Here is a 243,793-nt window from a genome sequence, read left to right on the forward strand (position 1 = left end):
AGTGTCTGAAGAACCTCTAATGAGTTGCATATACAGGCCTAGCATTCAGAAGCAACATTTGGCACAAGTTGTAGGTTAAGAAGTCATGGGTTCATCCATGAGTTGAAGCCAGGAAAGTAAATAATTCTCCAAGAAAAAAACACATAAACTAAGAAGTGGGATGGAGAGGGAAGCCTGGAGATGTGGCTGATGGCAGGGACTCATCTCCTCTCTGTTCAGATGAAAGCCTCACGCTCTCCTCCCAGTCTCTGGGTTACCTACCACCCCCCCAAACTCCTAGAATCTCTGCTCCTAGCAGAGACATGATGAATCAGTAGTTTCCCGCCAATGAGATAAATCTGTGTTCAGAAGATAAATCTGTGTTGGGCTGCCTTGCGTTCTCCTACCACCTTCTCCCTGCAAACACACACACACACACACACACACACACAGAGCAGCCACGTGTGAATCGGGAAGTATATTATCTAGTAGAAAAGGCACAGTCTTTAGAGTCAAACAAATCTAGACTCAAATCCCAAGTTTCACGTGGAAATTTGAGCAAGTTATTTCAAATTTCCAAGTGTCAGTTCTCATAGCTATGAGGTGGGTAATCCTCCCTGGAGACCTAGGAGCCTGGTTGCGAAGGTCCGGTGAGATGCAACGTAGTGAGGGCAACACCTTGCACACAGCTGCCTGCCTTCCTCCTCTTGCTCTCCCCAGTCTAAATGGAGCCAAAGCCATGCAGAGTCTGGCTTCATCCAGTCCTCCCCAGGTCTTTTGAACTTAGAGAGGGCTCTGGTAGGTCTGTGTTTACCTGTCTGCCTCTCTAGCTGAAAGCTGGGAAATCAAGCTCCATGGTTCCCAAGAAAGCTCACCCCTGGATCACATAAATAATTCTAAGGGAAAAAGCACAACTTTTCCTGTTTATATAAAGGAATAAGAAAAGTTTTCCTTGCAGCCCCAAGCGATCTTGTGTACAGCAAATATCACTGAAGTCTGCAGGTGCAGATTCCAAGGGAAGACTCTGTCTCTTGGACCCTATTGGAGTAGTTTTCTCCTTCTAGAAAAACATAAAAAGAGAGAACAGCAGAGGATACAAGGTAGGGATCAAACCCACGCACAGCCAGTGTCCAGCTTCAAATGCGTTTTTACACAGGTTCTGCGCCCGAGGATGAAAGTCCTGGCTGTTCCCTCAGATCAGCACTGCAGTCCCTAACCTCTGTGCTTTTTGATACGCATTAGTCCCTTCAGTTAAGAAGGCGGGATGCTCTGAAGACAAGCCTGGGGCTTCGGTAGCCTCAGGTTAATGATCAGCTTAGGGGTGTATACAAGTCTTAGAGAAACACAAATCCTAGAGGTCATCTAGTCCAACTACGTCATCTTCAAGATGAAAGACCTACTCCCTGAGGGAGGAAGTGACTTTCCTAAAGGCAGGGGGTAAGTCAGTGGCAGATCTGGGCCACGGACCCAGAGTTCATGACTCCCACGTACCACCTGCCTTTGCTGAATATAAATATCGTTTTTTCACCCTCGCAGATCGGGCATGCGGAAAGACATCAAAGGCCTTAAGGGATGTCATAGGGATCAAAACATCCAGGCTTCCATGGGCAGGCATCAAACAGCAGCATTACCATGACATTGAGTCTGAATATCAGAGGGATATAATATTCTTTCATAGCATATGATTCTATGCCTCAATTTTAAAACCACTTTTGACTGATAAAGGCAGCGTCTTACTTGGCTCCATGGGGTGGAGAAAGAGGGATTGGATGCTGGGTGCAAATATCCGCCAGAGTTAGGGATACTTCACTAAGTTTCTATTGGATGCCTAAATAAATAGGCACAAATATGTCGAGCATGTGCTCCGTTTTGAGATTACTGTCAAGAACGAAATGGTCTCTAAGGTCTCACGGTCTGATGGGAAAATAGATATAAGAGCACATTTTGGTATTCATTGTGAAATGATTTTGTGTCACGAAAGAAGTCGATATAGGGGGTATTGGAAAAGGGGGTGCTCCAGTTTGCGTGGTCATGGTGCCATCTTTTGGGAGGAGGACGGCAGTGGGGGGCAGAGGATGTGCTGAGGGGAGCAGAGGAGGGAGGCTGGTAGTGGTGATGATGCAAGTGGTAGAGGAAGAGGTGGAGGGAGATGATGAATGCAGTTTGGGACACACTCAGTTTGAGCAGCCTGGGAGGCATGGAAGTTCCAGGGATTCTGCCGGGGGAACCAGCTCGGACTCACTGCTATGGGCTCCCCTCTCTGCCGGCACTTCAGTTCATCGCTGCTCTGTTCTGCCATGTGCATCACGCCTTTCAGAGATGGATCGAAATATCCAATCCACTGATGTCTCCACTTTGTCTTTGAAAGTAGTCTCCCTTTTTCTTAGCTGATTATTATTTAAACAGAGTGGATGGAGGTAAAAGATGTATGTCTGCAGACAATTCACCAGGAGTTTCAAAAGTCAGTATCTGAGCAGTCAGCAGAGGAGGGGGAGGAGGAAGAGAAGGAGGGAGAGGAGGGAAGAAGAAAAGAGGGAGGCAGGGCAGAGCAGGGAACTGAGAAAAAATGTGAGATGTAGCAGGAGAATCAGGAGACGGTGCAATGGAAGGGACCGATTCAATTAAGTGGTCAGTAGCCACTTCCGTATCCTCATTTGCAATATGGTAAGAATGTATCCACCCGAAATCAGTGGGATCTTTTCAACATATAGAGTTGGTGGCTACCTAAATAGCAAAATCATCTATGGTCCAGTCAGCTCAGACCCTGTCGATTTGCCAAAGGATGGATGGTTATCACTGAATGGGTTTACCAGTTCACTGAAGCTACCTAGACAATCTTTTTTTTTTTCCAGTAAAAAGATACTCTTGCCCAGCCACTGGGGTTCAGTGATTGAGCATCGACCTGTGAACCAGGAGATTATGGTTTGATTACTGGTCAGAGCACATGCCCATGTTGTGGGCTCAATCCCCAGTAAGGGGCATGCAGGAGGCAGCCAATCAATGATTCTTTCTCATTATTGATGTTTCTGTCTCTTTCTCCCTCTCCCTTCCTCTCTGAAATCAATATAAATATTTTTAAAGACTCTTACCTAAATTATGTAGATGATTCATAATGGGTTTTTATATGTGGGTGGTACTGACTTTTACCAGAAATAAACCAGCTGAACCAAGCTTTTGTTGGCATCCTATAGGTTAAATCTGTCAGTGGAATAAAATTGCTCCTTTGGTTCTTCTATCCTCCTCTCTTCCTTCCTGTTTTCATTCATGAATCATTTATTCATTCATTCATATCTACAGTATGCCAGCTACTGGGCAGGGCTCTATAACTAGGGTTTGGCTTATGACCATAGGCCTGGCTGGGCTGGCGATAGCAATCCCAGAAGAGGTGTTTAAGTAAGGTAACCCTATGGGGTCTTAAAAATCATAAAGGGAGGAAATATCAAAGTCAAATCCAAATGACTTGGTTGATGTGAGAAAAGATGTGGAAGAGCCAGGATCATAGCATAGGAAATCCTGTGAGTAGCATGGAACACACCCACTGTCTGGAACCTGGGCCTTGAACTTGGGAAAGACTTGCCTCCCTTGAGGGATGAGGAGAGGAGAGGAGGCAGCGGAACCATGCATCGCTGTTATAATTTGAGTACATGTCTTTCATCTCATTGAAAGAAAACAAATTTAGAGATCTCTTCAATAATTAAACTGAAAGCCACTGAGTCATTCCTTCCCTAATGAGCCTGGTTCTCTGTCCCAGGCAAGAAATCCCTCTTATTCAAGCTCAAGTTTGTTTGCATAAATGAGATTCCCTGGTTTTGTTGGCCTCTAAGATTTTAAGGGAGGTTCCCATCAGTCTTGTTACCTGTCTGACTTCTACTTCATCACCTTGACACCTGATTAATTGTTACCACTTCTTCCTTAAGAAGTTCTCACATTGACTCTTCCTTCCCTGTGTCTCCCATGTGTATCCCTTCATGCTTTCTTTCCATGGAAACATTTCTTCCCATTTCACTATCACCATCATACTCAGGCTCATCAGTGTAAGCAGAGAAGGTTGCAATTGTCTCCCTGACTTCTCTTCTTCCAACCTCTAATACATCCTAATACCTGTTGAGAAAGTACTTTTCTAAAAGGTTTTTATTACTTACTAGAGCCCCGGTGCATGAAATTTGTGCTTGGGGGGGGCGGGCAGGAGAGTTCCCTCAGTCCATCCTGCACCCTCTCCAATCTGGGATCCCTGTTGGATCAGGCCTAAACCAGCAGTCAGACATCCCTCTCATAATCTGGGACTGCTGGCTCCTAACTGCTCACCTGCCTGCCTGCCTGCTCACCCCTAACCCCTCTGCCTGCCTGATCTCCCCTAACCCCTCTGCCTAATGGCCTGATCACCCCTAACCACCCTCCCCTGCTGGCCTTATCACCCCTAACTGCTCCCCTGCTGGCCTGATTGCCCCTAACCGCCTCTGTCTTCCCACTGTGGCTTTGTCCAGAAGGAGGACTGGATGATTGGAAGATGTCTGGTTGACCTGGTCAAATTAGCATATTACCCTTTTATTAGTATAGATATTTCCCCACTCTGATTTCCTGCAAATGAAATAAAAAAAATAAAATCATCTTCATTATCTAAATAATAAAATACACACACAGAGGGACATTCATACACACACCAAGCCACCTTTGTACCTTACCTATTATGTTCACCACATGCACATATAGAGAATTTTCACTTCCCTGACTGTGTTCACAGACCCGAGCTACCAAATATATATGAATGGAACCTTTAAGTAGATTTCATTTTCCCAGTATTTTTCGGGTATTGCCTTCTCCTCCTCTCTCTGTCATAGAAACCTTGTGGTAAGATGGAAGGAAGGAATGCTTAACCTGGCTGTGTGACCTGGGACAAGGCACTGACTCTCTCTGGGCCCCAGTTTCTTTATCTATAAATTGGACTGAGGAGAGTGGACCAGCTGATTGCTAACGCACTGCCGGCTCTCCAGTGAAGTGTGATCCACCCTAGAGCCTCCCTCACCTGCCCTTCCCAAGGTCCTGGATAAGAGCATTCGCACCCTGGTCTGGAGAAGGAGAGTAACTGGACTCAGTGAACAAAACATCTGGAACCGCATCTATGTGAGAGGCTTAAGAACTGAAGCTGACAGAGCCATAAGTGGCTCTTCTGTCCAGGCATCTATTTTGGAAGGTAATGATGCCAATTAGAATCCCGCCTTGCTTACCTCTATACAGCAAAGGTGCTGGCGTTTTATGTGAGCACCAGACGTCCCTAAAGCTCGCATGCCACACCAGGGAACTTGAGTGGGAGCAGGTTTGTGTGCTGACAGCTCAACCTGAGCATCCACCTTGAGACAAAAAGTCTCGATGAAAGGACGATTCCTGGATTTATAAGGTGTGTGTGAGATGTTTATACCTTCAATGTCTCTCACATGCATCATCACATTTGACCTTCACAAGAGCCAAACGAGGAAACCGAGCAACCAACACTGAGGTTGGCTGAGGGCTGCTGTGCGCCAGGCTGTGCTGAGGGGGTGCACAGTACACCAGTGGGCAAACCCCAGATCCATTTCTTTATTTTTTTAAATATATTTTTATTGATTTCAGAGATGAAGGGAGAGGAGGGAGAGAGAGAAACATCAATGATGAGGGAGAATCATTGATCAGCTGCCTCCTGCATGCCCCTTACTGGGCATGTGCCGTGACTGGGAATTGAACCATGACCTCCTGGTTCATAGGTCGATACTCCTGGTTCATAGCCCCCAGATCCATGTCTTCAGAGCTGACCTCCTAGCAGCGGAGAATCTGTTCACTGTGATGAACAAGAAAGTCTTAAAAAGAGTTAACAACCGCTGCGCAATAGTGGGATCCACACACTGGCAGAAGCTTGGTGGTTAATGATAGCAACTACCATTTATTATTCAACACATATTTACCGAGTGCTTTCTATACGCCACGCTCTGTGCTAAATGCTTTACATATGTTATTTTATTTAATCTTCACGCTCACCCTGCAAGGCAGATATTATTATCTCCATTTTTCAAATGAGAGAATTAAGACTCAGAGTATGAGGAACTTGCCCAGTTTCCCCTTGCTGGCTTGCACTGGAGCAGAATGGAGACAGTGCTTAATCCTGTTTGCAGAACAGGGGAGAGCTCCAGAGAGGCCAGTGTTGGACGGGGTCTCAAAAGTGAGCGTGCAAGTTCATCAGGCACAGGAAAAGGGAGGATGCCTTTTGGGCCACCATTCCCAAGGCATAACGTTGCAAAAAATGTGATGTAGAAATGGAAAAGCAAGGGCTTAGCTAGCCGGGGCAAAGGGTTTTGAGGGTAGGAGGTAGTATGAGAGGCTGGTGGGGCAGAGGGAGCCAGGGTGAAGAAGGGCTTTATAAGCTAGGCTTTTCCAAAACTTCCTGGAATTTTTCTCAAGAATAAAGTAGATATCTATACAGCACCCTGGGGCAAATGGACATGGCTGTGGCCCTGAGCAGCTCCTGGGGCTCCTGCTGCCCCAAGCCTGCCCTGTTGCCCCCAGAGCTGCGAGCATCGGTATTGAACTCCCTGTAACGCATTGTGGGACCCAGAACACAGCCTGTGAGCTCTGCAGTCAGCGCTGGGAGCCATTGCAGGATTTCAAGCTGAGGAAGGACACAGTCAGAAAGGCAGAGTAGGGAAAGGTTTGGAGAGGGAGGCAGTTAAAGGCCGGGCCCAGTTCAGAGCTTTCCATACCAGGGTAAGCTGTCAGCTGTGGACCAGGAGGCCCCAGCCAAGGTGACAGTGACCGGGGGTCACAGACAAGGGGCTTGGGAACGATTTAGGAGGCAGATTCCACAGCCTTTGGTGATGGATGGAATGTCGTGGGGTGAGGGCTTAGTTGAGAATTCTTCCAAGATTTCTAGAGACAGAATTTATAACTGAAATGTCTCTTCTCCTGGGTAAAATTCCAGCCCCAATTTAAAAGGATATGCTGTCAATACTTCACAGAGCAGCACAGACATTACACATTTCTCTGTATCAGCCAATGAGTGAGTGTGCCAAAGGGAAACACATGCACACACACGTGCACATATGTGCACACACATGCACACACACAGAAAAAAAGCTTCAGGTGAAGTTTGCCTTCAGGACCCTAATGCTGAGCTCCTGGGATGCCCCTCTATCGGTCAGAAGTTGGCTGTCTCCTACCGCACAAGACCTCCCAGTCTACAGAACAAAACCCTAAAATGCTTCTGATGGAGACACTTAGAACTGTTTTCTCAAATAAAATGCCATTTTCCTTTATTGTTTCTTCCTGCAGGACAAAAACTGTGATAAAAATTGGTCTGTCGTCGTTTTTATTTGAAGAAACAGAAAAGTGATGAAAACATTTAAATGCCACAAAACTTACTTTTATGGAACAACTAACTACCCACAAGACAAACCCCACTGGCAGCAAGGTAGCCAATGGGGAATGTGAAGTCCTGTCCCAAGTCACTGTTTGGCCATCATACAAAAGGACAACTTTGGTTCAAGGTGGTGGCTAGAACAATGGCTCGAAGAGAGAGTCAAACCTTCCTTATTTAGACTTTCTCTCCCAAAGAAGTAAGTCATTTTCCTGAATAGCCAGTGTTTCCAGGATTTATGGGTTCCTTTAAGCACCAACTTTTTTAAAAAAATGGAACCATTTGGCTAAAACACCTTCTGAAATATATCCCATCCTTTCCTGTATTCTTATGCAAATGATACAGAACAAAATGTAACCGTGGTGACTCAAGGCCATCATTGGAAGTTCCAACTATAACTTTGAGCTAAAAGACTTCAGACTTCTTTTTTTTTTTAATGTGTGGAGTTTTCCCAACATGAAAGCGCATCATTTTTTTTTTAGTCCCTTTATCTGTTTTTACAGTGGATTTTGTCTTCTCCTTTGCTGTTGGGCTCTGGCTATCCTTTCTGCCTATCGCTACTCTTGCATCTTAAGCCTGCTTGTTTCTTTTCATAACATGCATCATTTCTATTCTGCTTGGAGCCTGAAAAACAAATAGCCCAGCGCGTTATCAGGATTGTACACAGAGTAGGAGTAGGCAGGCTCTGTGAAAGGCAAGGGCTCGCTCATGCTTAAAGTATGCAATGGGAACTTCAGTGTCTGGGATCAAATAAGGGGGAGGGGCCGGGACAAAGAGGACTCGACATCAGCAAAACCTGAATTTGACCTTAAATAATCCACTTGCTATCTCTCAGCCTCAGATTCCTCCTTGGCACAAATAGAAAGAATAACATCTATTCCATTAGCTTTACTGTGGGGATTAAATGGGTTAATGCATGCAAAGTTCCCAGCATGCCTGCCACATGACTACCCTCAATTAATTATTGCTATTATTATTATTGTTGTTATGGATTTTGTGACATGCATTGTGACTGCTCAAATGGTATTCTTCCTTATCTGCTTGCACCACCTCTAAGCTGGAAAGAAAGTATTACGGGTGCCAAGACCAAGGGCAATTCCAGCTGTAGTTTGAGATGGAAGCACAGCTGTAGCTGGGGAGAGTGCTCAGGTCCCTCATGCTGTTGAGGTCCGACCAGGGTCAAGTGCACCAAACCAAGTCTCCCAGTCAAAAATTGAATTACAAGTCAGAGTAAGGTTTCCAGGCAGAGACTGGGGACAGATAATAGAGAGGCAACAAGCAGAAAGGACACAAGGAAAATATCACCTCAGAGGCAAATAACAATTTCCCCTTATTGGGAACAGTTTAGCCTCTGAGTCAGTTTTCATTATGGTTCACTATTTGGTCACAGAGCATCTATCTCATGAGTCATTGCTGAGGGATTGAGACGAAGGTGGGAGGCCTGATAATGCAGGGCCGGGGGTGGGGGAGGAGGGGGGGAGTCCAGGAGTCAGAAGCCAAGAGGAACATGGTTCAGAGTGGGCACGGTTCGGGGTGATTGCAGACAGCCACATCAGGGCAACATCTGTGAATCATGGTCATCAGTTGGTGGGCAGCGTCTGGGGTCAGGGGAGGATGGTGAGGTTGGCCAAGAGGTTCAGGGCTGCAGTGGCCCATAAGCCAGTGATGCCACTTCATAGAGACAGAATACCTTCTGCTTCCAATGTGCCCGCTTTCCAAGCATGGCTTAACTACTTGTCAGTAAACCCTCTCTCTCCTAATTCCCCTCTGGCCATCTTCACTCATATACAAAGAGAGAGGTCAGGCTCGTGTGCCTTGGTACTCAGATTACTCACTGTTATTTTATATATGAGTCAACACACTGGCATCCTTGTCCTGTTCATCTTTTAAAATGATCTAATTTTCCAGTGACACAGTATCACCATCATTTGCTTGGCCATTCCCCTAGTGTTGGGCATGTGAACTGTATCTAATGTGTTTTGTTTGTTTCTCTTTCTTTTTCCACCTCTATCATGGAAAGCTTCATCTTTGTACTTTTTCTTTGTTTTGGGGTTATTTCCTTGGGGAACCTACAATGGCGTGGGATTACAAGGTCAAAGGCTATGAAATGTTTCATGCTCTTAGCCTATATAATAAAAGGCTAATATGCAAATCGACCTATTGGCAGAACGGCCAGTTGCTATGATGCACACTGACCACCAAGGGGCAGACGCTCAATGCAGGAGCTGCCCCCTGGTGGTCAGTGTGCTCCCACAGGAGGAGCGCAGCGAAGCCAGAAGCCAGAAGCCGGGCTAACACCTGGCGAGCGCAGCGGTGGTGTCGGGAGCCTCTCCCACCTCCAGCAGCAGTGCTGAGGATGCCCAAGGGCTCCCAGACTGCGAGAGGGCACAGGCCAAGCTGAGGAGTGCCCCCTCCCCCCACCCAAGGGCATGAATTTCGTGCACCAGGCCTCTAGTTACTACATATTAAGCTTATGAACTCGCCTTTATAACTTGAAGCACTTTCAGAAAACTGTTTCAAATCTAATGTATGTTAGTGCTGCAGGCTGCTGGGGAATATTAGATGAATCAACATAAGCACTGTTGGGCTAAAGAAGCATCAATTAGAGAGGAAGGAAGGAAGGAAGGAAGGAAGGAAGGAAGGAAGGAAGGAAGGAAGGAAGGAAGGAAGGAAATGGAAAGGAAGGAAGGAAATGGGAAGGAGGGAAGAAGGGAAGAAAGAAGACAGGGAAGGATAGGCTGAAAACCTGTGGTTTGTAATGGTAGTTTCCCACTCTGTGGCCATGTGATGGCACTCAGTGTATAGGTGACTTAGATGTTGAGAGAGGAAATATTTTGTGTGGTCCTCTCTAGCTTACTTAGCCCAGCCTGGCACTGTACCCATGGGTACTTCCCCGAACCTCTTCCCCACCCCTGCGCGTGTATATTTTTAGCTCTGCCATCATGGCATCACACCAGAGCTGGAAGAGCAGAACTCCAGATGCACAGCGGATACTGAGAGTCTTGCTTCTGTTTTCACTTCCTTCATCTCCCCAAGGATTTTTGCAAAACTCCAAATAATGCTGCCACCCACTTTGTCTTTTCTCTTGCTGAACTCCCAATTTCTTGTCTATCTAATAATTTCCAATACCTGGGTCAGAATCCTGGGTCTTGACACTGTGTCATACCCTGTGTGACCCTAGGCAAGTTACTTCACCTCTCTGAGCCTCATTTCCTTCATTTGGACAATGAGGCTTAGCTCAGTGCCTGACATCTAGCTCAGTGAATGATTGCATTATGTGATCATGGCTGTTATTGTGGTTTAAGCTGCCCTTAAACCCACAGAAGAGATAATAAAATTAGATAAAGTTTCTTGGTCCCCATCTGTAAGACGGGGACAATATTACTCACCTGGAGGGTTGTCATGAAGAGTCATTACTGGTGCATGTAACAGAACGTGGTAGGTACCTAGTTGGGACTCTGTTATTGTGCTTCTCTCTCCTCCTCTGCCTTCCCTTCCCATCCTTTCCCTTCCTTTCTACCTTCCCCGCCCTGCCCTTCTCTTCCTGTCTTCTGTTGGGATCATCACCACTGGAAAAGAATGTACTAAATCCCTCCCTTTCTGCTCCCTACGTGGGTGGACAGGCAAGATAAACTGGGAGCAGGGAGATCCGTGGCAGTGGTATGGTCAGGTCGTTTATAAGGAAAAGAGAGTAAACAAACCTCCAGTGGCTGAGACAGGAAAGCTGTGGCTCAGAGGAAAGCAGCCCGGATGGAGGCATCAGACCAATCAACTTGGCCTTAAATCTCCGTGTCACTGCAGAGGGCCTGTCTGCCGGACAGATTTAGGTCTGGTTAGTTAATGCTCCCCAACATGGAGGTGAGAGCCAGGGCAAGATGAAGTCATGGCTGAAAACAGTTGAGGGGACAGTCAAGGAATTGTGAATAAATTCTTAATTGTGCCTAGAGTTGTATATTTCATTAAATCGTATTTTAACCGGATGCCTTTTCGTCATCTGAGTGGATGGTCAGTGTTGGAGAAGGTGATGTGCTTAACTATTTTAATGAGAGTTTTGTTATGGGTATGGGAGAGGAAATTGGGTAGAAAAGCATGCAAAGCTCCATTTCTCTGCTAACTTCATAGTTACAACCAAGACCCCGTTATTCAAGCGTAGACCCAGAATAAGTCAGTGATAAGCAAGACTGTGCTAGGGGAGGAGGACAGATTGTGGAGATGGCCTGAACATAGAAAGTATATGTCACAGGTCAACAAGACAGCCCTGGGGACACAAAACCCCACATCAGGAAGAGGACATGGATGGAGATGTCCAGGACCACGAGGATCAAGGCCTCCTGACGTGGGGCTGTGCTGACATTGCTCTGTCTCAGGTCATGGCTCAAAGGTTGGTCCTCGTGGGAGAGGCCACACAGTTCTCCATGAGCTGGGGTGAAAATGAAAGTGAATGGAGACCTTCTGAGGAAAGCAGAGAGCATGGATGGCCACAGCTGTCAGGCTGTTCAAGGGTAGTGTGCTCCTTTGGCCCCTCAACACGCTGTGCTCACTTTGGGATAACATTTCTCAGGCATTATGAAATTTAGCTCTCTTTTTACCCAGGTCTCCCACTGGACTGTAAACTAAGGCAGGGACCATATCTGAGTAGACGTTGCATTTCCTGTGCCAAGGACAGTGCCTGACATAACCTAGACGCTCCATAAATATCTGCTACAGTCACTACTTTCAGCTAATGACAACCAACTTAAGACCCTATTCTCTAGAGCCAGCATACTTGGGTTTGAATCCAGCTATTGGACAAGATACTTGTATGCTGATGGAGGGAATGTGCTGGCGTTGCTCGGTAATGCATATGGACTATAATTACTCTTGTAAATCTCTGCCTCAGTTTCTTCCTGTGTAGAAGAGCTATAATGGTAGTGCATATCTCATAGGGTTGTTGTGAGGATTAAGTGAGTTAATGCATATTAATTGAGCACAGTGCCTGAGTTAATGCTCAATGTCAGTTATCAAATAGCATTATCATCATCACCATCATCATCATCACCATCATCACTATCACCATCATCATCACCATCATCATCATCACTATCACCATCACCATCACCACCATCATATCATCCCTACCAGCATTACCATCATCACCATCATCATCACCATCAGTACCATCATCAGATCAACTTCCCACTTACCAGATGCAAGTCACTAAACTGTGTGCATCAATTTTCTAAGTTCAATTATATGCTCACTCAGATCACTTTTGGCATTGGTACCTTCTGGTTCTCTCTGTGGTATGTGTTACACTCTATCTAAATTAATTACAGAAACTCCTGAATCCCAGCCTGGCTTTCTCTGCCAGTCAATGCATATTTGGACCACCTTCCCAAACCAACAAGAGCTGTGTGCTCAGAGCACTCAACTGCATGTGTGCGTTATAATTGGCCTAAGGAAAATATGACCAGAAAATTAAAACCTGTGCAAATCATCATGTAATAGTCTTCAGAGGCAGAGAGGAAATATCTTTGCATTACCTGCTCTTTGAGATTCTCCACATGAGAGCTTCCATCCATCAGTGTATCTACCAAACAGTTAACAAAAAATCTGATAATAAAATGCCAAGCTCTGTGTACCAGCTTGTCATAGTACCCACTGTCCTTTTTGGATGGGAGAGCAGGACAATGTGAAATGAGAAGTTGAGAAAAATAACAGAAGTTAGAATGAGGTGCCAGAGGAAGGCAAGCATAAAATAACTGAAAATACAAGGGAAAGGTGTGAAGAATATGGACTACAATTGCTCTAGTAAATGGTATTCACGGAACACAACCATTTGTATAAAAAAAAAAGGGACATATGGTGACTATACACACATATATATTCATAAAGCATCACTATTAGATTATACAACAAATTGATAGCATTTGTTGCCTGTAGGGAGGAAAGATGTAGTAAAATTTACTAAATTTTCCCCCCTTGTGTCCTCTTTGGACCATGTAAATACATTACTGATTGCAAAATGGATTTTTAAAAAGTTATTTCATTGGGTGATCAGAGAATGAACCAGAAGTTGGAACCTGGATTCTAGTTCTGTCACTCAGTATCAATCTGTGTGAATTTAGAGCAAATTCCCTGGACCTCAACTTCCTCCACTGAGAGTAAAATTAGCTCTTACGTCCAGCTCCCATCTCTCGGGGTTTGCCACTCAACAGGGAGCACAGTGCTTCAGCAGAGCTCCCTCCAGCACTGGGGAGCGCGAGCCCGCCAGCCCTCGGTCCCAGACCTGGTCCTTGCAGCCTTTAATCTTTTCTATGGTGCTCGGGGCTCCTGTTTGCCCTCTTACCCCTGGAATTTAGTGCTGGTGGAGGATGGGGATGACCAAAAGGACAAACAGATATCTGATGAGTCTAAGAAAGAGCCCAGAAGAGAAAACTAGGAGAGGCCAAGTGCAATAGACTTGAAGTGAGAGGAAAAGCAATAGAGACGCTGAAGCTTGTGAAAAGGTAGGATGGAACAGTGTCTCCAGTGCCAACCCCACCGTGGGACGGGTGAAAAAAATGAGTGTGTGATGAGCTAAACCCACAGTGGGGAGGTCCTCCTTGCTGTCATTCACCAATACAGGCACCCCCACCGTGACGATGAGACATGTGCTCAGGGCCTGTGACACTGCAGCCACTTCTGTGACCCCAGAGGCCACTGGTAGTACAGGTGAAGGGGGTGTCAGAGAGGACCACTAGGCTTCAGGCAGAGGGTGGGGAGTGAGACTGGGAAGGGAAAGAAGAGAGAGGGAGATAGAATAAGAGAGAGCCTGGGGCAGCACAGACACAGGACAAGAAAGAGAAAGGAGAAAAAGAGAGATAATGAGATTCACAGGCAGACCCATAGAAGACCACCTCTCCCATCATATCAATGAACTTGAATGTTAAAAGTAGCGTTGATTCATCACTATGAGCAGCAAAGTCCTACAACAAAGTGCACTCTGCCCTGGCTGGTGCTCAGTGGTTAGAGCGTCTTCCCGCAGACCAAAGGGTCTTGGGTTCAATTCCCAGTCAGTTACCTTGTTCCTTGGTTGATGGTTCATCCCCACCCTGGTTGGGGTGCATGTGGGAGGCAGCCAATCAACGTGTCTCTCTTATATCCTTGTTTCTCTCCCCCTGTACCTCCCCCCGCTCCTTCCACTCTCTCTAGAATCAATGGGAAAAAAATGTCCTCAGGTGAGGATTAAAAAAAAGTGCACCATGCATTCTAAGCAGGGACACCAAGAACCCATCATTAATGTCCCCTCTCCTCACCCACCCCCTCCATTAAACCCCAAGGGTAAGGGGACTAATAAGAACCCGTGACCATCAGCAGTAAGATCGGGGGCTGCAAGGACCGGGCCCAGCGTAACAGGCTTGGTGGGCTTCTCCTCCACAGGCTGGAGGGTCCCTTTTTAAGGATGTTGACATCAGAGATCTCATCCCAAGAGCAGCACATACAGGAGAAACAGTTGAACGTTTAGCCCAGAGAACAGAAAACCGCCTTATTAGGTAGACCACGAGAGCCCCTTTAGCAGTGACGTGCTCGGATCCCATAAAGCATTTCGAAGGGTTCCCATGCGAAAGAAAGATCAAGCTATTTGGTGCAGCTCCTGATGGGTCAATTAGAGAAAGTCACAAGGAGACCAATTCCAATTTGATGACAGGATGAAGCTTTAAGCACTGCCAGGTGTTCCAGAATAGGCTGGTGGGCCGTCCCTGAGAGGGTGTGTAGAGGGGTTTGCCTGCAGCAGGTCGGGAGCAGGGTCAGGTGGTACCTTGGACACTTTCCAGTGCCAGACCCCCGAGTAGTAGGGCTTGGGGGCAATAGGAACATGGGGGGCTCCAGTGAAGCCTGATCCAGCCAACAAAAGTGTCAGCTCCTAAAATGAGATTATAAAAACATTATTTTTTTTAAAAAGCGCATTGACTTCAATGGACCTCTTTCTCCCAAGAAACTCATTTCATGGGAGAAAGAGCTTATTATTAATGGTGGCGGTCACACGGCAGCATGTGGACTGGCTGGCCACTGGCCCTTCTGCCACTGCACACGAGCACCGCACAGAATGCCAGGATGCCAGGTGTGGAGCAACAGATGTTTTGGAGATAAACAAGAAAAGGGAAATGTTCTTAAAAGCTTATTGTTGGCAAATCACGACGCTAAATCCTAATTTCTTGGTGGACAGGTTATGTGGGTCAGCTCACGCACTGCCCTGTGAATTTGTCTTTCCGGCCAAGTGAGTCTGCCAGGCTGGGAAAGCTAATTCACACGAGCTGTCGTGTCAGCGTGGCTGCGAGAGCAGAGATAGTGTGGGGTAGGGGTTGAGAGCACAGGGATGGAGCCAGGCTGCCTGGGGTCCAAGGCTGCGTTCCTGCTTAGGAGCTGTGGGGCTTAGGGAGAGTGGCTCACCCCCTCTCTGGTAGGAATTCCTCCTCTTCAAAGTAGAGAAAATAATTATCTACCCATAGGATTGTTCTGAGGATTGAACATTTACCACGGTGATGACACATTTAGTGTAAGTCACTTAGAACAGGACCTAGTGCTTAGGAAGTACTACATTTCTTATTATATTATTGTTGTTATTACTATTGTTATTTATAATACTTTTTTAATCCTCACCCCAGAATATGTTTTTAATGTTTTCAAAGAGAGGAAGGGGGTAGGGGGAGAGAGAAACATCGATGTGCGAAAGAAATGTCGATCAGTTGACTCCTGTCCGTGCCCTGACCAGGAGCGAACTGAAACCCAAGTATGTGCCCTGACCAGGAATCAAACCTGCAAGCTTTTGGTGTATGGGGACGATGCTCCAACCAACTGAGCCACCGGACCAGGGCTATCAATACTTTAGAGAAAAACATGATGGAGAGGGAAAACCTTAGACTTTGGAATGAGTTGGAGCTGAGTTCAATTCCTGCTCTCCAAGCCCCCTGGTTTAACAACTGTAAAACAAACAAACAAAAATCTCCGCTGCAGGGTTGGAGTGAGAAATTAAATACAGTATGTTTATGTGTACAGTTCAGTGCCTGGCATATAGAAATATTCAAGCAATCTCAGTTCCTTCCCCCTCTTTGTCACTGTGCCAGGGTGCTGTGCTAAGAGGTAGGAACATAAATGTGAATGAGAGGTAGTACCTGTCCTCAAAGGACTCACATCCGGAAGAAAGGCCTGGACACAAGCAATGCTAAGGTGCTACAAGGGCTATAAGGGAAGTGTCCATCCAGTTACCTAGTAGGCAGTATTTAAAGAAAGAATTGAACTTCACTGAGTTGGTCAAAGTATTGGTCAGGGAGGAGGTGGGGGCATTTCGGGCAGGGCAGGAAACACACTGTATACCTTTGCCATAAAGAGAGCCACTGGTCATAGCTTGGGGTCACCATTCGTCTCTGAGTCTGCCTCTGGATTTCCGGGCCAAGACTCCTGGAGCCCGTGCAGGGCACCCCTTCGCCTCTGGGGAAGCGACCACCTGAGAATTAACAGGAACACCCATGGCAGAAAAGACACCCAGGAGACCAAGCAGCATGTGTACGTTTCCACGAGAAAATTTCCAAGAAAGAAAAAGCCTACGTTCGCTGAACAAATCAGAAACATAAAATGCCCTAGAGGTTTCTGGAAGACAGAGCATGGTGCCACCTGGAGCTCGGATGCTGGAAGATGGCCCATGCGTGCCCTGCTGTTGCATCAGGAACTGCATGGAGCTCACAAGCTTGTCCCACCTTGGCTGGGATACGTGTTGGTGTGGCACCGCCCAGGACTGTTGGGACCTGGCTGAGAGCACTGGTATGTGAGCCATTGTTAGGGGTCCCATAAAACTGGCAGATTCAGAGCCCTCTGTCCCCCAAAGCCCGCTACAGACATCTTCAAAGAACTGAATCCAAAGCAGAATTTCAGCAAAGCCCAACTTCCATAGTTTGTGCCCCAGGTGAATGAGAAAGGGCTCCAGGGGTTGTGTATATGTGTGTGTGTTATATGCATGTGTGTTGTGTTTACATATGTATATGTGTGGGTGAGTGGGGATGTGTAGAGCTCAGATGTCCTCTTCTCTGGAGACCAGAGGCAGGGAATTGAGATGCTGACAGGATGCCCTCCAGGTAGATAGGGAGGGAAAGCCCACCCAATGCCTGACACCAGCTGCTCATTTAACAGATCTGCCCGAGTGCCCTCCCACCCTACTCCCACCTGCCAACCACCCCCCACCCCCATCAAGATCTCTGCTGGAAATGTCTGGAAAACTTTATCCCATGGAGTCATGGGGCTGGAAGTGTTACCTGTCCCCGTGAGGCCTCAGTGAGTCAAATATTTGGAAAGTAGGGGTAGACCTACTGTGCACCTCACATCAACACATCCATTGGTACCTACCACCCACTAAGTGCACACATGCGCACACACATAGAACATACACACCATCATTCTATCCTACACACACCGCACCTACTCAAATGGCCACAGTACAGCATGTGCAAACAATCTCACATGTATGAGATAACACGGAAATGCCTATTCCCACAGACACATGCACATCCCACCCACACTCAGGGCACGACACCCACTCAAATACTTGTGCAAATGCCCATATAGCCAGTGGCACACTCTCACAGCCCACCTCACAGTCAGAAGGGCTCTCACACTTATCTGCACACACCCCCCCCCCCAACAGCCTGTATCCACTCCATGCCTCTCCCACCAGCCCGCACACCCCAGAACATCTGTACAGTGCGTCCCTCACCCGAAGACTCCGGCAAGCGGCTTCCCGCTCGGTGTGCAGCGGCCACAGTGGCCAGGAATTAAAATGCAGCGAGGAGGAGCCGGGCGCGTCAGCACCGCGTCTCCTGGAGCGCAAGGCGCTCGCCACCGCCGCCCCGCCCGCCTGGAGCCGCGGGGCCAGTGCGCGGAGGAGCAGGTGCTGGAAGCCCAGCGCCAGCGTCGCGCGGCCGCTGCCCAAGTTCGCCCGGGGCCCAAGGAGGGCCGGGCAGGCGGGAGAGGAAGGCAGCCGGCGCCGCCGCCACCGCGGGCTTGGAGTCTCGAGAGGAGAAGAGCTCGAGGAGCAGCGAGTTGGGGTCACCCCCGGGAGGTGTAAGCGGGGCTCCGCAGTCCCTGGCACCTGGTGCCCCCGGGGCAGGGAGAAGAAGAGGCAGCGGACAGTGAGACCCGCGTTCGGAGACTCGAGGCACCCCGGAGAGCAGGCTGCAGAAACGACACGTCCCTCTGGCCAGCCTCTTCGACGGGGGCCAGCAGCCAGCAGCCCTAGCAGGACGCCCTGAGAGCCCCCAGCCCCAGGCGGGAGGGGGCACACGCAACGCAGGGCTCGGGCGCGGGACTTGCAGGAGCCTCAGACACTCTGGAGCGCAGCCGGAGGAGCAGTGAGAAGGGTCCTGGAGGGAAGGGAAAGAGGGCAGCAGCCAACTGAGCGACCACTCACCTCAGTACACACCCACCCCAGCCGCCGAGCGAGCCTCTGGGGGCGCTCATTCCCTGGCGACTTCTCTCCCGTGTCCCAGCACCGCTGGGCTACGGACCGGGCTGGTGGGGTCCTTGGGAACGTCCAAATCGGCCATGGTGGCCGAGTGGCTGCTCTCCCGGGACCAGCGTCAAAGCTGGGGTTAGGCGAAGCAGGGGGGGCTCAGTTCAGGGTCCCCCGAGAGACAGGACGCAGGGAGGCGGGCGCAGCACCCAGGGATTGGAGAGGCGGCGCCCGGTGGGGGACCAGGCGGAGGTAGTGACCGGCGTCGGGCTTCCTTCAGGAACACGGGGGCCAGGAAGTCTACAGAGGCACTCGGGAGAGGGCAGGGGCGGCGGGCCGCGGCGGCGCTCAGCCCCGGGCGGGCGCCCGCGGAGGCGGCAGCGGCATCGGCAGCGCCGGGCGGGCATGCCGCGCCAGCGGAGCTCTTCTCGGGCGCACGCTTCCCTAGCGCGGGCTGCGCGCGGCGGCTGCTGCTGCTGCTGCTGCTGCTCCCACTGCTGCTGCGGACTCCCATGGCGGCTCCCCCCGGTCGGGACCGCCGCTGCCGCCAGCCGAGGACTGAATGAATGAGCCGGAGCGGTGGAGCCGGGCTGCCCCCGGCCGCGCTCACCGGCCCGGGACGCTTCCGCATGGCCCGCGAGGAGCCGGCGCCGGCGGCGGTGGCGGCGGCCGGGCAGCCCGGGAGCGGCAGGGGCGGCGCGCGCGAGCGGGCGCTGCAGGGGCCAGGGGTCGCCCGCAGGGGGCGGCCGTCGCTGAGCCGCACTAAACTGCACGGGCTGCGGCACATGTGCGCCGGGCGCGCGGCGGCGGGGGGCTCCTTCCAGCGGCGGGCGCTGTGGGTGCTGGCCTTCTGCACGTCCCTCGGCTTGCTGCTGTCCTGGTCCTCGAACCGCCTGCTCTACTGGCTCAGCTTCCCGTCGCACACGCGGGTGCACCGCGAGTGGAGCCGCCAGCTGCCCTTCCCCGCCGTCACCGTGTGCAACAACAACCCGCTGCGCTTCCCGCGCCTCTCCAAGGGGGACCTCTACTACGCCGGCCACTGGCTGGGGCTGCTGCTGCCCAACCGCACGGCGCGCCCGCTGGTGAGCGAGCTGCTGCGGGGCGACGAGCCGCGCCGCCAGTGGTTCCGCAAGCTGGCCGACTTCCGCCTCTTCCTGCCGCCGCGCCACTTCGAGGGCATCAGCGCCGCCTTCATGGACCGCCTCGGCCACCAGCTGGAGGACATGCTGCTCTCCTGCAAGTACCGGGGCGAGCTCTGCGGCCCGCACAACTTCTCCTCCGTGAGTTGCCAGCCCTCCGCGCGAACCGCTCCCTTTGCTTCCCCACAAAGTCAGAAGGTCCCCACTCCAGGGGGCCGGGGGTGGGGGCTGGATACTAGGCCCCTTGCGGTGACATCATTCCGTGACCCACTCTTGGGTCCCCTGTGCCTTCTCCTCCAGGGGGTGGGAAGTTGAACACAGCTGTAGGAGAAGTCGCCCACTCTTCTGCACCTGCTTCTCTCTTTCCACTATCCACCCCCAAATCCTCAGCTCTGCTCCTTATGGCCCTTTTTGGAAATAGCAGGCCTCCTTCTTCAGGGCCTCACCCGCTCTCTCACCCCGACCTCCCCAACTCCTGCTACCCCATCCACAGGACTCCAGGCAACTGTACTGGGTCGAAGGCATGGATGAGAGGAAAGAGAAGCATGTCTTAAGTGTGGGCTTGTTGTCTTTGGGAAAACCAACCGGAAGCTCTTCCAAAATGGGCAGGGGCCCGCCGAGGCCCTAGCTTACCCATCCAAGAGCTATGGCTTCAGAGTTCCAAGACCCTTCCAATCAGGGAGAAAACTCCCAGAATATTAACACGGAAGCGGTAGCCAGTTTGGTGGGGGAGACAGCAGTCCCTTCTGCTACTTTTAAAAATGGCTTGTGTCTTCAGCATTCAAAGGAGTTGAGCAGTGGCGGGCACTGGCGGGCTCTTGCCCCCAGCAGGTGTGACTAAGGGTCTTCTGCCCTAGAGGAGCCAAAGCCCTGCAGTGGAGAAAGCAGGGGGGCAGAGGTATGGCTGGAACGGCTAGGGCCAGGAGAAGCTCTGCTCAGGGTTTGCAAGCCTTTGCTGTGCTGGTTCCCCCACGCTGTGGGTCTGGATAATGCAGCTGTTTGCACAGAAGGTATCTGCCTTGTGCTGCCTGCCTGGGAGGTGTTTGGGTGCCAAGCCCCAGCATGGAGCGAGCCTGTGCAGCCATTTGTGTGTAAATGCCTCTCAGGTGGGTTTCTGCTTTCCCACAAATGCGGGGAATGTTGGCGTGTGTATTTATTTGTAGTGCTGCCAGCCCTAATGCATCACTTCTGACAGTAGCGTTTCTGACTAGGCCTTTTCTGGGATGGTAAAGAGAGACCACCATTCCAACAGGTGTTGGCAAGTCAGGCCAGGCCTCTGATTGGCTGATCAGACTGGTCCTTGTCTAGAATGGTAACCCTGGCTTCAGTCCTGCCCTCCTTGCCTCGCTTTCAGCCTGTTTGTAGAGCAGCCCTGAATTATTGTTTCCTGGGCTTTTTCAGTTTGCCTTTAGAGAATACCTACCTGGTGACTACCTTAGGAAGCAGGCGATGTCGTGAATATTTGCTTCTATGTGATTTCTTTAAGCTTCACACACAATTCTGAGTTCCACAGAGATGAAGGAATGAGTCTACAGAGTGATGTCCTTTGGTTTATTGTTGTTTGACCTCTAACTAGCAGCCCCTAGAGTTATATTGAAGTTCAGTGTTACATTCAAATAGCAGCTCCAGCTCCGAGTTACACAACGTGGCCCACCCAACACAATTCTGCGCCTCTGGTGGTGGTTTCACAGGTGTGCAAGATTGCGTGCTAACAGCCAGTTTCACCGCTGACATTCACCACCAGAGGTGGTGAATCTGACCTTTGGCCTCCTATCTGACCTTTGGCCTCCCTCTGACATTTCCCCTGCGTTTGAATTGAGTTTTATTCCCATTTAAAGATGAGGCTCTTAAACACTGTCCAAAGCTCAGAGCCAGCAAGTTCAAAGTCCAGCTTTGCATACCATCAAACCCATGCTATAGAAGCCACATGTAACCTTCCTCTCTGGCCCTGGGCTTGTCTCCTATTAGCGGGCCCCTAAGTGGGACTCCTTGCCCTCCCCCATCCCCACCAAATCCCATCCCTCCTAGGAGCGTGGCTGGGAGCATTGAAACTGGAGCTGCTCCAGGGCTCTAGGCCAGTGGTCGGCAAACTCATTAGTCAACAGAGCCAAATATCAACAGTACACGACTGAAATTTCTTTTGAGAGCCAAATTTTTTAAACTTAAACTATATAGGTAGGTACATTGTTATTAACTTAATTAGGGTACTCCTAAGGCTTAGGAAGAGCCACACTCAAGGGGCCAAAGAGACGCATGTGGCTCTCGAGCCGCAGTTTGCCAACCACGGGTCTAGGCGGTCATGTCCTTGGCCACCTGTTCCCCGGGCCTAACTCAGCCCTGCAAAAAGCACACAGCACCTGCAGGAGCTGCCTGGCCTCAGCCTCCCCCACAGGTGCAGGTATGGCCACGAGGTGAAGAAAGCAGGGCTCTTCCCACTGGGCAGGCCCTTCTCTTCCCTCCCTGTGTTCTGCTTTCCTGCATTTGAGGAGTCTGCAGGCACACACCCAACCAAGCAAAGTACTACCTCCATTCCCCAAAGGTATGTATTCCTGGGGGCTCAAGTGACCCCTACTGGCTTCCTATCACAAATGCTGAGACTGCCACGTGCTGTGTGTCCTTGGACAAGTGACTTGATCTCTCTGTTCTTTAGTGTCTGCTCCATCAGTGGAGGTAGCAATAGTAGATACACCATATTAGGGGTGTGTGTGTGTGTGTGTGTGTGTTTGTGTGTGTGTAGATATAGATAGATGTGTATACTGTGCTGGGCCCCCATAAAAATGTTGCCTTTAAATGGCACTGGCCTCCTATCTGACCTTTTGCCTCCAGCTTGGTACTCTGCAATCTGCATCCATCCTCCGCACTATTGACAGAGTGGTCTTTCTAAAGCTCCACTCTGAGCATGTCATCTGTTTTTTAAACCCGTCAGTGACTCACCTGTCCTCAGGATGAGGCCCAATTCCAGGGGCCCTGCACCTAGGCCCTGCCGTTTCTCTTGCTGTGCCCTGTCTCATACACATACTCAAGCTCTGCAGACGGCTTATAGCAGCTGGACCCGCTCCTCCAGACTCTCTGCCCCCCACTTCTGCTGCTTTGTTAACCTGGGGACACTTACGTCAACACCCAGCCCTGCGGATGTTTCCTGACCACCCCTCCCTTCTGCCCTCATCACCAAACAATGGATGCCTTCCTCCTTTCACCCTCCAGAGCCCTGTTTAGGTGTCAGTCCTCACATGTGTGTATGTCATCACACCTGCTGGTCTGTGTCTGTCTCCCCCTCCAGCCCAGCTAGCAATTGGTCTGATTCTAAGTGCTCGGTAAAGGTCTGGGGAATGAATATCTTCACCAGGTACCCCCAGGTCTTCTTGTTGTCCTGGGTCATCTGCTCCAAAGCTCGTGGCTTAATTTCTCCAGGAAATAGCAGTGGATGCATTTCTAATGAGTAAATACCCAAACAATTTGGGGGCATTTATTCCTTTTTGGGACAAAGGGGGAACAAGATGCCAAGCAACACCCCAAACACCTGTGCTTCCCAAGCCCTAAGAGGACCAGTGCCACAGGCGAGGAATGGGCTCCAGGGGGACACCTCTGGGGGAATGTGCCAGCTCTCCCCAAGATCTCACTCCGTTCAGTAGACGCGTGGTCTGGAAACAAACTCAGCAGGAAGAGAAGAGCATCTTGGAGAGGCATCTGCTGAGTTTCATTGACCAGGCCGGCTCAGGGTGGGTTTCCATGCAGCTCCTGTGTGTTGCAGCTGTGCAAGGGAGTGGAGAGTGGCTACAGCATTTGGACAGGTTCAAGCCTGGGACTAATGAGAGGGCACGATCCTCTCGTGACAAAGTCATGTGCAAGTCCCAGCACAATTATAGCCAAAGATTATGGTTGTAAGCTTGACCTTATGGTCTGAACCTGTGGTCCCACGTGGCTGAGTGATATGGGCTATGGAAGCTGCAGCAAGTAAACAAAGCTTGATCAGGTGTATGTAATTGAGAAGATTCGAAACCCATGAGAATGTTGTCAACATCTTGACCAGGGGTCCTCAAATTACGGCCCGCGGGCCACATGCAAATACAAATATTGTATTTGTTCCCGTTTTGTTTTTTTACTTCAAAATAAGATATGTGCAGTGTGCATAGGAATTTTTTCATAGTTTTTTTTTTAAACTATAGTCTGGCCCTCCAACGATCTGAGAGACAGTGAACTGGCCCCCTGTTTCAAAAGTTGGAGGACCCCTGATCTTGACCATACCCTTACTTTGCCTCGTGGAATCTGGCTATAAAATAAAGACTCGGCTTGAAGGCCGGGGCGCTGTCTCTCCATCAGAGAGGACAGCATCCCACCCAGCCCCAGCTTTCTTCTCTTGTCTCTTCTTAATCCTTCACCACCCCCTCTCAGGCTCACCGAACCTGGCTGTGCTGGCGTGGCACATATGGTGCCCAATGTGGGGCTGAGTATGGGGAACAGGGGCCTGAGTTCAGGGAACTGCAGGTTCACCCATGGCCGTTCCAGCTTGGCACACAAGGGTTAATCACTCAGCACTCAGACAAGCAGCTCCACCTCTGAATGTTGTTTCCCTGGTATCAGCCCTAGACCTCGGGCTCTGCACACTCTGGCCCTTCCGGGTTTTCTGGGGGGCAGAGGAGGGCAGTCTTCCCAATAATTGAGCAGGATGCAGAGCTGTGAGGCCATTCTATCTGGGCACTGGGGCCTTGGAAGAGGGACTGAGGTGGGGACGGGCCAACAGGGGCCAAGCAGTGTCCACTGTGAGAACAAGAGCAGTGCCCCTCTCTGGGACGAGGCATGTTCAGAGGAAAGTGTCAGGCAGACCTAGTTCAGGGCTACAGCTCTGCCCCTTACTAGCCCTGGATAGACACTTAACTCTCCAAGCCTCAGAGAGCTGGGAAGAAGATAACATGTATACAGTAACCGGCCCATGCCTGGACAGCAGTAGGTGCTTGATATTCAGGGGCTATTGTTATAATTTGAAGAAAGAGATCGACACAGAAAGAGTCTTTGCATCTGGTGGTAGCAATTATTAATCACTACTCTCAGTATAATTATTGTATCTTGTCATGACCTAAGTGGGGATATGCTCATTTCCTGGTACATTTATTCAATTAATCAGTGTCTATTGAGTGTCATCTATATGTTAAGCTCCCTACTAGCCGCTGGGAATGTAAAATCTAATAAGGCTTGGTGTGGTACATAGTATTATTGAGGAATGAGATGTGTGAACAGTTGCTAGGAGTTCACAGGTGCTCTGTGGGCTCAGAGGGGTCCCCATATCAGATGAACTCTGGTGGCTTCTAGAAGAGGTGACACTGGACCTGAGTCTTGAAGTATCAATACTAGCTGCAAGGTGGAGAAGGAGGGAAAGAGACTTCAGGGAGAGGGAACAGCGGTGCCAATAAGTGCAGGGGCCTGGAACAATGAGGGTGAACACAAGCTTTCTAGGCCCTGAGGGTTGTTCAGGGCAGCAGGAGGGAGGGCTGGGTGTGCTGAGGTGGGTGGAGTTGAGGGATAATAATGAATGCTAGGATGGACACCTGGAAGCCAAACGGAGCTTTTAAACTTTGTGGCCAAAGTTCTGACTTCCTTCCTACTGGCTGTTATGGGTTGTGGAAGGAGAGACCTCATCTCTATCCCAGGCCCCCAACTGCCACCCCCATGCCTCACTCCATCAGAGGCCACTCCTCCCTATACCTTTCTCCCTTTTTCTACCCCCATTTGCAGGGTTCGACCTGGAGTACAGATTTTGGACTAGTCATACGTTAAAGACAAGGGAATGGCACTTGGTTTCATCATACCTTGTCACAGCAAGTAGGCTGGCTGGTTCAAGCCAGTGACAGAAAACAAGACATCATTTCAGCAGCATACTATGCTTCCAGTCAGCAAATTCTGTTGAAACAGTGCTAGCCCAAGAATTGCAGCAGTTGTGAGGATGGATGTCTTTAAGGGGGCAAGAAAGATACTTTTGCCTTTAGAGAAAGACGAGTAAACGAGCTAATACATGTAAAATGCTTACAGCCTTTCCTGGCAACAAGCAAAGCCTCAATAAAAGTGAAGTATTTCTGTTATCATTACTTGCAGTGAGCATTTCCAGTGAAGGACCGGAGCAAATAGCACTGGGCGGCTGTTGGGCCAGACCCAGGCTGGGCATGTTTCATGCCATGTCAACTCTCCCAATAGCCTTAAATGCTTGTGTGATTATCCACATGGTACAGATGAGGGAATCACAGATCAGGGAGAGTCTGTAATCTGCCCGTAGTCACAGAGCCAGCCGGCGACGAAGCTGGGGTTTGAACCCAGGTCCTCATGATGGCGAAGGGGTGTGCAGCTGGATGCACAGCTGCACAGCTGGATGAGGAAGGAGGGGCATTGCTGGGAGGCGGGACATGTGCTGGGAGGACCAATCCAGTCTCAGTCCTGCCCTGACCCGCCATGTGACTTGGCTTCAGGATCTTCCTCTGTGAAATGAGGACATGAGCTGAATGATCAATGGGACTCAGCTAAGAAGTTCTCTGTCCAAGTAAGCAGTCAGGGGGAAAAGGGCTTCACTCCATTTCTTTCCTTTGCCCTCCTGAAACCGTGACTGAGGGGGGGAATGTACAAGTTATTGAAGTGCTAGAGACAGGATGGTGATTAAATAGACATTTGTACGAGGAACGTGAAAGGACCTGCACCCGTTCTGTGACTTCGGGGAAATTAGTCTAGGGAATCAAATGTAAACTCTGCTCAGGTCTGCAGATATCCAAATTGACCAGCGCCAGGCTGATGCAAATAGTGGCTATTTGGGGGCCACGGTGGCTGGCCAGGAAGGCATCCATCAGATGTCTGCCCAGTCGAGAAGGGCTGGAAGAATGAGGAGGCTATTTGCTTCGTGCTTCGGTTGCTTTGATTCTCCTGAGTGATTTGCTTGGATCAGCTACTTGGAGATTCAATCAACCAGTGCTCATTGAGCGGCTACTGTGTGCCAGGCACTGGGCCACGGAGACAACCATAAATTCTCTCTGTTTCTGGTAAATAGGCTTGTAAAGGTCATTGTGCTTCGGCCGGTGCCTGGATCTATCAGGAGCTGCCCATCCTACTGGGCGTAGGGCCCGCCTAGGATTTGTACAGGACACCTGTTAAGTAAACAGTCACATCAATTTCACCAGAATCGAATGGGTGTTATGGAACCCATTTTACAGGAAAGCAAGGCTCAGGAAGATATAAAGTCGTAGCTTAGGGGCGATGAGGATTCAACCAAAGACCAGTCCAGCTCCAAAGCCAGTGTTCTTTTCTGTGACACCATTCTGCCAACACTCAGTGATTCTGGTGAACAAACCCTTCCCTTGAGGGCGTCCCTCACATTATTTTGCATCCGAACTCATGGTTTCTTTCACTGCACTTTGCTATAGGAAGGCATTTGGATTCCAAGGCCTACAAGTCGGAGAAGGAAAGGCCGTTCCTAAGACGATAGGATCAATGATGGACAAGTCCCTCTTGCTCCATCCGCCAAACATCTGGGTAGAAGTAGACCTACGAAGGGGAGTCTACTCAAGAGCTGTGGAAGTTTTAATTCAGCCATCATCTGAACTAAATGACCATTTCCCTTCTTTCAAGGACATTGGTAACTTAAGTTCTGGCTAAGGAAATGTTGCCAAATTGAGATCCAGCTCAGGCCTGTGCTAAGAAATAGATGACTCACTCGTAATTGGAACATGAATTGTTGATAAAACAAATAGAGGCCGCTAACATACTGGGCAGGTTTGTTCTCCTGAGCATGTCAAATATCTCCCCTGACACCACTGTTTAGACTATTAAATTGCTCAGTAAATTGTTTTCTCTGATTTCACACACATTTATTGAGCTCCTGCTCTCCGTCAGGCACTTCACGTTCATTAGTTTATTTCAGCCCGACAGCAAGAGGACGGTTTTCTTTTGTTCCTGGTACCCGTGAGGAAGCTGATGGGCAGACTGGTGCAGTGACTCGCCCAAGGTCATGGACAGAAACCCTGATCTTAGGGTTGCAAAGTCAGAGCTCTTTGCATTGTATCACAGTTATTATGCAGAGAAATCCCAGTGCAGTAGAGTGTTAATTATTACAGTGTGCATCACCTCATTCTGTCCCCACAACAGTGGAAGGTGGTTATTGAACTCCATTGTCTGCCTAACTTCAGAGAGGCAGGATCCATGAGTCACAGCTGGAATTTGGAGTCAGGCCTCTTAAGGCTCCCATGTACCTTTTCTTCCCCTGCAGCTCCTCTGTTCCTGCTCAGTATGGGCTGGAGGGATTTTACCTGCCTTGGGAGGTTTTCTTAGGGCAAAAGCAACAGGCTTCTGAGTTCTGTGCAGAACAGAGTCAGTGCTAAAACTGCTGAGAAGAGGCATTGAGACAAATGTTGAGCTCCTTCTTGATCTTTTGCCCGGAGACCTGCCCTCCTTCCTAAGCAGGTCTGTTCGGGCACACTCCACTTGGCCTGGCAGGAATGCTTCTCAAATGTTAGCATTCCTAGTTTCCTGGGCCCACCAGGGAGTTCCTGACTCAGTAGTTCTGGAACTAGCCTGAGATTTGCATTTCTAAAAGCTCCCCCATGAGGCAGATGCTGCTGGTCCATGGGCCACCCCGGGAGGCAAGGCTATGGGCTCCTTAAAGTTCCATGAATGCTGAGAAAGGATCCATAGCCTCGCTCAGTCATGTCCGATTCACTGGTTCTATACAAGTACAGGTGAAATGAGCATCCTAGAATGAAGCAAGGAATGGCACCTGGGGGAGGAGTGCTGGGCTCCCCAGTGAAACCAGGAGAGTGAGCATAACAGGCATCGCTGTTCTGGGGGCAGCCTTCATACCACATCAAAGCAGGGTCTACAGAGGGGCCATGGGCCTAGCCAGAGTGTCAATCAAACCAAAATGCTAAAGCCATCTGGTAGACTGAATAGTGGCCCCTTGATGGTAGCCATGTCCTCATCCCAAAACCCTGTGAATACATTGCCTTACATAGTAAAAGGGACTTTGCAGTGTGATTAAGTTAAGGCTTTGAGCTGGGGAGATTGTCCTGGGTCATCTAGTGGGCCCCACGTCAGCACAAAGGTCCTTATAAGGAGGCAGGAGAATCATATCAGAGAAGGAGGTGTAACCACAGAAACAGAGGTCAGAGTGATTTGAAGACACTGCATTACTGGCTTTGAAGTGGAGGAAGGGGCCATAAGTCAAGGAAAGCAGGCAGCTTCTAGAAGCTGGGAAAAAGCAAGAAAACATTCTCCCAAGAGCCCCCAGAAAGAACACGGCCTTGCCGACCACCTGGTTTAGCCTTCTGACCTCCAGAACTTGAAGCTAATACAGTGGGGCCTTGACTTACGAGTGTCCCGACTAACGAGTTTTTTGAGATACCAGCTGTCTCTCAGCCGATTTTTTGCATTGCGTTGACAGAGTAATTTGAGTTAACGAGCTCCTTAACGAGCTCGTCTCAGAACGAATTAAACTCGTAAGGTAAGGCCCCACTGTACATTTGTGTTGCTTGAAGCTACTAAGTTTGTTTTAATTTGTTACAGCATCAACAGAAAACTACTATGAGCCTCATCTGACATATTAAACACTCTCTTCTACACACCTGATTTTACATAGCCAGGCTGGATAGGTTTGGATCAGGGTCTACCCAAAACCAAGAAAATAGAAGAATCCATAACAAACATGCTTAAGTTAGGTTTAAAAATAGTCAGTGTGGGAGTGTTTTAGTCATCCTTACATTCATGCAAGATTGGGAATTTAGACCCCACTAACTTAAAAGGAAGGTGGTTGAAGGAATAGGAAGAAGTGGCTTCAGGAGTCAGAGACTCAAGTTCAAATCCCAGGTCCGCCAGGTATGAACTGGGTGGCTATTGGGGAGTTGCTTACCTTCATTAAGACTTTCCTTATTTATAAATCAGAGAGTATACCTTTCTTACAAGGTTCTTGTGAAACTTAAAAATAATATATTAACCCATTAAAATTATTTATTGAGGCCCTGGCCAGGTATCTCAGCTGGTTATAGTGTCAACCCAGTATGCCAGAGTTTCAGGTTCGATTCCCAATCAGGGCACATACATACATGAAGCAACCAATAAATGCATAAATAAGTGGAAAAACAAATCTCTCTCTCTCTCTCTCTCTCTCTCTCTCTCTCTCTCTCTCCTCTTCCCGTCTCTCTCTAAAATAAATAAATAAATAAATAAATAGATAAATTTTTAAATTATTTATTGACGGCCACCCGTGTTATAGTCCTGGTTGACAAAAGATGGGTATACATAGAGAAAGCATCCCTGCTCTCTGGACTATAAAGGCACAGACGTCTAGGTGCTAGAAAGTGAGCTATCACTGTCATCCTCCTCACCATTAATAGGAGACACCTCTCACTTCTGTTCAGGAAGACTTCTGGGCCCTGGAAGAGTAGTGCATTCATGGTGGCCTTCTGTCTGTTGTCACAAGTCTAACCAGGAACCATCATGTAGTTTTCATGGCACACTCTATGGGTAGGGCAGAGCCTTTTAGGGTTTCTTCCTCCATCCAGTACCCTGACCAAAATAAAAATCAGAGATGGAGATTGAGTTACTCAAGGTCACTCAAAAGTCATGGGCATTGCCCTGATAACACCAAGGTTTCGGGTTCAATCCCTGGTCAGGGCACATACAACAATCAACCAATGGATACATAAATAAGTAGAACAACAAATCAATGTTTCGCTCTCTCAAATCAATAAACTAAAAAGACTTTTTAAAAGCCACTGGGAAGCTTGAGGTGCACTCTGAGCTCAAGCCCACAGAAGATGTTTGTACATGGCTGCGGGGTCTGCTGCTTCCTCTGTGACCTTACCCTTTTCTGAAACATGCGTGCTGGCCATCCCTTCTGGTTCCAGTGGCATATCTGATCTGACCGTCGTCGCTGCTCTGAAAGTGAAGGGTTTAATCTTCTCTTGGAACCCCTCCCAAGGAAAATTATTTTCCTGCTTTGAAATGGCATGGGCATCCACTGTGAATCACATCTATAAATCTAAGCCTGCTGCTCGGGAAAGCAGATGAGGTCCGATTCGGCGTCTCAGCACAGCCTCACAGAGCAAATGATGGCAAGAATTTGATTTATAGAAGCACCTCAAAGGCTCCGGAGTGAGACGCGTGTTTATTCACTTTATTACCGTTTATTTTACACTATCTCTTTACGCTCCCTGCACATGGATTCGACAGACTATTTGGATAGATGCGTATGCCCAGCCAGTCTGCACAGCCCTGTTGAGAAGCGTGGTTCTCTTTGGCCATCCTGCCAATAGCTGGGGTTTGGGGCCCTTATGCCGGTGTTGGGATGAAGCCCAGATGTGACAAACAGGCTCGAAGACTGTGGCCCAGAGTTCTTGCTTGCATTGCCCCAGCTCTGCGTTTGTGCGGTCCTCGGTGCGGGTCTCCAGCTGCAACCCTGGGATCGCACAGGCAGGCTTGATTTCGGATTCAGAAGCCTCAGAACAGCTGGGGATAGTTAACGTGGCTATAATTACATTACATTTCTGACAGTATGCAGAGTGAGAGTCTTTTCTGTTGTTGTTGAATATTCGATGAGCATCAGATATTTTAAGTAGCCAGGGAGACACGGCTGCATGTTTTACATCCAAGTGGTTTCATTTTTAAAATTCCGGCCTGGGTGAGTGGCTCAGGCTGCAACCCCCTCTTACCTTGCCTTTGGAAAGGCAAGAGCCACACCCCTTGGGCTGTGGCTGCGGAGCGGAGTCAGGAGAGCTGTGATGCTGAGGGAAGAAGGGAACAGGCAGGGACAGTGGGCGCCCCTGTGTGGCAGGAGCCACGGGCAGTCTGGAGCATCATCCCAGCTCCCCTCCCTATGGCACCACGGCAGCCTCGACGAGAAAGCAGAGGCCCAGAGGACAGACAGACAGAAACCTGCTGAATGTGACTTTTCTAATAAGTGTTGGGGCTGGGGTCAGCTCAGGGCTCCACCAAGGCATTTCTGGCCCCTCGGGTACAGTGGTTGGTTGGTGTCAGGAGGTGGGTGGGGACAGTGGAGGCAGGATGGAGGCCCACCTGCTCTGCTCTGTGCCTCACACTTGTCTTCTTCAGCCCTCGGGACGGTACTTGTGGGGACAGTGCTGTCGTGCCCATTTAACAGACGTGGAAACCAAGGCTTATAGGGTTAATGTGGGAAGTGGTGTGATGAGGAGCCTGCATCTGATGCTACTGCCTTTGAATATTTAATTTTCTGGCTATTGACCTCTGGCTCCCTCCCTCCCAGTCCCTCCCCTCCCCTGACCCCTGCTCCAAGGATCTCAACCAGCCAGTGAGATAGGAAACTAACTACCTATTACTCTCCCCACTTTCCTGGCGTCAGAGGCTCATGGTCCTGAGTCACCCAGCCAAGTCTCTTAGGAGCAGCTCTTTTTTCAAGGAATTTTTCAGCATCCATGCCCTTGCTCAGCTCATCCCCTTCCCCCGGATTAAGCCCCCTCTCCTCTACACAGCCCTGTGCTTGTGTATGCACACACTATGCCTGGAAGGGTGCGTGGGGTGTGATAACAGGCTGCCCCCCAGGAGGGGCCTGAGAGGATGCAGCAGGGTGGGTGGGAAGGAGCCTACCGCCTTATTCTGCACTTTTTTCTATGGTTTGCATTTTTCAACCGTGTGTGTGTGTGTGTGTGTGTGTGTGTGTGTGTGTGTGTGTGTGTAACTTACACTAAACAAACACACAAAACAAAACGAAAGTACGCTCTGAACAAATGCCGTCTCTTCTGAGGTTCTCTCCAGCCACTTCTCCATGGAAACCGTCTGGCAAGTAAAGGTCTCATCCCTTCAGCCACCCCAGGCTCACTCTGCATAGGCCCCTCTGATCTGGCCCTTTTATTACAACCCTCATCAGACCAACCCCTTCCTGAGGGCAGGGCCATGCCTGGCTCCACCTTCTGGCACCCCAGGACCTACTGCCATTCCTCATAAGTACCAAGGGCTCGATCTGAATACCGTACTGAATTGCCAAAACAGGAAAGGGGATTGTTGCCACCAAAGTATATGTGGGCTCGTTCAGTGGTGCATGAATTCATTCAGTGACGAGTTGCGTGTGCCGGCATTCTGCTAGGCGTGGCGCGTAGAGGGAAGTGGGTACATCCGGCCCTTCCCTCACGGAGCGCACATTCTGGAGCTCGATGAATGATCTGCGTGCCGATCGGAATCAGTGTTTAAACATCCCTGGCCCGGACCCAGAACTACTGAATCAGAGTTTATGGGAGAGAGGACCATCGATCTGTTTTTAACATGCAACCCCAGGTGACCGAGGGTTTTAGGAGAACATTCTGTGTTGCCGGTGACATAGATAATCTACAAATGAACAAACACATGAGCAAGAGTGACTCCAATATTAATCAGTGAAGGCAAAGATTAGGGCATGCGATGGAGAATGGCAGGAGGCTACTTGAAGGGAGGAGGGAAGGTGACATCTTTGCTGAGATCCCTGGAAAGTGAGAAAGGGAAGCCATGGGGGGGGGGGGGGGATCCAGGGAAAAGCATTCCCGCCAGGGAACAGCAAGCTAACGGCCCTGGGGTTGGGTGGTGGCGGCCCTGGGGTTGGGTGGTGGCGGCGGCAGCGAGGGAGGGAGGGAGGGAAATTCTTCTCCTTCCTTCTGACCCTGGAAATTCAGCTTCGGTAGCTCAGTTCTCCTGTTCTCTGTATTGCGAGTGCATTTGGCTCCTTCCAGAACGTGGCTGCCTCTCTCCCCCACACACTTGAGAGAATGTGATTCTGGCAGTTCTCGAAATACTGACCTTCGGAATGCTAATGTGATGGAGCCTTAGGTCCTGAGGCTGAACTCTGCTCTAGAAAATAACTGCAAGTGAGCAGAAAACCCCACCGTCCCAGGAAGCCGGTTGCAGATCCCTGTGCAAGGGCAGCTCAGTGAGACCGGTGTGGCGAGTGCTTCATCCCGGTTATTCTGCACCCCGTCTGCTGCTGACGCATCTTCACGAGGGTGGGGCCTTACCCCTTTAACGTGCAGGTGGGTTTTCCTTATTCATCTCCTGAAGCGTTGGGTCAGGCTGGCCAGTTGTTCACACTGAAAACAGGCCCCTTGGCCTGGCTTTTGTGTTTCAGGGAGAACTTGCAAACTTTTCAGCGTCTCTTTATCTTCATGAGAACCACGTGACAAAGAAGCAAACGGTATCCTTCCCATTTTACAGATGGGACAACTAAGGCTCGGAAAGGAGAATTGACTTGCCCTACGTCACCCAAGTAGTGCCAGAGGCAGCTCAGTTCTTCCCCCGCCCGTGGCAGTGTGTCGCCACCGGGAGACAAAATCCATGCCCTTCTGCAAGTCTCATTGTTCCTGTCACCTCTTCCGGGAAGTCTGCCCTGGTGCCCCGGGAGGGCTTTGTGAAACCTGGTCAAGGAGTTGAATCCTTGGTTCAGAGGTGTTTCCCTCCAGAGTTTCTTCAACTTCAGTAACTTTCCAAGCACAAGACTTACCGGTGGGCACTGCGAAAATGCAGGCTCTGGCTCAGTAGGCGGGGCCTGAGATTCTGCATTTCCGAGAGGCTCCCAAATAACAGCAATGCCGCTGCTGCACGAACCACATGTTAAGTATCAAGGATCCACAAGGCAGGAGGAGAAGGCAGCATGGAGTCTGAGAAAAGGAAGGGCCTCTGGTCCTGGATAGGACCTGGTAGCATAGCAACCCTGACGCTTGATTCTGTGTTAAAACAACCATCCCTCATGGATGAGTTCCAGGAGGGACCACCTCGTCCTGCCCCTACCCTGAGACACCAAGCCGCTTCTTCCAGGCTAGCTTTCGGGCGGCGGCTGCTTAAAATGCAGAGGGCACAGTCCTGGCGAAGTCTCTGTTAAGGATAACTCGTTCCTTTGTCTTTATATGATACTGAAATGACTAGGCATTTAGGGAGACCGTGTGAATGGGGAAAATGGCAACGGAGTTGCATACCCCCAAAATGAGGAGCCGACACTGGGTATTTCCGCACACTTACCTGATTTTGTGCATGTCAGTGTGCATGTCAGCGGACACATCCGCGAGCGGTGTCAGTCCAGGAAGGATGGCTTCTAGCTCGATCACAGTGATCAGTCTTCGTGCCGCGTGCCGCTCCTGAGCGGGCGAAGACTTCAATTTCAGGGAGCCGTGCCAATATCAGGACATTTCTAGGTAATACAGCCAGAAGCCTGTGCGTTTGTTCCTGCAAGGCCATTAGTTAGAATTGCTAAGGCTGCTCGCAAGCCATGCCTGGGGCTGTTCATTTGATTCTCTCATTCATGCCCTCCTTGCTATTTCAGTCATCCTTTACTTTGCTCACTTATGACTCTCAGATTCATCTACTAATTCATTCATGTATCGAGTGCCTTGTATATACCAAGTATTGTGATGGGCTCTAGGATATCAAAGTAAATCTAAGTCATCAATTCAGTCTCCTCACCCCGGGATATCCTATAGGCAGCAACAGTCCATATGCCTGAACGGCCTCTTCAGGTGGGTGCTGAAAACCTGAGCCGGCCATTTGTTATCTGTGCTCTGAGAATCTGTCCTGTTTAAAGTCAGCACGTGGTTCCCCAGGACAAGATAAGGCCAAGCAGCCAGGTAAGCTCCAGACTCTCACCCCACACACCATGCCTTCTGCATGTTGAGCTGCCTCGGTTCCTTGCATCTGCATGCTCTCCCGAGCCTTTGCACATGCTGTTCCCTTCGCTTGCAGTGTCCTGCGGCCCCCACCTGTCCTTGCGAAACTCTTCTCATCTGTCCATCCTCATCTTTGTCATCTTCGCCCCTTCCCTGTGCCTCCATGCTAACGCAATTAGGCCCTCCCTCTCCTAGGCTGCATATAGCCAACGAGGCCTTGAGACAGTCTAGCACACAGTGGTTAAGAGGAAGGGTTCAAGTCTTGGCTTTCCCATGTGCTAGTTGTATGACCATGGAGAGAGATCACTGGAGTCCACCCAGTTTCACATTCATTCTCCATTTGGATTTGCATGAAGGCTCTCAGGGCAGGTAGAAGGGCTGCCAACCCCAGGCAAGCAGAGTGACTTGCTCAAGGTCACAAAGAGAAAAAGAAGCCAAGTCTTAACTACAACTTAGCTCCTCTCGGGGCTGAGGCTGGTCTGCAGCATGCACAGAGAGGTTAGCCACGGGGAGCCGCTCATTAATACCTGTCGGGCGTTTTCATTGCTTTCTGCCGAAGAATCTGCTCTGGCCAGACAAGTAAGCCACCGAGGGAAGCTGGGGTTATTGTATGATGATTCAGGTTTTGAAAAGCAAGTTTTGCCCGAGATATTTAAATAACTTTCAAGTTACTGCCACTCCATGCAGGACAACCAGGCAGTGGTATATGACTTCTGGGTAGGAGGGGAATTGAGTGGGAGGCCGGAGCCAGGCTTCCAGAGAGAAATTACCATTTTGTATTTATTACTTTGGCTCACAAGAGTGCCGCAGGGACAGGCTTGCTAATACATTGGATAATTGCCTCGGTTCTCCACTTCATTTTGCCGTGTGTAGACCAGCCCAGGTGCAGACTTGTAGGATGTGATTCAGCTTAGGCTCCCAGGTGCCCAGGGCTCTCTCTGGGAACATGAGATGCTGGAGGGGGGTAGGGAATTGGGAGAGTGGGGGACTAGGGTGTTCATCTCTCAGGTATCAGGGTCCCTGTGACCAGAGTGAAGGGAGTGGAGAAAGTCCCAAACTAGGAGCCAGGAGACTAGAATCTGTTGTCTGCCACTGACTGCTGAGCAGCACTGAGCCCTTAGCTGTCCCTCTCTGAGCCTCTGGGCTCTATCTGGAAAAATAAAGGAAATCATAAGTCACTATTTCTCAACTCTGGCTGCACATTAGAATAACCTGAGGGAACTTTTGAAACAAAACAATTACTAACACCACAAGCAAAACCCCCGAAGATTACGATTTCACTGGCTTTGAGGTAGCGCCCAGACATGGGTAGTTTTTAGCCGGAGTTGATTGTCCCTGGACTAAACTCATCTATGCGGCCTTCCTTAGGATGGGCATTCTAGGAGCCTGTGTCAGCAAAAAAAGTCAAGTCAGTGACCTTGAGATTCAGGGTGACTTGATTCCATGTCTAGATTATTGCTGTCAGTAATTTGGACCTGCTCCTGTCTCATCTTCTCCCCAGTGAGGTTCGCTCTGCCAGTGAGTGTTGGGGAACTGCACCTGGAGGCAGGAAGCTCAGCTCTGTGGCCATGGGTCAGTCCCCTTGGGATCCCTGGGCCTCAGTCTCCTTCTCCCTAGATGATGAGACAGCAGCTCAGCTCCGCCTGCCTGTGAGCAGGGGTTGGGCCAGACTTAGTGTCACAGCGCCATCTGGTTTACAGGGGGTGTTCCCATCCAGTGCCTGAGCAGGCAGCCTGAGAGTGGAGAAGACTGTTCCTATTTCTTAGATAAGGAGACAGAGGCTCCACATGGTCAGGTAACTTACCCAAGGCCATCCAGCCAGGAAAAGGGTGGAAGCAGGCAGACATCAGTTCAAACCCCAGCAATGCAGCTTCCAAACCAACACTGACTACTTGATTAATTTTTCTGTGCCTCAGTTTCATCTGTAAAATGGACATGCATGCTACCCATTTCCAGAGCACGATTGTAAGAAGGAAGAAAGATAACCAGATAAAAATCCTGTGGAGCCTGGCACTAAAGCAGATGCTCAATTAATGTTTCCTTTCTCCCTCCCTTCCTACCGCCATGATTTCTCCCATTCTCCTCTTATTCCTTCCTTTCCCCTTGCTGGTTTTTAAACTCTTTAAGGACTGGGACCCTGAGAATCAATTGACTCTGCATGACCTTGGGCGAGTTGTTTAATCTCTCTGGACCTCAGTCTCCCCATCTGTAAAATGGGTATATTCATGGTATTTGCAGTTGTGAGGACCAAATGCCTTGGGAGAACAGGTTCTGGCATAGAGCATTGGCTGTTACTGTTCTACTACTTAGAGTCTTCCTTCTCCTCACTGGGCCCTGGCACAGAGGACTACTCTGCCCTCCTTGCCCCCAGTGGTTGTCGAGTGATCTGGGGAGTGGTCCCCCCCTACCCAAAGCAGAGGGACAGTAAACAAGCACAGCTCCCCAAGTCCTCACTTGCTGACTGTGTTCTCAGCCACGACAGCTCTGCTGAGCACACACGGCCCCCGGGGTTCCTGGCAGAGAGAGGCAGCCCTATATCAGGGGATTGCTTACTATCTTGAGGTGGAAAAAAGGAAAAAGCTATAAATATGAAGGATTCGCCTGTGATAAGTCATGGTTAGAAACCTCAGCTATATAACTTTTTAATTCCCCACTCCAGCTTGTAAGCTCATGCAGTAAAAATAGTCACTAGTAATTTATTTTTTTTCCACTCTTTTAATTTTGTAATTTTTTTCCTTAACCAGCCAAAAAGTCCTCCTAAACTGGCCCTATAAGCTTTTGTTTTTTTTCCCCCTTTAGTATTAATAAAATGTCACCAGGGATTATAATGTAAAAGCTATCCCCTTTCCTGCATTGCCAGGATGAAAATGTACAGACTCTTAATTAGATGTTGTTAAAATAGGAGTGAGTGCTGGGTGTGGCTTGCCTCACCTGCCTCCAGGTGGCCAACGTGGGTGGTACAGAGGGAGGCAGTTCAGTCAGAGCTGGGCATGCAGCTCAAGTGGTGGATTCGAGTCACATCTCTTTAACTTTGGAGCTGAGTGATCCCAGGCAAGCAACTTTGCTCACGGGGCTCAGTTTCCTTGTCTGTAAAATGTGGACAAAAATTAGGGGCTGATCTCCCTCACTGAAATGTTCTGAGAATTCAAGGAGATAATGTATAAAAAATTGTTTCACTCAATGTAAAGTACTGTAAACCTGTTGGAGATTATTGTTACTGGTGATGATGATGGTGGTGGTGTTAGCAGTGGTGATCATGGTGGTGGTGGTGATGGTGATGATAGTGATACTGCCATGTGCAGGGCAGAGCCTATAGGTTTATGTGATGAGACGAGGATTTTCCTCAGAGCCTTGTACCTTTCTATGTATACAAAATAGGTGTTCAGTCAAGAATCATCTACCTACATGCATATAAGCATGACCAATGGACATAAGACACTGGGGGGTAGGGGAGGCCAGGGGATTGTCAAGGGCGGGGGGGGGGGGGGGCGGAAAGGACACATATGTAATACCCTTTGTAATACTTTAAGCAATAAAAGAAAAGAAAAAGAAAGTTTAAAAAAAATCATCTACCTAAAATCAACTTCAGATTTCGGAACTCAGTTTACCTCTTAGATGTTTCAGTCATTTGCTCAGCAAATATTATTGAGTGCCTACTGTGTGCCAGAACCCGTTAGCACTGGACCACAGGGAACAAACAAAACAGGCACAGTCCCTGCTCTCGTGGGGCGTATTGTCTGGAAGATGGTAGAGTGGGATGGTGGAGATAGATGGTAATCATCTGGGCAGATAATAATTCCAGATGAAGACAATAAAATGTGACAGTAGGATATAGAGTGATGGATAGAGGTGTTGGCAAGACCCTTTTGGCTTGTGTACTCAGGAAGGCCTGTGTGAAGAGGTGACATTTCAACTGAGGCCAAAATGATGGAAGGATGTAACCAGGGGAAGATCCGGGAGCAGAGTGTCCCAGGTAGAAGGGACACAATGCAGAGGCTTTGAGTTGAGAATGAACTTGGCTGTATGAGAGATGAAAAGAATGTGTGTCAAGATGTGTGTCTTGAGCAGAGAGGAGGAGGCAGCGAGTGGATTGAGCTGATGTTGGAGAGGTAGGCACAGGCTAAGTTGTGGCAAACCTTATAAGCTGGGCTGAATTTGGAGATTACTCTCAGGGCAGTGAGAGATCTGCGGGAGGTTTCAAAGGTCTAGAACACTGTGAATTAATACGCTTCAAGATCATTCTGGCTTCAGAAATTGGATAAGAATGGAGGCAGGAAACAAGTCAGCATGCAATGCAATATTTGGGATGAGAGATGCTGGTGGATTGGACCAGGGTATTGATGATGGAGGTAGTGAAAGTGGCTCAGTGTGGGCTGTGGTAAAGGTGGATCCAGTGAGACTGGATGTTGGATTGGGTGTGGAGTGTCATAAAGGGAGGACTCAAGAGTAACTCGCAGGCTGTGGTCTGAGTCACTGGGCTGATGCTGGTATCATGCACCGACAAAGGGAGGGCTGGGGAGAGTAGATGTGGGGGATGGGAGATACATGAGTGTAGGGGGCAGGTAGAACTCAACATTCTGGACATGTTGAGATTGAAATAACTAATGGGCATCCTAGTAGACAATTGGACAGATGACCCTGGTGCTTGTGGAGAGGTCAGGACAGGGTATAGGGATTGGGGAGTCATCGGTGGAATGATGGGATTCGGTGGCATAGACTGGATGGAGAGTGTGTAGACAGAGATGAGCAGTGAGCCGAGCACTGGGCAGGCCAACATTCAGGGGTAAGAAGCAGAGTGGCTGGCAAAGGAGTGTGAGAGGAAGCAGTCAGGGAAGTGGGAGGGAAACCAGGAGACGGCTAACAGAAGCCTAGGGGTCATGGATTCAAGAGAGAAGGGTGGTCCTCACTGCACAGCAATGAGCAGCAGCAAAGGGCAGGCCTCTCCCATACTTGGAAATGAAAGGCTGTGCAGTGTAGAGGCTGTAAGCATAGGCTTTGGAACCAGAGGCCCCTGAACCCAGGTCTGACACTGCCACTTCTTAGTGCTCAGGCCTTGGGCAGGCCCTCGCCTCCTGGCCCTTGGCATCCTCCTGTGCGTGGCATTATTGTGCAGCTTGAAGGCGTTAATGTCTGTAAAGTGCTTCGTGCTGGGCCTGGCATATAGTAGGTGCTCAATAAACAGAGGGTAGTTGTATTTTCTTCAAACCTGTTCAGTACGGTAGGGTTTTTATTAGTCAGCGATACTGCCGAGGTGCCCAAGTTATGAAGGGAAGGTTCCACTTGGGCAATCCAGCCTTCATTCAGGGTTGGAGATGAAGTTGTCTTGAAGGCTCAGACGGGTCATATAAGAAATAGCCGGGTGGAAGCAGTTAGGAAAAGCAAGGCCACTGGCCAGCTGCATCCTGCCTACAGATGTTCTAATTAGAATGTTTCAAGTCCCATCGGGGCCAAACAGAACCTCTTCAGAGAGGCCCAGTTCTGACCTGGGTTTGCGACCCCTGTAATTACAGTGATGATGCACCAGAGAAGCATCTTGAACAGATTGATTGGCTCAGATTTGCCTTTCAGAAAGACTGTCCTGGAAGCAGTGCCCAGGGAGGATGGAAGGGGTGTGGGTCTCTGGGTCTGGTTACCCTCAGGGAGAGGAGCCAAGAAGCCCCGTTCTCATGTGAAAGGAGAATGGGGTGAGGAAATGGCTCATTATAACATAATTAGCTGCATAATCAGTATGCAGCCCTATCGTCTGAAAAACCACAAAGATGATTATACAATTAAAGGGTTTTCTTCCTTTTAATGGAAGTAACCTGCCAACCTGTGGGTTTGAGTGGGTGGTTGAGGATAAAAGTAAGGTTGTTGTTTTTTAACCGATTGATTTTGCGAGGAATTAGGTTGTCAATTTAAAAAACACTCTCTGTGGACAGTGAAAGTTGTAAATGAGGTCAGTGTCTGGTTAGAGTGGAAATTAAGGGCAGGGGCCCCAGGCTTCCCCTCGTTAGGCTGGAGAGGAGGGGCTCTGGCCTGGACCACGGAGCCTGTGGGACCAAGTGAGCGTGCTCAGATCGGAAACTGTCCTCCCCTCTCTGTAAAGAACTAAGGAGTAGTGGAACTTTGGGCAATGAGGCAGCCCAAGCTGACCAGGACTCCCCGCTGCTCCAGACATAGAAAATGTTTCTACCACCATTCCCAATGTGTTTAAATACATAGGAAAGAAGGGAGGGAGGAAGGGAGGGAGGGAGGGAGGGAGGGAGGGAGGGAGGGAGGAAGGAAGGAAGGGAGGAAGGAAGGAAGGAAGGAAGGAAGGAAGGAAGGAAGGAAGGAAGGAAGGAAGGAAGGAAGGAAGGAGGAAGGAAGGAAGGAAGGAAGGAGGGAGATTGGTAAGATGGAAACTAAGTCCCAGGGAGGTACGTCAGCCTAGCCCAGGTCACACAGTGTTAGCATTAGGCAGTGTGGGATAATGGAAGTAGTAAGGTATTGGAAGTAGTAAGACCTGAGCCCGGCCGGTGTTCCCAGTGGATTGTGTGTGTCCCATGCACCAAGAGGCCACGAGTTCGATTCCCAGTCAGGGCACATGCCTGGGCTGCAGACTTGATCTCCAGTAGGGGGTGTGCAGGAGGCAACCCCTCTTAATCCCCAGTAGGGGGCATGCAGGAGGCAGCTAATTCTCATTGATGTTTCTGTCTCTCTCTGTCTCTCCCTTCCTCTATCTCTAAAAACAAACAAAACATTTAACACAACAATAACAAACAACAATAACAAAAAGAAATAGTAAAAGCTGAGTTTGAATCTTGGTTCTGCCATTGAATAGGTGTGGCCTAGGTCAAGCTGCCCAAACGTTCTGAGCCTCAGTTTCCAGAAAATGGGGTTGCTGACACCTACTTTGTAGGGTGGTTGGGAAATAAAGGCTATCACTTCAGTAAAAATATTTAGAAAGACTCTGTATTCGGATGCTATCTGCTCTATAGGTGTTGGTTCCTTTAAACTTTGGTCTTAAAAAATCCCTCCTCTGAAGAGCCCTCCCTTAAGCCAGCTGGCCCTGGTGCTTCTTCATCTAGCAGACCATCTGTGTGCTATTACTTTGCACTGATTTGCTTGTTATTATAAGATTAATTTTTAAACTCCTTCTGGCTTTCTCAGTTCCCTGTATCTTTGTGCTCCTTGTCTATTCTGATTTTCTCTAGTCTTCAACACTCTAATAAAAGACTGGGGGGGGGGCGGGGTGGATGGATAGATGAGTGGATAGGTGGGTGGACAGATGGATGGTTGAGTGGATAGATGGATGAATGGATGAGTGAATAGGTGGGTGGGTGGATGGATGGGTGGATAAATTTATATCAGTTAGGGTTTGTTGGTCAGCAATAGAAGCTGATCCTGGCTAAATTAAGCAAAAGGGATTATATTAGAATCAATAGTCCTGAAAGGGTTTGTTTAATTAAACAACCACTGAATGAAGTTTTCCTATACCAAATATGGTACCAGGATAGAACCCAGTTAGAGAGGTGGGACACACATAAGCACCATGCATGCACACACATGCACACAGGTGCACATACAGAGAGAAGTACTGGGAAACCAGGCTGAGGAAAAGGCAGGGACTGAGGCGCTTCCGGGTTAAAAGGCAGCAATAATTACCTCACGGTCAGATCAGGACCCTGTGTGTGGTTAAAGGAACAGCAGACATTGTTCATGCCCAGACCTAATTGCATTCAAGTCACAGTCCTGGGGAGAGAATCCAGTCGATGTACCATGGGTCACATATTCCTTGGTGCATGAACCCCACCCTCAGCCTGTGTGCACAGGTAACTTGCCAACAGGAAATTAAGGCCAAAAGAAGAGAGAATGGCTGCGGGGGGCTCAGTATCCCAACACTTAGTGACATGTGTGTTCCGTGAGTGGTGGCAGCACCAGTGACTTGTGTCTTCGTTGGCCCCCAACACTCATCCCCTTTATGCCTCTACTCACCCTTCATTCTCCCCCCACCAGGCCTGCTGGCTCCCCTCCACCTCTGCACATCCTCCCTCCCCCTTGTAAAGCACAGTCACTTCCTACCTGCTTGAGGAGTCCTTGCAGCTTCCCAAGCCCACGCCGATTGCCGCTTTCCCTGAACTCCAGTGGCCCTTGCCATCAGCAAGCCCCAGAACTGTCCTTCACCCCAGCCGTGTGGGGTGTGGGCTCCCTGCAGGGTGTGGGCTCCCTCCGAGTTTCCCTGCAAGTAGAAATCTTGTCAAACTGGCCTGATACTCCCCGTGGTCCTAGCACAGTGTTGGGTTCGGAATCAGTGACCAATGAATGCATGCCGATCGTGATCAATGAGGGAGTGTGGCATGGAGTCGTCAGCTACATCATCCGATCTTTAGAACGAGTCCAGCCAAACCTCTTGGAGAATTGAATCAAAAGAGCGGTCTTATCCGAAGTTGAACAACTGGTCAGAGACAGTTCCAGGCCTGGAGACGAGCTCTTATTATTCCCAACTCTGCTGCCTAGGACTGTGCGTGTGCCTTTGTGTACGTGCATGTGTGCGTGCGTGCGTGCGTGCATGCATGTGTGTATGTGGGTGCGTGCGTGTGCCCCACCTCTCTGAGTTGGCCCAGCCTGGTACTGTATTTGGCACAGTAATCGTCCATCAGTGGTTGCAAAGTGCGCAGAGCCCTGTGAGGATGCCCTGAGGTGCTCTCTCTCATTCCCGCCCCATCCTTGCTCAAGCTCTGCTCACCTCAAGGCCCTTTGCCACTGAGCAGCCGAGACATGCTGATTGCGTACCCCACAAACTTTATTTATGTTGAGAGTCAACACATTTCAAAAAGTAGATATTTTGTTGTGTTTGGACAGAATCAACCGAATCCTTGTGTCACCAAAATCACTCTGAGCAGGAGCCCTTGTCAACCACCCGCCTCACTCGCCGTTCTGAGCTGCTTGAAGCTTTAGTTGGTGCACTGGAAATAAAGTCACAGGGAGCGAACATTTTGACAAGGTAATGGCCCCCTGCCTTCCTCGACGTTTGCGAGGGAGTCAGAGTCCATTAGAATGTCACAATGGCGTGCGCCACTGACATCTCATTGAATAATTAAAAGGCGGTTTAATCATGGCGATCATCCACTTAGTGTCTGGTTCCAGATGTCGGGAAGCATGTTTGAGGAGGCAGCCGTGGGCGAGCAGACGGGGACAGATCTGGGTCGGCACGGAGACCCCCGGGTGTCGGTTCTGCTGCAGCACTGCAGCCGGGGGTGGGAGGCAGTTCCTGACCCCCGCAGTGTCCCCAGCAAAAAAAAAAAAGCATTTCTACCTTCTTCTGCTTCTGTGAACTGAAAGCAAGAGCAGCCTTTCTTTTCAGTGCAAATGAAAAGGGAGAGTTGGTTGTTGCTCATTAATCACAGGTAGTTTTCTGTCTCTCGGAAGGCAGGTATTTAGTGAACACGCGCCCTGAATCGGGCGTTGCTCTCAGCGCCGTGGATACAGGGGAGAAAAGGACAGACCGGCTCCCACTCCCATGGGGCTCAGGTTCCACAGGGGGGAACGGATGAAAACACACGTGCTGGGTGTAGGACTAAAACTGGGTGACCGGGTGACTGCGCTGGTTGCATGGCCAAGGTGGGTTTCTCTGGGGAGTGGCTTCTAGCTGAGGTTTAAGTGACCAGGAGCCAATCTTATGACATTCCCTGGGCGAGCACTCCTGGCAGAGAAAAGTTAGTGTAAAGGCTCAGGCGGGAAGGAGCTGGGCGTGCTCAGGGACCAGACAGAGGACCGTGGTGGCCACAGGGCAGCAAGTGAGGGGGGTGTGGGCCTCCCAGGCGACTCTGGGTGGGGGGTGTAGCTTGTGATGAGATGAAGGAGATCAGTGACAGAGTTGGGCCATAGAAGTCTCACATTAGAGAGAATGAACCCCCCCCCCCCCCGCCTTTGTTCTCCTGCCCTGTGCTCCTCCTCCATGCCTGGCTCCGTGCTAGATGCTGGGAAAGATAGCAGTTAATGAATGCGCCTGCCTCAGGGGCTCACTGCTATGTGTGGAGACAAATGAAAGAACAGGTGATGACCACCTGGTGCATCCTGGGGCAGAGGTGAGCCCAAGATGATGGGAACCAGAGTCCAGGCACTTAATCCAGGAAGACTTTCTGGAAGAGGAGGCCCGTGCTGAATCTGGAGGGTTGATGAGAAGGGATTGCCCAGTCAGATAAGGCACTGCCAAAGAGAACATTCAGCCTGGCTCAAGGAGCCCCAACAGAAAATGGCACATCTGGGGAGTAACAGGGGGTCTGTGGGACTGGGGTCACATGACCCAGTGAAGGTCACACGGTATACAGATGTTTGTTTGGTTTTACCTCCTCCTTTATTCTTCAGGGTTAAGGTGACTACGGCCAGGTATTCATAGCATTAGGTGAGCTGGGTTGTCCCAGAACTGCTCTGAGCTGGGCTGGTGCTCAGACCTGACAGAGTTCACGTCCGTCCGGCCAGGCTGGGAGTGCTTTTACCCCCAAGGGCAGGTGACTCTGACTTGCCTCTCACTTTTCCCCAACTGTTGCTCTTCCCAGTAACTGTTCGAACCCTAGACTTGCACCCTAAAGCCAGCAGGGTCCAGATTTCATGCCACTAACACCCTCCCCCTGTCCATGGTGTTGTAATGGGTAAAGTGCAGCGTGGAGAAGGGAGCTGAGCTAAGGAAGCCACAGAGCTCCAGGTGGGCACACTGGGACCAGCGCTGACCTCGTGGCGCCTGATGGGGCATTGTTCCAGAAAATGGCGGCCTCGTCCGGGGTGGGGTCAGATCGGAGAAGACCCACTTCCAGCAGTCACCTCCAGTGTGTGCCTTGAGAGGTACAGGTGGTCCGCGGTGGGGGGCTCAGTGGTAACCTGGTTCCGAGCTCCAGTTCGGAGTCAGGCAGCTGGCACGTGTGTGCCAGGCACCATTCTGGGTGCTTTCCACATCTCATCCCAATGGTGATGTTATCGCTCGTGGAGTACTTAACAAACACTTGGCCTGTGCCTTGTGCCTCTTGCCGATTTATTGCACTCACATTATCTCATTCAATCATCACAAAAACATTATGGGATGGATTTTATAGATGCAGAGAGAGAGGCCCAGCATGGTTCGGTCACTTGCCCAAGGTCACAGGGCTGGCGAGAGGCAGGGCGGGATGCTAGCCCAGAGCACTTGCCCTTTCTCCTCTTGCCGCCTGTCTTCTGTCCAGGCTCCCTGCCTGGCAACTCGGGGGCCTGTTGCTACTCGACTGGTGTCATTGAGACTCACCAGCCCTCACCCTCTGCCTGCAGCAGCCCCCTTTTTTGTCCTATGAAGAGGCGAGCCTGGAGAGGAACGCTGCTATGTGCCATATGACTTCCTCTTGCAGGAAGAGAACCCCCTTCCACACACTAAGACCTGTGCAACCCGGGGCATCCAGGCTGGGTGATGAGCGTGTGGGCTCCTGCTGTCAAGTGACTCCTGACTCGCAGTGCTCCTTCGCTGAAGGGCAGACCCTGGTCAGAACAGGAGCAGGCGGCAGCCTGGTGTTCACGGGGCCGACAGGGGAGCCCCCACCTCAGAGAACAGCTAGACCAGGGGTGTCAAACTGGGCTCCCCAGAAGTGCCTGGTGGGAGGACCGATTAGGTTCCAGGCTTTGTGTGTGGTCTGGGCACCAGCACCCCTCAGCCCCCGACTCAGCCGGAGTGTCTCTGCTTTAGTCTGTTCCACAGGGTGGACTTACACCCAAGATTTTCTTTGGAGAAAAGCGTTTACTAACCCAAACACAGAAAGCCAACAACTGCAGCTGACAGGGAGGCCTCTGGACTCACAGCCCAGGTCTACGGCACAGTCCTTCCCACGTGGGTTATCTTCATGGCTCCGAGGGACATCGGGTGGGGTGTGTAGAGTGAACACGCTTCCCTCACCACCTGCGCTGTAGAGGCCACGGCTGACGCTCTGTATAACGAGGTGGTGTCTGATTGAATTAGTAAATACAAAGCACTCAGCTAGGCCGGAAAGCACCCCGATGAGTAACAAGCTGATTTCCTTCCCTCAGGGAGCTCACTGTCTACTTGGTGGGCTGAAGTAGCATCCATAACACTCCCCTTAATAGCTTGTTTACAGAAAACAGCCATGACTTGCTTTAAAGTCCTTTCGAGTCTCTGGCATTAGCCTTTGGCACCTCCTGCCTGGCTGAGGCCTGGGTGTCGTCACCAGTGCAGCCTTAACCCTCACCCCAGACTCCTCCCCCGGACACCAGAAAGGCTTCTCTACCCCCCACCCTGGCTTCCCCTCTCGTGGCTCCTTATTTTTCCCACAGTGTGGGATCGCACATTTCTTTGTGTATTTATTTCTTGAATGTGTATCAATAATCAGGGCCGGTCTGTTGTACTCATGGTGTTTAGCCAGGGGCTAGTGGAGCATGTGTCTCCCACTGGACACGTAGATTAATTTTAAATCAATGAGTGGTCTTTTGGGAGATTGGGATAGGTCAGTTTGGAAAGTGGTTGAGGTTCAGAATCCAGGGGAGGGGGTTTGAATGACAGGAGGATTCACATGATAAGCCCGCAGTGGTTCTCAACCTTCCTAATGCCGCGACCCTTTAATACAGTTCCTCATGTTGTGGTGACCCCCAACCATAACATTATTTTCGTTGCCACTTCATAACTGTAATTTTGCTACTGTTATGAATCGTAATGTAAATATCTGATATACAGGATATATTTTCAGAGGTCGCGACCCACAGGTTGAGAACCGCTGTAAGGCATTTGAGCAGCTAATAAACTTTTTATCATCCTCCCTCCCTTCCTTTCTTCTTCTTCCCACCCTCCCCCTCTCTCTTTCTCTTCCTTCTTCTAGTCACTGAAAGATAAGAGAAAAAAGAGGGAGACCCTTGGGGGATGCACAGGGGTCAGTGAATATGGAGGCTGGCCGGTCAGTTTTTGGAAACCTGGTCCCTGGGGCTGGGGAGTCACTCCTGGGGGTGTTTTCCCAGCAGGCATTGGGAGGCTCACACCTTTCCACCAGAGCCCACATGGACTTGCAGGCTAGTTCCTCGCACATGAACTGTTTAGTCCCCTGCCTGACAGCCTGGCCATGCACCAGCTCCCCTTCACGACTCCTGTCTGCAGACACTGCCTTGGCAGGGAGAGGCCACGGCACCCTGCTGGCTGCAGAGAGGGCCTCAGCCGTCGGCAGGCTTCCCCAGGGATGGGAAGCATCCCCCGAGTGAAGGCAGCCACCAGTCCCCACACGCACCGCCATCACATGCATGGCTGTGACTGCCGCGTTGAAAGCATGAACTCCGGGGGCCGACATCCCGAGTTCACATCCTCACTCCGCTGCGTACAGGTCACTTCTGGGTTAAAAATGTGGATAATATAACGACAGTGCTCACGTCCTAGGACAGTGATGAGCATTAAACGAGCCAACGTGCATAAAGTGCTTGGCTGTGGTCAGTGCTCAGAGCATCTGGACAGTTACCATTATTGCAATGATCTGGATGCCTGCCTCTCTCTCAGGGGCAGGGACCAGGCCTGGCTCACTCAGCCAAAGTTAATTGACTTTCTCCAGGTCACCAGGAGATTCATGACAAAGCCCAGTTCCCCATTTCCTTGCTATTTCTCCCATAACCCTGAAAGCTCCATGAGGACCAGGGCCCAGCACCCACCCCTAGGCACCCAGCAGCAGCTCAGAGAACAGTTGTTGAATAAATGATTGACGGGGGGATGAGAATCGACGATGCTGTGATGCCGAAGATGAGGGGAAGGCGGGAGACAATGGTCATTCCTCAGTATCTTGTCTTGCTCAGGAGGGTAGGTCATCATTGTAATAACCAAGTGAGGAAATAATAGGGGGGAAGCCGGCAACGCTGGGCACCAAGTTGCTGAAATCAGTGAGGGAGGACCAGGATACTGTTTGGGTCCCTAGTGAATTTTTTATTTGGCAAACATGGTCCTCTGAGTAGGGCACACTTGGGTATTTATTTCTAAGTCTACAGTCAAATCGGGAGCGTGGGGATCTGCCGTCAGGTCAGGGCAATAAGGAATGAAGTCAACATGTTTGTCGGAAAGGCTTTAAAAGTGTTTTGAAGAGGAGGTTCCCCAGGAAGAGCAATCAAGTGGCAATGAAGCATCTTTACAGTCATGGGAGGAGGCGGCCAGGCCACCATGGGAGGCCAGCATTTGGTCTGCCCAAGCTCATTTACATGCAGGCGCCCAGGGGCCGGGACCTGCACTGTGCAGGGAGGGGGCTGGTGAGGGGTGGTGGTGAAGGTCACCCGGCGGAAGCAGGCAGGGACCACAGGCACTGGCATGGGGAGAGGGAGGTATGTCAGCATCTCTGCCTGCAGGGCCCCACCTGGCATGGCTCCCCCACCTGCTCCCATGACCCCATAAGTCGCTTACGACCTCTCTTGAAAAAGCCTCCCGCCTTGCAGTGCAGCCCAGACCTGAATCCTGGGCCTCCTGGTGGCAGCGGCTGTTGGAGGTGATGAGGTTCAGCAGGAAAAAAACATCAGACCATCATTTTCCTTTCAAGAAGCCATTAGATGATTCCGCCTGACCTTCCGGGAGCCCCGGGAAACTCAGAGTGGCCTCTGCCAAGTGCTCCACCGGCCCCCGCAGAGCTAATGTGCGGCAGCTGCTGCTGTGAGCCACGTGCCTCTGGTTGGCATCCTTTGTGGCTTCCCCTAACAGCTGTGGCTCCCATGGTTGGAGGAGGCTGGGGGACAGAGTCAGGAGACAGGCAGGGGAAGGTATGTCAGCATCAGCCAGTGGAAGAGCACCAGCCTCGGGGCCAGGAAACCTGGCTTTACCTGCAGCTCTGCCCCATTCTGCTTGACAACGTGGATAGATTGTTTCTCTCTCAGTAGTTTTTGTACAGTGGCCTCCAGAGTCCCCTGGAAGGACCCAACGTGGGGATCCAGGACCAGCAGCAGCACCACCACCTGAGGGCATGTTCAAAATGCAAGTTCTCAGGCCCCACACCCAGATCAGAAACTATGAGGGGGGCGGGGGGAGCCCAGCACGTGTGGTCTGACAGGATCCAGGGATGTGTATGCACCTTGGGGTTTGATAAACACTGTCCGAGAAGGAGACTCGTGTCTTGCATCCATCCCTGTCCTCAGCTCCGAGCAGGACTTGGGGGAGGGGCCATAAGATCAGATGGCCTGGTAGGACCCTGAAATAAATGATCAAGCCCAGACTCCCATCTGGGTCTCCAGACTGTGAGAACTCCCTGTTCTTTCCACCCAGTCCTGCTGTTTTAGTGACTTTGTCTTCCTGTTGCTTAACTGACTCCTCCACCTGCGGATTCTGGCAGTAATGTACATGCCTCACCTTGTCTGTGAGCCCTGGGCCTACAGGGCTTGAGGGAAGGGGTTCAGGGAGTGGCTTTGGGCCTAACTTCTAAACCAAGTGGTTACTGCCTATAGAATGACAGGCGATGATATCCACACATATACAATACATAGGTTTGCAGGGTTCTGTTCTAAATTACAGGGTTTTATTACCCTGGTGTTGCAGACCGATGGCATGAATTACAACAATGCATTATATCGCCGTATAAGATAGTGCCACTGAGATGGAGGCCTCGTATATCTTTACCAAATAGGATGCTGCATTTAGAAAGGGGCTGTTTTTATTTCGATGCCTTTGGTGGTTTAACACTGTCAGCTCTGAGATGCCCAAGAACTGACACGTTTGGGGCAAACGCCACTTTTCATGAGGTTGAATGGGTTGGGGTGGGAGACGAGGGCCAGCTCTCAGAAAGGTTTGGGCTAGATTTAAGGAACTTGAATTTTGTCGTGATGGCCAAGGAGACCAATGGACGGATTTCATCCAGGAAGGGAAGGGAAGATGGTATGATCATGTTTGAGATTTGCATTTTAGGATCGTCACACTGGTGACGGTGTAGGGGCGGGACTAGGGAGAGGGTTAGAGGTTTCCTAGAAATTCCAGAACCCTTGTTCCCCGGCCTCTTATAGACTGACATCCAAAAAAATCACCCAGCCAGCCCTCCCTCTCCCCTGCAAATCCATGCTACTTCTGGGACAGTTTTCTTATTTTTTCCTGATAGCTGCGATGTTTTAAGCTGGTGGATGTCACCTCCAAGCCCCAGAGCACCTGTTAGGGGAACCATTAACAATTTGACACAAATGGTTTTGGAAAACTTGCTCCCCCAAAAAATCTGTTTATCTCTCCTAAAGTTGCCCTCCATGAACTATAGTTCATAAAATGAGATTCAGGGGAAACAGGTCGTGGGGTCCCACATAGTAATGGAAACCAACAGAAGGTTGAGTTGCATGAACCAGGGCTGAGTTTGAGCATGCTTTCTCACCTGCTGACCCCAGCCCCAGCCTCAGCATCATGGCCCTGAGACCTCCCCAGGGACCAGGCCACCTTCCACATGTTATCTTTGGGAGACCCATGGCTCTTGGATGTCTCACTTGTTTTAAAAATCCTCCTCTCAATCAGTTGTCACTTTACTCTTCTTTTTATGAAAACTAGAGTCTCCAGGGTTGGATGCTCACCTGTTTTCCCCAACCTGAGCCCCACCTCAGCCCTGAGGCCCCTGGCTGACTGGCCCTTCCAAAGAGGACCATACCGGCCAGCAAACGCCAATCCACGCTGACTAGGCAGACACCTTATTTTTCTTCTTGTAAACATCTGTAGTATTAAGTAGAAAAAAAGAGAAAAATGCAAGAATATCCATCAGCCTAATTGTCTACAAGTGGAATGTTTGCCATGAGGCATTAATAATACTGACTTGGTGGTAATTTTTCATTTTCAATGCTGGGTCTAATTCATATAACTCCCAGTGGTACAGATGAGGGGTGGTATATTCGTGTGTGTGCACGCGTATGTACGCACGCACGCTCGCATCTGAGCATACTCAGGTCTAAAATGAAGCTAGAAACCACAGTCAGAAGTACCTGTTTGGTTTTGAGTTCATGAGGATAAGCATACTGTCAGTTTGGGAGGCAGGACTGCATGTTGCTAAAACCATGTGGACCTGCATTTGAACGCCCCCGCTCTGTCCTCCGAGAGCTGTTAGATCTTGGGGAGTTGTATACCTTTTCTAAGGCTCATTTCTTGATTTGCGAAGTGGGAATCTATATATAAAAAGAGGTAATATGCTAATTAGGCCAGACACCGTCAGGGGTCACAACCGAACAGGAGGAGGTTGTGTGTGCAGGTGAGGCCCGGAGCGGAGACAGAGACAGGGGTGCCTGCCTGAGCGCACACAGGCAGGGGGGCAGGGGAGCCCTGGGGCAGAAGTCGGGCACCAGTCAGGCCTGACTCCCACGGTGCCGGTCTGGCCTGGGTCCGGCCTGACTCCTGCGGCGGCCCGCGGGGCGCCTTCTCGCACAGCGGGAGGCGGGGAGCCTCCTTACACGATTTCAATCGCACAGTGAGCCTCTAGTACTGTAATAACAGTCTCACAGGGGTGTGAGTACTGGCTAGCTAACGAAAAGACTAACTCAGCATCCAGCGTGCAATCCATGGTAACTGTTATTCTGATGCAGCTCATCATGTGTGAATGGAGGGACCCAGGTGTGGCTGAGTTCCCCACACCAGAACAAGTCAGACCCGGTAGAGGCAGAGTGTAGAGGACAGGAGGGTCCTCAGTAAGTTTAAGAGGCCAAGGCAGCCTGGAGGGTGTTCTTATAATGAACAGATGCAGCCCAGCGAAGAGCCAAGTTCTTGAAAGGAGGAAAGGGAACATATAATGAGCCAACGATCTGGGCAGAGACATACTGGGGGGAGGACAGCAGAAGTCCAGCCAGGAGAGCCGAGAAGCATTGTAGTATAAGGGGCACAGCAGGTCAGGAGCTGAGGCCAGGAACAAGGGGTCCACACCGGCGACACTGTGAGCAGCCCTGAACAGCTGTGCTGCCGTCGCTGGGCTCTGCAAACACGTTTTCCTGCTGCTCAGGGAAACCATGCCTGACTTTTCCCAGTGTATTCACCTTGGGAATGACAGAGCAAACAGAAACACACGTTCGCCATGGTTCTCTCCCAGCAGGCCCCGGGCAGGAAGCCTGGTCTCCAGGTTGGGTCTGTGTCAACACGCCGGAGAGGTGTGTCAGGTCCTGGTAGACCGATTTGTCCTAGAACAGAGCGGACTGTGACAAAGGCTGTTTGTAGCAGGGCTGGCTGTATTATGCATGACATTCATTTGCTCATTTGCATTTCCTTCCCCTGTTAAAAATATGAAAGCAGAAGCAAATAAATGATGAACGGAAGGGAAAGTGAATGCCTAATAAATGAAAAGCCTGCAGTGATGGGAAGTTTGGAGCACTTTGTAAGCAAAACAGGTTCTGCTAAAGAGGGGGCCATGAACTTCCCCCTTAGCAAGGTAGCCCTGTAGTTCATGGCACATACTCCTGATGGGGAGAAGGTTCAGAAGGGAATAACAAAGCCCCAGTTCTCCCCACACTTGGCATGACCCTAGGCAACTCACTCCCTCTCTCCAAACCTCAGTTTTCCTATCTGAAAAATGGGCACGATGGTACCTGTCCTGCTTACCTCGCAGGGTTTATGGAAGATCAGCATTAGTAAAGTAGATGGGGGAGCTGGAGCCGAACCAAGAATTTTCAGATTAATAAAGGGGGTTGCTTTTCATTCGATGACTGTCTGCTAAAATCAGACAGACCTTTTGCACTTAGGAACAACGTGGGATGGGGAAAGCATAGACTTTGCATGCAGATCTGAGTTCGAATCCTGAACCTATTAGCCATATAGCCTTTGAGTACGTCACTCTACCTCTCTGGGCCTCAGTTTCCTGCATGTGAAATGGGAGTAATGATATTTTCACCCTCGTTGCACCGGTCAAAGAATTAACTAACGTAAGGTATAAGATGGTACTTGGCACACAGTTGGTGCTCAGCTGAAACTGGTTTTACTCTCTCCTTCCTGCCCTGACTCTTGAACAAAAGCATTTTCCCTAAATTTCTTGGTAACCCAGAACCTGCTTCAAGAAACTATAGAGACTTACCACCAGAAAAAGTTATCCTTTTTGAGATTTTTTTTTTTTTTTGAGCTTGGAGAGACCTTAGAAATACTTAGCTCAGGCTCTGTCTCTCTATTTCTGTCTTACAGTTAGAGCCTTTTTAACTGACTACAAATACTAAGTCAGCCCCCTCATCAGAATATAACCGTGCAACAAATTTGACATCAAGAAACTAACAAGTGGGCATAAGACAGTAAGAATCTGGCTGGCTATCTGCAGGTTAAAAATGGAAGTAAAGCATACACACAAATACATTCTTATACATAACTATTTGCAATACATATTCATCAGCACCAATTCCTCTGACTCCGGTCACATACAGCTTTAAATTCAGAAGCGCTAGCAAATGTTGCCTTTAGTCAGAATTTTCCAGTCTGTTCCTTAGAGCTATGGGGTCCATGGAAGTGCCTGGGGCTACCTTGGTGGGATATGGAGGGTTCTGAGCCCCCTTTCCCCCCTTTAATCAGGGCTTCTTTAATCTGTTTTAAAGTCATTTACCATGAAAAACTTTAAAAAGAAATTAAAATGTGTTCCTGCTCGAAAGCGAAAATATGCAAACCAGCATAGTTCAAATGTAGCTCAAACCTCTCATCTTACAAGTTGAAAAACTGAAGCTTATGGAGGAATGGTGACTTGCTGAGGACACGGTGGGGCGGGGGTCGGTGGGGGGGGGGTGAGAGTAGTGGGACTGGGGGCAGCACCAGGCCTTTTCTTGTTCTACTTAGAGGCTGTTCTATGAGTCTAGAGCAGGGGTGGGCAAACTTTTTGACTCGAGGGCCACAATGGGTTCTTAAACTGGACTGGAGGGCCGGAACAAAAGCATGGATGGAGTGTTTGTGTGAACTAATATAAATTCAAAGTAAACATCATTACATAAAAGGGTGCGGTCTTTTTTTTTTTTTTAGTTTTATTCATTTCAAACAGGCCGGATCCGGCCCGTGGGCCGTAGTTTGCCCACGGCTGGTCTAGAGGCAATGCCTGCTGTGACCCTTCCGCCTGACCACCCCAGGACTCCCCTGGCCTCCCCGGACAAGGGTTTGTGAGGTGGCTGGGCTGTGCTGGGCTGGCCTGTGCAGTTGAGACAGGAGACCAGTTGCCCCGCATGAGGAATGGACTCCTGGTCCTGGCCTCCAAGCCCACAGGCCGGCTGCCTGCACCTCCTGATCCTCTAAAAAGAGACATCTCCCTTTGGGTGGGTGTTGGAGGACAAAAACTAAAATTGTTTGAGCATCTCTGATGTGCCTTGTAGCTTAAATACAGTACAGCAGTCTCCCATTATCCACAGTTTTAGGCATCTGCTGGGAGTCTTAGAGTATACCCCCATGGATAAAGGGGGATTACGATATCTCATTACTTCCCAGGGAAGTAGATACCTGGCCAGGGCTTGGCTGTGATTTCTTAACCCCCATCCTGTACACCTGGGAGTTCCCACAGGGGAGGAGAATCGAGCCTGCATGTTATTTCTCAACCTAATGAAACCTTTATGCGTGCTCCATGGAACAATTCGTGAAGTTGAGATGACATTACATTTTGGAGACATTTCATTAAACATTCATTTATTTCATTTCTGCCCTTTTCCTTTTGGGTTTTAGAGCCAATACGTGTTTTTTTCTTTCAGGCCCCAATTTTGTGTTTTGTAGGCTCTTGAAAACCTAGGTCCCACGGCCTGCGTCATGGTGGCCGATGGATAGACTGGCCTTGCTGGGGAACCCTCCGTGGGGATCGGAAAGGCCTGAGCTGCCCCTGGTGGACTGTGTGAGTTTGAACAAGTCAGTCCCGAACGCACTCTCAGCCTGAGCCTCACTGAGCCTGGACTTGGGATTATGGCTCTGCTTCCATGTAGGAATCAGATGGGATCAGTAAAGCGATATACATCCGCTCTCGATGAGATGGTTTACCAGCTGCACCGGCCGACTCCCCTGGGCCAGGTGTGGAGGTGTGCCTCATTTCCTCCTGAGCCAGAGTCGGCCGTGCTCCCTGGCACCACTCCCTGGCACAGCACCTACTGTTTGCCCAGTTGCATCCTGACCCCATCCTGCCCGCTGGTTTGGCTGCCGGCCCACCTAGGTTTTAGTCACGCTGCCCATTGCATTGAAGGGACAGACATTTCTTGGTTGCTAGGTGTTTTTGACACACCATTTCATTTCATCCTCGTGGAAGCCTGTGAGCCCAGAAGTGTTTCTCTTCCTGTCTTCACCCTCTCAGCACAGGGCCCCTCTGTCAGCCTCAGACCTCAAGCCAGGGGGCTGGGAGCCACTTTACTCTCTCCTTTCCTTCTTCCCGCCCCCACGTCTTAGTCCTCAACCAAGCCCACCTTCAACATGCACCCCAAGTCCACCCCCCTCTCTCCATCTTCTCTGTTACTGTCACCTCTCACCAGGAGGATGGTATGGCCGCCTCTGAACTGGCCTTCCTGCATTCACAGGGTTCTCATCTCATCCCCTAATAGGATCCAGCTTACTTTTTAAAAAAAAATATTTTTATTGATTTCAGAGAGGAAGGAAGAGGGAGAGAGAGAGACAGAAACATCATTGATGAGAAAGAATCATTGATCGGCATGCCCCCTTCTGGGAATTGAGCCCACAAACAGGGCATGTGCCCTATCCAGGAATCAAACCATGACCTCCAGGTTCATAGGTCAGGTTCAACCACTGAGCCACGCCAGCCGGGCCCAGCATGCATTTTAAAACGTAAAGCAGATCTGTCCAACCCCTGCCCTCCCCTTCAGTGCTTCTTCCTGAACTCCTTGCACAGTGCCCGCCTCACCCTTGGGCCTCATTCCTCCCCATGTGGCTCTCACTCAGTCTCCAGTGTCTTGAGCCTCCCCCTCCCCCCTGGCTCTTTGCACCTTTGCCCACGCTGCCTCCAATGCTCTTCCCCCGACTCCTCACTGGTACGATCCATCTTATCCCTCGGCTGCCAGCTCAGCAATCACCTCTTCAAGGAGGCCTCCCCAGATCTCTAAGGTACCTCTGTCCCTGTCATTCTCTCGTATCATTTCTGAGCCTCCTTCATCTCTCCACACACAGTGTGGAACCCACATTCTCCCTCCTGTCCTTGTGTAACGCCTGCCTCCGCAGCATCAGTGACTCTGAGAGGGCATGCTCAGAGCGGCCGCACAGCACCTGGGCTCTGTAGAAGTCCAGCAAACAGTTGAATGAATCAGGATTTCTGTATTGACTCAGTGTGGCAAAGCAGATGTTTAACCCAGAGATGAGCCGAAATTCCAGCCCCTTTAGGACTGTAGCTGCCGCCTCTGGGCTCCTCCAGCACCTGTTCTCATCGCCGCAATAGCACTTCGATTGATGTTTCCTTGTCTCTCCTGGTAGCTCCCCGCCCCCCCCCCCCAGGAGCTTTCAGGGATGCCCCTGTCCCAGCATCTAACCCTGTGAAAACGCAATTGAGGAGGAAATAGCGCTTATGGTGAGGCAGTCCCAGGATTAAGGGCCTGATTGGGAGTCTTTATAATGCATGTGATTATTCCTATCAATCGCTACAGTTATGATCTAGTAATATAATAATTATGTCATAATTATGATAGAATAGACCGTTCCATGTTAAAAATGCCCCCATAATCTCACGCAACCCTTTTGTCAAGTGCCTGAGACAGAACTCTGGGAGAGGGTCATGCCCAAGTTCACGCGGTTGGCAGAACCAAGACCAAACTCAGGGCCACTCACTCCCTGTCCCGTTCTTTCTTCTCCTTCTTGCTACCAACCTGTACCATCTCATCTCTCTCCCCTGCATTCTCACCTGAGCAGAGATGCTGAGCCCGTGAGAAAGGCAGGATTGGCGGGAGGGCTGCTCACTGTCATCAGTGCTGAAGGCACTTGTCTCTAAGGCCCGTCGGAGAGCTCACGGAGGGAGGGGGTGCTGGGGGGGCAGGCAAGGTGTGCAGGGACAGCAGGTGTGAGTCTTTGAGATGGTGAGCTGCTGACTTCCCTGCAGTGCTGTTTAGGGCATACGGAGAGATGATCCCTGCCAAGCAGATCATTATAACTTCGTTTGCCTTTTTGTTACCAAAGTTGATCGTGTTGTGTGAGCTGTATGCTATGTGTACACTTCAGGTAAATGTACACATGGAAAATAGAAATTACCAGAATTATGTCTAATACATCTCACGCCGGGCACTGTGCTAAGTGTTTTATATGTGTTCGCTCCTGTAAACAATGATCTGATCAATTTGACCAACAAAGGCCGCCCAACTGTGTAAATCAGAATTTCCCAGGCTTCCCGGGGGCCTTGTTTTCTCGTCTGGTGGCCCACACGGTTTTCTTACATCGATGGGTGGTCGCTAACCTGCCTTCCCAGTAGGAACTGTAAGCAAATACACAGTTGTCCCCAAACACTGGCAATACAGATCCACTATTATTCTACAGCTGTCCCCAAAAATGTATACACACTTTGAATAATTCTTAATTCCATTGGGTTAAATCTGAAAAGAAAGAAACATCAACTGAACTATCAAAAAATGTATGTGTATCCATTTTTGGGGATACCATATATATCATTTCAGATACGAGAATTTTGTTCAGCCTTTTCCTTTATTGCAGATGAGGACAGTATATTTAACCCAGTGTGAATGTCTGTCCTAACAGGACCACTTAGCACGTCCCCATACTGCCTTAGACCTGCCTGGTCCATGGGAAACGTGACGCCAGGAAGAAAAGGGTAGAAAGACCTGGCCAGTTTAACCTGCTCACACCACATTTAGCCTACGACTGTGCATTCTTTATTGCTGTTTATGAACCTATAGAAGTGAGTTGTGGTGACAGGAGGTTCCTGAGCGATTGCCTGGTCCATCCCCTGCATGTACCCTAAGAGGAAACAGCCTCAGAGAGGTTAAGTGACTTTTCCAAGGCCACACAGCTAATTATGGCAGAGCCATACCTAGAACTCATTTCTCCCAACTCCCAGTTAGGTGATCCTTTTTTTCAGAGGGTTAAAATGGGAAGAAGCTGGGGATGGGTATATGGAATTTTTTAGACTATTCTCTCTAATTTTGCTTATGTTTGAAATATTCCTTACAAAAGAGTTTCTTTTAAAAAGCCTTAGGAGAATGCCTGATTATAGCAGGAGGGGGTCCTGTTTTTATATTCGCCTCTTCAACTAATTCTTCCCGAAGGGATCTTTCCCGCACTTTGAATGTCCTCCACGTAACACAGTCTGTTCTACACATAATGACTAATGGTGAAGCAGGGGCTTGGTCTTTAGTTCCTGTTCTTGTTGTTTTCCTTCTGTCCACCAGCCAGAATGCAAGCCATCCTGTCTCGGAAGCTCCAGACCCCTGGAGGTGGCCTCAGGCTTCTTCCCAACCTGCGTCTCTCCCATCTGTCCTCACCAAGCCCTCGCGGCCAGGATATCCCCAATTTCACTCCCCTGCCGACCATCTTTAGGGTTTCCACCATCACCAGGGACCCAGTGCTACCATCTGCTCAATCCTTACCTTTGAACTGGCTCATTTTATTTACTTCAATATATTTTCAGAGAAAACTGCATGCCGTTGCTATCGATGGGAAATGGGCCGTGTTATGTATGAAACCTGTGTTTGAGGTACTAGTTACACTGATTCTAACGGTCATTATAACATGCCTAGTTACTTCAGAGTCAGAACGTCTATTGATGTACAACTTGAAATCTCAGTGCAGACTGTGCTGAAGGACACTGTTGCCTGCGGCCAGTCTCTGGGGATCAGCCCTGCTTAGTGTCTCTGCCCAGAATCTGCCCAGAATGGGAGGTGTGTGCACATGTGTGTGTTTTCGTCAGCAGCGCCCGGCCCTCTGACCCCTGCAACAGGCACGTTATGTGCCAGGGAGCGTGTAGCTTGCAGGGAAGCTAAACAGTCTGGCAGTTACCTCTCAGCACACTTGTTCTTGCCCAGCACCTTGGACAGCAACCCCCCCAACCCCCCAAAGTGAGCCTCAACCGCCCACTGGTGATGGACATAGGACCTAGAAGGGATGGCCCTTGGCTAGAAAATAGATGTTCTATGGAGCTGACTACCTGCTAACATAGAATTTGTCAATTGGGAGCTCCCGGAGGTCTTGGGATCACTCTCGTGAATGTCAAGGTTTAATGCTGTGTGTTTAGCGAGAGGCAGCGTGGTGTGCTCAGATGGACGTGGCTTTGGAACCATGCAGACTGGCTTTAAATCCACTTTAAGTCGCCTCGAGAAGTTGCTGAAATCTAGGGAGCCTCATTTTCTTCATCTGTGGAATGGGGATGATAAAACCTCCTGTACAGGGAGCGTGGAAGATGAACTAAGAACGAACTGGCCAGAGCCCCGGGCTGTACCACGCAGACCATTGTGAATTCCCTGAATCCGCGAAAGACCTTGGGATTCATTGAAGAAAGAATCAGTTCCTTTGGTATAGGTTCAGAGTTCAAGTGGAGAATATAGATTATTGCCTTCCAATATTTTGAAATTGCATTTTCCATTTACATACTGCAGCTGTCAGCGGGGACAGTGATTTAAACGGAGCACTCCACGGCTGTCTGACAGCATGCTGAAGGCGGTCCAGGGCATTGCCTTGGAGTCAGTGTCTTGTGGCTCCCCTGCGCCTCCCCTGCGTGGTTGAGACGCCCAGGAGAACTGGGAGCTGGCCTTCTCCTGCCTCTTCAGAGAGCTCCTTGGCGCCGGCACAACCTCTGTGCATGTTGGATTCACGGAGCAGGTGTCTGGGATTGAATCAAAAGGAATTAGATCACAGGACTGCCAGGGTCCAGAACGACCAGTAAAAACAGCCCTCTTGCTGCCCAGGTTCTGGGCCATTTGGAAAAAATAAGAGAAAAGAGTAAACAAGATAGAGGCCGCAGTGTTTCCCGGGTGACCAATGAGGTCTAGATGAGGGATGGTTTATATCTGTGGGAAAATAACCTCGGAGACAAATGCTGAAGGCTGGACGGGCACAGACTCACCCCCAGTCGGGCAGCGCAGGCCGGAAAAGGCTGCCCGGTGCTGGGCCCCCAGGGAGGCCAGGAGGGGCCCGAACTCAGGTCGAGGGGAAGAGCCGAGCCGGGCGTGAAGGAGGCCACTGCAACGTGAGGAAGCAGCAGAGAAAGAGGAAGGTGTGTTTAATTTTTTTCTGCCTCTACTTCTCTCCAAGCACCAGCACCCTTTGGGTCATTCATTGAGCACACAATGCCCCCTTCCCCTACACGTAAAACAAGAGAAACAGCCTGGTTTCAGGATGAAGAAGGTGGAAGGAGGAACTTCAGTACGACTCTGCCTCTCGCCAGGGGAGTGACCTTGAACCTGAGCTTCGTCTCCTAATCTATAAAAGAAGGCCTATGAACCCTCTGTCCCAGGGCTGATCAGGGAGATGAATAGATAATGCAGGTGCCCAGACTCCTCATTGGTAGGACAGAGTAGATGCTCCGTAAGTGGGAACGTTCACTGAGGAGCTAAAATCCCCGGATACCGGTGTGCCAAAGTCCTGATTTCAGTGCTTTTTCTTGAGACGAGACGGCTGGCCACGACTGCGACAAAGAACATGGCTCCTGAGCATCCCTGTCTGTGGAGGGAGGACACTGGCCGGGCAGGGACCCGGCAGGAATGGGAGGTGGGAGACCCCACAGTTCCTTCCTGCTCCAGGCTGCCTGGGGCTGACAGCCTCCATGCGCCTCCCATAGCCCCACAGGCAGATCAGGTGGGGCCTCTAGTGAAACGGAAACTCTCGCCCAGACGAAGAACTCCAGGCCTGAGCCGCCCTGAGCCTGGTAGGCCCCGGAGGCGAGGCCAGTATTTGCTTCCTGACAAGATGCCTTGCACCAAACATCTCCCATCTCCCTGGCAGGCTGCTTCCTGTGCGAAGCTTTTTTCTCACCTGAGTGGAGGGTCTGGAAGAGAAAGACCAACGAGAGCAGGTCTGAACAGAATCCTCTCGAATGAGCTGGGCCCAGAGTGAAGTCTGCTGGCCCCGGGCCTGGTGTGAGAAGCTGCTCTGCCCTGAGCATCTATTTCAGGAGAGACACGGGGGGCAGGGGAGCGGGGAGGGCAGTATTTTCTGGATAATCACCTGTTTTCACCCACACAATTTGGAGCATCCCTCCTTCTGCAGACCCAGTCAGGGCGGGGATGAAATCAGCACCCACTGGCCCAAAGCATCTGGTCAACCACCTAAGAGTGTACCCATTTCAAAAGTATTCTGCCTCCCGTGTTATAAACTCTTCCAATAAGCCATTATTGTGTACCTATTATGTGACAGGTCCAAAGCTGGTGCTTCTCCTACAGCCTAGTAGGATAGGCAGGCAAATTAACAGGCAGATGTGGTACAGTCTGGGAAATGCTTGCTGGGGGAGCACCAAGGAGAAAGGTCTGACCTAGTCTGGAAGTCAGGGTGGGTTTCCTGGAGGAAGGGACCTTTAGAGAACAGCACATGCAAAGGCCTGGACACTGGAGAGGAGAGAGCGTATGGAGGGGGCAAGCACAGTGCTGACTGTGGGTAGGCACTGAACACTACCCAGGACTCACATCGAGGGGAGTTTACGGATGTCTCCACAGCTGTGTCCCAGATCTCAGCGACCTTTCTTCTGAATTTGTAATCATGTTGGGAGGGCGAGAGGATAATACTATTTCCTGGGCACGTACCATGTGCCATGCCAGACGACATCTTAAAAATTCTCATGTGCCCCTTCATTCACTGGACACATAGTTATTGTGTGCTTACTGCAAACTTGAACGTGTCGTAGGCACCAGACTGTACATCAGTGAGCAGCCAAGTAAAACCCCTTGCTCTGCAGAGCTTTCGCTCAGCTGCGGTGGACATGAGGGATAAACAAATATGTAAGTGAAGTGTATGGCGTGTCAGAGGGGACCAGTGCCATGGAGGAAACTAGAGCAGAGCGGGGAACAGGCATTGCTGGGGCCGGGTGTGGGCATGGGGGTCCCAACTTTAACTAGGGTGCTCAGAAAAGGCCTCATATTTGAGCAAAGACTTGAAAGAGGTATCTGTATGCCTTGTGGATCTCTGGGGAAAGAATACTCTAGGAAGAGGGAACAGCCAGTGCAAAGGCCTCGAGGCAGGAGCGGACCTGGAATGTTCTGGCCAAGCAGGGAGGACAGCGCAGTCCAGGCTAAGTGGGCATGAGAGATGGAGGAGGGGGTGAGGTCGGAGCCCATCGATGGCAGACAGGCCACGGTGAGCATGCGCCTTTCCTGGGAGTGAAATGGGAAAAGCAGGCTGGTTTTGAGCAGAGCAGCAGTGGGTTACATCTGAAGGCCCTAGTGTCAAGCATAGCCTGCAGGGAGGGAACGGAGGAGGCAGGGAGGCCAGTGAGGAGGCGGCGCCCTGCAGCCAGAGCCTCAGCATTGCCTTGGGCCGTGCTGCCTGCCTCCTGGCAGAGTCCCATGGCCGCCTCCTCTCCCAGGGTGAGTGAGTCACAGCAGCCTCAGGAGCCAAAAGTCTGGCAGGGCTGAGTGCAGCTCCCTGAGGTGGGCAGGGGGACACTCTCCAGCTTTCTTCACCGCCTTCTGCATTTCACCTGAAGGGTTCTTCACAACCAAACCAGCCGGCAGGGGAGGGATGTCGGGCCTGGTGGCAATGGAATCAAAGGAAGGAGCTCTCCACAAACCCAAAACCTGTGAGCACGAGAGCACCAGAGGCCTTTATTATAGCGCCAAGCAGCCGCAGCTCTGGAATCACCGGGGCCTGCTGGGTTTGAATCCTAATTACATCTTCCCAGCCCCAGGTCCCAGCAGTGACCTTGCTTTTCAAGAACAGAAGACAAGTGCCATCGGGAGGAGAACATGTGGCCAGAGTCACGTGCCCTCGGGAGAAAGGGCCTGAAGGAGGCAGGCAAGGATGTGGTCACAGCTTTGTGTCTGGCCTCAGCCTGATCCCACGAGGGACTCAGAAGCATGCATTATCGATAGCATCGAAGACGGGTCCCTCGATATGGATGAATCGGGAGACTGTGAGCAGCAGCCCAGACCCACTCTGAACCCACTCCCCTCCTACCGAAGGACCCCGCTCAACAAACCACCACGCCCTCGCTTCACCCTCGCTTCACCAGCTCAGCGATTCCAGCTGTTCCCGAGGCCAAGAGAGACCTGGTAGGAGCTGGCAGCCTCTCGGCCCCGTTTGCAGTCGATTACAGGGAGGCACTGAGCCTGCCCCAAACCTCATAAAAGATGGATGGTGTAGCTGTATAGCATTCAGGGCTTTTTATGAACTTCAGCTTCCCCTTAAAAGGCTGCTAACTTCAAAGAAAATAGAAACTGCTCTAGGCATTTTGGTGGTGGTAATAAAATGCATTCCTTAGGAACTCAGGTTGTGTTTCAACCTGGGATAAGGAGGTCATGTGGTCCTGTGGATGCCCACATGCCTGCTTCCTTGTGGCAGGTTTTATCTCCCCACAACGGATTTATGCTGAGAACTGCCCGCCTGTGGCCATGACCTCCCTTCCTCTTTACAACTCAGTCTCCGGCTTGGTAAGCGTGTGCAAGGAGGGGTCTCTTGACAATGTGTTTTACCAAAAAATAAAATAAAAGTGTGTGTGTTTAATTTCCAATTCGATCCAAAAGTCTCATTTCAGTTTTGAAATCCTGGTAAGAGTTCCTGTGTGTATGAATCAAGTCAAGTAGTAAATTTCAACTCGAAATAACATACACGGCGTGTACTAACCACGTGAGTTTTCTGTGTCTGGAGGGAAAATCTCTGTAGGGGAGGAAGAAGCATGTTCCTTCCTCTTCTGAGTTCTTAGCTGAGACCCCTGTCATGAAAGGCATGTGAATAAGAACGGCGTATGAATGTGTGTGTGTGTGTGTGTGTGTGCGCACGCGCTGCGTGCCGTGAAGCCGGCTCCGACTCCAGGCAGCCGTATGAATGAATTACATCCGGTGTCCTGTCCTCGGCAGCCCTGCTCGGCTCCTGTAGTCTCACACCTGTGGTCCCCTTTATGGAGTCCATCCATCTCACAATTGGTCTTCTGGTTCCCTGCGGCCTTCTCTTACTCCCACATTATTATTGTCTTTTCCAAAAAAACAAACAAACCTCTGCCTTCTCATGAGCCTGGCCCAAACGAGGACAGCCTCGGTTTTGTCGTTTTCTCCTTCATTGATGTCTCAGGCTTGATTTGCGCTAGGACCACTTGTTGATCTTTGTGGCAGATCGGGTATCTGTAGAGCTCTCTGCCAACACCATGTTTCAAATGAATCTTCCTTTTTCCCGCCAGCCTTCTTCACTGCCTACCTTTTGCATCTGTGCACCGTAACTGGGAATGTGAGGGTGTGGATGATCTTACATGACACGTCTTTGTTCTTGGGGCTCTTTCCTAACTCTTCCTTCGCTGCCCTTTGGAGTCTCAGCCTTCCATTCATTTTTTGGCTGCGGTCTCCATTTGAATGGATGGCTGAACCAAGCTAAGCAGAACCTTCAACACTTTCGATGTCTTCGTTGTCCATGTTGCAGTTGCATATTTCTTCTGTAGTCATGATTTTTGGCTTGACGTTTCAATTCAGTCCCGCTTTGGCACTTGTGTCTTCCACTTTCATCAGAAGTCATGTCAAATCATTGCTACTCTCTGCCAGGAAGACGGTGTCGTCTGCACATCTTCAGTGATGGGTGTCTCTTCCGCCAGTTTGCACTCCTCCCTCGGAGTCTGGCCCAGTTCTTTGTACGCTGTGCTCTGCACCAGACGAAACACAAGGAGATGAATGCACCCTGTCTGACACCTGTGTAACGTGTACCTCATATATACATGGGAGACACCAGGAAAATATGACTAACCCAAAAGGCAGCTTTAGAACGTAGACCTAAATACCATCTTAATAGGGAATAGAGAGGGGGCGGGGATGCAGGCCTCTTAAGGGATGGTAGATGATTTGGGGGGAAGATGAATGGGCCCTTAGGAGAATAGATGGGAACTATGATAGTTTGTGACCATTTGTCTGGATGTAGACTTGCCTTCTGGTCTCTTTTCCTGTGAATCAGTCCTCCCTGAAAGATAAAACTCCTGGCGGGGGGGGCGGGGATGGGTGGGTAATGTAGTTGAGTTTCTTTTGAAGGATTTATCTTGAGACAGATAAGGTGAGTTAAGAACATTTGATGTTTTTCAAGTGCCTACAGCTCAAAATAATCAAGACATCAACATGGCACATTTTGGGGTGGCATGTCCTGAACTCGTATAGTCACATACATTTTGGAGTGGTATGTTCTGCTACCATCCAGCTCCTAGGGAAATGGTGTGAGGGCTGTCTGCTCAGGGCACTGTTAGAGCAGCCTGGGTGCGCAGGGGTGGGAAAGGGAGGACTTGGAACTTAGGTGGAGCCTCAATACAGGGTTTGGCCCAAGACATGGATACTGGAATGCTGCGATTGAGATCCATTTAGTGCAGCTGTCTTCAAGCCATAGCTCCTTGGAATGCTAGGATTGAGCTTCATCTAGTACAGCTGTGTTCAAACCAAGCTACCCAGACCACTGAGGAAATGAATACAGGAAGACTACAACAGGGGGTGCACAGGCAGAGAAAGTGGTAAAAGAATCAATTTCCAGATTCTCAACTTCCACATGGTCTGCCGGGGAATGTGCCTGGAATCTGCCAAGATGGCTCTTCTCAGCTCCTCTGTCCTAACCCACCTTCCCCCAATTTCCTGATGAAATGCAAGCCTGACACTTTCTAGATGCATTGCCCTGGGGGGTGCAAATCTCCTGGCTTAATCAAAGGGACCGTTCAAGAATGTGCAGCTGCGAAGGGAGAAGTCCCTGAAGACAAAGCAAAGGGGGTTTCCATAAGGAGTGGTGAAGTAGGCAGCCCGGAGTCAAAGGCGCTCCCGTGCCTTCGTCCGCCTTCTCCGTCATCCATCTTCATCTCTCGGAAGTGGCCATGGAAATGTGTGTTCACGGGCTTATTTGAATTGAAAAACGATGTCAGACTCTTGCCTGAAAGTAAATCTGATTTGGCTGATGGATTTGGCAATAAGGATGCTTAGCCATTGAGGTTTTATGGGGTTCAGGACATGCTACCCCCAAATAAGGTAACTGGCATACTGATTATTTTTTTTATTTTATGTCTTAATTACAATTTACATTCAATGTTATTTTGTATTAGTTTCAGTGGTTAGACAATTGTATACTTTACAAAGTGATCCCCCCAGTATTTCTAGTAACCACCTGGCACCAAAAATAATTATTACATCCCCGTGACTGCGAAGGGCATTATGGTAAGTGAAATTAGTCAGACACAGAAAGACAAATGCCATACGATTTCACTTACATGTGGAATCGAAATAACAGCATAAATGAACAAGCAAAATAGAAACAGACTCATAGATACGGAGGACAGACTGATGGCACATCTAGTAACTTAAGCTGAAGGAATTTGAGAAAATAGCAGAAGCAGGAAAGTCACACTGACCTCCCCGCCTCACCCTTCTTCCCCAAAACAGGTCATAAAACTCCCAAATGAAAGGTGCCCTCTCTCTACCAGGAGGAAAGATGATATTCTTATCACCAGAGACCCAGAGACTGGGAATTTAGGGCCCAAGAGACTGTATAAACAAACCTTGTCAAATTAACCCTTATCACTCTAGTTACTTCTTTACCACTTACTGCCCTCGCCCCAAAACCATTTTTCTTATCAGTTCTCTCACAAATTTATTATTTCTTAAAGGTATAAAGGGTCCCTGCTCTGGCTGCTGCTTGGGGTCCTTATTCTCCTGTGAAAGCTCCCAGGTACATATGAAAATTCGACTAAGTGTGTACACTTTTCTCCCATTAATCTTTATCACTTTAACTTTCAGACCCAGCCAGGGACCCAAAGAGGGTTGAGTAAAATGTTTTCCTCCCCTGCAGGTTGTAGGCTGGGCATTTTACATAAATTCAATGAGCAAAAGTCACAGCCCAAGGCTTCAGTGAAAATGTATGTAAAACACATATACAAAATAAATTATATTCAGTTGCTGCTTTTAAATGTTTTAGGTGGTTAACAGTTTTTCAAATTTATTTCAGGAATATGATAGCAAAACTGATCAAGTACCTTGCATGGTGTTAGAGATGTACTACATAATAAATATTTGTGGGATGAAAAAAAAAAAAAGAATGAATATGGATGAGGAGTCTGAGGAGGCAAAGGACATGTAATTTGTCTGTTTTTAAAAAGCAGCACTCAATTGTACACTTAAAAATACTTAAAATGGCAAATTTCATGTTATGACTATTTTACCATAGCAAAATAAATTAGTGTCAGAGTTGGGTAGCACACAGGTGTCCCGAATCCTACCCAGTGCCCGCCTGCTTGCCTCTCTCCCCATTTCTCATCTTATTAGTTTTCTGCAAATGTTGTTATCAGGTATTTGCTGAGTGATACCTGCAAAACAGGAGACTTCATTGTTGAGAAACACTGAAACGAGACAGAGTTCTAGCCACAGAAGCAGGCAGCGAGGAGCATTTCTAAGCCTGAGAAATATTGGGGTCCAGGGACAGTTCCAGGGCCCTGATCATGGTGCCCAAAGTAGCCATTGGGCCTGGATCCAACAGGCATCAAGGTCAGCATCTGAGGCAGAGATCTGGGGCTTGGGCCCACAGCAGCGGCCCATCACGTCCGGGATAGGACTCCAGCTAGTGCCCCAGGACTGGGCAACAGGGTCTGCCATGAGGAGATGGAGCTGACACAAGCTGGGCAGCAGGATACCCTCAGAGCCAGGCCCTATGCCTTAGAGGGCCCCATTCTGGCTCTTGGCCAGCCAGGTACCTCCTATAGAATGAGGAGTCCTTGGGCCAAGGGACCCTTCTTCAGGCCCCTGGCTCCTGGAACTCCGTTCCCAAAGAGCGCCACACCTCACACACATTAGGGATAGGCCTGGGCAGGTGTGGGGATGTGTGTTCTCCTGGAGGCAAGAGGACGAGTGTCTGGCATGATAATGCCATCTCCCAACCTTGAAGCCAGCAAGTGCCTGGAGGCTTGCCTTTGACCCTAAGTGGATTTAGGTGGCCTTTGGCCCTAAATGGGCTCCCCTGCCCAGTATTTCCTCCACCTGGATGCTAAGTACCCTAAGGGCCAGAGAGCCCTGCCTTAGGCTCCCAAAGCTGGGGGCCTCTTTGTTCAATAGAGGCATCTTCTGTTTCTCTCCCCCAAGGCACCTGGCGTGATACTGAGCTCAAAGCAGGCGTTTGATAAATAGTTCCTTGGTATTTACTATGAGAAGATGCATGTCCTTGGCCCACACAGGACATGGCTGGTTTAGGTTGATGCTGCGGGGCTGTTCTCTTAATATCTCATTCAGCAAAACCCAGGGCCCCTCCTGTGCGTCACGTGTCTCACTCTTTAATCAGGGCGATCACCACTTTCATGGAGTATCCACTCTGTGCCAGGCACTGTGTAGGTGCTGTGCCGCTTGTTGCTAATCCTTACAGCACCGTAAGCCTGGCAGCGTTATGTCCCGTTTAGTAGATGAGGGAACTGTGGCTTAGACAGGCTCTGACGCCAAAGCCCTTGCCCAGGTGTGTGTGGCTTCCTTGACTGGCTGCGGAAGGAGAACTGCTGGCCCCCCGGGAATTGGCCTGAGCCCCCCAGAATCTGGATGTTCCTAAGACCAACCTCTGTGGCCCAGCGATTCCCCGGAGCATGGGAGGATGCCCCCCACAAACTGAGCTGTGTAAGAAATGGGTGAATTAGCACAGATACTGCCTTAAATCTCTTCGGTGGTATAAGCAGGAAATAGATCTGTGAAAATTCATCCATCAATCGATCATTTTCAAATTAGGTAACACTCATAATATCATGTAACACGTACATGCTCATATATCAAAACCACCTGCATCTCCTTGGAGCATGTTTGCTTTCATTGCCACATCCCCTGGAGTGGGGACCTTCCCATTAACCTCGGCGCCCACCCTGTGTGACAGCTTGCACAGTACCCCTCTCACCTCACCCCAGGAGTGTATTTGGTGCCTGTGGACATTGTACAGCAGGGAAAACGGAGACTCATGGGGAGGACGTGGCTCCCCCAGACCAGCTAGCTCTGCCGAGCCCTGCCGAGTTCACAGCCCTGCTCCAGGCCCTCACACCACTGGCCAGGACAGGATGGAAGGAGCAGCCCTTGTCTCCCCGGGCATGGCCTGTGGACCAGGGGGCAGGGCTCCCTGTGACCTTCCCTTTCACATAGAGAGTTTCTAACCTCTCGCTGAGCATCAGCTTCCACCGAAGAGGGACAGTCTCTCTAGAGCAGCGGTTCTCAACCTGTGGGTCGCGACCCCTTTGGGAGTCGAACGACCCTTTCACAGGGGTCGCCTAAGACCATCGGAAAACACATATAAAATTACATATTGTTTTTGTGATTAATCACTTTGCTTTAATTATGTTCAGTTTGTAACAATGAAAATAAATCCTGCATATCAGATATTTATATTACGATTCATAACAGTAGCAAAATTACAGTTATGAAGTAGCAACGAAAATAATTTTATGGTTGGGGGTCACCACAACATGAGGAACTGTATTGAAGGGTCGCGGCATTCGGAAGGTTGAGAACCACTGCTCTAGAGTGACTTCTGAGCCTGTGAAAGAGGAGGCTCTGATGCTTGTTGAGATAAAGGGCAGGAGCTGGAGCCCACAGCTGTCTGCTGTCGTTTTCAAGTGGACACCTGCCAGCTTTGGGCCCCGAGGGGCCTTCTGACAGTTTATTAGGCGGAAGTGAAGGGTACTGCCTCACCCCAGAAGATGAGTCATTCAATGGCCTGTTTGTGTGTCACCAGCCAGCATGGGTCCCACCTGGACCCAGAGAAGGGACAGATGTCCTGCATGACCATCCTCGGCTGCCTGGCTCAGCTCCTCAGGCCCCATCTGGGTCCCAGAATCAGGGCAGCTCCGGGCTGGAAAGGGACCTTCAAGGTCATCCGGTCCCAGTGCCTACCAAAGACTCAAACCTCACCCAGTGACACCTACCCTCTGCTTGAATACCTTGGGTGATGGGGAGCTCACTGCCTCTAGGAGCAGCCAGAGCTGGAAAGCCCCCGGAGAGTCATCTAATCTGATACCCTCATTACACAGATGGAGACATTTCCAACCTCAGCGAAACAGCTTGTTGCAAGGTCATCCAGCTAGCCTGACAGCAGGGAGAGGTCTGTCTCCCGCCTCCGCAGGCCCCCTGCTCCAGCCCCATCTCACTTCCTGTTATGAGCCATGCTGTGTCACATCTCCTTGTCTTTGCCTCTCTCCCCCACCCCGCCCCACTTCCCATTGCCCTTTGAACTGTATCTCCCACCTGCATGGGCAACACACCTGCCTTTCAGGGCCCAGCATGAGCATTTTCTCCTCCTGCCTGAGGCACTCCCCCCACAGTTGGAAGTGCTCCCCATCTCTGTGCCCCCGGCACCGGTGCTGGCACAGTTCGGAGCACTGGGCACCCTGGACTCCATGTCTTTATGCTCCTCTGATCTCTGACTCTCCGGTCGCCCAGCTGGGAGCAGCCTTTCTTGCTCTTTTTATCTCCAAGTTCAAGGGAAATGTCATGGCGAGTTGTGCCCCTTCCTGAGTGGCTTCCCCTGTGGATGAACCTTCTAGCCCCCTGCACAATTGGTGAGCTCACCCTGGGGCCTTCTCTTCCCTAGCCTCTTGGGTTCTACATCGGTCCATCTGGGATCCAGCCCCTGGAGCATAAAGGGGAGTGTGGATGCAGGTGTGTCTCCTTCATGTGATGGAGGCACAGGAGGGCATGGACAGAAGTGGGGGTCAGACAGGCCTTGGCTCCAGAGGAGGAAGGATCGTGGATACAGACTGAAGTGTGGGAGGAGGGGGTATTTAAACTTTTACTGGCTCGAGTTCATGTGCACGTGTCGCAGCCTCCCTCGCTGTGCTTCTCCCATGTGATGCACTCACGCTCACCTGTTAGAGGCTCCCAGGCAGGCTTGGTCCCTCGTTGGGATGGTGGGGGTCCCCAGAGCTGCAGGCAGGATTGGGGAAGGCACTGGAGGAGGGGCCTGGGAATGCTGTCACCATACAGAGAGGACAAGGCTGGGCATGACAGGGTGCCGACACTGAGAGGGAGCAAATGTGGGTGAAGGGGAGGAACGCTCGCCCGGCACCTCTCAGCCCTGCTTTCTCCTGCCCTTGCTGATAGGAGGACATGCGCCATACTGTTTCCTGAGGCCTCGGAATTTATCACTGCAGCTATGACACAGACATGTTAGGTGCATGCTGTGTCCACCCGGCAAACTCCTGATCATCCTCCAAAACCCTGCTCACGTGTCCCTTCTCACTAAGACTTTCTTGGCTCCACCACTGAGTTGGCGTGTGCTGCTTCTGTACTTGCACAGATGATGTTGTGCATGCCTGTCCCATAAATGTTAGTGTGAGCTGACTACATACTGGGCACTTCCCCAGAAGCTGGGAGTCAGTGATAAAGTAAGGGAAGTCCTTGTCACATGAGCTCACAATTGTCCTGGAATTACTTGCCTGGTTGGCTCTCTCTCCCACGGGACCACCAGCTCCTCCAGAAACAGGAGTCTCCGTTGCCTTATGATGCCGCCTGCCACATAAATCCTTGACGTCTGCTTGAAAAGTGAAGGAGGAAGGAGAAAGCCTGGCGTGATGATGTTGGGGAGGGTGTTAGTAAACCCGTGAGTGACTGGGGCTATAGAAATTCCTTTCTAGCGCCAAGAAGCACACACCCTGAACCTCCTCACCTCTCCTGGCTGCACTGGCTGACCCTGTGCCCAGGGTTGCCTTAGCCTGGGAGCCGGAGCAGGCTGGCTGCATGGTCCAGCTCCCCCTGAAGCCACGGCCAGCTGCTCATTACTGGACTATACTGGTCACTCCTTTCACTCTCTGAGGTTTAGGATTGGACACAGTCCCAGCCCTTGCTCCAAGGGGTCAGCTGTGTCTTGGGACCAGACTGGCTAGGTGGTCACCTGGCCAGAGGGAAAGTCCTGAGTCTCAGAGAGCTGGGGAGGGGCAGAGGGCAGGGAGGAGAGGGAGTCTTATCAATAATTTCCATATTTATGGAGTACCGTTAATTATTGCAATGTATTAACTCCTGACTATATGCCAGGCACAGTTCTGAGCACTGTCTTCGTATTAATTTTTCTAATCCTTGCAAGGACCCTGTAAGTACTGCTATTATCCCCCATTGTACAGATGGGAAAACTGAGGCACAGAAAGGTTATAACTTGGCTCAAATCACAGACGGCGAGTAGCAGAGCTGGGATCAATATGCTGACATGTAACCATGCCTCTCTGTACAGAGAATTGTATGCAAATATCCCCGTGTTGGTGCACACACTCGGGTTGCTTTTGGTTTCTTGCTGTAACCAGCATCACCATGCTTCATTCTGTACACGTGCAAGTATTCCCCTCGGGGCTGCTGAGTGTGAGGTGCCCAGGCTTGTTGCATTTAGATAGAAAGTGCCAAGTTGCTCTCCAAAAAGGCTGCCCTGTTTCCACTCAGGAGGTGCCCTTCCTATGGGAGGTCCCCCACAGAGCAGCAGGGGTGGCTGTGGGTGGAGAGGACCCAAAAGGCCATCAATTCCCCGTCAGACTCACGCTCAGGGGCCCAGCGAGGCAGGTTCCTCGCAGAGCTGCTCCTCCCAGGAAGGGAAGGCTTTGACGGCCCTCTGCCCACAGCACCTGATGCTCATAGCTTTGCCCGCTGATCCCTCAAATCAGCATCTGGCCAGTGGGCACCAGACAGCATGGCCTGAAGTCCCTGCTGCTCACCCATGAGTGCCAGGCTCAGGTAGCCCCAGCTTCCAGCAGTGTAGAGCAGCGACACTGACACTCCTATTGCAGGGTCCTGGGGTTAAATGAAACAGGTGTGTGTCCACATGCCCCTCACCTCATGTAATGGCGGTGACAATTAAATACATGACTCAGAGGAGGCACCCGCACAGGCCAACGTTCTCCCTCCTCCATTCACGCGTGAACTTCTATCATTCATTCATTCATTCATTCATTCACCTGGCCTTTATCCAGCACTTTCTTTTAGTTGGGTCTGTTCTCTTGCTCCCTGATATAATAACCCATAGGTTGTCAGCTCGCTTCCACCTTCTCTGAGAACAACATTGCTTTACCTTTCTGTCCGTTCTCTGGCCTCCCTCTTCCTCTCCCTGCCACCTCCTGCTCCCCCAAAGCCCTAAGACAGTGATGGCGAACCTATGACACATGTGTCAGAGGTGACACGCGAACTCATTTTTTTGGTTGATTTTTTTTTGTTAAATGGCATTTAAGAATATAAAATAAATATTAAAAATATAAGTCTTTGTTTTACTATGGTTGCAAATATCAAACAATTTCTATATGTGACACGGCACCAGAGTTAAGTTAGGGTTTTTCAAAATGCTGACACGCCGAGCTCCAAAGGTTCGCCATCACTGCCCTAAGACATGTGAGTTCCTCAGCCCAGTCTGTGTTTCCTGGAAACAGATGCCACATCTGCACATTCGGGTACCACAGCTGGCGATTCCCCATCATCATCCTGTTTTATATCTGGCCTCGTGAATAATTCAGGGCCCAGAAAGCCAGGGCATAGTAATTAACATGAGGTGGAGCGGGGTGTCCGGTGCCAACACAGACCCCATTGGTTTTATGACCAACTGTTGCCAAGTTTAAATGCATAACACCTGACCCAGAGTTCTTGGCTTGCATTTGAAGTTACTTTCCATATTGAGACGATGTGTCCGAGCCTCATCTCATCCACAGTAAAGAAGCCCTTTCCCAAAGCCAGTCTATGAGTAAAATCCTTGAAAAGAAATGAGACAGCCGCCTGCAGAAATACCCAGACCGCTGCCCCTTAGAATGTCCTGTGCAAAAGCAGGTGTCTACGACCAGAATCTTCTTTGCCCTTGACTGATCTTCCCGCCTCAAACTCTGACCTTCCGGGACAGAGGGTCATGTGGGACCCCAGCCCCACCTCGATCTTAGCACAGCGTCCATTCGGCCCAGAGGAGGCCCCCAGGAAGATTCGGGGCTGCACCTCACGTTATCTTTTCAGAATCGCTGGCTCCCCGGTTCTGAGAGAGCGCTGATGGGCGGCCGCCTTGAACATATTTCCGTTCTGGGCAATTCTTTGTCCTAGAGCGTTCCTGTCTGATCCAAATATTCTGTAAAGAAAGATGTGAATATGCCACATAGCTCCCGCTTTGGCGCCATGCTGGAAGTCGTTTTATGAAGCACATGGATTGATTTAGTTGAATACCTCACGTGTTTGGATGTTTGTTTCTCCCTTAAAAAGAATCTGCTGTTAAAGGGCAAACATTTGAAGAAAGGGAAGGTTGGTTGTATTTTGGTTCAGTTCTGTGAGATGCAGGTTGGAATGCAAAATAGGGATAATTAGGGCTTTTAGCACATCTAAGCGTTTTGTTTTGTTTTTAACATGGCTGCTTGGTGTGAACCTGGCTCCCTGGTGAGAATCTCATTCCCTAATGAGAACCTAGTTCCCTGGTGTGAACCTGGCTCCCTGGTGAGAAGCTGGCTCCCTCCTGCTGGCATGGCTTCCTGGTGTGAACTTGACTCTCTGGGACAGAATTGGTGATCAGGAAAGGGTTTCTGTAGGATAGGAATGAATGAATGAATGAATGAATGCTGCTAGATGGTAGCTTCATTGGATAATATTTTGGAAAATACACTCTCTCTTAAGAGACCTATAGAAATAGTGTCTAAATTACAAATCCCCTCGTTACAGACATTCCCATATATTTATGTGAACAGCACAGAACCAGGGGAGTGGAGAAAGCTCTCTTTGGAGCACAGGAAAGAGAGAAATATTCCCTCAATTGCTTTGCTTAATCCTATTTCTTAAAAAAAAGAAACAGCTTTATTGACATATAATTCAAATGTCATACAATTTATCCCTTGAAAGTGAGCAATTCAGTGTGTTTTGGTGTATTCAGCAGGGGTCTGCCACCGTCACCCTTTAGAACATAATCGGCCTTTGGAACGTGTATGCCCCCACAAGATAAACCGGTACCTACCCATTGCTGTCACTCCCTACTCTCCCAGCCTTGAGCAACCACCAGTCTGGTCTCTGTTTCCATAGACTTGCTGCTCCTGGACATTTCATACAAATGGAATCATAAAGTATGTGGTCCTTGTGACTGGATTCTTAGCCTAAAGCCTAATGTTGTCAAGGTTCGTCCAGGCCATAGCATGTGTCAGTACTTCCTTCCTGTTTATTGGCAAATAATGTTCTGCTGAATGGATATATGACATTTTTTAATCCGTTCATTGGGTTTTCTAACTTCATGTTTGCCAGGATGGATGGTAAGCCATGAAGTTGTGACCAGAGGCAAAGGAATTCCCTTCGTCAACACGTTTCTTTTTAACTGCAGAGAGCATCGCCCATATCCTTTATGCCACTACTTCCTCTCTGTGGGGCGCTACAGAGAATCTACTTATCCTAGGGATAACCCAAGATATCCCCAAAACACATTCAATCCATAATAGAGACTCCAAATGTTGGGTAGCCCGTATAAGGCATTAAGATATAAATCATTCCACCCTGGTTGGTGTGGCTCTGTTGCTTGGGCATTGTCCCATGCACGGAAAGGTTGCCAGTTCGATTCCCAGTCAGGGCACATGCCCAGGTAGCTGGCTCTATCCCCAGTAGGGGGTGTGCAGCAGGAAGCTGATCGATGTTTCACTCTCACACCCATGTATCTCTCTCTCTCTTCTTTCCTCTCCCTTCCTCTCTCACTCTCAAAAAAAAAAAAAAAATCGATAAAAAAGATTTTTAAATCGTTAAAAAAAGATATAATTCACTTCAAAGGGGAAGTATAAATGTGAGTGGGTTAAATGAGCCTCTATGGGGCTCGCCTGAGAACCGGCCCACCATTTACAACTTTGCTTGTGTGGGGAAATGAATTCTAAATGATCATATTTAAGATGAACTTTCGAGGCGGGGGAGGGGGGGGTGAGGGGGGGCGGAGTCTTATGATCTTCCTGTATAGTGTCTGCATTTCAAAGCTCCAATTAATAAATATATTCTATGGTCAAAACAAACAAACAAAAAAACACAACTTAATGGAGGCCTCGTAATACGCATTATGGCTATTTTACAAAGTCAAATCTAAAAGAAGTAAATTTAGTTTACTTGCCGCTCTTTAAAATAAGCATCTTAAATAACTTTGGGGTTTTTCCGTGCCAAGTAGGAGCAGAACCTGGAAGCCAAAATCTTTACTCAGAGTCTAATCAGCTAGGTTTCTCATTATTTCAGGATCAGTAGAAGAACAACTCATTTCTTTTTTGTTGTTGTTGTTAATTTGTTTTAATCCTCACCCAAGAAGTGAGGATATTTTTTCCATTCATTTTTAGAGAAAGTGGGGGGAGGGAGAGAGAGAATGATGCATCAATATGACAGGGACACATGGATCGATAGCCTCGCACACCAGGGAGGGAGTCTGACCTGCAACCCAGGTACCTGCCCTGGACCGGGAATCGAATCCCATGACCTTCCTGTGCACAGGCCAACGCTCTAACCACTGAGCTCACTGGCCAGGGCTCAACACATTTCTTTAACACAGACCTCTCAGAGCCTTTAATAAGCAACGCGTGTGCTGACTCTAAAGGGCAGGGGTCAGGGGGGAGTGTAAGCAAAAATTCCCAAACCGCTTGGAGCACAGAATCTTTTCTTCCCTCTGATAATTATCTATTAGCATCTCAAGAGGCCCCAAGGTTCCTTGGGACACAGTTTGGGAAACACAGGACTTTACAACTATGGGCTTTAGGAACACAGACTCGGGTTCAGTTTTTACTCCCCATTCACTGCTCTGAGCTTCAGTTTTCTCATCTATGAAACAAAGACAACCATGTCTTTGGGTGGAGGCGATAGATATAATGGATATAAGGTGCGGAGAGGGGACCCCACACCTCCGTGGGCGAGAAATAGATCTACGGGGCTGGTAGTTATTACCTCGTAGGCGCTAAGCGTGTTACCTCACAAGGTCATTGTGAAGATGAAGTGAAGCGAGATATGAAATAATATGTGCCACGTGCTCGGCATCCGGGCTGCCTTCTTAAGGCTGACTTGCCTCTCTTCCTGCCTCTCCTCTCTGGGCGCTAGGAGCTAGCTAGCAGCAGACTGCCTGGAATAGGGAGCCTTTGCCATCTGCTTATGGCTGTTAGGAGAAGGTGACATTCTAAGCTTCGTCGGGCCCTTGAGTTTTTAAGTAATTGAAGTGCTGAGAGTCTGAAGTGACTCACCCCGTGCCATCTATTCTGGTCTGCTTTGCACAAAAGCAAGAAAAGTCACCAGCTCTAGCCACCCACTGCGTAACGTTAAAGATGAGAATAGCTGGAGAAAACACTGAAAATAATTCCCTGGGCCCGGTTTGGCGCTGCCTTACGTGGGCGGGGCGGGGAAATATTCGTAGCAGCTCCAGAGTCCTCAGGGCGGTAGCCCCCACTTATCACTACGTCTCTGGAAGGGGTGAGGGGGGAAGGGTCAGGAGGGAAGGAGGAGGGAGGAGAGGGGCTCTGAGCGACCCAGTCACATTTCCAGTCCACGCTGGAAGCAAACGGGAAAATAAGTTTTAAAAATCCATCGTCATTGACTGAACACACCTACTGTGTGTGAGGCACCCTGCCAGATACGGTGGTGGAAACAGTTTCGCAATTGTGAGGCAGCTCTCAACGGAGAATGCTAAGGACCGTGCCGTCAGCTCCCACATCCTAAGCACGGTGCTCGGCGGTTTCCATGTTGTATCTAATACCGTTCTTCAGAGGAGGGCTCCTTATCCACTTCCCACAAAAGGCGCAGGGAGACACTTGTTCCTTCCTTCATTCACCCAAAGGGCTCTGGGCCCCTCTGTGCCGGGGGCTGGACAGGCGCAGAGAACACAGGCTCTCAGCTGAGCGTGGCGGTCAGGAACTTTCCAAGGTCACGAGCAAGCAGTGTGAGCAAGGGTGTGAGTCCGGCTCTCTGCACCCCAGACCTGTGCCCGCCTGCAGCACCGGGAAGCTGCCTTTGCACTGGCTCCCGGACTCCCCGGGATGAGATGTACGCAAACTGCACTCAAAGCCGCCTGTGGTGCAGGGAGGCGCCCTGAGAGCTCAGCCGTGGTTCCACACCAGAGTCAACAGCACAGCTAATTTATCTTAAACAAAAGCATGTAAAAGCACGAGTTGCACTTTCTAACAGGAAGTTTTGCTGCAGAAATTGCCCTATTATACAGGAATCTGACAGCGCAAGATAATCCCACAGGGCCTCTGTGTAGGCACCTGTATCTACAGACCCATCTCGAGTCCCCTCTGCCAAGATCCAGAGGGCAAACTGCCACTCAGCGCACCCTCGGCCCGAGCATGTCCCTCCCAGCTCTGGAGCAGGCAGTGAGCCCTACTATGCGCCGAGTGCTTTACCTGCATGATCTCATCTACTCCTCGCAGCAAGCCTCCACGGCGATGCCGTCACCCTCTTTTACAGGAGAGAAACCTAGGGGTCCGAGAGAAAGCTTCCCTCCCCTCCAGACCCAGCCAAGCTTGGAGTCAGAGTCTGGGCTCTTTCCTGACGCCAAGCTGTAGGTCCCACAGTGCTCTGGGGGAGTGGCACCGATGCGAATGTTTAAACACGGTCAACGTGGCAGGTGGGAAAGGATGAGCACCCAGCAGCTGGACACTCAGGCTCCGGCCTGACTGGCCGTAGTAAGCATCATGCTGCAAAACACTATTCAGGTACACCAGTGCTCATCTATGAAGTGTGTGCACACGTGGTGTGTGTGTGTCTGCGCGCACGCATATCACAAACATGTGAGAACTCACAAACTCATGATTCCTTTCTGCTTTGTGAGGGAAGGTGACCCGCAGAAAGAAGCCCTGCCTTACCTACCTGGCAGCTTCCCAGAAACCACGGTACCTTTGCAACTTTCTCGCTTTCCATTCTCCATACCCCGCCTCGATCGGGGGAAGCCATCATTCAAAAGGAAACGCCTCTGCACAGCGGTGCCCTTTGCTGTGTAAGAGCAGGAGCTCTCAGTCCGTGGAGCCAGCGGCTGGGCTGTGCCAGAACCCCCTACCCCCACTCCCGCCCATGGAAGGCATCTGAGTGCTGGCTGAGGGCCTTCCACAGGCTCCGGAAAGGACTGGGGCTCTGCATCTTCACAGTGGCTGGCGGAGAAGATGTGGGACTTTGATCTGGGCATGTACCTACATTCTCAGGAGCTGTATGTATTCCTAAAAGGTTGTGACTAAATCATATTTTGTTCAGTCTGATTGCCTTTTCATTTACCCTGAAATGTGAGCCTGCAAAAAATACACAAGTGAGCAATTATGAATGTGCTGACAGTCGACCCAGTTGTCCAAGCCAGAAACCTGGGAGTTCCTCTTTTCCCCTAACCCTCCAAACCAATTAATTTGCAAGGCCTGCAGCTATTGATTTACCTCCTAAACCTCCTTCCCAGCTGTCCAGCTCTCTCCATCCCCCTGCCACCACCTCACTGTTTCTCACATAAATTATTGAAACATCCCCGGACAGCTTCTCACTCCGCAACCTATACTCTCGGCTTGACACGCATGTGATCTTCATTACTGTCCCATCTGGTCATGTTCCTCCCCTCTCTAAAACCCTCCTGGGGTTTCCATAACCTTCTCAATAAACTCTAAACTCCACAGCATGGTATCTATAGCCTTTGATGATCCCAGGCATTCCCAACTCATCTCTTCCCCCCCCCCCTCCCACGCATGCCAATCTTAGGCCAGGCCACACTTTGGGTGGCCCCTTAAACCCAACCATGTTCTTCATATCTCTCCTTTAAGTCTTTGCAAACACTACTTGGAGTGTCTTCTTTGCATAGCTCCTCTTCCTCATCTGCAGAAGGGCCCTTTTGACATCCTCTCCACCATGCCCCATGTGAATCTGCCCTGAACATCTGCTCTCACAGGACCATAATCATTTATCTGCTTCTGTCCCCTTCCAGACTCTATGCCCCTCACAAACTCTTTCACCTTGGCATCCGTGGAGCCCAGTCTGTTGAAGGAATCAATGACCACACATAGGTCTGACCCTCCTGATGACGTAGACATGGCGACATATTTACTCATAGGATCTTGGGACAGGCAGACAGACAGACCACAGCTGCACCTATCGATGATCAATCAGAAGTGAAGTTCTTGTCTCTGAAATCATGTGAGTCAATGAGGAAATAAGGAATCCTATATAATAAAAGCCTAATATGCAAATCAACCTAACAGCAGAACAACCTGTGGAACAACTGGTCACTATGATGCGCACTGACCACCAGGGGGCAGACGCTCAATGCAGGAGCTGCCCCCAGCCGGCAGGCCCCAGGCCAACCAAGGCAAGTGTCAGGCCCTGCCCCCTCCATCACCCGTATTATACAGGACTCTGACAGCACAAGGGCCTATGCCACTTAGGTATCCTCTCTCACCCCACAGATCGGCCCTGATCACTGGCCAGGCCTAGGGACCCTACCTGTGCATGATTTCATGCACCAGGCCTCTAGTAATTTATAAAACTTCAGGGTACATTTGACTGGGGTTAAGGGCCATAAATCTATATTCATTTGAAAGGACATTTTTGCAAAATCACTATAAAAGTCACATGCACATTTTAGAAAATACGTAATCACCCATAACCTCACAACCCAAACCTAACCACTAACATGTTGGCTTACTTCCTTTCAGTCTTTTTTGTCTATATAGGTTTAAGGGGATTTTTAAATATCAATGTTCGATTATTTTCTATGCATCATACTGCAAACCACTTTTCCCCCTTATGGCATTAGCATGTTCATGGAATTAGACACAGCATGCAATGACTACATGCAGCTCCATTGCTGGACATTCCACGGTCACGTCTCTTTCCTCTGCTGCTAGATTTTGCATTGTTCCTACTAGTTTCTTGTCCTGGGTCACCCATATTTCAAGACTTTGTTAGGGCAGATTCCCAGGGGCAGAATTACTGAGTCAAAGGCTGGGAACAGTTCTTTCTCTTTTTTTTTCTTGCTAAAACATTTCTAAGGCACTTGATAAATGTTATCTGTTGTCCAATCAGTTTCCCCGATACACACTCTCCCCAGAAGTACATAAGAATCCCCATTTTCCTACACTGTGCCCTACATGCAATTATTACTTTAAAACATCTATTATTCTTTGACTGGCGAGAAATCATTTCACACCATTTGGCTCTGTACCATTTGGATGAAGAATGAGACCCAGGATGTTCCCTATGTTTACTCACGAGATATATTTCCTCATTTGTGAATTGCAGTAGAGCTTCGTCTTCATTTATAGGGAAACACCTTTGTAGACAGAGCGAGCATGAGCCAGATGCCCAAACGCAGTGCCGGCTCCCGTGCCAGCCATGTGGCTCTGAGTGCATGCTTGTAGCTCCCTCAGCTTCTTGTCCTTGTCTGTGAAATTAGGATTCTAATCTTACCCTGCAAATTTGATGTGAGGATGAAAGAGGGAGCAACTTTCACTCGCCTGGCCCGCCGCTGCCACGCAGCAGACATGCAACTGTAGTTCCCCTTTTCCTTCTTTGGGAGCTTTTTGTCATTGCCTCAAGGTGACCTTGTAGGCCCCTGCTACCTGGAGAGCAACAGCACCAGCATCCCCTGGGAACTTGTTAGAAATACAGATTCTTGGGCTACAGCCAGACCTATTGCATCTGAATGTGCATTTTAACAAGGTCTAGTTTATACACACAGTCAAGTTTGAGGATTCCTGGTTGAGACTTCCAGCTTTGAGGGTGATGGGTATGTTCCCCAGGCACAACAACCAGCACCCACCCAGGGAAGAAGGGTAAGATTGTGAGACTGGTGCCTGGAAACGCTGACACCCCCCCCCCCCCCATCCTCACAGCCTCTGCCAGCCCCAGAGAAGAGCGGGCGAACAGATTGCCCCATCCCCTAAGCCAGTGGTTCTCAACTTTCCTAATGCTGCGACCCTTTAATACAGTTCCTCATGTTGTGGTGACCCCCAACCATAAAATTATTTTCGTCGCTACTTCATAACTGTAATTTTGCTACTGTTATGAATCATAATGTAAATATCTGATATGCAGGATGTATTTTCATTGTTACAAATTGAACATAATTAAAGCATAGTGATTAATCACAAAAACAATATGTAATTATATATGTGTTTTCCGATGGTCTTAGGCGACCCCTGTGAAAAGGTCGTTCGACCCCCAAAGGGGTTGCGACCCACAGGTTGAGAACCGCTGCCCTAAGCAGTCGGCCCGGCAGGGTGCTATCTCCAGAAGACAGCCCTCAGCTGGCAGCTCAGTGTTGTGTTCTGCCTGAGTGAGGGCTCCATCACCAGGAAGTTGACCAGGGTGCAGGTGAGAGGTTGCAGACTCAGCAGGATGTAGCAACCTGGCCCTGTACCCCGTTGCCATTGTCATTTGTGCAGAGGCTCAGACAGGCGTCGGGGATGCTTCAGAGCTCGGAGAGCAGGCCCCGGGTCCTTGAGGCCACACTCCTGTGCAGACCAGGCTTATGGGGAGGCTGGGTGAGGGTGGGGGGGAATGAGAGAAGCAGGGGAACTTTGCTCTGATTATGGCAGAAGGGAAGCTGGTCAGGCATGGGGAGGTGAGCACCTTTCCGGCCAATGTCGCCTGCCGCGTAGGTCCGGCCCCTCAAAAAGAATAGCAGGGCACCTCACATCTGTCATCCTGTCGTGTCTCATTACTCTCTCAGCCTGTGAGAAAGCCTGCAGGGGCAGTGTGCCAGGGCCTATGCCACTTAGGTATCCTCTCTCACCGAACCTCCCATCAACCTTCTGACGAGGAACCCCATTTTCCCGTTGAGTAAACGAAGGCTCAGAGAGATTGGCAGCTAGGACACCTGGCCTGCCAGGGGTGAGGGGGTGGGGTTGCTGCTCTCTAGATCCAGAAAGCTCTTATCACTCACCCAACTGACCGGTCAGGAGACTGAAGTTGAAAATTTAAGACACTCAAAGTCTCAAGTAAGGATGGTAACAGGACTTGAAATAGGGCCTGGGTCTTGAGAATCCTAGTTCATGGTTTTCAGTTAAGTCAGGCAATAGCAACTGAGCTTTACACCCAGGCCGAAGCTCAGCACTGTTGCCAGGCCCAGCCACCGCAGTAAGAGCCTTCACATCTGCAGGCTTCCAAAAATTGCTTCTAGTCTTTCCAATCAGGCTTATAGGACCACTCTGTGCCCACTCTCTGGCCGTGGCAACTGGAAAAATCTTTCCAAATTAATATGCATTGGAGTGTCTCCCTGAGGGATGGTTTCTCAGCCTCCAACTTGGAGAGGCCTCCCCAGGGAGCCCGGGGAAACTGTTTGCAGAAAAGATGAATAAGAATAATCTGCAGGGAGCCTGTTTTGGATGCTCCTTTGGTGAACTCCGTATTTTATCCAACTTGAGCTTACAGAATTAGTTTGCTGAGCACATAGAGATAAAAATTTTAGAGCTGCATCCGAGAAATCCTGACATCTTCAGAAGTTGAGAGAAATAAAGTGCTTCAGCCAGGATGACATAACAAGTGGCAGAGTTGAGACAGAACCGGATTGATAGAGCCCAGTGTGCTGTCCCCTGTCACTCAGCTGCCTCCTTCCCTTTCCGTAGGGGGTCATGGGATGCTTGTCTTTATTACAGATTGCAGCTCCCGACTGAGGTCAGTGTGGCTGAAGGGGGTGGGATGACAGGAAGGGGAGGGCCCCTGGACACCCAGCCTCATCTCTTTCCTTTCCTGCCTTGGCATCTTCGCTCCGTTCTCTTTCTCCTGCTTTGGGAAGTGTATGAGTTTCCTGTTGAAGCTGTAACAAATGACCACAAACTAGTGCTCAAAATAGCAGAATGTATTTTCTCATAGTTCTGGGGGCCAGAAGTTCCAAATGAGCCTTACAGAGCTACAATCGAGGTGTCGGCAGGGCTGGTGCCTTCCAGAAGCTCCAGGGGAGAATTTGTTCTCATTCTTTGCCTCTTCCAGCTTCCGGCGGCATTCCTTCGGCTTGTGGCCACATCACTCCAGCCTCTGCTTCCATCATCCCATTGCCCTCATTTCTTCTGTGCTCAGCTCTCCCTCTGCTTGCCTCTTCTAAGGACCCTGGCGATGACATTGGGCCCATGGTAATGTCCCCATCTCAAGAACCTTAACTTGATCACACCGGCCAAGTTCTCTTTGCCAGGCAAGGTAACAGTCACCGGTCCCAGGGATTAGGATGTGGATATGGATGGGGGCCAGGTCTGGTTAAAAGTGTAAAAGCCTTAGAGACAAATGTGGGGTCACCTAACTGTGAGACCTTGCACACGTTTTCCAGCCTTTCTGGGATTCCTGTTTCTTTTTTCTGCAAAATGAAAGTCACATTATCTCCCTTTCGGGGCTGTTGTGAGGATCAAGCACCATTTTCATCCAACAACCAGCATTGTAGCGGGTGCACTGTGGGTCTCTGATGTAGGAGCCAGGGTGCTGCGATTCTCCACTCACTGGATGGTCTGCTGGTTGGCCGCAGCCTCGTGATTCTGAGGAGTCAGCAAATGCTATAAGGAAGCAGGAGCCAGCCGATCGTACACACAGATTGGTCCTCCATTATCCTTGAAATTTAGTTTGCTCCGCGTCCATTTGGATTAGCGAGTAATGGAGGAGGCAGAGCGCTGATCTATGGCAAGAGACTTCTGAATAAATGAGTTTGCGATCATGTCACATCTGTAATAGATGGAGGGGGCGGGGTGGTGTGCTCTGTCTGCCTCCCTGGTCAGATCCTCACTTTGATTTTTTTTTTTTCATTAAAGGAGATGTTTACTTCTCTTTAATGGGGCATTCCTGCTTTGCAAGGAAAAGGAAAAGAGAAAGAGGAAGCAGTCACTTCTGGTTTTCTAAACTGCAGATCTGAATTTCCAGCCATTAGCGCCACCTTCCCGGAGCCCTCACTTTCATTAGCAGCCTCACCAGCCTGCTGCGTTATGAGACCTTGGAGGTAGTGCCCCTCTGGTCCTCCGTAGGTGCTAGTAAAGGTTTAACAAGTGGATTTCGGGAAAGGGGTCCTGATTGCCCAATTCCGTGGTGTAAATGTTCCCACCGTGGCTGATTCCAAGCTACCAACCGGACCTTGCTGAGCACTGAACTGAGCAGGATGAGCAGTGGGCTGATGAGCTGATGCAGGCTGGTTCCAGCGCCCGCTGCACCACCTGCGCCTGCATCCCTCTCCACACACCCCTCCCCCACCGAAGGGGCACGCACTCCTGTGAGTTTGCACACTCTACCCTTCAGTCCTCAATCCTTTCCATCTTCCATCAGAGTTATATTTGTTCCTCAAGCCTGGACGCATTAAGTCCTTCGAGTGAATTAATCCTCCCTTTCTCTGCATCCCCACAGAATACTCCTTCTACCTTTATTTGGCATTTTTTTCATGCTGCCTTGTAGTGCACAGCTAAGCCTCTTTCCCGGTCACCTGGCTTTGGGAAGACAGTGGCCTAAGTCGAATCCCCTTAGTAGCTCTGTGACTCAGAGCACATGAGATTCTTGACTATGACACGAGGCTACCACCCCGCACCCCATTTCAGTTGAGGACTCACTGCGAGGGCCTGTACGGAGTGCACACAGTAAGTGCTCCATAAGTGGGGAGGCCTTTTCTCGGAGGGCAGGACCGGGTCTCACTCCCCGTCATCTACCTGCACATTCCGGGGACTCAGAAGGCTCGCTCAGCCAGGACTTGTTGAAATGAGATGAAATCTCCAAACACTTGCAGTTACAAATAGAGACAAAGGGGGTGAGGTGGGGGAGTGGGGAATGTGCCCTAAAAGGTCTGCAGCGGGCCTCCCATCTCACCCATATGGGATGTGTTTTAACAGTCTGAGAGGTTCCAGCTCAGCCCGGGCTGGGGAGGGAGGGAGGGGGAATGGGAATGAGTGCGGATGGCGGGTTTTCATGGCGGCTCAATCTCGCAAGCATCACAGAGAACTCGTAAATGTCAGAAGTGATGCACACAATTTAGAAGGCAGAAAGGGATCTGCAGATATTAAGATATTTACCAGACCACGTGAGGGAGCAGGTTCGGCCTCCGCTGCCGCTCATATTTTCATTAGCAGAGGCTCAGTGAGCTCGAGCAGCTTATAGTCGGATAGAAGCCTCCCATCTTCTTATTTGCGATCTGAATGCAGTTGCCTCATTATACAGTGTAATGTTCCCTGATGGATGTTCGCTCTCCCGGTGTCTGTGAGAAAGAGAAATAGGAGGTTGGGAGGGTGGGGGGAGTAGCAGCTCCATAGCTTCCTCCCAAAGCATGTGAATGACACCCCGACGGATGGGGGCATCTGTTGCATGTACCCCCGGGCTCTTCTGCTGCTTTCCCTGCTTCACTTGAGGGTTGAGGTTAGATGTTTCTGGATTCTGTGCACAAGGCTGAGACAGGTCCATTTGGGAGCGGCTGCCTGTGTAGAGGTAGCTTATAAGGAGCCAGAGGGCTAACTCTGCCTCCCGGAGGCTGGTCAGTGAGGCTGCGGCCAAGGTGAGGGCAGGAAGGCGGGAGGAGTGAGGAGCTGCGGAACTCGGTTTGTTTAGCAAATTCGGCCCAAGCGCACTGGCTGGAGTCAGGCGTTCGTTCATTCACTTGGTCACACATGTACTTATCCTTTCTTCCAACAGATATTTACGGGGCACTTAACTTGGGCCCAGCACCGACAACACAGGCATCTGCAAAACAGACAAAGTCCCTGCCCTCTGAGAGCTCGGGGCAGTGGTTCTTCAATGGGGGCAGTTTTGTCTCCCAGGGAACAGTTGGCAGTGTCTGCACACATTTTTGGTTGTCAGGGATGCTGCAAACATCCTAAAATGCACAGGGCAGGCCCACCCACACCACAAAGAAGGAGCCAACTCAGAATGTCAGTAGCGCTGAGAGTGAAAAGCACGGTCTAGAGCAGTGGTTCTCAACCTGTGGGTCGCGACCCCTTTGGGGATCAAACGACCCTTTCACAGGGGTTGCCTAAGACCATCAGAAAACACATATATAATTACATATTGTTTTGGTAACTAATCACTATGCTTTAATTATGTTCAATTTGTAACAATGAAATTGGGGGCCACCACAACATGAAGAACTGTCTTAAAGGGTCACAGCATTAGGAAGGTTGAGAACCACTGGTCTAGAGCTTTAGTGGGGAGCATTCCTTTTTGTGTGACATGTTTGTAAGGGCAACTAATTTATATGGCTGACCTATATATTTGCTCATAAAAGATAAAACTGGGACAATTTCTAAATAAAGTTGGAATCTCACAGCAAGAATAACATGGTCTGTCTATGCCACGTGGTAGGAGACTGGGCTACACGGTCAGAAGGTCTTGTTTCGGGCCTGTCGGGGGACCGGAGAGGATGCCTGCAGGACAGTGGTGGTCAAAAGCACAGGCTTTGTGGTCAGGACCCCAGGTTCGGGGTCTGACTCTCCTACCCCTACGTGAGTGATGCTGAGCCATTCCCATCACCCTCCTGGTCGCCTGTGGTCCTTTACAGACCTCCAGGTGGACCAAATAAGTATCTACCAAGGTCATTGAAAGGCACCAAAGGCAGTGGCCCTTACACTCCAGAATTTATCCAGACCTCTGCCACTGCTGTCTTCTCATTAATCTACCATTCATTCTATTCACTCATTAATATTCATGGATCACCTACTATGCACCAGGCCCTGTTACAAAGGCTGAGGCTGCCCCGGTGAGCAGAACAAACAAGGTCTCTCACAGCACCTGCATTTCATACAGAGAACAAGTTATTCATAGTAACAATAAAGTATTCCAGATACAGATTTTATGATGAAAATAGAATGAGAGGATAGGATAAGGAGTGACCAAGTTGGTTGGCCTCTCTCTAAGGAGGTCACTTTTAAGTTGAAACCCAAAGGAAAAGGGAAAGGTGAGTCAGGCAGAGCTCTGGGTGAATGATCCTTCTAGGCCAGCGGTTCTCAACCTGTGGGTCGAGACCCCTTTGGCGTTCGAACGACCCTTTCACAGGGGTGGCCTAAGACCATCCTGCATATCAGATATTTACATTATGATTCATAGCAGTAGCAACATGACAGTTATGAAGTCGCAACGAAAATAATTTTATGGTTGGGTCACAACATGAGGAACTGTATTAAAAGGGCCAGAAGGTTGAGAACCACTGCTCTAGGCCAAGTGCCAGCATGAATTCAGCTGCTCCAAGGGGCAGGAGCTCCGTGGGTTCCAGGATCAATCAGGTGTGTAAGTTTTCTCTCTATCCCTCCCTCTCTCTCTAAAATCAATCTATATTAAGCATGTGCTACAGCCAGGTTTTTCTTAGCACTTAATTTTATTTGATTTTATTGTGGTAAAAACCCTTAACCTGAGATGCCCTTGACAGTACAGCACCATCGGCTACCGTCCAACGTTGTGCAGACCTCTACGATGCATGCATCTTGCTTATCCAAAGCTTTTTGCCCATTGATGAGTAACTACCCATGTCCCCTGCCCCGGGCCCTGGCATCCACCATTCCACAGTTTGATTCCAGGAATGTGACTGTTTGAGGGAGGTGTTTATCTTTCCGTGACTGGCTGATTTCACTTAGCATCATGTCCTCCAGGGTCACCCATGCTGCCGCGGATTACAGAATTTCCTTCTTTCCAAAGGTTGAAGAGTATTCCACTGTGTGTACAAACCACATTTCCTTTATCTACTCATCCACTGAGGGACCCTTAGGTTGTTACATCTTGGCTACTTTGAATAATGCTGCGGTGAACATGGGAGTGCTAATTTCTGTTTAAGATCCTGACTTCAATTCTTCCGGATAAATTCCCAGACGTGGGATTGCTGGGTTAAGTGGTAGTTCTATTTTTAAGTTTTGAGGAATATCCATACTGTTTCCCATAGTGGCTGCACCATTTCACCTCTCTCTCTCTCTCTCTCTCTCTCTCTCTCTCTCTCTCTCTCTCTCTCTCTCTCCCTCTCCCTCCCTCCCTCCCTCCCTCCCTCTCTCTCCCTCCCTCCCTCCATCCCTCCATCCCTCCATCCCTCTCAGCCATCTTGGCAGGTATGAGGTGATATTTCATTGTGGTTTTGATTTGCATTTCCCTGATGATTAGTGATGTTGGTCATTTGTCCATATGCGGTTGGCCATTTTCATGTATGTGGAGAATTGTCTATTCAAGCCCTTGGCCCCTACCGCACAGGGATGTTTTGAAGATTCGATGACATACCACATATGAAAACCCTGTGCAAATGACTTGTGGGTTAGATGTGATTGTCACCCCTCAGCAAGTCACTTTGCTGTCTTTAACCTTAGTTCCCTCCACCTGGCAAATGAGAGTATTCGCTCTGCCAACCTCAGACAGCCATCACATGAAGTGAACGAGAATTCACTAGAACGCTATTGAGATGTGAGCCACTGCTCACCACTGCCTCCATCCTCTTTGCTTGCACCAAATGATACAACAGGACGGGGATCTCACCTGACCCACCTTTGTGAGCCTCTCCTCAGACCCCGTGGAGCGCCCGGTACATAGTAGGTGCTCAATAAGTCCTGGTGGAGTTGAGTCAAATGCCACACCTGTCGTCACTGTGAGTGGGCAGGGAAGGAGTTATTAAATCCAGTTTACAGATGAGGAAACTGAGGCTCAGAGAGGGAGGTAGAGTCATGCTGCTAGAAGGGGGCAGAGGCAAGACTAGGATCCATGATGCCTTGCTTTCAATCCAGTGAACTCTTCATTACCACCCATTAGAATGACTGTTTGGGGATACACCCCCCCCCCAAAAAAAAATGTGGATTTTCCTATAGCAAATCACCCTTCTGGCTCTCCACAATAATGATCACTAGTAACCTATCCAAGGTCAGTCTGATGGTAGCGTGTCCAATCTGGAGGTATCTGGATCTCCTTGGATTTGCACCCTGGATCCTGTCTACTTGCATCCCCTCCCAGTCTCACCTCCCCCAGAGAGACAGAACCCATGGAAGGATCTTCTGCCTTGATCGGGACATGCAGAGGAGGGGTGGTCAAGGGGTAGAAAGTAGAGAACAACAACACCACCCCGCCAAGGAGAGTCGACAGACAGACAGACCAAGTCTGAGATTTCTCTACATAACACCCCAGTGAGAAATCCCTCCCTGGGGAGCTCTGGGTGGCTGTCAGACCTGGTTCAAATCCCAGTGCCTCCTTCAGGCAAGAGACTTTACTCTTCTGCACCGTAGTTTCCCCCACAGCACAACATCAGCACCATTCACCTCGCTGGGTTTCATGAAGATTAAGAAAGATCAGGAGTGCAGAGCACCTGCATGGAGCCTGGCACATAGTAGGTAGTCAACAAATGGTGGTCTCCCTTCTCCCTTCCTTCCCCACCAATCCCAGAACTAATTATGCCTGGGCTGCTGGCTCCCCCACCTCCTCACAGGCCGTGAGAATTTACGAGGCAATACCAAGCGAGCATTTCTGCTTCCTGGGAAGCACAGCACTGCTGTTTTGAAAGGGAAAAATATATACATTAAAATGTAGCTCTCTTCCTGTCATCCAGGTTCGAGTCTCCAGGAGGCCTCCGGTGGCCGTCCTGCATTTTTATGACCCTGGTGGGTTTCATGACAGGCCCTGATTCCTGGAATCTCATCTGCTACCCTGACCCTGAGAGCCTTTGATTCGAAACATCAATCACAGTTTAGTGCTGAGCTCCCTGTTTGCAAGTAACTGCAGACACTCTAGTTGCCAAATCGGAACCGTGGTCTCGGAATGAGGTATTAGGGAGTCCCACATGGCCCAGAAAGGCATGGATGCTGTCAGCCCAATCTGTCTCCTTCTGCCGTCGTCGTGGGGGTGCTGTGACAAGAAACATCACAGACTGTGTGGCCCAGCCCTGCGGCATGCTGGGAGATACGACAGCAGAGAATGATGTCAGTGTCACCAGGCCAGGATAGAGGTATCAGGACCCCCCAACCAGGACTGAAGGGCCAGCCCCGCCAGGAAGGGGCCAGTTGTGCACATTGCCAGGTCTCAGATCTGCAGATTCCAGTCATGGTTTTCTAACATGTGTGCTCAGTAGTCACACGGGTTTCCAAATGCTGGGTTATGATGTGCCCAGCACTGCTGCTGACTGCAGTACTTGTCAGAGTCTTTCACAAGCGCACGTGCTTGTGGCTGTCCAAGAGAGGAATATGAAATACAGGGCTTTGCCAACTTTTTAACATTACACACATTTGTTTTTGTTTCTTTAATCTCCAAAAAGAGAGCTGATGGGACCGGCATTCCCCGGAAGGTATTTTGGGAAACACTGCCTCGGACGGGCGGCATTCCCAAGGGGTGCGGGCAGCAGCTGCACTTGTGCTGTTCTCAGGGTCAGGTGGGGTTGAGACCCTGAGGACCAGGCGTTGAGGGAAGGCTGAGGAGGACCTGTTAAAGGACCGGGGCCCGGGTGAGCATCCGGTCTGCAGAGCCAGGCTCCAGGGGTCCCAGTGGACCACTGCTGACTGAGGGTGGAGAGAAGGCTGAGGACCCCACAGTGCAAGGATTGGGAGAGAGGCTACTGAACAGTGATCGGTGGGGAATGATGCTTTGAATCAGTGAGGACACTTTGGTTTGCCAGGGAGAGTACCCCAGTGAACTGTGGTTAAGGAAACTGGAGAGCTTATTGGTCCAGGAAGGCTCAGCCCAGGGGTCCAGTGCTGTCACCAAGACAAGGGGTGTTTCTCGCCATCCTCACTCTGCTTACTCAGTGTTGGCTCCATTCTTGGCCAGATGGGCTCCTCAAGGAGGCCCAGTTCTCCATCCTGCCAGCTTCACATCCAATGGAAATGAAAGGTAGCTTCTCCAGTGGGGCACACATGGAGACACACACACACACACACACACACACACACACACACACACACACACACATTGAGTTTTCTTGCCTAAAATCACCCTGGTTTGGATCACAGTCTCACCTCTGATCCAGCTGTACCGGGGGATGAAATTCACCAGGAGGCTTCTCCTCAGCCATGGCTGCCACCCTTGGAATCTGGGTAGAGTCTCCTTCATCTGAAGCACATGGTGCGAGTGGAGGAGGTGATTCCCCAAGAGGGAAAAGCCCCCCTGGACTAGTTCCCAGGAGGGTGGATGCGTGTCGGACAGTAGACCCCGGGAGTGACACGCAGGCTGTCTTTCTGGTGACCCCAGGGACGGCGCCGCTGCCTTCATCCTGCCCCAATGCAGGCTCCTCATACTGCGCCAGCGGGCCTCTCGCTGACTTAGGGGCTAGAGAAGGGCTGAGCCTGCAGGTAACAAGAACACAGTGACCAGAGCCACACAGGGAAGGGTTGGTGGGGAATGACCAGAGAGAGAAGCCGCCTCTCTCCAATTGGGTGGAGCTAAAAAGGGGCTCATCCTCAATGGTCCCCAAGAGGGCAGAAGTGTGTGGAAGTCCCCTCCTCTAGGACAGAGTGGGCATGTGGGAGAGAGGAAAGCAGTTTCCTCCCATCATTTAAACAGGTCGAGTTTCTTCTTAGGTGGCTCCAGTCAGCCCTCTGGCCTGTGGCCTAGACCCATGGTCGGCAAACCGCGGCTCACGAGCCACATGCGGCTCTTTGGCCCCTTCAGTGTGATTCTTCCACAAATACCATGTGCAGGCGCGCACGTACAGTGCGATTGAAACTTCGTGGCCCATGCTCAGAAGTCGGTATTTTGTGGAAGAGCCACACTGAAGGGGCCAAAGAGCTGCATGTGGCTCGCGAGCCATAGTTTGCCGACCACTAGGTCCTAGATTGGGCCTGGCGGGATTAGAGAGTTCGTTACCCAGAAAAACCAGAAAACTATGATTTGAACAGGCACTTGGATACACCCACAGACACATATATAGGGCACCCCCAAAAATGTATACACACGCTTTGAATAATTATAAAGGCAATGCTTATTAAAATACATTTCAGCCCTAGCTGGTTTGGCTCAGTGGATATGGCATCGGCCTACAGACTGAAGGGTCTTGGGTTTGATTACGGTCCAGGGCATATGCCCAGGTTGCAGGCTCAATCCCCAGTAGGGGGCATGCAGAAGGCAGCTGATCAATGATTCTCTCTCATCATTGATGTTTCTATCTCTCCCTCTCCCTTCCTCTTTGAAATCAATAAAAATGGTTTTTTAAAAAAACATTTCATTTTCGAAATTGAATTATCAGCTGTTAAAGTATGTATACATTTTTGAGGACAGCCTGTAGATACGTGTGTGTGTGTGTGTGTGTGTGTGTGTGTGTGTTTGCACACGCACGTGCGTGTGCAATACTGAGCTAAGCCTTGGGACCATAAAAATCCACTGGATGAGGTCCCTGCCCTACAGTGCTTGCAGTCTAGAGCAGAAGGCAGACAGGGAAACCATTGATTCGAACGCAGCATGACCCACGTGCTGGGGAGCTCTGGGTAAGGACGGGCAGTGGCTGCACAGAGCAAGAGGCCCTCTGCCTCGGTGGTTGAGCCAGAGAAGGACCGCAGAAAGGAGCCCAGACAAGGGCTCAGGCCTGGAGGCCGGGCGCCACACCTCTGGACCACACGGGTCCTGTCCAGGTGTTCCCTCCTGTCCCCTGAGCTCCCCCCTGTCCTGTCCAGGCCACCTCCCCCTCCTGGGGCGTCAGTGCACAGCTGCCCAGCTGTCGCTGCACTGCTGTCAGAAAGTGCTCCCCACACCCTCTGGCCTTGGCTTTCGCCCACGGCTGTCTTTCCCGGTTCTTTGGCCAGAAGAAGCCAGTGTGTTCTCTGGTTTAGCCGCTGAAGGTTCAAGCTCATCAGAGCAGGCACCGTGTGCCACCCTTGCTCATGGAATCCAGCGCTATTCTTGGCTTATTTCCTCTCTCACTAATCCTCCTGGGGAGGCCTCAGGGAGCAAGCCCCAAACGCAAGGATTATGCTAAATACAACTGGAAGGAGAAATGTAAATAACTGCCTCATTTAGGAAGGCAGCCAGGGAACTGCAGTCATTTCTTGCAGTCACGTTTTCTTTCCCAAGAAATGCATAACTAATTTTTCTCAATACTTAAGTTAATGGATAAATGGGTGCACAGTTCGCTTTATGTTTTAAGCCTAGGCTGGCTGCCAAGTTCAGCTGGAGCCCTGCTGCCCCTCTGAGTGGTACCCAAAGGGGGCACTGACCTTCGGGCTACACCCCGGCCGCCCGGATGGGGAGCACAGTCGCTCAGGGTGGGTGAGGTGTCCGGCCCCTGCACTCAGTGCCCTCCATCTCACACGTAATTTCTTCCTGCTCTCAAATCCAATTCAGAATATTCCCTAGAGAGAAACCCATGGCTGCTTCTCGCAGCCCAGTGACCCCAAACAGCCCATCATCTCCTTGCATAGCTCACTGCGCCTAAGGAATCCAGGACTGTCCCTGCGGGGAGTCAGTCAGCGCTTTGTTATTGCAGCGGTGGCCTAAGCTGCTCACCCCTCACTGTGCAATCATCCTGCTGGTGCTGCAGCGCTGGAGGGCTGCTGGGCCGCTTCTCCCTGAAGATTTTCAGTCATTCATTCATTCATTCATTCATTCAACCAACTAATGGCTAACGGACACCTTCTATGGGCCCGGCCCTGCTGTAGGCACAGAGGACACATTCATTAACAAAACAGACCAAAATCCATGCCCTCACTGCTGGGAGGAAACAGAAAATAAATGAGGTTAAGTCAGTAACGTGTAAAGCCTGGGGACTGATAAGTGCTCAGAAGAAAAGACCATTCAGGCAAAAGATCTGTGACAGAGGCAGAGTGTTTGGTAAGGGGGCCGGAGAAGGCCTCCCCAAGAAGGCGATGAGTGGAAAAGGCCTGGAGGACTTCCTGAAGCTAGCTGTAGGGATCTGGGTAGGGCACTCCAGACAGAGAAGAGAATTGCAGAGGACTTGGGATGGACGCTCGCCGGGGGTGTCCAAGAACCACCGAGATGAGCTTGGCAGGTTTCAGGGCCCAGATGGTGCAGGGCCTGGTAATCAGGGCAAGGACTTTGGCATTTACCCTGAATGTGATGGGGAGCCTTTGGAAGGTTTTGAGCAGAAGAGGAGTCATTTCACAGGATCACTCTGAGGGCTATTCTGGGAACAACCTGAAGGGGGCGAGAGTGGACGCAAACAGGGCTGTTGCAGTAATCCAGGTGAGACCTCTGATGGCTTAGGCCACAGTGTTGGGGTGGCGAGGAGTCAGATTCAGAATCCCTTTCAAAGGCGGAGCAACAGAGCACAGCCGGGGACCAGGTACTCGGTGAAGAGAAGTACAAGGAGCCGGGGGGCACTGGAGCTTTTGTTCTGAGCAATGAAAGACAGTCTTCCCATGAGGAGCTGAGCTCTGGGCGAGCTTGGACTCCGAGAGCTTTGTACGTGGGCAGCTGGGAGTATGAGTGCGGAGGTTCAGGGAGTGGGTCGGACCAGGGTCATTGGTGAGTCCTCGATAGTTTTAAAATCTGAGACAGGACAAGATTCCCTAAGGATAGAAAGCTGAGCCAATGGGGTGGGGCCTCCTAATCATGCCTCATGCCTCGTCATTTGTTGCCTTTATGCCAGGCACTGAAATGGCTCCTTGGCATACAGTGATGAGACTCACCTCCAGGTCTGAGAGAAGGACCTGAAGGGAGGTTGGGGAGGGGAAGGAACGGGCAGCGATGTGAAAGGAATGCAATCGTTGCTCGTGGCGGGAAGCTCAGGGGTTACAGGGAAGGCTAACTCTGAATGGGCTGGGGATGTCAGGGAAGGTCTTCTGAAGAGGAGAACCCCTGAGCTCCCCATAAAGGTAAAAGGAGTTATTCAGTCAAGATGGTGGAAAGGTAATCTAGGAAGAGGGAACCGCATGTGCAAAGGCAGGAAGTTGGCATAGAGTCTGGGGCTGGAACAGGAAGTGCCTGAGGAAGAACGAGGGAGGTGGTGAGGCTAGGGGAGGGGGTATGAATGCAGGTCTCGGATGTAATGCTGGGGAGTGTGGACTTTGTCCTGAGATGAACAGGGAAGGGCTGCTGAAAGACTATACCCGTGAGAATGTCACAGTCAAGTTTCCTTTAACAATCAGGATCTGGGACATGTGAGGCGTATCCAGGTTGGTGATGGTGGCCAAGGCTTTTTCGTGAAGCAGCTCTTTACCAGGGAGAGGAGACGTCCATTTCTGAGCCTGCTGCTTTGTCCATGGCCCGGTAACTGTCCTGAAGCCAGAGGTGTGCTTTCCCAGATCAGGGCCATGTTCAGGGTCAAGGGCAGGGGGCGGGAGCTCAATGCCGCTCCGTTACTATATGTCCATCATCTTTGTGACACCCAGACCACCACATGAGAGGGACGTGAATGGCTCTGTTTTCTGCAGTAGACAAGGAAGTTTATGTATCAAGTCCAAAGTCACTCGGCAAATGTGGGAAGCCAGGATCTGAGCCAAGGTCTGTGGGTGCTCCCCCCGATGATGCATTTCCTAGCGAACATTGCCACCTGTCAAGACCACACCTTTTGCCGGGCATCTGATGATTAAACACGTTGGCTAAGTGGTTCTCACGCCTCATCCACAGTTGTTCTCGCCTTGACATGCTATGGATAGAATGTAAATGTTGTCTTTCACATCAGTGCACGTTTTATTAGCAGGAAGCACTTGGAATGAGCCATCACACCATCATGGGGACTTCTATTATTGGTCCTTAATAAATATTTGATGCTCAAAATGATTATGAGCCCATGCTGTGGGGTTGTTCCCACCTGCTCCCTCCTCTACACCCTCTGCCACAAAGTTGACGGAGCTATTCGTTAACAGACGTATCGTTTATCCTACTTTTAACTGGCATGATGTCGGAAAAATGAAATAAGCATTATCAGAGGAAACACAGAAGTCTATTTCCTGATAGAAAGTTCGATGGAAAGAGCAGTCCCTCCCCCTGGCTTGTTCTCCTGAGCCATGTCTCCAAACAGCCAGTTCATGACATGGCCAAGGCCTGAGACCTGAATTCAGACTTAGGTATTAGCCCTTTAGAAGAGGGATCATGTATGTGAGTGCCCCATGTATCTTCCCCAGCTGGGGTGCTGGCATTTAAGGAAGCCTTTCTTGGCCATTTCTGTTTTGCCGCAGACAGCTTGGTGCACATCTTGTTTGCTGGCTTTAGGTGGAGAGATTCCAGGAGAGGACAGAGAAGGTCCCTCCAGGCTGACAGGGGCTCCCCGAGCTGAAGGTAACCCCAAGGGCTAACAATATGCAGGCAGCGTGGTGGTCGGGCTACCGTGTGCCAGGTGGCAGGAGAGGGGTGACATGAGGAAGCCATTCTAATGGGAGGCGAAGAAGTCTGCAGGGCCTGGTGGGGGGAGGGTAGAACCCCAGGCCCCGGGTGACAAAATAACAAGCTAACATTTTACTGAAGGCTCACTGTGATTTCCGTGTGTCAGCTCATTGGCCCAGATCCCAATTCTGTAAGGTTAGTTCTAATATTATTTCTAGTTCACTGTTGAGGAAACCCAGTACCAAGAGGTTAAGCTATGTCCCCAGGGTCTGGGCTCCTGGTTAAAACCTGTGGATCCCAGGACAAGAGAAACAATACACCACATGTCTAAATATTAGGGAGTGATGAGTCCAGCCAACAAATTATTAGTAAAGGAATGTTCTGTCATCCCTTTTGACAAATAATCCTGTGTCATGACTGGAAAGCCCAATTTGCATTCAGATTTCTCACACTCCTTGGAGTTCCAGACCAGAACCAAGGGCCCAGGGGGAGCCATCCCTGGCCCACGGCTCTAGAGTGTGGGCCCAGAGCAAGTCCAGGGGCCGCTGATGCTTGAACCCAGCTCTCTGTCTCCAGAGTCCAGGTGCTGAACCTGAAGCTATGTTCTTCCTCAACAACAGAGCATAAAATCAGGTGGTGGACATAGATTTCCAGAACCCCACGCGATTGAGCAAGGAGAGAGTGAGGTATTTTAAAGAACATCCAGGCTAACCCCTGTCCACTCGCATTTTCACTCTCCACCCATTTTGCAGATAAGGAAACTGAGGCTCAGAAAGGTTAAGTGACTTTCTCAAGAAGACAGACAAAAAGATAGGCCCGCCTGGCTGGTATGGTTCAGGGGTTGAGTGTCAACCTATGAACCAGGAGGTTACAGTTTGATTCCCGTTCAGTGCATACGGCCGGGTTATGGGCTCGATCCCCAGTAGGGGACGTGCAGGGGGCAGCCGATCAATGATTCTCTCATCATTGATGTTTCTTTCTCTCTCTCCCTCTCCCTTCCTCTCTGAAATCAATAACATATATATTTTTAAAAAGACAGGCCTGCTCCCCCTGCCTCTCCCCACCCCACCTGCCAGCTTTCTAGCCAGGACTTGGATGTGGGTCCTTGCAGGGGACAGCTCCCTCCATGCGGTTACTGTATGTGTTCTCATGCTGAGGCAGAGGTTCCTACCCCCATCTGTGTGTCATGCTGCCCGGAGCCCTGGATGGTGTCAGTGTGTTCTGATTAGCCTTCTGAATCATATTTGTTGCCTTAAAATATTTATATCCAACTGCTTCCCACCCGCTAGCATTGAATGCCAGCCTCTTGCTCGGTTCCTCGCCGTCACAAGCCCACAGGAGCACTCGTGTCACTTGAGTTGTTCATGACATCAGACTCTGCCACCAAGATTAGGTGTTTCCTGATCGGCTTTAAGCGGGACAAACGGTCCCAGGCCCAGGGAACTCAGGCCCTCGCACTGGAGCTTATTGCTTCTGACAATGACACGTTGCTTCCACCAAGAAAAGCCACTTGCAATTGTATTTCTACTCCTCAGGGTGCTCCACACCCCTGCCTGGGCTTGTGGGAGGCTCCGGGAGATACCTGCAGGGCCCCTGTACACTCAGACCCTTCCTGGCGGACTGAGAAGGCTGAGCATCTTTTGCTGCAGGTCACACTGACATTCTCCTCCTGACATCATCCTCTCATGTACTTTGAAGCCACAGGATCCGTACCTAAGGTCTGCCTCTTAATAGCTGCATTGTCTGGATTCCATGGCCAGTTTTCCCATTTGTAAAAGGGGGATGGCAAAGGAATTATGGTAAAGATGAAATGAGCTGCTCAACTGCTTATAGCTTCCATGGAGCACCCACTCAGGGCCCGTTGTTTCCTTAACCCCTTGGGTGTATGTAAGCAACCAGCAGGGTGTCTACACACAGCATGCAATGCATGCTGGAAGGCAGGGAATGTGTAAGTGCCACGTTTTCACCAAGGAGGAAACGGGCTGCCTAGGCTCTGCCAGCAGGTAAGCTATGGTGCCAGGACCTACACCTGAGAGGCTTGGCCACAGTTTCAGGAGTCTCTTCATTCACCCCCAGAGAGAGCAGACATCCCTGCCCCAGGAAAGCAGCCAGGCTGATAAGGTGTGTGGGTAGGTGACTACCTGAATTATGGGAGCCTGAAATTGGACAGTTGAGAGTCCCAGCCAGGATACTCCCAACCCCCCACCCCCACCTTCCTGCCAAATGATGCCAGGCAACCATCCCCTCTCCAAGCAATAAGCCATTGCTTCATCTCATGGATTATTTTATGCATTTAAGTGCCAAGTCCAGTAAGATTTTGGCAGGACTTATATCAAAAGCCTTCTTCCTGCCCCTCGTCCCCTCCAGAACATTAATCTCAGAGTCCCCTCACCAAGTCCCAGGAGGGTGAGGAGGTGAGGGTGGCCATCCTTGAGGTATAGCGTAGGGTCAGACTACGAGGCCAGAGCTATGGTCCACCTTCCTAGCCGCATGACCTTGAGCTGGTCATTTGACTTTCTGAGCATTAAGTTCCCTTTCTGTATAATGAAGATGCTCATGTGTGTGTTCTGAACCAAAATAATATCTCTCAGTTACTGGGTTTTTAAGTCTGTCTTCTCTGATAGCCTACAGACTCCCTAAGGACAGGGTTTATTCGTGAATGTAAAAAAGTTTCCATTTAATATATGTTTTGGAAATACTTTAAAACTGTAAGATATCAACCCAACCACCATCACGATCATCATTCATAATAATAGTCAGAATGCGATGAAGTCATTGGCAAGAGGCTATTCCATCCATACGCCCCCTGAATCCAGACAGTGCCCTTCTTCTGTGTGCCCTCATTTTACAGTAAGAAGGAGCTGTGGGGTTACCCCAAGGTCATAGAGGACTGAGCGGCGGAGTCGCACCCGCACCTGCCCCTGTGTGCTTCCCCATAAGCCCCGTGATTTCCTCCCGCGCGCTGCTATCGTTTGGGATGGAAGGCTGTGCAGAGGCTGCCTTACGCCTGCTGCCTGTGCTCAGGAAGGTCGGGGTGGTGACTGACGTCTCCGTTTTTAAATTTTCTTTCCATTTTAATAAATAATATGTCACGATTCAGGCAAGCCAGCTGAATAATAATTTGTCAAGCCCGAAGCCCGCCTCAGCTGGCTCCCACATTCGTCTTCCTGCCTCTCTCTCCGCCCGGTCTTCACACATCCTGCTGAGCCCCAGGGAGCTCTGCCCTGCGCTGTCATCCTTCCCTGAGAAGTGGCGAACAGGAACTTTCTGTCTTTCCCAAAAGTTTCCACTCAGCCTACCGTGCTGGGCTTCGCAGCCTGGCGTGCTGTCGAGGGGACAGCTGATGGCCCTGAGCGCCCTGCTGGCACACCCCAGACGCTGATTCCACTGCATATTCTATCCCTGGAACTCGGCCCCCTTTGACCTTGGTCTTGGTTTTGGAAAGTGTAATATGTTGGACTGGAGTATTACCAGTTAACAGTGGGAGCTCCCAAATGGGCGATTTCTACCCCAATCTGAAAACTTTAAGGCTTAGGTTTGTACATAATAAATATGTTCCCTACTTTCCATTGCTTAAATTCAAGATTTCATGTATAGATACAAAGAAACTATTGTTCAGAGGTGCTGTGTTTTTTTCCTATATAGTAACCATCGTCACAACGGCTGGCTTTCATGTGAACCTCATCAGCTTAGTGAGGAATTTCACATTTCTCCTCTCATTTGGCCATCACAATTCCATGATAAGCGATAAAGGCAAGTATCGATATACCCATTATTTGGATGAGGAAACCAAGGCATAAGCAAAACATTTGATGAAAACCTAAGGGGAGGAGGGGCTGATTGTTACTCGGAGATCAGGAACAGCTTCGTGGTAAGAATGGCATTAAAAATGGGTTTTGAAAAATGAGGAGCATGCAGAGGAGTGGAAGTAATACTCTCAGCTTCATGGAACAGCATGAGTAGAAGTCAGAAGCCTTGCAAAGTCGTGGTGTGCCTTGTATTGGGGAATAGAGACTGGTGCCATCACAGTGGGCCTTCCATCTGCCAAGGCATTTATTAGGGTGGGCTCTCCACCTGAGACAAACCCTGAGACAAGGATTCATGGGGCTGTGATTACCCAACAGCCGGCAAAGGTGTGATGGCCGCTGGAACAAGGTATCTTAAGACCAACAAACAAAGCCGGCAACTCCATAGGATGTAATGGAATTTATTATAGGGCAATTTACTTACAGGAAGATTGGGTCAGAATGGAAGAGATGACCCAACAATTTTGTAAAGCGTATTCTCTGCTGCCAGACCCCTGCGACAGTACTTTTTTTTTTTTATAGTAGAACTCAGGTACTAATGATTGACAAGACAAAAGAACAAAGAATGCAGAAGCGCCAGGGGCCATACTTCCTGGTGGTCTTGCGACAGATGATTGCTTATAGTCAACACTATTACTGGTTTGATATTTATCTTGGTTGTCATGCCATTCTGGCTATTGCTAAATATATATATTTATCTAAGACTACATTTCAAGGAACACAGATAATCATCAACTAGAAGGCTTTGATATGCTTGCTAAGGACAGTGAGGCTGGTCACACACAGCATGAAACTTAAATCCAGGACACAGATGAATTTGGTTTTGTTTGCATCTCCATCTATACAGTGATTTATTAGGAAGTATTCTCAGGAAAAATCAGTAGTGAATCGGGACCTAGAAGATGACCAAGCCAAGCAAGAAGACCAAACAGAGTCCCCAGGATGCAGACTTGACTCCGTCCACCAACAGCGTAGACCTGAGGGACTCCAGCAGTGGTCCTGGACCAGCCACACTGGCAATCACCAGGGACTCCGAAGACTGAATGAGAGCCTCGGGTCTTATTGTAATGGTTTAGATCCCATCTCAGAGTTGTCCCAACGAGCACACAAGGGAACTGACGTATCCATACACACCCTGCACCTGTCAGTCAGTGGTTAAGGGTTGCTCTCCAGAGGGTGTAAATTCCCAGGTACTGTTGGCTTTCCATGTGGTAGGTGCAGATTCCAGCAGGCAGAGGACCCCCCTCTCCCCGCGCCCCCCCCCCCCCCCCCCCGCCCAACAAAGGCTAGGAGCCATGTGCAGGAAAATAGAGAAGGAAGGCTCCAGGGTGTGTGAGCAGAGATGTATAGGGTTTGGTCATCCAACCAGCCCAATGCAAGAACGGATGCAGGTCTACATCCTTGCGGTCTAAATCTTTTAGGCAGTCAGCCTGGGAAGGTATAGAGACTCTGGAGAAAAGGTCCGCTCATCTTCAGATTCCCCCATGGAAAGTGTTATTGCTTCTGACACTTACCAGGTGTTAACAAAGGGTGCTCAGTAGTGTTAAGTAGGGTTTCCCTTCTTTAAATAAACAGATAAAACGTATTTGTAATTGGAACATTAACATGTAAATGGATACCAGTAAGGGGCTTTCCGATGGGTTATTTCTAACAGGCAGGTTATATATTTCCCTGAAACCTAGGGTGAACTCTTCAGTTGCTTAGCGAACTCCTGCCTTGTAGACCACAATCCTTCTAGAACAAAGGCCAAGTCAAGAAAAAGAAAAAGCATGAATGGGCAAAGGTTTGTTCTCCTCTCCCCAAAATAGCCATAGTGACTCTCATGACAATATAAAAAAACAAACAAACAAACGAAAAAAAACCTAGTCAGCCATGCAATCATGAGGGTTAACCACTGACACTCCTACAGTATGTTCATTGTCTTAGACAATTTCACTGAACCGTAGGTTAAAGTAAGTGTTCTGAGCGTGTTTTAGGTAGGCTAGGCCAAGCTCTGATGTTCAGTAGGTTAGGTGTATTAAATGCATTTTCAACTTACAATATTTTCAACTTCTGATGGGTTTATCAGGGCATAACTCCATTGTAGGTCAACATATTCACCTATATATACACCTGTGAACCCATCGGTACAATTGAGAAAATTCAGTTGTCCCTCAGTATCTATGGGGTATTAATTCCAGGACCCCCATGGATACCAAAATCTGCAGATGCTCAAGTCCCTTTTATAAAATGGCACAGGATTTACATACAACCTATGCACAGCTTCCCATGTACTTCAAATCATGTCTAGATTACGGTTAACACCTAAAACAATGTAAATGCTATGTAAAAAGTTGATATCATCCCACAGCTCACTGATACTCTATTATTTGTATTTTGGGTTTTTTTCTCTTCTCTGTGTTTCATTCAGGATAGTTTTTATTGCTATGTCTTTAGGTTCACTTATCTTTTCTTCAGCAATGTCTAATCTAGTATGAATTCCAGCCACTGTATTTTTCATCAAAGATATATTTTTATCACTAAAATTTTGCTTTGGATCTTCTTGACATCTTCCATGTCTTTCCTTATCATGCTTACTTTCCTCTACCTTCTTGAACAAATGGTATGTTTATAACAATGTTCTAATCTACTAATGTTCTTATCTACTAATCTGATCACCTTTTTCATATTTGGATATTTTTCTCATTATAATAGGTCATAACTGGGTCTGTTTTTATGAATGCATGATAAGTCAGGCATTGTGAATTTTATGGTGTTGGGTGCTGAATTTTTTTTCAATTCTTTTAAATATCTGGGGCCCCTTTCTAGGATGCAGTTAAATTACTTGGAAACAATTTTGGTGCATTAAAACAGGGACCAGCAAACTACTTTCAGCCTGCAAAATCCAGCCCACTTTCTGTTTTTATAAATGCAGTCTTAATGGAACAGTCACCAGCTCCGTCCATGCATTTATGTATGGTCTGTGGCTACTTTTGCATGACAGAAGGACACTTAAATCATTAAGACAGAGACCATATGGCCTCCAGAGTCTAAAGTATTTACCCTCTGGCCCTTTACAGAAATTGTCTGCTGACCTCTGCTTCAAAGCCTTGCTTTTAAGCTTTATTAGGTGTGCCCAGGACAGCCCTAGTCTATGGCAAATTTGTCTCTGCAACTGAAGCAATACTGTTTTGAGGACTCTACTTGATGCCTGGTTTATTGCAGTTATTGCACTCTGGCTGGTAGAAACCCATATTCCTGGTCGTTTGATCTCCGGGGCTTGTTCAGCCTGCGGTGGTTCTCTCTCTCTCAGCCTGAATAGTTCCCTCATACACATGCACTCAGTGAAGACTCAAGGGAGACTTTCTGCAGAACTTGGGAACTCTCTCTCTCTGTAGCCTTTATCTTTTAGGTTTCCAACCCCATGAATTCTGGCTGTTTGCCCCTCTGGAATTTTCAACTGTATCCCTTCAGTTCAGGAAGACTGACAGACTCTGTTAGGGTTCTTCCTCCCTTGACCGCAGGCTAGAAACTCTCTTGGCAGCAATTCAGGGCAGTTGTGGGACTCACCTTATGCACTTCTGTCAGGGAGTGCTGTCCTGTATTGACTGTTGTCCAGTGTCTGAAAAATGCCCTAGGCTTCTTAGGTGAACTTACTGTTTGAGCCAGATTGAGTTGGTTTCTCTCTCATGTGCAGCCCAGGCTCCCTAACTGACTAGTCATCCAAGAGGCTGGGCTGCCAGTTTTGTGGTTGAACCCTGGAAAGCCATGTCATGAAAGAGATGGTGGAATCAACAAACAAAACCCATTCAAAACCCAAAAAACAGCATACTGCTCTAGGAAGGGAATATTTTGAAATAATAGTCCATTTTTACACTTAGACTGTTGTTATTGTTGCTTTGTTTTAATAAGAGATTGCAGAGAAGGTGGCAGTGGACTAGAATTGAATGAATCTTTGGGGCAAATTTCTCTGTTATTAACACTGTAAAAGGAGGGGTGGAAGTTGATTGCTCCTGAGACATATAATAAAGGTTCTAGGCCTGATGAATTGACTGCATTTGCTTATAGCAAGCAGGTGTTCCACTTCATGTAAATGTATACTACCTCCCAGATGGTAATAAGTTCTAGAAGCTTTATACTTTCTATTTGAAATAGAACTGCCTTTTAACGTCCTAAACTTTCTGTTGAATTGCAGCAAACCCAGCAAGGCCACAGGTCAACAGAGCACAGGGTCAAAGGTCACAATGATCAAGAAGCAGGTTGGGTAGTCACATTTGGCATGTCCGTTGTGAAGGACACAGAGGACCAGAAATTTGATGGGTCTGGGGGCTGACCACATGTCATGGAGAAAGTTCTGTCTTAAAGGCCAAGGACTGGGGGCTCGGGTCCTCCCCTCCAGTGTCCGACAGCAGCATTTTTAGGAAATGTAGGGCATTCACGACTTACCCTCTTCTAGCATGTTCACTCACAGGCAATGCCTTTCTAGACTGATAGGTTCCAGATGAGGAGTTTTTATGATGGCTACCTAGGAGGAAGTGTTCTTCAGTTTAGCATAATGGTTGATGAGGTGTGAGCAAGGAAACAGGACACCTTGATTCTGCTCTAATAGCATCTGGGTCACTAGCTAGCCAGGTGGAGTTGGTCAAGTCACTTTAACCTCCTGATCCATTAATTCTCCTCTCTAAAATAAAGGGGTTGGGCCGCATGGCTCCATCGAAGTCATAGGCTCCTTCCACTCAGCACTATTTAATGTGCCAGTTGCCATCACAGACATTTCGCATACCATGCCCCAAATCCTCAAAATAGCCTATGACAGAGGCGTTATCATTAGCAGCTTCATTTGTCTGATGAAGAAACTGCAGCTCAGAGAGTTTAAGGAGGTGCCTAAATTTGCACAGCTAGGAGGTGAGCGAGCCGGGATTCCATGGCAGGTCTCAACTCCAAAGCTGTAGGCTCCCTCCTACTCCTAACCAGTTATAATTCTGCAAAGTTTGACTGAGCCTATGCAGTTAGAATGCAAATCTTGAAATCTGACAGAAGCCGCAGGAAAACAGACCACTGCTCTAACCAGGGCTTGATGCAAGATGATCATAGATCCAATAAACGCTTTTTCATTTGAATCCTATGCATTCAGGTTTTGATATAAAAACTGATAGAGTGTTCATGGTCTTTTTTGAGTAGATAGTTTGAAATTACCTCTGCTACTGAAAACTTTGGGGGGTCTCAGTAGTTAAGGGATATCTATTTAAAATCAGTATCTTTTTTTCTAACATTAAAGGCTCTCAAATTAGGCATTGCTTTCATGCATCAGCAACTTCAGAGTCCAGCAATTAATTATTGTAACATTAAAGGTCTTTTATGTTTATGATGCACCCTTGCATTCTGCAGGCTTATTATGAATGGTAATTTTTTCATTAACTCCCTTCATATTCATTACTTGCACTCTATTATATCTTAGTTGATCATTTATATAACATTTGAAAGTAATAAAACTGTTTTTCATTAAAATCATTCTGTAATTCCAACATTTCACTAAGGTTCATTAAAACTGTTGTGCAGAGGAGGAGAAAATAAAAGTTAGTTTCCGTAAAACCAGGTGCAGTCGACCCTTGAATAAGGCGGCAGGGGTTAGGGATACCAACCTTCCACACACGTTTAACTTTTGACTTCCCCAGAATTGAACTACTAATGGCCTTCTGTTGACCAAAATCCTTACCAATAACATAAGCAGTCAATTAACACGTATTTTGTATTTGTATTATATGCTGTATTCTTACTACAAAGTAAGCTTTAAAAAAATGGTAAGAAAATCATAAGGAAGAGAAAAGACATCTACAGTATTTATTGAACAAAATCCCCATATAAGTTGACCCTCTCAGTTCAACCCCATGTTATCCAAGGGCTAATGGTACTTTGAAAACCCACTGTCCTGTGTGGTGGTTACACTTTGGAGTGAGGAGGCAAGAGGGCTTCAGGTCTGAGCTTTGCTTCTTACCAGCTGTGTGGCCTTGAGCATGTTAGTTCGTTTCACGCCCCGAGCATCAGTTTTTTGATCTATAAAATAGGGATGATAAAAATAACAGCGACCTCATTGTTCATAAAAGTTGTGAAATGTTTGAATGAATGAACTGAAGAAGCAGTGAAAATTCACCAACACTCTCCTTTGAGAGAAAAAAAAATCAACATGAAACTGTCACATGGATAAGAATGTTTCTGGAAACCTGAGAAAATTGGAAGGGAATAAATGTATCGCTTCTAGAGCAGTAGCCTGTCATTGTATACCCCTCATTGCAACTCACCCATTTAAATTCAATGGCTCAGGAAGAAAAAAATAACAGGGATCTCAAGGAGATCATTCCAAAATTGCCACTGTTTCCTTTGTTGCTGTGTCTATTGATATTGTCTTATTCATTATGATAGAGAGAGGCTCCTTGAATATCAAATGTGTTCTCAGGAGAGGCAGGAAGAGAGGGAGGACACATTAAAATTTTCAGCTAATTCTTCTCTCATCGTGGTGGCACTGATTTTCTTGACAAGTGGTTCAGCCCAGCTTGGCACCTCCTGGTAAGCTAGAGCTGGAAAAGGTTTCCGATCACAGAATAATAATAATAATAACAACAGCCACTGAGAGCGCTGGGCAGTGTTTCCTGGTCACACAGCGCTGTCCCTCTTGTCTCATTTGCTTCTCAGGAGAGCCCCCCAAAGAAAGCAGGAGTCTAAGCTCAAAGATCTTGGCTTCCTCACTGAGGATCTGAGAGAAGCGAGGAGAGGGGCGGGAAGAGATTAACCACAGAACTCATGCATATATGCATAGCCCATGCACACAGACAATAGTGTGGTGAAGGCTTGGTGGGGAGGGGAGGGGAGCAGGGTGAAGGGGACCGTTGCAGGGAGGGGGAAGGGGACATCTTTAATACTTTCAACGATAAAGATAACTTTTTAAAAAATGAGCTTCTTTGTCATAAAGCCCACACCCAACCTGCCAGCAAATCCTGTTAGCTGTTTCTTCAAAATATGCCCAGACTCTATCTTCCCCGGCCTCCCCCTGCCCCGGGCTGCATCATCTAATAGCCTTACCAATAACATAAACACTCAGTTAACACGTATTTTGTATATGCATTATACACTGTATTCTTTTTTTAAAAGTAAGAAAAAATGTTAAGGAAATCATAAGGAAGAGAAAATATATCTACAGTATTTATTGAACAAAATCCTGTTTATACCTCGGCCCCACCATAGTCCGTTCTCAACCCAGTAGCCACTCTGGAATCCTCTCAAACCCAAAGCAGATCCTGTCAGTTCTTTGCTCAAAACCATCTAATAATTTCCCATCTCATTCGTTTTGAACATCGAAATCACTAGAGGGTTCTACACAACCTGGTCACTGTTACCTTCTGATCTCAGCTCCTCCAACAGGCCCGCCCACTCCCTGTCAGGGCTGCAGTCCACGGCTTTGTTGCTGTTCCTAGAATAGGTTTGAGGTCTGTTTTGGTTTTGTTTTGGGTTTGTTTTCTTGTTGTTTTCCCCCCACTGTTGTGTCTCTAGCACCTAGCACTATATCTGGCTCCATTAATATTTGTCTATTATAGTAGTTTCTTTTAATGAGCCCTGGAAACAGACCGTATGGGTTTGCATGTCAGATCTGCCACTTAGTGTGTGACCCTGACAGTCTCCTCACCTGTAAAGTGTGGCTAATAGAAGTACCTATTTCACAGGTGGAATGAGTTGAAGAGTGTCGCTAAAAGATGTGTCCTAGTCCTAACCCCTGGGACCTGGGAGTGTGACCTTGTTTGGAAATAGGACTTGCAGATGTGATTGAGTCCGGATCTCAGCATGGTATCATCCTGGATTTAGGGTGGATCCTAAGTGCAATGGCTGGTGTCCTCAAGAGACAGGACAGGGAGATGTGAGACACAGGGAGGAAAGCCAGGGGGAGGCAGAGATTGCAGTGATGCTGCCACAAACCAAGGAATGTCAGGAGCCACCAGGTGGGAAGAGGTAAAGATGAACTCCCACTAGATCCCCCAGAGGGAGGGGGCCCTGCCGACACCTAGATTTCAGACTTCCAGCCTCCGGAGCTGTGAGAGAATAAACTTCTGTCACTTTAAGCCACCAAGTTGGGAATCATTTGTTCAGCCAGCTACAGGAAACTGCCACAGGGTTGTGGAAAGAACTGAATGTCTGCCTATATAACGAGCTTTATTGTATGTAGCTCTATAGGTGTTCGCTGGTAGCATTATCCTTTTACAGACAATGAAATCAAAGCGCTGAGAGGCTGCTGACTCCTCCAGAAAAGCTCACACCTGCCATGTGGTGGATTAGGCATCAGAACTCCCATATTACGGCTCTAGGTTCTGCCAGGCTGCCTGGCATTTTGACGGCAGATGGCACCTGGCTGATGGGCATCTCCATTAAGTCTATTCCAGCTCCTAATGTTCTTTGAATTGGCCATATGCTTTTCAACAAAGGTTCTGCGAACTGCTGAAGTAAGCGTTCCAGGTGTGAAAAGGAGATAGCCCTGGTGACCTTTCAGTTTGCCCACAGACATCAGAAGGAACTGAGGGTTTAGGCCACCAGACGGGGCCCCCATCTCCCCTGGGCACGCACAGACATCTGGGAGCTGCCACTTCACAGAACCACACACACAGGCTCAGGGAGTGGGCAGTGCGCCCTGATGTTCTGTAGAGTTAGGACTCGGGTCCATGAGCAAGTCGCTTCAAGAAGCCTGGTTTCTAAACCTCAGGGGGTCCCCAAAGAGCGCAATGAGTCTCCCAGTCCTGTTTTCCTGTAGAAACGTTCCCTGTAAATCCACAAGCCCCAAATCACTGCCAAGGACTTACTGGCACTCCAGGCCGGGTCAGGGCAGAGGTGGTGGTGGAATATGGAGTGAGGAAAGCCTTCAAATGAAATGACTCCCTCCGCCTGCCTCCTGAGCACTGGGTCCCAGGACGGGGTGTCAGTGCTCCTCGGGGGACCCTGGCTTCTGGCTTCCGTGCAGAGCATGCTGGGGGCAGAGGAACCCAGTGGTGGGGAGGGAACCAGCAGGAATGCAAGGGGACCTTCCCACCTCCAAGGCACCACTGGGTCACTGTGTTCAGATCATGCTCCCTCCCCACCTGTGAGGGGCCTGGGGTCGGTGCAGGGATTTGCTGAGCTCTGGCCACTAACATTACTGCTAATAAAATACCTTCTCTAACTGAGGGCATCTTGCAAGAAAAGTGCACCTCGTTAGGAGAACTGGCTGCCTGCCAGGGAATCTTGCTTGACTGGCAGGTGGAGTCAGGTCACCCTGTCCTGATGGAGCGACGGGGCTGGGTGGGCCTGTGATCCAGAAGCCCAGAGTGTGGGACTTGAGGGCCAAAGTAGCTGCCTCCGGAGGAGAGCGCCTGAGACAGGCAGGAAACAGTTCTAAGCCGCCGTCTGAGGCAGGTTCCGAAGCTGAAATGAGGGGGACAGGCGCGAGGCGCAGTGGGCAGAACAGTTGGTGACTAAGAGGTGGTTTGGATGGGGGTGGGTGGTCCTGGGATGCTCCAGAGCCTATGGTAAGACTTTATTACAGAGTAGTTAAACTTGCACATCCTGGACTCAGCCTGCCTGGTTTAAATACCAGCACTGCCACTTGGTACTCTGTTAAGGGCAAAATCTCTTCACAGCTCCATGCCTCCGTCTCCTGAGCTGTAAAATGACCTTTGTAGAGACGACTGGGTGAGTTAATTCATAGAAAGCACGTAGTACCAGGCATGTAACAAGTACTCAGTAAGTATTGGCGTTTAATCTTATCACTTCATTATTGTGAGTAGATCTATGAAGGGGGTTATGGGCTGGATGGAAGAGCTTTCTGAAGACTGATAATCTGAACCTGCTTCTGCCTAAATCTCCTGCCGCCTCTCCCCACCATCGGAAGGAAGGAAGGACGGGAGGAAGGGAGGAAGGGAGGAGGGGAGGAGGGGAGGAGGGGAGGAGGGGAGGAGGGGAGGGGAAGCCATGGCATAGAGAACACCTGCCGGGGTGGAGGACCAAGACGAGTAGTTGGGATGATGATGGGGAAACAGGAGAAAAAGCAAGTGTGCAGGACATTTGTATCTTGATCAACTGCTCAGTGATCTCACATTACGTTTCTGAAAGTTGGAAACATTCTTGGCGAAATCCTGTTTTCAGTGAATTAGAATTTAGGGTCAAGATCCTGTAGTCACTCTTACCATAGTTTCCCGGCCACTCCTTTCCAATCATGCTATTCCTTCCAGGGTTTGAGGGGAGGCTCCAGCCCTTAAAGTGGAGGTGGCCTTACTGTTCGTCTAGGAAGCCAGAGGAGAGAAGCAAAGAAATCTAAGAAAGAATTACAGATGGAGAAGGGCTGCAGATAAAGCATCTCCAAAAGAATCTGTAATCAGCTCCGACTTTCAGTCCACAAATACTCCCTGTGTGTGTTCGAGGCACACTTGACCCTGGAAAGGCCGTGATGGTCCAGCATCGAGGAGTCCCGCCAAATGGAGGGGAAGAACCAGTCAGCAGATGAAAACTGGAGTGAGCCGTTCTGAAAGTCAGAATGGAAAGCTCCTTCCAGCAAAGAAACTGACTCTGCAGCTGTTTGTATGAACATAGAATGAACTTTAGCATCAGCCAACCTGGTTTCAGCTTCTGGCCTCATCACCCAAGGGCTGCCGGACCTCTTATGAGCTTCTTAACTTAGCAGCCTCAGTTTCTTCACCTGTAAAATGGCACTGCTCCCTATCTATGAGGTTGTTGAGGGGATGGTTTCAGATAATATAACATGTATCCCAGCCCCTGGCACATGGTAGAGATGCAACAAAAATCTGTCTCCCGCTCGAGGGGGTCCAGAAAAGGGACCATAAATGAGGGACCATTTAAGCAGGTTCTGAAGGAAAAAAATAAGAGCCTGCCAGGTAGAATGGGATGCATTTGAGGGATCCTTTAGACAATATTGTGATTTCTGCCCAACTTTTCAGGAACCCATATGCTTACTAACTGACAGTAATTTTTCCAAACCAGACTTGTTTGAATTTTTTTCTACCGAGGAAAGGATCTCTTTTATTTATTTTATTTTTTACTTAACGGTTGTTTTGTGCTAGTTACAAAACGTCCTCTTACTGCCAGCAACAAATATGCCAAGCATATCGCAGAGGACATTCAACGTGCCAGGAAACTGAGGGGAGGCAGGAACCGCTTTCCTTCCATTAAAATGGAGCGATGTCTTGCAGGTGAAAAGTGCATCGAGCTCTAAGAAGAGGTAGCTGGGCTGACAGCCACACACTGGGTCCTCTGTCCCCGTCCCCACCGATGGCAGTGCATAAAGGCACTGAAGCTTATATGGAATGGGGGACCCTTCAGTATCTGAGCTGCCAGTGAGTTTCCATTTCTAACACACTTGTAATTCTGGCCAGTGTGGAGAAAGATAAGAGAAGGCCCTCTCTCAGGATGGGTTCTGGACTGGGATCAAGGAAGAAACGTCAGTAGTGCCTTGGGCATGGCAACCCCTGGTGATGGCTCTGGGCGCTGAGGCAGGGAGGCTGGAGGGGAAGCGGGGTTCACGCTGAGATGAGCTGGTCTGCTAACTCACGTTCGTATATGTGCAGGCACATGCACACACATGGGGCCTCCTCTGCTGGGCTGTCGTCTTCTACACTGTGTGTCTCTGAGCCTCCGTTTCCTCGCCTGTGAAATTGAGGCTAATTCTTACTCGGCCTGAATTGTCGTCAAGATTAAATGACATAATAGATTCTTCCGCTCATATTCAACAAGTACTTACTGATCGCCTACCATGTGCCAGGCTCTGGGAGTACAAAGGGAAATGAGCTATAAGCCCCGCCTTCAAAGAGCTCGCAATCTAACGGGGGGAGACAGACAACTGATCAGTTTCAAGGCAGCGTGGCAAGCACATGGCACTCTAGGGAAGTCCACAGGATACCTACCCTCTGTCCAGCCGGGAAAGGTTGAAAGTGGACACCTCTCAGAGGAGGAGCAGGGACCGGCAGGATGAAAAAGGTCAGAGAAGACCAGAAAAAGGGCAAATGTCCATAATGCAGGGTCCACAGGAGGGAGTGTCTCAGGACAGGTCCAAGCTGTCATGTTCTGTAAATTCAGAGGGAAAATGATAACAGTTGGAGATGAGAGGAAGTTCTTTCTAAAGGAAATGGCATTTGAAGGGCCTCGAAGGATGGGCTGGATTTGTGCGCACAGAGATTGAAGAGAAAGTGTCAGGCAGGGCTCGGGGTGGGCACGAAAGTCCACGTCTCGGAAATGGCTGATGATGTGGTTTTGCTGAGCATAGTATTCACCCAGGAGAGATGACGAGAGAAGGCTGGGGAGGCCTTCCCAAGGCACTGTGGGGTCAGGCCTTGAATGCCAAAGTAAGGAGTTTGTACCTAATGCAATACACAATGGAGAGCCCTGGAAGGTTTTTGAATGAAGGGGTAAGAGCAGAGCTGCCTTTGGGAAAACCCATTTGGCATCCTGGGTAGAATTGCTTGGATAAGAGACACAAAAACTGGAGGTAGGGTATTGGGGGGCTATTCTGAGGCAGCAACACTGATCCAGGTGAGAAACTACAAGGCACTCACTAGGGTGGTGGCTGCAGGGCTAAGAAGCCAGAAGCAGAACAGGGGGCCACTGTGGGAGTGGAACCCCTGCAACTTGTCAGGCGACTGAATAGAAGTCAAGAGAGGAGTCCCAGCTGCCTACGAGGCTTTGGTTATGGCTGGCTCACTTGGGGGGGTGCGGTGCCACCAAGAGAAAAGGCAGATAGGAGAGGACATGCTAGTTTGATGGCACCAGGCTCCCGCGGAGGAGGAGGTGCCGATGACGGAAGTGGCTTGGAACCTGTTAAGTGTCACGTGCTGGCCTGACACTTCATCTTTACAACAACGGGTTGGGTCACCTCATCAGACAGTGTGCACCTACTATGCGCCAAAGCTTGTATGCGAAACGTTATACGCACTGGCTTCTTTAATCGTCACAACCTGCCTAGGAGACAGGCCTTGCTCTCTCTCTCAGCCTAAGATATTGATTCTGTGGTTCCAGTCTGTTCCCAAATCATGCTGTTTTCATTAGAAGCAAGTCAAAATCCTGCCTCTTTTGAGCTCCTCCGAAGCAATAAACAAATCCCTGTCACTGCTAACACTTTAGCTGAAATTGACGTTCTCTGAGGAGCTGTGGAGATGCGCTGTGCAGAGCTGCCGTGGTGCAGCACTGCGGCTCCTCCGTGCAGGGGAGCAGGGAGTGCGCTCGGGCCCTGGCTCTGCCTGCTGTCTCGGCCGTCACCGCACTTCCCTGCAGCCCATCTCCTCCAGTTACTGCAGGGATGAGGCCGAGAGGGTGGGCTTTCCTGAAGGTCCTAGGGAAGCAGGACCCACCTTCATTCAGGGGACCTGGAGCATGAGGCATGCCCGGACCCCAGGGACACCTGCAGCTGGGAATGGAGGACAGGGTCCAGGGAGCCCAGAAACAAGGTGAGACCAAGCATTGCTTCCTTTTCCCAGCTAAAAGGAACTCCTCGCCCTTCTAGACCCCCATTGCACTTGGTCACAACTGTCCTTTGAAACTTGACTCTCAACTTTACCTTCATTATCTACTCTCCTAGATTATTTCTCCCTCTAAGCGGTGAGCTACTTGAGAGCAGAGAAGAAAGGAAGTAACATTTCATAAGCAGCATAGGGCTCAACCTATGTCACTTTATAACTACTCATTTATGTAACAGCCCAGTGAGAAAAGGATTATCACCCCCATTTTCCAGATGAAGAAATTAAAGATTAAAGCCACTGAGTCAACTCAGGAGAGGTGCTTGGACCAGTGCCTGGCACAAGTGCCCTATAAATCATAGCGATTACGATGGACTGTCTTGTTCAAGGACTCGCACCCGGAGTTCAGTCCAGTTGGACTGAGTCCAGCGTTGATGTGCACCTGAGCCCTTAGGGCATTACAGTGTCCACTCCAGCAATTCCGAAGCAGCTCTCCAAATCGTTAAGTCCTTTATCCTTTCATTGATATCCTTGACCCGCCCGCACCCTCTCACAGCGCTTGGAATATCTCACCACTCTGCAGGGAGCACCTCCCACAGGTAAGCCCCTGTATGAAAAGGTAAACCCTCCCCTGCCTTTTTCTGTCCCTGCTCCTCTCTTCAAAAAGTGGCTGAGAATCTTGGCAGAGGCACCAAATGGAGATGCGTCTGTGTGTGTCTCTCTCTGGAACTGAGTTCCTTAACTGGGCTAGAAAGCACTCAGTGGCACCAGGAATCCGGGAACCCGGACGGCTGATTCCTGGGCTGGGCCCACTTATAGATTAACCAGGCTTCCCACCTCCACCAGACCCTCACAGCCGGCTGGGACACACCCACCAAGGCCCCTGCAGCTTATGTATTCACACACACACACACACACACACACACACACACACACACACACATCTTAGAAGGCAGCTTGGCCCAACACTGAGCCATTCTGTGACTGTCCATGTCGGGCACATGTTAGTTTCCTCCATGTTGAGACGATTGGAGGGGCCCAAGTCTGCGCGCCTGCCAGGCCCAGTGCCCTGTGAATCCCCACATGGCAGAGCAAGATGTCAGCCCCTCCTCCACCTCCCCAGATGCCAGAGCTGACAGAGGGGAGGGTGGGCTCACTGGCTAGCCGTGACCAGGTCGCCAGGTGCGCCTTGGGCATGGGTCTCCTGGCACAGGGAGCACTACTATAGGAGCTCCGGTTCAGAGCAGGTTTATGGAGGAGCCTAGAGATGAGTGAGGCCTCGGGACCAGCTGCCATATCTGTGCCAGGTATTCACTTTGGCTCTGTTGTTCTTTTCCTTTTTATATATATATATATATATATATACTGTATTTTTAATTGATTTCAGAGAGGAAGGGAAAGGAAGAGATAGAAACATCAACAATGAAAGAGAATTATTGATTGGCTGCCTCCTGCACGCCCCCACACTGGGGATTGAGCCCACAACCCCGGGCATGTGCCCTGACCAGGAATTGAACTCTGACCTCCTGGTTCCTAGGTTGATGGTCAACCACTTAGCCACCCTAGCCATGCATCTCTGTTGTTCATACGTCTCAGAGATGGCTTTTCAGTGCATTGGAGATGACAGAGGTACTGAAAAGAGTCACAATGCACATGGTATGTGTAGGAGAAGGGGACTTACCAAGGTGAAGGTGACGAGAGCACGCTGAGGGGACAGTGGGGCTGGGGTCCTCCACTGGAGGTCAGGAAAGGGTCAGGGGGAAAGAACACCCAAATGGCCGCCTCTTGATGACGCTGGCGCGCTGGGGAAATGTACATAGGGAAAAGGCAAGCGTCACTGAAGTCCTTGCCTTGAAGGTCATCCTCAAGTTCCAGGGAAGTTCCTGCCGCCAAAAGATTCTTGACAGGTGGGTTATCATTGCAAAGGCCTCATTACAAGACGTGGCTGCCAGGAAGCCCTGAACCTTGAGCAAACCCCTGCTAACAGTCAGGAGGGGGCATGTCGTTGTGTGTGTGTGTGTGTGTGTGTGTGTGTGTGTGTGATTGTGTGTGTGTGTGTGTGTTTGTTTTTGTTTTTTTATATATTTTATTGATTTTTTTACAGAGAGAAAGGGAGAGGGATAGAGCGTTAGAAACATCGATGAGAGAGAAACATCATCGATCAGCTGCCTCGTGCACACTCACCACTGGGGACGTGCCTGCAACCAAGGTACATGCCCTTGTCCGGAATCGAACCTGGGACCTTTGAGTCCGCAGGCCGATGCTCTATCCACTGAGCCAAACCGGTTAGGGCTGTATGTGTGTTAATTGTGTGTTCGTGTGTTTATGGTTTGGGGACAGCTCTTTCCAGAGAGCCTGGTCAGTGGTCCTCCCCTCCAATCCGCTGCCGTCCCTGCAGGGATTGTCAGTTCTGCCCCGGTCAGTCACTCCTATGGGAAAGATCTCAGCGGGTCTTCATGTCTGAATCCCAGGGGAGGGGGACTCCAGTGAGAGCCCAGGATGACAGCACCTCGTCAGAATCCCAGAAATATTCTTGAGTCCCTAAATATAGAAACTGCTCTCCTGTCAGAAGTGAGGCAAGCTCCGTGTCAGCTGCAGCATGGGGCGGGCCAGGGGGAAAAAGGACAGGACTGGTGACCAGACACACCTACAGTGCTCAGATAGGCCTGGGCCAGGCCACAGGTGGGGGAAACACCCGGCAGGAATGTGCAACCCATGTGACAATGTGGGCTTTGTGGCAGTGTGGGCTTTGTGCTTACAGATTCTGCTTATGTGAACTTGGGCAAGGCCCTGGCTTCCTGACTTGTAAAGTGAGGTCAACCATACTTTAGGGTCTCTAAAGCCGTGTAGTGTATCTAAAGGAATCAAAGTGCTAGTTCAGGTCTTAGAAGTCTCACTTATTAGCTGGACAAGTCCCTCGTGCCCCGTGATTCTCTGTTTCTTCATATGTGCAATGGAATAGTTGTACCACCTCCTGGAGTGCTGGAGGTTCATGTAAAACTCCATGGGAAAAATGACTCAGCTTCCAGGTAGGAAGAGATAGTTGTTGAGCACCTACTATGTGCCAGGCGCTGTCCATGGGCATACAGTCATGAACAACAAGTTGAAAACGCAAGGATCCTCCACCTGAGGCTTTGGCCTTGCTGTTCCCTCTGCCTGTGCTGTTCCCTGTGGCGTCTGAATGTCTAGTTCCTCCACCCCCTTGATCTGCTCTGATCTGGGAGTGAGGCCGTCCTGACCACCTATTTAAGACTATGACCAGCCCTGGCATTCCTGGGTCCCCTTCCCTCCTTAGCACATGTTTCCATAGCACCTTTTCCTCTATAATGCTCATCGGGCTCACGTCTGTTTGGTTTAGCGCTGTATCTGCCGTGCCTATGACTGTACCCAGGAACCAGTAGGTATTCAATACATACATGTTGGATGAACGTACTGGTGGGAGCATGAATGAGGGAACGAGGTGGCATGTGGGCATCACTCGGCACTGCATGCCTGGCGGCAGGCAGGGGGCAGATGACATCCGGCAGGTGGTCAGCCCCAAGCATGTCAGGTAACACGGGAGGGTCTCAACGAGTAGGTGGGGGCTGGAGCAGGCCCCGCAGGTCATCGTGGGCAGCGCCAGGCACACAGAGAGATGGGTCCGAGAAATCAGCCTGCCGGAAGTGAGGCCTCCTCTTGGAGGGTGGGTACACAGTAGTACACAGGCTTCTGGGAAAACTTTGCATGGGGTCGTTCTCCACCAAGAAGGCTGTGCCTTCTTTCTCTGCCTTAAGAAAGGCTCCTCGTCCTGCGGAGCCGTCGCTCATACCCACATACCCCTCCATGGCCTATGTCTCCCTGTCAGAAGTCTCTCCAGGGGTCGCCTACATTCTGGCACCCACCCTCAACTCCTGCCCTGCTGGGCTCAGCTCCTTGGAGGCAGGACTGTATCTTATTTGCCCCTCTATCCCCAGAGCGTAGCCCAAGACCAGGCACCTAGTGTGGGTCAGTGCAGGCAAGAGAAACAACCAGGATCATTGTAGGTATGAAAGGAAATTGGGTGCTTACAAAATTGCCGGCAGATGAAGGAGGGGCTTCAGTTGGATGTCTACCTGGCTCTCAACCCCAGAAGTGACCCTTCGGGGGAGCTGCTACCGGAAGGCAGGGAACCAGGAGGCCACTGCTCCCATCCCCACTCCACTTGCCTTAGACACCCACAGAAATAGCAATGTGTGGGTGAGTGTCCCGTCACCAGGCCTGGGATTCAGTAGCACACAGAGTGCGGGTGTGTGAGACGGATTAGCCAACCATTAGAACTGGACCTGAGGCGAGGCAGGCTTGTCCTGGGGCCCAGGTCGGGACTCAGCTGTAGGTGGGGTGGGCCCGTGGCTTCCCTTGTAGACAGGAGGGGGCTGAGAGGGGCACGAAGCCGGACGAGCCGGTACAACAGCCGGCTTCCAGGCAATGTCCCGATCCTTTGCTCTTCTAGGAATTTTGTTCTGTCTGGTATCACTTGAAAGAAATGGGCCACCGCTGGGCTTGGGGCGAGGTTTGTGCAAGGAGGCGTGTGTTGCAGTGCTATTTGGCCCTAAGTGCTGAAGCAAATGCCTCTGGAGTGTGCCTCGCTCACTGGCAGCCACCCGGCCTCCCTGGCGTGGCTGCAGGCCCTGCTTCTCAGCTGAGCATGATCAGGAGCTGATTATATGCATACCTCCAGGAGCAGACAGCCTCATGGGGCAGGGGCAGGGCAGGGTGGGGGCGCGCGTAAACCAAGCTCTTACAGAAGGCTGGCTGGTAGATAGAAATACCCGGGGATTAACCTTCCCTGGGAGAGAGAACCTCCAGGCAACATGAAATATTCACGCCAGATGGCTGGCACCTTCCTCTCTCAGCACACTCTCTGTAGAAAGCCGGGTGGGGACAGAAGATTGCTTGTGGGAACTGAGGCACCTTGGGGATGTGAACAGCCAGCGTCATTACATTATGCTGACCCGAGGTCCCTGGGGAGCCGTGTGGTGCATCTAAAGATATAGCTTTGAAATCGAAGTGCTAGTTCAGGTCTTAGCTGTCTCACTTATTAGCTGGACAAGTCCCTCGTGCCCCGTGATTCTGTTATACCACCTCCCAGGGTGCGTGGAGGTTCACATAAAACTCCATGGGAAAAGGACCCAGCCTCCAGGTAGGAAGAGAGATTTGTTAAGCACCTACTATGCACCAGGCACTGTCCATGGGCACAGTCATGAACAACACCAACAGAATCTCCAAAGAGCTTGCATGTTAGGGGTGGGGAGCAGATAACAAGCAAACCAATAAAATGGTATGGGGAAGTGCATTACACAGGATAAAGGAGGGCGATGGGAAAGAGTGTGATGGTGGGCAGGGTGGAACGAGGGCTTTAACTTCAAACTAAAACTAAAATGGCATTCGGGAGACATCCGTGCAAAGAGCAAAGAGAAGAAACAGGAAGAGCGGCAGGTGGTAGAACAGCTGGGTGTGAGAGGAAAGGAAGGTTACTGTGACTGGAGTACATAAAGAAAGGCAAGATAGAGGCCTGGCACAGTGCCTGACACACAGTAGGCACTTCGTACACGTGAGTCCTCTTCCCCACTCTAGCGGTAAAGAGCGAATGCTCATGTCAGCCCGATGCCCAGCCCTCTCTCCCACAAGAGACAGCCCAATCCGACCCCCTTGTTCTGGAGCAGGCCCTGTCTTGCACAGTCACTGCGGACATTACTCCTCCGGTGTAATTGCATTCCAGGCTTGCGATGAGATCTGGGAGACCCCCTCAGCTCTGCAGCAGCCCAGGTACAAGCTGTCCCTGAGACCAGGATTCTGCCGCCGATGGCTTCATCTCCCCTCCTCTATGTCTTTTTCTCAGCGACCTTTTCAGAGGAGGATGTTTCCTGTCCTTGCCCTGGGCATGTTAATTCTGTGCACGTTTGCTGAGCCAGGCCCAGGCTCCAGAGAGAGATGCCTGAGGACCTCCCCCGACCCAGGAGGAGCATGCACAGCTCACAGTCCACGGGGAAGGCGCCAGGCTGTTTGGAACCTGTCAGCCGCTCCCATCAGACCCCATCCCAGACCTCTGCCATCAGACAGTCAGATGGGACCTATCAGAGGGGCATTCCCACTCCCCGCTTTGATGTGTTTTAAAGACGTAGCAGGCAGTCTCGGCAACACAAACCTCCTTGCACGTGCATCTAGTTTGATGCGACGCTCTCTGGGTGCAGACGAGGGGAAATGATCTCCAAGTCGCCCACAAACAGCCAGACAGCAGTTTGGGGCCATCTGTCTACAGAGCCGAGCATCTGTGAGGAGGCAGTGTCGAGGCAGACTGAGTCCAGGGATGCTGGGGTGAGCTCTGAAGGCAGGGTCGGGAGTGGAAGGGGCTCTGGTCGTAAAGCGACACACACTGGAGTTCAGAGTCCGGACATCACTGAGGCTCCGCTTTCCCGTCTCTGAAATGGGAATAATAATCCTTGCCCGGAGTTGTTTTGAGGCTCCAATGAAATACTGCAAATGAAGTTACTTTGTAGAATTGAAAGCTTTATAAATGTTCCTGTCTCCTGGGAGGCTCCAGGTGGGCATGGGGCATCGTTGATACCTAAAAATATTAACAATGACCGTCATCCACTGAACATTTTCTGTGCGCCAGGCCCTGAACTAAGGCACAGGGCATGAACTGTCGGGTCGGATTCTTCCAAACCTAGGAGGTGGGTGCTAGCATTGTTCTTATGTTTCAGTCGAGGAAACTGAGGCACAGGGGGACGAAATAATTGGTCCAAGTCACACAGCTGGAAAGCAGTCTGCCTGCATGCCCTGCCCCTCACACATCACAAATCCTCTTATTACTGCAGACCAGCACCCTGTGGGGAGATCCAGGAGAGCCGTAAGCCAGAGCTGGGACATTTCCCACCTCTATGGGGCCCCAAAGACTGTGGAGGAAGGGATCCTGGTGAGTGGAAGAAGCCCGGGGCTGGATTGTTGTGACTATGAATGACCTCTGACCCTTCACCTGTTCTATAAATGCGCCTCAGTTTCCCCATTTATAAAACAGGAGGGAGAGGGAAGATTGATCTAGAACAGTGTCTTTCATCCTTTTTTACTCTAGTCCACCTAGGCAAGGTTAAAGGAAAACCCACAGCCGCCTGCCCACCTGTCCCCACGTGTCCTGAAGAAAGGAACTCGGAGAGAATATGAAAGTTACGATGCAGGCAGTTTAGGGGAAAGACTGGAGACGGACTTGCTTTAAGAATGGGCGCTAGATGATTCATAGTTGAACCACAATGCACACATGCCTTAAAGCCCAGCCATTGAGAAATCATAAGCCCAAATTACTGTTGTTAAGCAAACAACCCACAACAAACTAAATTGGGAGTGATGAAACTGAATGAATGGTAATTTGCAATTAAAAAGCAAGATCGGTGGCCATTGGACCGCCGCACTGGCTCAAGACAACACTGCCGACGTTGTCGCTGATAACCACACTCCCTCCCTAACTGTTGGCTGTGCCCAGGTGTGGGCAGTGACCCCATGTGGCTTGGCATCGGACTTTTGGTGTAGAACAAATGCTGGAGAGTTGTCGTGAGGTTTTGATGACCTAGGGCAGGGGCGGGCAAACTTTTTGACTTGAGGACCACAATGGGTTCTTAAACTGGACCAGAGGGCCGGAACAAAAGCATGGGTGGAGTGTTTGTGTGAACTAATATAAATTCAAAGTAAACATCATTACATAAAAGGGTACGGTCTTTTTTTTTTTAGTTTTATTCATTTCAAATGGGCCGGATCCGGCCCGCGGGCCGTAGTTTGCCCACGGCTGACCTAGGGGCATGTACTGGGCTTACATAGTATCTGGGACATGGGATAACTATTAATTCTGGTGGGGATGGGGATGATGATGGGGATGATGACAGTGATGCAAAGTGGGGGCAGGGCAAGGTAAGGACGTACAAGTAGGACCAGAGAAGCTGAGAGACACAGCATGGAGTAGGGTCTGGAGCCTGGTGGACAGGAGAAGACAGCACACCTGCTGAGCTCCTTACTAGTAAACATGGTGAGCCATAGGGTGGAACCATCTGTTCTTCACTGTCAAGCTCATGTCCCCTCAGCTCCAACACCAAGGAGGGGAAACTCAATGGACTGCTGGGGCCCACCCTTCCCTGACACGGTCACCCGGTCTTTTCACGCGCCACTATGCAGGGGGATCACACCTTTCCCAAGAGGTGGGGGCTGAATCCATCCATCCATCCATCCATTCACCAAGTACTTACTGAGCATCTCGTAAGTGTAAGCATCATTCAAGGCACTGAGGATGGAACAGTGAACAAAACGGATGAACACCTGGTCATGGAAGGCAGATAGTAAACAGATCAGTGAAGTTCACACGGGCAGTGCACCAGATGGCAGTGAGCACTGTGGAGACAGACAACACAACACGGGCGAGAGGAAGGGGTGTGCCCTTGCATTCCTGTCAGTTTTCAACAGGGTGACTGACAGTTGAGCAAAACCTAGAAAAGGAGCAAACTTCATGGACCCGGTGGGAAAACATTCCAGGCAGAGAGAATAGCAAATGCAGAAACCCGAGGCAGGACATGCGGGGAGAGTTAGGGGGAACCAGAGCCTGTGGGTGGGGAGAAGGTAGATGAGCCCAGAGAGGAGACTGTGGGGGGGAGTCCATTTGGCGGGGAGAGCAGTGCAGGCCATGCCAGGATGTTGGCATTGACCCAGAGTGGGATGCAAGCCAGTGGAGGGCAATGTCTGGAAACATCTTATCAGTCAGTCTGCCTCTGTGCTACAGAGTGTGGGCAAGGGCAGAGGCTGGTGAGAGAAGGGAGAGCTCGGAAACACTGTGGTGGCAGGAGGTGGGACGTGCCTGGACCCTGGGTATATGGTGGAGGTAGACCCACTGGGATGTCCCAATGGGTTACATGTGGGCTGTGAGGGAAACAGGAGTCAAACATGACAGGATGGAGCTTATAATGAGCCACTTAATAATATAGGAAAAGCCACGTGCATAGGAGAAAGATGAACTGAAAGACAGACTGGGTTTGACTCATGGTTCCGCTGCTGAAAGGACAGTCACCTAGCCTTGCAGAGCCTCAGCTCTTACACATGAATGGGCATCACAGTGCCCACCTTACAGGGTTGTGATGAGATAAAGAAAGTAAGGCTGCCCCAAACTAAAATTTGGTGCCTTTTTCTCAAGGACATCATTCTGGGCCTTCATTTCTATTACAGCCCCTCACTCCGTTGATTGACTGGGGACATTTGGGGTTGGAAGAACCACTGATATAATGAACTGTCATTTTTCTTGGCCACGGAGAGGATGGGACTGCTGGCTTTTTGCCTTGACTGAGCCCCACCTATGGGCTAGCACATAGTGGGTCTCCATCCTTCTCTCCAGGGGTGAGATCTCAGTCTCTGCAACCTGCCCAGGTCCCCAGCTCCTCCCAGAACCACTGTGGTCAGACACCGGTCCCCAGGGCGAAGGAAGGGAAGGATTGAAGCCAGGGGGCCAGGCAGCGGTTCCCAGCCATTGCCACACATCAAAATCACCAGAGTAGCTTTTTAAAACTCAACTGTCTGAGCCCCTCCACACTCCCATCTGATTTACTAGTATTCAACTCTAAGTGCAGTGCAAGGACTGGTCATTTTTTAAAGCTCCCCAGGTGGTTCCAAACTATGGCTACCATTAAGAAACACTGAACCAAGTTACAATGTTGTCCCTTTTACAGACACAAAACTCTGGGAACTGCAGAGGTCATGTGGCTTTTCCAGGATCTCTGGCTAAGTGGTCGTAGAGCTCTGATTCCAAAACCTGGCGTCTTTCTACCACATTTTGCTGCAGCTTTGAGTGGAAAGTGTCTATAATAGTTGTAAGTTCGCTTCTGTGGTTTGTTAATTCTTTTCCAGATAGAGCCAGGGTGCCAGGAAGGCCAAAGAAATTTATATGTTAAGCATCAGGAAGCCCCTGACATGTATATAATCCATGTCCATAATAGCAAGTATTCGGCACGAGTCAGACGTTAGAAGGGGAGCCGGGCTGCGTGGCTCAGCGGTTGAACGTCGACCTATGAACCAGGAGGTCATGGTTTGATTCCCGATCAGGGCACATGCCCAGGTTATGGGCTTGATCCCCAGTGTGGGGCGTGCAGGAGGCAACCAGTCAATGATTCTGTCTCATCATTGATGTTTCTCTCTCTCTCCCTCTCCCTTCTTCTCTAAAATCAATAAGAATATATTATTTTTTTTTAAGAAGTTAGAAGGGGAAATGGATTCAGCACACTGCTGAGATACGTCTGTGGGCACATCCAAGAGTCCTTGCACCAGGGCCAGAGCTGCCACGCCTCAGTGTTTGGGCCAGATAAGCAAGGTGAGGGTTAGTTTAGGGACCACCCGTGGTCAGCCCACATGTATTGGGCACCTGCATATGCCGGACTCGAGGTTGGGCACTCGGGTCCTTGGTGGGCAGGCCCCAGCCCTGCGGCTCTCCCTGTTGATTGGAAGCCCTGAGACTCCAGCTGGAGCCACAACCCTCACAGGTGGCACCTGCAGGAAAGAAGTTGCCGCCAGCAGTTGGCGCAGCAGGTGCAGGTGAGAGACAGCGGGGAGATGGAAGCTCGGCCCTCGGTGTCCTGCAAAGCAATTAGAAATGCAAATAAGCCACATACGCTTCAACTTTTCTTCCAGCCTCACAAGCCACCTGTGATGAAATTAAAGGGGATTTGTTTTTTAATTAATAGGGCAGTAATTAACAGACAGTTCAGATGCTTGGAACTGGGTCTGCATGGGGAGGAGGGCAGGCATGGAATGGGATGTGATTTTATTTTTCAAAAAGCTCTGAGCATGCTGGGATTCTGTAAGCGCTCTTCTCTGCATCCGTGTGGTAACTGCATCCATAGTTACCTGCAGCTGTGTTTGTAACGGACAGCCAAGGTGTGCGTCTTAAAGCCAAGCATCACTGCGTGGTAGAGCACAGGTTGGGCTCAGCAGGCCTGGGTTTGAATCCCACATGGTCACTCCCCAGGTGTGTAGCCTGAGAAAAGTTTCTTCACCTCTCTGACTGCTAATTTCCCCAGAGGGATGATGACCTGCCTCCCCAAGACTGTCATGAGATTGTTAGGAAGTGTGAAGGGGGGGTGGCACATGCCCCTGTGCCAGCTTGTTAAAGAATGAAAAATAATTATTGATCACCATGAGGTTGATTGTCTGCGGTTGGGTTTTCTGAAGGGTCTTCGTGTGCCCGGGACTGCCTTGGTTTTAGCACTGAAAATCTCACATTGGGGCCACACTGGAAAGCAGACCTTGAGATGGAGTTTAGTGTCCATTAGGGGGCACTCTTGGGACCAGAGGAGGGAAAAAGCAAGCAGGACAGAGCCAGGGGTAAGCCTTTAAATTGTGAGGTAGACCCAACAGGCACTGACAGCTAATTGTCACCTGAGAACAACCCCTCCATTGGGCCTGCGTGGCCCTCAGAGATGAGTCCCAGGATGCAGGCTGCCTTGGGACGGGGGAGAGTGCAGGTTCAGCTCCCCTACAGGGGCTGACGCTGGAGGTCCCAGCTGATAGCGCTCCCAGCCGTGATCCAGGTCTTTCCCTGGAGGGGGAAGAGGCAGGGCATTAGTGTCCACCATAGACATGAAACCAACCCTGTTACCTGGAAAACATACATCACGCCAGTTGTGCAAGTGTACACCCTGCCACCCAAAATAGAAAATGAAAACCTGCCACTCGTTACCACATCCAAGAAATCCCTCTACCACCAACCAAAGGTTAGATGTGTTCATGAGGGCAGACAGAGACCATAGCAAGCACTCAGAAAATAATAAACCCGTTCCCTCGAGTTTTCCTGCTTCGTTTGCGATCATGTTGCCCCCAAATTTGTGAACCCAAGATCCTCCTCCTCACATGCACTACCCCCTGCCCCTCCCTCGAAAAGGGGTGGAATGCAGGGACTAATACTTCCATCTTTCCTCCTGGGGAAGCCAAGTCTCAAGAATAAATCCAAACCCCTAACTTGACCTGGGAAACCCTGCCTGATCCATAGGACAACCTCCCTGTCCAACACTCTCTCTCCCACCACGCTGTGCAAACCTTTTGCTCCAACGTCTCCTCACTTAGTCCTCCAGGCTCACTCCTACCTCTGCCTTGGTCCTTATTTCTTCCTCCCTCTTGCCCTGATTTGCTGTTTATCTAAATTCTCACATCCTTTGTGACCAAACCCAGACCTGCCTCCTCCTTGCAGGCTTCTCCACTGCCTCCGTCCGCAGGGACCGGGTCCATCTGTGCAACACCAGCGCGTTTAGCCTCATGACTTTGCGGTGTTAGGCATGTGGTGAGGGAGCTCTGAGTCTTCCGGTCGGAGTGTAGGCTTCTCCTGTGTCCTGCCACCCCTTTCCCTAGACCACCCCTCCATGCATCGTATGACCTAGTAGTTCTCCACTGGGCAGCGGGCAAGGCAAGTGTACCACCAAACCTGTGTGACCTTGAACGAGAACTCTACCCTCTGAACACCAGCTGTAAAATAAAGATAAAAATAGCATCTACTCCCCAGGATTGCTGTGAGTGTTAAAGAAGATGATATAAGGAATGATCCCCAGATGCAATGACATTCAATGGTAGACCCATTGATCAGCGCTGGCTCCCTTCTGCCCCTTGTGGAAACAAAAGGCACTGCAACGGGGAAACCGCATTTACTAAGCAGACTCCTTCCTGTGTGACGCGCTTGACTTAACATCTTGGGCTGCAGAATTAGGACTTGGCAGAGCCATTGCTCTGGGACCATGATTCTAGAAATGAGAAAGCCACAGCAAGAGGGCTTTCCAAGGTCACATATGAGTAAGTGGCAGAAATTAAAGCAGGAATGACTTCACTCTGGTTAACGAAAGAACGTCTTCTCATCGGTGATAAGACCGTGGAATGATTGATTACAGGTGGATGGGAGGTTGTGCTTTCCAAAGACGTTCCAAGAAGCAAATGAACGTCTTTCCAGGAGGATTTGGACATTCACCTGGAAGTGAAGGATCAAATCTCCTGACATCTCCATTTCTGGAATATTCTGTGTCTCTCTCTGTGATTTCCTGAGCAGCAGGCAGGACATCTGTGCCAAAGAAATGGGCACCTGTACTGGGCAGGTGGGTGGGAGGGAATATGTTGTCATGGTAGGAAATAAAACCCATTTTTCTTCGATTGCCATCACTTCTCAGTAATTAACGGGATGCTAATGCCTTACATTAAGGTCCCTCCAACACCATGGTTGAACTTTAATCAGGTGTGCGTGGAATTACAGGAAAACAGAATGGCAATCAGAAGCCGAAATGTCAGGAAAGCTGTGTGTCAGCTGCCAGCTCCCTAAACTTGAGTGAGAAGTTCATTAATACCTGAGAGCTGTCAGGACTTCCTCAGAATTAATGACTGTGAACTTATTAATGCAGTTACATTAGAGTAATTAGCAAGCACCCGGCTCATTGTGATGAACCCCATAGATTGCCTGGCAATGTGGAGGTATCCACAGGAAGTGCATCAAGACTACTGGGCTGGTCTCTAGTTCTTCAAAGAATGGCTCCTTTCCAAGGACGGTGAGAAAGATGAAAAGAAAAAAAGGAAGACATGGAAAGAGGCAAATACAAAACAGATAGCTAATTAAGAGATGAATAAACTTTCATATATCAATATCAATGAAATAAAAAATTGAGACAATAGGATTCCATATTTTATTTAGCAAATAGGTGACGATTTTTTATTTTATTTTTTAATTAAATGTATCGGGGTGACATGGTTAATAAAATTATAGAGGGTTCAAGTGTACATTTCTGTGCTACATGATCTATATATTACATTGTGTGCCCACCACCCAAAGTCAAATCATCTTCCGTCACCATATATTTCACCCCTTTTACCCTTTGCTATCCCCCACCCCCTTCACTTTGGCAATCAGCACACTGTTGTCCGTGTCCATGAGTTTCAGTTTCATGTCCCACACAGGAGTGAAATTATATGGTTCTTAGCTTTTCCGTACTGACTTGTTTCACTTAGCATAATGTTTTCAAGGTTCATCCATGTTGTCACAAATGGAAGTATTTCATCTTTTCTTATGGACGAGTAATATTCCATTGTGTATATGTATCATACCTTCTTTATCCACTCTTCTATCAAAGGGCACTTTGGTTGTTTCCATGTCTTGGCCACCATGAATAATGCTGCAGTGAACATAGGGGTGCATATATCTTTGCAAATAATTGTTTTCAAATTTTTCGGGTAGCTACCCAGGAGAGGGATTGCTGGGTCATATGGCGACTCTATTCTTAATTTTTTGAGGAACCTCCATACTGTTTTCCACAGTGGCTGTACCAGTTTACATTTCACCAGCAGTGAATGAAGGTTCCTTTTTGGTAAAGTTGTTGTTGTTTTTTATTTTAAAGCCAAATGCTGGTGAGATTGGAATAAGAAAGATACTCTTACAATAAATGTAGGAATATAAATTGGTAGAAACTCTCTGGAACTTCCTATCAAAACATGAGTTTTCATTCATCCAAATATTCATGGAGCATCTACCATGTACAAAGCATGTGCCAGGGTTAGGCAGGCAGCCATAGACCAGAGAGAGCCTCTTCAACCAAGAATGAATGAGTAGCCAACTGCTACAACCATTCTGTGATGGGTACATCAATTATGGTTCACCTGTTGAATGGCTACATAGTTTTGTGATGACTAAAAGCTCAATTTTAAAAAACGAGTTAATAGCATAGAGAAATGCCCATGTTATGATGCTAAATTTGAAAGGCAGGATAAACACTCTCAATGTACTAGTAGTTCTAGATGTGTTTAGAAAAAGGTGGCTGGAAAAATATCAAAACATTGTGGTTATTGCTGTGTTGGGATTACAGTGATTCTTATTTTCTCTTTTATATTTCTACTAGAGGCCTGATGCACAAAATTCGTGCAAGAGTAGGCCTTCCTTCCCTCGGCTGCCGGCACCAGCTTCCCTCTGGCACCGGGGACCCGGTTTCCCTCGCAGCCCCAGCTTCATCTAGAAGGTTGTCTGGAAGGATGTCTGGAAGGACATCCGGTCTAATTAGTAGTTTTGTATTATAAAACTAATAATAAGGTAGTAATAATAAAAAATTAAGAAGTTGACCCATATCTTTCTTGACATTTCAGCATCAGATTGGCACTTTGTTTTGTAGAAAAATGGAAAATATCTATAATAATAAAAGCATAATGCTGCAGTGAACATAGGGGTGCATATATCTTTGCAAATAATTGTTTTCAAATTTTTCGGGTAGCTACCCAGGAGAGGGATTGCATATATCTCTATGCAAAGATATATGCACCCCTATGTTCACTGCAGCATTATGCTTTTATTATTATAGATATTTTCCATTTTTCTACAAAACAAAGTGCCAATCTGATGCTGAAATGTCAAGAAAGATATGGGTCAACTTCTTAATTTTTTATTATTACTACCTTATTATTAGTTTTATAATACAAAACTACTGTTAGCCAGTATTTACTGAGGGCTGAGTAGGACATTGCTCTGAAAGATTTCAGACTTGGTTGTTTAATTCCCTCAATAAAGCAATCATGAAGGTACCATTATTATCCCCATTTTATAGACAAGAAAACTGAGGCATAGTAAGGGTAAGTACGTGGCACAGCCCTGGGAGTGGCAGAACTGGAGTTTGACTCAGGCAGTTTGACCTCAGACCCAAGGACCAGAATCACGACACATTGTGTCAGTGGTGTGTTGGCATCTAGTGCACTGCTTGTATTTCACCCCAGTGTGTACGTGGAGAGCAGGATGGTAAGACTGAACAAGACCCACATGTGAAGCCGGGTGACCTTGATTTAAGCCTAGTGACCTTGGGTAATTCACGTCTCCTTTGCTGAACCCCAATGTCATCATCTGTGGAATGAGCTTAATAATCCCTGCCCTGGGCTACATAGGGAGTATGTGACGTATCAATGTTTCTTTACACAGTACAGCATTGTCTGCAAACATAAGGTCTGGTTATCTCCCCGCCAACCTCACGGGGCGGTGGGGCGGATGGAACGGCACAGCAGTATGCAAGCACCCTGTAAACTGTGGGCGTCCTGTACACTGACAAGTAATCGTTACTATTATTTCACGGTTCACGTATGCGTGGCTTTCCTGTTGACTTCGGTGAGAGGCCTGGCCCTAGTCTTGTCTCGGCACCTCCCCATCTGTTCAGTAGAAAGACCTGCAGAGTTCCCCCAACCTGGGCACCGCAGGGTTCCAGGTGAGCACACAGCCTTAGACATTCCAGGTCCTCCAATCTATGATGCAAACCAGTGCCCAAAGCAGGCAGCTGCCACTGGGAGAGAGACCCCACTGACTCTGAGCTGGATTCGGGTCCAGCTCTTGTTGAGAGCATTTACTGGTAAAAGTGAGGATGGGTGCCCTGTGCTCAGTCAACATGAATCCCTCCCTTCCCCTGCACACCAGTCGAGTCGAGCTGGCACTGGCCCTGGATTTGACTGTGGGGTCATTTTTGCTCATTAGAGAAATCATTAGCAGCTCCTTCCTCAATCAAAACCTGTGGTGGAAATAACAGTGAGATTACGTTGCCTCCTCTGTGCCAGTACGCCACCATTTCTTTAGTGCGATCCTGCTGTGTCTCATTAAATGTAATAAAAAAGTTACAGTGAATTGAAACGTGTCAGAGGACACACTTCCCGTGGCCCAGGCAGAGGTGTTTATTAGTGCGATCGCGTCGTGGTCCGTGGGATGTCATCAGCCCATCTGTCCTTCCAGCTGAACCCAGACGGTGTCTTTTATCAACAGTGAAAATTGTTTCTCCTTTCAGATCGGAGTTCATAGTTCCCCTGCATTTGCTAACTCATTTCAAATGTTTGCTTCAACTAGCTTCTCTGTCCTCTTACTTTCTTTTAAATGTGCCTCTTCTTTTTTTGGGGGGGGGGGTCATTTTTACTGTTCACTTTATTCTGAAATACTTAAATTTCCTTAAATTCTCTACAGTGATACAAATAATAGCACTCCTCCCATCTACCCCATCCCTGTGATATTATCCAGTTCACCTGACCTTACCCAGGCTTGAGATGTTACCAAACTCTTACTTCAAATGGGAGATGCAAATAAGCACATTTTGCCCAGGCATGGATCAGTGGTTGAGCATCGACCTAGGATCCAGGAGGTCACGGTTCGATTCCCGGTCAGGGCACATGCCTGGGCTGTGGGCTCGATCCCCGGTGAGAGCCATGCAGGAGCAGCCGATCAATGGTTCTGTCTCATCATTGATGTTTCTCTCTCTCTCTCTCCCTATCCCCTCCTCTCTGAAATCAATAAAAATATTTCTTTTTAAATAAGCACATTCTCAGAGTGGGAGGTGGAGTTCTTTGAGAGACTCCAAGGAGCAAAACAGGGAGAGCAGCAGTGAAAACAGGAGTCGCCTGCACCCTTTAGTGGTCATCCATACAGGAGGACCCCCAGCTTGGCTTTGCCAGTTTCCCCTGAGAGCCACTGGGTGGCCAGAGCTCCCAGCCGGTTAGCTTCATGCCCCTGGAGTTTACCATGTAGACTTCTAGATCCTTCAAATGCCTTCTCCCCTCCCCTCCTTCCAGCCTAGACCCGTGGTCGGCAAACCGCGGCTCGCGAGCCACAATCATACAGTGCGATTGAAACTTCGTGGCCCATGCGCAGAAGTCGGTATTTTGTGGAAGAGCCGATATTTTGTGGAAGACCCACGCTCAAGGGGCCAAAGAGCCACATGTGGCTTGCGAGCTGTGGTCTGCCAAGCCGCAGTTTGCCAACCACTGGCCTAGACCAAGGCTGCTCCAGGGAATCCAGCCAGAAGCTATGGTCCCGCAGGTGAGGACGCAGGGCAGTGATGGTGAACCTTTTGAGCTCGGCGTGCCAGCATTTTGAAAAACCCTAACTTAACTCTGGTGCCGTGTCACATATAGAAATTTTTTGATATTTGCAACCATAGTAAAACAAAGACTTATATTTTTGATATTTATTTTAGATATTTAAATGCCATTTAACAAAGAAAAATCAACCAAAAAAATGAGTTCGCGTGTCACCTCTGACAAGCGTGTCATAGGTTCGCCATCACTAACGCAGGGTCACATAAACGACTTCTGCCCAGGGGTAGTCGGTTCCCAGAGATTGGGGCAGTTCCTAGAAACAGAGATGGGTGGACAACCAGTGGGACCATATTACATCAGAGCATGTAGATTACGCTGGACGATGGAACCACACTGCACTTAATTGTCTCCCTCTTGGACACTTCTTATTGCTACGCTTTTGAGATGATGAATAATGCTTCAGTGTGTTTCTTTGTGCATAAATATATTTTCCATAGTTAGAATTGTTTTCTTTATAGACCTTTCCAGATGTGGAATGTGGCTTAGAGTTTATGTGGGTCTTTAAAAATTAGATTATCCAAATACCAACACTGATTTTATAGCTGTTGCCATGGAAACTGTGTTTTCTGTTGCTAGGCAATTGGTAAAAAAATAAAATTAGGTAGTCAAGACTAGTAAAAAGACACAGCCTGTCTGTAGAGCCAACAATCTGGAGCTAGCTCAGCTTTTACCGGCTTTGTGAGCTTGGGCAGGTTGTTCAACCATTCTGACCGTTCTCTGTTCTTCCAAAAATAGGGTAAACATCGTTTTCCTAACTGGGTTATTTGGAGGAGTAGGGAGGATATATAAAAAGTGAAACCAACCATTATGGGGCCTGGAATGTAGTAAGTTTTCTACAAATTGTACTTTTTATATTGTATCTTAAATGTTTTGATGGGTATAGTAGTCACTTTTTATCATGAGATTAATACAGGTCAAAATAGACCATTCACAGCCTCATAGAATGCAAGAGACCTTAGCCCACTGCTGTCTCTAAATGTTGTCTACCTGAGATATCTCCATCTCAGAGAAAAACTTTTCCTAACTAACTATCCAGCACCCATGAACTCGGAAAGGGTCAGAGGTCTAAGCCACCCCCTGCACTGCTATCTCAGGGTCTGACTGCCACCAGGTAGTGTACTGGCAGGCCTTGGAGTCACACGGAATATGTAGAACTAATTATTTCTCCTCCCACTAGACAACATGCTTCTTCTCCCAGCCCAACACCAAGCCCTTATTGAGCTTTTTAGTTTATATGTGGAAGAGGAAATGGAAGCACTTTTATTCCAAGGGTCAGAGAGACACAAGGCCCTGACCTTCAGGACCATGGACAGTGGCCTGCCCAGTGTGTGGTGAGCCAGACACTTTATTATTTTTTTTTAATTTGTCTTTATTGTTGAAAGTATTACAGGTGTCCCGTTTGTTTGTTTGTTTGTTCCATTGACCTCCTCCACGCCACACCCACCCCTCCCGGGCCTTCACCATTCTGTTGTCTGTGTCCATGGGCTATGCAGTTAATCACTCCTCACCCACCTCCCCACCACCACCTTCCCTCTGAAATTCATCAGTCTGTTGGAGCCAGACACTTTAACCTGGCCACACCAACAGTATACACACCAGCAACTCAATCAGTTTACCACCTACAGAGAGTTTACACATATAGGATGGTCACCAAATCTGGGGACACTGATGAATAACCTAATCAATGTTTTATTGCTAGTACATGATGATACATAATAAAATGATATCTATTTTTATGGTGATGTCCAAAGAAAGACGAGGACAGTTCTACCTGAGTAAAGGGTGTAATCATTGACTTTTGTCTTGAAAGATAGGGCCAAGTGGACTAGGAGGGATGGACATTCCAGGCAAGAGAAGCAACATGTACAAAGATCCCACAAGGGCCCCAAGGCCCAGTACCAGTCTCTCTTGCTCTCTCTGTCCACCCAGAGAGACAGCCTGCCCTACATCTCTGAGGACTCCAGACTGGGTGTGAGTCCAGGCAGGAGTGTCATCCCTTATCAAAGGATATGGCTATCCTTTGAAGACAAAGAAAGGATCTATAAATGTTCAGAAGAAGCTGAGTGATAATAGATTCATCTCTGCATGCTGGCTCTTAGCTCCCTATCTGGTTCATGTGTGTTTTTCTTTCCACACCCGAATCCTCTGGGTGGAAATTCTAACCTGTAGACTCCATAGAAGGCTCCGTTAATGAGTTGGGTGTCCAACACCTGAGCATGTGCTCTCAAAGCCCACTTTTGAGTCTTCACTTTATTTCATTGGCCTCCTCGTTCTCAAGATAAGCCTTACCATTCACTTCTTTGTTAATTTCTTTAATTAGTATTTACTGAGTGCTCAGTGTATGTGAAGCATGGTGAAAAGTCCCAAAGAGGCAACAGGGAGCAAGCTCCTTGTCTTGCCTTCATGGAGGAAACAGGTATTTATCAAATAATCTTATACCCATAGATACATACCAATAAGGCCTGGAAACAAGGAGTATTTTATTTTTAACAAACCGAGGCGGTAGAGTCATCTGTGTTTCTAGGCTTCCTGGCCACCCCATATAATTACAAACTAGGTTTAAAAAAGCTCAGAAGTCTACGGGGTGCTTAACAGAATGACTTAGAATGAGGATTCTGGAATATTAGGGCCATTGGTGACGGAGCGTAGTGAGAATGGTAACATAGGTGGTTAGTAGCTGGGAGAAACCAAGGTCCTGACCTTCTAGTCCAGCTCCTTCTCTAGAGCTCAGAATATAAATTAGTGAATAAATTGAGATCCAAGAAGTGGTCATTGGGAGCTACCTCTATCTCTCCAGCACCCTCCCCTCCTTGCCTGGGAGCCAGCTCTCCCACTCTCTCCTCTGTCTTCTGGGAAGCCCAACTCCAACCCCAAAGCGTTTGGGTCAAATCTGGGGCCGCAGGTCTAGCGCTAACCCATCTCAGAAGCTCCGCTTAAACCCCGGTGTTTGCTCTGCACTTAAAGGAATGGAGGCCGCCAAGTGAGCAGTTAGCAGGGCGTTCCATGCTGCTTTTCCTTGCCAGGAAAACCTGCCCCTCCTTCCTCTCCCCAGTTTTCCCCAGAGCAAAATAGAAATTATCTTCACTCCCTTTACTTAAAAACCAACAACCTGTAAAAGAAAGCTGGCTGCCTCTGCTATTACTGCTTACAATGCGGAGGGCAGAGACCCAGGGCAATGGGGAGTTTCAGGTCAGGGATAAGCAGGGCGCTCTAGACAGTCTCTGGGACAAAGGCCAGCAAGAGCCTCACCCTTGGGGAGACTCGTAGTCCAGGTCACCTCATAGTCTGATGGGGAGAACACATTTCTGCCCTCATTGGGGCCCCGGTCTGACAGGAGAGACGCAGCCCTGCCCCGGAGAATCCTAATCTGATGAGACAGGCAAAGCTCTGTCCAGCGAGAGTGCGCAGCCCAGTGAGGGAGACAGGTGGCTGTCTTTCTTTGCAGATGAAAAGCTGCAGCTCAGAGCCATTGCCAAGCTCAGCACAGATCTGTGACCACAGAGCTCTGCAGGAGGCCACTGTGCTGATGTGCCCAAGCTTTGCAGCCCCACCCAGGGCGAAGGCTCTCCCCACCCCGTCCCAGCGTCACCTGGCTCAGCCTCATGGCCTGGCACCTGCCCCAGGCGAGCCCCATTCACGGGAGGCAGCCCTGGTGGGTGCAACAGCCAGCCCAGCAGGGTGTTAATAATGCACACCTCACAGAGCTGCTAATTAAACTTTAATGTCCTGCCCAGGATGCAGCGGGTCTCATGCAGGACAGGGCTCGGGCTCTGGGGAATCCAGCAGAAGTTTTGCAGCAGCTGCCAGGTTCTCAGAAGCAGGTCCTCCATGAGTCCAAACACGCCACGTGACGTGACACCCCCCTTACACAAACCAAGGCAGGTCTCCAGCCCCTTGGGTGAAAGGAAGTCGTTTTTCTGAGCCTGTTCAACGTGGCAGCTACGCTTTCTATATTAACTTACTTCCTGTAATCCTACCTGTAACCCTGAGATAACCACAGCCTGATTCCAAAGTTCCTGCTTTATCCCCTATTCCATGATGCCTCTTGGACATACTCAAAAAATCCCTGGAGTTGGGGGGAGTGGGAGGGAAACCATCCAGACACTAAGCACGCGATAACCCTTTAGAGCGGGGGTCCTCAAACTTTTTAAACAGGGGGCCAGTTCACTGTCCCTCAGACCGTTGGAGGGCCGGACTATAGTTTAAAAAAAAACTGTGAACAAATTCCTATGCACACTGCACATATCTTATTTTGAAGTAAAAAAACAAAATGGGAACAAATACAATATTTGTATTTGCATGTGGCCCGCGGGCTGTAGTTTGAGGACCCCTGCTTAGAGCATGCTCAGTGGACCCAAGTAGCTAAAGGGAAAGTTGAGTGTGCAATCTGGGAGGTTCAGACATAATAAAAAATAAGCCAGTGACCCTTAAGCATCAGGGCTCATAAGACTCACCGGGAAGTCTTATTTAAAACCCAGGTCAGCCTGGCCAGTGTGGCTCAGTGGTAGAGCATCTACCTATAAACCAGGAGGTCGCAGTTCGATTCCTAGTCATGGCACATGCCGGGGTTATAGGCTCAATACTCAGTAGGGGGCGTGCAGGAAGCAGCCAATCAATGATTCTCTCTCATCATTGATGTTTCTATCTCTCTCTCCCTCTCCCTTCCTCTCTGAAATCAATAAAATATATTATACAAATAAATAAATAAAACCCAGGTCAGCCTGGCCGGTGTGACTCAGTGGTTGAGTTTCGACCCATGAACCCAGAGGTCATGGTTTGATTCCCAGTCAGAGCGCATGCCCTGGTTGTGGGCTTGATTCCCAGTAGAGGGTGTGCAGGAGGCAGCCAATCAATGATGTTTCTCTCTCCTGGATGTTTCTATCCCTCCTTTTCTTTCTCTCTCTCTCTGTCTCTCTCTCTCTCTCTCTCTCTCTCTCTCTCTCTCTCTCTCTCTCTCTCTCTCTCCCTAAAATCAGTAAAAACATATTTTAAAAATGAAGTCAGACAGCAATGGCTTTGCGCGTGGCCCTGGCCTCAGGGAAAGGTGATGGAAGAAGGCAAGAGCTTTGGGGGGACTCTGGCAGCTCAACAGTCATGAAAGGTTAAGATGAACGGGGCCTGAGGGATTGTCAGGTCCTCCACCCTCGCTTTCTAGATGAGAAAAGTGAGGCCCCGCCATGAGAAGTCACCTGCCCAAGGCCTCGGGACTGGGGGCTTCCGACCCCCAGGCCACCACTCCTTCCAGCCGGGGGCATCTCTCCAGCAGCCTGCACCGTCCCACTTACTAAATCCTCTCCGATCCTGGACTTGGAGGGGGAAGAGGCACCACGTAAAATATGCAGTTTTTAAAATGTCAGGTCAGGAGAGCATCTTAACATATTCCCAGGTGGAGGCATTAGCATGTGCGCCCCTCACACTGCCTGCCCAGGCCTGCGGACATGTCTAAAATCGGAAATGTTATTAGGAGTTGAGGTGATGGGGAGCCCGCCGAGGAGCGCACGGGTGAGAGGGGAGGCCGTGGCCCAGGCTGAAGGCGAGGGGCGGGCAGGGACTGGAGCAAAGGGAAATTGCGTGGGGTTTTCTCACCAGGAAGCACAGGGGCGATATTCGAATTCTTGGCAAGAAGGAGCCTATTAGTCGAGGAATCCAAAATGAAGGGCTCACTAGTGAATTCTGATCAGCCCTGCTCACACATTGCTGGGTGACACTGGGGACATCACCTTCTACCCCTCGATTTCCCTTATATGTAAAGTACATGTTTGGAGCTGGATGATCTCCAGAGCTCTCACCTCAGCTCTGACATTCTCTTTGTGTCTTCCTTAAGCCATCGAGCAGTCCCTGAGCTAGTGCCTCCTAGAAAGGACATTCGGACGAATGCTGGCTGCCTCGACACTCCCCCCCCCCCCAATGTTCCTCACTGATGCTTTACCTACACGTTGGCTCTGGCTCACCAGCCTCCATCTCGGCACCTCCCAACAAGCCACCACCCGGGACCTTCTGTCCCTGCCCTTGGAGCCTCTGCCCTGTACTGAGTCCCAGGCCCTGTGCCCCGAGGTGTATCAAGCACACATTTGTGCACAAGAATTCTCTGTTTCCCAGCAAAGTCCAAGTTGGGAGAGATGCTAGCATTCACCTAGTCCCGTGGTCGGCAAACTGCGGCTCGCGAGCCACATGCGGTTCTTTGGCCCCTTGAGTGTGGCTCTTCCTAAGCCTTAGGAGTACCCTAATTAAGTTAATAACAATATACCTACCTATATAGTTTAAGTTTAAAAAATTTGGCTCTCAAAAGAAATTTCAATCGTTGTACTGTTTCAATACTGTTGATATTTGGCTCTGTTGACTAATGAGTTTGCCGACCACTGACCTAGTCCAACTCCCCTCCCACAGGAGTAATCCACATAGCCTGTCATTTAGGCCACAAGGAAGTAGAAAAATGGGTAAGATCGGAAAAAGAGATGAGGGCCAATCTGCGGAAGGATTTTGTACGTTATCATGTCAGCCAGCGTCACCCAAGAGAAGTCCATGAGACCATAATCCCATACAGCAGACATGGATCCCATGGTGGCCTTGGAGGTCTAGCCAGGTAAGGAACCTGGGCAGGTGCTGTCAGGGCCCTCCTGCGGTCAGGCCCTTCCTGCAAACACCGGTGACTGTCTGCCTGGGAGGTTCTCTGGGCACAGGGACGTCCCAGGCCTGAGCAGGAGGCACGTGGGAAGTGCTGGGGTGTTAACACTCCAGGGGCAGCTCTCAGCCCATGAGAAGTAGTGTGAGCAATGAATGGCCAGCTTCCTCCCCCGCTGGTGTGACAGCCCTGCGGTGTGTTCTTCACCTTCCCAGGAGGTCCCCTGGGGCCTAAACCCCAGTCACCACAGCAGGTTGCCTTCCTGCCCTGCCTCACTTCTTTACCTTCCTACTGGGGCTTCCTGGAGTCACTCCCAAGTATACCCCTACCTCTGGAAGGATCCAGCCCAAGACGGAAATGGTGTATAATCTGCCCCTCTTGCAGGTTCACAGTGCATAGTAAAGGCTCTGGCAGTCCTGCTAAATAAATAATTAATAAATAAAGCATGTTTAGCTGTTTAGCCCGGCATGTCTAACCTATTGGCCACGGAGTGTTTACTTCCCTTAAGCATCTCATAGAAATCGTGTTTTCTTTGTAAAATGCTCTGCAGACAATTAGGCACAACTGGAGCCTTGCTTTATTTATTTTTTAATATATTTTTATTGATTTCAGAGAGGGAGGGAGACAGAAACATCAATGATGAAAGTCATTGATTGTCTGCCTCCTGCAGGGCTCCCACTAGGGATCAAGCCCACAACCCAGGCATGTGCCCTTGACCGGAATTGAACCTGGGACCCTGCAGTTCACAGGCCGACGCTCTATCCACAGAGCCAAACCGGCTAGGGCCTGGAGCCTTGATTTAGAAAGACCCAGTGGGCAATGGCTTGCCCGTGGTAGGAACATAACTGTTAGCAGTGTTAGCTGCATGCCACTTTTGTGTGGGTGTTTTAGGACTCATACATTGTCACAGCCACCCTGTGATGGTGGACAGAGACAGTACTCTGATACTCACTCTACAGATAAGGAAACAGACTCAGTGAGACTGAGGGACGTGCTCTAGGTTCTAGAGCTAGTAAGTGGCAGATTCAGGACTGCTGACTCCATGCCCCTTTACAATGGATATCCTGTGAGCAGCAGGACCAGCAATAGCATCCATGTCCCCATCTTCCGAGTCGGTGAGGGTCCCTGTGGGTGAGCAAGGGCTGTATGAATGCGAAGGGAAATGGGAGGAAAGTGGCAAGGCTATGGTGGGCACCCTCTATAGGAGTCATGTCCCTTGTTCTGATCCTGGTGCCCCTCACACACACACACACACACACACATCACCTCACATTTGCTATCAATGGCCTGAAATCACTCTCAAGGGATGTTTTACGGGACCTGGGTCAGCTGGAGACTTAACCAACACACAACACTTTATTCACACACACGTCCATAGATTTCCAGGCAGGCATGCCCTCAGATACATATATCCAAGCGTGCGTACACATGCCGACATCCATATAACATTTAATTCACTTTATTGTTATTACCATTCTAGACCTCTGGACTGTATGACCCACAAGGGTAAGGGCTGAGACGCTCTCTTTCAGCATGAGAACCCCAGGGGCAAGCACAGCGTCCATCAGACAGCAGGCACTCAATAACTATGTGGGATAAATGGATGCATCACCCGCAAGAATGCAAGTTGCACTTTTGTAGCAAACGAGAGTCACACACACATACTGGGTGTGGCAAAAGTAGGTTTCCAGTTGTGAGTACGTGACACACACAGTTTATTCTTGTCTTTTTCTTGATTGATTTTTGTATTACTTTCCTTATGAACAATTTTAAACCTACTTTTACCCCACCCTGTACAAGCCACAGACACCCAGTACGAGCATGCAAACACACGTGCACATGGGAACACACCTATGTGCAGACCCCAGTGCCCCGTCCAGAGCCCAAGGTCGGGACGTGGACATCACGCCCACAGCCAGGAGAGCCCCAGCAGCCTCACTTAGCTCTCTGTCGATCTGCCCCAATTATAGTTGAAATAAAATGTGTCACAGCTGCTTCACTGCAGACCAACAGAGACGTGGAGGGAAAGGGAGAAATATCGGCCCAGCTTGCATTCTGGCTCACTGGTTTGGGGGAGCTTAAGGCATAAACGAGTTTGAATTTAATTGACTTTTTTATTGGGCTTTAATTCACTGGTACTTTTCCAGAGACTGACTCTGGCAGACAGATGCAGGGTGGGGACTGCCAGCTCCCCTTGCTCTCCTCCTCCCTCCCCTCCGCACCCTCAGGCCTGTGCTACACCACTTCTGCACACAGCAGCACCCCGTGACAACTGAGGAGCCGTCAGTGCCTGGCCCCTGCCCGGCCCCCATCTTCTGCCCCTTCTCATCAGTCTCTCTCATCACAGCTCCCTTCCCCCCAAAGGCATTTCAATTTAATGCAATAACATTGATTGAAAGCTTGCTCTACACCAGGCCCTGTGCCGGGTGCAGGGATACGGAGATGAACAAGAACAAATCTCTGCCCTCTGGGAGCCTGAAATCAAATGGAGAGATCCACAATGTAACAGCTACCAAAAATTAACCCGTGAGCATGGTCCAGTGAGGCACAGTGTTCGGGTAAGGCTGCCCAGATGAGATGCTTCCACTTTCTCTGGGAGGGGTAAAGAGTTTGCCAGGCAGGGTACTCCCAGGAAGGGCGTGCCAGGCAGGTGGAACAGCAGGTGCAAAGGCTTGGAGGCTGGGAGGGTATCCAGGCATTTGCCAGAGGTCCCTGTGTTGGGGTGGCGAAGGGAAGATGAGGGTGCCCATGAGGGCAGTGGGGCTCAGAGGAGTGACCTCCAGCCCAGAAGGTCATTCCTGTCCCACCTTTGCCACTCACTGGCAGTGCAACTCTGGGCAAGTCATTGTCCCTCTCAGAGTCACAGCATCTTCAACTGAAGCATGAAGAGTTTGAACTCATTGAGCTCAAAGAGCTTCTCTCATCCGTGGGCCTTTCTACCTTCATCGAGGTGACACTGCTCTGCTCTTCTAAGTCCCTGACTTGGTTGGTGCTGGTTGGAGTGAGTTTGAAAGAAGCCGGCCACAGAGAGCCCAGTGGGGAGCTGTGGTGGCCTGAGAACCCGAGGGTCTTGCAGAGTGATGGGTGGTGCCTGTCCTCCTCTTGGGGCAAGGAATGCACTGGAACGCCCCTCTCAGAGCCCTGCCCGAGCTCCTCCCAGCGGAGTGGGAGAGCAAGGCCAGCCCGGGGGCCACATGGGCGGGGTGCCCTCAACGCAAGGCAGGAGACCTGGGCTGCACTTTAAAGTTTTACCATCCAGACTCATCCGGATGTTTGAAATGTCAGTCAAGCGCTGAAGCAGAAGTGGGGGCTTGTCTCTGCACCCCAGTTCCCTCTTCTGTTGAATGAGCCGAGACATTCTGAGGATCCTGTGGCTCCTCTATCGTGGGTGGAGGGTTCGTTTCTTTTTCCAGCCCCACCCAGTGCCTTCTCAGAGTCGTTGTACTGATTTTTCTCTGTACTTCTGCTCTTCCCTTTTCACCGCCGTTCAGCTTTTTGGTTCTTTCTTTCTATCTTGTTGGTGGTGGTGATGGGGGCGGGTCTTCACCTTTGTTTCAGTGCCTCTCCTGGAAGATCTATAGAGACCATACCCTGCCTTTGTATTTCCCAGAGTTCCTCACTGCTTCCTGAACCGCCTCAGGGCAGTAGTACACGTGCACTTAGAATCTGTGGATCTGTGTTTGGATCCTGGCCTTGCTTCTGGGCTGAGTTTGGGGTGATCATTTGCTTGTGGTGGAAGGCCGTGTGACCTCTCAGAGTCTATTTCCCACCCCTAAATGGGGCATAATAACACATCAGACCGCTATGAGGGTGAAATACATACTATGAAAGCTGTCTCGGCCATATTTGGCCTTCACCCAGCACCAAGGACTCCACAGTCTGGTCCCACCCACCTTTCCCATCTCATCCACTGCTTTCTTCTGCTCAAACCCCGCCCGCAGGCTCACTGCTCCCAGCGCACCCCTTCGTCCCCTCCACTCACACCTCTATCTCTAACGTGCTGTTCTCTCTGCCCCTCTCTACCTTGGTGTCCTGAAACCCTCCTCCTCCACCAGCCACAGCACAAAGCCCAGCCCTTCCCAAAGCCTCTTCAGATCCTTCAGGTCAGCACTGGCCACTCGGCCCCCCTCTGAATCTCCCCAGTGTGTCTAACTGGCCCCCCACTTACCACATGCTGCTACTGCTTATTGTGCCTATTTGCTTACTCTCCTGTCCCCCAAAGGGACCATGGGGGTGAGGGGGAGCCTTATCTTGTTTATCTGTGTATTATTAATGACCTTAGAAAGTTTGTGAAACGAGGTAGGGCATGCGCAAATAAATTTAAATTTTGGTCATGATTCTAGTTTCATCTCCATGATGAACTGAGCCAATGCAAACCTATCTTCCACTAATGCACCCAGACATGCAGAACGAAGTGAAATTTTTTAAAAATGTGAGTTCAGAGCCAAGCTCAGAGAAAGGGAAATGCCAAGTGTCAGGAATGAGAGGGCCCTGAAAACCAGGACCCAGGAATAGCCATGTGCGTATAGATGTGTGTGTGTGTGTTCCTGTGTGTGCACGTGTGCCTGTGTGTTCATCATGTGTTCCTGTGTGTGCACATGTGCCTGTGTGTTCACATGTGCCTGTGTGTGTGCATGCATGTGTGTAGTGCTCTGCTCAGTTCAGATAAATTACCTGAATGCGTCTGTGTACAAGTCCCTAGCTGGACACAGAGGACCTGGCCCACTGTCCCCTCCCTCTACTCAGATGCAGAGTGCATCCTCAGGAGGGCAGAGACCCTTGGGGACAGTGTCACTGCTGCTCTGAACACCTTCTCCATCCTGTCCTGTTTAGCCTCATGACAGCCTTGTACGGTGGAGGGTATTTCAAGGACGCACTGAGGCCGAGGAAGTTAACTTAGTCCCCAACTCAGGATGCATCCAGTATTTGAAGCAGGCATTCTGACTATGAACCTGTGAGTTTAAGTGAGTTTACATAACCTCATGCCACTCAGTAGGTGCGCAAAAACATTTGTTGAATGAAAACCGGAATAAGTGGCCAGGAGAAGCTCACAGAGCCTTTAGGATGCTATCTATGGTCAGGGCCGGGTCTGGCATCACGGGTGGAGAGGGCCCAGCATCCAGCCCAGCTCTCCGTAGAGGGCGCCAACTTTAAAGTCAATGGATCCCCTGGCCTGTAGGTTCTGGGAGATGGTTTCTCCCGTCTCGGGATGATTGCATCTGGCCTCATTTCCTCTGAGGCTCCTCTTGATTTTTTCCCCTCCCCGCTGTGCATCTGGCTCTAATTCCCTTCCCGGGTCTCATTTGATGGTTACCACTTACTTTCTAAAATGCGCCATTAGGCATCTGATGTATAGTATGTTCGGGAGGTGGCCATGCTGGTGCTCCGAACCGTTTGGGGAAACAAAGAGGCCACCGCCATCTGCTGGGAGCACTGCCTGCTGCCAGGGGTGCCAGCAGGCCTCTTGGGTCTCTATGGGCCCAGCTCGGGGAAGGCGGGCTGTCCCCCCATCCTCACAGCCCCCCTTCCGGGGACATAAGCCCCAGAGTAGACAGCCTGCCGACTGCCCCTGTCTCCACACACAGCTTGAACATCAGAGCTGGAGACAGAGAGATGAAAAAGATGCCTTTCCTACGCTTGCAGCTTCACTGTGTGTGACCCAGGGCCTGGTCCAGACTAGCTCAGGGTCGGGGGGTAGGGGGGTCACAGCTGCAGCCGAGTGGGTCCAGGGGGCGGTGAGGGCCACCAGGGGGAACTGTACCTTTGCAACGTGAACACACACCTCTCCAGCACCATGTACCTCTATGAGCCATGGGAATGACCTGGGGCACAAGGGCCCAGTGATTACACATCAGAATTGCTTGGGATTCCTCTAGAATCCTGGACTTCTATCAATGGAAGGATCTTTTGTCGATTTTTCTCCCTGTCTTTTAAGCCAGGCTGACCCATTCAGACACCCCTCCCCTAGCCATGGCCCAGAAATGGGGCCCTGGAGTGGGGGCTGCTGCTATGGGAGGTCTTGTCCACTTGCTAAGGTTCTACTTGGAAGACGGCTGGCTCAGGGGGTGGACCATGCAGATGTACTCGCTTTATGCAGCCTGGGAACAGCTAAGTTGTGTGCAAATTTATCTTTCTTCATAAAACAAATTGCAGCGTAATGTCTTGCAGGCATTCTCTTTTCATTTAAATTATTTATTCAGCAAACTTCCATGGAGTACCTATGCTAAGCTAGTCTCTGCATAGAGCACTTGGGTAAACAGGACATAATCCCACGGTTTGGGGATGGAGCCAGGATAGACTCACCGCGCAGGACTGGCTCTCGCCCACCCAGTCATTTGCAACGTTGGCACCTCTAGCGTGGAGGGGTCCCTGGCCCTGGGTGCTGTCCTCTCCTCAGGGATAGTCCAAAGTCAGTGGGCACAGTAGCTGCTCCCTTGTCTCAACACAAAACAGCTCTGTAGGGCCACCCATCCCCGAGGGGTGTGACTATCCCCTTTCCTCAGATGAGGCAGCAGAAGTTCAAGGAACTTAAGTCACCGGCCCAAGCTCACATGTCTCGGGCCTGGTGGGACCGGGATCCCCACTTGGATCTGTCCCAGTAAAAAGCCTGCAATCTCTCTTCACCCCGTGATGCCTCTGCAAGTCACTCACCCTCTCTGAGCCTCAGTTTCCTCACCTGCAAATGGGACAATAGAGTCTACGTTGCAAGCTGGTTGTGAAGTCAGCAGCCATTTTCATCACAGGTGTCTCTACCCCTTCCTGTCGGCATCTGGCTTTGTGGCCCAGACTAGGGCGAGGCAAGCGAGGTGCCCCCCTGCACGCTGGGTATTGCCAGGAGGGTGCAACATTTAAGGAGGCGCTCCCTCTCCAGTGAGTGTGAGTGCAGCTCCCAGAAGTGAGGGTCTCCTGAAATTCCTCTCCCTGGGCACCTCACCTGCCTCCTCCTGGTCCAAGCTCTGACTTGGAGGTGAGGAGGCGCAAGTGGGCTGGGGGAGTGTGGAGGGGACAGGAAAGGCAGGCCGTGTGCCACGCTGGTGTACAAGCAGGAGCTGACAGCAGGCCCTGCTGCCGGAGGCACACGGCTCCCCCACAGCAAAGGGCGGACCATGCTCGTGGAATTCTTCCCAAGAGCTGAGTTCTATACATCGATGGGCATATGTCAGTGATGGTCTCACAGCTGCTCTACCCGGACAGCTCATGCGGTACCTGAGAGCAGCGTCCACATCCTAGTTATCTTTGTATTCCCGGAACCTAGCCGGGTATTAGACATGGGATGCTTGCTCCTTAGATGGTGAATGAACTAAAGAGTGCTTTGTCTTTCATTTTGCAAACCTTTCATCATCTTAGGCCCTTTGAAACATTGGTCATCAGTCCTGAAACTGAGGTACAAGGAAAATTAGTCTCCTGAGAGGCCAAGCCAGCAATCTGAGGCAGGAAGGCATAGGGACACGCAACCAATATTAGCCCGATTTTAAAAGCTAGTAAATGGCAGAATCAGGATTTGATTCCAAAGGTTACACTTGCTCCACTCTAGTGCAGGGCCCAAGTTTGAAGAAAAAAAATTATATATATATATATATATATATATATATATATATATATATATATATATACACACACACACACACACACACACACACACACACACACTCTAGAGGCCCAGTGCACAAATTCATGCACAGGTGGGGTCCCTCGGCCTGGCCAGTGATCGAGGTCGATCAGGGCCATCTTGCCCAGTCCTAATCAGGGACGATGGGGCCGGCTGGCAGGGGAGAGAACGCGGGAGGGCTCCAGGGCATGTCCAGCCTTCTTGCCCAGTCCTGATCAGCCAGACCCCAGCAGCAAGCTAACCTACCTGTCATAGCGTCTGCCCCCTGGTGGTCAGTGCACATCATAGCGACTGGTTGAGCGGTCAACCAAACGGTTGACCCATCAGTCGGACACTTAGCATATTATGCTTTTACTAGAGGCCCAGTGCATGAAATTCATGCATGGGGAAGGGGGGCAGGGGGAGAGGGGTCCCTCAGACCAGCCTGCTACCTCTCGCAATCCGGGACCCCTCAGGGGATGTCCAACTGCCAGTTTAGGCCCAATCCCGTAGTGATCCCTCTCGCAATCCGGAACCTCTAGCTCCTAACTGCTCTCCTACCAGCCTGCCTGACTGCCTGATCGCCCCTAACCACTCTGCCTCAGCCCCTACCACTCTGGCTTCATCCAGAAGGACGTCTGGAAAGACAACCTGTTCGGCTGTCCAGTCTAATTAGCATGTTATGCTTTTATTATTATAGATTATATAGTATATATATTTGAAATATACCAAGTCCTTTCTCTGCCTCAGTCACCAGCTAGAGTCCCTTCTACCTAAATCCCCTCAAATAGTGCCCTTCCTATTGCCCTGGGGCACCTGCCCAACCCTTTCCCCACTTTCAGGCACTGTCCCTTAGTACAGAAACACTGGCACAACCAGCAGGGTTTACATTCTTCCAGCACAAGGATGGCAAATGGGATTCATCTCGCTCATAGTGTCAGCCAGAATTGTGGAGCTGAAAGAAACCATGAGACCCAGAGGAAAGGGTGTTGAGGTCCATTGAAGACCGAGGAAGGGGAGTGGCATCATGCATGCTGGGGGCTGCCATCCGGGCCTCAATTCCAAATGCCAGGAAAGCAATCTGATTCCACTGCTGAGAACCCTCCGTGTCTGTGGATCTGCGATGGCTCTTACCACTCATCCCACAAGCTTTGCTGCTAAAATTACATGCCACGCCCCTCTAGCCCTCCCCTGGGGAAGAACTGGGAGACAGTGGCATCCTCGGAGGGGTCCCTGAAGAAGATGAAATGGCTTCCAAGTGTGCAAACATGAAATGGGTCAGAATGTGACATGAGGATTTCACTGCCGCGTGGGTAGTTACTCATTTGACCTTTTTCTTGATCAGCTTTTAGAATCCGCCTGCCTGGAGACTGCTCTTAGCCTTGGCATTAATTGGAACATCTGCTTTTCCTCTGTCAACATCATAAGCCACCATTTGGTTTTGACTGATGCATCGTTCTCAATGCAGCCCTGTAGAATAATGCGAAATTAGGCCAGAAACACAACAGCACACATTTCTAGGCCCCTCCCTTCTGCCTCCCTGTCTCACGCCTGCTCCAAAGAAGGGCGATCCCCAGAAGGTGTGTAGTGGGACAGGTGCAAGGAGTGGCCCGTGTCTTCTTATCTCAGGGTTGGTTATCCGGGTGTAATACACTCACAGGGGGAGCGTGAAGCCCACCTGATCCCCTGGGATAGGTGCTGGAAACCTGCAGGAGACATGAAGTTCAGACCAACAGAAATATTCAGGAATATTCTGCCAGGAATACCCAAGGAAAGTTCCAGAAAGGATCTGGGCACGCCACAGGAAAACCACGTGGGCACAGATTCCTGCAGGTCCAGTGGGTCACACTTAGAGGTGGACGTAGGACTGTAGTCACAGGGTCAGGCCAGCAACTGTGAAAAGGACGTGTCACGGGGGCCATGAACCCAAAAACCACATCCTGTAGAAGCTCAGATTCCAGAACTCAGGTGCGGAGTCCCTACTAATAATAATTACATTCGCTAACTTTATTAAGCGAGTCCCTTCGGCCTGGCACTGTCATCATCTCATGAGTATTCAGAACATAGACTAAGACGTGCCCCGCTTGAACCAGCGTGTAGAGAGGGCGGCCCGGCAGACTGACGCTGGGCGGTGCCCAGTGCTGTGGGAACGCACAGAAGGAAGCTGCCTGGTGGGCAGCGATGGGGAGGCTGTGGGGGGCTGTTGCAGAATCCTCCAAACAGCCGGGTGTGGCAGGACTCGGTGCCACCTCCCCAGGGCATCTGGGCGGCTGTGCCTTGGACACACCCCACCCCCAGTCTGCTTTGCCTGGGAATTGGAACAAGCCGGCAGCAGGAATAGCAGTAGGGTTAGAGGGAGGGAGTGGGGCCAGCAGAGGGAGGGGTAATGGGACTGTGGGCAGTTTGCGGCCACACTTTCTCCTTCACTTTTTCTGAGCTTCTGCCCTCCTTGAAGGCAGGGAAGCCCTCCTGAGGCCGGTTCCCACAGCTAGGCGTTCACTCCTCAGGGTTAGCCTTGGCGGGCTAGAAATGTGCTCTTTTCATTTTTATTTTTAAAAATATATTTGTGTTGACTTCAGAGAAGAGGGGAAAGAGAGAGAGAGATAGAAACATCAGTGATGAGAGAGAATCATGGATCAGCTGCCTCCTGTACACCCCCCACTGGGGATCAAGCCTGCAACCCGGGCATGTGCCCTTGACCGGAATCGAACCATGACCTCCTTGTTCATGGGTCGACGCTCAACCACTGAGCCACATCAGCCAGGCAAGTTCTCTTTTTATTCATCCATGCGCCCTGGCCCCATTGAGAGTGAGCAAATCAGAGACCCAGGCTCGGGGGTCAGCGCAGGTGCCTCTAGAACTGACATGACTTTTCTTGGACCTCCTCTCAGTCACCACATCTCTGTCTTAATAAGCATCTACTCTCTGACAGCTAAGCTGCATTAGTCATTGTGAACAGTGTCAGGCACACAGTAGGTGTTCAGCCAAGATAATGGGGCTCCAAAGACTGTGTTCTTCCAAAAACCCTGCCTGCCGTTAGTAGAACCCAGAGGTGTCCCGCTGGGGGTATTAGGTTCTGGAAGCGGAAGAGAGCTAGCATGGTGGGCAGATAGGAGGGGCTCAGCAGGCGGCCGCCCTGACAGCATCCACATGGCCCTGCTAGGACCAGAAGCCCATCTGAGGGATGTGTCACAACCTGCTAAATACCTTTGGTGGCGCCCACTAGGGAGGATTCTGCAACAGCCTCCCACGTCCTCCCCATCACTGCCCACCAGGCAGCTTCCTTCTGTGCGTTCCCACAGCACCTAGCACCACCCAGCATCAGTCTGCCGGGCCGCCCTCCCTACGCGCTAGTTCCTCACGGGTTGACTCATCTCTGCATCCCCAACGCCTGGGACGGTGCCTAAAACACAAGAGGTGTCCGTAGATGTTCACCACGCGAACGAACGGATGAGCCACAGATGCAGTCCCAGATGGACGGCATCTCAGATTCCGTTTCTGCAGCCAAACAACTGCGCTCTCCCTCCCCTGCTCCAGTGGGGCTCCGGCATGATGCACACCACCAGCAGCCATGCTCTCCACCTGGGCTGAAGACTGTTTTTTCTCCAAAATGCTTTCAGACCCTTTACAGCCCTTTTGATCTTCATGGCAATTCAATGGGAAGGTACTCTTACCAGCGTTTTTAAGATGAGGGAGCAAGATCCAAAGGGGATGAAATGTCTCCCCCAAATCAGTGAAGAGTCGGCACCGGACGCTGGAGCTGCCCGGTACCCAATTCCACGCCTGACTTTTTCTCTTGCTCTGACTCCTCCCACTAAGTGCCCTCCAGGGGGCCAGGTAGAGGGCCAGGTATGGGAATTCTGAGATGAGAATTCTCTGCACAGGAGACGGACCATGAGGGCCTCAGCAGAAAGAGCAACCACACTGTCGCTGCGTCCCATCTGTAGCTTCCATCAAGCCCAGACTCCCACCAGCCAAGCTGCCATCCAACTTCAACGTTGGTTCCCCACATCCCACTCCATCGCCTCAAGTTGGGCCCACTTTCGGGTTCTCCCAGGAGGTGTTGGGAACGATTCATCAGTGGAGGTCTGGCCATTTGAACAACTTGCCAGATGAACAGCTGGACCGACCGCCGTCAGGTGTCCCTCTGCCTCCCCAAGCCTCCGCCAAGAGAACCTTTGCTCGCAAAATGTTTGCGTGGAAGGCGAGCACTTGGAATTCCCCGGAGCCTGGTGCTGCTTTCCCGGCCACCAGAGATCTGCAGTCGCTCGCAGCCCCTTTCTCCGGTGTGGCTCTCACACCTCTCCCGCTCCGGCTGCAGCTCTCTGGACAGCTGCCCAGCAGGAAAGGCCTGCGCTGTGCCTCAGGCTGGGAGAGAAGAGACCGGAGGCCTGTACTGAAACTGGCACAGGAGACGTCACATCCCAGCAGATGGGGACAGGGGCATGAAGAAGGGGGGCCCATTACCATATCTTATGTTCAAATAACACTAACTGTTCTTCTAACAACCCAAACGTATAAAGGGAAAGTCAGGAGAACCACTCTCACGCTGCAAGACCTTGGACAAGGCGGTTAGCCTTGAAGAGCCTCAGTTTCCTCATCTGCAAATTGGGGAGAATAACATCTACATCAATGGGCCTTAAAAGAGAGAAGGTGTATGAAGCAATCAGCACCATTCCCGACTCGTGGTCAATGCTCAGTGATGGCTCATTCTTCTCCCCCCCGCCCCCCCCCCCCGGAAAGTAGCCTAAGGATATTAGCAATGTCCTAAGAGAGATGGTGGCCCCCTGGTTGGGAAGAAGGGAGAAGTTGTTGCAAAGGGACCGTGTGTCCCTCATCTCCTTCATTCCCAGGGACAGCACCTACACCGTGGAGGTGCTTTTCTGGGTGTTTGTTGAAATTGCCTTTGTCATCTCATTGTGGGGCAGTCAGGCAACAGTCCCTGGAACATAATAATAGGTGGTCAGAAATCCCGGGCAGGAACAGATGATTGAGGGAGCAGATTTTTTAATGATACAGTCTTTGCCGTTCAGGAGCTGGCCATCTATGGCGGCCTCCTCGCCTACATCCCTCGGCTCTACTTGATTTTCAGACACATTAATTGCAACTTCAGAAAACAAAAGGCAGATTCATTTTGTTTACTGGAAGCCTGATAACCCATTTGAAGACTTTCTCACTCCCCCAATGTGTGAAATGTGTTTGAGGCGTTAGAGGAAAACAAAACAAATGAAACTAAATGGTTGGCTTTAACATGGACGTTATTTTGCAAACAGCGTAATGAGAAACTTCAGTCATTCATTGAGAAGAAAGCTCAGTCAACTCAAGGGGTGGGGGAGGTTTATTTTAGAGGCATTTGGAGCAGAACAATTTCATTTCCTGCAAGTGTAGTAAGCGAGAAGAGACAAGAAGCCCACTGCCTAGGAGCAGCCCTAAAGGTCGGGATTAATGAATGGGTCAGAAGGTTTGAAGCTTGTAGGCCCAGTTGCGTGCCGTTAAGTGGGTATTTCAGCGGCCCTTCAGGGAACTGATACATAATTTATTTTCTTAAATAGGTACGTGGTGTAGAAATGTTGGTTGCACTCTTAATTGGACCAGAAAACTATGTCTTCATGAGTACCAGCTTTTCCTCAATTTCCCGGCAAGGGCTCCACTTTGCATTTCCCGGACTCTAAGGCAGGGTGCCCCTACAGATCACGCTGAGCCTGGATACTGGCACCTGGGCCAGCAGCAGCAGCCAATCTTTCTCTTGTTCCTGGATGCAATGCGCTGGGACGGGGAGCCTAGCCATTATCTCCCACCCATGGCATGTGCAAAAAGATGGCTTGAGAGGAAGAGCACAGACCCAAGCCATCAAACCCAGGTCAGATCTCAACTCTGCCCCCAAACTAGCTGTGTGACCTAGGGCAGATCATGTCACCTCTCTGGGCCTTAGACTCTCCATGTGAAAAATTAGATGTTTGGGCAATAATATTTTTGTTGCCTGCATGTCCCCAGGATTCCGTGCCTTTGAGATGCACCTCCCCCATTACCAAATGGGAGAGCCCTAGTGTTAGCAAAGCACCAGACTCACCTGCTGGGAACAGAGCTGGTTGGGAGGGTGTGTGGGTGTAAGCTGTAGGGACCAGAGAGCAAAGAGCACAGGCTTTGGAATTAGGCAAAGATGGATTTACCCTGGATTCTCCACTTATCAGCTCCGTGACCTGGCTCAGCCTTTCGGGGCCTCAGTTTTCTCATCTGTAAAATGGGAGTGATGATAACAACCTGACAGGGCTGTTGCACAAATTAGTGACAGCAAATATAAAGTGAATGGCAGTCCAGGGAGAGCAGCAGAGCCAGTCGGTGACTTAAGACCTACTTGAAGAGCTACTGGAAGGCAGCGAGACCCTCTCCCTGTCCCCACATACAATGCTCTTTGACTTAGAATGGGTCAGTTTCAGTTTGGGGTTATCTATCCACTATACCCATAAGTGGATGCAATTTGGTTGTTGGGATTTAAATATAGATTTTCAAAATGATGTGTAAGCATCAATGCATCTCCCTTCTACAGAACTCCATGGTCCCCAGATCTCATTGGCCACCCTGGGCTTCTAGCAACAGACTTAACATTATTAAGGAATTAGAGGCCCAGTGCAGGAAATTCTTGCACTGGTAGGGTCCCTAGGCCCTGCTGGCGATCAGGGCCGATCAGGGCCTTCTGGCTGCCGGCCAGGGCCTTCCTTCGTTCCACACCGCCCCCTGGTGGTCAGCGCACGTCACAGCCAGCAAGCAAACTCCTGGTCTCCCAGTAGAACTCCCGAGGGGACACTTTGCATATTAGCCTTTTATATATATAGTTAAGCCATCAGTGGCACCCAGTGGTTTTCATCCCCTCTAACTATTTCAAGAGGAGCTTGCTACTGTGGAGACATAAGCACATGGGACAATCCCCCTCCTTCTTTACTTCATCTCTGACCTTCCCCCACCACCCAAAAAATGTATCTGTCTTCCGCTGAGAAGGAGAAACAGTAACTCCACCCCCCACCCCGAGTATGGGTTCATAACTAGTAAAGATATCTGTTGTGTAATCTTCCTAACAAATCTACTTTCATTCTCTCATTTAGGCCCTACACCCACACGGCAAGATCATCGTGCCCAATTTGCAGATGAGGAAAAGCAGAGGCTCAGGGATTGTCCATTTCTTTCCCTCAACTTCATGGGGCCATTCGTCTCTAAATTGTCACGTGCCCTGCAAAATGTTAGCAATGGCGATCCTCCCATTTTATCTCAGGATCCCCCCATCACCTCTAGACATCCAGGTTGGAAACATGCACCATGAATTCTTACCAATCTATCCAACTAAGAGCAATTCTAGACTCCTAGCCGCCCTGCAAACCCAGCCCCGCCAGCCACGACTGATCTGTCAGCAACCCGGGGCGCAGAGATGGGCTCGGGAGATTGGCAGGTCTGAAGAAGCAGTGAGCTCACCCAACTGACAGTCTGGACTTAAATAAATTGTGGGTCTTGGCTGGGGGTGATAAGGCATAAATTCCAGGCGCGTGTTATTCTTACACATCATTATGCCCTGAGATGGGGACGAGAGCTGCATCGTGTCCCAAGTTTATAGCAAAACTGCACTGCGCGTCAGTAGCCCTCGGGCCTTTGATGTTGAACAGAGAGGAAAAGAATCCTCTCAGAAAAGCCGGTGGAACAGAGGGCTCAGCGGGCGGGCAGGGGGGCCAGGTGAGGGTGCCCTGCTGGGTCTGAGCCCCTTCTCCTGCCCCTACCAAGGTAAACTGTCTTTAGTTCCTGAAAGGATCATTTCCTCTAACACCTTCACAGAGAAGCACAAGGAAAATACTTCGGTAAAATGAAGTGGGAAGCTGAGAAGGCCAGAGCAGAGGAAGGGAGAGGAGGTGTCAGCCTGAGCTCCCGCCAGAACCAGGCCGGCCGGCTGGCCAGCACCAAAGGGCTCCTCCCAGGGGTGGGCAAGAGGATGGGGCGTAGCAGCACCTTGGAGCCCATTCATTCGTTCATGTGACAAAACAGACACAGTCCCTGCTCTCTAGGACAGTGACGGCGAACCTTTTGAGCTCGGCGTGTCAGCATTTTGAAAAACCCTAACTTAACTCTGGTGCCGTGTCACATATAGAAATTTTTTGATATTTGCAACCATAGTAAAACAAAGGCTTATATTTTTAATATTTATTTTACATATTTAAATGCCATTTAACAAAGGAAAATCAACCAAAAAAATGAGTTCGCGTGTCACCTCTGACACGTGTGTCATAGGTTCGCCATCACTGCGCTAGGAGCTTACAGTTCAGTGTAAGACACGTCCAACTAATAATCAGTTGCTACTTTGATATGTTACTCTAAAGGAAAAAAGCAAGGGTACGAGGTTGTATACAAGAAGCCCAGTTTAAATGGAGGCTGGGAGCAGGGGCTGGGTGTCTCTGGGGATGTGGCATTTAATCCAAGGCTTGACACAAGTTGGCCAGGCAAAGGGTGTGGGGAGAACACTCTAGGCAGAAGAGACTGTATATAGGAAGGGCCCGTGGGGGGTGAGCTGGCTGCACATCCCAGGAGCTGAAGAGGCCCGTGTGTGTGACACATGAGAGAGGAGAGAGAGGGAGCCCCTGCTGAGCCCTGCGAGGCCCAGTGAGGATTTGGGCCTTTATCTTAAATGCACCAGGAAGCCACCGAAGGGTGTTAGGCCTCTTTATGGCGGTCCTGACTTGATAAGGAACTTGGCTGTTGCAGATTGTCCCCAGCCGTCTCTCAGACACGGCTGCCGTCACCCTCGAGCTCCCTGCCCTGCCACTCTGGTTGCCACCATCCCTCACCAGGCTGTCTTCTGCGTCAGTCCACACCTGGCAACTTCGTGCATTTGCCCCAGCACCCGCCCCCAGGAGCAGGGAGCAGGAAAGACGGGACTGACACTGAGGCAGCTGCAGGAGCTGCCACCTGGGCCCAGGATGAGTGCCAGGCCTGGAAAGGGCACCAAGGACCTGTCTCCTCCCTCCTCTATGGGGAAAGACTGATTCATGAGGTGCTGATGCAGCCAGCCCAGTGCCCGGCACAGAGCAGGCACTCAGGCAGTGATCCACTAAAGGTAGCAATGCCCCAGATCCGCCATCTCCTCTTGCAAGTGGGGAAACGGAGGGTGGCTGGTATAAAGGCAGGATCGGGTTGAACTAGGAGTCCGTGTCCCAGATGGATACGTCCTTGCTGCATAGCCTTGGGCAGGTCACTCTGTCTTTCCCAGGCCTCCATTTCCTTACCTGTGAAGTCAGGCGGGTAGGCGAGATCATCTCTGAGTCCCCTTTTAGCTCTCATACCTTGTCCTCACCCTCGGAAGCTCAAGGAGGGTCGATTCCTTTATCAGTGCCATGCAGCATGTCTGTGGCAGGGCCGGGAGCACAGGTGACTCCAGGAGTAGACAGCATATTCTAACCCCAGCTGGCTGTTCTGAAGTTCAAGTGGCAGATGGAGGGGGAGTGGGGGCTAGGATTTCCAGTGATCTGGTGCTAAACTGCAGTGTACTTCTACTTACACTAGAGAGACAGGAAAATTCGTATTATGAACAGTTTTGGAACCAAAGAGGTTATTGGTGGGTCTACAAAGGAAACCTCTGTTGGCGCACCCCCGATGTCACTCTGGATGTGTTCAGCCTGGCGGTGGACGTGCTCACTGTAAAACGCTCTCGTCCATCCATCATAGCGATCCCTAAGAGCATCTCTCTGGGGGACAAGTTCGTTAGCCAAGTTCACTGGCTACATACAGTAATGATGATAAAGCTCAGCTCTTTGAAAAATCGTGTTCCGCCTGTCTCCACCACGTTGCCGAGCGAGTAGGGCCTGTCTGTTTTGAAATAGTTCACCTGCCAGGGAGGGACTCGGAGCCATTTCGTACAGCGGAGGAACATAAGGAATCTGTCGTCTCGCTGACCCTTCCTGTAGACTGTGAGGGCGGGTGGTAGGGCTTGTGCTTCTTTGCCATCCCCAAATCCTTGCTCATAGTAGGGCCACGTGCACGTGACAGAAAAAGGAAGCGGATATGACCCCTTGGCAGGTAGTGGTGCTGTTTCCGGGAATAAGAATGCAGGAGGACCATGGCTGTGGGGGGAGCCTGAGGAAGATTTCTTCCCACTGGGACCTGTGAGTGTCCAGGGTCTGTGGTCCCCCGGAGGTCATGCTTATTAGGCAGTGGGATCAGTGTGTCTGGAGCCCAGGAAAGCTCTCAGGGCCAGAGGTGCGGACTAGAAGGTTAAGAGCGGACCAACATGTGGACAGAAGGACCATTCAGAGGGAGAAGAGAGCAGATCCCATTGCCACAAACCCAGAGGGTGTCCAGCTTTGTACTTTCATGCCAGAATCCCATGTGGCAAAAGTCAGGCCATTAGGGCGAGGAATCCTTGGTCCCTGACGGGCTGATTGTGATGGGCTGTGGGGACTCTGGCCTGTTGTTGGATTTCTGGGGTCTCACCTGTCTCTGGAGCCCAGTCTGAAGTCACCCATGTGCTTCTCTCTCTCTCTCTCTTCTCTCCTTCAGGTGTTTACAAAATATGGGAAGTGTTACATGTTTAACTCAGGCGAGGATGGCAAACCTCTGCTCACCACGGTCAAGGGGGGGACAGGCAACGGGCTGGAGATCATGCTGGACATTCAGCAAGATGAGTACCTGCCCATCTGGGGAGAGACAGGTGAGCTGGGCACATGGACCTGGGCCGTGGGGGATGGCGGAGGGGAGCAGGACTTTGAAAGACTGGTTTGCTTCAGGTGGGCTGTCTCGGCCCACCTATGAGGGACTGATCTCTGCCAAGGGATTGGTGGCATGCCGGTGAGTGGTAGGGATGCCCCTGGCATGGGCTAGGATGAGTTTCTTTGGATTTCACCAGATGGGAGAGGGGTAGATGATGGGAGTGTTGGGAAGCTGGTAGGGTGAGGAGTGGTGTTGGGAGGGGGCATTGAGGAAGGTTTGAGTCAACAAGTATGGTTGGGAGGTGACTGGCTTGATTTCAGGAAGAGGAAGGGATAGAGCAGCCCCTCCTTCTCCCAGTCATATTGGATTTCCCGACCCAGCCAGGAGGCCCAATGGGAAAGAAAGCAGGCTTCTTTCTCTGGAGGAAGGTGGAGGGGCTGTGCAGTGTTGGACATCCAAAGGTTAGGGACTCACCACACCTGTGGGAACCCCTGGGGGCCTGTGTGTGTATAGGTTTCAAAGCTTTATTCATTTATTTTTTCAACAAATTCAGTTACCATATATACTACCTCAGGCTTTGCACCAAAGTCAGGACATTAAGGTGAAAAAGAATGAGTCCTTGATCACAAACTGGAAGAGGAGACACACTATTGTAGTCCATTGTGACCCCAGTATTGCTGGTGCTGTGGCCTCCGCCTGGACGGGGGAGAGGGGGGGGGTTGGGGAGGAGAGGAAGGTTCAGGGAAAGCATCCTAGTGCATGCAGCATCTGAACGGGGTCTTGGGATTGTCCTGGGTTCTCATAAGAGGGGTGTAGACAGAGGAGAGGGCGATGTGAAGGCAGAAGCAGAGATGGAGTGATGCAGCCAGGAGCCCAGGGATGCTGGCCTCACCTGGAATTCCACCAGGTGAAGAAAGTAAAGAGGTGCCCAGGAGTGGGACTGTGGGTGCAAAATAGACCCAAATAAGACTGATGGTGTGTTCAGGGCATAAAGGTTAGGGGTGGGGAAGGGGCTCACGGGATGGGCCTGAGGAGGGGCCACAGGGAAGGTGGAGGGCAGAGAAGCCTCCAGCAGGAGGAAGGCCTGGGCCCTCAGGTTGGAGCTGAGGAGTAGGGGGGAGCATGGAGGTCAAGCAGCCCAGGCCTTACTTCCCGCAGCCCCCAACCTGTGTTCCTGCAGCTGATCCTTCCCATTGTGAGGCCCAGCCCTCGCTATGCCCAGGCCTTCCAGGCTTCTGAGGCAGCAAAGGCTCCCACCCCAGGGCTCACTGGCCGCAAACTCCGATCTCTCTCCCCACTACCATGCTCTCCCTTCCTCCCGGCATCCTCGCTTGAGCGCCCTGCTGGGGAGAGCTAAGTGTGGCCACTCACCTCACACTGGTTAGTTCTCCTGCTCCTCCCACTGAAAGGTACAATGGCCACCACACATGTCATTCCAGTAACGCCTCCTGACAGCTCCCCTTGCTCCAGGCCTCCAAACCCCACCTGCTGTTGCTCAGGGGCACATAGTCCATACCGCCCACTCTTCTACATGCAGTGCCCCTCCCCTCCGGCAGGGGGATGAAAGTGTGTGTTCCCACTAAGCTCTGACTGCCGACCAGCGGAGCCCGGCTCTCCAGAACATCCCGGAGGCCAGCCTGCCTCTGAGAGCTGGATCCTGGTCCAGAGAGAGACCCTGCCTTGTAAATACCAGAACATATTTGCTTATTAAATTTCCTGTGGAAAGGGAGAGAGATGAAGACATAAAAGTGAGTCCTGATCCCAAGGTTGGTGACACGGCCAGGCCTAGCCCACCTTTGACACAGGAGACAGGCCCCGTCCTGCCTGCAAGGCTGCATACCCACAGATGATATCTTGGTTCTTTGGCATTCCTACCTCCTCTCAATCCCCAGAGAAAGGAGCCTACGTCCTCACAGGAGATATTGGGGTGGTGATAGAGAAGAAATTACTGGAAATGTGTCTATGGAGGGAGTGGCCACATAGGGCTTGGTGACCGAGGCAGAGTCGTGGGTCAGGAAAGTAGCATCAGAGAGACAGACCCGGGATCCACCTGCAGCTCTCCCGTTGCTCTCGGTGTGGCCGAGGATGCGGGAATGAGCCTCAGTTGCCTCATCCATAAAGTAGAGATCAATAAAGCAAACAGAACCCGTCCCCTTGACAAGATGGCTGAAGGACCAAAGGCGAGCTCTCGGCCACGTGTGGACAGGAGAAGCATGATCATGACGACCCGTAGCTGGGGGGACAGTCACACGGCCCCAGAGGCAGAGGGCATCGCCAATGTCTCGCAGCTGTAACGGGGGGCCTAAACCACCTCAACACCTGGGCATCATCTGCTCAAAGCAGCCTCTGCTAATTCTCGCCTTGCCTCGTGGACAGCTTCATCTCTCCGCAATTTAAGGAGGCAGCGGGGGAACCACCCCTCTGGGTGTAATCCTGACATAGAAGGGACCTTGGGCACCCATAGGTAGAGTAGGAAAAGGCACCCTCATGGGGTTGACCCAGCCCAATGGGCTCATGCTTAGCGAATAGAGGGAGCGACTATGAAAATTATCAAAAGTGTCCTTTTCTCTGGGCTGACAGCATCTGGCACTAGGATGCCCCTTGGCCAAACCTCCTTGTGCAGGGCACCCTGGGAATATGCCCTTTTAAAGAAGGCAGGCTCGGTTACACGCGGGCCCTGTGGGAAGGCAGGCCTTTGGGATAGCACGTGCTCTGAGAATGAAAAAGCCCCGGGAAACTCTGGTCAGACAAGGTAAACACGGGTACGCGTTGCAGGAAGGCTTTCACACGCTCCCATGATGCCTCCAAGATAGCAGGATTGCACGCCGCACTTATTTCCCAGATGCCTTTGAGCGAAAACCTCTGTTCTCATGGAGGAGCTCACAAAATAGAAAAAGGACCGAAAAGCTGTCCTAGACTGTGGACATGTGGCTTTCATGGCCAGCATTTCCTAAAGGAAATTAAACCGAAGGCGGGTGGGAGGTTGTTAAAAGTGAAACTCTGTGCCGATGCCTCGATGCCTCAGAGAAACTTCAAAGACCCTTCGGCAGTGGGTTGTCTAGGATGCGCATGAGAGAAACCAGATTCAAAGGAGTTTAGGCATAAAAGGAATTGTGTTGCCCCAGAATCCAAGGCAAACTTCAACAACCAAACAGCGGGAGGGCACAGAGGCAAATTCTGAAACAACTGGAACGGAAGGTTCAGGCCCCCTCCCATCTCTCCCTCCTTCTCTGGCCTCTCCTCTCTCTGAATCCCTTCATTTCTCTCTCACCAGAGACAGGCTTTTTTCACACATTTTTTTCCCCCACACATGGTTCCCAGTAGTTTTACATTTTACACACCCTACCACCAGCAAGAGACTGTTCTGAGTCTCTCTCTGATCCCTATTAAAAACAAACAAACAAACAGGGGGGGAATCATTGGCCCAGCTCAGTCTGATGCCCGCCCCTGGACCAATCAGTGACCAGGCAGTGAGTTCATAGAAGGACATGGGAGCCCTAAGGAAGCTGGGGAGATGGTAGCTGGAAGGAGTTTCCAGAGATTGTCTCAGGAATGGCCATGCTGGGGGAGGTAGGAATTGGGCTGAGGGTGAGGGTGAGGGTGAGGGTGGGTTACACCTGAGGAAACTAGAATCGGTGTACAGGGAGCTCTATTTTTTTAATAGAGTTCTTTTTTTTTTCTTTGTTTAATTAATTTTTAGAGAGAAAGAAACATTGATTTGTAGTTTTACTAATTTATGCATTCATTGGTTGATTCTTCTATGTGTTCCTGACCAGGGATTGAACCCGAAACCTTGGTGTATCTTCCCGGTGCTCTAACCAATTGAGTTACCTGCCCAGGTCCTGTACAGGGAGCTCTTTAGTGAACTCAATTTCTGGATAGATAGGCTCCAATAGGGCCCCTCCCTTTCTCATCTCCCTCTATCCTTCATTCACTCCTTGGCAAAATATATTTTTATCAAATATTATCTCCTTGTTTTCTCCAAATCCTAATATTGTAGAAAAATTTGCTATTATATGTTTGAACAAAGGTGTGACTTTTGAGAGTCTCTATGCTCTAATAGAAGTATATATCCGGATATTCTCCTCTGCCTCATCACCTCCTATTTCGTCCCCTTGTTCACTTGGGTCTAGCCACACTGGCTTCCCTGTGGCTTCTGGGACATTCCAGGAACGCTGTCACTGTAAGACATCTGCATTCTCCATTCCTTCCACCTAGAATTCTCTTCGCTCAGACCCACGTGGCTAATTGCCTCATCTCCATCAAGTCTTTGCTCCGTGAGGCCTACCTTGACTGCCTTATTTAAAATTGCACTCCACCCCACTCCTCACCTCTCTTCATCTGTTCTATGGCATGTGTCACCTTCAAGTATACCATATGATTTACTTATTTTCTCTTGTCTCTCCCCTTTTACTAAAACACATGCTCTAGAAGTTAGATATCTTGGATGTCTGGCTCTCTTACATACACCAAGTTAATAAATATATGTTTTGTTGAGAGAGAAAAAGATTTCTATGCACACTGATGGGGCCAGGATGAGGGCGACACTAACTTTAATGAGGAGCTACTGTGTGCCGTGAATATTCTGTCCCATGAATCCTCCCAATTACCCTGATGTCAAGGGTTACAATCCCTTGAAAGACAGAGAAACTGGAGCCCAGAGAGGTTGCATAAGCTTTCTAAGAACACACACCTCGTTAAGTAGTGGTACCAAGCGGAAAATCCACTAGGGAACCCAAAGGCAATTCTCCTCTCACTACATTCCTTTCATGTTCAAAATGTGATTGTGAAGGCACTCCCGTGAAAGTAGCTCAGGGGAAGAAAAGGCTCAGTGGCACCTCTAAAGAGAGAATGGCCTGTAATGATAGGCCTGTTGATGTTCTTTTCTTATTTTGTTCTGTGTTTTGTTTTTGCTTTTTGCAATAGCAGAATCCTTGTGTTGAACAAACGCTTTAGCACAGCCTCAATGTATAAAACAGAAGAAGGCAGAGCCACTCCAGTTCAATTGGAGGTGGGAGCCCAATTTGATTTCTCCATGTTCGCTGTGTTCATGTTCGCTGTGGTGGCTGTGGACATTCCCTGAGGGAAAGCCCAGGCTCCAAGGATCCCAGTGTGAAAGCCATTGGGTAGACGGAAGTTATTGGGATGCAAGCAGAGTTGGTTGGTTCTGTGGCTGTGTACCTCACGGAGACCACCTCGCAGCATCTTCCCCCTTCTCCCCGGATGGTGAAGGGAGCCCATGACGGGTCTGCTGAGCTCCAGAGCCTCGGGGAGGTTGAGGGTCTAGACTTCTGGTTGAACGTGGTGGGTTGGACATCGGTGTTTATGGACGCTCCCTCCCCAAACCCACCTAAATGGCAATGAAGCCTTCATTTTTTAAGGGCAAAGTGGATGGGAGAGGAGATAACAGTAGATGTCAGCAAATGTGTAGAAGATGGAAAGCAGATGGTATCTGGCTCACAGAGCAGACGAGGCTGACGATAACATTCGGCACTGGGAAACCAACTAAAGCCAATCAATTCTCAGCACAGAAGCTCAAGCAAGGATCAGGGGTTGGAGGCATCAGATTCTCCCGAAGATAGGGATGAGAGTTGGAGTTAAAATGGGGAGGATTAATTTAAAATCCGTAAGAGAAGCTGTTAAGTCCTCCAGATAGCCTCCCATGGCCCAAAGCAGCTGGACAAACCTCTCTCTACCTGGAGCTGAAAATAAGATTGAAACAGACAGGCTCTGGGTTTGGGAAAACCGGGCCAAGCTGAGGGCATAAGTGAGGTGCCGTACAGAAAACAGGGAGATGAGCTGAAGTTCGGCTTACTGAGTAGGGAGACCTCCAGCCAGGCTAATGTACCCTCACCCCCAAATGGGATTCTGGGGGAATCCCTTCCTGGAGACATTAACACGCTCAAGAGAAATGACCCCCACAGAATGGCCGTCAGGAACCTCCAAACAAAACGGCCTGGTTAGCTCACTCCAGAGTGCGGTCCCTTGGTAAGTCCTCCCACACATAGGGAATGGCTGCCGCTTTGAAGTACCTCTTCACTATGGACAGCCAAAAAGCCAGACATTTGAGGGAAAGGAACTAAAACAAACCACTTAAGAAAGAAACAGAGATAATAGTTAATGGCACGAGCTGTAGAGCCAGACTAGAGCCTGGGTTCAAATCCCGACTATACAATTTACCAGCTGTGTAACCTTGGGCAAGTTACTTAACTTCTCTGGGCTTCATTTCCATCACCCGTAAAATGGCAATGACGTTATTATCTGCACTGTAATGTTGTGAGGAAGATTGAAATGAGTTAATATTTGTGAAGTTCTAAGAAAAGTGTCTTCATAATAGTAGGCACTGTGTGTTTGGTAAATGAAAAACATAAATGCAGGGAACAGAAAGAACATCAAACTGTTTTAATTAAAATTCTCAAGAGATAAGAGATGGTACTGCATCCATAAACATGAGCTATTAAAATAGGATGCTATGAAAAAGTAACATTCAAAAAAGAAGTTTTAAAAACTTGAAATTAAAAATATGATTGCAAACATTTTTTTTCAAACTCACAGAAGGATTAAAATTGAGGAAACCTCCTGAAAAGTAAGACAAACAGATGGAAAATGGGAGGAGAAAAAATATGAAAATGAGAGGGTAAATCCAGGAAGTCCAACTTCCTACCATTAAGAGTTCTAGAATAACAAAACTGAGAGATGGAGAAGAGGATGTTGCCAAAGAAATAACATAAGAAAAATTCCCAGCTGAAGTACGTGATTTTCCATATCAAAAGAATTCACCTGTCTGCAGGAAGTGGCGAAACAAGTCCTGTCCACAATAAGTAGCAAAACAATCAGACTAAGACGCATCCTTGAAAAATTCAGGCTAACAGAGATAAGCAGAAGCCCTTAAAAGTTTCTGGAAAGAAAAAAAACAGGTCACATACCTAGGATCTAGAATCGGAATAGCCTGGGATTTCCCAACAGAGTTTAAGCCAAACGACAACAGCTTAGTGCTTTCAAATTGGGGGTGGGGGAAAGGGAAAAGGACTTGTTTTTCTAGGATAGAATTACTTTTTATTTAAGTATAGTTGGGGATATATTGTATTGGTTATATTAGTTTCAGGTGTACAATAGAGTGAGTCAGCATTTTTATACCTTACAATGTGGTCTCCCCTCCCCCTCCTAGTAACCATCTGTCACCATGGAAACTTACCACCGTATTACTGACTGTATGCCCCTTCATCTTTTTCCCCCATTCCTCCACCCTCCTCCCTTCTGATAACCATCCCTTTGCTCTGTTTCTATGAGTCTGTTTTTGTTTTGGTTTGTTTGTTCATTTGTTTTTTCTTCTTATAGTCCACATATAAGTGTCCTTCCCTGTTTGACTTATTTCACTTAGCACAATATCCTCTAAGTTCATCCATGTTGTCAAAAAATGGCAAGGTTTCATTCCTTTTTATTGCCGTGTAATATTTCACTGTGTATATATACCACATCTTTTTTATCCATTCATCTACCAATGGACACCCAGGTTGCTTTCATATCTTGGCTTTTGTAAATAACGCTGCAATGAACATGGGGGTGCATACATCTTTTCCAATTAGTGTTTTCGTTTTCTTCAGATAAATATCCAGAAGTGGAATTGCTGGGTCATATGGTAGATCAATCTTTAGTTTTTGAGTAATTTCCATACTGTTTTCCATCGTTGCTGCACCAACTTGTAGTCCCACCACCAATGCACAAGGGTTTCCTCTTCTCCACACCCTCGCCAGCACATGTTACCAGCTGACTTTTTTATAATAACCATTCTGACTGGTGTGAGGTGGTATCTCATTTGCATTTCCCGGATGAGCTAACATAGAATTCTGTATCCAGCAGGCTACAAATGAAGTGTGAAGGTAGAATTTGGTTTCAAATATATTCCAATATTCAAACATATTTAAATATATTCACAAATATAGTTTTTGATGAGAACATTTAAGTTCTGCTCTCTTAGCAAATTTCAAATATACAATACAGTGTTAGCAACTACAGACACGTGTTTCACATTAGATCCTCTGATCTTATTCACTTTCTCACTGAAAGTTTGTACCTTGTACCAGCCTCTCCCTACTTCCTTCTTTCTCCCTATTTCTCCCCAGCCCCTGGCAACCATTTTTCTATGCTCTGTTTCTATGAGTTTGACTTTTTCTTTGTCATTTCTGTGACGCGATACCTCACAAGCCAAACAAAGAGAAAGAAACAGTAAAAACAAAAGAGTTACACAAGAAAGGAAGAAGCAGCAGAACCTACCACAGAGCTGGGGGGATGGTCACAGTCATGATCATGTAAGAGCTGGACGCCAACTTAAACAAAATATCATAAAATGATCTACAGGAAGGTAAAAGGAACATAAATATGGCGGGACGGTTCAGGTAAGAAGCCTCCATCCTCATATCCACGGTAGGACTTCAGTAGAGAATATATAAACATTTTAGAAACCAGGAAATAACTGTCAAGCGGTTGATGTCCATGAACCTCTGAAAGGAAATACCAGAAGGAACAGCTGCCTCTGAGGAGTGGGACTCGGGGCGTGGGGAGAGCTGGAGCAGGGCACTGCTCTTTGTCATTGGCAGTCTCGCGGCCCATTTGGCTTGTAAAATTATGCACATATATTGCTTTGGTAAAAATTAAATTTAAAATAATCATGAATTTTCCATGTAGCTGGAAGGCCTGAGCAACTATCAAGGGTAGCCCATTCCCTTTTCCCCATCACAGCAAGAGCAGATGCAGATGGTTGCTATGGTTTCTCCAACAACTGCTCCCCAGGGAAAACTCTGGCCTTGACGCCTGGTGCTGAGGGCCTCCCTAGAAGTACAGTTGCAGGCTGTGACATGAACTTGGAGAGTCCTGAGCACAAGGCCATGCAGCAGAGCAGCCTCTGTGCTGCATGGTGGGTCTCTACAGGTGCCTGGATAGATGATGCTGTAAGTCAGAACCCACACTGGAGTCAGCAGCCATTGCACACCCAGAAGAAACCTGACTTGCATCATTTCCAGAAGACCTACTAAGTGCTAGGCAGAAAATATATGTACGCCAGTTAAAACTCCCAACCAGGTCTTAGTTGATTTGGCTCAGTGGATAGAGCATCAGCCTGCAGACTAAAGTGTCCCGGGTTCGATTCCAGTCAAGGACACATACCGGTTGCAGCTTGATCCCTGGCCTTGGTCAGGGAGCATGCCGGAGGCAACCAATCGCTTTGTCTCTCTACAGTGATGTTTCTCTCTGTCTCTCTCCCTCCCTTCTACTCTCTCTAAAAATCGGTGGGAAAATATCCTCGGGTGAGGATTAACAAAAAATAAAATAAAGCCGAAACCGGTTTGGCTCAGTGGATAGAGCGTCGGCCTGCGGACTGAAAGGTCCCAGGTTCGATTCCGGTCAAGGGCATGTACCTGGGTTGCGGGCACATCCCCAGTAGGAGATGTGCAGGAGGCAGCTGATTGATGTTTCTCTCTCATCGATGTTTCTAACTCTCTATCTCTCTCCCTTCCTCTCTGTAAAAAATCAATAAAATATATTTTTAAAAAAATAAAATAAAAATAAATAAAAAATAAAACTCCCAGCTAGGCAGGTGAAGGGCTGAGGGGAACATCTCAGAGGTGGGTGAAACAGACCCACCTCAGCATTCGTGTCTGCCTAGCCAGTAAGTCGCCAAGAGCACCTACTGTGTGCCAGGCACACAGGGATACAGATAAAAAGGCCCAGGCCAGGCTTTCAAATTGTTCACCATCTAGGGACCATGTTGAGGCTCCATTTATGTAGCAGATGGATGTTCATTGATCCAGTAGCCCTCATGTAAAGTGCCTAAGGAGTGCCAGGCATTCGCAGTCTGGTCAGGGGACATGTGAACAATTAAATGTCACTAAGTGCTCTGACAGACAGAGGATAGATGGAGCACAAAGGAGGGGGCAGTAGGTTCTGGAAGGGAGGACAGGGTATCTCAGGGGAGGATTCAGAGGGGAGACGACCTTTGCTCTTAGTCTCAGGCCTGTTTCCCAGGTGGCTAGGCAGTGGTGGGAATTAGGCCATGGCAGGTAAGATGCCAGGGAGAGGGAGGGGCGTCAGAAGTGAAGGCCAAGAACATCCCAGGGCATCCTGCAGTGGCTGGATCTCAGGCTGGGCCCCAGGGCTGCTGAGGTGGGCAGAGGCCAGATCACCATGGCCCTAGTGGGTTCTGCTAACACACAGATGTTCTCCTGTGAGTCCTTCTACCCGGAGCGTGGTCCTCCAACCAGCAGCATCGTTGTCCCCTGGGAGCTTGTCAGAAATGCAGACTCTCAGGCCCCACCCAGAATCTGCACTGTAACCAATGGTCTCCAGGTGGCTCACATGCTGGCATGGGAAGCTCTGAGCTGGACCACTGTTTCCACCCCTTGGAAATACAAGGGCTTTTTAACATCTGGATATTTCTCCCACGTCACCTCCACACGAACACTGCCATGCTTCTCTATATTCATTGACTGAGAAAATAGTAACAAGAAGTCCCTATGAGTTCGGGAATGCTTTGAATGGTTTTGAATTCTATAATCACATCGCAATCTAGCTACACGATCTGTTCGGCCATCTGGTTATGTATACCTTATTCCCGCCACCGGTGTGTGTGAACAGGATTTTTATGAATAGAATCTTAATCATCCACCAACTTCCCCTATAATTTCAGAGACAGGGCTCTCCCTGGCGGCTTTTCAAGGGTGGTGTCTCCTGCACGCCAGTCGTCCACCCGGACTTATCAGCCTTCTTCACAAGTCATTTATAATCTCTGAGCCTGAATGCACCAGGGAAACTCATTTAAAGAATCCTTGGAATAAATCTTTCTGTAATGAGAGCAGACCCAACTCCACCCGGGTTGCCTTCACTAATGTATGTTTTATAAATATTCTATTTAAGAGGCGTGTGTTACGTGTAGCCACTCTCCTCTGTTATATAGCCAAGTCCTGACATCAACTGTCCCCTTCCCCAACACGAGTACATCACTCTGCAGTATATAAGGTGCTTCGCCTGCATTCTATCTTCTGGTCCTTACCCATACACTCTTAGGACGGACATAGACAGAGCAGTTCTTCATTTAACAGAGCAGCCCATTTAACAGATGTGGTAAGCAAGCCTCTGGATGCTGAATGACTCTCCCACGACCCATGGCTATCATTAGAAGTATTGGAACTCGGGCTTCCATCCATAGCTTCTGATTTGGCTCTTGACTCTTTCCACCAAGAGCTAGTGTTGCTTAAAAATTAAAACAGAGCCTGGCCCCGGTGGTTGGACATCAACCTTTGAACCAGAGGTCACAGTTCAATTCCCAGTCAGGGCACATGCCCGGGTTGCGGGCTGGATCCCCAGTAGGGGGCCTGCAGGAGGCAGCCAATCAATGATCCTCTCTCCTCATTGATGTTAATATCTCTCTCTCTCTCTCTCTCCCTTCCTCTCTAAAGTCAATTTTTAAAATATTTTAAAGAAAATTAAAACAAAGCAAAACAAAAAGGGTTGCCTTGGGCAGCACTTGGTATAACGGAGGGTAGCATGTTTTTGCTGCAGCATGTCCTAAGGCCTTTAAAATGCCAATGTGCTTTGAGGCTCTGCAGGAGGGGCTGGGGTTTGCAGCGCTCACCCAACTTCCGTAGCCATTTGATAACATCTGGATCAGGAGCTGTTGGTGGGAACACTCAGCTACACCGAGCTGCTGCCCGGAACAGACATAATTGCATCCCATCCCGCATGGGGACACGATGTTGATTTTATTTCTTCCAGAAGCTCCCCTGGCGTCTAAATGGCACCTGTGGGCATTCAAGCGCCCATCCCTGTCCCAGGTCCGGGTGTTCTTACCGAGGCAAGCTGCTTACCTAGGCCTGTCTGGCAGGGGAGGGGTGGACAGGGAGGGCAGGACACACATCACCCAGCTTGAGCCAGGCAGCGATGTGTGGATTCTTTGGTGGCCTTCAGAAAATTCAGCCTCTTCTGAATTGATGTGAGTGCTGAACAGCATGTCTTTTGTTCAGAAATCTCTTTTTCAGGACATTCAAATGAGAGGCAGTGAGGTTCGGAGACTGGTGCATGATCCGCAGCTCACGGAATTGTAGAGCTGAAAACAGAGAGATAGCACACTTTCATTTTAGCAAAGAGGACACTAAGGCTCAGAGAGGCAGTATAATGTGTTCGAAGTCACACAGCTGTTCTGCAGTGGGCTGTGAACCAAACCCAGAGCTGCGCTCTCAGAGCCTGTATTTCCTTGGTCCTCCTCCCAGGCCCCACCTTAGCCCGCTTGGGTTTCTCTGTAAGAGCCCAGAGAGCATGAGGGACCAAGACGGGCCCCTCGTTGACCACCCGAGCTGCGTGTGGCAGACCCTTCCCATAAGGACTCTCAAGGGCTAGGGCTGGGGCCTGGGTCCCTATCACTGTCGCTGCCACATGCTCAGTGAGCAGTGCCCTGAACTCGGGGATGAGAGAGTACAGGCTGCTAAGCCCAATATAAATTCAACTACTTTGCCTCCTCCATCCCTGCCAGCTTGGAGCCTTATTAGTTTGTCATCGGGACCACTGCCTCTTCTAGCCAACTGGCAAAGGGCAAGGAGGGTCAGGGGTCAAGGGCCCTGACTCCTGGGCTCTGCTCAGCCCCCACTTGTCATGTGGCCAGTGGCCACTGTCTTCTCTGTGAGCCTCAGTGTTCTCGCCTGAAAGATGAGAGATTAGTTGAATTGAAAAAGTGTCAAGGGCTCTCCTAGCTCCAAAATTCCATGCATCCATGAATCATAAACCCCCAGGCCTGGGCCTGCCCGTTATTCTCTCTCTCTCTCTCTCTCTCTCTCTCTCTCTCTCTCTCTCTCTCTCTCTCTCTCACACACACACACACACACACACACACACACACACACACACACACTCCGGTCTCCTACCTGGGCCACCAGTGACTGAACCCAACCAGAGCAGAGAGTGAGGGAGCCCATCAGTACAGTCTCTGCCAAGGCAGCTTCCAGGGAGAGCACAGTGGAGAGGACTGGCCAGGGGACGGACAAACGGAAGCAATCCTGCACAGACGACGCCCACCACCACACGGCCAGCCTCCCTCCCCACCTTTTCCTTCCAAGCTGGCCAGCCCAGCCACTGTCACAAAGCCAGCCTCGTCCAGCATAAAATTGCTCTGTAGCAGGCACCACCCTGCCTCAGCCTAGAAAATTTCTCCGGATTTTCCCAGCCGCTTCCCCTCCCACTTCTCCCCAGTGTTTATTTCCTCGGCGTGTTTCCTGTAATTTCCAAAGATGAAAGATTTAAGCTTCTTTTATTGCGATGTACTTCCCCTGCCCTATTATGCATTCTGCCCATCGGGCCCCATCTCCCCCCGCAGAGCCCTCGCCTCTCTGCATGAGCAGAAAACACCGCAGGTAGACCTCGCCTCCTGCCGCCGTGGCCGCGCTCCTGAAAAACGAAAGAGAGGCCCAGCCTCCGCAGGTTGAACCAGCTCCACCGCCCTCCTCCTGATTCAACATCATCTTTCATGTTAAGCTGTCTGGGTGTCAGCCTGGTCCCAATTAACCGGGGTTCCCAACACTGTGTGTGTGGTAACTTCCCCGTTGTCTGTGCTCTCGCTCGCTCCCTGGGGCTTTGGATCCTGGTGTTCCTGATGTGTAAACAAATCCTTCACCGCACCGGGCCAGCTCCGTGTTGAATCATTTAGTGGTGAGAGGAATGTGAGAACGTGAATACTTCGGTCCAGCACCAATTGGGTTATCGCAGGGCTGGCTTCCTGGATGTGCGACCCATATAGTCGCAGGTCCCCATGCTCAGAAGGCTTCCATGTTCTGCTACGGCTGTCTGAACACATGATGTTTGAGTGATGTTTTAGGAAGGGGCCCCGCATTCTCATTTGGCATGGGGACCCAAAAGCTGTCTGGGTCGTCCCGGCTACTGCTACTGTTGTCGCCGCGGTTGTTGTTTGGTGAGCGGCCCACCTGCATCTCAGCAGGTGAGGCCTCCCGAGGCCGAGACATGGGAGGGAGCCTGTCGCTGGGCAGCGTGTGGTGTGGTGTTTCTCAGTGTCCAGTCAGACCCTGAGCAGGCTCACAGCTGGTCCAAGGGCAGAAAACAGTAGACTCAGCTGAGGACACTTCCTCACTTATTTGCTGCATTCAACCATTACTGAGCTCTGCTCTGTTCCAGGCGCTGGGCTGGAAGGAATATGCCAGTGAAGACCTGTTCCCTTTCTCCAACCCTCATTCAGAACCCAGAGCCGTGAAGCAGGGCACCTGCTGGCATGAAATAAACCACACCACAGGGGGTAGAAAGTGGTGGGTTGTAAGTCAGGTGATCTGGCTTCTAGCCCTGCCCTGCTCTTGGCTCACTGTGTGACCTTGGGCGAGTCAGTTGCCCTCTCTGGACTAGATCACTGCTTGCCCAAATGTGTTTGGCCTCAAACACACCATAGAAGAATTTCCAGAAATGCAGATTTCTGGGCTTCAAACAATATAAATTTATTGTCTGACAGTTCCCGAAGCCAGAATCTAGGTGTTGGCAGGGCTGCGTTCCTTCTGGAGGCTCCAGGGAAAATCCCTTCCCTTTTCCAGCTTCTGGAAGCTGCCTATATCCCTTGGCTTGTGGCTCCTCCCTCCATCTTCAGAGCCAGTAGCACAGCATGTTCCCATTCTCTCTCTGACTCTGCTCCTCCTACTTCCCTCTTGCAAGGACCCTGTGATCACACTGGAACCCACGGAGAGTCCCAGATACTCTCCCACCTCAAGATCCCTAACTCATCATCTCTGCACTGTCCCTGTGCCAGGGAAGGTAACCTTTTGACAGTTTCCAGGAATAAAGAGAGGGTCAACTTTGAGGGCTTTTAGTCCGCCGGCCACATGGCCTCTCTAGTGTACCTTTGAGCGTGTCAGTCTCAGGGCTCCATAGCACCTGTAGTTTCTGACCCACGGCTCTGTCCCATTTTGTTCTTCCAGAGGAAACGACGTTTGAAGCAGGAGTGAAAGTTCAGATCCACAGTCAGTCTGAGCCGCCTTTCATCCAAGAGCTGGGCTTTGGGGTGGCACCAGGGTTCCAGACTTTCGTGGCCACGCAGGAGCAGAGGGTAAGTTCCTGGGCTCCCTCGGTCAGGGGTCCTCCTCCTCTCAGGCCACCTGCAGAGGGGTGAGGATCAGGAGAAATGGGATTCCCACTTCTGGAAGGTTCTGAATCCACCAGGAGGCTGGAGGACAGTTGGGGTTGGTAAAGGGGCTCCCCCTGAAAGTGGAGAAGGTGTCGGCTAAACTTCGTGACCCAATTCTCAGGAACCACATGTCAGTTCCCAAAAGTGGGTGTGAAGGAAACCCAGCTTATTGTCTTTTTCACTGAGTTGGTTGGGTGTGTTTTTTTATACCCAACTATTCTGGGTGGGGGGATTATTGGGACAGGGGTGGGGGGAACAGTAGACGATCTGAGAAACTGCTACCCAGGATTTGGTATGTTGCATCACTTGTGTTAATATAATTCAAAATTGCCTACACAAAGGTGAAGGAATGGGGTGTCACTCTCGTAATAGAATTAAGTGGAAGGAAGCCTCTTGCATGGGCTCCTGCCTGCTCTCTGGATTTAGTGCCAGGGGAGGGCCCCTCCCAGCCAACCAGGACTGCTACATCCACCCTGCATGTCAGCGGAGTGAGGACGGTCCCAGCCTCATGTCTGACATGGGTTTCACGTCTTAGAAGGGAAATTCTCAATTCCATTTTAAGGGAAGTGTCTCGGGGAAGTTCACAAATTCTCAGTCGGGAAGCAGGACTGCGGAGAGTTGCCGGGACTCCTTCTTTCTCATGTCCCTGGTGTGCCTGCAATAAAAGCGGGAGAGTGGAAGTCCTAAACCAGATTAGATGAGGCAGTTCGCCCTGGGAGGCCTGGGGCAAGGAGTGAGGGCAGTGAGTGGTGGGGACAGCGCTGTCAGGAGTCAGAAAGGCAGAATCCAGGAGAACATGGAGTGATCAGCAAAGAAGCACACGTAGATCTTACAGATTCAGCTTGTTTTTAAAATGTAACTCAAATGTTGTCTCTTATGTAGTACTGACCAGAGTTCTTTAGCCATTTTATAAAACAGTATTCTGTCTTAGAAACTGGGTTTAAATCTGTAAGCGAGCTATAGTTCTGAATCTCTGGGGGGGCGGGGAAATTGATGGTGTAGGATTCAGGTGTACTTAATACCTGGGCAGTTGCTGAAGGCCAAGTCCAGCCTCCATGGCAGCACAGAGGGGGTGGGCGGCAGCTTTGAGGCCAGGGCAGAGGAGGCTGGGAGTTGGCCCGGCCTTCCAGGCCCAGGGACTGAGACGGGTGATGGGAGCAGAAATGGAGTGTGTGAGGGCGTGCGCGAGGTGGGGAGTGAGCTGAGTCCCTAGGAAACCTCCCCCTTAAGGACAAAGAAGGCGGGCATGAACCAGACAGCAGGGAGCCACGTTTAGGGCTGAGGATTTGAGTCAGAAAAATAGCCTCGGTGATGTAAAGTACAGCCTAGGGAATACAGTCAATGCTATTGTAATAACTGTGTGTGGTGCCAGGTGGGTACCAGACTTATTGGGGGTGATCGCTTCATACGTTATATAAATGTCTAACCTCTGTGCTGTACACCTGAAACTAATGTAATATTGGCTGTCAACAGTAATTGAAAGAATTTTTTAAAAGAGTGAGAGTCCTGGCCAGTGTGTTCAATGATTAGAACATGGCCCCATGCATTAAAGTGTTCGATTCCCAGTCAAGGGCATGTACCTGGGTGGCAGGTTCAATTTCTGGCCCCAGTCAGGGCGAGTGTGGGAGGCAACCAATCAACGTGTCTCTCTCACATCAATGTTTCTCTCTCTCCCCCCGACTCCTAATCTCTAAAAATCAATGTAAAAAAATATCCTTGAGCAAGGATTAACAATAGCAACAAAAAATTAAGAGTAAAAATGCAGACTAACAAGTCGAGGCGTGCAGATGCAGGGGCAGTCTGGGTGCACCAGAGCCCAAGAGATGAGCCGAGGTGTGACAGCCCGCCTCTGAGTACTGCCAAGCTGGACCCTTGTCAAAGCGCCCAGGGCAGACTTGAACCAGTAGTACACTCATTGCAACTAGAAAGAGGGTTCGGCATGAACTGAACTCAACTTCGATTTGTCCAGAGGTGATTATGGCAGTCAGGGAAGTGAAACATTCCAGAGTGTGGAGGAGAGGTCGGTCCACTTGAAACACGCCTGAGTGTCCAGCTGGCATGCATCCAAGTTAGGCCCCCACCCTCCCGTACACACAGGGAGACAGAGACCCATCTTCAGGGGTTGGCAGGAACAAATAGTCAATTCTTTGGGCAGCTTTGAGTTTTCTCGGGCGGGGATTCTCAGGGGGCAGCGGGCAGGGCTCGGCCTCAGGATGTAGCTCTGAGCTGTCAGAGACCATGGTAGTGTTTGTTCGGGTCTTTGTAGGCCAACCTAGAGTTTGTTCCAGGAGAGAATCTTGGTCAGTCCCTCCTTCTGCGTGTTGTGTGAGCAAGCTCTCCTCCCTTCAAAGACCCAGGCGTGGCTTAGACAATGACTCGCTATGTGCATGATTCTTTGACTCTAAAGGTGAGTTTCTGACCCGTTGCCCAGGATAAATTGGACTTTGTGGGCTGTTCACTATAACTGCCACACCTGTCGTGAGTGACTTACCTGGGCTGACATCTGTGTCCACATTGCTATCAGCATGAGGGCAGGCGAGTAGCATTCTCTGAACCCACAGGGTCACTCTGCCTGGCCACTAGCAAAGGTCAAAGGTCAGAGAGAAGGAAGCTCTTTGCAGATAGCCATTTCTTTGGCCTGAGAGATGCACGTATCCCTCCCCCAGCCCCACTTCCCCTGCATCAGTGACACTGAAGACATTTCTATACAGGTCTTGTAATGTAGAAATCCACAACCTATATGTTCGTGTTGAACAATGTCACCCCAATCAATTCAATAAATTAAAAAATAATAAGTAAATGAATAAATAAGTAAAAGGAAATATCTGGGCTGGGTGGGAAGGTGGAGCTGATGACTTCCACGAATCCTCCCGTCGCTTCCCCTCCCTGGTCTGAAGCAGAGGGACTCCCCACAGTGGGTGGGAGCAGACACATTCCCAGCTTCGGAGGGCAAATTCGTTATTTGCTTTGAAGTATATTCGCAGAAAATCAGCCTCATTCAGATCCGTATCACCATGGTAATTATAACTAATACTAATATATTTCGTTAAACATTTTACAGTCTTCAAAGCATTTCCGCATCATCTCATCTGATCATTTCATTCATATTAATAGAGAAATACAAAAACACATCCCAGAGCTAAATCTGATAATCTGTTATGTTTACATGTATATGAAAGAGCGTATTCATAGGAAATAAGACTTGAAGGAAAGAAGCCAAAAGACCCACAGTGGGGCGATGATGAATGATTTATTTTCTTTTCTGGGTTTTTCCTTGTGTTGTATAATGTGGCTTTGCTTGGTTTCTCATTCAGCAAATATTTGTTGAGCACCTATTATGCGTGAAGGGATGCAGACACCACGGTGAACACAGCAGAGCCAGGGTCTGTCCTCATAGAGCCTTTGTAGTCGTGTTTTTTCTCATAAAGAAAAGATAGTAATTAAATCATGGGAAGCCAAGTGTAATTTGGGGGTCTGCCCCCCTTTGTACATTTCCATCCTGCCGTGAGTACCGGCCTCGCCTACCCCGCTGACCTTGATGCTCAAACACTGTGTTTCATTGCTTCTAAGATGCCTGGTTTTTCATGTTGTAACGTTTCTGAAACCAGGGCTTGTTCCCCAATGAGCTGCATCTCACAGGTCCCATCGGCAGTGCTTTTACTTTCTTGGTGGCACAAAAGATCATGGTGCATCCCACAGCCTATGGGGTCTCCATGGATCCCATTCCAGGATTCCCTTGTTTGAGGTCAAAGTTCAAGGGAATCTGAAAGGAGATCAGGAGAGGTAACAAGACTGTGTGGAGCAGAAGGCTCTCCCCTGGAAAGTCGCTGTGAATCGTGCTAGGAAAACTGACTCCTGAGTGAGAGCCGTAGGAGGAACCGGTGACTTAAAGGAACCCTGCCATGAGCTTTATGCAAATGGAAAAGTCCTTCCACATGGGAAACTCATCCCACCCGTGCAGAATTACACACGCACTCCTTTCAGTATGTTCTCATTTTCTTCTGTCATCCAGTCCAAATTGCCTTTTTAAACTCAGTGTTTGCCCTAACCCCACTTAAGCCAAGGTATGCCCCTGCCTTTGTGGGCAACCTGAGAAATGTCCCCGTCCCTCCCCGACTAGCTCAGCCACTACAGCCCCTGCGAGACCCCAGGCCCAGCTCCCCCGGAGACAGGCATTGGGGTAGTGCGCTGGGAGCAGAAGCAGAACCCCGGAGACTGGACAAAAAGTTACTGCTGACGGAGCGCACACTGCCTGCCCGGCACTAAGCTGCGGAGACACTTGTCGTGCGTTATCTAATTTAGTCCCACAACCCCGAAAGGGGATAGTGTTACCTCCACGGTCCAGATGACAGAAACATAGTTAAGTAGCTTGCTTGAGGTCACATGGCCAGGGGAGTAGCAAGGCTCAGCTTTGAGCCAGGTCTGTCTGTGGGGAGAAAGCCAGACTACAACCCTGGGCCTCAGGTTTCCCATCCATAGACTGGGAGGACTGGGTTAAGTGACTTCAAAGGGCCTCCAGCATGAACAGCCTGGGAGCCCCTGCCTGTGTCCCTCCAGCACACAGCTGTCACCTGGGAGTTTGGCACCTGCTCCCTGCTCCACAGGAGCCGGAGTAAAGAGCAGCCCTGACATTAGAAGGGAGGCTCTGGGCATGCTCCTTGTTGGTGCTCATTCTTCAGCCCCATACACAGCGGTCACATCGCTACCCTGCCTAAAACCCTTACACTCCCGGGTTTACTGTAATTTCCAAAATGCCAGCCCATTAGAATGGCTTCTGAGACCCTCACCCCCCGTTTAAACCGCATTATCTGCCTCTGGTTGACCATCGTGTGCCCTACATTCCAGAACGGAGACCCATCCACCAAACACCCCACGCCCTTGGGTGTCTGCCTGGCTGCATTTGCACTCACTGTTCCTTCTGCCCAGAACCCCTTATTTGCCTGGCAAAGGTCTCTCCCTATTTCCAAATGCTGTTCAAAGAGCATGATCCCTAAGAAGACCTTCCCCTCCATCCAAGGAGCTCCTTACAACACGTTGTGCCTTCATTTATTCCTTTAGCAAATGCTCACTGAGCAACGACTGTGCAGGGAATATGAAGACGGGCAAGACCTGGCCCAGCCTTGGAGAGCTCACGGGCTGAAGTGGGCTTCTGAGAGACACAGAACTCTCCTTAAAGGACTTGCTTTCCCTTACGCATCACTGCTCCTTACACCTGCCTCTTAGGAACTTGCTGCTTTAACCTCCCTCAGCCTTGTCTCACTAGAGACTGACAGCTCCCTGAGAGCAAGGCTTGTGCCTGTCAGATTGTACATCCCCAGTGCCTTGCTTATATGTGAGCTCGGGAAATGTGCGTTGTTGAAACAATAAACGCACTCGAATGCTCCAATCTGCACTCTATGCTCAAACAGCACTCAAGATGCTGCACTGTAGCGCTCTCCCTGTCTCCACCACCCTCCCCTGCCAAAATGCCCACTAGAATCTGCCCTGAGGGCCCTCCATCTCCCTGAGGCTGTTAAGCCTGCCTGTGATGGATGGTGATATCTGTATCCTTTCTGGCTGCACGCTTAGAGACCCTAATCAAACCAAGAGCTTACGAAAGGAGTTGGGCTAGAGATATAGTAGATCTGGAAGCCGTCTGTGTACAGGAGAGTAGGTGGAGCAGACACGAAGGCCAGGACAGAACTCTGGGATGTGGGGAGAATTAGACGAGTAAGGGACTATCTGGGCAAGTGCAAATCTGAGGCCGTCACGTGGTGAGAGCACAATACAAACCGTCTTCGTTGTTGACATTACCAGTCAGACTCTGCCCCAAGTTTAAGAAGATTGCTAACAATTGTGATTTGATGTCAAAAGATTTATCATCTCTCGCCAACCCCCCACCCCCTGTTCAAATACCCGGGTGGAGATTCTTGTTTTCTAAATGTTTATCCATGTATTCATCAAATTTTTTTATCCTCACTTGAGGATATGTTGTTTATTGATTTGAGAGAGAGAGGAAGGGGTGGGGAGGGAGAGAGGGTGGTAGGAGGATAGAGAGAAAGAGAGAGAGATAAACATTGATGTGAGAGAAATATTGATCTGTTGCTCCCATACACACCCTGACTGGGAATCGAACCTACAACCTAGGTACCCTGACCAGGAATCAGACTTGAAACCATTTGGTGTATGGGATGAAGCTCCAACCAATTGAGTCACCCAGCCAGGGCTCATCAAATATTTAATCCACGCCTTGACCCTGCCTATGCTTCTTGGTATGCCTGCGAATGAACCTGGAGATCCTGGTTGTTGGTTGGCCACCAGCTTCATCGTTCAGGTCATTCTCTGGAACACATAGCCCTGGGTTTATATTTGAGGGTGTCAGACATACCTTGGGGGTTCAGGGTTGGAAATCACTACCCAGAGGTGTCTCATTCTCACCAAGAACCCTTTCCACTACCGGCTGGAACCTTTGGGATGAGAAGGATCCCAGTTCCACAGCCTGGACTCCAGGTTGGTTCCTCACTGGAGCTGTATCCAAAGTTCCATGAGAAAGCCCATTGTCTCACCACACCCTGCATTGAGCAGCTGCCCGCTGGCCCGGTCAGGGCTGTAAATGAAGGCAGACACTAACACGTGGGTCCTGCTGGCCTCAAAGAGGTCATTGGAAGGATGTCAGAGCCCAGTTGGCCCCTGCAGAAGCCTATGCCTTTGCCTTTGACGTGGGTTAGACCAGTTTTCCAACATCTGGAGGGAATCGCTCCATGGCTCACCACAAGAAACAGTATCCCCCACCTCAGGCCCAGCTGCCTCTCCCCTGCCTGCTTTGGGCAGCTCCCCTCACGCTCCCCAACACATCTTCCTGAGTGCCTTTCCCAAGAGAGGCTCATCGTCAATCTGGCACCCAACTACGTGATCCTTAATATCAGTGTCTCCATGGGCCCCCTTAGAAATAGAGCTTTTCCCAGTTTTCAAGCCAGGGGAGAGAATTTATCACACATGCCTTGAGCAACCAGACTGCCAAAGCAGGAGCCTCCTCCATACGGCAGCATCCAGCTCTGTTCCAGAAAGCAACACGGAGGCGTCGGAAGCCAGAATACCCCACTGTGTGGCCATTCACTCCATGATCAACAGAGGACATGGTTTCTCATAAACAGATGAAAATAGAAATCAATTAGGCATCTACTAGCTTAGCTGCTTCTTCACTTGTTACCACTCAAAGTAGAAATATCTTCAGATCGCCACATGGTTTTAACAATAGTTGGGTTTTCACCATTTTTTCCTACACAATGAGAACTTGTTTTTATGAAGGTGGAGGGATGGTGAGGAGGGGAGGAGGGAGGAGAACTGTGATTGGCTAGGATAAGGCAATGTGCTTAGCTCTGGGGTGAGGTGGGGTGTCCACATATGATATGCTCAAGTCTTAGACGGAGATAGTATTGCTCTATCCTGCCTCCTCTCTCCTTTCCTTCCAACAAAGAGTCTCCAGAGAGTTCTCTAGACTCACTTGTCTCTACCTCCTCACCTTCTTTTCATGTCCCAGCCCACCTGTAGCACACCACTGAAACTCTTCTTTGTCAAGGTCACCCATGGAGTCTTCACGACTAAACCCAATCTCTGTTGATAAGGATGCTGCTCACTTCTCAGGCTTCATCCCACCGGTTTTCTCGGCAGCATGTGGACGTAACCACGCCTCCCTGTGACGCTCTTCTCCACCCTGCTCTGGGTTTTTTTCTCGCCTCTCTGCCTGCTCCTCTTAGTCCTCTTCGTAAGCAGTTCTTTTCCTGTTCACCCCCTGAGAGGATGGGCACTCCGGATGCTGTTTCTGGCCTCTGCCAGTCTGCATTGTCCTTGAATGAGTTTGGCCTTGACCGTGACTTTCAGGTTGCCACCCCCAGCCCAGATCTCTTTCCAGAGCTCTAGACCCAGCACTACAGGTGCAGCTGAACGCCTCCTCTCAGAGTCCCACGGGCACCACAAAGGAACAGTCTAAACTGGGCTCATCCTCTTCCTGTGATTCCACACCTGCACCCTAGAATTGCTGCTTCCCCAACCCCGTAAACAACCTGAGTACAAATCTACATTCTTTAGATGTGTGTGACCTTGTGCCTCATTCTCCTCACCTGTAAAATAGAAATAAAGACAGTTACATTCAGTGGGTGACTAGAGGACTCAGTGAGTTAACGCATTCATGTAGAACAGCTCTTGGCATGTAGTAAGTGCTCAGTAAATGCTAGCTATTATTATTATTATACTAGAGGCCCAGTGCACGAATTTGTGCACCAGTGGAGTCCCTCAGCCTGGCCTGCAGGATCCGGCTGAAACTGGCTCTCCAATATCCCCTGAGGGATCCAGGATTGTGAGAGGGTGCAGGCCAGGCCGAAGGACCCCATCGGTGCACAATTGGGGCCACAGAGAGGTGTGGGAGGTTGGCCAGCTGGGGAGGGGCCACTGGAGAGCTCCAGGGTGTATCCAGCCTGTCTCACTCAGTCCTGATCAGCCAGACCCCAGCAGCAAGCTAACCTACTGATTAGAGCATCTGCCCCCTGGTGGTCAGTGCACATCATAGCCAGCAGTTGAGCGGCCTTAGCATAACATTAGCATATTACGCTTTGATTGGTTGAATGGCCAACAGGTCAATTGGACACTTAGCATATTAATCTTTTATTATATAGGCTCGCCCTAACTATTATTATTATATCACCCTAGGCACTACTTAAATTCAATCCTTCATGGTTCTTCACCTGGGTAAGAACAACAGCCACCTCGCTCATCTCCCTGCTGCCCATCTTGCCCTTCTCCAATCCATTCTCTGCATCAACATGCTCTTCCTAAAAGACATATCTGAGCATCCCCTCCCTCTTTACCCACAGGATGGAGTCCAGGAATATCCCCATGGGTCTTTCTGCTCTGGCTCTTGCCTACCTTTTCTGCCTCATCTCTGTCTGCTCCCAGCCTCCCACGCAGGCACCAGGCTTACTGAACGGTGTGCAGTCATTCCCAAGCATCGCAAGCTCCTCCCCTCTCTCTCCTTGCCAACAACACCCTTCCCACCCATTCTCTATCTCATTCACACGTGCCCTCGGAGACTCAGCTCCAACGCCACCTCCTCCAGAAGGCCATCCGAGAGTATTCTGTGTGACTCTCACATAAAATTTACACACGATGACCATCTGTTTATTTATCTTTCTTCCCTACCAGATTGTGGGCTCTTTGAAGATATGACCCTATCTTATTTCTGTTTTTTTATATCTCAGCATCTACACATAGAAGATGCTTGACAAATTGTATTAAGTGGAATGAATAAATAAATGAAAGAGAGAGAAAGAGCCTCATTTATCATGTCATTCGCCTGCTTGGGACTCATTAGTATCTTTCCCAACCCAGAGAAAAAAGCCCAAATTCCACATCCTGACTTCAATTATCACCGTTCCCAGTGATTATATCCCACTGCTTTTCAGCAGCCCCCCTCTGATTCACACACTGCCCCACACACAGGCCTGGAGCCTTCCTGCCCCATTCCTGGATCGTTTCCTGCTGACTCATTTATTTATTGAGCATCTACTATGTGTCAGGCACTGTGTTAGGCATGAGGGAGTTACCCGTGAACAGGACTGGCCTGGTTCTCAGAGCTCACAGTCTAGAGCAGGAAAGGCAGACAATCAGTGAATCACAGAGTAAGAGCTATATGTGGCTTTGTAATGTGCCCCATATACTGCAAATTTCTTAAGAGAAAATATTAAGTCTTAGAATTCTTAGATAGACAGATAGATGGATAGAATGTTGTAGAATGATCTCTGAGGGCTGAGTTCAATAATTTACAGTTCGTGTAAGCTCTACTTAGCCTTCAGATATGATGTAACTGAATTAAACAGTCTTTACCACTAGGAACTAAAAAAAAAAAAAAAAATCCCTTTACTGAGTGCAAAAAAAAAAAAAAAAAGGTAGGGGGGGAGCTAAGCTGTAAGTTGTACTAACTGATAGGGAAGCTCCACTCTGGTCCAGCACCCATCAGGGCAGAACTTCTCCTGGACCCTCTCGGCACTGGCTCTGACATCCGAAGCCAGTTGTTTATCTCTCAGTGGCTATTTCCTCCTCAAACCCAGGAGGCAGAAGAGAGGAGGCCCGGCCTGGTCTGGCCAGTGTGACTCTGGTTGAGTGAACCCATGAACCAAGAGGTCACTGGTTCCATTCCCAATTGGGGCACATGCCCAGATTGCGGGCTCGATCCCCAGTGGGGGCATGCAGGAGGCAGCCAATCAATGATGTTTCTCATCGATGTTTCTATCTCTCTAGCCCTCTCCCTTACTATCTCTCTAAAAATCAATAAAAAAAGCATATTTTTTTAAAAAGAAGAAGAAAGGAGGCTTAATGTCCATTCACTCATCAACTTTATCTTATTCAGGAGACAAGTTAATCCATCAGAACATTTTCTGGTTGGGTCCTGCTACCCAGTACCACATTATCTTTTGATTCATGAGCAGCTCGCTATCTGAAGTCTGAACAGGGTGGCCTTGGATTCTGATGGGTTTTATTTTTTAATAAGGGACAAGATATATCTGTAGAGGACATTTCCATATGCAGGCGGAAAGCTGTTTCATCTTTTTTCCCTGCCAACTGGGAAGGTTAAATAATTACAAACAAATCTTCTGGAAATATTAATATGAAAGAAAAAGGAAAGAAGGAGGGAGGGACGGAGGGAGGGAGGGAGGGAGGGAGGGAGGGAGGGAGGGAGGGAGGAAGGGAGGGAGGGAGGGAGTGAGTGACGGTATGAATGGTCCCGCTGACTGTCATACTCCCTTGGCCAGGGCACAGGAAGGGGGCCTGGTAAAGGCATCTCTTTTCTATTTCCCTCCTTCTCCTTCACACTTGAAAACAACTGTTGTCCAGGGATAGAGAAGTCCCTGCATTGTTTCTGGGGTGACAAACTGGCTGGATAGCCCCAGTCATCATCTGCTGGGCACTAGTAAATCTTAGTGCTAATTTGTTAGACTGCTCTATCCCCCACGCATCTGTGGTCTCTCGCCTACTGAGATCTCTCCTTTTTTTAGCATTTAAAGCTTTTTAACAGCCAGCCAATTATTAATACACGTTTACCTAATAAGTTATTGGCACATCTTGCTCTATGCAATGAAAGTATGACCTTCGTTTGAACGGGAGGACTCCAAAACAGCAAGCACAGAGCCTAACACTGTAAATCAGAGAATGCATAAATGAGTGAATGAATGAATTCCAGACTTAATCAGTATTGGTTCATGGATTGCAGTAAACCCTGCAGCAGATTCTTTTGTGGAACACAAAGTCATTCTGAAATGGGAGTCATCACACCCTGGTTTATCTGCTTTATGTTTTGAGACAGCTCTCAGCACCCTTAAAATGCACCTTTGTCTCAATTGGGTGGCAAAGGCCAGGAAGATGGCATTGGGCGGAGGCTATAGGGAGAGCCGAGAGGACTGCGAAAGGAACGCACAGAAGGGGGGCGAGACCCCAGCAAAAGCCCTCCATCTGGGGAGAGGGCAGACGAGGCAGCGGAGGGGAGTGTAAACTGGGAGCGCCTTTGGACTAGAGCGTCGTGGGGTGGGGACGTGGGAGGACCCATTGAAATACAAAAGCAGGCGTCCGCTTCAATCTGGCCGTTTCCCTTCTTGGAATCTCTTCTGGAGAAATACTTACAAACGTGCCCCAAGAAGCATGGACAAAGACCTTTTCTGCAGCCCTGCTTGTGAGAGCAAACATCTAGAAACAACTTCATTGTTCAATGGGGGCGATTAAATAAAGGAGGGCCAATGCGCATGAATCCCCCACCTCCCCTACAACAGGTAAACCAGGGTAGGAAGACCTGGAAGTCCCTAGGGGGAATTCTCCAGGATATATTAGTAGGTTTAAAAAAAAAATTACAGAACAATGCAATCAGTGCAGTCCCATTTGTGTTCAAAATACCCACACGCTAAACTAAGCGATATGTTTATAAATGCGCGTGTGTGCCCAGTAGCACACAGAGAACTGGAGAGGAGCATGCCATACTGAGAGCAGCTGGGTGGGCGGGGAGGGGGTTGGAGGGGGGGGCGAATTGAGTGTGTGAGACTTTTTACTTTTCAGGAATATTTATAATAAGAATGAATTTGTGTATTTATCATTGTGCAAATGTTTAAGGGTGTGCATAACGCAGCTATTTACAAATATGCTTATAGTTTGGACCCGGCGTCTGACAGGCTCTCGTAAGGATGGGGCCTACAGCCTCCAGCCAGGACAGCCTCCTCCCTAGCTACTTAGCCCAGTAGTGCCTCATCGCTACTGCCTCCAAGACGGGCTTTCCCGGGCCCATCTTACACCTGGGGAAGCTAAGGCTGTGTTCTTTCCGCCATCCCACCCTGGGTCTGAGCTCACAGGCCACCAGAGGCCAGGGCCTCCGACAGCTACATGGCAGAATTCCTGGTCACATTGAGGGAGAGAAGACCCTCAATGAAAGAGGATCCATTTCAGACCTCCACATCTTTCTTTTAAAAAAAAAAAATTATATATATATTAGGGGCCCGGTGCACGAAATTCGTGCACTGGGTGTGTGTGTGGGGGGGGGGAGTGTCCCTCAGCCCAGCCTGCCCCCTCTCACATACTGGGAGCCCTCAGGCGTTGACCCCCATCACCCTCCAATCGCAGTATCGGCCCCTTGCCCAGGCCTGACGCCTCTGACAGAGGCATCAGGCCTGGGCAGGGGACCCTCATTTCCCCCCATCACTGGTTCTGCCCCCAGCCCAGGCCTGATGCCTCGGCCAGAGGAGTTGACCCTCATCACCCTCCGATCACCAATCACCGGATCGGCCCCTTGACCAGGCCTGAGGCCTCTGGCAGAGGTGTCAGGCCTGGGAAGGGGACCCCCAGCTCCCCGCGGTTGCAGGCTCCGCCCCTGCCCAGGCCTAAAGCCTCTGGCCTAGGCGTCCGGCCCGGGCAGCGGGGACCCGCAGCTGCAGCGGCCCCGCGATCATGGGCTCCGCTTTAGGCCCAGGCAAGGGGCCCCTAGCTCCCGGGACTGCCAGCTTCGACCGTGCCCAGCTCCCATCGCTGGCTCCACCCCTACTTCCTGCTATCACTGGCCAGGGTGGAAAAGGCGCCTGATTCTCCGATCATGGCTGGGGGGCAGGGCAAAGGCGGCCCCTGGGCCGCCTTTCTCCTGCCCCCCAGCTCTTAGCTCCCCCCTGGGTTTCCGATCACTATCAGTGGCAGGGGGCTTCTTCCTGCTTTCCCTTTCGCCTCCCTGCATTGTGCCTACATATGCAAATTAACTGCCATCTTGTTGGCAGTTAACTGCCAATCTTAGTTGGCAGTTAATTTGCATATAGCCCTGATTAGCCAATGAAAAGGGTATCGTCGTACGCCAATTACCATTTTTCTCTTTTATTAGATAGGATATATATATATATATATATATATATATATATATATATATATATATTATTGATTTCAGAGAGGATGAGAGATGGAGAGAGAAATAGACACATCAATGATGAGAGAGAATCATGGATTGGCTGCCTCCTGCATGCCCCCTACTGAGGATTGAGCCTGCAATCCAGGCATGTGACCTGCCCGGGAATCGAACCCTGACCTCCTGGTTCATAGGTCGATGCTCAACCACTGAGCCACGCCAGCCAGACAGAGCTCCACATCTTTCTAATGCCAACTCCTCTTCAAATGTGATTGATGTTGCTTTATTTTACAAGCTTTTAAGAAGCCGCTTAATGATAGAAAGCTGATAGGTAGCAAACATTGCTATTATTCTAGCTATTCCCCCAGGCTTACCCACTCCTTCCATTGGTCCAAGGAGAAATGAGGTTGAGTCACTGTAGAAATTTTCCAAGGAAACACACTCCCATTATGTCCACACACCATGGCAACGGGCAAAAGACAGGATCGTACGGTACATGTCACGCGTCCAGGCAGCGCAGCGGCCCTCCTGGGACTGCGTTCCCTGTGGCACTGCTTTTCCACATGTTTTCTAGCAGGAGACCGGACTGTTCGTCCTCTTCCCAGCGGGGGAATCCATTTGTCATTACGATCGGGAATGACAGCTGAGCTCCCTGCCTGCTGCTTTGCTATGAGGGGGAGAGGAAGCAGCAAATGCAGCCAGGAGTGGAGGACAGAGCCTTGGTGATTTCCTGACTCTGCCATTCGCTCTCCATATAGCCAGGGCAGTTCACTATACCTCTTTGGGCCTCAGACTCCCTACCTGTCAAATGGGCTAATAATGCCTATTTATCTCACGTGGCTCTTGTGAGAATCAGATTTGGTAATGACTGTGCAAGTACTTTGATTGTGAAGTGGCTCCATCATTCGTTTCTGGATAGAGAGACAAAGACACAGAGTGGAGCCAGGCACCCCTGATTCTAGTCTGCTCTTACCTGGGACAAGCATTTAACCCCTGGTATGAAAGTGAGCCTGGTGTTGACATGGCTTGGACTGGTGGTGGCTGCAGAGGCTCCTACTCCTGCTTCTAGCCAACATATTGTAACAGAGTAGGTTTATCCTCTCACACAAAACCACCACCAAAAAAAAGTCAAAATACATGAAACGATCATTTTCAAGAGTTCTGAATGTTGAAAGGCAGAAAATGAGGGAAAGGAGAAGGGAGACCAAGTAGACCCAACAGACCACACGTAGCAACACGGTAGACTTAAATCTAACACGTCAACATTCACATAAAATGAAAATGGTTTCAGCGCGACAATTAAAGGGCAGATTGTCAGACTGGATAAAAAAAGCAAGTCCCAACACTGTGCTGTCTACCAAGAACATGCATTTTAAATATAAAGATACAGAGTTCAAAGAAAAGGATGGAAACATATATATATCATCCTGGACTAGCCAAAAGAAAGTTGTAATGGCTGTACTCATATCAAAGTAGATTTCAGAGCCAATAATATCACCGCAGATAAAGAAGGCCATTACATAATGATGAAAGGGCCAATTCATCACGAAGACATGAAAATCCTAAATGTTTATGCACCCAACACAAAACTTCAAAAATACATAAAGCAAAAAATTGATAGAACTGCAAAGAAAAGTAGACAAATCCACAATTACTAGTATAGCTGGGGATTTTAAACCTCTCTCTTAATAAATGTTAGGACCCGTAGATGGAAAACCAGCAAGGAAATAGAAGATTTGAACCACACTATCCACCATGTTGACCTCATAGACATTTGCACTCCCTGCAACAATGGCAAAATAAACATTCTTTTCGAGTACGCAAAGGACAACTGCCAAAACAGAACATATTCTGGGCCACAAAACAAATTTTAGTGAAGTTAAAAGCGTTCACGTTATGCAAAGTATGTTCTCTGATCATAATGGAATTAAATTAGAAATCAATCGCAGAAAGATATCTGGAAAATCCCCAAATATTCAGAAGCTAAATAACATACTTCTAAATAATCCACAGGTGAAAGGAGAAACCAAGAGACAGATTGGAAAGCATTTTGAGCTGAATAAAAATGAAAATTTGTGGATGCTACTGGAGCAGTACTAAAAAGGAATTTTATAGAATTAAACGCCTATATTAAGCAAAGAAGAAAGTCTCAATCCAATGACCTCAGCTTGCACATTAAGAAACTAGAAAAAAAGAAGAGCAAATTAAACCAAAAGTAGACACAAGAAAGGAAATAATTAAGATCAGAATAGAAATCAGTGAATTATAAAAATAGAGGAAAACAAGAAAGCTCAAAGATTTCTTGAGATGATTAATAAAATTAATAAACCTGTAGCTATAATGATCAAGAAAAAAAAAGAGAAAAACACGAGGTGTTAGGAAGGAGAGCGGTGACCTCAGTACAGAATCTATAGGTATAAAAAGGGTAATTAGAGAAAATTTAATAACTTCATACGCCAATAAATTCAGCAGCTTAGGGCTTGGTGGGGGCTGTAATGACTCAAATTCACAGTCACTTTCTGCAGCTGCCAGGCACTGCATCGAGGGTGACCAACCATCCTTCCCCTATGCGCTACCTGAATGTGCTCCGAATTGTCTTTCTCCCCTCAAGGCTCACTAGGAAGTCCCCAACTCCAGAAGTTCTTTACTGCCCCCAGAGCAATAAAGACATGACCTTCATAGAGAGGACACAGGGAAAGGACTACAGGAAGTGGGTTCCCAAGGCCCCAGAGGAAAGTCTGATTGGAAGGATGGCCCTGTGTCCTGCTGTGGTGGGGAAGGATCAGGGAGAAAGAGCCCCTCTGTTGTAAGGTGGGAGGTGACTTAGCGTGTGCTCCAGCGTCCCCACTGCCTGGATGGAATCCCAGTGCCACCCTCACCGCTGTGGCAGCTCAAACAAGGGCCCTAACCTCTCAGGCCTCTTCTGTCAGCGTAGAATGAAAAGCATTCCCACTTCAAAGGGCTGTCGTGAAGGTTAAATGAAATAAATGCTCTAAAAACCTGACATAGAGGGTTTTCTTTTTCATTTAGCTCCACTTTTTAAAAAGATGTTTTTATTGATTTCAGACAGGAAGGGAGAGGGAGAAAGAGATAGAAACATCAATGATGAGAGAATCGTTATTGGCTGCCTCCTGCATGATCCCACACTGGGGATCGAGCCCACAACCCGGGCATGTGCCCTGACCGGGAATCAAACCGTGACCTCCTGGTTCATAGGTCAATGCTCAACCACGGAGCCACACCAGCCAGGCTTAACTCCACTTTTTATTCTTTCAGTTGCGTAGCCCGACCCTCCCTTTTGGGTTTTCTCTCCTTAGCTTATGTCAAATGAGGCTGATGTTAGTGACACAGAAACCGTCCTTACCACTGTTTCTTACACATGGGAGACACTTCATAAATATGCGTGGATGAATGAACAAATATCTGCTCATACCTGGAAGGTGAGGTGTCATTTGAGTAAGAAGTCATTCAGTTGTTTTCAACAGATCTAGAGCCCTTATACCTGTGCCATTACTTTTAGTAAGCTAACCCCAAACAAGCATGTCCATTCAGTAGGATGTGTCCCCATTTTCCACCTGAGAAACTAACACTGAGAGGACTTACCCACAAACCCTGGAAGTGACCGGGCTCTGAATCGAGCCCAAGTCCTTCCCTAAATCCACAGACCTAACCACTCCCCACAGTGCCACGCAAAGGCTTTGTCATCTTTCCCTTCAGACGTTATACACATGCATCACTGTCGATTCGGAAAAGACAGAAAAACTGAAAGCATGAAAACTTAACCACCGCCCTAGCGGGTTTGGCTCAGTGGATAGAGCATCAGCCTGCGGACTGAAGGGTCCCGGGTTTGATTCCGGTCAAGGGCACATGCCTGGGTTTCGGGCTTGATCCTCAGTAGGGGGTGTGCAGGAAGCAGCTGATCAATGATTCTCTCTCATCATTGATGTTTCTATTTCTCTCTCCCTCCCCCTTTTTCTCTGAAATCAATTTTTAAAAAAATTAACCACCAATGACATCCTGAGTTTTAACACTTTGGAATATTTGTTCAGGTTTCTTTTTCAGCCTATAGATTTCATGGATTTGAGGTGGGTTCATTGTCTGTGGTGGTGGTTGTTGTAGGTTTTTTCATTGTTCTTGTTTTTTGTTTTAGAGCCATAATTATACAGCAGTGATAGTTAACCAGTGAGCTGCAAGAATTTTTAAAACATACAATATCTATTTAGTCGGGGCACTGGCGTCTTTTCCCTTAGCTTGTCACATTTAAAAAAAAAATTTAAGACAACAGGCAACACAACAATAGTTTCCTAGTGTGAGTGAATCAAAATTATACCTATCTTTCTGTCAGATCGGCAAAAATGTATTTTTGTTGTGCCATAGAATTTTAATAATTTGTGTGTGCTATGAGGTGAAAAAGGTTGAAAATCTCTGTGATATGGTAGAAGCAGGTGTGTGTCCTCACTTAACATTGTGTTGAAAACATTTTCTCCTTGTTCTTACATACTCTCCACAGCCATCATTTTAATGGCTGCGTGATATTTCTGTTCAATGGGCCCATCACAGTGTAGCTACCGCCCTCTGGTGTTGAACACTTGGATTGCCTCATCTGTTCTTGCTCCTGTAACTAACACTCTGCCGAACATCTTTGTGCACAGTCTGCATCATTTTTAGGCTAATATTAATTCTCTCCTTGGACTCGTTTTAGAAGGATGAGATTACTGGGATCCAGGGAAATTAGCATTTGTAAGGCTCTTGAAAAATATTTCCCCAAAGATGTTCACGTAAAAGAGAAAAGAGGGAGTAGAGGACCAAAGGAAGATAGATGGTGACTAGAGAGCTGACAGCCACAGACGAGAAAAACAGGGCTGCTGGCAGTAAAGCTTTATCACGGACGGGGTTATGTCAAAGAGAAGCTATGGCAAGAATCAAAAAGACGTTTCCTTACTTCTCTGGAGGAAAAAGAACAGATATAAATACTGCATGTGGATAAGTCAAATAAAGATATTTTCAATCGCTCTAAAAGCACAATAGGTGTGCTTGCTAAAAAAAAAAAAAAAAAAAAAAAAGACACATGGCCCAGCCGACATAGCTCAGTGGTGGATCATTGACCTATGAACCAGGAGGTCACAGTTCAATTCCTGATCAGGGGCACATGCCTGGATTGTGGGCTCAACCCCCAGTAGTGCGGGGCATGCAAGAGGCAGCCAATCAATGATTCTCTCTCATCATTGATGTTGCTCTCTCTCCCTTTTCTTTCTCTCTGAAATCAATAAAAATACATATGTGTAAAAGTGACGCATGGAAATATACTCTAATTGAACAGTTCTCGCAGCCTTTCCCAGCCTGCAGCACCAGGTTCCCACGTCAGGTCTGGCGCTGGTGGCTGTGCCACCTGCTGGCCACCCTGCATGTGGTCTGCAAGCGCCTGACTTACCTCCCAGGGCTTCTTATGAGGCTAAATTAGCTCGTGTGTATGACACTCCTTTGTAAAACTTCAATCACTTATACGATCTGCCGGTCAAGGATTAATTTCCTATTAATTATCATTCATCGTACAAGGACCTTCCTGGCTCTGCAGAAGGCATCCCAGAATCGTTTCTCCAAATGTTTTAATATGCCCATAAACGTTATGTAGTTCCTTTCAAGTAGGCTCATATCAATTCATCAGAAGGAGGTCTGCGTAACTTTACTGGAAAACTCAGATTCTATAAAGCACAGCACATGTCTTCTTTCTCAATCTGGGCAGGTACAGCCTCTGTCTGTCCGGTACCCCCGCCTCCAACGCCAGATAAGACTGTGCTGCCTCCCCAGCCCCCTGGAGCTGAGCTGCCCACATCTGTGTGCCCGGGCTGCGTGGCCACACTGAGGACTGCAGCCACGGCCACTCCAGAGCCCCCAACCCTATGCCAGACCTGGAGCCAAGGCACACCCCGGCCATCCACTCACTCCCGCCCAGCATCCCTGGGCCCCGCTGCTTGAAAGCGATTTTTCTTCCACTCTCCTCCAGAGGGGTTATCCAGAAACGTATCTGATCTTCCAACCAGGGAAACCATAGAGGATCTGCCCAGCTGGCGTGGCTCAGTGGTTGAACATCGACCGATGAAGTAGGAGGTCATGGTTTGATTACCGGTCAGGGCATATGCCCACGTTGTGGGCTCAATCCTAGAAGGGGGCGTGCAGGAGGCAGCTGATCAATGACTGGGGTTTGGCATCAGGCTTTACAACGCAGCCAACCCTGCCAGGAGCACGGAAGGGGGGAGCGGGGAGCACATTTTAAACTTTCACGCCCCTTTCATCTCGGCTTCCAGCTGCCATGCTCATGTGCACCTCCATGGGCAGGTGGGGAAATAGGTGCATAGAGCTGTCATCCAGGTCTTCCTCTTGATTTACAGCTGAGATAGCAGGTTCCAACGTCCCCCATCACCTCAATATTGAGAATGAAGTTTTCCAAAGCTGGTCTTTCTTTGACTTCAATGTGCGTCAAAGCAGATAGGAAGTGAGTTAAGTGCATGCTCCTAGGCCTAACCTACTACATCAGACTCCCTGAAGGTGGGGCCCAGGAATCTGACTTTCTAACAAGTCCCCCAGGAATGCAGATGCACCCCAAAGTTGGAAAACTCCGGATTGCCATTCCATGACCAGAGCGCCAAGTGATGCTGCTGACATTCTGAGAGCCCTAACTTGGCTCCCCCCTGGCACTGCCTCCCCTCCCGTCCACCTCCTTCCACACGCGCACCAGCACGTTCACATGAGCCTGTCGGCGTGGAGGTGAGTGAACAGGCGAGTTCCAAATCCTGGGCGTCTCGGCAGGTGGTCAGCAGCCTTGGGAGAAGCCTGGCTTCGGAAGGAACCCCTGGGCAGCCGGGCACACTCAGCTCCTTCCAGGGACAGCACTCACCTGCTTGGAGTCACCAGCTCAATGGGGTGTTTCATTTCTGCATCATTTAACAGCTTATTCTTCCTATTAATTTCATCCTCAGGGCAATCTCTGATGGGAACTGCATCGATTACGTTCCATGGACAGTAAACTTAATAGAGCAACCCAGGCCACCCAGCCCTGAATGGCCTGCCCCTGACGGGCAGACGGCAGGCGCTCTGATATGGGGGCGTGAGGCACTTGGAGAGGGCCCACAGAGAGCCCCTCGCATGCCTTCGGGGCCGGGAAAGAGGGTCTGTGAGCCCTGGTGATGTGCCTGTTTCCCCAAAGAGGCTGAATTCCACCTGGGGAGCTGGGGAGAGGTTAGACACCCTACCCTGCGCTGTCAGCCATGATAACCAGGCAAACTGCATCAAGCATGTCCATGTCTAGCTTGAGATCTTTTACCTTCAACTCCTTCCAAGCTCTGCATGAATTTTCCAAAGGAGAGTGAATCAATATCTCTCCCTCTCTCTCTCTCTTTCCCTTCCTCTGTCCCTCCCTCTCTGTCTCTCTGTCTCCCTGTCTCTCTGTCTCTCTCATACGCACAGCTGTGTGCCAGTGGAGCCTGTCACCTACAGTAAAGGCTTAGTGTGGCAGGCTAGTTCGAGCTTTGAATGAGGAATCCAGGCATAACCCAGAGACCTGAAGCCGGGTCCCCAGGCAAATCACTTGGCTTTTCTGGACCTCAGTTTTCCCATCTGTCAAATAGGCTGGACTAGATTAATGGATCTCAACCTAGCCACAGGATGAGAACCCTCTAGGCCGCTTTTGAAAAATACTGCTATGTAGGCCCTACACCGGAACAACGAATCCTAATACTAGGTGAACCCGGGCGCCTGAGCTTTATTCGAGCACCCCCAGGGATCCTGCGCAGGGTGGCGGGATCACGCTGCCCTGGGCGGTCCAGTTCTGCTATTCAGTTGATTCCACCATTTATCATGGAGGAGATGAGATGAAGAGAGAGACGATGAAATAGCTGCTTTTCTTCTAATTCCCATGAAGCGAGGCCAAGGGCGGAACAGCTGACACTGTGCCATCTGAGATGCAATTGCACTTAGGAATTTCCTGAATAGAAAGCAAATGATGCTCTGAATATAAAATTAGACAACAGAAGCCCTCCGCTTAAGGTTTCTTAGCAGAAATGTTCCGCCAAGGGAAAGAAGGGATCCTTCTCCACAGTGGCTGCCTGGCGCACAGGATGAGCTGGGGGTCTCGCAGGAACCATGGCCGTGCAGCGATCACAGGGACACCTCCCTGCCTCCCTCTGGGCCAATGGTGCTGTCAGAAATGAAACTGCACCAAGTCCTGGTTCAGCCTCGTGCTGGCCTTGCGCCCGGATAAGTCCCTCCTCTCTGCACCTCATCTCTTCCTCTGTGAAATGGGGCTGGGGGGAGTTAAATGGATATCCTATTCCATCGATTCTAAGTCACGCATTTAACATCTGTAAAATCGAGGTGGGTTACAGTTGGTGGCCTCTATTCATTAACTGGCAGATACTCTTAATGCAAAGTAACGGTGCATCTTCCAAGAGCTGGCATCTGGGGAATGGGTAGCAAACAACAGTAAAATGTGGTCATATCTTTGGTCCCTCCCAACTGAAACATCCTAAAAATGCCATGATCTCAAGCCTCTGTGGCCTTCCTTCCAGATCATCTTTGCCTTCAAAGTGTATGTTCATCGTGCCTGGTAGAGAGGCACCGATTCGATTAGCTTTGTGCCCTTCCGTGGTATTGTCCAGGGACCAGCAGCATCAGCAAGACCAAGCATCAGAAACACCGGCCCGTCCGACAGACAGAGGCTCAGATCCATCCCAGGCCTGCTGAGTCAGAAGCTGCATTTCAACAGGATCCCTAGGGCTAACCCGGGCCCAGTGGAGGGACGGAGCTTGCCCAAAGCCACATGGCCAATGGCGGCAGAGCCCCCGAGCCCGCTGATGGCGTGGCATGAAGTGTGCTGAGAACTCCTTCTGCCCACCCTACACGCGCCCTGGTGTCTAAAGTCAGGGCTCTATGTAGCACGTGGCAAACCTGCAATGGCCTTTCCTCCCAGGCCAGGGCATCGTGGGTCACGTCCGTTTCTCCTCGGAGCCCGTAGCAGAGGACATCTTAGCCGGGTTTTCTATCTGAGCGCCAGTGTACGATGCCGGTGACTGAAATCTGCGTGGGGAAGCGGTGTTTGCTCGATAAATGAAGCGCTGGCGCACCTGAGACGCCACATTTGCTAAACCTGCCGCATAAGCTTTTCTGCGATGATAAATCCTCTCTGGCGTCAGGCAAAGCCAAGCGCCACCGGCACCCCCGAGGACGGTCTTCTGAAGGATTGCAGCTCACGCACGGCTCAGGAAAAACTTCAGTATTGATTTCCCTCCCATAACTGCGCTATGTTAGTGGTAAAATCATAGAGTCCTGGAGCACGGAAGCCGGAAAAGCCCGGGGGACCATCAAGGACCCGCCTTGCCAAGCAGGCTTCAGGTTTTGTTTCTGGAGAAACTGAGGCCCAGGGAGAGAAGATTGCCTTGGGAACTGGCGTGGCTGCAACAGAGCTGGGAGTTTAGGCAGATGAGCTCCAACTGTGTGCCAGCCTGGGGAAGAGAATCCGGGCCCCCACAACCCTGCTCCCAAAAAGCTTGAAGGCATGTCAGCCAATAAGTACAATAAGGTTCTGCAGGTGCCGGGGTAAGACGTGAGCCAGGACACCAGGTCTAAAGGTGGGAGGAATGATGGAGAAGAGAGGGCTCCTTGCAGAGGAACACAAACTAAGTCTTAAAAGCTGGGTAGGTGGTTGCAGGCTGAGAAGCAGGGAGAAGCCTCCAGGCAGGGAGGCAGATGAGCACAGATGGGGAAAGATGAGAAGAGAGACAGGGAGGCAGATCACCCGGGGTCTTCTGAAGAAAAGGAGCTTGGGTTTTCATTCAAGGGAAGGTGGTGACATGGTTGAGTCTGCATTTTCGGAAAATGAGGTGGGGGACCAGGTTGGAGGGGGTACATGGGAAGCAGGAGGTGGATCACAGAGAAGACTGTTGCAATAGCCCAGGAGGGAGCTGATCGCATTCTCAACGTGTCAAGAAGAGGAGATGGAATCTGACTTGCTCAACCATCCAGTGGAAGTTAAGAGAGAGGGAGGAGACGTCAAGGTTCTTCCATCCAACCCCCAACAAGAACAACTTATCAGATCTAATCATTAAGAGCCCATACATCCAATGCTCTTCAAGTTATAAGTGAATGTCACACAAAGGCTATCAGAGGTGAGTTACACTGTACTATCTAGTTAGTAGAAGCCACCCTGCTAACTCAGAATACTCTGCCCACAGGGAGTCCCTTAAGTGTGAATGTTCGAGTCCTGTTAAAGAAAGTATTGTTTGTTGTAGGCAAGAGAGGCTAACTGCTATAACAATCAACCCTTAAATCTGAGTGGTTTGTCACAATAAACTTTTATTCTTCACTCATGTCCCAGCCCAGTGCAATGGGCAGTGCAGCTCTGCTCCATTCGGCCATTCGGGGATCCAGGTTCCTCCCATCCTGCAGCTCTGTCCTCTAGGACATCTACTGTTGACCACACCACCTCTTCCCACATCTCATTGGTGAGAACTAGTCACATGCCACACCTAGAGGCAAAGTAGGGTGGGAAACCAAGCAGCCCAAGAAGATGAGAACTCCAGCACTGGAGCACTTGTGATCTTTGCCATGCTGCCCGAATTTATCTGTATGGTGGATTCACCCTGAGCACATGGCATTTTCTTAATGAAGATGGTCTAGACCAGCGGTTCTCAACCTGTCGAACGACCCTTTCACAGGGGTCACGTAAGACCATCGGAAAACACATAATTACATATTGTTTTTGTGATTAATCACTATGCTTTAATTATGTTCAATTTGTAACAATGAAAATACATCCTGCATATCAGATATTTACATTTCGATTCATAACAGTAGAAAAATTACAGTTATGAAGTACCAACCAAAATAATTTTATGGTTGGGGGTCACCACAACATGAGGAACTGTATTAAAGGGTCGCGGCATTAGGAAGATTGAGAGCCACTGTTCTAGACACTCAGTGGAGCTCAGTGGGCAGGATTTGCCCAGCCACCCCTGATCCCAAGACCTCAAGCCGGCAAGGGTGCCTCATACTCTGGAGGTGACTGAGTACAGATCGTGTCCTGCATCCTGTGCCCTCGGCCCTCCACCTGTCTACCGCCCCAATGCCAGGAGCTTCCTGTCCTCCACGTGTTCTTCCTAATGGATGGCTCTTGTCTTTCGCACCCACAGGAGACAGAGGCTCTAAGACAGTTGTCAAAAATTACTGCAGCCCAGAGAAAGGACTGAGAGAATGAGAGTGATTCATCAAGAAGACTTATAAGCCAATTGGGCAACTCGTGATCAGAGCTGTTTAGCTACCCAAAGGGATAGCAGGATAAATTACAGCCAGAAGAATGAACAATTATAACCTTGGCATCTTAGATTGGGAAGGCTCATTCCAGTCACCTGTCACCAGGCTTTTAAAGTTAAGGGGAAACATTTGAGGGTGTCTGACTCTGCATTTACATCTTGCTTTAAACAACTAAAGGATGGGTTCCTGGGAAGAGGGTGAGATAGATATTAATCACTGAAGTCTTTTCCTTAGGTTGCTCTTTCAGACCTACTTTCTCCCTCCAATCCTACTTGATTGCTAGCAGGTAATCGCTCGTAGCTCTGGCTTCCCACAACATGGCTCTCCCCCCACTAATGTCACTGTCAAGTAGCTGATGATTCGTAAACGGGCAGGGAAGTGTACACATGTAGCTGCCGTGTAAAGGAAAAGGACCTGGCTAAGCCCTTTGTGAACATCAGGGATCCTGGAATAATTAAAATAACTATTGGGTGAATTTTACAGACTGGATTTTCTTAAAGCAAACAGATTTTCTGGACTCTTTGCCAAGGACAAAGGACAGGACCTCCACTGTATTGAGCACCTGCTATGTGTCATATAAACAATATGCTGCATTATGTTCATACTAGAGACCCAGTGTACAAAATTTGTGCACAGGTAGGGTTTCTAGGCCTAGCCGGCGATCAGGACTGATCTGTGGGGTGACCAGCTGGGTAATCAGGGGGCCCCCACTGGCACCCACCTTGGCTGGCCTGGGGCCTGTGGGCTGGAAGCAGCTCCTGCGTTGAGTGTCTGCCCCCTGGTGGTCAGTGCACGTCATAGCAACCGGTCGTTCCACTGCTCATTCTGCCATTCGGTCGAGTTGCATATTAGGCTTTTATTATATAAGATATTATCTCATTAAAAGCTTTCCAAAATAGAGTGATACTCCTCTTTCACACAGAGGTAACTGATACTCAAAGAGATCAATAATTTTCCCAAAGTCACCAAGCTAAGGTGCTGAAGCTGAGCTCTAAGTGCAGCATGTCTGACTCCAAATTCTAATTCTTGCCACTCACAACACAATCCCCAAGTAAGGTGTCTGCCTGTGGGCTTATCCCAGAGATACATCCATGGATTCATATTTTTTAAGAAGGTTCTAGGAAAGGACAAAGCTTTGAATCCACAGGATAGTGTGATGGTCAGCTCTCTGTGTGGGATCATGCTGCCCCTCATAGATGGCTGGGCAGTGCCCCAGGAAGAGGACAGGACAGGGCAAGGGAAGACGAGACAACTGGTTCAGTGTGGGCAGGACCAGGACTCCAAAGATATGGGTTCCTATCCAAACCCTGTCCTTGCCTTGCTAGATCACCTTAGGCAAATCATTTTGCCTCTGTGAACCTCAGTCTTGTCATCTGTAAAATGGTGATGATGTGGCTGTCCTACGGTGAGGGGGGAAGAAGAGAAGAGGCCGTCAGTGGCACATCCTGAGACACGCAGGAATCTCTTAGTAAGTCTCCGATCACGAATGGCTTCTTTCTGGGGCAGTGGGAATCACCTGGGATTACATAACTTGAATTACCTGGGAGAGAGGAGCCTAGGATAGTGGTGTAGGGCTTCAGCATCAGCCTGTCCAAGTCTGAATCCTGACTCTACCACTTACCAGCAGTGAGGTCTTGAGCAAGCTTCTGCACATCTGTGCCTCCGTTACCTCTTCTCTATCACAGGAACCACACAATAGCACCTACCTCATACTTAATCTATGCAAAGTGCCAGGACCAAAAAAAGGGTGTGTCTGTCCAGGCCTCCTCCCTCCACCCACCCTCCCTCCCTCTCTTGGATATGCCAGTCTCCCCACCACCAAGCGGGAGGGCTGAGGGCCATGGAACAATCTCAAGGAGCCAGCGAAGAGCATGAACAGAGGTTGTTTGCTCCTCTTGGGAAGGCAAGTGCCTGGGACTTCCTCGTGGTCTGACAGTTTGCATCTGCTCATCTGAGATGCCCCAGACTTGCAGCGGAAGGTTTGCTTCAAAGACCATTTGATCAGAGCGACAGGGAATATACATCTGAGTATTTCGTAGTTACGTCCGCATTGCTTATGATTTCTTCCGACGCTCATCATCAGAGTCGGGAAGGAGGGAAGTGGGGCAGGCTGGGTAACATTTTGAGTAGCAGCAACGTGATAGCCTGCATACGCGTTGACTTGGCAGATCTGAGACCCGTTGGGGAGTGGCATGTGCCCTCGATCGTCCAGAGCCAGGATTTGACACTAGGTCTGATTGATCCCAATCCAGACTGTGGCCTCTGGGAAAAGCCAGAGAAGGGATGCTGCCAGCCCATATGGCCTGGCAAGGGCCGCCCTCTCAAATCCTATGTCTCCAGCCCAGAAGTGTGTTCTGCTGGGGGGCAGGAGGGAACCAAGGGTTTAGATATGTGATCTGGGCCATTTTCCCAGCAGCCACATCCAGTGTAAAAACAACCTCAGCAAAGGACAATGAGGGTCATTTTTACATCTTCTTAGTCACGGTCCCTGAATGGACTTGGATCTCAGTGGAGGTCTTCGTCTCGCCAAGCAGGGTAGCCTGCCACCATTTTCTTCTCTGTCCTTCCCATCTGGTTCAAGTAGCCTTTTCCCAATCCTTAGGGCCTCCAGAGGATAGCAGTGAGCAGAAAAAAACCTTATCCAACAAGGCCAAGGTGCTCAGGCCTAAGGAATCCTCCCCCTTCCTCACCCCACATGCGCCAAAACTCCACCATGGGGAGGTTTGCCCCGGGTAGAGTCCCAGGCTGGGGGAGAGGAGGACAATCCTAGGGCTCCTGTCATATGCCAAACGCTGTGGTAGATCTCTCAGTCAGCATGTTATCTCATTTAATACTCCCTCAAACCCTATGACGTAGAGATAATTATTCCCATTGTGCAGGTGAGAAAATTGAGGCTAACAGATATGTTAAGACTTGCCATGGCCCCAAAGGAAGTCATAGCAACAGTGGCCACTTATTGAGCAACTGCTCTGTGCCAGGTGCTTTGCTGAGCCCTTTCGAGCATGATCTGATTTGCTATATCTCATCAAATCTAAGACAGCGGCAACTATCAGGGTCAGCATTATGTTATGTGCCGGTAAGAAAGAAAACCACTACTCATTAAACTATAACACAGTGCTCAGAGGCCCTGATGTTAGGGTGTGGGGAAATGTGTATTTCATAACGAATAAAACACAGATATTCTCACAGCAGTGAACTATGTATTATTACTCACCCCATTTATAGATGGGGAAACACAGACAGTAAGTAACAGGGCTAGGACCCAAACTCCGGTCTTCCTGAGCCCACAGCCCAGTCTTTTAGCCAGACAGTGCCCCCTGGGTGTTGACTCAGAACCTGCTCTGTTCCAGCGAGCTGACGTCTCCTAGCTGTCTCCTTCCAACTCCACAGCAGACCTGTGCGGTGGGACCCGTGTCCTCATTGTGTCCTCACGTGGCCTTTCCTCTGTGCATGTGGAGAGAGAACTCTAGTGTCTCTTCCTCTTCTTTCTTTTTTTTTAATTTTTCACTGATTTTTAGAGAGAGGAAGGGAGAGGGAGAGAGAAAGAGAGAAACATTGATCGGCTGCTTCCTGCACTTTCCTCCCCCGACAGGGGATCAAGCCCACAACCCCAGCATGTGCCCTGCCCAGGAATTGAACCAACAACCTTTTGGTGCATGGGATGACACCCAACCAACTGAGCCACACCAGCCAGGGCACTCTTCCTCTTCTGATAAGGATAGTATTCCAATCAGGATAGGGCCTCCACCCATAATAACCTTGTTTGACCTTGACTGCCCCCTTACAGGTCCTAGCTCCAAATACAGTCACACTGGGGGTTAAGGCTTCAACATACGGATTTGGAGGGGACACAGCTCAGTCTGTAACAGGTGCACATGACGGTGAACTCCCAAGGCCAGTGGCGTATTGATCTTCCCATTGCAGTCCTTCCGAAGGGTCAAACATTTGAGATTACGTCTACCAAAGGGCACCGTCTGCCCAGCCCCCTTCGAAACATTTCATGGATGCACCCTGTAGACTCGTAACAATCCCTGGGAACCACATAAGACCACCAGCTCCGCCATTCAAAATTGGAACCATTTAATGCAAAATAATGGTGTTTTAAGGTTATAAAGCACTAGCCTGTCTGTGTAAGAAACATGGTCCAGTGTGCTGACAATGGTGGCATTTCTAGGGACGGTGGAAAGGAACCAACAGGCTGAAGGATAATAGGAAGTGATCGAGGGGCTTTCACAATTATAATGAGTCCCCCTCCCCATGAATATTAGTGATTTAGAGAATTATGGGTCATACTGTGGTGTCACAAACAGTGTAGGTACAAAGCAGTTACCTCCCTTTGGAAAATGATGTAAGATCCCATTAAGTGTGGCTCAGCTGGCTCAGGGCTGACACAGGAGGATCACACCTGAGAACTCTCCCTCACCTCTGAGAATTAAGTGGCCCAAGAGCATAAACGTTCAATGCCACATCTTTTTTTTTTTTCAATTACAGTTTACACTCAGTATTATTGTATATTAGTTTCAGGTGTACAACCTAGAGGTTAGACAATCCTATACTTTACAAAGTGTTCCCCTGATATTTCCAGTGCCCACCTGGCACCATTCATAGTTATTATTGACTACTAGAGGCCTGGTGCATGAAATTCGTGCACAGGTAGGGTCCCTAGGCCTGGCTGGCGATCAGGGCCAATTTGTGGGGCCCCTGCTCACCCCCACCTTGGCTGGCCTGGCACTGCCCACTCACCGGACCCACCCCCCACCACCGCCACCACCACCACCACCGGTCAGAGCCTGCGGGCTGGGGGCTGCTCCTGCATTGAGCATCTGCCCCCTGGTGGTCAGTGAGCGTCATAGCGACTGGTTGTTCGGCCAGTTCCGCCGGTTGTTTCCGCTGTTCGGTCTATTTGCATATTAGGGTTTTATATAGATAGATGCTCTCTATGATGTACTTTGCATCCCCATGACTATTCTGTTACCACCAGTCTGAGCTTCTGAACCCCTTCACCCAGTCCCACAATCTCTCTTCCCTCTGGAATCATCAGTCGGTTCTCTGTCCAATTCTGCATCTTACCCTTCCAGAATCCACACATTTTATGCCACTGCCATCCCCACTGAAAACCAACAGGAAGGGGGTCATAAAAGATGCATGTTGTGGCAACTGCTCTGTGCACACAAGGCCTCCACGCTGGGCCATCTCAAGCTCAGGGGACTGTAACAGTGTCACCAGCCCAGGCTGCAAGTTCATCTGGCTCCTGGATGTGGGCTCCGAGTGGGGTCTGCTCCGCAGGCCTCCTGCCAGCAGGGGATTCCCAGGGGGAGAGGACACTGTGCCTCCTTCCGATGCCCTCACTGGGCTTTCAGAGGCCCCTGGTGGAGGGTTGGGCATGAAATTGTTAAAGTGCTGCCCCCACCACTCAGGGAAACTACCTGATGCCCACACCCTGGTCCCTTTCTCTGACCCATACTTTTAGCTCTGCCAGCTGGAAAGGGGCCATTTGGGTTCTAGACTGCATCTCTGCCCTGCCCTTCCTTCCCTCCTCTTCCTCCTTTTCTCTTTTCCTTCTGGTTGCATTTCTAAGAAAATCCCTTGGTCTACCCCTGAGCATCTTCGACTGGAGTCTGGAAGGGGCCGTAGGACTGACCTCTCTCTATGCTGTTGAACCATTTCGGAACTGCTGTGCAGGGTGTAGAGTACACAACAGCCAGACGTTCCGCTCACTCTGACTAAAGTGTGAGTGTCGTCCCCAGCACCTTATCATGAGGGCCCCCGCAGGACTGACAAGTCAGGGGGAGAACCTGCCTGGGCCCTGGACAGGAAAAGACAAAGGGAGAGGCTGACGCAGGGCTGGAAGGAGTGAAGAAAACCGCGCAGTGCCTGGCCCACATCAGCCTGTGAGTAAGCGGCCAAGCTAGGACTGCGTGACTCCAAGTTCATTCCCGGGCGTGAGGCCGCCTCCCCACCAGCATCTCTGCAACACTTCCTTCTCCCTGTTTCCACCAACAAATCACACACCCAGGCAATTTGCTGAGAACACGCCGCCAGCAGCGCCGCCAACACTTGCCCAAGAAATTGTGTCCGGATGGAGATGTGATTATAATGATGCGTCGGCATGCACAGACACGCTGAAAACTCCCGCAAGGCAGCCTTCCGCTGGGCAGGGGCGGGGATGGGGGCGGGCAGGAGGTTAGCAGGGCTGTTTCCTGCGGGGGATGTATATTTGCCACAAGGTGCAGGTGTCACGATCACAATCACAGAGGATTCTTCAGTCACCTGGGCTGCTCCCTACACACTGAGCGCTGCACCCAGCACAGTCTGTGCTGCCAGAGGCTCCCCCTCCAGGCCAGGCCACTCTTTACCTCCACACCTTTGCCCCGGCAGTTCCCTCGATCCAGAGCACCCTTCCCACACCTGATCTGCCTATTGAAATGAACGACATTGTCATCCTAGACTCAGCTGAAAGGTGACCACTCTCCATAAAGTATTTTCTGATCCCCGCCCCTCCAAGTTGGTCTAGCCAGGCCTCCTCACTGCCCCCCCATCCTGTACCTGGTTACCCCATTAGAGCACTCGCTTTGTTGTGTGCATGCCTGTCCTTTCTAGACAGGGAGCCCCGTTTGTGGTTGTAGGAACCACATCTTATTCATCTTCAGAGCCTCGGTTCCTAGCAGTGTTCCTAGAACAGATTAGGTGCTAAATAAATGTTTATTGGACATGGGAGGTGGGTGAGTGGATGGTGGATAGATGGATGGGTGGGTGGTGGATGGGTGAATGGGTAAATGAATAAGTGGATGGATGGATGGATGGATGGATGGATGGATGGATGGATGGGTGGATGGGTGGATGGATGGGTGAATGGATAGATGGATGGGTGGATGGATGGTGGATGGTGGGTGGATGGATGGATGAATGGATAGATGGATGGGTGGATGGATAGATGGGTAAATGGCTAGTAGAATGGGTGGATGGATGGATGGTGGATGGTGGATGGATGGATGAATGGATGGAAATAAAGCTGCAAAGGCTGCCCCATGACACCAAAACTAGAAGGGTTCTTGTAGAGCTTCAATACCTGGAGCCAGCAAGGCCTCGGGTGAAAGTAATGTTAGAATGAGGCAAGTCATAGCCTTTCAAAAAAAAATCCTGTTGCTCTTTTGTATAAACATTTTCTGTTCTTGTTATATTCTCTCCACTCATGGACCTTATTGCAATGGATATAACCTAATTATTTTATTATTAGTCACAAACCGTGGGTAATTCACTTTTTAAATTGATTTCCGTTGCTTGTTAAAGTGCTGCATCAGCTACTACTACTTAGTGTCCAGCCAGCACAACAAGCAACTCGTCTGTGATCTCAGCACAGAATCCTGATTGGGTAAATCCTGGTCCAGATGGTGCCAACACCAGTCTCGGATGCTCCCACACACAGGGGCAGGTTGGGTGGTTGTTCTTGCCAGGCAGTCACAGTCTGTATTAGTACATCATCATTTTTATCTGGCATATGTGAATACTTAAGCATGTCTAGTTTAATGGGTTCTACAGATGAGGCCTCCCAAAATACATTTCAATTTCAAGCAAATGGCAGTATTTAGATATGTCTAAGACTGTAATCTGTGATTGACTGGTGATGTCTGCCATGTGCCCAGAATTGGGGCAGGAGGAGCAATCACCTGGTTTGCCTTATAGACTACCACCTACACTACATTATACTGCCTCTGGAGGTTATCTAGTCTGAACCCAGATGCTGCTGATGAAAAAGCTGAGTCCCCTAAAGAGGACAGGGGGTAACAGCAGAGCCAAGATAGAACACCTCCTGAATAGAACAGAGACCCCAGAAATCGGCCCAAGCCATTACGGCTCAATTAATATTTGACAAAGGAGGCAAGAGCATACAAAAGAGTCAAGACAGTCTCTTCAATAAATTGTATTGGAAAAATTGGACAGATACATGCAAAAAATGAAACTAGACCACCAACTTACACCATCCACAAAACTAAATTCAAAATAAAAGACTTGAACGTCAGATGGGCAACCATAAAAATCTTAGAAGAATCCGTAGGCAGCAAAATATCAGACATATGTCGTAGCAACATCTTTACCGATACAGCTCCTAGGGCAAAAGAAACTAAGGAGAAAATAAACAAATGGGACTACATCAAAATAAAAAGCTTCTGCACCGCAAAAGAAACCATCAACAAAACGAGAGCACGCCACATGGGAGAACACATTTGCCAATATTACATCAGATAAGGGTTTAATCTCCAAAATTTATAGGGAACTCACACAACTTAACAAAAGGAAGATAAAAATCCAATCAAAAAAATGGGCAAAGGACCTAAATAGACACTTTTTCAAAGTGGACATACAGAAGGACAAGAGACATGCTCAAAGTCACTAATTATCAGATGCAAATCAAAACGACAATGAGGTACCATCTCACACCTGTCAGACTGGTTATCATCAACAAATCAACAAACGACAAGTGCTGGAGAGGATGTGGAGAAAAAGGAACCCTTCTGCACTGCTGGTGGGAATGCAGACTGGTGCAGCCACTGTGGAGAACAGTATGGAGTTTCCTCAAAAAATTAAAAATGGAACTCCCATTCGTCTCAGCAATCCCACTTCTAGGAATATATCCCAAGAAATCAGAAACACCAATCAGAAAGGACATTTGCACCCCTATGTTCATAAGCAGCACAATTTATAATAGCTAAGATTTGGAAACAGCCTAAGTGCCCATCAGCAGATGAGTCGATTAGAAAACTGTGGTGCATCTACACAATGGAATACTATACTGCAGTAAAAAAAGAAAGAACTCTTACCATTTGCAACAGCGTGGATGGACCTAGAGAGCATTATGCTAAGCAAAATAAGCCAGTCAGAGAAAGATAAATATCACATGATCTCATTCACTTGTGGAATATAATGAACATAAACTGATGAACAAAAATAGATATAGAGACATAGAAGCATCAAACAGACTGTCAAAACTCAAAGGAAAGGCAGGGGAGGGTTGGGAGGTGGGGTAAGAGATCAACCAAAGGGCTTGTATCCACGCATATGAGCATGACCAATGGACACAGACAATAGGGGGTGGGGGCATGTGCCAGGGGGCAGGAGTGGGCGGGAGAGGTAAATGGGGGGAAAGGAGACATGTAAAATTTTCAACAATGAAGAATTAAATAAGGAAGAAGAGGAAGAGGAGGAGGAAGAGGAAGAAGAAGAGGAGGAGGAGGAGGAGAAGAAAGGGAGGGAGGGAGGGAGGGAGGAAGGGAGGGAGAAAGATCATCTCCTGACCCCCATCAGGAGCCTTGCAGCCGGACAGAACCAGGTTAGAATCCTGCCTCTCCTGCTTCTTAGCCATGTGGTGTTGGGCAAGTTACCAAGGTTTGCTCATCAATAAAACGGGGTAATAAAATTTAACTGGCAAGGTTGTCATGAGGATAAACTGTTCCATGAACCTGTGTAGGACTAGTATTTCCCATATCAGGGTCTGAAGAGCACATGTTCCTATCTCTCCCTCCCACCCAGTAACTCCCTCTGCTTCCTGCAGACCGCAACCCATGGTAGATCCTTTTTTCGTGCAGGCAGTGCAGGTAGTTATTAACGGTGTAGTCTGCTGGGTTCCCATCCAGCTCGTCCATGACCAGAGTCACTTCAGTGCCCCAGGCTCCCAGACACACAATGGAGATCCTAGAAGTGCCAGCCCCTGAGGTGGTTGTGAGGATCAAGGACATAGAGCATGCACAGTGCTTGCTAAGGGTCAGTCAACGCCAGCCGTGTCTATGCCCTCAATCAGTCCACAGCCCGTCTTTAGGGCAAATGGCCCTGTTCTCTCAGGGCCCTTGTGGGGACTGAAAGGGGCCGTATTTCAGTCTTTTACGATGACTTGAGCTTCTTCCTGGTGCCGTCTCTTCTGCTTTGACCTTGTGGGTTGAACTCTCCCTGAAGCTGGCAGAGACGGGAAGGGGAAGGGGGGATGGGGCGCTTCTCCGTTTCTGTGCGACCTACAAGGACATGTCTCCCCTGAGACTCCTTTGCTGCCTGTGTTACCAACGGATTTGTGGGTTTGACTTTAGGATTTGATTTGATTTTAACATTGTTCAAAAACAGCACAATATAATCATTTGTGAACATGCTTAAATCACTCGGCAGGATGCAATAAAAACATCAAACTGAAAATTATGGCTTAAAAAGCGGGCTCTGGTTTCCAGTCCAGCGGGGCGGGCGAGGCAGAAGTTTGCGTTGCAGTGGAAGGTGGGAAAATGGGGTGAGTGGGAGGGATCCCAGGACACAGCAGGGGGACCTCAGAGGGGAACCTGGGGCCTCTCAGAGCACAGTACCCTTCGGACCCCACCCCTTACAGGTGGGACAGAGAAGCCCAGAGACGTGGCGTGGCATGCCCAACATCGCACAGGAAGACCTAGCCCTCAGCTGGTCCGGGACTCATGGGATTCGGTGCCGAGCCCACCTCAGTACAGAGCCCATGGGCACCAACATGACGGTTCCTCTAGAACTGCCTTCCCTTGGGAAAATACTTGAGAAGATGTCGATTCTGGAAAAGGTAGCAAAGCCATGAGGAGAGCGAAAGGGGGAGAGGGACTAGGACTGGGCGAGGGGAGGGAGCTGTGCTCTGATGCAGACCCTCCTCCAGCACTTTCTGGCATCTTCAATGTGTTCTAGGACCTTGGGCAAGAGGCTTTTTGTGGAGCTTAACAATGGCCTGATCGCACGTCCTGTCCCTATGACCAAACAGAGGCCGGAAGGTGTCAGCCAAGGGTCACACACACCTCAAGTTCAAAACTAGTAGCCTCTGAAGTAGCGACTACCTCAGGGCGATTCTTGTGCAGAGAGAAGGGTTCGGAGAGGCCCAGCCACCTGCTCCAGGTCCCCCGCTACGTAAGTGGCAGAGCCAGGATTGGAACCCGGCTGGGTCTGACCACAGAGCATGTGCTCCTAGCCTGGCTGCTCTCGGCACACAGGGGCCAGGATCTCGGCCAGGTGGGTAAGTGAGGAAGAGGAGGAAGCCAGGCAGACCAGGACGAAGACCCTGACCTGGCCCAGGAAGGAGCCTGCAGGGGTACCCCCGAGCCTAAAGTGATTGGGTCCAGGTGGGCACCTTGTGCCATCACTGAAGCAAGAGGCCAAGCGGCTGCCATCACAAAAGAGCCAGGCGGGCATCAGGTGAGGCAGGTGGGCATCTCTCCTTGTCTCCCTAACCTTTCCGGAGCAGAATGAATATATGCTCATCACCCCACACAGCAGCAGCAGCACCATCCAGCCAAGGCCTCCGAGAGTGGGCTGCAGACACAAGGAAAAGGCCAAGTGAGCTTGGCAAGGGCCTATGGCTTCCTCCCTTGGGGCAGCTCAGACGGCAGACAGGCCTTGGGCAGCTACGCTAACTGCAGCGCCACCTGCTGGCCGGCCTCGGGATCTGTGGGCTGGGAGAGGCTGGGAGAGCCGGTGGCTGAGGACCAGCACAGGATGCCAAGGAAGCAAACCCCAGCTTCTAGTGATAAAGTGAAAGGACTGTAGAGAGAAGCCTCAAGACAGTGGAGCAATGAAAGGCAAGCTCCAGAGTACTCAGTCACAAAAGTTCTGCCTTCTTCATTCAGTTCATAAATTTAAACAATTATCGAAAGCCACCAACCAGTTCCACGGCACAATGGAAAAAACAGGTAAGGGAGGACGAGCTGTCAAGCAAACACAGGCACCTGTCAAGGCTCAATCCTGGGCATCTCCCCTCTCTCCCTGGGTGGCTCTGCCACCCACAGCTTCATTATACACCAAAGCTCCCCCCACGTCCATCTCCAGCCCAGGTCTCTCCCAGCTCGACCCCGAGATCCAGCTGCCTGGTGCCACCTTGGACGCCTGAATTAGTAGGAATCCTTCTCATAATAGACCCAAGTCAAAGTAACTTGCTGCCAAACAAGGCGGAGATTTGCTGGTCTGTAGAACCAACTTGTGAGGAGAGCAGAGGTGGAGCTGGGCTATTTGTTGAATGAATGAAAGGGTGGGAAGACATGGAAGTTTATTAGAGGAAGGGGATGGGAGCTCAGACTTGGTGAGTACCTACTAGCTGCTGGGCACTGAACTTATTTAATCAGATGGGACTAAATGCTGGGGATGGGTGCAGGGGGCTGTGACGTTTACCCAAAGTCACACAGATAGTTCATGAAAGAATGGAGGGGGGGGAGGGGTTTCTGCCTGGCTCATTCCACTGCCTCTAGTTCTTAAATCAAATAATAGATTTAAGGTCTACGATTAAACATACGGGGCTTAAGCGACTTTTGAAGTCATTTTATTCCCTGGGTACCCAATGCTTGAATCTCTCTCTTCCCATCCCAGCCAGGTAGTGGGTAGCTTCTGCTTGAACACCACCCCTCATGATGGGGAACTTACTCTCGAGACGATGCTTTTATTATGGAATCATGCGGGAGGTTAGAAAGTTGAGCCTGAGTTGTTCCTTCTTTAAGATTAGTTACGGCCATGCGTGTAATGTGCCTGTCCCGGCACCTGCAGCATCAGTAAACGCTATCGTGCTCCCCACTTCCCTGATTGCAATGATTCCGAGTCTGTCTTTCCCTTGGGGTGCCCGGAAACAAATGGAATTCTTCTTCCCCGAGACAGCCCTTCGGATATTTGAAGACAGTGCTGCGGGGTCCCCCGGAGGCATTGCCGGCCCCGGATAAACAAATACTCCAACCCGCTTTCAGACACTCACTGGCAAGCACGCGTCGATACTGTACACGCTGCGATTTCCCAGCTGCTGTGGTGTGTGAGGCTTCAGAAAAGCTGACGGGACAGGTGACGAGCCAGCCACAGCAGGGTGGTCGTGGGCTCTGAATCATGACCTCAGCCAGAAAAAGGGAAGTGGTTGACCCTGAGCAGACCTTGGCTCATCACCAGAGCCTCACCAGCGCCATGCTTGGTCCACCCACTGTGGGAACCTGTTGTAGTGGAAGAAAAAGAAATGAGTAGCCCCCACAGTTAATATTCATCATTTTAGACACATACACACACACTCCAGCTTTGCCAAAAGTCACTGTTGGTCCTTCCCAAATCCAATTAGCGTGTGTATGGATCCAGTATTGAGCAGCGTAGGAGACCTAATGCATTCTAATCATCGAACATCTACCCGTAAGTCCTTCCTGTTTACAGGTGGGGAAACTGAGATTCCCAGGAGAGCAGTGAGTTATCCAAAGCCATACAGGAAATCTGGGCAAAGGCCTGGTCAACTTATGCACTCCAAAGAAAGAGGAGGTAGTAAAGCAAACCTACATGGGGAAAAGGGAAGAAGGAAGCAGCCATTAGATCAAAACAAAAGCGGAGAGCTCTGAGAAGTCCTCCCTGGCGTGCTTCTCCCTCCCTCCCACCGATTTCCTGCAGAGACAATGTAGTACCGTGTGACAGGTGCAAGGTTGGGGTCAGAAATCCCCGGGACCATAGGCTGGCTCTGCCACTGACAAGGTGTGTGATCTTGAACAGGCTACTTAACCTTTCTGTTACTCAGGTGCCTCGTTAATAAAACGAGCACAGGAACATCTCCCTCCAAGGAGTCCTATGAATGCTAAATGAGTGTGGAGACTTGGGGTTCTCCGTAATGGTGGGCTAGCTTATATCAGACTAAGCCTCCTGGAACTAGGAATTATAAACTTTGGACAAGATATTTTAAAATGCTATTTGATGGGACTAAAGCAGGCAGGACTTGGAGGGTATTCAGCCCTTGAGGCTAGGGACCTACCTGCACTGGGTGAAATACATATTTATCTGACTTCTCCCTGGAGGGCAGGGCAGGTTCTAAGGGAATATTGGAGTAGAGCTCAAGCAGAAAGTAGCAGTCATTACGTTTAAAAAGGCACAAGTCTGCCTGGCAGCTGTAGCTGAGTGGATTGAGCATCGTCCCATGCACCAAGAGGTCACTGTTTGATTCCCAGTCAGAGCACATGCCCAGTGTACAGGCTCGATCCCTAGTACGGGGTGTGCAGAAGGCAGTTGATCAATGTTTCTCTCTCAGATCGATGTTTCTATCTCTCCCTTTCCCTTCCTCTCTCTCTAAAAAGTCAATAAAAACATAATCTTTTTAAAAGGCACAAGACAGAGTTCATGGTTCATGATTGCCAGAAAGGTTGAAAATTTTGGGGACGGAAGATCCTAGAAAGGTGGGACCCACAGAGAGGGAACTCCAAAATGTTTCTATAAACTTCCCTAAAATCATAGACTTAACCTTGAACTTCATATGGATAGGGGTGGCACTCCAAGAAGCCCAGGACTACAGGTGAAAGAGCTGGGCAGTAATCTCAGCAGCTGCCAATGCAGGGAAGACAGACTTTGTCATTCAAGTCCCACCAAGTTACACTTGATAAGCATCCATCTCAGGCTTTCCGTTCAAATCCCAGAAGTGTCAGACCTTAGGAGTTAACACCACATTCCACGACTAAGGGCTATAGCCCAGGACGAAGGGAAAAACAAAAATATTATACCCATTCTTATACAAAGCCTAAACAACACCTTCACAAAATCAAAGCGATTCACTCAATGCTGTTCAGTGGAAGATAACTAACCTGGAGCCACTATAGTTATCTACAATGTCCAGCATACAACAAAAAACGACGTGTCCTTTGCCATACAATCAAAACCTACTCTACACATGAAGAAAGAGGCAAGATGTGAAGAGAAAAATAAACAATTAGTAGAAACAGAGTCACATATAACCCAATCTGGAATTTAGAAAACAACAACTTTAACATAACAACGATAAACATGTTAAATAATTGCAGAAAGAGATGTAAATAATGAGAGATTGGGGGGCAAGATATGGAAACTTTTTTAAAAAGTCAACCTGAAACTGAACAATGCAATGACCTGGAATTTAAAACCATTGGGTAGGACACAGTAAGTGAACACAGACTTGAAGACACCGGCCGGGGCTTCACGTATTTTTGAGGCATATCATTGGGCAATCCGTGTTGAGAATGATTATGTCCTCTTGATGGTTGATCCTGTTACCGTGAAAATAACCCTCTCTATCTCATGCAGTATCTTTGTCTTGAAGTTTACTCTGTGTGAAAGACATTTTGTTGAGCTAAAGAAGCCAGACACAAAAGAGCACATAGTGTAAGTCTTCGTCTGTATGAAATTTGAGAAGAGGCGAAGCCAACCTATGGTGATAGAATCCCTAACAGCGATTGCCCGGGCAGGTTGGGGCTGATTGGAAAGGGACAGGAAGGAACTTTCTAAGGTAATTAAAAATATCCTATATCTTCTTTAATTTATTGATTTGAGAGCGAGAGAGAGAAACATCCATTTGTTGTTCCACTTGTTTATTTACTCGTTGGTTGATACTTCTATGTGCCCTGATCAGAGATCGAACCTACAACCTTGGCTTATCGGAACAATGCTCTAACCCAGGGCAAAAATGTTTTATTCTTGCTTGAAGTGGCAGTTACATAGGTGTGTAGATTTTTCAGAATTTGTTGAACTGTGCACTGGACATGTGTGCATTTTATTGTATTTTTTATTCTTAAAATTTTTTTAAGATGTAAAGGACTTGGCTTGGGGCTTAACACACAGTAAGTGCTCACCAACCATTAGTTCTTCATCCTTCACTCTCTTCATGCCCAGCAGGCAAGTGCCATAGGTGTTAGAACAGTTTGCAGTCATTGGGCCTCGGAGAATAAGGGACACGGTCCCCAAAGGAGTTTGTCCACAGCTGGCACTGGAGAGCTGCTCTAGCCAGGGCCAAGGATCATAAACAGCACTGTATATGCTGAAGGCCATTTCCTCCCAAACCCTCCTCCAGCTCTAGGTCTCAGGTCCCAAGTCTGGAAGGTAGAATTTCCAAGAGATGGGAGATGACAAAGTGTGGAAGTGACAAGATGCAGCATGTGTAAAAGGCTCTGTGAAGATCTGCATTTCTGGGAAGGTTCATAAGAGAGGAGATAAGAATACTAATGTTAGAGCCAGATGTTGAAGGCATGTGAGGTCAGTGGAGTCTAGATTGTCATGAATTAGTTGCTCAGTAATTGTTGGTTGACTGAGTAAGTGAGTGAAGGAGGCGCTGAGTCCATCAAGGCTGAACCTCCAGGGCTGACTGCTGCCCCTTCTTCCTGTCTTGCAGCTCACATACCTGCCGCCTCCGTGGGGCGAGTGCCGATCCTCAGAGATGGGACTCGACTTCTTTCCTGTTTACAGCATCACCGCCTGTAGGATCGACTGTGAGACCCGCTACATCGTGGAGAATTGCAACTGCCGCATGGTCCACATGCCAGGTCAGTGCCAGGAGGGGCGGCCACAGGGGACCGCCTGGGGCCTTCTTTGCGTTTCTCCCCCTAGTGAGAAACACTTCCCCCACCCCCGTCCACGAGCATCCAAAGGGGTGTTATTTGGTGCGCAGACATGTAGAGAGCAGGCAGAAACATCCACTCTAGCAACCGAGGCAGCTCCCTGGGGTCCTGAAGCTTCCAGATGTTTGGAGAACATTCCTCCCAATGTTTGAGCTGTTTGCTAACTGTTTGCTGTGTCCCGATATTTGGAGGCTTGCAATTGTTGCTTCCTCGTGTGGTCCATGTTCACACATCCTGATGTGTGTTGCTTTCATCCAGATATCCCCCTTCCTGAACCCAAAAGTCCAGCACTCTTTCAAATGAGGCACACGTTCACCAGCCCGCCTGCACGTGCCGGTGCTGGTATTTCCGGTGTCAGACTTACAGTGCATGTGGCCATCGCATCAGAGGCGGTCGGCTTGTCAGAGGCGGCCTTGCAGAGGGAGCGGGGCTGCAGAGGGCAGGGAGGAGGACCGGGGCTGGAGGCCTTGGCTTCTAATTCAGGTTCCTCCACTCACCTGCTTTGTGTCCTGGCCCAAGTTTCTAAACCTCTCTGTTCTCAGCTTCATTATCTTTAAAGTAAGTAAAAAAAAAAAAAAAAAATTAGGCTAAGACATAAAAATGCTTTTAAAACTGCAGAAGTCAGTGGTTGTTGTGTTAGCATATGGGAGGAGGAACCAAAAACCCTGTGGACTGAAGACCTACTATGTGCCAGGAATTTTGCTCGTGTATTTAACAGCTACTATTTCATGTTTATAGCATGCTTTATTTAAGTGTATTTAACGAAATCCTTATATTAGGCATTTAGTTCATTACCAGTTGTTTTTTAATATAGCCAATGCTGAAATGAGCATCCTCACAATTAACTTCTGAATTATTTCATTAATAATTAGTAATTTATTTAGTAATCTAAGGTTAGAATTCTTGATTTTTAAAATTGCCTCTGAAGCCCTGGCCGGGTAGTTCAGTTGGTGCAGGGGTCCTCAAACTACGGCCCGCGGGCCACATGCGGCCCGCCGAAAACATTTATCCGGCCGCCGGGTGTTTTTGCCACCGCTGCCTGTCCTGCTTAGCAGCCGACTCGTCCCGGGCCCGCAGTGCGCATGTGTGGAATGTCTGAGGGACAGTGAACTGGACCCCTGTTTAAAAAGTTTGAGGACCTCTGGGTTAGAGCATTGTCCCAAATGTGCCAAGGTTGTGGGTTTGATCCCTGGTGAGGGCACATATAGGAATCAACCAATGACTGCATCAATAAGTGGAACAACAAGTCAGTGCCTCTCTCTCTCTCTCTAAAAATCAATAAATAAAAATTTTATAAATAACTTAAAAAATAAAATTGCCTCTGAGCTGCCTAGAAGACAGAGCAAAAAGGAAAACTGTCAATTAAATTATTATTATCAGAGCCCTAGCTGGTTTGGCTTGGTGGATAGAGCATCAGCCTGCAGACCAAAGGGTCCCCGGTTTGATTCCGGTCAAGGGCATGTACCTTGGGTGCAGGCTCCTCCCTGGTTGGGATGCGTGCAGGAGGCAACCAATCGATGTGTTTATATCAAATTGATATTTCTCTCTGTCTTTCCCTCTCTCTTCCACTCTCTCTAAAAAATCAATGGAAAAATATCCTCAGGTGAGGAGATTATATATATGAATGAAAGGAGGGAGCATAACAGCCCCTCAGCTCTTGAAAAAGGGTGTTTGGGGAAATAGTGAGGAAAGATATCAAGGTGAACATTCACTGTAGCCCTTGGGAAAAGAGAAAACAGTGGACCCTGGACTTTTACAAAGAGATGCCAGGAAGGACAGCTGAGCAATAGTTAGTGTTACCTGCCTGCTGCTCAGACTGAGGTTTGCCTCAGGGAACCTGAGCTGAAAGCAAGTAGTCATTCCACCCAGGACACTGGCCTTAACCTCTCAATTACTGGTGGGGATGCAGGGTGCAGCAAGAGGCGCTTACAGAGCAGCCCTTCTCCCAGGGCTGTGTGTGGTGGGAAGAGCCTCAGGATCAGGGTCCACAGCCCCCCACCCCCCATCACTGCCACTCCGGTGCCCTGGGAAGGCAGGCTGCAGTACTTCCCCCTTCAGGAGGAAGCGACCCACGCCCAGGACTTAGGAGATGCTTACCTCCTCCCCCGACTAGCAGATCAGCCAGCAAGGTTTCCTCACCCATCACCAGTGCAGCCATCCGGGAGGGTCCCCCTAGTCCCTGCCCATGGTCACAGGGCAGATGGGAACCCAGTCTTCCGGCTCTGGGTGCACTGCTCCCGATGCCCCCAGGCTGCCCTGGTCCAGGGCTCCCTTTGGACTGTCCAGTGGCAGATGGCTGCCCCGGCCTGTAAGGGGTGCGCTGCCTGCCCCCACCCCCAGCCCTGGGAGGGGAGGTGCTGCGGCCTTTGTACCTCCCTGTGTTTCTTCTTTGCAGGGGACGCCCCTTTCTGTACCCCCGAGCAGCACAAGGAGTGTGCAGAGCCTGCCCTCGGTCAGTACTGGGGACACGTGGAATGCTGGGGAGGGCCTGAGACGCGCTCTCCTGGGCGGAGGAGAAAGGTTGGGTGGGAGGGGGAATGGGGAAGGGTGAGGGGAGAGGCTGGATGGAGTGGAATGGCTGCAGGAGAGGGAGGTGGAGAGCAGGTGGGAGGGAATTGATGCGAGTGGATGAGGGCTGGGGAGAGAAAGGAGGCAGAGAGGTGGACAGAGAGCAGTGAATGTCAGGGGGTAGGGGTGCTGAGGAATGCAGATGAGGGGCAGAGACGAGAGAGGATGCACGACAGGTGTGGGGGGCCCAGAAGGAGTGTGACAGTATCCCCCCACACACACACACACACAGACACACACACATGCTGGTAGCTCACACAGCTAGGCCACCAAGATTATCCCAAAGCAGGTGAGCCCAAGGAGGTGGGCAGAGGAAAGAGGTAAGGCCGAGTGTGCGTGGACTTGAGTGGCTTGGGCAGCTGCACTTGCTGGAGTTAAGTGGGGGCAGCTCTTGACTCACACTGCCAGAGCTTCCAGGGTTGGAGGCGAGGGGTGTGCTGGTGAGAGGACAGGCAGTGACTTCCGATGTGTGCAAAGACTCAGTCTCTCCTTGGAGTGAGGCATCAACAAAACCCATGGGCAGCCAGAAACACTGAGATGGTTAGAGGAAAGAGGGAGGGAAATGTTGTCTTTAACCACCCGGTTAGATGGAGAGGAGGGAGTGGAGGGGAGGGGAGGGGTGTGGGAGGGAGGAGAGACTAGAGCAGTGGTTCTCAACCTTGGCTGCACATTAGAATCACCTGGGAATCTTTTTAAAATCCTGATTTCTGGGCCTCACCCTCCGGAAATTCTGTTTCTTTGTTACTAATGTTGTGGCCTCACCCAATAACAAAGAAACAGAATTTCCGGAGGATGAGGCCCAGAAATCAGGATTTTAAAAAGATTCCCAGGTGATTCTAATGTGCAGCCAAGGTTGAGAGCCACTGGACTAGATGAACCTGGATGTGGGGAGTTTGCCTCTAGAGCAGTGGTTCTCAACCTTCTGGCCCTTTAAATACAGTTCCTCATGTTGTGACCCAACCATAAAATTATTTTCGTTGCTACTTCATAACTGTAATGTTGCTACTGTTATGAATCGTAATGTAAATATCTGATATGCAGGATGGTCTTAGGCGACCCCTGTGAAAGGGTCGTTCGACCGCCAAAGGGGTCGCGACCCACAGGTTGAGAACAGCTTCTCTAGAGAAAGGAGTGCAAATCTTGGCCTGTGTCCTAACCCAGCGGGCACAGGAGGTAGGCACTGGCTATGGGGAGCCAGCCCCAGAGGGAATCCGCAGAGCCCAGCTTTCAGAGGCAATGGCCTCCCACATGGGCCTTTGCCCACTTTGTGGATGAGAACACTGAGGCTAGGAGCAGAGAAGAAGGCCCGGGAAGTAGAAGGGGCCGGGACTCCCTCGGAGCCTATTCTCCAAAAGCGGTGCCTTGTCAACAGTTTTTAAAGGGCCACATAACAGTGAGAGAAGCAGAAGACACACGGGACCAAGAGTAACCTAGAAAGAGTGGGCGCTTTTTCATAAGCGCTCGCACCCTCAACCTAGAGCAGCAGCCCAGCTCCCCTTCTCTCTGCAGCCCCCCACCCCTCACTCACCAGGGAGGGCACCTCTTCCCAGCTCATCTCTCTCCTGCTGGACCTGCTGCCCTGGCCCAGAGGTCCCAGCCCCCACAGTGGACTAAGCCCCGTCCCTCTCCCCTGCAGGTCTGCTGGCGGAAAAGGACAGCAATTACTGTCTCTGCCGGACACCCTGCAACCTGACCCGCTACAACAAAGAGCTCTCCATGGTGAAGATCCCCAGCAAGACGTCAGCCAAGTACCTCGAGAAGAAGTTTAACAAATCAGAAAAATATATCTCGTAAGCTCAGGGGCATGTGGACGGGGGAGGAGGGGGGTGGTATGGATCAGGAGGAAATTAGGGGCAATCAAGGAAAAGGGCAAAGGCAAGCTGTTAGTTCCATTTAGCAGACATTAATTGAGCACCTACTGTGTGACAAGCTCTGTGCTCAGCACTCAGACTATGAAGACAAAGATGATTAAGATGCAGTCCCTGCCTTTAAGGAGCTTATAGTCCTGCGGGGCGACAAGCAGACAACTGAATGTGACAAAGGCTGATCCAGGCCCCAGGGATACAGGGAGGTACTTGACTGCACCTCACATGGGGATGCTGCCACGGAATGTGTCAAGAGATTTTTTAAATGATGCATAGGAGTTTTCCAGGCAGGCTTTGCACATTCTGTTCCCTCTTCCCAGAATGCTTTTCCTCTCACTCTTCACCTGACTGGTCCCTCATGGTGCAGGTGTTCATTTCAATTTCACCACCTCAGTCTGCCGGCATTGAGCACTTTAAACATAGCTTGAGCCCTAGCCGGTTTGGCTCAGTGGATAGAGCATCAGCCTGCAGACTGAAGGGTCCGGGGTTCAATTCTGGTCAAGGGCACATGCCTGGATTGTGGGCCCGATCTCCAGTAGGGGGCGTGCAGGAGGCAGCCAATCAATGATTCTCTGTCATCATTGATGTTCCTCTCTCTCTCTCCCTTCCTCTCTGAAATCAATAGGGGATATATATATATATATATATATATATATATATATATATATATCTCCTCCCCTGCAGGACTGGTCCCCCCAACTGCCCTCCCCTGCAGGCCTGGTCCCCCCCAACTGCCCTCCCCTGCAGGCCTGGTTCCCCACAACTGCCCTCTCCTGCCAGCCATCTTGTATCCACATGGGGGCGACCACCTTGTGCATTGGAGTGATGGTCGATTTGCATATTACTCTTTTATTAGATAGGAGATATATATATAAATATTAAACATGGCTTGAGTGACTTGGGAACTGAACTGTAATTTTATTTAATTTGAACTTGTTGAGCAGTTTTAGAGAGACCCTTCGGGCATTCGCTTAGAGGATGGATGGGAAGCCAGGTGGGCAAAAGGGAGCCAGTTAGGAGGTCGTCGCCATAAACCAGGCAAGAGTTGGTGCTGCTTTGGCACCTCGGAGAGCCCTGCGTGGAGAGAGGGGTTTGCTTCTCTCCCCAGCCACTCCCTCCTGCCAGCACCATCGCCAGCGCCCATCCTGGGCGGATGTCTACAGAGCAGACTGCTTCTCTTCAGGGGGTTGGGGACTGGCTTTGAGGGCATTGTGCGCAGCACCGAAGGAGATGGGAATCGTAGGAGGTGCCAGGGCCTGCTGCTGAGCAGACATTCTGCAGGCAGCAACGGGGCCTCCTGCCAAGATGTGTCTCATTAACACATCTGCCTAAAGGAACAGAGAGAACCAAGGTGCTCCTGCCAGAGCCCCCCCATATAGGTTTGTGCCCTAAAAAGCCACTCCGGCTCTAGCAGCTGACCTGGTAATGCCAGGTTGGGGTCTCTGACTAGAAGCTTGTTGTAAATCCCAGTAGGAACTCGGGGACTCTCAGGAGTGGGTAGGGCGGTCAGCTGGGCAGGCAAGCCTCGTCAAAAGACTCCTGAGCTCGCCTGCAGGGAAGGACCCGGGCAGACCCCTTGGGGGCCAGAAAACTGGGAGGCGAGGCAGCGTGCAGAGTGGGGGAGAGAACTCGGGCAGAGGGGGCCACTGATAGGTGCCTCCAGGTTCAGCCCCCAGGCCTGTGAGGAGCATGGAGTGGAGTCAGGGCTCCCGGTCTCAATGCCCAGCTCTGCCACTAACCAGCTCAAACGTTGGGTGGTGGTGGCACTTCCCTGGCCTCAGTTTCTCCATCTGTCCAAGGGAAAGCTGTTAGATGATGGCTGTGGATCCTGGCGGGTCCACCCATGTATGTACTGAACGTTCCCTCCGCAGCGAGAACATCCTCGTTCTGGATATATTTTTTGAAGCTCTCAATTATGAGACAATTGAACAAAAGAAGGCGTATGAAGTTGCTGCCTTACTTGGTAAGTCGAAGCGTCTGCTGCACAAATTTCCACATCTCCTGGGAGGTGAGAGGGAGGGGGTGGCAGGCGGGCAGCAGGCGGGCAGGTCGAGCTCTACGCCTCCTGACAAGTCTAGCTCTCTGCCCGTCATTGTTCCCTCCATCCTTGCACGGCTCCTGCCCCAGAACGCGAAGACCTCCAGTGTGGTGCAGGTTCTAGGCCAGTTCATGCACTCTCTGCCTCAGTTTCCCCATCAACACAGGGAGGCGGGTGGGCGGAAGATCTCTCAGGGCCTCTCCAGAGCTGCCCTCTTGGATTCCATGGTTCTCTGCCCCCAGGTTGGTGTCAGAGTCTTGGGGTGGGGCAGGAAGAAAGAGCTGTCAGGTGCCGGGAAGATCGAGCTGTGGAGGGTCCCCCGGCGGTGGACACAGTGAGGGTCCCCAGTGGAGCCCCCCTGGAAAGCAGAGTTGCTGCACTGAGAAGGCCAGGTGGCCCCCTGCGCTGGGTCCTTTGTCAAACACAAAAGATGGGCCACTTGTCCCCAGATATCTACAGACCTGACTGCCACCCCACACAAGTTGCCCTGGCCCTGTAGGCACATAATGGATGCAGGGAGTTCATTCCAACCCTGCCCCAGCCCAACACAACATGCACAAGACCCTTGAGGCAGACAGACCTGCCCCTTGGGGGCTCCTGCCAACTCCCCCTCACTCTCAAGAAGGGATCTGCAAGGAAAAGTAACCATTGTTGCCTCTGTGAGCTGAGGGGGCAAGGAGAGGAAGAGACACCGTCTACCTGAGAGTATAAAGCAAAGACCAGCTGTGAGAATGGAGGCCAGTGTCTTCTCCTCACTGGCCTCAGGTCCCTCATCTGTAAAATGGGTCTGATGAAATCCACTCTATGTGTTGGCTGTGATAGTTAAATGTGGTAAAGCCCCAGCCCACAGAAGGTCCAATAATATCATTTCTGGCCCCTGGACAGTCTCTGTGCCAGGTACCAGAACCTGGCTGGTGTTTCCAGGCGCCATCGGGCCTTTCTGCACCTCTCCCAGGAGGCTGGGTCCCAGCGGGGTTAAGGTAGCTGTCGCTCGGGCCTCTCAGGCCCCTGTGCCCAAAGGGGCTGAGTCTAGAGACTTGTGCCCTGGGCCGGAGATGTGGGCTCCTCCCCTGCCCTTGCCACCTCATTTCCTAAATGGACTCAGGACATGACTCCTCCCCACCCCCACATACGCTCACAGTCTCACAGACACACACACGGCAGGGAGGGCCCAAGCTCGGATCCGTCAGGAGGGACAGCTCGTCTCTGCATCAGATATGAGGATGAGCATTCCTAGTATTGTGTTCCCTCCCAGAATAGCCGCTGAGAAAAGCATGGGGCCATCTGCAGCCTCGTGATGGGAGCGTGTGCCACTGTGAACCGTCAGCCACAGGCTGTCTGGCCCCTGTCTCACTACCAAACGGCCCACGCCCTCACCTCAGTGCACAATGCACCCCGTGGCCACACACGCTCCATGGGAAGCCGCACACACAGGCGTTCACCTGCACAGACCCTTGTGCACACGCACTGCATGCCTGCACTCACACTCTTACCTACAACTGCCCATGCACACAAACACACTCACACCTGCACATGCTCACTCATGCTCACACTCAGACACACAGTCCACCTCCACAAAGCCACTCACACACTTAGACACTCTCTGTCTACCTACCGTAGACCTAGATCGCCACCTACATAAAGCCACCAACAGCCAGATGTACTGCCTATTTCTATACACATACTGCACACACACGGGACCCTGGCACATACCCCACACTCAGTCACACTTCACACACATACAAACACACACTCACACCTGACGTGCACACTCCCCGATACACCTCCCCTGAGGGCATGAGAGTGAGCATGAGGGGGGAAAGGCCTGCAGGGAGCCTTTTGAGCTCAGCACCAAGTCCCACCAGGAGGAACCCCCTCCCCACGACCTCGGCTCGTTCAGGATGTGGCTTTTGGGCTCCTCCCAGCTGTGATCAGGGGAGGAGGGGGCAGATGTACCCATCAGAAAGTTCTCAGACCAAGAGGTCATCCTGGAGGGTCCAGGAGGACTGTGTGCCCACCCCAACAGCACCCCCATTCCCAGCACTCTCCCAGCCCAGACTTAGAGATTACAGCTGGGAAGCACTTCACAGCTCATCTCCTCCAAGCCCCCTCCCAACAGCCTCCACCACTTGAAGGCACCGCTCCTGAGAGGGTCAGGGCTTATCAAAGCCACACAGCGAGCTGGTGGCCACTCCGGCCCAGAGCCCCAGAGAGCAATGGACAAAGCACTGTGGGCTTCTGGGAGATCACAACCCTTGGAGAATGGGCTCATAGCCACTCATGTATAAACTCTCCCACAAAAGCCGGGTGCCCGCACTGAGTGTTTCCATTCATTTCGGAGGATCACCAACCATCAAACTCTGGTGGGCCAGAGGACTCCCTGGGGAACGGACAAATCCTGACCTCCAGACCCCGACCCCAGATCTGACATGTAGCCTGGGGTAGGTCCATGCGTCTGCACTGACTACAAGACTCCCAGGAGGTTGATGCGGGGGCGGGGGGGGGTGTCTAAAGGCCAGTCCAGAATAGCTTTGGTCAAGGGGCCCATCCGCCCCAGGGTAAGAACCTCTGCTCTAGAGAGAGACCCGATCAAACATTTACCTTTGGGTAAGGGAGATAGAAGATGCGTCCAAGGGCCTCATCTCAAGAGGGAGGGGTGCCCTAAGGTGACCCTGAAGGTCATGTCATGATTAAAGGCATAGGCGCGGAGCCCTCTTGCCACACTGCTCCCACAACCCCCACTCAGGGCACCTGACACTTGTGTCTCAGGCTGTGCCCTTGCCCAGGGCAAGAACCACATGTGTCTCGTCTCTGTTCTCAGCCCAGAGCCAAAGCAAGGTCCAATCAGTGCGGTTTCTAATGTAATTGGCAAGCCTGTCAGCCTATGAGGTCTATTCTGGAACCTCCAATAAGCATTCGGGTTAGTTCGCATCCTCACTAGGTGCTGCACCTATCAGCTCTCAGAGCTGTGCATCGAGGGAGGGACTTGTCCAAGGCCTGCCTTCCAGTGACAAGCCTGGGCTCCCCTGGAGGGGTGGGGGGCACTCAGAAGGTCCGGGTTCTGAGTTCTGAGTCTGTTCGCCCTTCCTGGAAGTGCTGTGAGTGAAACCAAACCTTTGGTCTTTTCTGTCTCTCTCCAGGTGACATTGGTGGCCAGATGGGGTTGTTCATTGGTGCTAGTATCCTCACAATACTAGAGCTCTTCGATTACATTTATGAGGTAAGATTTGGGATCCCTCTTGGGGAAATGACCAAATGCGGGTGCCCTCATCCTGCCCCCATGCCCAGAACCGAAGCACCTCATCTCCACCAGAGCCTGCACCCTCCTCTTGTCCATGGCTATTGTCTGTCACCAGCCCTAGGTATCGGGGAGGGATGAAGGTAAGGGAGGGGAAGCCACAGTCCTGTGGAGGAAACGCCTGGGCTGTCTACACGAGCAGGGAGGGAGGAGCAGGGAGGAGATGAGACTGGGCTGAGGCCAGCTCTGAGCCCCTCCCACAGCTAGCCTGGATATACACACCACACACACACACCACCCTTACACATTACTCACAAATGCACACGCACCATACACACACATACACCACACACACCACTCTCACACACACACACACTTATACGACACTTAACACATTACTCACAAATGCGCACACACACACACACACACACACACACACACCTGCCCTCTGGGTGGCTCGGTCACCTGAGTGGTACCGTCATGGTCAGGGAGACTGTGGTAAGGGGCATTTCCCAGCAGCCTCCTCGGTCCTGAGAAGAGCAAGGCCACACCCACTGCCTCTGGCTGCTGATGGTCTGGGGAGATGTCTCCCTCGGGGGCAGCAGGGACAAAGCGTCTGAGAGCTTCCCAAACAGTGGGCAGCGGCTTCAGGATTCAGAGCTCCTGGTGCTCGTCAGCCTTCCCGCCCATCTCCCCAGACCCAGCTGGCTGCAGGGCTCCAGGACTCCTCGGGCACGCCCAGGCCCTCGCAGGCCCCAGGAGCACGGGGTCTGGGCCCAGCAAACAGCGCCTGCGAGCAGGGTCTGCCCCAGAGAGGGCTGGCCGTGGCCGAAGGTTGCTCTCTGGGAGCCACTGTGGGGCGGGAGGGCCCAGTGTCCAGCGTTCCCGGCGTCCCGCCCTGCCTTTCAGCCGGGAAACCTTGTTCCACACGCCAAAACCACGCCCCATGGCCAGATTTTATTCCGCTTTGTTTCTTGATTTTGTGAGAAGCTGTACAAAGTTAGGGAAATTGAATCACACTGGGTAACATATTTGATAACTACCCTCTGCTGCTAAGAATAAAATGTTACGGACTCGAGTGTGCCCTGAACTTATGAACTGTGGGGGTAACGGGCCTAGAAAGTAACTAGCAATCTTGTCCCCCAGACCCGGGCTCAGAAAGGGGCCCAGGCTGCTCCTGAGGGCACAGTTGCTCCTGAGGCCAGCTCTGAGCCCATCCCACAGCTAGCCTGGATATGCATACACACACACACACACACACACACACACACTTATACCACCCTTACACATTACTCACAAATGCACACGCACCATATACACACATACACCACACACACCACTCACACACACACACTATACCACCCTTACACATTACTCACAAACGCACATGCACCATACACACACATACATCACACACACCACTCACACACACACACTGTACCACACTTAACACATTTTTTTGTGCAGTTGTGGGAGCCAGCACACCAGCACGTGTCGCTTCTCCACACTGTCCATCCGCAGGAGAAGGCGGTCCGCACTGCGACAGGGCCCTCCTGTGACCCCTCCAAGCTCTGGCCCCTGCACCAGAATCCCTTGGCAGCCCAGGGATGGGGTGGAGGCTCCTGCCCAGCGGGGGTCCTGCAGCCCAGGCAGCTGCTGCCACGGTGGCTCCCCCCGGGGAACCCAGAGCAGGGAGGCCTCTTGCCTTTGCCCCTTCCCCCAGCCTGACCACTCCCTTCCGGCCTCTCTTGCAGCTGATCAAAGAGAAACTATTAGACCTGCTGGGCAAAGAAGAGGATGAAGGGAGCCCCGACGAGAACGTGGTGAGAGCGGTTTGTGGGCTGGAGGTCGATTGGCTCCTCTGGTCTGTACAGGCGACGTGAAACCAGATACGGGGCCAGAGCAGGAGGGGCCGTGGAGTGGAAGGGACCCGGGCTCCGGAAGGAGCTGTCCTGGCTGGGTCCCAGGTCCCTGCTTCTGAGCTGTGTGCCTGGGAACAAGTCCCTATCTCCCTGAGCACCTGCCCCTTCGCAGGGACCTGGGGTGGAAGCGGGTTGGGGCGGGTGGAGGGGTGTCATTCAGATGAGGGAGACCAGCCTATGAAACAATCAGCATGCCTAGTGGGGGGTTTTTTTTAATATACTTTTATTGATTTCAGAGAGGAAGGGGGAGGGAGAGAGAGAAACATCAATGATGAGAGAGGACCATTGATCCGCTGCCTCCTGCACGCCCCCTACTGGGGATCCAGCTGCCACAACCCAGGCATGTGCCTTGACTGGGAATCGAACCTTGACCTGGTTTATAGGTCGATGTTCAACCACTGGGCCACACTGGCCGGGCAGCATGCCTAGTTTATAGTAAGTGCTCAGCAAGTTCAGGTTCCCCCACTTCCCTCCTGCCTCCGAAATGTCTTAGTCATAGGTTCCCCCTCTATCCTTCCCCCTCCTGCAGTATCGTCCTCATCGAGTCTCTCCAAATTCTTAGCACGGCCTTCTGGCCGGTCTCTGCTCCCAGCCCTCGCTGCCTCCCACCCGGAGCAGCGCGGGACAGCCTGGGGGTCTCCTGGAAGATCCTCGGTCTCTCGGCCACGCCCTGCCCAGGATGACTGTTCCCTGTGTGCGGTCTAACCCTGAAGGTCCTTTGGGCAGCTGTGACCAGCTCTGGTTCTGGCCTTCGAGGCCTCCGCCCTTACAGCTTGGCCTCAGCGATCAATCAGCACCCCCCGCCCCAGGCCTAGCCCCAGGCTGCACCTCCTCACCCCAGCTAGGCCCCAGAGGAGGCCCCCGAGGCCAAGCGTGGGATGGGCTATCCAGCCCACAGCCAGACGTCACTCAGATGTAGCTTCAGGTGGCACATCAGGGGACTTCTAGGAGGAAAGGCCACACCCCATCACCAGAGAGTCCTCTCCCTGCGCCGGGGGCACCCAGGGGGGCAGTGGCGAGGGTTCTGAAGGCAGGGAGGCCCCTTCATGCCACAGATGCCAAACCAGTGCATGGGGTTATTAAGGCAGAAGCAGCAGTGCCCCGGGGAGCCCACAAGTGAGGAGCGTGGTCCCCAAGGCTGCCAGTGGCACCTGATGAAGTTTTGAGTATAAACACCACCTTTGCCCGGCTGGTGTGGCTCAGGAGGTCATGGTCCGATTCCCGGTCAGGGCACATGCCCCAGCTGTGGGCTCGATCCCCAGTGCGAGGCGTGCAGGAGGCAGCCGATCAATGATTCTCTCTCATCATTGATGTTTCTATCTCTCCTTCTCCCTCTCTCTCTGAAATCAATAAAAATACTGATATAAATAAATAAATAAACACCACCTTCCCCTCCCTCCAGAGCACCTGTGAGACGATGCCAAACCACTCTGAAACCATCAGCCACACTGTGACTGTGCCCCTGCAGACGGCCCTGGGGACCTTGGAGGAGATCGCCTGCTGACAGCCCTCGGAGCGCCCGGCACCCCCAAGCAGACCCTGAGGCCCAAGACCCGGGACAGGGGACAGCAGGCGCAGGCGGGATGGCCCCTGATGACGGAAAGCAGCAAGAGCCCCCGATGCACACATAGCAAACTCTCTGCCAAAACCTCGCTGCGGCCACGTGGACGCGGCCCGTCCTTGGTCCCCGCCGTGCGTCCCTCTTAGGAGACATGAGACACATTCTGGAACAGTCCAAGGACCAACCTGCCATCACATCTCACTGCCAGATGTAGACAGCACCTGCATGCTCAGACTTCTCACGGCGCCACCTCCACGTCTGTCTGTGTACGCGACGCTCTGCTGCGTGGTTCCCCGCGGTGGGACCGGGTTCCGGCCCCCAGTCCCCGCGAGGCCACAGCTGGAATCGCAGCTGCACAATCGAGGGAAACCGCAGAACTGTCAGCCACGTCTGGTCCTTGTGTGGTTCGTGAAGGTCCTTAACCTGCCCACAGTCCCCTTCCCGCCCCAGCCGACCCTCCCCGGCCGAGCCCCTCCAACCCCAGCGCCTGTGACGGAGGCCTGTGGCCTGGTGACTCGGGCCCGTGTCCGTGGCTCCCACGCGTTCTGCCCTCCCTGTGACATGGCTTGTACAGTCCGATTCTGTCTTTGGGGGGTTTACTGTCTGTCAGAGGTCCGTTTTGTTTTCTGATCTTTGGGTTTGCTGTTCCGAGTTCGGTTTGGTTTTCCCATTTTTCTCTGGCGTTTATTTATTCGTGCTCCCCGTCACGGTCATATTAAAGCTGGTCTTGTGGAAGTGGCTCCACGGTGTCTGCCTCCTCCCACCCTCGGGTCTCTCTCCCCACGCACCTAGGAAAGGGCCAGACCTCCCAGGCCAAGGACCACAGGTTCTGTCAAGTTTTGTGCAGCAACACTTACTAATCTTTAACAACGACTGATCGTGACCTTGTAAATGACTTCACAGCCCACTCACAGGTGGGTCATAGCCCAGCGTCTGAACGACACGCCTGGACTGGGTGTGAAGAGGGAAGGCGGAGAACGCGCCCAGACACAAAAACCATAGAGAATGCCTTCACACTTTCTGCTCTCCGCCTTCCGTCCTGCCTCCTGACCCCGTCAGTGAACTTGGGCTGCACACAGGCCCAGCGTGGCCTCCCTCCCACACACCAGCACTCCAGGACCTCTCTGCGCCTCAGCTCTTCACCCACCACACAGACTGCTTGTCCCTGTAGGGGTCACCTTTGCCTTTGGCCTCGCTCCTCATAAGTCCTCAGGGGTGGTCCAGATGGGAAAGGAGGTGGGGAGGGGCCTTTTGGCTGCAGGGGGGCTGCTCTTTCCAGCCCTGGGTGGCAAAAGAGAGCTTGCTGTTCAGGCAGAATCCTTGTGCAATCATTTCTCCAGATGCTGCCAGGGCACGGGCATCCCTCTCCTGAGACAAAGTCACTCCTCACTGCTTCGGGCTGGAAGATATTGTGCTGGTGCCCAGAGGGTCGGAGGCAGAAGAGCAGAGAGTGTCCTCAGGCGCTCCCATCAGAGCCAGAAGCCAAAGGACATGCCTATTCACTGAGTTTGGAAGCTATCAGATGCTCGGCTTTGTCCCAGTTTAACAGTTTCATCAATTTTTTAAAATCTATAGATTAAGTTGCAATTCCACCTGCTTCGTTGGATTTCTGGCTTCCTTTAAAAAGCACATGCACACACAAACAACCTCAGATCAATGTGAGGTGGAGCAAAGAACATTCGAGCGGGTTTGCATTGCTTCCGGCCGCCCATACGTTATGTGCTCCTTCTGACTGGGGGATTCTGGCTTTGCTCACCTTGGAGCAGGTCTACAAGCTTAACCTGCTTAAAGGGGAAGAGGCAGGAAATTCAAGAGAGCAAGTCAATAGCCAACTACTGATTATTATTGACTGGTTGTTAACCAATGGCCTAGTTGTCTGCCTGAACTCCTGGGAGTGGCGGGGTGTTTTTTTATTATCCTCACTTCAAACAAATAACCATTTTTGCAGTCATTTCCTTCATGGAGGCCTGGGAGGTCGGTGCACAGAGGAGACACGGGGAGGTGTCCCATTTTGAGAGTGACCCCAAGGACGACAAACAGCCAGCAGTCTGGACCAATCACAAGCTGGAACGTCAACGTTGGATTATCAGTGACCTTAAAGCAGTGGTTCTCAACCTTCTGGCCCTTTAAATACAGTTCCTCATGCTGTGACCCAACCATAACATAACTGTAATGTTGCTACTGTTATGAATCGTAATGTAAATATCTGATATGCAGGATGGTCTTAGGCGACCCCTGTGAAAGGGTCTTGACCCACAGGTTGAGAACCGCTGCCTTAAAGGGTGAGATCAACAATCAATCAATAAATAAAATGGTGGCACCTGACCCCAGAAACAGAAGCAGTGGAGTCTGCAGTTAGGGAGAGAGAAAGGACGAAGCACTCTGTGCGCAGCCATCCCAGACCGGCCGCTGATTACACGCTCCTGCTTTGTTGTTTTGGCAAAGAGAGGCCAGAGGTCATTTGTGTTCCCCTTTCCAGCTGAAGCTATTTTTTTGATTTATTGATTGATTTTAGAGAGAGGGGCTGCGAGAGAGGGGGTGATAGAAGAAGGGAAAGAGCAAGAGAGAAACATCGATTTGTTGTTCCACTTATTTATGCACTCACTGATTGATTCTTGCATGTGCCCTGACCGGGGATCAAACCTGCAACCTTGGCGTATTGGGAACGACACTCTAATCCCTGTTTTCTAAGAGTCTTAACCATGAACCCCCTTCGTGAGAAAGGGCCCCGAGAGGGTCTGGAGAAAGGTGCTTGGTGAGCTGGGAAGCAGGGGTCCGAGGCAGGCTTTCCCGCAGGTAAAGCTCAGCTCAGCCTGAGGGGCCCACGGAGAGGCCTGGGAGCTCTTCCTGCACAGACTCAGAGATTTCCATTCCATCGTGAGACCCGAACTCAGTGCAGGGGGAAGGGCCTCCAGAAAGTGCCGGTGAATACGCTCCCCGTTACAGAGATGCCAGGCAGGCCCGAGAGCCAAGAACGCGCTTCCACGGGGACTGTCACCAGGCCAGACCCACGCCGAGCCAGCAGGCCCTGAGACGCACTGGCACCGCTGGGAAGGCAGGAGGGCGACACAGGAAGAGGAGACAAGACACAGCCTCGCCATTCATTCCGCTCCTCTTGATTGTGTGCCCAGTCTGTACCGGGCACCTGCCCTCCAGGAATGATCGTGTGAGTCCTCCGGGAAACAGACGGCTGGGAAAGATGAATCGGAGTTTTGTGGTCGAAGGAGAGGGAGTCAGCGGCACATGCAAAGCCTGGGAGGCAGGGGCGGCGGGGGAGGGGGAGGAGGGCGTGGAAAATACGAAGCCCAGGGACTGCGCAGAGGTCCAGGGCACCCAAGCATAGCGGTCAGAGGGGAGTGTCCAAAGCCACCGGAGAGAGTGGCAGGTGCCCCGGATGAAGGGCGGGTTCAGCACGCTGAGGGTGCATCAGAGCTGAAGTCCTGCGAGTCCCTGCCTCTGACCTCCCAGGGTCTGAGATGTTTCCCAAAGCAAAGGTTGATTTCTTTAGCTAATGGCTTTCTCCCCGCTCATGTGAGGATCCTGGCACGTGGAAGCACGTTCTGCATCATCTGTGTTCTCCTAAGGCTGGTAGGTTGAACGTGTTTGGGGCCGTGCAGTTCAGGGGACTGTAACCCAGGGCAGCGGGCAGCACCCACCTGAGGACAGGTGAGAGGAGAGCTGCTTACAAATCCAATTTAACATTCAGTAAAACCTGTGCCCTTGGCCTTTGTAGGAGCAATCGGTTAGTAAAGGCTTTTGACAGAGCCTCGAAAAACAGCATTTCTAACCCATTTCTGTTGTAAACTACTCACATACCGCTGGACAATTTACTCCATTTTTCTAGGCCTAAGTTCCCGCCTTTATAAAAGGAGAGGAAAACCCTAGCCAGTTTGGCTCAGTGGATAGAACATTGGCCTGTGGACTGAAGGGTCTTGAGTTTGATTCCGGTCAAGGGCATGTACCGCAGTTGTATGCCAGCCCTGGTCGGGGTGTATGCAGTAGGTAGCTGATCGATGTGCTCTCTCACATCGATGTTTCTCTCTGTGTGTCTCTCCCCCTCCCTCCCACCTTCTCTAAAAATCAGATGTTTCTCTCTCCCTTTCTTCCACTCTCTCTGAAAATCAGTGGAAAATATCCTCAGGTGAGGATTAACAAAAATAAAAAATAATCAAAGGAAAGGGGATGGAAAATAAACAGCAAATCTCTTTGGTGCGTCCACTCTCACAGTCTCTGAGTCTAAGTGGACGATGGGGTCAGGTACCTAAGCAGCTATTTCATTCCCTGCTTCTAGCCTCTATTTCCCACCTATACGATGGAGATGAGGGTGCCTAGTTTTCAGGGCTAATATGGGGTCAAATGAGCTAAGGTATATACTTTCTATCTTATTTTCTTTCTTCCAGTAAAACATTGATCTCACTTGGATACTTGTATGGATTAAAAACAAGGTGAAAGCTATGAACTTTCTCCCAGAAAACAAAAATGAACAGGGTCACACAGATAATCATAAAACGTGCACTCCACCTGAGGAGGGTGATGGAGCCCAGAGCCTGTGTGTGATCCCTGAGGGACGCACGGATGCCCGGCCTTGCCGCCGGTCCCAAAAGTATTAGCCTCTCCTCCCGAAGATCGCCATGGTACCACGAGGAGCACCGATGTTTCCCATAATGTGCCCTAACGACTGCCATTTTTCAATTCACAGGAGGGGCGGGTGGGGGGGAGTGACAGGCAGGATTTGATCAATTTCAAGATTTCCCTCCCATCATTTTTTTAAACCTTTGTCACCTACTGCTGCTTGTGCACTGAGAGCTCACAGATGGAGAGATGAATGAGCAGAAAATGGGTGGGACCCGAGAACCTTGGAGCTGTGATTTTGTAAAATTACCTTATTCATGTGCTGATTGGGAGGGCTGAGGAGACCTGCAGACGGAAAGCAACTGCAGCCTCGCTTTGCAAACATCCCTGTGGCCTGGTTCTTAAGGAATGAGACCACGCGTGCCCTGCACACGGGAAATGCATGCATAATGTCCGCTGGCTGCCGCTGGGCCCCCGGACAGGCACCACTGTTGACATCTCATTCATTTCTGAGCAGAACTGCAATGAGGCTCTCTTTTTTTAAGAAAGAGAGAGAGAGAGGAAGAGAGGGAGGGAGGGAGGGAGGGAGGGAGGGAGGGAGGAAGGAAGGAAGGAAGGAAGGAAGGAAGGAAGGAAGGAAGGAAGGAAGGAAGGAAGGAAGGAAAGAAAGAAAGAAGAAAGAAAAAACTACCTCCTGGCAATGGCTGTGAGTGACGCCTTGTGTGGAGAGCGGCTACAGTGTTTGGACAGGTTCAAGCCTCGGACTAATGAGAGGGCACTGTCCTCTCATTGCCACGTGCAAGTCCCAGTTGGGACGGCAAAGCCCTCCCAGCACAATTATAGCCAGAGGCTATAGTTGTAAGCTTGAACCTATGGTCCAAACACGTGACCTCGCGTGTCTGAGTGATGTGGGCTTGATAGAGTTCAGATGCATGTAATTGAGTAGATTCGAAACCCACGAGAATGTTGTAACCACATCCTTACTTTGCCTCGTGGAATCTGGCTATAAAATAAAGACTCGGCTTACAGGCTGTGGCACTGTCTCTCTCCATCAGAGCGGGCGGCGTCCCACCGAGACCCAGCTTTCTTCTCTTGTCTGTCTTTTCTAAATCCTTCACCGCCCCCTCTCAGGCTCACCCTTGGCCGTGCTGGCGCGGCAAAGCCTTGGGGTGGGGCATTTGGACGTCTAGCCTCCTTGAAGCTGGTCTTCACGCCAGGTCTCTGAAGGAAGTGGCTCATTGGCTAACTTGTCACCATATGGGCCATTTGTCTTTAGTGTAATCCAGACATCAGGGCTTCCTTTCTAAAGGAATTACATCCAAGGTAAAGAAGCCCAACACAAGTGATTGGTGGGCACCAAAGAATACCTAGCTCGCCTGGCTAGTGTGGCTCAATGGTTCATCGTCGACCTATGAACCAGGAGGTCACGGCTCGATTCCTGGTCAGGGCACATGCCCTGGTTGCGGGCTCGATCCCCAGTGTGGGGTGTGCAGGAGGCAGCCGATCAATGATTCTCTCTCATCATTAATGTTTCTTATGGAGAGCGGCTACAGCGTTTGGACAGGTTCAAGCCTCGGACTAATGAGAGGGCACAGTCCTCTCGTGGTAAAGCCACGTGCAAGTCCCAGCTTAGAGGGCAAAGCCCTCCCAGCACAATTACTGTACAGCCAGAGGCTATGGGTGTAAGCTTGACCTTACGGTCCGAACCTGTGGTCCCAGGTGGCTGAGTGATAGGGGCTGCGGGAGGTGAAGCAAGTAAACAAAGCTTGATCAGGTGCATGTAATTGAGTAGATTGGAAACCGCGAGAACATGGTGAACATCTTGACCACGCCCTTTACTTTGCCTCGTGGGATCTGGCTATAAAATAAAGACTCGACTTGCAGGCTGCGGCGTCCCATCTAGCTCCAGCTTTATTCTCTTGTCTGTCTTCTTTAATCCTTCACCACCCTCTCTCAGGTTCACCCCTGGCTGTGCGGAGTGCGGCACAGTTTCTGTCTCCTTCCCCCCCTCCCTTCCTCTCTAAAATCAATTAAAAAAATATTTTTTTTAAAAAAAGAAAAGGCCGAAGCCGGTTTGGCTCAGTGGATAGAGCGTCGGCCTGCGGACTGAAAGGTCCCAGGTTCGATTCCGGTCAAGGGCATGTACCTGGGTTGCGGGCACATCCCCAGTAGGAGGTGTGCAGGAGGCAGCTGATCGATGTTTCTCTCTCATCAATGTTTCTAACTATCTCTCTCCCTCTCTGTAAAAAATCAATAAAATATATTTTTAAAAAAGAGAGAAAAGAATACCCAACTCAACCCACTTTAGAGGGAGGAGTGTCAGGAAGCCACTGGAAGAAGACTCCCCAGTGCTGGGGTGGTGGGGACGGGGGTCTCTGGCCAGACTCCCTCACTCCATGAGCAATTTCCATGTGCCCACTGTGTGGCAGGCACTGTGCTAGGCACTGGGGCTTCATAGATCCAGAAGACGGAATCTCAGGGGAGCTCAGAGTCTAGTCAGGCAGAGGAGGGCAATGACATGCGCATAAGACTGTGAGGGTGGAGGTGCACAAGGCCCCACACACCCACAGGAGAGCAACTGTCTGCCGGGCTAAGGCGGAGCAGGTTTGGGCTGCAGCCTTGAGAGACGGTGGAAGCTGCCTGGCAGGCAGGCTTGCAGAAGAGATTCCTAAGCAAAGGCTTGGAGGCAGAGGAGAACTTAGGGTTGGTCGGAAAAGTCACTGTGAGAAGTCACTGTGAGGAGGCACAATTGAGACAAGACCTGCTTGAAGAAAAAGGAATAGCCACTCACAGCTCTGAGGATGGCGAACGGGAAGGGCACGTTTATTCGCTGAAGTGCAGTGAGGGGGGAATGGTAGGTGGTGGGGAAAGGTAGGAAGCAGCATGTTACCCTCAGGGAACCAAAAGCAGGAACCAGCTAGAGCAAATGTTCTCAGCAGTTGCGAAATGACTCTGCATGACCCTGGGTCAGGAAAGAACTGGGGTGCCAAGCCAGGGAACTCGGCCTTTAACCTGAAAGTGAGAAAAGCCGCTGGGCCAGGATGCAAGGCAGTAAGAGGCGGAGAGCTCACACTGAGGGGCAGGTCGATGGCGAGGGAGCCCCTGCAAGGCCGCTGCGGTGGTCCTAGGGAAAGGTGACGGGGCTTGATGTAACGCAGGGGTATCTGGGATGGGAAGGAAGGTCAGGCTCCAGATATATTTTTAAAGTAAAATAGAACATAGTGACCAGTGGAATGTGGGGTGAGAGAGTGACGTGGAAGCAGGGAGACTCCAGGACGCAGCCTGGTTTCTCTAACCAACCTGAGCCCATCACCAGCACCTGGACTTCCAGGTGGGCCCAGAGACCAGCCACCCTCATGCACCAGTGAGGGCTGCCTGGCTTTGGCCAGGACCCTCTGCCCTGGATACTCTTCCATCTCCACCTGCTCCTGGGCAACCACTGAGCAAGACCGGCCAGGGCATCGGGCTTCCTGTTTTTGTTATCATTATTTTTGTTTGTTTGCTTGCTTGCTTGTTTTGAGAAATCTGGCAAACCTAGATTCAGGGAAAGGGTCTAGGAAACTCTGCTAGGTGTGGTCTGGGAGACACTGAGCCCCCAGGCCTCCCAGGACTGCGGGCCAGCCTTCCGCGGTTGGCTTTTTGGGGCCTCGCTTAGGCCCAGCCCCAGTGGACAGGTGAAGAAACTCCGAGATGCTCTGGCTCCAACAGGCCACCTGAAATCACAGTGACAGCTGAGAAACACACATGTGTTAAACTATTCTTTATCAATTGCCTTGTGCTCCTTCCTGGGCAGGACCCCCACCACACCCCCCCGCCTGCTGTGCATGGCCCGGTCCGTCCAGAGAGGGTCCTAGAAGGTGCAGCCGTCCACCCAGTCGCTGAGGTCCTTGCCCAGGCAGTGATGCTTCCAGGCCTCCCTGGGGATGGAGAGTGGGGGAGAGGAGAGACCCAGTCAGAGACAGCCTCAGTCCCTGTTCAGAGAAGAACAGGAAGGAGCGTAGGCTCTAAACCAGAAATCAGGTGGGGACAGGGGCTAGCAAGGAAAAGAGAGGAAAGCGAACTGTGTTAACTGTCAAAGAACCCCCTAGAACAGCGGTTCTCAACCTGTGGATCGCGACCCCTTTGGCAGTCGAACGATCCTTTCACAGGGGTCGCCTAAGACCATCCTGCATATCAGATATTTACATTACAATTCATAACAGTAGCAACATGACAGTTATGAAGTAGCAACGAAAATAATTTCATGGTTGGGTCACAACATGAGGAACTGTATTTAAAGGGCCAGAAGGTTGAGAACCGCTGCAGGCTAAGTGAAGCTCCCGTCAGAAGAGGCTGGGAAGCTGTTGGGCCACTGCGTCCGAGGACCTTCTGTGAACCAAAGATCTAGCCTTACGCCCCATCGATGCCCATCCCACCCCCGTGCCTGTGAGGAGGGCTTCCCATCATGTGGGAAAGGAGTGGGAAAGGCGAGGGCTGACAGGCTGAGGCCCCAGAGAGCCCACCCTGCTCGGGCAGGAATCTATCGTTTCATCTGTTGCACATCATGGGTCTTTATATGAAAGTTAGTCTAGACAAAGATGCCATGGTTCAAAAATATTTACTAGACCCAGATCTAGTGGACCTGGAGGCAGGCATCTCAACATAGGCAAGTCTGGAAAGAGCCAGGCTGTGCTCCATGGCCTCCAGTGAACTGCTTATCCTCCCTGACACGCAGGTGCTGTCTGTGAGTACGTAAGTGGTGGTAATCCCTACCACCAAAAGGGGGCGGGTCAGAGTGCGGAGCTGGGGAATGGTGCCTGGGACGAAGCGGGCACTCAGAAAAGGCCAGTTCCCTGCTGCTGTCCACCAGTCCTGGCCACATGCCCTTGGGGGCTCCAGCCCAAGTTACTTACCAGCTGCCCAGCCCCTGGGGCTGTTGGCTTATCTTCATGGCACAGATAACAGCATTCTTGAGGTCAGGATCCAGTAACTCTGGGGTGGGAGGCAGAGAAACAGGATGAGGGAGCAGGAGCAGAGCTGGACATACATAGAGAATGTCTCTCTCTCTCACACACACACACACACACTTCCATCCTAAGCTCAGCCCTGTCGCCTGACCCCTCTGGAAGCACAGGTATCACTTTTGTCTCTGATCAGAAGCAATCCCTGTTTCATTCTGATAGTTCTCAGGACAATCTCCCATCAGGGAGCCCAAGTCAGATCCATGGAGGACCCACCCCCATCACTTGCCCCATCATGCTCTCCTTGGTAGGACCAACACCATGTAAGGGGATCCCCACTCAGAGATAAAGGCAAGAGGAGCAAACAAAACCAGAGAGAAGCAAAGGCTGGTGCAGAGGCCCGGCCCCCGCCAGCCCAGGCGCAGGCCCCCTACCGGTGCAGTACATGTTGCACCCCTTGGTGCTGTATTCCTTGAGAGTCTTGCACCACTTCCGACTGTTGATCTGGAAGATGCCGTTGTTGGTGCTTCCATCAGCTTCATGGTCCACGGCAGCTGAGTCAAAGCCACTGGTGTAATAAGCAAGACAAAGCCCTGTACAGAGTAGAGACACAGGCCAAAGGGTCCCCTGGTCAAGGCCACATCAGACCAGAGTGCTCACAGTGCAGATCTCAATGTTAGCTCCTTGGAGCCTCAACTCCTGCTTTGAGGTGATCAGAGCAGAGGCCCTCCCTCCCACTTAACAGAGGAATCCACTGAGCCTCAGAAGGCCAAGTGACTTACTCAAGGTTACATACAGCCACCAAAGAGCAAGTCAAGACTGGACCTCAGACCTCCTGCCCCTAGGCCAGCAATCTTCTCATTGTCTCATTGTGCTACACATAGTCAAGTACAAGAAATGTTTGTGGGATGAAGGAATAAGAACAAAATCCTTAGAGGCAAGATTAGAAGGATGCAGGTGAAACCTGTAGAGGGGCTACACCTAGAGCAGCGGTTCTCAACCTGTGGTTCGCGACCCCTTTGGCGGTTGAACGACCCTTTTACAGGGGTCGCCTAAGACCATCCTGCATATCAGATATTTACATTACAATTCATAACAGTAGCAACATTACAGTTATGAAGTAGCAACGAAAATAATTTTATGGTTGGGTCACAACCTGAGGAACTGTATTTAAAGGGCCAGAAGGTTGAACCACTGACCTAGAGGAACATGAGTCCAGGTGTGGCTGTACTCCACAGCTTCCCAAACCACCACCAGCTTGCAACGCGTGGCATTGCTGGTATATTCAGTTTGCCCTAAACCTCAGTAGGAATGTCTTATCTTCATGCCAAGATTAAGATTAAGATATAAGCTATTCTGTTGACTTTAGCAGTGGGGACCATGAAGGGGCCATTATGATTTGACTGCCTGTTTCCTGCCTGCTAAATATTGAACTCCATGCTGTGATCTCACATACTTCTTGTTTTACAAATGAGAACTGAGGCTCAAAAAGCTCCTGAGGACATACTCCTTGAGTGAGGAGGGGTAGGAGGAGGAGGGAGAGGAGAGAGAAGAAATGGATGGAGGGGCACAGGACCAGCCAGGAAGAGGGGTGCTCACAGTCAGCCAGGCTGTGGCCACGGTATCCCTCCAGGCCGAATTCCTGGAGCACTCGGAACAGCTCGCAGCGACTGTAGACCTTGGCTTGGCCGCAGGTGAGCAGGCAGCTTAGCAGAGAAGCAACGGCCAGCAACAGGATCCCAGGTGGGCACAGCTGCCTTCTGGGAGCCCGGCCCCTGGCTTCCATGCAGGGCGCAGAGGTGGAGCCCCCACCACGCCGGCTCAGAGCTGGGCTTTGAGATAGCGGGCAGCTCCACAGCCCTGGCCGTCCTCTTACAGGAGTCTAACCCTTAGAAGAAGGAGAGAAACGGGGCCTGAGTGGACCTGGAAATGGGAGAAGGCTCCATACTGCCAACCAGCTGCCTTGCAGCCCTGATGAGGCATCAGCCACTCTCCCAAGATCCCGGAGAGGGTTTCCTGAGGCCCGCGCCACTCCCTTCCAATCCTGCTTGACACCACCCTGTCCCAGAAGCTAGGAGAAGAGGCAGGGACTTGGGGGAGAAAACAACCCTATTTTGAGCCCCATATGATAGGCCAGGCAGTACTGAATCCTGAGGCCTGAGATTTTATAACTAGGAAGGAGCAACGTTTGGATGGAGACCAAAGTTTCTATGAACCCAAAGTCCCACTGGGGTATGGCCATGAGAGGATGTTCCCAGAGGGTCCGGGCCGGGCAGTGTCATGGGTGTAAATCAGTCCCTGAGCCCGGCTGCCAAGGACAGTCTCTTTTGGCACAGAGACTCCCTCCCTGGCCTGAACTGAAGCAAGGTCACCTGCAGCCTCTAAGTGGAAACAGTTCTTTCTCCCGCACACACAGGTCCCAAGGCCGTGCTGAAACGCTCCGGCATGCCCGCCGCCCCTTCCAAACCATCACCTTCCAAAGCCCTCCACCCTGGAGGCTGCCTTCTCAGGCCTCTCTCCTCCACTTCAGGCGACCCTGGGCAGCCCTGCTGTCGCCTCTGCTGGAGGCTGATGACTTATTACATCTTCCCAGGACAACAGACCTGGACCTCTCCGCCTGCACATCCCAGTCATCTCAAGCCAAGCTCGCCTACGACAGAACGCATGTCCCCACCAACAGCCGCTCTTCCCTATCGTGGTTGAAAACATTCTTGGTTGTAAACCCAGGATGTTTTTCCAAACTAGAAATGTAGATGTTGTTCTTCACTCCCTCATCACTCCATCCTTCACCCATCCCAACCGATCAATCCTGAGGTGCTGTTGATGCTACTGTCCCTCCCAGCCTTCCACTGTAATTGTCTTCTGAAACATAAAGCCTGTGACAGCCTCCCTTCATCACTGCTCCTAAGCAGGATCTACAGGGCCCCTCAGGAGCCAGCCAAGGACCCCTCCTCCCTCACGCTTGAAGTTCCAGTAACACTGTATTCAACCCAAGATGGTCCTGCCGTCTAGCACAGAAAGCCTCCCCTTTCCTTTACATGATTAACTCTTACTAAGACATCAAGGGTCCCATCAGAGATGACTTCTCCAGCCAGACTTCCCGGTAGGCCACTGCTCCCCAACACTCCAAAGCACCCTGTGCTTCTGCCCTCCTCTGACCCGCTAGACTGGAGCATGTGTTAGCCTTTCCCACCACCAGGTAAACTTGCAAAGAACAGCGACTGTCTTATTCATCTTACATCCTAGGGGTCAAGCAGAGCTGCTGCTATGGAGTGGCTGTTCAATGGATGCTTCTTAAATGGAAATATCCTGAAGTGGTGCCCACAAAAGTATGAGTGCTTCCCATCAAAGTGCAGGAAAGAAAGGGAAGACGATTAACCTGAGTTCACACCTGGCAGACACGGTGCCCAGCCTTTTCCGGATGCCTTCCAACTTAATCTCATCTAATCCTCTCAACAATCCACGCAGGACAGGGTTATGATCCCCATTTTATAGACAAAGAAACCAAAGTGACTGCTCTTCAGAGACTGTTTTTGAATTTTTGCAGCAAAGTGACTTACAAGTCATTTTATCGGGAGCATTTCACAGCAGGTCTACTAGTAGAGGCACAAGGAGGCAGGTCTGCTGACTCAGAGACCAGAGACCTGCCAGTGTGTGTCGGTCTCTCTCCCTCTCTTTCTCTCTCAACTCACCACCACCCAGCCCAGGATGCCTCGATCTCTGACCACCCCCCTTCTCACTCCATGCCCCTCCCTGGCCAGCCCAGCCCAGGGACCTCATTAACAGCTGCAGGAAGAGGGGCAGGGGGCTCACTGAGCAGGTGTGGTTCCCACCAAGGCTGACGCAGCAGTGATGGTGCCAAGACGCCACTTCAGGTGAGGACCACGCCCGTGACAGTGCCGGGTCCCCAGGCACCCAGGCGGTCTCTAAACTCACATGGGGCCTTCTGGAACTCCCCAGTTCTGTGAGCTCATCTTCTAGAACCATCTCTCTCCCACTGACATTCAACCAGTCCCCCTAAGCCCCTCAATTGAAGAGCCTTGGGGACATATGAGGATATTTAAGTGCAACTTCCCTTGCCCATCTCTACACACACACTACTTTGTGGGGGGGGTGGTTAATATATTTTTATTGATTTCAAAGAGGTAGGGCGAGATAGATAAAAATGTCAATGAGAGAGAATCATTGATTGACTGCCTCCTGCACTCCCCCTACTGGGGATTGAGCCTACAACCCGGACATGTGCCCTGACTGGGAATCGAACTGTGACCTCCTGGTTCATAGGCCGATGCTCAACCACTGAGCTATGCTGGCCGGGCCACACACACTGCTTTGAAGGATGACCCTTCTCCTCCTAACAGACCCTTCCAGTGATTGATTACCCAGCAATGTCAGCAGGTGCCCACTGTCTCCCCAGGCAGCCTCTCCCACCGCCGAACCCCTCTAATTGGCTGAAAGTTCTAGAATGCTGAGCCACACACCACCCCCCTTCTCCATCTGGATGATGACTCTTCAGTGTGGACAAGCTTGGAACAAAGATGACACTGTGGACCCTAAAGCTTGGGGGACACAGAAGTGACGTGGAAGGGCATGCGGCCACCATGCCTGTGCCCACAGAGGCCCTGCTGGGAGCTGTGTGGCACAGCAGGGAGGCTGAGCTGGGCAGGAACACAGGCGCTGGTGGCTACCAGTTGGGTGACCCAGAAAAGTGACTCAACCTCTCAGTTTCCTCAATTCTCGAGTAGGAATAACAACTCCTGGAACATCTGTAGAGATGCTTAGTACTTAAAGTACTTAGTTCTTAGTACTTAGTACTCAGAGTGCTCAATACACCACACAGTTACTACTAAGAGCTCAGCACAGCCATAAACGGCGGGTTCAGTTGCACCAGGTGCCTCCTCTCTGCCTGACTGACCAGGTTAGAACTGAGAATTGGTGCAGCCACAGTCACAATTTTTTTTATTTTGTATGATGCTTCCTTTTATTTTTTTTAATATATTTTTATTTCAGAGAAGGGAGAGGGAGAGAGAGAAACATCAATGATGAGAATCATTGATCAGCTGCTTTCTGTCTATCGAGCCCAAAACCCAGGCATGTGCCCTTGACCAGAACTGAACCCGGGACCCTTCAGTCTGCAGGCTGATACTCTATCCACTGAGCCCAATTGGCTGGGACACAATTTCTTTTTTCTTTAAAAATTTTATTGTGGTACAAACACTTAACATGAGCTCTAGCCTCAAGAAATTTCTAAGTGTCTAATACAGTACCACGGGCTATAGGGTACAGTGTTGTACAACAGATCTCATGGCTGATTCATCTTGCTCACCTAAAACTTTCTGCCCATGGATTAGTAACTTTCCAACCCCCCTCCCCAGCCCCTGGCAACCACCATTCCACTGAGTCTCTGAGAGTGACTATTTTAGATCCCTCATATAAGCGAAATCATGCAGTATTTGTCTTTCTGTCACTGGCTTATTTCACTGAGCACAGTATCCTCAAGGGTCATCCATGTTGTCGTGTATTGCAGAATTTCCTTTTTTAGGCTGACGAGTATTCCGTTGTGAATACAACATATACAACTTCTTAATGCAGTCATCGGTCCGTGGACATTAGATTGTTTCCACATCTTGCCTATTATGAATAGTGCTGCAATGAACACAGGAGTGCTAGTATCTCTTCGAGATCCTGATGTCAAATCTTTTGGATAAATGCCCAGAAGTGGGATTGCTGGGTCATTCGGTGGTTCTATTTTTGATGGTTTGAGGACCCTCCACTCAGTTTTCCATAGTGGTTTCACCATTTTGCAGTCCCACCAACATTCGCAAGACTTTCAGCTTCTCCACATCCTTGCCAATCCTCGTTGTGTCTTGGATACTGTGAGATAAGCACTGTGGTTTTGATTTGCATTTCTCTATTGACTAGTGATGCTAGGCATCTCTTTCCATGTACCTGTCGGCCATTGGCACGTCTTCTTTGGAAAAATGTCTACTCGGCACCAGAATTACTTAAAAGCTCCCAGATGCCTCCAGTGTGCAGCCAGGCCTGAGCCTTTATTCAGGGAAAGAGCTCTGGACTTGAGTTAGATAAACCCAAGTTCACTGTCTTGCTTGACACCTGCCTGGCTATTTAGCCTTGAGGCGTGAACCTCCATTTCTTCATCTATGGAATGGAGTTGGGGCCCAGTCCTGGCTCCTGGAACCCTGGTTCTCAGTTCCCAAGCCTCATTTTGCTCGTCTGTAAAATGGAAATAATCCTCCCTCGTTGTCTCTGTGACCACTT

At 50.1% G+C, this 243,793-nt stretch overlaps 2 protein-coding genes across 2 annotated transcripts; one reads left to right on the top strand and one right to left on the bottom strand.

The window, feature by feature from the left end:
• Positions 1-18,214: 18,214 nt before the first annotated feature.
• ASIC2 (acid sensing ion channel subunit 2) lies at positions 18,215-228,731 on the top strand. Its single transcript, XM_059669510.1, has 10 exons — positions 18,215-20,101; positions 158,458-158,608; positions 173,562-173,689; positions 214,585-214,735; positions 217,206-217,262; positions 219,015-219,168; positions 221,115-221,206; positions 224,422-224,501; positions 226,274-226,342; positions 227,844-228,731. Exons 1-10 carry the CDS (start codon positions 19,388-19,390, stop codon positions 227,943-227,945), a joined length of 1,698 nt encoding a protein of 565 aa, XP_059525493.1. The 5' UTR covers positions 18,215-19,387; the 3' UTR covers positions 227,946-228,731.
• A 7,649-nt stretch (positions 228,732-236,380) lies between these two features.
• On the bottom strand, positions 236,381-239,627 carry SPACA3 (sperm acrosome associated 3). The gene is made up of 4 exons (XM_059668252.1): positions 239,114-239,627; positions 237,949-238,107; positions 237,467-237,545; positions 236,381-236,491 (listed from the first exon to the last, which is right to left on the bottom strand). The coding sequence occupies exons 1-4, from the start codon at positions 239,298-239,300 to the stop codon at positions 236,425-236,427; spliced, it is 492 nt and encodes a 163-aa protein (XP_059524235.1). The 5' UTR covers positions 239,301-239,627; the 3' UTR covers positions 236,381-236,424.
• Positions 239,628-243,793: the final 4,166 nt, after the last annotated feature.

Source organism: Myotis daubentonii, chromosome 16 (genome assembly GCF_963259705.1).
Source record: "Myotis daubentonii chromosome 16, mMyoDau2.1, whole genome shotgun sequence".
Lineage (NCBI taxonomy): Eukaryota > Metazoa > Chordata > Mammalia > Chiroptera > Vespertilionidae > Myotis > Myotis daubentonii.

Bases quoted from the DNA above. Each gene is read 5' to 3' on its own strand.
- SPACA3 (XM_059668252.1), bottom strand. From the start codon at position 239,300: ATGGAAGCCAGGGGCCGGGCTCCCAGAAGGCAGCTGTGCCCACCTGGG. The intron at 238,108-239,113 runs GTGAGCACCCCT...TACTCTGTACAG, and splicing joins TGGCCACAGCCTGGCTGACT to GGCTTTGTCTTGCTTATTAC. The intron at 237,546-237,948 runs GTAGGGGGCCTG...CTCCCACCCCAG, and splicing joins GTGCAACATGTACTGCACCG to AGTTACTGGATCCTGACCTC.
- ASIC2 (XM_059669510.1), top strand. From the start codon at position 19,388: ATGAGCCGGAGCGGTGGAGCCGGGCTGCCCCCGGCCGCGCTCACCGGC. The intron at 219,169-221,114 runs GTAAGCTCAGGG...TTCCCTCCGCAG, and splicing joins AAATCAGAAAAATATATCTC to CGAGAACATCCTCGTTCTGG. The intron at 224,502-226,273 runs GTAAGATTTGGG...CCTCTCTTGCAG, and splicing joins TCTTCGATTACATTTATGAG to CTGATCAAAGAGAAACTATT.